Source organism: Danaus plexippus, chromosome 15 (assembly GCF_018135715.1).
Source record: "Danaus plexippus chromosome 15, MEX_DaPlex, whole genome shotgun sequence".
NCBI classification, from domain to species: domain Eukaryota; kingdom Metazoa; phylum Arthropoda; class Insecta; order Lepidoptera; family Nymphalidae; genus Danaus; species Danaus plexippus.
In genome coordinates this window covers 122,685-390,260 of record NC_083547.1, presented here as the reverse complement: position 1 = coordinate 390,260, position 267,576 = coordinate 122,685, and the positions used below count along the sequence as shown (strand labels likewise).

The window sequence follows — 267,576 nt, the reverse complement described above, 5'->3', positions numbered from 1 at the left end:
AGCGTGGGAAGAATTATTCAATTTATAACAATTAAATGGTACGAACACATCGCTTGTCTGTTGCCGGGTAATGGGGATTAAAATACTGTTTCTATTATATTTTGAACTTTTCAATGTATGTATACTTTGATCATGTTTATAATGATGAAAAATATATGTAGAATACGTTCATGTATTGTGTTTCTATAAACTTAATAAGACTTATATTACATTACGTGATATAATTTAATAAGAATACACTTAAATGATTTTTTCCTTAATGATATATAGATAGATAGATTAACACCGCGGGTTTTATATTTATTTAGCAACAAAGGTAATCCGCAGGTTCTCAGAATGGTTCTGGTAATTCGATACATCATTTATGAATGCAAATAATCTGGCAACACATCGTTTCCCACGTGTTGCTCTTCATGCGCAATCAATGGCACATCTGATAGCAAAAACGGAGGTCACTTATGCTCCTTGCGAGCGTCAGGGTCCCTGGCCGCAGCTCCTCGTATTGCACGGACCCTTTCACTCTCTACAACTACCTGCGCTTTTTACCATCTTCCCAGAATACAATCACCAAAGTCCTTCTCAAACTTACACTATTAAATTGTGACTAACAAAACCAAATACCTTTAATATCTAACCGAAATTCAATTTCTTTTAATGACGTTCTTATATTTTGCATATATGTTAAATTCCTATTAATAATATTTATCTAGTAAGTAGTGATGTTAAAAATATTGGATATAGTTTGGGAAGCTCAGTTCATTGCGCCAATGGACGGTTATAGTTTGCAAATTCTTTCATTTCGAAGGGTTTTAAAATAAATCAAAGTATACGGGAGAGTCACAAAAAAGCGGGTTAATTACTCCTCCTTGGGCTGTTTCTATGAAGGGATCCAATATTTTTTTACGTTAAATTCAGTAAGAAGTCCGAGTTTTGTAAAGCGAAAGTCGATACTTTCCCAATTATTGATAATAGGATATCAATACGTAAGCAATAATTATAATAACGAGCGTTTATATGTTATGTATATCTGTAATAAAAATCGGTTAAACAACAAACTTTATGAAAAGAGAATAAAAGTTTAATCTGTGTGTCATTAATTAATATTAATATTATAACAAGAGGGTCAATTGAGCTTACAATTAGATATGACGGAATAACATCCTCACGAAACACATTGATATAACTATGAAATGAGTTATCAGATAAAAAAATAATAATAAAATTTAAAAGAATAACATAATTTGTTTGTCAAATAAATATTAAATGGATACGCAATATATTTGCAAGAAAAAGTTAAACATCGTCTGCTCACAGAACTCTTTGTTTGATGCAGGTATTTTTGGTATAAAATCCTATCAATAATCGACTCTATCCGTCGTGAGCCGAAGACATGTTTTACTCGATCCTAAATCGATATTCGATATCATTTATTATCTGGAGATGTTTTTAAAGGCAGCGGAATGCGGGAAACGAAACGCAACACTTGCGCTTTCAATGACTGACAATGAACATTGAATGTGCTCACGTGCAAATACATGTAGGTGCTATTATTATTACGTGGCGACGACATTTAATGTAGTCACTTTGATATCTTTCATTTTAAATAATAATTATTTTTAATACATTTATTCAATTATTTGTTTCGTAAACATTAAATCAATGTTGAGCTAAAACTCAAATCATAATGTAAATAATTTTTATATACAACAATCCTGCTTAGACATAAGGATTCTGCATCAGGATGGTTGTATTATTATTGTTAACAATTTTTTTCATTAAATCGATATCTCCATTCGAGCGATGACTCCAACATGTAGATATATTGTTGAAAAAAATATGCTCAGTATATTGTAAATAACTTGTGTTGATATTCGACTCTAGAGCGATACAAATATGTTGCCCGTTTGTCGGTCTCTCATACAAAAGCTGTGGAACGAGTGATTACACACGTGAGTGTAGTCAAGTATTTAGTAAAGTGACGCTTGGACGGGCAGCGAGACCGCAGATAATTATAAGGAATTTACAATTATTTATAATAAATATCAATAATGTACCTCCGGTGACTGGCGCGTCTGCGGGGCTGTAAGACCGCAATTAACGTGTCCATTCAGAGATGAATCTTCCATTATTATCAGATTTAGAAGGGATGCTGTTCTTGCAGAATGACGGAGAGTGTGTAAGACATAGCAAATACATGATACATGTATGTAATGACCCTTCCTACCGGCTGTAGGTCATGTATTGTTGCAGTAATGAAACTAATATGCCGGGGCAGATCGCACGCGAAGTCTCTCACTTCACTGCATCGGAGATCTCGCACACGTGCACTTTGTGACTTTCAAAGGATTTTTTACAATAAAACATTTGCCGCTTTTTGCTTAACCCACTTTAGAGTCGATTATAACCTTCTTACCTACATTCGCTCCGGTCTTTGTGCAAGTGAAGCCGACTAGACTGTTACATGTCGGTACATGTGTGCCGTACAGGCAGTCCGTATATTTGTTTTCTCAATAAAATAGCACATTTAGAATTAAAATTATATAAAAAAATATTTGAACATCGCAAACGTATGTGCTGAGAGCTTGCCTTCGTCTTAACATTGAATTAATTAATGCAGTTACTTTCAAAAACACACCATTGTTTCACGTCTCTGTTAGTTTTGTTATGAAATTAATATATCTTTATAACAACATACTGTTATTACGTCTGTACAACGTAAGATAAATTTAGCGTAAATAAAATTTTTGTTAAAATTTTATCATGCAAAGAGTCGATTAAGTTGTCTTTTTATATGAATACTCGTATAGTAATGACCTACTCATAAATAGACAATGAGTTGAGAATGTTAAAATTCCTTTAAGACAATGTATTTTTGCATATACCGTACAGTGTACACGCGGAAGGAGTCAAGAAGCTCCGATTCAAATATCAATGAGGTCATGGTGTTGTTGAGGAGACCTATAACTACAACTTTAATTCTGTTTCACTACAGTCTGCTAGTCTATATATTCAAGTGATGTAGACCGGGTTATTACAAATATAAAATGGCTGAAGACTGTAACAAAATGTATAATACCAGTAATGGATCATCATTTACACAAAATACGCCACAATTACTGATTCAATATTTAAGTACGCATTCTTTAATAATAATAAATAATTTCAAATTATTCATTTACGTTACGTTACGTTACATTTGTGTGTCTTTTACCTTCAATAATAAAAAGGTTTACATGGATCAGTGCTCTGGTATAAAGAGACAAAAACCTGGAGCAGTGTGCTGGTGTTTTTTGTTTATGATGACATCAACTAAGACGAGACTCGGATGGAGTGTGAAAATATAGCTGAATTCATAGATGCCCGTTCCACTCAATAGTATAAGGGGTGACACTCTCATAACTAAATATACGATGATTTTAAAGTATAAAGCATATCTTGCTAAATTCATTCTTGACATTTTAATATATTTAGAATCGTATAAATGATGTTTACCAAAAAAATATAGAAATGTGAGCATATCAGTAGAAGGAGATCCTTAATTATTTTATCAATGTTTTCACTTGGCTTTACCTAAACGGTAAACCTTGCTTGATGTTTGTGAGACAGTGGCATCGTGTAGTTGTGTCGGCGGTATATTAATATATTAACCGTACGAGTCGTGAACCCTCTGTATGTTTGTTGTTAGTCCCACGGTCGCTGTAACCCGAGCCGGCGGTCCGCGACTTCCGTCCGGCTTTTAGCGCCGTCCCATCACCTACCACCTACCACCTACCACAACACTCCATCTCATATCATTTACACTCATAAACATAACATAATGAACAATCAACAAACTTAAGTAGGTCCTCGTAAATTTGCTTTTGACTCCGTCTTAGATATAGAGTAGATCTCAAAAAGTCTGTCAAAGTTAGTATTACAATAAGTAAGATGTGGTAAAAGTAATTTTAATTCACAAATAAAATTAATAAGGAATTAATTTTTTTATTGTTTTTGACTAGTTTAGTCAAAATTTCATCGTAATCATATATTTTCACACACTTGTTACTGTATCTAGTCGGTAACAGGTAACGCACGCACAGACGGATGGACTTAGTGTTTTACAGACGAGTAGCGTGACCGAGGAGCTTTATAAAGAAAGATGAGTCGGCGGCGCCTCCCGAGGTCATTAATATAAATTAGGCTCGCTCGGTCCACCGCTCAATGCACAACCTCCTTGCTTCTGACTCGCTGCCAAAATTAATTACTCGCAATCTTTATGTTCCAATTATTAAAGACTTCGCTACAAATTAAATCTGTCCCGGCCAGGCTCCTTTTCAGCTTTCACTCTTTGTGAATTGATAAATGTTCTCGCAGATTCTTTGAATTCGGAATAACTCAGATATTTCAATTAAAATATAAATTTATGAGCATTGAAAAAGTTTTAAGTTCCACAAAGTTATAACAATGAAGGCACAAGGAGCAATTAAAGCGCCTCTCGTCCTACTCGTAATATTTGTAATTGTATGTTATTTGAACTTAAAAGCGAAATCGATTCCGAGCCACAGCTTTTGCATAAGAACACGACTTCCGCGTCGGAGGAGCAAAAACTACCCAAAAACATCCAAGTTTCCCTTTCATCGGAGCCAAAATATTTAACGGTTGTAACCGGATATCAGGGTCCACGGAAACAATGAAGTGTACCACGAATGTGTTATTACGAGAAACCAACATTTAATAAGTATGTTTTTTATTTTGCTTCGCTTTTTGGTTATCCATTAATTCGCTCGATGTGCAAAAAAGCCTAACTTTACCCACGCTGCGTTATATTTGAATAGTCGGATGGCGCATGCATTGTTGTTGGAAGATGCGGAAATGGGATATTTTCTTTCGAGTAATATAATATTTGGTGCCATTATGTTGACCGAACCAAGGAATATTGCGGGTTATAAAATATTGCGAATCTCAAGTAGGGACCTGGTTACCTAGCTAACCATTCGCCATGACTTCAGCCGTCTTTTATCGTAATTATGTACACATTTGATTTTTTATGGCAATAAAATGCAAAAATGCATAGACGAAACAAGGTATTGAGGTAACAAAAAAGTTGTATTTTGTTTTATGGGTGTTTTCGTGAATTTTATTTCGTTTAATTTTGCAAACTTGTCCAAATTTTCAAATTTTAAAACGTCATTTAACGGAATGACATTTTGCAATAAAAGACACACTTGTCATAATTTGAGTGACGTAGGTGTGCCAACAAAAGTTAATCTGTATTAAATGTGCTTTTTGCGAGAATTTTGTTTTCTATTACTTTAGATTTAATGTCATCTCAGACAGGATATGGCATTCACGATAGGACACTATTTGTCAGTGTATAAAAAGGCTAATGTCTGTAGTGATCGGATTATTGATTTGATAATTTTCATTGTCATCATACAACAGAGCTATATGTATTAATATATATTTAATTGACAACACTTGACATAGATATCGTTCTAATTTAATTTCCCTTATAATTGTTTCCTTCGATCGTCGACAGACTCGGTTTACTCGAAATCTAACAAAATTATATCTCAGCGTATCGAATTTTGCATTATAGTTGATAATCACCGGGGATTGGTAGCAAATGATACTGAGATGATATTCGTATCCATGTCATTAGTATAATTCACATCATTAATAATGTTATTTTTTCGCGAGCCCCGCCTAATAAGCCTATAGTTAGTTTTCAACAGATTGACGTATCGGTTGTGGGAAATCAAAAAAACTATACAATCAATTTCCTGTGATCGAGTGACCATACACAGGCGAGTCCATCTCGATACTCACAATTCTAAAGATTAATGAATCTTGAATTAGATACGTCGGTGTATTGAAAATTTCAAATCGGAAGTTGGAGTATCGAGAGCAGGCTGGGATACATTCTGCATTTTTTTTGTTTAAAAAAATTGCGTAGTCCGCGTACTGGCCTGCAGCTGGCCGGCGGTAATCGGATCAACAATTTTTTATTTTCGAAGAATTTTTTTATTACATAATTGTATTTCAGGTCAATCGATGATTCTTGTAGTGATGAGGACGGATAATAATATTATAAAACAGTATTTGTTAAAATGAGACGTTGTTTCGGTATTCCAAAGGAATATTTAATAGTTGCGTAAGGGCTACTAGCGTCTGTCAGAGGCAGACGGCGGGTCGGGGCTCCTGCGACACTCATGTCACGACACGAGAAAGGATTCTATGATATAGGAGTTGGTCACAATGACGGAAAATATACGTCTTTGTAATAAAATGTTTGTATCACTGGAAGCATTGTTTTGTGCATATAAAATATATGCTAGAATTGAAAACAGAGCATAATGTTGAATCATAAAATATATAAAATGTCTTATAAAAAAATAAAACTGTGTCTCGGAAAGTGTTCCTTGTGAATATGACTTAAGCGCTACAGGGAGTATATTGCTTGGCTGAGAATTTGACGGTGTATTTTTTATTCAAAATATAAATATTTAAAATATTTTAATAGTGGACTTTTAGAAGGGCATCATTCCAATTGTTAAAAATCGCTCGTGCTATTTACAAGAGACGAAGCTGTAAAACGAAACTGTCCCACCTGGACAGTTTTTTGCTGAGCGTCCACGGGTCAGAAGATAGATTTTCAATGAACAGCATCAATAGGATCCTCGTTACATATTAAAGCAAAGGTCACTTTTTATCTCATTTTTGGATAAAAAACCCAACATATGCTGTACAAATTATGCATCTGAATGCATCACAATGGCACCGCGACTCGCCCGCGGCGGCACGAGTGCCTATTCAATGTGGTGTTTTTTAAAAAATTGCGAATTGATGTCAAGCTAAGAGGCCATTGTGACGTGTGGCGTCTTTTTGACTCACTCCAAATAACTTCACCCTCGGCGGAACAAATGAGATTTACAATATATTACATTTGTGGTTAGTACTTAAAAACGATACGTGATTACCGCACTGTAAATATATGATGCAGCTACTGTGATCCGTTACTGTGCGCTAGATGCCTAGATAGAAACAAAGTGTCGATAAAAATGGATGATACCGTGTGCTTATCTGATATTTTACATATTCGTCACAAGAATAAAAGTATGAATGGTGACTGGTGACTGGTGAGATAAGGTACAGGACGCTCTTGTTTGCATCAAACAAAGAGTCCGAGCGCTAAACTTATCTAACTTGTGTAGTGTGTGCAGAGGTTGATCAAAAAAACTGTATGCCGATGTTATTTTTGAATTTGTGCAAGACGTTTGACAGCGGACGAGACGAGACGGTTACACAAAAGGTGACAGTTTGGATCGGACACACAAAGCTGGGACATTTGAGATGCTATGAATGGAATGGATAGAAGGAGTGATCGAGCGTTGGCCCCTAATACTGGCGGACATTCCTCGCAAATATATAACTAATATCTTCTACACAATAGAGTATAATATAGGCATAAGGCATATGGATGGAACCTAATTAGCCTTTAACCGGGCACTAGTATTTCTTTCACTTCATACTGGAGGTATCTTCAGTTTAATTTACTGTTTTATGTATATAACATAATTAAATATATAATTAGTCTTGTTTGTACATGGGCGTGTTACTGTGACTAGAAAATGAAGTGAAATAAAATAAATGTATAATTATAATATTGTAACGAGTTGGACATAGCATACTCACTTGATATACCTGGGTGAGGGCATGGTAGAAATATTGAATATTTATATGATCAGTATGTAAAAATCTATGTACATAAGGAGCTTTTATATAGAGTCACAATGTGCAGTTTGAAGCAATCATAAATCCTACTTTATAGAAATAAGTAGAAAAGATCAGTGAGCTGTGTGAGGGACTCCGAGTCTGTGATACATAACTCTCATTTATGAGGACGGCCCGGGACTTACTTCCAAGGACAATTCTCCCGAACAGAAAAAGGGAATTATTCATCACACCCGGAAGGGGAGAACCGGGTTGCAAGCATAGAAATGGCCGCACGTCACCAATCTAATGTCCTAAAGCCAGGCGCATACGACATACGAATTGTGATCTTAACCAACAAGACAGAGAGTTCAGTTCCGTTCGTCATTACTATAAGTATAGGGTATGTTTGTCAACTCCGAGGGTCCGGTTGATTGTTGCCTTTGCAGAATCAAAAGTTTAAACGGCCGTCGAGAACAAAGGCCGCTCGGACAGCGCGCGGGATAAATATTCAATGCGAATCCTTTGGAGGCAATATTTTATATTTGATCGCGTCCGGCTCTCACCTGCGAGCTGTGCCGGAACAGATCTGCAATGAAATATCACAAGCCTCTATTAAATATTAATTCTTGTATTCCTTTAAATCAAATGTTATTGATTATTTTACATGAAATAATTTCCAATTCTCGGTAACACGGTTACAATAGCTGTCGTGCATTAGTTTAAAAATTAACAAAGCAATTAAAATCCATTGAAGAACCGTCGAAGTTTTAAAATAACGTTTCGATTTTACCAAAAACTCTGTAATTAAACAAGACTTTGTGACGGTTGCGCAACTATGAAAATGTCAATTTACAAATAAAAATGAAACTGGTTTGTAATCAATCATAAGATTGTTTAGAACTGGCTGACTCAACGAGCACCCTTAGTTTACCTAAAATTTACATTAAAATCACCATCAAATATAAAAAAACTGGCTAAAACTCGGCCTTTGTATGGGATTGATTCGTAACGGCCGAATGCTCAATAATGTGAATGAAATATTCACAATTTTTATAATTTCCGCGACGCCGGCGCACATCTGTCGCTCACACGGAAGGGAGCGATCACATTGTACAATTATATTGTTCAAAACAATTCTATACATTAAACTCGGTCTTTGACAGAAATACTTTAAATCGAATGACTGTATAATATTCGGCGACAAAGACAATGTGAATTTAAAGCCGAGGGACTACGGAGGCGGCTTCACGACTCCTAATAGTCACGGCCAGACTTAAGCGGCTTAGCGTCGGATCTATTAAGGCATTTTGCAAAGATATATAAAACAATGGCGATAGTGTCATAAAGCGGGTTGCTCCAATTGACAGAATCGCTCTACTATTTCTATTGTCCTAACAGCAGCGCAATACGACAAATTACTTGCGCATGTCGGAGTTCTTTGTAATAGAACTAATTGCCTTTAACTATTTCAAAAACACTGCAAACGTCCGACGCTGATGGTTCTCGGTATAATTAAATTTATATTACACAATGTTATTATGTGTCACTTTCACTTTATATAACATTTTTAGAAACATTACTTTTGGTTTGAGATTCGCTTAATTTACGTCGAATTTCTTACAAAAAAAGAAAGGAGAAGTGTTATTGTTTAAAATGATTAATTGCCAGCATCCTGTGGAATGTTGTGGACATTTGTATATAGGCCGTGAAAGGGTTTTAGGCTTGACGCAAAAAATATTTGGCAAAGCAAATAAAGAAAGCGAAAGTGTTCGTATTTGGAGGAGTCCCTTTGTTTCGTCCGGCGGGTGCTTGAGACCGACTCAGGGCTTCAAAGAGTCTTCGGAGCGAGTAGCCGAGCGGGGGTCGCCGGGTCGCTTTGAAACAATACAACTTTCACTTTAATCTCGATACATACAAAGAAATCTTTAAGCTTCCAACTCTTTGACTTAAAACGTCAATAGCTCGGATATAAATATCATTTCCCCAAACCGATAATATAAAGGAGGTTTGAATAACATCCTCCAGACTATAGAAAATCAGCCGGCGGGCATTGAAACAGTATTTATAGACATAGAAGTAAATCATTGCATCGATACAATCTGCACAACGATACAAGATGTCTGAGAAGATGCGACACAACCTAAACCGCTGCCCTAATTAACAATGTTTAAATCTAATGTTGATATTAGATAAGATCGCTTACACCTGTCATTTTATCTGCGAATGTCGCTAACAAAGATCTGGTGTTCAGTAATTTATAGGTGGTGCTGCGGCTCCCGGAGACCGAGGCAAGGCAAGGTGCGTGGCGTGTGCTAGATAACAGACTCAAAACATCCCGATAAACAGGGATGATGCATTTTAAAACGGGAGGGGAAACACTTTTTAAACGTAAAAAACTGCAAGACTAAAAATATACTGCACAAGCAATGTGAACTCTAAGGAGATACAGCGAAGGTTGCGTTTCGTACGGTGAATCCGGGCACGCGACATTAGCAGGTGGAAGCACTTTAAAAAACTAACAGTGTTTTTTTTCACCGTTCATTGTGTAAGAAGCTGTGTTGGTTTTATTTGTTATATTAATTGTTTTCTTAGGTTATACCAAATACATAACGATGAACTGTTATAACCGGCCTTGTTAGGTGATGGCCGGTATGATCAAAGTCTAATATCAAAGTGTGTCAAAATATTATTAAGTTATATTCTTCGAAACATGGGAAGAATCATGATATTAATTATTATCGGACACTTCAAACTCACACTCACACAGACATACCAGACTCAGTGTAGATCATTCCAATAATAGTTCTTTAGATAAACAGAGTTGAGATAGAGAGTGCGGCGAGTAGAGTTCGTGTAAGGCGCGAGTAGGGCACTCTCAGGGCGCTAGTGGGGCACTAATAGGGCTCGAGGAGGGCGCGTGCTGCCGAAGTATAAATATAACTGAAACAGTAGAAATAGAAGCGACGATAAAAATGCTTAGTTTACGCGACACGGCGCCCTGTTGGGACAATTATGTTTTTTATGTGTGTGGTGTTCGAGTCAACAGATAGACAGAGTTATGGAGGGAAGGACAGTCGCGTTCCGACACACATCACGTGTGTACAGACGTACATATCCTATGAAGTATATAGGGACTCGATTTAGTTGGTCGTGATGAACGAAAAACACAAACGTTATTCAAATAGTTCATGAATGAGAACCATTAAAATAACTCTGTGAGCGTCAGGTTGATCATTAAACGATTTATAATCATTCAATTAAATAACAATGTGGTAATATTTGTAAATTGCATTTTTAATGTCATGAAGAAATCGTAATTACAGCTGGTTATTAGTAATGCGCTAATTATGTTCGTTCCAAACTCCACTGTCACAATGAACAACATTAAAATTTAAACTTTTTCAGAATCTAATTTAACCTAAGAATTAACTGATTTACAATTAAGTTCGTTCAACTGACTGTACCATCAATATCTAAAAACATTAACATTATAAGTTACAGTTATAAAAAATATAGATTTAAATTATTATTTTTTCATCTTTAACTTAATTATACTGAGATGCAGCTAAGAATTATACGATCGAAGTTTTAGATATTTATAATCTATATTTAAATCGGCGTCTCTGATGTGCCTAGAAGTATTCTCTGTACTCAATTAAAGTTGTTTTATAACTTTATCGTAACTTAAAGATAAAATTACATTCATTCAATTCACTGATGACCTCAGACACGCGGATTTACATTAGTAGCATATTGATCATGTAATGTGTCAAATATTTCTTTATAAATACACTCGTGGTCTCAATTTTTTTCAGAAATCATAGTTCAACTGTGACGCTGCGGAACACAAACAGTAAAACAAAAGTAAGAAAAATATAAAATCAATGTATATGTGTAGTAATCCAAGAATGAAACTAAATAATTAGGAATGATTAATATAATCCTCGTCACTAACTGCGAACGGTATAGAGTTGTATGGAGCATGAGAGATACAAGAAAACGAGATCGTAAAACGTATTCAACAACCGCGGACGAACAGAAACTGTTTCAAGACTATTTTTAAACTCCAAACTTAAAGCTAATGATATCAAAGAAACGCGACGGTCATAGTAAATCTCAGCGCGTCCTCGAATTAGTTACAGAAAAAGAAAGTGCGCTCTCGTACGGGAGCCGGGATCCTAAAAAAGTGTAATGAGTGTGGTCGGAGTTGAGGGCGCGGGCCGGGGAGCGTTATGTGGTACACGGGAGGAAATAGTGCATCGCGTGCATACGGCTGCAGTGAAGACCGGCGGGGAGGCCGGGGCGGCGGCGGGGCGAGCGGGGACCCGGGCTCGGGGGGCGCGGGGTCCGAGGAGACCCTGGTGGGGCGTGGGGGTGTGTTTACAGCGAGGGGCGGCCGGACAGCGGCGCGCCACAGTCAGTGTTGTGGTAGGTCCCACAGAGGAAGCTCGCCTCGGCACGACGCACTCGCTCTCGAGACTTCGCGACGGAACATGCTCACAGTACGAGCGCTTTGAAACAGTTTTAGACGCTTAGAATCAAATCCTTCGATAACATAAAGACACGGAAAGACAATTCGGTTGTGGTGGAAATAAATGCATTACACGTGAAGGTGGTGTGAGATGGCCCTGTCGCTGCAGTCCAACCAGACCTCGCGAGGTTTGTGGAGACCATATATTCCTGTACTAGTAGTTCCTTCCTCGTGTATGTCACGTGTGTCACTGCCTCCCGTCCCGGGCCGCCGGCGCGACACACATGCTTTATTTGCATTACAAATGTTCGCGGAGTCAGTGAACCGCGGACCGTAGCGGGCTACGAGTGGGTCGCTACGGGTCGCTACGGACAGCTACGACATACAACACGTCGTAGCAGTCCGCTACGACTTCATACCTTGTCTTATTAGTTATAATGATCCTGTTCTCTTATTGTTATAATCTTCATTGTCTATTTATTACCTTAAGGCCGTTTGTCAATTCTGTTGAGAGACGAACTAAATGTAGAGCTCCTCATGACATTTTGTGAATAATTACAATAATAATATTTATAATCCTCATATTAATGAATGACTGCCATTAGGCTCTAACAATATTTTGCTTAATTAATTAAATACTGTTTCTTAATGATTAAATAATGCTCTCTCAGACCCCGAGTACCAGCAGTCATCAGATATTATATAAATTCTTATATTCGTTAATAATCGCATTTGTGCTATCAACATAGCATTACAAAAAAAAATACTTTAATAATAATATAAATATTTTATAAAATTAACGAAACTCATTAATTGTAAACTGTCGTATAATTATTTTTTTACATATTAATATAAAAATTAAGAAATAGCTATATTGTTCATATTCGGACACGTCGTCTATTCGGATATTCGATAACACAAGATTCATTAATTCCTTTTTCATTAATTCCGTATTTAATTAGTGAAGCCCTAAGTGTGAGGTTTATAAGTTAACCCTAAAACTGAAACCGTACTAGCTCGTTACGTCGCTCCGGTGTTGGTTTACGTTATGTCCAAAATCCTATTACAATCCGAAGAAATTGGGTTAGCGGTTTAACCAACGGCGCCTCATCAACACTCCGACTCAAAGTTCGTTCCTAGTGAAACAAATTTCTGTTCTCGTATTAAATTACCTGATATTTTATAAATGGAAGTCACCCTTTTCCCCTCCATTTATTAACTAGCGGAGTCCATTAAATATCAAGTATTATTGACAAATATTTATGGCGGACAAAGAGAGGATAATTACAACTGTTTAGCGCATAAAAAGCGCGGAAGGGGACTCGTTGCTCCTGCCCGTTGCTCGTTGTTCTTGCCCGTTACTCGTTAGTCGATTCATTTTCTAATTTACGACAGCTTTCAGCCGACGGCGATCACCCTCAGTCATGTAATTATTATATTTGATTAAAATAAAATCTACTTAAGACTTATCATTATCTATTTGTTAATGTTACCGTAATTGATGAATTAAGACTCATTACTTTACGAAATTGTTAATTTTAGAGTAATTTTTTAATAATTTTAACATCTGTATCACGTTAATCATTTCATACCTATTATATAAATGTTATCAGGGATTTTATTATTCCTATGGAGCGAGTCTCTCCTCCGCGTCTGAAATAACTAACGTTTATTATGAACTTTTGAAACGAGATGCTGTACGTGCTATGAACGTGCCGCCTCTTTCAATCATAACTTTTAAATTAATATAAATAATGAAAGCCTAAATCATTATCCAATCCAATATACGTATGCATGTATCATATCATATTATCATTTAAAATAAGTCCATGCTAGTTAAACATTCCTTCCTCATCTTTATATGTATAATATGAAGGTTCTATATCTTCGTAGGTCGTATATTTCGTCAGCTAAGTAGATAACGTCTAAGCGCTTCCTCCTTCACGCCTCGAGGAGAAGTTTCAATTATGATTTTGTCTAATTTTAATTAAGTGCTCTCAAAAGGGCTTTCTTCCTCGAAATTAATATTTGAATATAATTTGGGATCGCGGGCGGAGGCTACCGCTCCACGAATAATTAATTCCATTACCGCGCTAAGTGATCCGGACCGAGACGTCGGACGGTTCAACATCCTATCGTACACATTACGTATAATGTAATGTTGAACTCGGCCCTTACAATCAAGTTACGTAATATTATATTTATATCGTTTAAAAAAACTGAAGTCGTTAACGAATATATACAGAGAATGAAGAGTAATTTGCGCAACAGGTCGGGGCGGAAACGACTTGCACTGATCGTAACCAAATGTTTCCCCGTTGCGACTGACAACGTTTTTGCTCGTTTTTTGTCTTCGCCCGCTGATAAGTGCCGCTATCGATAAGTTCGGGATGCTTGTTTGCTTAGGCCGAGACTTAACCCGTGACGGAAGTGTTCGCGACAAATTTGGAAATACATACTCTTGACTACCAAATACGATGCGATAATATTACAGATTTACACACTAGTATCCACTATTTACAATTTTTTTCTTTTGTTGCAGGAGTTTCTGTAAGATCACTATCAAGTATGAGGGAGGAATCGTTGCCGATGTTGGCTGAGCGTATACTAGCAAGCCGTGCTGCTGCTTTAGTGGCCGGTCTACCTGCGGAACTATATTCTGGAGCATTACTAGCAGCTTGGCCACCGTCACCGCCCGCCCCCTTATTGCCTCCACCAGCTCCGGAAATAGAAAGAGCAAGGAAACGACGACGAACGCCGAAACTAGACGATACAACGTCCCCTGCCCCACCATCACCACCGTCCTCTGGTTCATCACCAGGAGCTACCGACCCACCGCGAGATAAATTGTTCACTTGCAAAGTTTGTTCGAGGTCCTTCGGATACAAACACGTCCTCCAAAACCACGAGCGAACACACACTGGTGAAAAACCATTCGAGTGCGGAGAATGCCACAAACGGTTTACTCGTGATCACCATTTGAAGACACACCTTCGCCTGCACACTGGCGAGAAGCCGTACAGTTGTCCGCATTGTCCACGGCACTTCGTACAAGTCGCTAATCTGAGAAGACATCTTCGGGTTCACACAGGAGAGAGACCCTACGCCTGCGCTCGCTGTCCAGCTCGATTCTCAGACTCGAATCAACTCAAAGCTCATGCTCTGGTACACGAAGGTGACGCCCCGTTCGCTTGCCGATGTGGAGCGAGATTCAGGAGACGACAGGCTGCAGCTTTACACCGCTGTCCGAGCGGTGGCTGCGAGCCCGGCACGCCAAGCCCTCCAGCCTCGATCGCCCCGGATTGGCGCTGGGACGACTGGCCGGAGCAAACCGAGCCAGAAGATTTATCTCTGCCCCGAAGACCGGCGACTCCGGATTCGCCGACTGACTTGCGGGTGCACGCGGCGTAGTGGGTGCGTACGTAAGGCCTAGCGCCTCGCGACGCTGAGCCGGTATACGAGTTCCTCTCAAGTAGTTCCGCGCTGGGGCAATGAAAGTCGTTGTCCTCTCACTTGGTGTATTTAAATTTCATTATATTATTATTCACACAAGCTCCAAAGATTCGATAGAAAAAAATGTACCTAACGGTCGCCTATTGCCATTTTTTCGTATTCTTAGTAAGCCTACTGAAATGCTCTTGTTAGTTAGGTAGTAATTTATTATAATAACTTTTTACGACTCCAAATTTGCAAACTTAAACAAAAAGTCACCTTTTATCTGTGATACAGTTTTGAAGTTTATTGTCATGCTATTTGCATAATCTGCGCAAAAACGAGACCATTTTTTTTGTCTTTTGTTTTGCAATGTTAAAAGAACATGTTATACAAAAGATATTCTATGATTTATTATGTTTTTGTTGGTGGGACGTAAAAACGTCTCTGCTTTGGTAATCATTTATTGATTTAAAGCCGTCCGTCCTCCTCGCGCTCGGAGACCAGTAACCGGAACACGGAGAGCTGAAGGTCGTGACGTGCACCTATTATATTAGTTACAATGACTGCTTAACAATACTAATTATTGTAAGTATTGATTTGGTCTCTAATTTCGCGCAACAAAGCCGTCCGTATTGTCCGCGCCCTGATCCATAGCCTTCAACAACCGGTTCTCGATTACCCTCATTTTATTGATATACTAAAATACACATTTTTTGATTTCTTAAAAGATTTTCCTTCTAAATTTCGATTTATCGGCTAACAATAGTTCTATTTGTATCCTATAACTAGTAAGTATAGGGGACCGCTATCAGCAATCGATGGAGCTTGTGCCGTAGTGTTTAGTGGAGACGATGCGAGAGAGACGAAGACGCGCCACCAGCGCGGCCAGCTTCTGTACATAATGCTATCTCAGCTATCAAATTATTTATTATTTATCATTTAGTTCATAGTTATATATTATAGATTCGAGAACGGTTATTGTTAATTCTATTTGTATATATTACGAATGTGGCGAGGAGCTGTGTCCACGTGTTATTGTATTAAATTGTAGCAGTGCCGAGCGGACCATGGGCGCCGCCAATTGTCGTCTGTTAGGGAATTGTTCTTAGTTAAGATTGAATCAAAGTATTTATGTGAATAAATGTAAATATACTGAACAACTAGCGGCGGCCATGGTCTCGTTGTACGGAGCTCTTCGTACGTCTGATGTGTGCACGTTATTGCAATTAATTGTACGGGTATTAGTTTCCTACTAGAGTAGTGTGATTATTTTTTGTTTCCTTCGATTTTTGTTCGTGATTGTTTGATATGTTTTAGCGCACAGAACGCGACCGCGTCTATTAGCATTATTGATTGTTGATTATTATTATTTTATTTTCATTAGAAATAAGAATTCAAGGAATTAAGGGTTTCTCTCTAGTATAGCGTTTCGAAGTATACTTAAGGTATTTTCCCAAAGAAATAATAGGTACAAAGTGAAATATTATGTACAAATTTAAACGACTAGTGTTGTAATTCAAATGTTGCAATGTTGTAAATGTATCTGTAGTTAGTGTAATGTTAGTGCTGTGCCATTATCTACCTCAGTCCGGTGGCGACACTGTCAGGGTATAGAGCCAAAGTTCTTCAAATATATTCTATTGTTCTCCTCTTTTGAGACTATCAATCTACAGGATACAACATCGAAGACGATTTAACTATTTGAGACTGATTTTCAAATGTATTTTATCGATTTTGTTATCTACTTATTCTTGACAGACGTCTTATTGTAAAAAAAATATATAACTTCTTGTGATTGTGTTTTGTGTTGCAATCGATTTAAGTTCCTATTTTTGAATAATTTTTTTAATTAAATTATTTTCTTAACACGTTTATATTGATAGTTACCAACCTGTCTTTAAGTCTCGTGCCATCCATTCTCTTTCTGTGCCCGAGAGCCGATAACAAACCTATTTTGTAATATAGGAACAGATAACTATAAGTTTAAATGTCATTTGTATAAACTACCTCACGTTCGGAATTCAGGTGTTCCTTAGAAAATAGAATGCTAACTGTTTTACAAGTTAATATAGAATATGGATGTGTCATAGTTATGGTACGACTATTATACATATATGTATTTCTTTATCGATGTCCAGTACATAACTATTAAATAAAGAGATGTTTGTTATTTAATTTATCTTTTATTTTCCGACCTTTACTTCGCGTTCTGAACGCGAGATGTCGCTACTTTAAGGGTATCCAGATAATACTATTGAGTTTAACTTTTAATATTTTAGAAGCACAAAAAGAAGGGCATTTAAAAAAAACCAATATTTTTGGATATACTACGCGTGCTTTATTTTTTGTTAAAACTACATACTCCCGACGTTTCGATTACTTTTCAGCAACCGGGATCACGGCCAGACGAGATGTCGACAGGAATGCCATTGCCAAATTAATTATTTTCATAGAATAAATCTAAAGCTGTATCAAATTTAATAATTTAACGACAATGAGGCGTTCGTGGTTAAACACACATACAAACTAGATTCAACATGGACGTCCTTTTCATCCAGGTATCGTTTGGAATTAACTAATTAATTTTGTTAGTCGCCGCAGGTTATTGTATATATTTTTTTTAATATAGCCTCGCCGGTATCTATTGATTTCTTGTAGGTGTATAAAGACACGGTCAGCTGCAATATTCTTGAATAATTCTTGTAATAGAAATACCTTTTATAGTTGTAGTTACTATAATTCCAACTAAATGTAAAATGGAAATGAACAACTTTTATAAGTTGGATGTGTCTATAATATTCGTAGCAGGAACCCTGTTAGAGTAGCCTTCGAAAACTTATTTTCATTAAGCAAGGAGCAAGTCAGTCATGACAGCCTTAAAGCTGTAGTACTTCCTGTCGCCCTAGAATAATAACATTCATTTGATACAATTTTTTACAGTGCTGTTGTGTAATTGTTTTTGTTCGTATTACTAAAAATATTTAATTTATAAATCTGTTGTGCTAATAAATTTATTTGTAAATTTGACGAATTTAAGTCTGACATGTAATACATATTATAATAAATAATTAATTGACTGATTACAGTGAATAAAAGAGGGTTCATTGCTCTGAACTGGATACACGACTGTTCATCTGTCGTGTCTCTGTGGATGTATGAATTAAATTACTCGCATCGTACACTAACAGAGGAAATTAGGCGACCGCTAATAGGGACCAATAGCACACACATACAATTACAGTGATCTTGAACATGGCTTTAAAATATTTATTATAGATTAATTATGTTGGCTATAAAACAACTTCTGATGTCTGAAGTAACAAGGAAAAGATAATCATGAAATTATATATTTTTTACCTCGTTATAATGTTATTCAGACCTGATTTTTACCTCCGACCTTAAACATATTTAGTGTTATTAATTCTAACGTGTTGTTTATACGAGTCTTATAGATTTAGTAACATCGAAAGTAATTTATAACCCGATGAGTTCGTTTTGTTGTAAACGACATCTTGTAACACGTAACTCATGCCTTAATTTGAAGTTTAATGAGCGATAAGTCAGTGAGTACCCTGACTACCGTCGGTTTGCTGGGGAAATTAATAGGATTTCATCATTATCAAAACTATCGCCATTAGTTATGCTATTCATCATCAGAAGGGATGGTGTTTGTCATCCATGAACGGAGACAACTTTATCTATCTAATTATTACGTCAATCAATTCCGTGTAATTTTAATGTGTGTTTACTGTTTTGTAACAGTAGTCACAAAGGCTTATCAACTAAAGGACGAGAGCGAGCGAATTATAATTTATTTGGAGAAGTGGCAACGAGCACCCCCCCCCTCACCTCGCCGCCCGCACCCCTCACACCCTCCGACACCCGCGTGCACCCCTCGCACCCCTCTCACCCCGCGACCCGAGCGGCTCTTCCCGGCCTACCCTTTGCTTTCGCCCTTCGTTATACGTTGACTAGACAAGAGTTGCAACTCATTCAATATTTGCAATTTTTTTCTTTATTTTGTTATAAATAAATAATTTAGGACTAACTATCGAAGATCATCTGAGCTGATGTATTAGTTTGTTTCATATTCTCGATGGTCTCGATGTTCTTTTTAGTCTACAGCATTAGATACATTGGAAGTTAAACACAGGGAAATAATTACACGGTCCTTGTAAGTGTTCTCTTGTGCTCTAAAACGTTAAAAGGTTTCTCGGTCCCGCTGAATGGCAGTAATACTCGAGATGGTAATTAAATTTGTAATTAAATTAAAATATTAATTAAGTTACAACGCTTTCGGCGGCAGCTTCATACTTTCTGTTTTTTTCTTTAGGTAGGTTGCGTTCAAAGGAGTCGGCGGGGCGCGGGTCCTACGGGACGCGGGGGGAACGCGCCGAGGAATTAAGAGGGAGTCGGAGGGGGAGGCCCGCCTTGGATACCGAGAGGAGTTTTAACCAATTAATTTTGTTCCTCAACGCAAACTCCGCTATATAATAAGGTATAAGTAGGCATTAACTGAGACCGCGCCGATAGCTGGCCCGAGCGGGGGCGAGCTCTCTCTCCTCGCCTCTCATAACGATGTTTTATTTCTTGTTAAGCTCTCCATTCCTCCACTTTTAATATTTAATAGCGTTTTCATGGCGATTGTTTATAGCGCACTTACGAATTTCAAACATTATTTATTCTTGTTGTCTCACCGATTTAATTGCCGCTCGGCGCTACCTTCAAATAAAGGCAGTCGCTGTCATCTCGATTATAATTGCAGATGCAGTAACGGAAGGCGATATTCACGTTGTATTATAATCACGGAACATCAAATTAATGTTCATCAAGGAACAGAGGTCGTCTTAAAAAACACCATACCGTCTCAGCCATGTGGTAGGATCGTTCGTGCCAAAATTACCTCAGCTTCTGTTGCATTCTATATCATTATGGTAAGCCACAGGTCGACCGGGTTCCCGGAAACTGAACCCTGACTGAATCTCCAAACGCTCAATTCTCCAGAGCACGCATTAAGATTTTTTCAATGCGCCCGCGGCGTACGACTCGCGTCAATATAACGCTCTTGAAATTTCCTGAGCAACGTCAATGTTAAAAAACATATTAAAAAAACAAAAAACCACGGTGTAGATTCAAAAACAAAACTGGCACGCGAGGCGAAACACCCTTTCCCTTTTGAGCGACGCGAGCTCCATTTTTTCCGTCTAGCTGGGGTTGTGTTTTTTATTCCTAAAGTATAAATTAATAAATGAACGTGCTTATAATCTGCGGCGTGGAACACTTTCGTCGTTATATCATTTTTTGTAACAATATTTTTTTATTCATAGTGGCGGAAACGGAGCAGTCGATTGATTAAGGAACGTCCGCTGTTTTCCAACGACAGGTGTACGTACGTTATTATATAAAGATAAGTTAATTTTTTACTCTAAAACTATTAATAATTCAATGCATATCCTAAAGTAAACATATATGAGTTTTGCAACATTAAATAAGTGAAACGCAACTACTGAATAAGATATACACTGATTTTGTACAGAGTATTCGTTTAAGTGAGAAGATGTGATTTAAATTATATTTTATTGGTAAGTATTGTTTGTTGCGCTTTCTCCGTCACAACTTCGAACTTGGAGGACTTGTAAAATATTGTTTTGAAGCCGGAAGACGATCCGGGGACTAGTTTTTGTTTCCCTGTAAGGATCCTAGACGATGTTTTTGTCCACATTCTGTTGTAACGAAGCAACACTTGCCAGACTGTTTGCATCCTCAAGGCGCGAACGACAGGATTACCAGTTACGCTTTCCGTTAAAAATTATTACGAGTTAACCGCAAACCAACATCTATCTGATTTGGAAGTTAAATATAACTGTAATTCATTATCAATGACCTTGTTTAAAATTAATTTACTGATAGAATTGAACCTACTGTAATCATACTTCGAATATTCTGACCAAATAAAATTACATAACTTAAATCTCTAACTGAAATAGAAAAAGACGTTAAATAAAGCAAATAGAGGTCAGTATTATAAACGTAATCAAAACAAGGTATTGTACCGTATTGTAGAGTAAGTCTCCTACATTGATTGTATTTTTGTAGCCGTGTACAAGTGAATGCGTCAGTTCTTTGTGCGATCATCGCGACGCACGTGTGCTGCTTGAATCGACACAATTTATTGCAAAAAAATATATGACACATGCAAGATTAATGTTGCGACACAATAATATAGATCTTTAGGTGTTTTCATTCAGACAATATAACCATTTCATTTAAATATAAATGTGCCAAAAGTTAAATTACGTTGCCTAATGTATGTGTCTGTTTAATTTCGTAGGGTTATTTAATGTCTTCTGGTTTTCTACCTCATTAATATCTGTGTTGAAATTGAAGGACAAAAAATAAGTTTGATTTGTGGTTAAAATGTTGTAATATCTTAGTTACCAGCTCAATACAGAGGTCACTGTGTATAATTACATTCACATATGATGGAATAATAGCAGATACTATCAAGAATACATTTTATTTGTCGCACTACAAAGTTGAATGATTGAATCAAACCAAATCTAATGCCTATTTCATTCACATGTGATAGAGCGAGTGTCACGAGTCCTGAGTGTCATCTGTGTCAGAGAGTGTCGCGGATCCGTCCCGACATGCATCTCTAAGAATCCACCCGCACATTATTTAGTTAGTCACCTCGGTTAACCGTCGCCATTGTCGTTTGATTATTGATTTTTACGCCAAATATTACCTTTTACGGAATGCCATTCATCGATATCACAAAGTATTTGATTGTGCGGACCATTCAAGTATGGAGTGTGTGTCCCAGAGCACAATGTCATTAATAATACGCAACGGACTTGATGCGATTCACTTCATATACTAGTAGGAATACATACAGGGAATTTATGTAGCAACTCGTAACACATACGATAAGCAAGTCATTCACCATTGTACACATTGATTATAAGAAAATTATTGTTGGGTTTATATTTAGGTGAGAATAAATACAAATACTTATTTAATACGTTTATGGAATTTCAAATTTGGGATATCAGTAAGATGATGAGACTGCTAAAGAATAGTTCTTAAAATGCGTCTGTCATATAAGATGTATACGATGTTTCTACAACCTACAATATGTACTAAAATATATTACAATATAATGTAACCTCATAACAAATTGTTCTTATATAAGTACATTTATATACAGACAGGCAACATATACTAAAGATTTAATAAGCTTATTTTTATGTTATGTTATTAACGTATCGAGTGTTTACCAGTCGTTATGTACCTAAAGATATTTTGTAAACGATCACCTCAGCGACCCGTGTTTCATGATTTAAACGATTCCACAGGACGCGGTCGCCTCTCCTCTAGGTTGTTATAATGCAACTTGTCTCACTGGTTCTCAGAAACTATAACAACAGGCGTATTAGACGCCTTGCAGAATATGTAACAGAAACCAAAGGATTGTAATCTCTTAATCCCGAGTGTGATAGGACTAAGAAGCTGGAGCGGCGGACAGTCTGACACCGAGAGTATACCTAAAGCGAACGCACCGAAAGACAGCTCACAAAAGCGTTTGTTTGTGTTCCTTTGTCTGAGTGTTTATGTAACAACATGGCCACCGGCTACTGTTGGGAGCGTTTAATCCGCAATATCCTTTATTCATAGTTTTTATAACACGATCAAAGCGTCCGACCGTCCGTTAAAATTACTAAACATACTTGTGAGACACCTCCATCAGATGCTAAACACACGGTACGGACCCTCGAACAACACAGAACATACAACTGATACTAAATATAACGAGCTGCACTCACAAACTCCAATATATTTTAATAAGTAAAGTTTATGTACAAACATCGATAAAATTATTGACGGCCGACCATATAGACCGTATCGATATTACAAAGAAATATCGATAATTTATGATAAATTGACACTATTTATCGAGGACAACGCAAATAAGTTGACAAAAGGTGTATTTGCTTCGTGTCTCCTAAAAAAATCGTACGGCCCTTAAAAAGGTATCCCTAAAAAGAGTCGACAAAGGCTTGAGAGATGAATGCCAACAACCGTCTGCAACCTGATAACCCTAACACCTTGATCAATGTGGGTTACTGGTGTTAACTGTACTTTTAACTCGAATTGCCAAAAAATTAACGGGTGTTGAAGTAAGCTGACACCATCCGCCGCATGCCGGCTGCGACACTAGAGTCGTATGAAAAATGAAAAACTGAAGAAAATATCACATTATATAACGTAATGGATTATAACTGACTTGAATGAGATGGAGAGACAGATTAATACATTATATGCACGCTACTTGGAGTCCGCACGCGCGCAGTTCGTAATTTTAAGTGTCCTTATTCATGGCGCCATTATAAGCCATAAATAAAACAGTAAAAAATTTATTTTCCAAATTAATTCTGAATGTTTGTTTATTTTTAGAATCTATTGAATTTGCTTGCTTTTCTCTTGTTATTTCTGTTAGGTATATAAATGTTTTGCAGTGACGTTTTCCGGAAAATATATTAAAACAACAAACTGGAGATAAAAAAGCCATTTATAACAGACGACACCTCAATGACTGTTCACAGTCAGAGTTCATTCATACTGCCCGCTGCCCGCTGCCCTGTAGACGGTAGACGGTAGACAGTAGACGGTAGCAGCTTTAAAAAACTTCACCATTAGAATACAATAGGGCGACCTTGAACGATACCGAAAATCAATAGAATAAAGAGACAAGTGCATTTTTATGACGTCAGCTGATGTGGAGTAAAGAGTTCAATGCACTTTCTATTGTTCTCAGATCATGGCACAGTGAAAAAACACCGTGGGTACGAATAACGAGCGTGACGGTCCATAGAGAAAAAATCAACCCTTCCGCAGGTACCCCACACAACCCTTTACGGAGAGACCCACAAAAAACGCTCGGGGAAGCGAAAGGGTAAAAAAAGGGTTGATGTTACGCATGCGCCACGTGGCAGCTCATACACAAGTTCACTTTAAAAAAATTTGAATAATTTGTTGCAATTCGGTACTTGGTTGACGGTTCTTCACAGAAAATAACTGTTAGGAGTTTCGATCAGCTCGAGTATAGGAATCGTCGAGTCGAATAGAAGTTCCGAATTAGAGTAGACAAGCGTGTTTATTGCGTGCTGATCGGTCAATGGCCGAGATATTCACACTCGGCGGGATTGGTATCTGATAAAGAATAGTCAATTGATGCCAGCGCTAACGTTAGGTATCATATCACATCTCCATTAGGCCTGGAGCACATCCCGAGTTTGCGAGTCTTTGTCCATGGTCTATTATTCACAGTTCATTGGCGAGCAACTCACTTCTATGTGAGATAACTCCGACAAGTCGCACTATGGATCAAGTTTTCTGTCTTCACGTCGCCGCTCATCTTATACGATGGCTTTGAAACACCAAATGTAATCAATAAGGGTGCTACAGCCTTGATGACGTGTTAATAATATTGATACTAAGTAATGATTCACGTTTTATTAAAGAACTTTGTTTTCAAGTCATTATTAGTGTAATGTAATGAGCTCAACTTTAATGATACAGTGTGTTATACCCACACTTCTAAAAACACGTATACGTTCAGTAATTCTTTATGTAATTAGTTACTTACATTTTACCAGATAAAACATCTCCTAATTATCTGAGATAACATGATATGAGAATATATATTTTTTAATATTTTCCATCGAAATTAAAATAAACAATATGACAGCGGCAAAGTTACATAATTCGATAATAATACAAGCAGTCGTAATAAAAACACGCACAGAGCTACCAAATAACGGAGTGAAACTATAATTAAGAAAGATAAATATCGTTTATTACAGTTAGGAAAGTCGATTAGAAAAAAAACTACCCCTTTCACCCCACAATTTGTAACCCGTACGGTAGGAGCAGCACGCCGCGCTCCACAGCGACACACGCACCGCGAGGAGGCGCCGTGTACGGAGACGGACAATTATATCACACGATGCAACACATCCGCCGCAATAACACGAACAGACTTACAACACGCACGTATACATGTTGTACTTGCATTAACTATTATAAAATAATATAATAATAACTCGGAAGATTCGTGCGAGAATTCAATTGAAAGCCGTCTCCATACTTGCCTCGACAATAAAAAAATGTTACAGTTACGGAACGCTTTTCCATAATAATAGAATCATTATAGAAAACAGAAGAGTGGCCAGCTGATTTATGAGACGATAATGGAGGTGTCATAAATAGTTTTTTTTCTATAAAATAGTTTTTCAGCGCGAGCGCTCGCAGCCGGCGGCCGGGGCGCTTTTTATGTTTATTAAAATTTTAATGAATGTCGCTGACTAACAATGTGCTGTTTTAAATATTCAGTATAAGAAATAAATTATAATAAATATAATGAGATTACAAACACAGCTCTATGTAATATCTGATGAGGCAGGTTAATGGGTAACGATAGATTAATATGCCGTTAGCTTGATCAGGATCCAAACGACGGCCTCGTGGCGTCGTCTTCTGTGTCGAACTTCTAATTAACAATTCTTGAATTACTCTGCCGTCTGTATATTATGAGTAGTGTGACGCGAATGTATGTCATTGTGTCGGAGGCGTGCGTCGGCGACCTTGAACAGCACGAGATAGGAATAGGAAACGAACTGTCATGATTTATTGATAGAGAAGACGACCATGGAGCGGCGGAGAGGGGCGCGGGCGCGGGCGCCTCCGGGGCGACTCGAACGTCTACTTAAAACGGTTTAAAATTCAGCGATTCTCCGTTCAAAAAAAAGAGTTAATATTGATCGTAGATTTCTCGTCGGGGGTGCAGCGGCCGGCTGAGTCACCCCACGGTTTTTTAACTCACCCTAAGTTATATTTTTTGTAAAGCGCCCCCCCTCGCACCGCCCCCGCTCGCCCCCCGGCCCGCTTTAAAGGATGAGTAGTCTCTATGGAAACGGCTCGATCTAATTTATAGCCGGGAGAAAGTACGAATTGCTTAATTAAGAATTTAAAATGTGTCTACTGAGCAATTAATTAAAAATTTTCTTCTCTGCAAATTTGGCCAGTATAATTCCGTGGCCCTCCGTTCTAATTCTTAATTCGTGCCGCTGTAACTGAAACTCGACTACCCGAGTCGTCCGTCTGTGTGTAACGCAACATATACTCCTCGTGGCGATGAGTGAACTTCAGATGTTATAATGATCACGTTCATTAGACGTGTGTTCATTGATTGTATCCGTGGGGGTGGTGTGCGAGGGCTCCTCGCGTGAGGGTCACAGGCTGTGGGTCACGGTCTGGGCCGGGGGCAGACGCCCCGCGAGTGCCGCCGACGGATGCCGTGTGTCTCTCACCGAGGCGCCAGCGCAGCTATAGATTATAGAGGTATGTTGTTTAATTTCACTAAGCCTTATCTATTATTATCCTAAACTATATTCAGTAATAATATGTAAATTATATAAAGTATTGAGAAACTCAATGCCCGATTACAAACTGAATGTATAAAGATTGTTGTTAAATAATTGATTGATAATGAATATTGATTAAGATTCTTAAACGTCCTTAATACAATCAACTTCACAGATAACCAACAAATGATCCTGTGTACTTGGGAGTAGATTTAAATGCGAACTGTTGTAATAAATTGTATTTCACTGTTGTAGTCTTGTAGTTAGCTGTCAGTTTTTGTACTGAGAAGTTTATTTTGCATGCCTATAGTCATTGTATTTAATTTAATCACATTATTACATATCATATCAGTCTTGTGTAAAAGCTACACTGACAATATGAAATTAATGTCATTGAATGTAATCAGGTTGACTGGTAATATGTAATGTTGATGGTGTCTTTGGTGGCTCGTTATAATTAGATAGTGCGAGCGATGGCGGAAAAAAAACAATAGAGCCGGTGATGCCTAATGAGCCATAAAGAAGAAAACGATACCTAGAGCGAGCCGTAGACAAAAAGATCGCGAGGCGGAGGAGGGGTCAGGGCAGGGTGAGGGGAGCGAGAGGGGCGAGGGGAGAGAATGGCGGCAGAGCTAAATTAATTTGCGCGCTCCCGCCAAACAAAGGCTCGCTAATGGAACGCGGCGAATGGAAAAAATGCCACCGTCCGCTCCTTGGACGACTTTTTTTTGCACACAACCTTTGACTCCCAAATGAATAACATTACAGCCGACCGAGTCTTGGTGTCGGAGGCTTTGTTTACGGTTAATGAAGGAGAACATCCAGATACGAATCCACACAGCACCTGGACCGAGCTGTTGCTTTCAGATTCATTATGTTCTAGACTTTTTATAACTAGCAATTGTCACTAACACAGTTTAATTTTAATTTAGGGTGTAGGTATAATTCATAATTGATTTTTATCAACGCCATTTTGATGAAATATGAAACGGATCGAGAAAAATAATGAATCGGGACATCCCACATTACAAGAGTGTGATGTGTCGATGAAGAAGTAGCTCTTAACAACATTAATGCGGACGGAGGGCGCGCGTTATCTCACTCCATCGAGATCATCTTCTTCAGCATCCGGAAGCAATGAGCGATGTTATCTAAACACACTCGCGACTCACAATTTTGTCTAAAACGTTATAAATGCCAGCCATTAGATATGCCTTCGCGATTTATGTGACTCCAATTAAAAGTTCCGAGCGCTGAACGCTTCAAATTAGTGAAATTCTTTAACATTTATCAAGACATCAGCGTTGCCTTGCGCAACGCGAAACTTCCCAAATTTAAATTAGAGACGATTTTTCCAGCTACCTCCCCGAGGGGGGCAGAGTACTACCCTTTCCTTATAACGAGGAAGGCCTCATGCATTTTTATGTGCTTCTTTTTTTCGCCGGCGTTTTAAACAAGGGGGTGAAAGGGGAGGCCGGGGGAAGTTTTTTTTATTCGCGTCTTGATAAGTTAGGGTTGAAATTAGACGTTCGAGTTTCGCTCGCGGAATTCATAATGACTAAAATTAATAAGTTTTCCACGGAGGGTTCCCGGGGCTGCGATGCGATCGAACATGATTTTATACTTGGCTATTGCTTTTCAAGAGAGAACTTATAAGAATAACGGTTTAAATTATTTGTTATTTATATTAATTTACTTTACTAATTAAGAGCTCAGAAATTGAAAAGGAAATTAGGAAAATGAAAAGGTGAATGTGGAAACATCCATTGATACATCTAGCACTTGAGATAAATCTGTCGATGGCTGTGGAATGTTAGATACATATTAATGAACAACGAACAGAAATATCACAAGTGACTTCAGTTTACTGAAAATCAAACAAACGTTAAAGTAATGCTCCTCCAGATGTCAAAATTACGATTTACTTTAACATTGAAACAGTCAATAAGCAATTACGAAGAAATTAATCCAATACTTCATCCGCAGGGTCCGACTTAGCGAAACGGTTTTAGCTGTTTATGGAATCACATATCTGTGACAAACATACAGATATGTGACGTCGAATGTGAGCTAATGAAAGTGGAAGTGAAGAGCACATGGGGACACTTGTTGATGCTGCGCGAGCGTGTGTGTGGACCTCCTCACATACACGTGCACACCCGCACACACGCCTGGCTACGTCACAGGACTCCTGCCCGACGTACTTTCCTTTTCATTCTACGGTCGACTACGGAGCGGATACTGACCGGAATTGTTTTAATAACGTAATACTAAGACGGGGGATCCTCTAGTGATGGTAATCATTAGTGATTTACTTTTAAAATTGGATCGAAGTGGACCTGAGCTCTCGAGCTGGATTTGAGCAATTACATCAGTGGCGGAGTCATTAAGGCAATCAATCCGTACGGAGGGAGGCGGCCGGCCGGGAGCGGGTCTGTATTATAATTCCTGACTAATAACGTCGTTAACAACCTACATTAAAACAAAACAAACAGCGGCGGGGTGAGGCGGGAGCGGGACGGGGGCAGCGGGGGGGGGGCGCCATCCTTCCTCGAATCCGTGTCATTAATTTACGTAATGCGTAGGTACGCGCTATCCCCAAATATTTAAGAAGCCTCCTCCGGGAGCGCCCGCTCCTCCACTATCCTCCCCCCGGCTTCCCCCCCCTCGCCTGACGAGAGTTATGGCGGCCGCCTTGTAATTATATTTTTTAATTTATCTTCCTTAGCGAATACAATGGAGGCGCCACCCCGCCACCGGAACGCTTCCTTCTCATGCTGAATATTGTATCGGGCCGCTGTAAAAAGGAAAGAAAGCTTTAATTACGACCGAGAGCGGCGCGCGGTCCACGTTCCGCGTTAAATATTTGATGTTGTCTCTCTCTGCCTCCGCCACCGGAGTCCTCAATAATTAAAACACCTATCGACTCGCTCCTACTCGGTGACCCCTCATTATGTACTTACCGACGGAAAAGAAAATATATTCTAATAACATGTAATGGGCAGCCGGGACACTAATTAAACTAATATCGGCATCGTCTGGTCGACTTCCTCCCACTTCATAATTTACTTATAATTTAAATGGGCCGGTTGCGATGTGAGCTACCATCAAACTATGCGACAGAGCACACTGCGCGAGTGCGGAGCGTCATCGGGCGATATGAATTATGTTTAAATTTACAGTTTAATAACCGGAGAGGCCGCGGGCTGGCTGAGGCTGATTTATAGAACAGCAACAGTCGCAAATGAGGGCGGATTCCCGCGGACACGAAGCCCGAGTACTTAGCGCCCTGAGACAAAGTAACACCCGCCACCCACTGAAAAAAACCTCTCTAATATTCTTTTAGAAACGGTGGCATTTACGGGCTATATTTTATCCTGAATTTGCATACGCTCCTTTTTTTTCTTCACCCGTCTATTTTATGGGTGAGCATTTTTTTCGGGGGTTAAGATACAAAAGGGTGAACCGACTCTCGCGTAATTAAATTGCACTGACGTCGCCAAACGCATAGCGTTGAAAAAATCTCCTGTGATGTGTGGACTGAATGTAGCTTCTGTATTATACTATGTACACAAAGTAATGCTTTCAGAGCTTTAGAAAATTTTAAAAGTTGATAAAAAAATCTACATAGATTTTAATAAGACGCTAAGGTTCTAACAACGTTAAGCATCTAACTTATGTGGTCAATATAACGAAACAAAAATACAAAACGTCTTATAAAACAAGTAGAAATCCCTTTGCAGGATCTCCGACACAAACGGTGTGAATGAATCCCAAAGACAGTGTAATGAAAGAATTATACGACCTTAAAGTATGGGCGTGGACATGTAATAATGAATTCGCAATTAGATTTAACTTCTGAAACAAATTTTGTATTCCGTCAGACGCGATAATAATTTAACTAACAAATTAGGAGAAATCTTACCCTGCTCTAAGTCAAATTACCATAATTGCTAATCAAATGTTGTAGGCGCGGCAGCGGCGGCCGTTGCCTCGCGCTAATTACGAATTCTAATATCTTCTCTTGTTTCACAGGCCTTTTGAATTTGTAAATTATTGCTGTTGATTTAATCGTGAATTTTAATCCACGCGATAAATTTCAATATACAGTCACTCAGAAAATAATTATTAATTGACGTTAACGAACCGATTGTTGTGATCGAACTAGTCAGGTCACAATACTTTATAACTACGACTAACTGTAACTATATCTGAATTAAAATGATTTGTGATGTCATTAGGTAGTCGTGCGATGGGAAGCCGTGGCATGTTAACAAGAGCAGACGGTAGAGACTTAATAAAATTGTGTGAATCACAAGGTTCTCTTTAAAATATACGCGTACATGGACGTGTACATAAATATAAGATTTCTTTTGAAGTTGCGCTGGAACGTTTCCATAAAAATGTTTGTAAAACTTAATAACATTAAAGGCATTGAGGAGCATCGTGGCGCGAGTTTTTAATACCTTCACAAGTCTACTTATGTAGCGCCGGCTCCAATTAAAACACAGACAGGTTTAAAAGAGAAGACAAAATACGATCGGCCGGGGGAGCTGGTGTTTACGGAACTCCTGCGGCAAATATTATCGCGACACGAGCGATCAAATATTCAGAGAGCGCGGGAGGGAGCGGCGCGGGACGCAACCCTCTCTTGCTTTCAAGCCCTTCCCTTAGCACGCCCTACACTAATTACGTTTAGAGTTCTTAAGCGAAATTACTTAGGCCCCTCGCCACCCTCCGCCTCGCGCCCCTCGGGCCCCCTCAGGAAATGAGGCGCGCTGGAAAAACAAGAGGAAAGCGTCCTCGTAAGACACTCGCTGTCTCTCCGACCGTCCCAAATCTGGGCAATCTCTAAAAGATGTTGATGTAATGATTTTTTTTTCATTTTCGCCAAAACTCTGTTCATGAGCGGTTGCTAAGTGAAAAGCAATTAAAGCACGGGCGAGTGATCGCCTCCCCTCCCCTCCCCCCCGGGGAGCTCCCCGGCCCCTGTCCCGGCCCCGGTAGGACCTGGACAATCAAAAAAAACAAATTTATAATAAACACGATTGTCAGCACGAAGCGGACGTTTGTATTGGTTATCCGACAAGGACGAGGTGATTCAAGGTGAACCCGGGATACGCACGATCATATGCACCCATAAGAATTACAATAATGAGAGAAACGTTAATAAAGTCACAGAGGATTAATTCTCGTAGAACTAGACATCGCTATAATGAATTAATATAATTTATTCAAAAAATTAAATATTTTAGTTTAATTGTTATAAATATACTCGTATTATAAACATTTTTAAAATTAATTTGATATACATATTTTTACACCTTTAATATCCTTACATCGTGAAGAGAAACTGGTTAAGCGTTTATTATACATCGTCAGGAGTTTATATTTTCTTATGAATGGTGTGTGGCCAGCTGGAAATATACTGTTATATATAAGAAGAGGCATAAAGTAATGAGTGTAACCTGCAATCACGTCTCAGGTGTATTAGGGACTGTAATATATATCGTACGTAATCAACTTAGCCTATCAAAAATAGCTATTTACAAAAAAATGTTGTCTCGACAAATTTAACAAGAATTGAACATTTCTTCAGCCGAGAGCACAAAGCGCAGCTTCCGCCCTTCACGTGCCGGGACCTGTTTTAATTTCCTAATTTTCAAATTTTCTCCAAAACAAGAAAGCTTGAAGATTTCATCAACCAATCGGAAGCGACCGCCAACATTCGAGTGTTGTCCTGGAATCGACGTCGCTGGATAATTTCCTGTTAACTAAACAGATCCGATGAGATCTGATGAGATTATTAAAAGACAGCATTAATTAAACACGATCAACTTATTTTAAGCGACTACTTTCATCTACATTGCAATATTTCACCAAAGTATGTCATTTAACTTCCATCGTTTTGGAGACAGACAACAAACTGTGTTTTACAATTATCAAGGTTAATTAACGTCGTAAAATAAGAAAATCATAGAAACATAGATGTATTTTAACAAAATATTAAAAGTAAATATTTATTGTAAAAAAATATTAATTATGAGCCATATCGATATAATTAATTAATATTATGTGTTTGTATGAATAACTGCAATGTGTTGAGACTGTGCCGTGCCTGCTCTCCGCCCTCTCCGCCCTCTACTCCTCGGCACTCAAAGGGCCACACTCCGCGCTCCGCTCTCCGCAGAGAAAACACATCGTAATTGCAGTCTCAACCCTCGAGGACTGCTGACTTTGCCTGATCCCGCTTTTAATGATAAAAGGACTCTCTTAGAACTTATAATGGTCTACGAGTTTAAATCTGATCTAAAGATATACATTTTTTATACATATTACTCCCAAAAACTGAGATGTCGCTCTTGATAATTCTTTTAATAATGTTATTTTTTTTATTCCGCGGTTTTGAGACGTGTCTTTGTGAGCAAAACCGTTAGATTATAATTCACATGATCGGATATGAATTAATTTGTTTAGAAATGTTAATAACAAACGTTTCCGGTAACTTGCTTTTTCCTACATTCAGGTCGACGATCCCAAAGAAACGTTATTATCGCAAAAATCTCTTCCCAAAGGAACAATTTCTGTATTCAAATGATTGACATCTCACCGGGCGGTCAATCGGTGGCTTCTGCAAATCTCGGCCTTCGCCCCTTGCCCCTCGCCCTGCGACGACGGAGCATTGTTAACAATTCGGACCGCGATCAAATCGTATTCAAGGGCCTATTTAAATTATTTTAACATTTCCATGTTGTTCCGTGAGGTGGTGTTTGGGAACTGCCGTTATTATAACGACTTCTCGGCGCTACAACATCGGCCGTTCTGCTTCAGCGATCTCTTTATTGAAATTAAACATTATCAACTTATAACGGAACAGATCTTTAATACACTTAATGTCCACGGAGCGGTAAAAACACTGACACGGAAAGTTACCTTACACTCGTATGAGCGCGTTTACTTTTAACTTTAATTCCGTTGTTAAGTTACATCGATTTCTAGAATAGTCTAAGCTGTTCCTTTGATTGATTCAGTATTTATTCCTTTTATAGATTTCAAAGAAGAAGCGAAAGATTCTTAAAATGTTTTTTTTAAAAGTAGAGCAAACACCCAAGTCGAAGTCTATGTAGATCTGATAATTTTTATCTTATCACGAGAGTATTGTATTATTTATATATAAACACAGTTATTTTACGTTTAATATCATTTTAAGTAACCGTTAAACACTTTATATGTCAGTTTTTGTTATAGTGGTTCTGAACCCTGGAAAGCTTTATGTAAACCTGTCAATGATATCTGGAATACTAACTCCATCTTTAATATTAATATAAAAACACAAAGCAGTGAAATTTATTTACTAAATATGTTTTTAATATTAAATTTGTTTGTTTATAAAAAATCTCTTAAAAGCACAGATTCGGTCATTAATCGGAAAAACGTTTATATTATCTATATTAATAAATAAAATCAAATTAAAGTGTGTGTGTAGTTTTCAATGAACAGCTTTAAACAAACGCATATGAAGTTATATACGAAGCCTACATCAAAAACTCATTTCTTAAATTTTTGTCTGTCTGTTTGTTCCGGCTCGCCTCTGGAATGGCGGGTCCAATTTAGATGGGGCTGTCACTTGCATAAAGGATATGCGATGAGGAATAACTAAGTCAACTTTTTAACCAACGTCAAAAAGCAGGAAATTCTCAATTAAACTAAATTTGGTAATCAGAACATCATTATCCTGAGGTATGTAGTTCCGGCGCCGCCGAGCCAGGATCTGATGAAGGAATCTTCGTGAAATTTCATGAAACCTCATAATTATGGTAACGCGAACATCAAAGGGGGTTCAATGTGCGGACAAAGAAGTAGGCATCAGCTAGTCCTTCGATAAGAAAAAATATCAAAAGACTTTAAGAGCACGGCATCGAGTGCGGTCATTAATGGTATTAAGTTCAAAATTAATAAACTGATACGTATGACGCTGCAACGTGAAGTGCTACCAGCGAAAATAAAAATGTCTGTCTCGTTTTAAAATCTGTTTAATTGCATCATTTGAGATCATAAACTGTGTGCCGTTGTTTGTTATTTCTGTTATAATAATAATGTTATTTTGCTAACCATCTTTTTAATAAATGAAACTAATATATTTCGGATAAACTACGATGATGATGATGAGCACGAGATGAGATCTCGTCTGCCCGTGATCACGGTTGCTGAAAAGTAACCGAAACGTCGGGAGTATGTAGTTTTTTACAAAAATAAATCACGCGTAGTTTATCCGAAAAATATTAGTTTCATTTAAATGAATAAAACTCGCGAAAATCTTAGACCTCATTATCTTTTTAATACTTTCTTTTCTATTTAGTGTCGGAAGTTTTCTAGTGTTATATTAAGTGTTTCATGTGAATATTATTTCAATTAAACATAATTTCGTAACGCTTTGGTTGGTTATTTTAAATGTGGCCTTCGTCCGGGCAAAGTCATGCACAGTATATTCTGCCAGTGTCGTGTTCAATGGAGGAGATCGACCATTACATAAAAGATATCTTAAATTTATATTTTGTCACATGTAATTGTTTAAAAATTCCCTTCGTGTGCTTTACACGGTCACATTTATTACAGATTGTGTCACTGTAACATGAGAGGCCGATATGACATACAATAATTTGATTAACAAAAAAAATATATTTTTTCTCTTATTAAGTCGTTCCAATACGGTTACTACAAGTTTGTAACTACACACGCAGCGTTTCCCGTTTCTCGTTCAATAAACTACGTTAATATTATAAAATAAGAATACTATAAAAGTATTGTGAACGCTCCGCATGCAGTGTGACGGTTTAAACCTAGGGGGGAATGCTGCATATATAAAAAGCAATAAATGAATAAGATTAACTTAAATATTCAAAGATAAATTATGTTTATTATATTATTATAATAATGAATACAACTAGCAAAGTGTTATAATTAATAAACTGTGGATCAAAATATATATTAACAGACATTAAAGAACGTGTCATGGTGAGCATACACTGGATGGTTGATAAGGTTCTACGAGATTTATATTGGTTCTGTTTCAAATATACACAAGTTAATTTGAATATATTTAAAATAATTAATACGTAACAGATCTTGATACATTTAATGGTCCTGTATTGTGTCAGAGCATACGGTTCCCGTCTATAACAATAGACAAGCTTCAAGCGATTGTTTTAATATGAGTTAAGTACCATAAAGATAATCGCCCTCGGATTGAGATTGATGTACCTTTTGAATAAATTACTTTTCAAAAACTTACTGGTTTTTTTTTATTTACGTGTCATGCAGACCCAAACAGACAATATTAATTCAAAGGGACAAGTATTGACTTTAGTATAACTATTGCAAATAACAATGGCGTATTTGTCGCATCTAGTAGTGAATTAAGACATATTATTATTTTATAAATGTTAATAATTCTATAGTGCCCGTACGTTCAGAAATAATCGTTTTAAAATTTTAATAAAAATATTCTTTGACAAGAACAGGTTCGAACCTTCGGAATACTGCTTTCAAGTAAATTTATTGTTTAAAATCACAATAAAACTGATGATAAAAAATGAATAAATAGGTTAGTACCTACTGTTAACTCTAAAAATGTTCAATAACGAGAAACATCAATCTTACTTTGGCAATTTTATATTGCAGCTTTAAAAAAGTTATTATAATAAACTTTCTATTAATAATCTTAATTATAATTAAATAATCATAAAACAAAATTAAACTGCAACATATTTTAGCAGAGTACTCCGCATGTGTAGCTACTATAATCTACAATAGCTAAGGAAGACAACGCCATCTATGAATAGCGTGCGGAGGTTTGACATAAATACTTTTTGGATTGGTTACAATTATTTATTAAAATATATAGCGTTAGGTCAAATAAAAAAAATATTTTGAAAAAGTGAGAACGATAAAGTGACATAGGGATTAGGGAAGATAGTATTTATATTTTGAGAAACAGAAGTTTAAAAATGTTGACCGCCCTTCACAAGTCTCATAAATATTCTTAATGGCTTCCTAATAAGTAGGGATATTGATGTGTTTTTACTTTTCGTATAACCTTGATAATTTGATTCAGCAACATACGATGTGTGATGTAAGCTTGAAACAAACAAAACAAGAGTAGGATTCGATTTTTCCAAACAAAAACAATGTGTTCAGAGTATAAGACATTATATTCTGTTTGAAAATATGGAAAAACTTATTGGACCTTCGACTTCAGTACATTTGTGAATGAGCGAGTCAGGAGCATGACGTCTTTCTTTAAACTTTTAAATACAAGTTACAACTAACAAGCTGTATCATTATATATTATTATTATTCTGATAATTACATAGAGGCAACCGGAGGTTCCCGGAAAACTACGAAACTTACGTATATGTATATTATAATAAAAATTACATATTAAAACTTACAACCTATACCTAACACTACATGATTGTCCCGATGTTAGGATAGCAATCTCATTCATAGCTTGTGTGGTATCAGGAATCTTCTGGTTCACACGGCTTGGTGCTCGTTCCGCGGAGTCAGCGGCGTCACTCGTTATATGATATCTTATCCATACAACAATGTTCATTTATTTTTTAATATGTTGCCTGTACGTAACGTTACTGTACGTAACTGAGAGCGAACTTAAATATTGCTGTAAACATTAACATTCAAAGAAACGTTTCCTGATACTATTTCTAATTTATCAAGACTTTAATACACGTTAGAAAATGTTAAATGATTATGTATATTGGGCACTTACCAGACGTGTCTCTGGAGAGTAGACTAGACGAGACACGACGTACTATCTTCACAGACTTAATTATTCATTGAACTTTAAGTATCTCAAAGTAGCTATGAACGGAAATTCAAGACTCTTTATTCAATATTATACTCGACGAGAACATCATTTTATCACTTATTTAATAAAAGCATATTGTGTGTAGATCCAGACTTACTATCTCCTGCTAAGTCCGACAATAGCGTTTTTTTTAATAAAATCCAACGTAATTAATTTAAAACTGTATTTTTTAAAGAATCTTAAATCTAAAAGCTGTTCTTCAAATGTAACAGAAAATCTTTACGATGTTTTAAAGTTTCTAAATTAACATGTAAATAGATTACTGCGATGTGATTACTCAAGGTGAGGTGAGGGATGATATTGATATTGTTCTATACAAGCCGCGTCAGTCGAGACTGGGGACATGTTCCTAAAACGTTCAGAGGTTTGTCATACCTATAACGTGATCTCATAATCAATTTAATTCCGTTTCATTTATTCTCAATACAGATGAATGTAAACAGTTCGGAAGGAACAAAGAGTGAAATGAGACGGAATAATAAATCCCAAAATAGTGAGCCGCGGCCCGCGCGGCCGCTGCAGATGTAGCTGTATCTCGAGTCACCCCACGACACTATTCACGCGCCCCGTTTAAAGAGCTCCCAGATTGTTTACCTCATTTTTACCTTTTTTTAAAGTTCTGTTGAACTTTTTCTATGTATTTCGGTCGTGGCACGAGGCCGGCGCCCTTGAAGCTCGTCGGGGCGTGCGTATTGTGATATATGTCGCTATGATTCGCTTTAATGTTCACTAAACACAGATCACAGATAACGGGCGGTGGTCGGGAGATCCCGCTTATTATGTTGGAAACGTATTAATGGCCGATTTCGATTATATTCTATTCAGTACTATTAGATCGATTGCTACAAAAATATTTAACGAGAGTCGGAACATTGATATTTATATAGAGACTCGATGTGTTTAAACGAACAGACGGACACACGACATGCTTCTGTTGTATCATATGCAAGGAGCATAGTCGTTACTACAGCGAGTCCATCCGCAGGGCTTAGTATAAAGGACAACCAGCTAAGTTTCGCGACAACGGCCATTGTCGCAGTGGTTCACGAGCAAAGATATGTCGGTTCCTGAACATCTCCAGGAACATTTAAGATCATTAGGAACATGTAACAGCGAGGCGTCATGCAATGAGCTACGTTAATACAGCAGTGTGGACATTTTAAATGGAAAACTCTTTGCGCTGTGTTAGAGGTGAGGATGCCAGACGATGCCAACCAGGACCGAGCGCACCGATTGCTGCTCCAAGGCCACAGACAGTGTCTTTGGCGCCGGATATTTTTGGAAAATACAAACGCCTTAAACAACTTTAATATTTATAAGAGAAAACGAATTAAACGCAGGGGTGATGTTAGAAACTTTATTTACAATTTAATAAAATTTGATACAAAAATATACCGCTGGCGATGTGAGATTTTAAATGAAGGGACAGAGATATGAGTCTTTTTATACAACACAGCGGCTGAATAAGCAGGCCAGCGCGTTCCTTAACATGTTTAACACTAGTGGACGCTCCGCGAGTCGTCTCCGCTATCATTCTCATCGTTAGCAAGTTTCAATATTGACAAGTACATCTCCCGCTCCCTGCGCGCGGATCAGTTCCCGAGGCTCGCCAGGTGTTCCTTGTACTTCTTCTCCTGGAGCTGCTGCAACTTCTGCAGCTTCTTGATGAGACCCTTGCTCAGCTCCTTGCCCTCGTGGTCGTGCGTGGGCAGGCCCTGCGGATTCGTGAGATCGTGCTTATTTATAATTCTCCGTGGTGTTTGAAGTTAGGAGATAATAAGCGCGAGAGCACCTTACGGACTGACATTTATTGTTAGAGCTCGAGACCTGTCTCTTAAGTATGTTTTTATTTCTGTAATGTATTAGTTTGTGTAATATCCGTACAACACACGAGGAGCCCGAGGCCCCGGCGGGTGACCGACCTGTTCGTCAAACTGCGAGTACTTCCCCGCTTCTCTGCGGAACATCTCCTCGGGCGGTATCTTCTTCTGCTCGTCCCTGGCCCTCTGGGCGTCCGCCAGCTCCCTCTTCTTCCTCTGCCTCTCTTCCTCCTGCCTCTTCTTCTCCTCTCTCTCCCGGATCAGCTCGTCCTTGTTGACCAGCTTCACGACCGTCCTATCTGTAACGGCGGACTCGTCCCGTGACCTCTCCCCTCACTACAAGCGTCGCTCGTCACACCCAGTACGGATCGTTTCCAGGTACTCGTCCACGTCGCCAGTGCCACGAGCAAGATTTAAGAATGCAAATATACAAATTCTCCGAGCTCAGTGTGACGACGCTGGCTGGTAGTGAGCTGGTAGAGAGAGGACAGTACAAGTAATATATATTGTAGAGAGTGTGGGAGCGACCTCTGAGTTCACGCTATTAATACTATACATTAAAGGTTGGTGAGGCTGTTCGGACGTTTGACTCGATTTTGGTGAAAATTTGCAAGAACGGAGCTACACGTGCAGGACGTGCTCGCGGACACCTCACCACACCTGTTCATTGTGTGAAGCAACATCACACACGGCGGAAGTCGCTGGCGGTTCTTGGACAAAACTATTATTCATTAGTCATCGTGTTCTAAAACCGGTGATGGGACTGTCTGACGGACCGGGCTTGTCCTCGAGCCGCACGCCCAGCTCGGGCAGCAGCTCGTCTCGCAGGCGGTCACACAGAGTCAGCACCTCCCCCGCCCCCGCCCGCCGCGCCGCCCCCCGCACGTCCGCCCGGAACGAACCCAGCACCTCCAGGTACGGCAGCACGGCCTCCTCCAGCTGGAAGAAGACGACGTGACATTCATCTCGTGCCTCTACAGAGACGGCCACGATATACGAGTAAGGGATGAGAGGTGCTACGAGGCTGTGTCCAGGGTGTGGACGTTGAATTTCATTGAAATAAATACAGCAGATTTTGAGGGACAGACTTACACACGAACTTGCGTACGCACAATACTACAAGTTGAGAAAAGAAGTACAATGTATGTGGAACCCGGGGACGTGGGATGCACGATCTGAGGGAAGTGTTCCGATGTGAGGGAAGGAGATCCAGAGAGATCTGGGGAGACCTTTCGTGAGGACACTTCACTTTATCCTAGATGAGCCGAACGAGCCGATGAGGGTTTATTTATTATTTTGAAGCGCGAGAACAAACAGGAGATCCACCTGACGGAGGAGCGAGGGCTGGGTTCAGGAGCACTAGAGATCATAGGAACCTAGGACGGGGAAGATCTTTAGTAAAAGTCACCGGTGTCCTCTCATCACACAAAACCCATAGAGATTGTACTCTGACGATCTGCCAGGAGATGTAGTCACACACATTTCAGCTCGTGGAGCTGAGACGTCTGGTTGTCCGGGCTCACTACATACAGCCCGGCGCTATACGCTACATACAAAAATCATATATTATGACACACGTTGACATGGATTCGTCTCTACTCACAGCCACTTCTCCGGCCCCGGCCGCCGGGAACCCTATGAGCCCTCGGGGGCCCTCGATGACTCCAAACACGTGGAGTATATCGGTGACGTAGAGGGCGGAGGCTCGAAGTAGCGGGGCGCTCCGGGGAACCTCGGCAACTCCGCCCAGGTACACGTGGCAAGCGCTCACCAGCTCACGGAGCGCGTCCAGCGCTGAACGAGTGTCCACATTATCTGGAAAATGTTTAGAATAGAAAGAACTGTTTTTACCTCACCGAGGAGACGAAGAAGACTTTTGCCAGCCGGCCGACTCATTCGTCCCAGTAATATTAATGTTGAACCTGAGAGAGTCCTTAAGAATTCCTGAAATCATCCTCCGGCATATTCTAGGAGTTCCACGAGTTTTGTCATTCTACTGTCTAATAAGTTTCTCCAGACTGTTCCATCGCTTGTATATAATCGTCCTCACCGCATAGCGCCTGGTGCACGTGCTCCCTGGCCGCGGTGAGCGCCCCGGCCAGGCGCCGCTCGGGCTCGCTCCACGGCCCCTCGCACTCCGGGAGACTGCGGAGGGCATCCTTCACCGTCAGGAAGAACTCCTGACAGACGTCGATAACAAACAATACATTATAGTTTTATTTCGGTGCTGGGGTTAGTTTTTGGTACTAAACCGGGGTAATACTGAACCGCGGACATTGTCATACACCGGTTGATGAAAATAGCTCTGGTTCTCGAAAACTATCTTTCAATCTGAACGAAGTGGTGGTAGCAGTAAGATGAGGTTACATTGAACAGCTTCTCAGCCTGGAGCGCCATGTCCATGGTGTTGTGCGAGTAGTCCAGGGTGTCCCTCCAGCCGTGCATCAGGAAGGCCAGCCGCAGCTGCCGCGCCGAGTGCTGCTCCAGGGCCTGCTTTATGGTGATGAAGTTCTTCAAGGACTTGGACATCTTACAGCCGGCTATCGTGAGATGGCCCGTGTGGAGGAAGTAGTTCACCCAGCCCGGCTTGTCGAAGTGAGCCTGAAAGTTGATAAAATGGTATAGAGTAATGGAGTCCGGTGAGTCTGTGTGACGGACACAGGTGACGTGAAACATATTTATGTTTTCAAAATTGACATCTGCTGACGACCGCTCACATGCGAGTGGTTCTAAATACATCAGAAACATTCGAGATCGAAACATGCGACGGATACCTCGCTCTGAGCCAGCTCGTTGTCGTGATGGGGGAACTTCAGGTCCACTCCGCCGGTGTGGATGTCGAGGTTGTCTCCGAACACGTCCGAGGCCATGGCGGAGCACTCTATGTGCCAGCCGGGTCGGCCGCGACCCCACGGGGACTCCCACGACGGCTCGCCGGTCTTGCTCTGCTTCCAGAGAGCGAAATCATTGAGTGAGCGCTTCTCGGCTGTGCTATCGGTTAGGTCACCTGGATATGTAAAGAAATACTTCTATAAGTCACCAGGAGGTACTTAGCGATGTAGTACTTTGAATTTTTGCTTTGAGATTGACTCGCCTTCCCCTTCTTGCAAAGATTTGTTGTCCCCGTAGGCCTCGGGGACCAGTCTGGCGTAGTAATGCTTATCTTTGCCATCAAACTCGCTCACATTGAAATACACAGAACCGTTGGACTCGTAAGCCAGGCCGTTGTCAATGATCCTTTGGATGAAGGTTATTATCTGTGGAATGTACTCACTGACTCTGGTCAACACATCGGGGGGCAGGACCTGGGCATGGAATGAGAGTAGAACAAATCATTGGGTTTATTTATTTTAATATGTGACAATTATTAATACAAAAATATATCCTAAAAAGCTCATTACTCAATGGAGCGAACTTTAACAACAGTGCGACCTTACATTGAGAGCTTTCATGTCTTTGTGGAACTCATTTTCCCAATATCGGGGCAGTGTTTGAAATATCCCATTATCCGTGACGGTCACACCGTACTTTTCATCCAACCAGACTGATATGGGATCTTTAGCTGATTTTAAGAGATCACTTTTTGCTTCTTCGATTTTATCAGATTTATTTTCTTGAAGTGCTGATTTTAAAGTTTTTACGGCTGAAGCAACACTGAAATTGTTAAACTTTTGAAACTGAATAAAAGATTATTTAAGCATTCAGTAAATTATAAATATATACCGACCTGTCCAGCATCTTCTGCAAGGTGTTCTTCTTATCGGGATCATTGGCGTCTCTGACGATACCTTCATAGAAGTCTATTACTGCGGTTGCATCGTCCACGATCTGGTCCAATGTTTTCGTGTCTTTCACATAATTCTCATACAGGTAGTTCTGTCTCGCTCTCTTTATAATCTTATCATCAATGTCGGTTATATTCATTGCATACAACACATCATACCCAAAGTAATTGGTCAAAACTCGCCTCAGAATATCAAATGATATATATGACCTGGAATTAGCGATGAAGGAAAGCCTCTATATAATGTGATGCAGTCATGGCATACACATGCTTTAATAAGCATGACAGTCAATATTGGTCATGCTTTTATCGGGAGTTATGTGTTAGTACTCTTTGAATTAACAATCATATTATACTTAGTGAGTAATGTTGTTATATATTTAGTACTTGGGTGAGTTACCTCGCGTGTCCCATGTGCGAGGCGTCGTACACAGTTGGTCCGCAGCTATACCAGTTCACTCGATTGCCATGACCACAAACAAATTCCTCTTTCTGTCGGGTCAGACTATTATAAAGATTTAAAACTGGTCTTTTTTCTTCACCGGAAGGCAAAGACCAAGGTGGTTGTGTTCTTTTAGCCATTGTAAAGTTTTTTACAACAACTTTATCCTGTATGAAACACGAATTGATTTATTACTGATTAATGAACTCAAATTAACACTTCACATACACAATAAACTCATTCAATACTGCCACGTACCGCTAAAATTATAAAATGCTCGTACACATCAAAAATTTCAATTCCAACCTACGCTAGCTAAAAGTGACAACTGACAACTGCAATTTGCAGCCTGCAGGTGACACCTATGTATGTATCACTTGTCAATAGACACCTGATTATGACATTGACAGTTACTATCTATAATAGTACAAGACGGAAATATCGGCTATCGATAAACAGATAATCCTCAAAAGGCTGTAAAACTTAATTCATATGAAATCTCTTTTGGAGAAAAAATATTGTTATTAAAACCACGTTTAGTAATTTTCATGCAAGTGTGTGTCACAAATAAATAGTCATATTTTAAGTAAATTCGACGGTGAAGTGGCAGGCGCTGTGATAATTTTTATTCTAGATTTCTAATCTGTGCATATCTTTTGCTTTAAATATTTTGCTTACTGTGGTTGTTGTTTAATAATCGTAACCAGTTTTATATCTCTTTCTACTAACAGTAAAGATTGTAATCTCAGAGAGGGAAAGAAAATGATTCGTACAATATTCGAAATGTTGAAGATTTTGGTGTATTGATACTCGAATTTATAGCTTATATTTTAACTAATTACGTTCATATTTGAAACGATGCTTTAAAATACCCAAATCCTTGCCGAACCCGAGTGTATGTCGTATGACAATAAATAGGTACTATATATATATGTACGAAAATATATCATAAATAACAAACGCGTTATCCAATGAACTACTTTGTACGAGTGTACTACGTTCTTGTATATTTTAATATTCTTTTTAAAACTTCTTTTATATTCTATACTTAAAATGGCTCTCTTTGTCTGTAAATGTTTAAATGTATCGTTGGAAAGTGATAAATTAGAAGATATTCTCGACATCGGGAAACTGGAGTTATCTTTAGCGGAACAAAGAGATATTTTTTTCAGTGAGGTACGATCGGTAAACATTATTTAACCTTGACTTCATGGGCTTTTGCTGTATTTTAATTGATAATTTAAGTTTTAATTCATAGAATAACCTACTTATTAACAGATTTTGTTTCTAAGTCACAAAGCATACTATAAATATTTACAGAATTCGAAAACAAAATGTCATTTTGGTAACTTGTTTACTTTGTTTCTATTTTTAAAATTAAGTACATAAATTATGTAACAGGTGTCTAGGGAAGTTTATAAAATACGGTTTTTAGAATAAATATAAGTGATATGTTTATTATCGTATGTACAAAAAATTAAACACCAATACAGTAAAAAAAAAACATTTAATTTGTTATAAAAATAATAAAACCGAAGTTATTTTTTAGAAACTATTAGCATGTCCAGCCAACTCATTAAAGACTCATGTGGTTCAACCTGCATTAATTGGCCACCGCATAGTTGGTCGCTTCAGCCTGGAGACCTGCCTAGCCTGCAGACAGACAACTCGTGCTCTTCTGCAGGAAAGGAACTTGGTTTTATTGGCCAAGCCCCTTCAAGTGAGTTAACCCTTCAATCATTAAATAAAGTTGACATGACTTGAATAAAAACTATTGGGAATATATTAAAATTAAGCTTTCACTTGAGTAATATTCATTACAGGATAACAATTGAATCATCATATTCTTATAATTTTTCAGACGACACAAGAACATATAAATAATCTGAAGAAGAGTGAAAACTTCTCACCTGTATTTCATTTACTGGTGCCAGAAGTGACGAATGAGGTGGAAATGAAAGAAAATATAGACACAAATAACCAATATTATAGTGAGAGGAACGGGTGCTCTCCATCGTTACAAGTCATCGGAGCATTGAAGAAGCAGCTGAATCAGACGTTAGAGTCTCAGCTTGAAGCCATCGAGGAAACCGTGAGGCAGTTCAAAGACCAGAAATATGCAGAGTATGAAGAGTACAGAGTCAGGGCGCAAAGGGATCACAAAATATTATCTAGGTAGGTTTATAAGTGAAGATGGAGGCTTAAACTAATTCAAGAACAGAACATTAATTGATTATTAATTGTCAATTATGTTTACAGTATTATAAACAAGACGAGAACTAACTTTGACAATGACGGTTGGAACAACTCCTTAGACAAGCTGCCCTCGCCCACATTACAAAGACGGAGGCTCTCCTCCATCAAAGATGCCAAAAAATTCACTAAATATGTTAAGGTAACATTATTATATTAAAATGGAAATGTTTGCTCTCCTGAGGAGTGTGGTCGAAGACGGAGCTGAAGAGGATGTGTTCTCTGACAGACACTGAGACAGCTCCTCACAGAACTACCATCTGGTCGTACATTGGACATGGTTTACTTGTTCAAAAATGTCGACCAATTATAAGAATATATTTATAGGAAGCATTTCTGGAAGACGGGAGAGTTGTGAATCTCACTGACGTTATACAGACACATCACCAGCATCTCCTAGCTTGGATTGTAACATCAGCAGATACAAGGAATTAATATCAATGTATTTAATGTTGTCACAAGTCATCACAATCGCCGCTGACCGCTGTCCAACTATTCTGTTCCATAATTCATTGTCAATAACTTCAAACTATTTCTCGTTGCAGTCAAACGCTCAAATCCCTCACGAAGAAGATTCTTTAGATGCTGAAGATATTTTTGATTTAGAAGGAATGGACTCCTGCAACTACATGGCCTCCGACAATGAGGATTATGATTCAGATCGTAAGTCTTGTGACGCTGACTCTGTGTCTGTCCATGATGATTGCTAGTAATACATACATACATACACATATATATATATCATTAGTGTGTAACAGTGGTTCAGTATAATCATACATTTCAGAGCTCAGTAACGATGAGTCCATGGCTCCTCGAGCTCGTCCCGGGGCTGCGGCCGCGTCCCTGGCCCGCTCGCTGCCGGTCAGGGTCCCCGTGGTGATGAGCAGACGAGAGGATATCACCCACGAGGAGGATTATGTGAGGACATACAAATATTATGTAGGAAATTAATGAGAGCCAGGGTAGGGTCAGGCTCCGGCCACCCGCGGTCAAAGAGAAGCGCACTAGAAAGGCTATACTAGTGTTATCTCACGATTCGTCTGATAGAGACATTATGAGGTCTGTATGTGACCGAGTTCAGTAGGAAATATATTACTATACTTATATTCGTGAGGAACTACTTCAGCTATCCGCTATGAAGAAATGACCTCCGCCGCCCTAACTATACTTAATGTGTGTGTGGTTGTGTGTCAGGAGGAGACTCAGGACATCGCTGCCTCCATCAAGGCGCTGGCTCGCTCGGTGCACGGCGACGTGTTCGAGCTGCCTCGCCCGCGCTTCTCCACGCAGATCTAGCGACCCTCGACCCCCGGCCCTCGCCCCCGGCCTCGGCCCCCGCCCAGGCCGGACGGGCGGTCCGCCGGAATCTTAGTTATATTTGTTCGCGTAATTGACTCCCGGGAGTCGTTTTAGGATTTAAGTGAGTCCCCTCCACGGACCGGGAGGGGAGAGCTCGTGAATGAGGAACTGATGAAAACATATACAATAAGAAGATATTATACCGGAGGAGCAGCCCCGGCCGGCCACCCGGGCGCGCCGCGAGAGGTCGGCCGCGGCTGGCTCCGGCCGGAGTGTAGTGTTCAGTGGCCGTCTAAGTCATCTCTGTTAGACATTGAGTGTTGTATTGAGTTTACGAGGTGTTATCTTACTGCTAAGGACCGATGTACAAACGACAGACATACACTTGCATTTGGAACTAGTCCCCCGGCGTCCCGGCGGCGGCGCCCGTCGCTCGCCCGAGACGCTACTTAAAATGACATTGTAATATTTATTTTTGTATTGAATATTTTGAATGGTTCCCGCGCGGACGGAAGGGATCGAGTCTTCCGAGAGAGCTGCAGACGTGAGGAGCGTCCGCTTGGGACGACAGTCGAGATGGTTTCAGATTGTATGGGACGGTAGCGTACGATTAATAAAACATTTACAAAAATACACGTTCGTCTTATTCACGACAGTCCGCATGTTGCCTGCTAACAACCACATCCAAAGGAATAGCCGACAATACTCCGGCCCGGGAAGTATTGTTTTATCCCAGTGACTTTAACACTCAAGCCGTCCGAGCCAAGGTCAAGTCGGTTGTAATAGTTTATTGCATGTTATTATCTGGACATTTCTCAATTGTTGAACTTAATGAAAAAAGCATTCTCCTCCTAGAATCGTTACAATGTGTTTTCTGAACAGCTTTGTCAAAAATAATGCCAGCAAACATCCGCGAGGATTACTACAAAAACTATTCCGATCCGGTCCCAATGTGTCGGCGATATTAAAAAAACATTTCTGTCAAAGACCATTATGTTCTTTTAGCAATACACTCACGATTTAGTTACGAGCTCTCATTTAAAGACTATTCGTAATATTGAGGTTATAATAAAAAATAGCGTCTCAAAAAATATACGAAGAAAAATTCTTTAAAGTATGAGAGTTTTGGTAAATGTTTTTCTAACTTAGTCAGCTGATTCAATATGATTAGAGTATATCCGAGCACTGCGAGGCGTGGCGGCGACCTCGCCTTAAATTATAATAATAATAATGAATGCACTTGATTTGTGAACCGCCGCTGCGCCTCGATGTCGTCACCATGGCGACAGCATCACAACACGCGCGCCATTCCGCGTTCAATGTCGAAACGCTAAATATTAAATAAAATCTGTATTTATTATTACACTAAAACGATGTTGGGGTCGAGACACGGCGTGTCCCGGCAGGGAGGTTTCAAGCCGCCCAGGACTGCCGTGGTTATCGACGATGAAGACGAATTATATAAAGGATTCAACGAGGTGTCCCCGGCTCTGGACACCAAGACCCTCCGAGAGGATCAGGTGTTCCAGCAGACCATGCGAACGGCCAACGTAGGAAGGCAGGCCGCGAGCAGGATGGGCACTGGCGTTAGTTCTGTTCATACCTCTCTCTTTCATAACGTGAACTATAGCAATGACCTGATTGATACGCGTATAACTGTTTGTTCTCCTGTAAATTGGCATTTCTGTTCTCAGTGTCTGTATTTGTTGTTTTCGTGAATTTTGTAAATAGTATGTGCTAATGTCAGATGTTCCGCGTGGGGACGGTGAGTGTGCGCGGCGCCCGGACGGGTTCAGCTCGACCCGTGACGGCGCTGCGGGCCGCAGGGTACTCCTCGGGCAAGGACGCGCCCAGAGACGAGCGGAAGGAGGACACGTTAGGATATGATACAGATTATAAACATCCAATTGAAACTCAAATACAAAATATGCATCGACACCAGCAGGCGTCTCCTATCCTGTTACAGCTGGAATATCGCGTTTCCGTCACTATTCCGATTGTTGCAGGTGTTAGTATTAGTGGTGCTACCGTCGGCGAGTTCATGGCACATTTGTATTTGAATTTCAATTCAGTATTCACTGAACGTTATTTTAGTATTAAAAACATATTATTTTATATTAATGAGAAAGTTTGATACCTGCGATTACTTAGTTGAATTCAAGAGAGAGAGAGAGAATATTAAATAATACTCAAGGTTTTCTAGACATAGCATTTTTTATTTCTTGAGGAGTTCTCATAAATAGTGTCCAATCGTAAAATGTAAGGAACATTAAATACTGTTACCAACTTAAAGAAATATTTCTCGTTTCAGGATTGAAGACAAAGTAAAGCAAATGGAAGCGAAGATCATGATCCTGGTCGAGGAATCGTGCGTGCTGGTCGCCAGGAGAGACACGGACGACGAGAACGACAGCACGAGAGAACAAAATTTAAGTCAGGTCTGTAATTGTGTTGTGCCACACTATCTTACACTGTCTCAGAGGACACCGAAGTCATTTTCATAACCATATTTGTGTATTGCTACTAAAGTACCTTATTCTAATCCCTTAAGGCGTTAGCGAAAGCACAAGAAGCATCAACCCTGGAGAGACAGTTGATTAGAATGCAGGAGCAAGCCAATTTGGGCGACACGCATAATTTGGATTTGACGTTTGCCGTAAGTGTTTTATATTCCGATGTGACCTTGCATCATCATTGTGGTCGGTGATCACGTCTGAAGCCTCGCTCCGCAGGTACTTTGTAATCTGGCCGACCAGTACGCCCTCAATGAAATGTACACTGAGGCCCTTAACACTTACCAACTTCTCACCAGGAACAAACTCTTTCCTCACGCAAATAGACTTAAGGTGAGGGTTTTCGTTGTTGTTATTTTTGAATAGAGAAAAAATAATAAAAAAAAAACCGTTGTTGAACAGGTCAACATGGGAAATATACATTTCAAGATGGGCGAACATCCGAAAGCATTGAAACTTTATCGAATGGCTCTGGACCAAACTCCTACAGCGGAGAAAGATCTGAGGTTAGCGAAATGACTCAAAACCTGCAATTTAAATATCAACCTTTGAATTGACCTTGAAACGTCTTTTTTAGAATGAAAGTGATGCATAATATTGGTCTCCTGCTCGTGCGGATGGGCAAGTTTCGTGATGCTGTCACTAATTTCCAGCACATCATGCAAGAGCAGGGCGACTTTCAGACGGGTAACCAAATTATAGTTCGGGACGCGGGAGTTGTATCCTGCTGTGTATCAGTCTTATAATTGTCCTCATCAGGTCTTCACTTGGTGCTGTGCTCGGTCGCTCTGGACGATGCCGAGGGTGGGAAGGCAGCTTTCCACGCCATGTTGGACGTGGAGCCTCCGACGTATCATCACGACATTGCTATAGATGATGTTCGTACCTTTCGTCCTTGTGGCCGAACACGTATATTCCTTAAGCTACAAATATAATATCTCCCGTGACTCCCGCGCTTTTAACCTTAATGTCGTGGTGTGTTCAGGAGAACGATCCTTACGAGTGTGTGGTCCGGGACGTGGTGCGAGGTGATCGTCTGTCGAGATGGTCCCGCGCAGCCTCCGCCCTCGCCGAGCGCTGTCTGGCGCTGGCCGCCGCCGCCCTCGCACGGGACGAAGACGCTGGGTATGTAGCCAGTTATGTCAGAGATCATAGCATACATCGAGTACTAATGGGAAACATTTTAAAATCACCGTCGACTGACATGACCGAAGCTGTGAGCTCGAAATGTCCCGTTCCATTCCAGTTAATTATATAAGAGATATTGTCAGGGGCACGTCATGGTGTGTAGAAGCACTTCGAGGCTATTCTGGCGGCAGTGCGGGCGCGCGGCTGGAGTTAGGCAGCGCCCTGGCTGCGCTGCGCAGCGCCGCCGGGACCGCTAGCACCGGGGCCGGCTCCGGGTCCACGGGCGCCATGGCCGCTGGAACCAGAGCGCTACAGCGGCTGAAGGCGGTGGCAAGAGCGCATCCCAACGATCGTGTGTTGCGAGCCGAAGCGAACGCCGATGCTGCCTTCGTAGCATACGCGGTATGTTGGAGAGCCTCAAGACCCTTCAACGAGCAGACACATACTCATTGGAACGTACGAATCAGACGCTCAGCTCCTGAGATATGTGGTGATGAGACGGGGAGATAAACACACGCCACACTGACTGTGTCCTACCGACGACCGACGGGAACCGTCAGCAGCGAGCTGGGCTCTGTTTGAGTTTTCGTACTGACGTCTACTATCAGTGTGTCCGTCTTCTTGAAATCTTCTTTTGATGTTTGTGGACAGTCTCTGTTTATAGTATGTAAATAGTCTATGTTTCCTTCCACTTATAATTAGCGTGTCGTCAAAGCGAGAGAGGAATGTGAATAAGCCATTACTAGGCCAATGGGCTCATCACCTCCAGCCGCAACTCTTCTATTGGGTAGGATGGAAGTCGAGCGCTATCCAGTGACATTAGAAACCATACTAAGACAATCGAGTATGTAGAGCGCTAAGACTCCGTGACCTTTAAATGACCTCTAACCCAATTAAACTTTAGCAAACAACATTTTCGTGTTTTTAACATTAGTGGAAGATTTAAATTCTCTTTTGGTTGTGATGCTTACAATCATTTTCAGCTGTATGTTATGTACGTGTGTTCAGTTGGGCAAGTATTCTGAGGCGAGAACTCTGAGCGAGGCGGCATCCCGGGATGATCCGTATGGTTGCGCCGCTCGGGTAACTCACGCTCTGTCCGCGATGGCGCCTGCCAGCCCGGCTCCGGGCGGCGTCCGACCTCCCTCCACGGCCTCTGACCCTGTGGTGCTGGCGGAGGCCACTGCGAGCCTCTCAGCCGCTACACATCTCGATCCTACCGATCTCATTGCTCTGCATGACTCAGGTTCCGTGATGATTTTAAATGTTTATTCATCTCATTTTTTTGCGCGACTTCAAAATATTTCTGCATTTGACTGAAATCTTCGAACCATCCGTCGATTTTAAATAAATATTCTGTAGCACTAGCTTTGGAAATGGCGGGAGAAGAGAAGAGCGCTGAGGCTCGCTGGCAGCGTATCCGCAGCGCGGCGACGGCGGGCGGCACGCTGAGGGGACTCGCCGCGGCCGGACTGGCGCGACTGGCGAGGAACAGGGGTGACGCCTCGGCCGCAGAGCATTGGTACGGCCGAGTGAGGCTCACCGAGAGGAGGCGCGCCTCCAAGATCGACGAACACTTATAAGTCTCATTTTCAGGTACGGCGTGATAGGCAGTTGGGACGCCAGCGTCACTCTCGCGCTGGCGGAGCTGCACGCGGAGGCGGGAGATCCGCAGACCGCCCAGCATCATTACCAGCATGTAAGATCATACAGTTGCAGCAACGAAACCGTTCTGATGTAATAATTACATGTGGTTTTCGCCGCCTGCAGGTGGAGGCGGCGTGGCCGGGGGAGGAGGCGGCGCTCCGCTGGCTGGCCCGCGGACCTCCCTCCTCGTCTCTTCCGTACTTGAGACGCGCCGCGCGGCTCCAGCCCGGACACGTGAGCGAAGGACTTTGTGTACCGCCGTACATTCAATAACATTTATGACTGAAAATTGTTTTCCTATGACAGCCCGAGTGGGGTCTTCTGATGGGCGAGTGCCTCCGCGCCAATGGACAGTACCAGGAGGCGCTCACTGTTTATAAAAAGCTCAACGCCAGATTCCCTGATAACGTCGAATGTGAGTTTAGATACTCGGATCAGGAATCGAAAACGCCTCGGGTGCTTTAGAAGTGAAAGTGTTCCAGGTCTAAAGCTGCTAGTGAAGCTGTGCGGTGCGCAAGGCCTGGAGGAGGCGGCCGTGTGGCGGAGACAGCTGCGAGGGGTTCTGGCGCGGGCTCAGGGAGAAACGAGGGGTGAGGGCTGTCGTTTGACGAAAACGGTTTTTAAACAAAATAAAAGCGACGGCATGAAACGGCGACCCGTGTCGTGAGCGCTGTGGCCCGCGCGTCGGTGTGCGTCGGTTGCCAGGTCGTTATCGGGGCGGCTCGCTCGCGCCCAACTTGTCGATGTTTTTCGTTAAACTGAGCAACCGAGCGCCGCCGACTTTGAGCCTCGATACGATTGTTTACGTTCTGATGACGTCAATATTAAATGTTCTTAAAAGTGTGTTTTCGTCGAACCGGCCGGGCGAGGGCGCGCGCACGGCTCAGATCAAAATATACGTAGTGACGCAATTATCATTAATGTTGGAAGTGAAGTTGAATGTTTGTCTGTACGTTGAATGTTTCCAGGCTTGTCGGCGGCGAGCGCGTCTTCGGCCGAGGACCGCGGCAGAGCAGCCACCGGTAAACCATTGAATGTTATAAATGAAATAAGTTACAAAACCCCTCCGATACTATTCCCGTAGCTTAGTCTGTCGCGGAACTGAGATGTCAGTAACACATATTATGTAACCGGAGAATGACCGGACGGATAAAAAAAGGGGTTCTTTTAGACGATGTAGTTCCGAGCTGACGGCGATGGAATTTTTGTCAATGTCCGCCGAGCGCCCTAGACCCCAACAACATAGATATTAAATAAGGACTTACGACGGTACCAACGAAGACGAGTGAACGGGAAAAAATATATGAAACTTAGCGACAAACGGAGAAAATTCAGAGCTTCTCTTTATTGCGGTGACCACAAGAGAAGCCGGCGTAGGTACAGGCATCGAAGATGTAGCGTCACACAGCTTCATATACACATATCATAATTATACAAGAGTCAGTGACGGCCGTGATCTCTACCAGTTAGAGCTGCGAGTAAACACGGATGATGAAATAACTGATGCGTCACAGTCATCCCGGCATAGAGACCGCGGTCGCCGGACACGTCATGCGCCAATATCTAGCGATGTTTTGCAAGTTCTGACTAGAAACAAAAGGTGGCATGGGATAGATACCGATAAGTGAACCGGCTGCGGCCGGCCACGAGTCCCGCGGCTGGACCTTCGCCAGTAACAGCTCGGGTCGACCCGACAGCGGCTTGATGTCTGATGAACTCCAATCATATGAAATAGCGCGTTATTATTGCTTCTAAATATAAACGGTCGTTTCATTGTGGCGCCCGGCTTCTGGATATAACAACTAGCCAATATCCGACGATCTTCGTCTGATGCTTCTGTTTTACAACAGTCAGACGTCCGCTTGTCGGCAACGAGACGATAACCGAACCCGTTGTAACCAGTTCCATGATGAATGCCCTCCTTGTGTCGCTCGTGTCGCGGCGGCGAGAGGTCGATTTTTACATTAATAATAATTCGAGATAACGCTGGATGCTTACAAGTTCGCTGCGGAATTCATGCGCTTAAAGGAAATGTATTGTGCTGTTGATTCTAGTTATATAGCATCTCAGTTCCGGTCGCTGGCTAGCCTCGGTAATGACAGAAGACGACGAGCAAGTTATAAATAATGCCTCGTCGATAGTCTCGTTTAAATCCTATATCCTAACCCCGGAGGCGCCTCAGTAGTCATATGATTTGTTTCCGGTTTACTTTCAGCCGACTCATGCGATGATGTTTTGTTTCCTAGATGCCGTCGGTGACGCCGGCTCCGAGACTCGCGGGTAAATATTATTTTTTGAATAACCGTGGACGGGACCCACATTCACGTATATTTTTGCCAAATAAATTCTTAAACAGACGTTTGACGTCTAAGTCGCAGCCCTCTCGGCGATAATGCCTCGCCTTATCGTATATTTTTTCCCATTATTTTGTTTACTGGACAGCCGAGCAATTCTCAAACATTTTAATCAGCCAGTGACGTCACTGTCGGTTTCTCGCCACTCAACCGAGGTTGCCCGGGTCCGCGTCGGTCCCGCCGGCCCGCGCGGGTCAGCTTCATCAATATTCATACACATTTCTTTGACATGTCCATTCCGATTCATGAATTTGTAATAATCTGTGGCTGACATAAATTAAGCGTCGCAGCGGCGAGCGGCGCTCGGGCTCCTTAGATATATAACGAACACGAGATGTCATGTCTGGACCCGCAGCGGCCGGGCCTCGGCGGAGCGGGCCCCGGGCCGGGCCGGCGGCGCGGGGAGGAGGACGGAGGAGGAGGAGCTGCCGCTGCCACCGGAGTGACCGGCAATGATAACCACCAGCGACGGTTTTTATTGACTTTATTTAGTTTCGATATTTCTATATTATATACAAGGTGTTGGAGAGAGTACAAACGCGTCTGCACACCGGCGACACGGAGCGCGGTGCGGATCGGAATAAATAAACTTAACGACGACCATATTTATTTATTTATTTATTTATTTATTTACATCATAAATTCGTATAGAAGGTTCGCATCACACGAGAAGAGACTCGCTCACAATATATTACAACATTATAACTAAAACTCGACATATCTTACAACAATCTTACACTAACGGCTGGAGCGACGCGACGCGCGCGCGCACACACGCGCACACACACACACGTGCACACACACAACGCGTACACACACACACACACCACACACGGAATGTTCGACAGTCACTGACACGCTCCGTACTGAGGACATAGTGGAGTGGTGGGAGGGGAGGGGGAGGGGAGGGGTGGTGCTACGCGATGACCTTGGCGTAGGGGTGGTCGACGTGGCCGTACTGGATGGCGAGCAGCGTGTCCCTGAGGCGGCGGTACACGGGCCGCGGCTGGCTGGTGGTGGGCACGCGGATGTTGCGGTGCAGGTAGCCCACGTTGGCGATGGGCGTCACCACCACGGCCGTGCCCGCGCCGAACAGCTCCAGCAGGCGGCCGCGATCGTTGAGGTCCTCGAGGCGATCCATGGTGATGACCTCCTCCTTGACCACCAGGTCCTCCCACTGCGACGCCAGCTCCAGGATGGAGCGGCGCGTCACTCCCGGCAGGATGAGGCCGTTGAGGGGTGGCGTGCTCAGCTGTCTCTCTGTAATGCGACGGGTCTGTAGAGAAGACGTCCGCGGTCGGAGCTCGCCCGATCTCTAAGCCGAATTGTATACGAACCTCCCTGGTCGTTGATGTACACCATGAAGATGTTCATGGCGCCGACCTCGGTCAGCTCTCTGTCGGGGCCGAACAGCCACAGCACCTGCTGGTGGCCCAGCTTGGCGGCGCGCGCGGTCGCCTCTGGAAGAGAAACGGCGATAAGACGGCGGGCGGCGGGGGGCGGGCGGCAGATGACATCACCTTACTCACCGATCGTGGGTCCGTAGTTGGAGCCGACCTTCCGGTTGCCGACTCCGCCGGGGAAGGCGCGCACCACGGCGGGGTCTGCGAAGATGGACACGGCGCCGTCCCCGCGGGTCTGATAGTAGGCGGACACGGGACTCAAGATCACGAACAGCAGCGCGCTCTCCGGCTCCATGATGCCGAACGTGGGCTGCACACAGGCGGGAGTCAGACACGAGGTTTGGCAAAGCAGAGGCAAAATATCACATCGCAAGAGGAGGAGAGAGAGACCAGGGACCCAGAGCGGCCTGGTCCCTTGTAACTATTACAACGATCAATGAAGTTTGACTGAAGTCAACACTCCGCACTGTACTAGAAGCGTCACGGACATCATGACATACGAGCGATTCGATTTACGGACGAAATGATGCCACAGAGAGTTAATAAATACGCAATGAAATTATGTAATGTGGGCGGCGTCGCTGACGAGGAACAAACAGAGGACTTACGAGGGTGATAAACTTGTCACAACAGTATGAAGGTCGCGCGAAGAATGTTAATCTCTGGGTTGATAGCCGAAGACGAAAACACTCGCCTCGGCAAACAAACAGTGAAAAGTAAATATCATAAGGAGGCGCGAGCTGAGATAACACACGACAAACAAGTAGGGCCTGACACGTCCCGCGGGGAGAGGTGCCGTCCGCCACGAGCTGTGATGTTCTACTGGGTACTGCGTCTAGGTTTGCGTAACACTAGGGGCCCTACCTCCGTGCCTATGAGCGTGGGGCGGACGTACAGCGTGGAGGTCTCCGAGTGAGGGACCCACTCCTGGTCTATCTGTATGAGCCTCGTGATGCAGCGGATCAGTTCCTGGCCGTCGAACATGGGCAAGCCGGACCTCTGAGCCGCCAGGTTCATCCTCTCCATGTTGAGTTCCGGTCGAAACAATCGTATCTTGTCGTCGACGCCCCTGTACGCCTTCATACCTTCGAATAACTGAAAAATTACATTTGAATATTAAATCACCAAACGAGACTGACTCAGGGCTGATCTCCAGGAACAAAACGCAAATTTGATAGATTTCAATAGACCGTGTCCAGTTTCAATAGGCGCGGTAGTCGACGTACTTGTATAGCGTAATGTAGAGCCTTGGCGGCGGGGTGGAGGCTGAGGTTCTCGAAGGGCGTGATCTCCGGCTTCTGCCAGCCTCCGAGGTGCTTGCTGTAGTGGATCTTGAGCATGTGATCCGTGAAGTACTTCCCGAAGCCTAACTCGACCGCCTCCGGCTTCGTCTGCAACTGGTACGGCGCCGCGAGCCTCACTTGAAGATCGTCGTGCTGGTTGAAGAGATACGTTCATCAGGACTGACATATTCGGAGCATAAATGTTCCTCTTCTTCTATTGACTATGTTGTAAGTGAATTACCTTGAAGGATATTTCTGGCGTGATCTCCGGACGGGTCTTGGGTCCGCTGACGTCATGTTCGGAGGCGGCGCTGTCCTCCATCTCCTTGTAGCGAGCCAACGAGCTGCAGCGGCGGACGGACTGCATCTTGTGCTGGTTCTCGAAGATCCATTTCACTAGACCCTTTCAAAGAATGAACAACAAACGATGGGTTACTATTCTAACCCAAGGTATAACACCGCCTCGCCCTCACCGGTTATTTCATTTAAATGTTAACATGTAACTCACTTTCAAACTTTACACTAGTGATTGTATATATTATAAACGGTATATTAATTGACAGGTTATTATACAAACATTTATTTTTAGCTACTTGCGATTAATTCAAAAAGTTGTTAACGCGACTTGATCCCATTTTATTCTTTACTTGAATTAAAATAAAGTGCTGTTCCAAGGTTTTAGGGGAGATAAATATTTATCGGTTATTTGATTATTTGTTTTTATAAAACAAAGCCTAAGCTTCTATATGAAGATGTAAGTTTGTAAACGGTTCGATGTATACCAGTGTTGGGTTAATATGAATAAGGGGAATTTAGTCTTCGACATCATTTACACTTTCGTACAGGCTATGTGAGATAGATCTGATGCCCCAAAAAGGTTTCATTGCATCCACAGCTTCCCCTATAAGTCGCTCGTATACATGCTTAAGAACCTGCAGTGATGAGAGTAGTATCATGAACGAAGAAATGGATTAATCACCAGCAACAGTTTATAAATGTCCCTAATCCGGCGACGAGAAACAATACGAGACCTCATGCGACTCGAAGCAATGTAAAGATAGGCTCTGAAAACGCGACTCGCTTGTGATTAGATTTAAAAAGAGGAAGAAAATAACCAAAAGTAGGATCTAGCGTCCAGTGTTGTCAAGTGTACATATATGGAGTTTTTTCCAGTCCCCAGAAAGTTGCTAACAGTTAAATGAGTATCAAACCGCTTTGTATTATTATATATGTAAATATAACGATTACTAAATATATATTGTGTTTGAATAAACTGAATAAAAGAAATATTCAAAGTATGTCTGTTTCCGAAAAATTGGTGGCGAGTGAGCAGAAGCGTATTCGTGGAAGGTGGAAAGCCAAAACTCGGTGGTCACTGATGTCGGAAGTAACCGGGGGATTGGTGACCTTCGAGAGGGAAAACTGTATTTTCTTATTACCAAGTCTATCCTCCTGAGATACTGCGGCCATCACATCGCTTCATAACATATCAGTACATTGATGGAAGGTTGTTGCAGATATTAAACGATTCCACAAAAAATCTGGAGTAGGTGTAGTGGAGAGTGGAGGCGTGGAAAATATGTACTCAAAGCTTTTTAATAATCAGGACATGTTACAGCTTCATATGTGTTTTCGCAAGTTCATCATTCATCTACGTAAGAACAAATCGACATATTGATTTGACAGTATTTATTGAGTTTTGCAAAGAAATAAAGGATTTAAAAAAAAGCGACGCAAATACGACGTCGCGACACACAGCGTCACTCAATAACTCTATTGTATTTGATAATAAAATTACATAATAAAATAAATTGCTTACAAATTAACTTTCAGCAACATATTAGTCTTCGAATATGCGATTTAAAATTCAACGAGTTCACAGCGGCGTGACGTCGTCTTTGGTGACTTAATTCGGCCACTTGATTATATTTAATATTGAAACTAAAATTACTTTGCCGAGGACACGTAAACTACGCGTTAGTACACTGAGTGTACAAGTCGGGTTTAAACATTATCAAATTCACAATGGCATGAACTAGCCGGATCTCTTGTGTGGCCAACAGACGGAGTTAATTACATTTCTAGAACTTTCTAACCTAATCTTAAATTTTGTAAAATTGTTCCTTCAACGATCAAGCCGACGCTATGTGACGATGTTTTAACTATAATTATCTGTTACAATATTTATAACTCCGTGTTCGATTTGACAAGTCATTGGAGAGAAATAGTTACGCTCGAAGATAACCAAGTATCAATATTTTTCGTTTAAAAACAGCTGATAATGGTATTGGGTAATACGAGGTCACTGTCAAAGTGTCTCATCATGTTATATAATGAAAAGTAACATCAACGACAGACCTGACGACTGACGACTAATATCGAGTTTTAACTTACATGCCCGTCAGTTGGCTGTCACCAACACATTTTAACTGTAGCTCCAGATGACATTACTTCATTCTGTTTAACTTTTAGTCTACCTTCCTTAAATTAGAAACTTTTGCCTCGAATATTTTTTTAACTACCCTCATTGGGGAGGAACTCATTACCCGATCCTTCGAGACCACATTAAAATATTTATTAATTATATTTATATATATATATATATGTATATATTAAATTTAATTATTTTATAAATCTTTAAATGACAAAATTTCTCTCACAATACAACATGTCGTTTGATGTCCATAGATTATTTAAATGATAAGTAATAAGTATAAACAGCAGTTTATTTCATCGCTTCCTCATTTAGCGTGTCGATAATCCAAATAATGATGCCTAAGCATGTTTATAGTGGTGCCTCGTGTGTAGTGTTCCTACTCCGGGTTCGTCAGACGACTGTTTGCCTCCCAGTATTATTGCAAGGTGCATCGCGAGCTCTCCCCGACCTGTCTCCAATAATTTAACTAAATATTCGAAACAAAACTTCTGTGTGACGACAGTTTATTGTTTATGCATTGGCTTCGAGCGGTTATCGTCTTGTTTCCATTAGAGTTCAGTCGGGACTCGAGAGTAAACAATGTTATGGATGGTCCGATGTTCGTGTCACAGTTCATATTATCAAAAATGAAAAGAAAAATAACTTTATTATTAGTTTCCTGTTACCAGTCGAGATATAAAATGTCTTATTGTAAGACCAGTATAGAGGGATAAGGTCTCCTTTATATTTAGTCCACGAAGGTTTTGTAGAGAACCGACTATTTATGGGAATGTTCCTCACATATTTATTTTTTCAATATATTTGTTTGTAATTTAACAATTGCGATTAGGTTTTCTGGATGATTCTTGATACACCGAGGTTATTAACGCAATGTTAAATATAAGTTTTTAATAAAGTTTTTGTCCGTAACATGTTATCTATCAGTCATATAAAAACTCTTTTGTATCTAATATTTGTAGTTCTAAGTATTCGCCAAACACTATTTTATAATCTATGTTATCTTACAATTAAAGAGATTTAACATTATTTTTTAAAAGTAGAGTAAATGAGAGATTTGTATAAAAAAATAATATTGTAGCAGAACGTACGGGTTGATAGTATGTGGTAGAAAATAAATTATTGTAATTTTAAAAGCTATTCAATAAAGAAAAGTTCATTAAACCTTATAATAATAATAATATATCTACAGCTCATTTGTTTGCACCAACTAACTCACAGACCCCTACTTTCTAACTAATCGACTTGTCAGATTACTTTAGCATCAAGACGCGACCCCCGATATTATTCAATATATAATGTATAAGTTTCTTTAAACAATTCAACATACCACGCAACGTCCAACAAGACGAGATAAAAAAAAATAAACGAACTGGATTTTTATATACCTATCAATTATACATACAGACTCATATTCCTCGATTGAAAAATGACAAAATTATTACATATTGAATATTTTAATCGTTTTTATATTATATTTAATGAGTAGGGCTGTCGGAACTCTGTAGTGAGCTGTAACTATTAAAATTTATTTCTGCCGATGTGCTGCACATTAAACATATCAATATAGACCACGATCCTGTCTGAACTTCTTCTATCTGATATCAAGCAAGAGCCGAGAGTGCCAACCCTGAGCCCGTTTTTTTTTTGTAACTTGTACAATAGTAGGTTTCTATTCAGACAACCTATTTGTACATATTTATGCAAAACAGTCCCATGAAATGTCATTTTATCATTCCACTTTGTATTTCATTTAATATTATCCTCGATGCATAATGACAGAATGTACAATCGATGAAATGAAAAACTAATTAGCTGACGGCCCATTGTTGTCATGGAACATGTGGCTTTATGAGAACCCTAACTGCGATTCACGTTTTACAATAAATACGCGTTTAGTAATTGCGTATTTAATTTTGTATTACAATACATCATTGCTTGATGTAAATGAACAGGAAATGCTCGCATATATAAAAAAGTGATTTTTATAATTGAAACTTCTAATACCACTTCCAACAAGGTTGCGTTGAACGCTCAACGTTCCTGGGTGTAGAGAGACGGGAGCGAGAGTTAATGGGGGGGGTCCATTGTGAATTGTAAGCCATGTTTATAAAGTTTGTCTTAAAGAAACTGAAAAGATACGATTTCGCTAAAAATTGATTTCTATTTCTTCTGATTTTCATTAGCACATCACGAATTTTACTTCTTCCGCGCGGAGGGGCACCACGCACTATTTTATTTTTTTAAGGATGTCATCGAACTGAAAATGGGGAGGGTTAAATTTGAAATTCTGTTAGTCTAGTAATGTGACTGCTTCAAATTATACTAGGAAATTCCGTAGGAGTCCTCCCGAGAGCCAGACCTCAAAGGCGAAAGCGTTTCTGACAGTGAAACAAATCAGTAGAACGTTTGTCGTTCGTTCTCACTCATTATTTGTAAGTGTTTGACAAACCGAGATAACGCTGATGAAATAAATCTCAGAATCGCAACTTCACAAAAAAAATAAAGATATATATTTTTTTATATCAAAGGTGGCAAACGAGCAGACGGCCTCCTGATGGGAGGTAGTCACCGTCACCCATGGACATCTGCAATATAAGGGATGTTGCGGATGCGTTGCCGACCTTGATGTTGCCAACTACACATCTGCAACGTATCAGCTTCTTTCATTCCCGGACTATGATGAAATTTTGTGATCCAATTGGCACGCTAGTCGCTACTATTCATAAATACTCTCTTTCTTATATTTTCAATATCGCTAAAACATATTACTTATATCCAAAAATCTTTTCGTTTAAATTATTTCCTACGTTTTATACAATATACTTTAAATAAATTTACATTCGATATTTTAAAACAATTGACATTTTATTTTATATGAAAATAATCTCCAAACTGCAGCCCGACTGTGCATTTGTTAAGGAATAAAAAAAAAATACTTTTATCAAAAATATTTTGTATTAATTTGGATAGTAGCATAAAAACTGCAAGACGTTATTTAAAGCTTCCAGTTATTAAAGGCAATAGATACGTTCGTAGTCCACCTAAAAAAATACAAAATATAACCCCAAGAAAGCCAATCGTAGAATAAACACCTTAATGTGTGTACAGTTCAACGGATTTATTGAAATAGGTCGCTGTGATAAATATTGTTTTTCACAAGGGTTCATAAATACAGATCACTTAAACAGTATTCAATAGTTATTTATATTTATTGCATATTCTATATAGACCTACCTTGCTTCGACGAAAAGGCATTTTTTTATAGCACAGATTTAAATATTCCACTAAATAATCACCACTTATAATTCGACACCAATTAAACCGTTATATTTAGATGCGTTCAAAGAAACCGAATAAAATTCAAATGACTGTACTGATTGGTAGCTCTCGTTAAACTGACTTCACTCGATCCGAGACATTAATATTTAAATAGCAAAAGATAAGATTGTGGCTTGACCTTTGACGTAGTCATTCACAATCAGCACAAACTATAAGACATCACACGATAACGCAGGAAAACTCATCAAAATAAAGATTACGGTTATTTGTGAAATTAAATAATGCGCACTAATTTGGCGAAATGCGCGACTTCGACTACGCATGTCCCGATTCCCGCGTCAGGAGCTGTCAAGTGTCATGGCGGCTCGGGCGGCGCGAACGACGCGGGCGACGGACTAGGGTCACTGTCCACACTCCGCACTCCACACTCCACACGCGAAACAATCACAATGGAATAGGTTAATTTACAACGACATTAACGATACAGTCTTGACTTTCAAATATATTATGAGAGGCCAAGTTTTTGGAAACCACAGTTATAGCTCAATCTGTAGTTTCGTGTCCTTCGTGCGTAATGTGTAAGAATATACTTGTAGCATATAACATATCATACTAGTTTTAGACAAATATAAAATTGCGGTCTGTAGAAGTACTTTATTGACTCTGACAAATAATTTAACATAAAATTAAAGAATACATTAAAAGGCTAATAATACTATTCTAGAAGAGTGAGAACAATCTAATTAATAAAGAGGTGGTTGTGTGAGGGCAGAACGCTCCTCATTCTTGGCATGCTTCTTTAACATGTCCATGACTTCATTGTCAAACTCCTTGGGAGTCGGCTTCTTCTCTACGATCCAGTGGAAGATATCCCAGTCGTTGCTCGGAGAGTTGATCAGCCGATCGTACATCATGGTTTGGTTTTCATTGAAACTATCCAAATATTTTTTGGCAAAAGTACTCAGCAGCAAATCATTTTCCAACATGCCTCTCTTACGTGATTGGTAGTGGAGCCTATAAAAGATAGGATACAGACATGAATTTGAGATATTCAAGCACTGACCTATTATTAAAATATTATTATAAAGTGTAAAACTAATAGTAGAATGTTGCCAGCTACGTAATAATATCCAATTGGCTGAATAGTGTGTAGCAATTAATAAAATTATTTTTATGACATTCAACAGAACGTTGCATGGGGAACAAACGAGCAACTTGAGGCAACATTACATAACATTAATAGCTGACATGTTACATTTACAAAAGTGAACCGATTCATATTGTTATTGACATTATTATATTTTTCCTTTCAAGACAAACTTAACACATTTTTTTTAATGAATTACTAGATATAAAGGTGTGTCAATACTGTTTATGTATATTTTGATTGAAAGTTGTTCCTATCGAGTTCTGGATTTGTCTTTTTAAAGCACAATTAAGTTTGCTGGGTCTGCTAGCTATAAATAATATTATGAAAACATCTTAAGTCTTATTGGACTAGCAGTATCTCTTCGTTTTGATTTCACACATTTTTCAAAAGAGATGTATATTACCTGGCCTTCCTTACATCTAATGGTTGTGGTTTCTCTACATCATAAACTGGAATCTCCATGTAAGTAGTATCGACATCATTAGTGTTGCTGGAAAACGAAGCAGCTTGTACTTTTCGGATTAAATTCGCAGCCTGAAAAATACATTGAGATTAATTTAAAATTATCTGTTTAGTCTGATTAATAACATATTGCACCATAAATAGCCATTTGAATTTGCAGATTTGTAATTGTAAAAATAAATACCAAACGACTGGGACTGCGTAACATTGTGAATGCTTTCGAACAGATGCGATACAATGTAATTACTCAACGAGACTTTGTTATTAATATTTACTTGTCTAAAATATATTTTTTAAATGTATTCTTTATTTCTTTTTTTATTATATTGAATATCTGTCAAACAAAATACGTAGGTAACTAGGTACTATTAACTGATTAAATAATTCTGTCAATTGTCAAACGTCAAACATGAAATAATATGCTTGCTGTTAAGTCACTTTTGACGGCAGCCGGAAGGCGAGTCTATGAAACCTACTAGGGATTGTTTGTGAATCAATAATAATAAAAATTAAAAAAAAATCTTATTATAAAAAATTTGTAGATTTTTGTGAAGTTACTTGAATATTTTAAATTAGCATATTTGCCAAGGATTAATACTACATATTATGAAATTGAGTTTTTTAATTTAAGATGAATGGAATTCATAAACCATAAATCGAGGGTTATAATTTTAGCAAAAGCTTAAATGTATATCACCGAATTACTTAATATTCTATGAATAAGGTTACGTTTTGAAGTTTGAAAGTGAAATAAAATAGATTACACATTTCCAATGTAACAAAACTGTGGATGATGTAATTTACAGCGAAAACAATATTTCAAGAGGTTGTCAACCTTTTCCTGTTACTGATTTTATTTTAGTTTTCTATTTTAATATTCTACGTCTATACTTATTTGCAATTTAATTAAAATAATTTCCTAATTTTAATATGGACATAAATAATTCGAACCGTTTCTTGATATGTTTTTACCAACAGAATGGGTTATTATTATTCATGGGTTATTTGAAATTAAGTAAACAGTACATAAATTTGAATATTTTATAAGCAGTACAACTCGTCCTTGGACTAGTCTGAATGACAAAGTAAAACCGTCATACGTTGTGATACACCTCTCATTTCCTTTGATAAGACATGACTTCCCCAAAATCCTCACTTCTTTCCATGTGCAACAATGGCCACTTAAACCAGAATGTTAATTCTGTTAGTTTCAGTCTATAATACATACATATATGTTTGTATGGATGTGAATACAACAAAAAAATATCCATAAAAATGCATACATTCTTTACCATAGCTCAGGAGCCTGTTTGTACGGTTGCCATGACAACAGTATCATAACAAAGAGCATCACTTACATTTACCAACAGTAAAGATGAGTGAAATCCGAGCATATATATCAAAAGCGACCGGTTAATATAAATAAAGTTGTGATCTAAATATAGAATATATGTACAATTTTCTAAAAACATTTGTTTGATATATTTTACAGAAAACTTCTTCAACGTGCCGACCCTAAAGCTAAGCGAGAGCAGCGAAGGAGTTCTGATTGATTTCATTCATAATCCATTAGTGTATCTGCTTCAAGCATGTGCATCAGAACAAAGACAAATCATGTTATATGCAGACGTAAGTTGCTACTTTGTTTTACTAATCTTTCTTGGACACCGACGTGTAACTATTTTCTCTGCGTTAGATTCGAGTGAGTGCGAACAAATCCATCATATTTTACAAGACCAGTGCCGTGGAACTAACGGGGTCAGACGCTTTGAACGACCTGAACATCATCACACTGACCACGGGTGCGGCGGAGTCTCTCTATCAGATCATAAGACATGTGTACACTCCGATGCTCGCCATCGTAAGTAACACTTATGACTAAAAAATGTTTATCAATGTACCAATGAAAAACCTCTTTATGTCCATCGTCTTGTTTGTAACTTGTATGTTTCTTTGCAGGGTGATGATTTATTTTCTATTAAACTTCAAAAAACTTTACTAGAATTGGAATCGAATCTGAAGCTCGTCACTCACGGCGAGGGAGACGAAAATATTAAAGGTATGCTTTTCGTTTACTTCATATCTTTATCGCAGGCACGTTTTAAACAGGAGTCCACTAACATTTTGTGTCTGGAAGTGTCTAAATTAATTGTAATTAAATCATTCGTTATTACATTTCCTTGTTCTACATAAATTGAATGATTAGCATTATAATGAGATCTAAGATTTTCGCGAGTATTCATTTAAATGAAACTAGTATTATTCGCATATACTACTTACTTCGATTTTATTATTTAAAAACTACATAATCCCGACGTTTCGGTTACTTTGCAGCAACCGTGATCACGGGCAGACGAGGTGTGAATGTCTGTCAGTTGGTCCTTGTTATTTATCATCTACCGCCATCGATTTCTTAATTTTCTGGCGTACCGCTCTGGATGCCGGCAGAATGCGCTTACGGTGTCTTGAGGTCCTGCGGTGTGGTTACGGACGTGGGATTTTATATTTTTAAGAACGGGGTCCCAGGTGTTTGATAGATTCCAGCCATCTTCTCTATTGAAATTGGGATGTTTTTTAATTTCAATAGCGTCGCGAATTAATCTCGGTATATACTTGTCTTCCCGAGCGAGGAGGTTTTGAGGTTTATCAAACCGAATGTAGTGGCCTGGTTTGTCCATTGTGTGTTCACACACTGCTGACTTCGACGCGCGCCTGTTTTTGATGTCTGAGATGTGTTCTTTAACCCTTGTACCGATGCTCCTCTTCGTCTGTCCAATGTATGACAAGCCACAGTCACAATCGAGTTTGTATACACCCGCTTGTTGCAAAGGAATGTTACTCTTGATTGGTCTCAAGAATTGGCTCACTTTCTTATGTGGTTTGTAAATAGTTTTAATGGAAACCTTCTTCAAGATGTTGCCTATTCTGTCAGTAACTCCCTTCACATATGGTAGTATCGCAGGTTGTCGTTCAACTGTGGGTGGCTTCAGGTCGTTCTTGCGATGCTGGCGAGGCACGGGCAGGTTGTTGATGGTGAGAGCATGTTTTACATGCTGCAGCTCGGCCTCTAGGTGGTCAGCATCACAAAGACGTTGGGCTCTCTGTAACAAAGATTTGCCAACGGTAGCTAACTGGATAGGGTGGTGGTGTGAGTAACCATTGAGGTACCTGTCCGTATGTGTGGGTTTCCTATAAACAGTATGTCCCAAAGTATTGTCAGGATTCCTAACGACAAGTATATCAAGGAAAGCTAAAGAATTATTTGCCTCCAATTCTATAGTAAACTGAATCTTGCTATTGATAGAATTAAGATGGTTCAGAAAAGCAGATGTTTTATTTTTATTTAATATTGTGAAGGTGTCATCTACATACCGTTTATATATTAAAGGTCTTATAGGAGGAGAGCAAAGGGCTCGCACCTCGAAGTCCTCCATGAATATGTCAGCGACAACGGGGGAAACCGGTGAACCCATTGCAACTCCATCTACTTGTATGTAGAATTCATCCTTCCACATGAGGTAGCCAGATGTTAGGCAATGCTTTATAGCTCTGCATATTCTATAGGCATATTGTTATCCTTTAACTTACCTCTTACAATCTCAATGCAGTCACGAACAGGTATACTAGTACATCGAAACTGACCATACTGTCATTGTCGTTCAATTTTAGGTGTTTTAAATCTTTGACAAACTGGTAGGAATCCTTAATAAATGACTTTGTGTGGCCCCGGAGAGGGGATAATATCTTTGAAAGAAATTTAGCCAGTTTATAAGTGGGTGAGTCAATCTGGCTTACTATTGGGCGTAATGGAACATTCTGTTTATGGATTTTAGGTAACCCATACAATTTTGCGAGGTTTTGCACACGATGGTATTTTATTATTATTTTATCTTCTAAACGACTTAAATTGCAAGCCGATATTAGTAATGGTTTGAAAAGAAATGAAAATATATAAAGTACTTTTTTTATTAACCTGCATAACGCTTGACTGTCATTCCGCTTGTTGGAAGGTTTAAATGAAGCGGTAGATTGTGAACGCACTGTTTCAGTAACAGGAAACAGTTTATTCTTTTTTTAAAACATATCTGTATTAATAAAGAGATGTACAGGAATAGGTTATGATGTATTATACATTGAATGTTGAAAATCAATATATGATTTTCGTATGAAATGACTACCCGGGGAGTAAGGTTGACGCTGGAAAAACAGTTCGGTATTTATTCCTCTAAAAGTTCAAAAAAATAATACCCCTGGGACAGTTCGAGAGGGGGGGCGGAAGATCTGTCCACCGTTCGATATAATCAGTGAAATACGGACTTGAAATGCCCTAAGAGACAAGGCTGGTGTATCAAAAAATAATAAAACACATAATGGTGTTGAAGCACGACAAACGTCGGTAAGTTCTTCAACTTTCACTTCGGATAGAATTGACCCTCATGTATCCCATGGTGAACCATTAACTGGAAACCACCAGGAGTCCATTGACACCCGGACACGTCTTAGCATTCCAAACATAAAACAATCAACTTCACAACGATAATTTAGCGGTCCTGTCAGAGCATCCGGGTTCGAAGCAGGCTGAACTCGCGAGTAGAAACTTTAAAAAATACTACATACGACTACTTTAACGAACAATATCTATCTTAAAATTGTCACGCTCTCAAAACGAAAGAAAATCCTTTCAAGATCAAAATACGGAGGAAAGAAAGGGGATTAATAAAAAATCTACGTATAGACAAAGCTTTAGGCAAAAATAATCTTAGTCATTAATTAGGTGAGGTGTTAAGATCAATTCTAAAACTAATTCAAGGAATAACGGCGCAAACCGCACAATATCACAATAATTTTGACCGGGACAAACATGAAGTTGATTTTGATAAAATCTCTTTTGAGTATTCGAAAATCATAATTAAGAACGCGGAAAGCTTCTCTCGACCAACGAACAAGTTTACGACCATTTAAAAAGTGCATCCATGGAACGCTGAGAAGTTTCGTCTCTTGCATTGTACCTATAGCCATCGGAGCGTGGCACGAAATAACAAAATAAACGCGTAGGACATATAAACATATCACATGTTATGATAAAATGTGCTTCTGTTCTGAAAGGACAAGCTTTAAATTATTTAATTCTTTTCTTTACATTTCATTACTTTATATCAGTCTCAAGGCGGTTTCAGTTTTGAAGTCCCCTCTTCAACATTTTCCGTCTCAACTTGGTTGACGTGCTATAGACACAGCGTTTTGTTTCTGCTTAACATATTTTATTCATAAATCTTCGGTGGAACGGGTGTTGAGTTGTCCTCAGTGTTGTTGTCCTCAGTGTGTTCAGTTATTTTACTCAAACCAACAAATTTAATAACAGACTAATTATTTTAAATAATTATCTTTTTTTGAGTAAGAAATAACGACACTGTTCACCTAGTAGAAAAAATTAGAGGTGCAAAGTTGTAGTCGAGGTTTTTAAACAGGTTGCCGCTTAAACTGAACTCGCTGTAACATTTACATTTTACACGGTTTAGAAACGAATGTATAACAAGGAATGCGATATTTTATCTAAAATATTTTGAGAGCTGTTGAAGAAACATATTACCTTGGGAGGAAAGATTTAAATACTGCTTACGAGAAAGGGAATATTAGATAAGAATCATATTTTGATTCACGGAGGTTGTTGTGCGCAATATATAAATATTATAAAACGTATATTATAAATAAGAAAAAATGCTTCACATGAATGGTCACTAGTACTCGTGTAAATCTTTCTGCGTTTAGTTATTTTATCCGTTGAGGACGAAGTTGGTTATTGGAAGACCTTTGGAGAGAAGAGGGACATCAAGAAGAGTGAGAAGGAAGCAGCCTCCGCTTTCTGTGTGCTGTTCGAGGATATCTGTGAAGAGATCAGGTTAGACCTTTTATACCAATTCAACCTATGGGAAGTAGGTGCATTGTTTAAACACGGTCATTTAAGCCTTTTACTGTCTAAGTTACAATAACAGCGTATCTTTAAACAGGTTCGACCCTAATGTGTTCCAGGTGCTTGCCCTCTATCGGTCTGCAGGAAGTGCGAGACTCCGCTGAGAACATCGGAGGTATACTGGACGACGTGTGGCGGTACTCTCCCACGCCGTACTCACAGGACAGGATGGTCCATATTTTTGATATCGTCGGTCGGTACCATTAAACTTTCTGGTCTTTAATTAAAAAAGGGAATTTTTCTAGTAATAATATTTTTTTTCATCTGTTCCTGACTTGTATATTTGTGTACTTTTTGCGTAAGCTTCATCAGTATGGGGCTGTACTTCACGTTGATCCTCTTGTCAATACTATTACTAATTTCAGTTTTTTTGTTTATTAATGCACCATTAACTTGAATATTTCTTCAGTATGTTTATAATTCTAAACATAAATATCCTTATAATATAATCACAGGGACCTCATAGCCTTTGTTACGGTAAAGTTACAGTAATAATTTGGGAAATAACACATATTTCACTATCCCAAGAATTCTCGTGTTCTCCGAGATGGATCTGAATTTTAATTCTATGTTTAATAATCTGAATATTATTTTAAAAAACGTAAAATGTATGTATATTTTACGTTTCTTACGAGAGGTTTTGTTGGTTAAGCTTTTTGTGGAATATACCAAACGATACTAAATGTTACATCTGAAAAACATATACATAGCTTTTTCTTTGTACAGAATAATATATTCTTGTAGGGCACGTGATCTGCTCGGTCACTCAGCAGGCCGTATCCAGAACAGATTTGTGGCGGGTCCACCACGGTCTGAAGGATAATGAGATACTCCATCAACTAACAGAAGCTCTGGCTGCTGTGAAGGTGTGGGTCAGTACGTGTAAGACCCTCACGGACACGTACTGGCCGAACTACTCACTGCATGAATGGAAAGGAAAACCTTATGTGCCCGTATTCTGCCAGAATTTTCAAAAGAGACTTGAAGAAGTGAGTTTACAAAGCATTCCTTGTATTGCTTTAGCGAACTCTTGTATAGAACTCTGTGATGGATCGTTACAATATTGTTCAGTCCGGGTGAATGTAACCATACAACATTTAGTAATTTCAGTAAACATCTGTAACTCACTGACAATCACTTCTTACATGTAGGATATATGGCATTTTATTATGTCTGTAGACCGCGTCCAGGAATTATCGCATATATATAATAATTTAAAATCGATTTTCAATTTGTTGAAAGAATTGAAGTCATCTAAATTTCAATATTTCTTCTTAAAATAAAATCCTTTGTTTGTAAATTTCCCATATTCAGTTTTTAATTATTTTTTTTTGTTCTTTTGTTGTAGATTCACAGTATTAGGTCCACTTTTAACCAACTCAGTAAACTCTTGGCGAAATCTGAGAGGACTGAATTAAATAGCGACCAGCTGTTGGAGCCATTCAAGAGTATGTGCTCAAGATACAACAAACACACACACGCATATATATCTATATATATATATATGCGTGAGTGTGTGTGTGTACCTTAGTTCTCTTGTTTGTTTGCTTCTCCAATGTCTCAATTACTCTTGACATGAAATAATTCTTTAAGATATAAATGTTTGGATATACAATGGCCACAACCAAATGTGGGAAAATGCAGTTTCAAGATTTTCGTCAAGTATCCGTCCAGCTGAAGCGAAGATAGCCGAGAAACTCAAACCGCGGCTACAGAATTTATCCACCAAGCAGGTTAGTCAATATGTGTCCAAAGAATGGGAAGCCTGGAGTTATCATGGATACTCCACTTTCTTGCAGAATACCTCTCATGAGTGTCTGCGCTTCTAGCGCTTTTTCTCATGTGGTTTCCTAAAGTTACATAAAGTGTGTTAAATAAAATGTTTTGTATTTCCTCTCGTCACAAACGAAGTGAGCTGCGTTTGAAACATATTAAAACAGGACAACAAAAAGCAAAATGAAAAGAACAAACATCTCAATTCTCAATATTATAAAGTGTACAAAGTTTAATTTGCTAGCAACGGCTTTCAGTCCCTGTACGAGTTCTCAAGATACCGCACCTTGCTCAGTCGACCGCTAGTGCAGCAAGCTCTGACCCGAGAGCTGGAACTATTCCTGTCGTCGCTACTGACGATGATGAAGGACGTTAAATCGCACTTGGAGGAAGACCTGCCGGGGCTGTACCACCCGCCCGAGATGACAGACTTGGTCGTCAAGGTGCAGTGGGCGAGGCAGATGGAGGACAAGGTGCGGCGAACATGTCTCAACGCTACTGACACTGCACAAACTGTATCATAAAAATATTTCCTCGAAGCTTGTAAATATATATATATATGTAGGAGTAGGAAGCATTTCGTCGTCTTTTAAAAGAGTGACGTCAGCTTAACTGACGTCACCGATGCCTATATTCTTGAATGTCGTCAGGATCTGAGGTATTTAAGGTAACCTCGTAGACGGTTTGATGAATCTCTTACTTCGTAGATGTCCGTTCCCTGCAACGGCTCGAGCGAGACACCCCGTAATCTGTAGTCTTTACTCTCGCCTCTATTTATAGCAACATTGTTGTGACTACCAAGCACAGGTGGCTCCGCAGGTGTTTATGCGGCTGAAACGTGATAATTTCAACCACCCTCAATTATTAGTTATTTAAATAATAAGAATTGCTCCGATATATATTATTTTGATGACACACATTAGAATACTCACAGTAATAATTTTTACATGAAGGTGAAAGAAATAGAATCATGCGTCGGAACCGATCTCAGGAATTTGGAGGGAAGTGATGAGGTGCTGCAGCTGGCTGCCAAAGTGCAAAACGATCTGAAGAATACATACACGCAGCTATATGAGGAGTGGTCCAGAGACGTTCAGGTAAATAGGCTAAGGACTAGACTAGGATAGGCTAATAATGTATAATTTTATGGTATCTCATGATATTGTCGGTGAGAGTAGGCGCAGCTCAGGGCGGGGTCTCTTCAGCTGTCGGAGCGGCCCGTGGTAGAATTCTCTAGTGCTGACCGCCTCATGGTCGTCAACTATCCCGAGGGACTGGAGCGCGTTGAGCGAGAGGCGAGAGCACTGCTTGCAGCCGGGCTGCCGCCACCACCTGGCGCGCTCACAGGGCTCACGGCATCGCTACGATATGCGAGAGCGCTACACCAGGTGGCTTCTTTTCACAACACGCTGGGTGAACGTGCCGTGAGCTCAACACGGCCCATGTTGTTGCATGCAGCACTCCAGCTGGCGGCTCTGGTGGCAGACCACCGTCCCCCGTCTTGGACCGACGAGCGAGCTCTACATGAATACACACAGCAACTTAAGGAAAAAGTGATGGAGCTCGAGAAACAGGTGATGAGATGAGGCAGAAGTTTTTGTGGAAAAAGAACAATCCTCTTCATTTTATCTATTTCTCTTCTAGAATAATTATCTCACCAGCCAACATTTAAAAATCCGAAGTATTGTCGAGAAGCTCATGGACACAGAGCTCCTTGCGAAACTCGCTGAATGGAAGAAAGGCATCAAGGATATCAGGGATATTATTGAGAAGGTGAGTCCAGATTAAGTGACTCGGTATCCAGAACTCAACGTAAGTAATTTGTGGTAAATATTTTGTGGCAATTATTTCAGGTGGAAGCCAATGGGTACGAGAATACAGAGATGTGGCGCTCCCACTGGGACCTGCAGCTGTACAAAGCCATGGAGTGTCAGTACATGAAGGCACTGCTGTCATTACATTCTCACTTTCCGGCGCTCAGGGTCGACCTGGTTCTACGGTCAGTAGTTTACACGTGAATGTTACTGAATACCATAAAGTATCTCACCGTATTACATGCATCATCTCCCTGCCTTTTGCCTATTTTCTTGTAGTAAATTACAGGTCAGTGTAGTATATATTTCTCTGTCATATACTTCTATCAGCCGTCATATCTGAACTCACGCCCTTCTTATTCATGCTCACGATGCATCCACACTTTTCTATGTATTCTTCTACTCTTGTCTCCATTAACATTCATTTAATTACTTCTTTCTTTACGTTGCCTTCATTCTTTATCAGACATGGATTTTTCACGAACATCACTTGCTTTTTAATTTCTCTGTCCCCGGTAGGTTTCAAACCTCTATCTCATATAGTATGCACTAGAGTAATATCTTAAAAAATAAGTTTTTTGTGACGCGTTCCTGGGGGAACTATTACAAGTAAAGCTATTTTACTGTTTATGATATGCTACTGTAAAATTTGACAAGCCATAGACAAATTTTTTATCGTTTATAAGTTTGACGCTTCTACTGAACCCTGGAATTATGCACAGCGCAGAGATTTGAATGAATTATATATTTATGATGTAGAAGTGGTCGCGTGCGCTCTCAACCCTCCGAGGAAGAGCTTCGCGCCCGTCTGTACTCGTTGCTGAGACGCCTAGTGACTTTACCGGCAGGTCTGCCCGGCCTCGCCAGCACCACGGACACAGATACGAACACGACTAGTGTTTTCTCGAGCATCGTTGAAAAGTATGAACTAGCTACTACATTACAATTTTTTTAAAGTGTTGGATCAGCTGTCATTCCGCCGTCTTTTCAGACACAGTTGGCTCGGGAACAAGGCAGTGTCCCAACTGGAGGGCACTCTGGCAAACCTGGAGCGAGCCTGCGAGCGATGGACGAGGCGGGCGGCGTTAGGCTGTGTGCGACTGAAGGACCTGTGTGATCAGCTCACTTCGCCTGAACAGTGGGAGATCAACTTCAGGGCGTGCAAGGCGTACGGGCAGTCGGTCGCCAAGATGACATTGTAATTACGTTTCTTAGAGTACTTTTAACTTTTTGATAATCATTATAATTCTTGACGTCCTAAAAATATATTTTGTTTTTATAGTGAAGATGAGAAAATAGAATGGATCACGGTAGGTACTGTAACGCTTCGCCGTGAGTTTGAGGCCCAAGCGAGGAACCTGTGGGCCTGTTTGATGACGTCACTGACAGCCAGCTGTCGGGGTGACTCTACTGCGCTGGATTCTTTCATGACCGCGGCCTCCGTTACGTTGGAGGATAAAACGCTGCCCAAAAACACTAAGGAACTGGCCGAAATCAGCGCCAAGCAACAAGCGCTGCAAAAGAAAATGCCCGAGGTAAATTTCAAAATTTCTTTCAAACAGCACATTCTATTGCAGAGCATGTCTCAGATCGGGTTTTTATTTCCCTGTAGACTTCTAACCGTTATCTTTGTGATTGAGTAATAGACCTCTGAAAACGTTTGTGTCGGTTACTGAAATACCATTTAACCAGATGGAGAAAATGGTTGAGGACCTGAAACGCAAGAGCCACTTGGCGAGGACTTGGGGCGGAGACACGACTCTGGATGGAGTCACGCGCGAGTGGAGCAAACTGAAAGAGACGATGACAGCTCATCAGACGATGTTCGAACACCAGGTGACGATGGCGACTGAACCGACGCGCGACGGAAACCACTCGACATCTATAGCATTATATTGAATTATAGGCCGAGATAGTGAAGACGACCCTGAGCGGTGACTGCGAGAACCTCCGCTCGGCGCTGGAGGCGTGGGCTGGTCGGTGGTCACGACACGACGTGCGCGAAACAACGTACGACGGACTGGTCGCCGCCAGCCACGACGTGAAACACGCGCTGGACGGATGGAACACGCTCGCCGACCAGTGGGCCGAGCTCCAGCAAGTCACTTTAGTATTTTAGTTTATACTCAACGATCTCTCTAGGATCCGAACCGGCCCTGCTGGCTGCTGAGGTTCAGCTACGACTACTGTCAGGCCTTCTGAGGTATGGAAGTGTATTAATAAATGTTCATCTTTGTAGATCGGAATGTGAGAAGTTTAACATTGACCCGGACATGTCGGAGGCTTGGAGCGAAGCCGAACTAATTAAGACGGGTCTCACGACTCTTTGGACTCCCTTCGAACAATATAACGAAGGTAGGAAGAACTAACGAACTTAGCGGTGCCCAATATTACAATAAGAAATAATATTGATTATGCTGTAGAGTACGAGTCTCTCGCCGGACAGAAGTGGATCGTGGTCCAGAGGAAGCTTCACCAGCTCGATGACTTCGTGTCCAAGTGGGAAGGAGTGTTGGAACCGTTCACCTCCGTCACTTTAGTCATCAAGAGAGAACTCGACAAGTACTCGGTGAGGAGGCTCGCCGGCGACTACAGACAAGTACATGTACCAATATAGATACTTCCACTTAACACTCGGTGTATCATTTGATGTAGGAACTAACGATTGCTTTGAAATATCTGCGTGGATCTGACTTCACGGAGAAACATTGGCGAGAGGTGTTCGGCCTGCTGGGGATGGAGTACGTTCCGGTCGAGGAGCTCACCCTGGGACGACTGCTGGCGGCGGGGCAGGACATCAAGAAACAGATGAAGACGCTCCAGGTAAACAAACAAGAGACAGAGAGTTAGTAGTTGTTTGTTAACGCGTCAGACAAAGTGTGGTCCTTCATTTTACTCTAAAACATCTTTAACCATTCATACTTTTGGACTAGTGCAGACTGATCGAGGGTCTGGAGGTGTTATATTTTTCTGTCATGTATGCATCTGTCTATGGGGTCGGGTTGCATGCGTCCCAAGAGCCGTCGTTCTTTTATGTGTGAAGTGGTCGTCGAGGAGATGTACAATCTTCGTGTAATCCAACTCTCCTCCCTTCTCCGGTGCCGCCAGCTCACCCGCAAGTTTAAACTTCGACTCGCACAATGACGTTAACACTATCGCCCTCGGTGTATATATTGACGGTAGCTTTTTCCGTCTCCGAGGTTATGTCGTTCTCATGAACCACCGTTCTGGTCGCGATTTGTAGGCATTCCTCTCCTGTTCCTATTGATCAAAAGTGATAAGGACCCCATATGTGGTTCCCTCGGACATTTTTTGGGCAAATTATGATTTCTCGTCGCCACGTCTTAAGGATTATGCGGAGTGTCAGGGACGTCGTTCAAATACGCAAGTCAATTACACACTGATTGCTTTATTAAAAGAATGACGGCACGCGGGACGCCGCCCGCTGCCAGGGACGAATGCATACGTAACAATTTCATTAAAACTTACTGCCGTAAAATGACTCATATTTTTATTATTTATCGTCCGAGTCTGATGAGTCTTCATTTTATTTATTTATTATTATTATTGTAGAAAATAAATTCATCGGCGTCGTCGGAGGCTGCCGTCCGAAATGCCCTCATCGAGTTAGAGTTGTGGTACGAGGGGGCGAGACTCACCATAGAGTATTACACCGACAGGGCCAAGAAAGACACGCCGCTCGTCAGAGACTACAAGGAACTGATAGAAAAGGTACGTAGAGGAGGATAAAGAGGAGAAGGAGCGGAGTAAAAATATAGCGATATAATATGACTTGGAGTAGAGCATGAGACGTTGGGTATCTTCAGGTAGAGGAGCAGCAGTGGGTGGTGGCGGGGCTGGGGGGCCGGGGGCAGGCAGCCGGCTGGGAGGGGACGCTGGCAGACGCGAGGGGGCTCCTCGAAGCGGCGCGGAGGGCCCAGCGCAGGTAAACGACAGTCCGGCCGTTTAGAGAGGATAGCTGGCGATAGATTTGAAAGTTTAACGGAGCTGATCTGGACATGTTGGACATTTAATACGGTTTTGACAAAAAACTCAAATCATTCATGCCGTCCGCATTGAATCTGAACAAAAAGTCTCAGTGTTATTAAATCACATTCGTCTCTAGAAAGACAAAACAGATAAAATGTTGAGTTCTCATGAGTCGTACCATAAGAACTATTCTTAGTGGCACGGAGACTAAATACCGATAAAGACAATACAGATGCGACAAATCTACTCGTTAAATGACGCAAACCTGACTTGTTTGAGGTCCTAATCATATTGCATTTTGCGAAAGTGTGTGAGGACGAATAGTCTGTTGACGCCAAACCTACTTTACCGATTTTGATGTACATTATAATATTACAGCTCAGACATCAGGATAAATGAAAGTCTCTAGCGTATCCCTCCCTGAGGATCGCGGCTTCCCAGTCATATTTTGCATGAAGGCACGTGACACAGACTAGAGATGTATCGTCCTAGTACATTATACATACATTCTATACTTATATTCGCCTTTTTACTACTCTGTTAATACTCTGTTTTTAATGCTCTGTTTTCTTAAAATATGTTGCAAACAATACGTCGATACGTAAAATGTCATCACCTTCGCCACATCAAGTATAAAAGTAGGAAAAGGACCCGCAGAAAAAGTGACGGACAGAGATCATTTCAACTTGTGGTAGGACTTTGAATGTCCGACCCATTCATTGCTGTATGCGAGGCCGCTGGATGGTTATAACAAGTTCTCGTGTTCGCACTACACACCTACTACGCGTCTCTCGGTTCTCATTCAATAAGAATTTATGATTGTAAACTATATATTCACCGTATTTAGTGTCACGTGTACAGTGTACTATCACATTAGATACTTGTGGTAAGGATTCAGCTGAGTGCTCTGACTGTTCATCGCGGGGCGCAATAACATGTTAGAGAATATTTGCTCTTTATATACATAAGGTAAATTACCTTACGGAGTATCGCGACCATGTTGTTCGCTGAACGCTCTGTTCACATATGACGTATAACCAAACGATAGCTCTTATATGTAAATAAATATATAAAATATCTCATAAAACTTATACTAAAAGAACCGTCTCTCTTTGTTACATTAACTCCCGATTTCTCTGTTATGGAATGCTGTGTCCAGTATCACGAATTAATAATAACAATAAACCTTTTCGTTGTATCCCGGAATCCATGGATACTATAGTTTTAAATAATCACAAACAAAGCTCCTTGTAATAGTCAACTAAACTATTTCTCGAACGTTATTGTTAGTGTTTATATTCCACACGTGTCTCCCAGATGTACATCTATCCGCCGCTTGTTCGCTTGGCGTCCTTTACATCTGCAATCCCAAATATTTTTGGTTTTCATGCTGTTTTTTATGCAGAATTATTTTAAACTCATAACAGAGATTCATTGTCTGTGTTGCTACATCTAAATATAATTTTCAAAACGATTATCATTTGTAAAATCATTGGTACTAATAGAATAAATAAAATATATATAACCAAATGAATTCTGAAATGAATCAAAGTGGTACGGACAGGTACCTAAATACGAAATAATATAAATATGAAGTAGATCTGAACTATGCAGTCGGAGCAAGTATCGGTAGCCTGGAGAGGTTTTGCTCGTGAATTTGTAAACATTATAATTAAGTAAGGGAGTTGTAATCGCGTACGAGATACTACAGGATGAACCGTCTCAGTTATCTCGTTGACCCGGGATCGTTGAACTCGCTTAGTTCCTAGGCGACATCCAAAATTAGGCGATCGCGGTTATTAACATGGCTAAGCAATAACGTTCTGCTTCTAAAATGTGGGTGAGCCGGAGATATCGTTACATACATACGGAAGTGTGAACCGAATTTTCAACAGTAGTTATTAAGTTAAAGAGCGATGTTTATTTCATCATTACTAATCTATTGCTGTTAGTTTTTATATTCATTATATTTTCTTTTTCTATGAAACAATAAGTTTTTCTCTTATTTGGTTTGCCTTCACTATTTCTTGACGATCCTGATGACACTAATTTATTGAGGTATACACCAAGAGATGGAGACAGTCAGCGAGTATCTTACGTCAAATCAGTGTTCCTCTGTGCGAGCTAAAAATGTGAATATTGAGTCATCAGCCCTCAGCCATTAATGATAACCAGTTTCCGCTCTGATTTTTATATAATTTTAATATAAGTTTTTACTACCAACTAATCTGTTTAATTTTTCTACATATTTTTAATATCTTTAAAAACCATAGGAGATTAAACTAGAACCTGTTTGCTATAACTTATATTCAAAATGAGCCTTTATTAATGACACGAATACGTCATTCCGAGCCAACAATTATCGTGTATTTTCAGTGAACTTTGACATCACATCTCTTATCACTCTCAAAACGTTCATTCACACATCTCAAGCAATGTAACACTTTTTGTTCACAAACAGTAAACACAATTTACTTATAATATAAATGACATTCTTTAGATTACTGACTCAATGGAATTCAACGCCTAAGCATGATGAATGACTTGTCGCGTGCATAATCAAAGTCATATAATAGGAATTTATTATCAAAACCCTCGAAATATTGTCTAACGAGCGTCGGAGTGCTCACATTCAGGGCTGGAGGATCGGTACTAGTCCGCTTGACATTGATAAGGGGGTTATCGGTACACTGTCCAAATTCTAACGTTATATTATCAAGCGTTTTAAAGGAGATGAACATTTTAATTACAATAGCGTTCGTCGAATATATTTTATATCCGACTTAGACGACAGCGAGGAGCTGGTTTGTTATTTACATCTCAAGTCCTTCTACTTCTGTAAACATATGACGAGCTTGTTCTTTGATTAATATAACGTTGACAGTTTACTCCTTAATGAATCAGCTGTTACATTTCTCAGGACACAGGAGCGTGTTGTATTTGTCACTTTCAGTATTTATTTGACTTAATATAATTGTAATTATAGAGTTTGGATTGTATGTGTGTCAGGTCGTACTTAAAGATCGACGAGCCGGTTCATGTTCAACAGGTTACGTTAAAGTTTGCAGTTCATTGAACAATTCACACGCTGTGAAGTACCTACATCATGTATTGTGACGTAGGCTGATGTGTGTGGTTCATTAAAGTACACGTTCACTTTGAACATTACTCAATCAATAAATGCAGGGCCTTATAACTTATATCTGTATGAAGTAATGAGAGCGCTCTCGCGTAATTTTTGGTTATTAATTATTTGTACCATGAATTCCATCGTGAAATACATTGTGTTATCAGCGGATGTGTGGACGGAAGACAGGCGGCTGCTGGACGAACGGGCGGAGGGAGCGAGGAGCGATGGTGTATGATGCAGGGACGAGGAGGAAGGAGGAGGCAGCCGACACGGTGGAACAGATGTGTGCTAATGATTTTATAGCGAACAGGCACAAATAAACAAAGAATTTAAGACATTATATAGAGACAAATATAGTATTTGAGACGCGATTACGGGAATTACGTGACATGCATTTACAACCGCATTACGACAATCAAAACAAAACAAAACCATGCACATCCATGGAGTCGTATTATTTTTGTTGCTTAGGCCCGATTCGGAGAAAGACGGGAGCGGTCGCGCGGGCGGAGAGGTCGGCAGCTTGCTCAGGGACACATTTAGATACCTGACTCGTTCAAAACTCAGAGATGACTGTGTCGACATACGAACAATAAAAAAAATATCTCAACATATAACACGTTTAGAAAAATTAAGATTTTTTGTTAAACGATCTGTGGCTCCGAGTTTCATTAATATATTATTTAGTTCAACGACCTGTTTTGCAAAAAGCTTCCCTCATAATAAAACAAGATAACCGAGTCCGTCTCTGTGTTCGTATGAGGCACGAGAGGTAGGGAAGGCAGGGGAGGCAGGGGAGGCAGGCGCGGGCGGCGGACTGCCAGTGCAGTGCAGTGACTGGCCGGCGGCATGGCTGTGCGCGCCGCTTTGTTCGTGATCTCCGCGCTGGTGGCTGGCGGGGCCGCCGTGTACAACAGGGACCGGGACCGGCAGCGCGCGGACCCCAGGCTCCTTGACCGGGCCTGCGAGCTCAGCTCGTGTTACCCGGCGACTGGTAATCTCCTCATCGGTCGCGAGGCTCGACTCTCGGCGTCCTCGACGTGCGGCAGTTCCGGTCGGGAGCGGTATTGTATCGTGTCGCATCTCGAAGAACGGAAGAAATGTTTCTGGTGCGACTCGACCAACAGCACCATGAACAATCCCTCTCTCAACCACAGGATACAGAATATCATATACAAGTACTATCCCGGGACGCGCGTCAAGTCTTGGTGGCAATCGGAAAACGGAAAAGAGAATGTAACGATACAGCTCGACATGGAAGCTGAATTTCATCTCACACATTTGATAATTCAATTTAAAACATTTAGACCCGCGGCGATGTTAGTGGAGAGATCGTTCGACTTCGGTAACACATGGCGCGTCTATCGATACTTCGCTCACAACTGTCACGAAGCTTTCCCTTCGATTCCGAGACACAGTCAGCGCAGCTTGACGGAGGTCGTCTGTGAATCTCGATATTCCGGCGTCGCTCCTTCCACCGAGGGTGAGGTAATATTCAGAGTTTTACCTCCGAATATCAATGTGACCAATCCATATTCAGAGGAAGTGCAGAATCTGCTCCGAATGACTAACTTGAGGATTAACTTTACGAAACTTCACACGCTGGGAGACGATTTACTCGATAACCGAGCGGAAATACAAGAAAAATATTATTACTCTATATATGAGATGACGGTCCGTGGTTCATGCTCCTGTTACGGGCACGCTTCGCGGTGTCTGCCGATGCCTGGAGTCGAGTCTAAAAACAATATGGTGCACGGACGATGCGAGTGTACACATAACACTCGCGGCTTGAACTGCGAGTACTGTGAGGAATTCTACAACGACCTACCGTGGCAGCCGGCCGTGGGTAAAACATCCAACGCCTGTAAACGATGTACGTGTAACAACCACGCGACTACGTGCCACTTCGACGCCGCCGTTTACAATAAGACGGGGAAAATAAGCGGAGGTGTCTGCGATAACTGTCAGCACAACACCATGGGTGTCAATTGTGAACGGTGTATGCCGACTTATTACAAAGATCCCAGACTAGACATACAGAGCCCAGATGTTTGCCAACCGTGCGACTGTGACCCAGAAGGTACGACCGACAAGGAAGTGCTATGTGATGATGAAACCGACGTAGCCAACAATAAAACAGCTGGTCGTTGTCTATGTAAGGCCAACGTGGACGGCCTCAGGTGCGACCGATGTAAAGACGGGTATTGGAATTTCGACGCTCAGAACCCAGACGGGTGCGAGGCGTGTACCTGCGATAGCTTGGGCACTATCAACGAGAGAGGATGCGATCCCGCAACAGGTGTCTGTTTCTGCAAACGACACGTTACAGGAAGGAACTGTGATCAGTGTCTACCAGAATTTTATGGACTGTCTGACAGCGACGATGGCTGTTCGCCGTGTGACTGTGATCTTGGTGGATCCATTGATAGGGACTGTGACGTAATAACCGGACAGTGTAAGTGTCGCCCTAACGTAACGGGACGTCGTTGTGACCAGCCTCTGCAGAACTATTTTGTCGGAGCCCTTGATTCTATTGTTTACGAAGCCGAGTCGAGTCAATGTAATTCACAAATCGACGACAACGCTATTCAAAGTCAACTGTGCCATGTGGTGATCAGAGAAAACTATCCAGACGGCAGGAAAGAAACTTGGACAGGCCCAGGATTTATGAAAGTTCCTGAAAGTAGCACATTAGTTTTTGTCATAAATAATTTAAAGACCAGTATGAATTACAATGTACTAATACGATATGAACCTCAAACTCATTCCAGTTGGGAAGAAGCTACTATACTAGTGAAAAGACCCTCGCCGATAGACGCGGACTCTCCTTGCGCCAACGTACGACCTGAAGATGACACTATAGTTACTAAACTTCCGGTGGGACAACACAGTGTCTTAGTGCGACCGGCAGTATGCCTTGAGAAAAATAAGGAAACTGAAATAAGAATTTATTTGGGAAAACAAGATGGACACTCTTCCAATAGTCGAGCGACAGTCTTGATCGATTCTATTGTTTTAATACCTTCATTTGATGATTTACCATTCTTGAAAAATGGAAGTTCAGGCAGAGAAGAATTCGATCGATATAATTGTGGAGATTCCTATTATTACGATCTAAATAGGGAAAACATACCAGAGGTTTGCAAGAAATATCATTCAAATATCGGATTTTATATAAGAAATGGGTCAGAACCCTGTCAGTGTGACCCTTCAGGCTCTAAGAGTCATCAGTGTAATCCATTCACTGGTAACTGTCAGTGTGTAGAAAATATAGTCGGTGTAAGATGCGACCGCTGCGCCCCGGGTACATATGGATTCAGCAAATTTGGTTGTAAACGTTGTGACTGCAACAGCATAGGTTCTCTTGATAATTTCTGTGATGCAGCTAGCGGCCAATGTAAATGTAGAGCCAACACATACGGCAGAGCTTGTGATCTGTGCCAGCCTGGATATTTCAATTTCCCTAACTGCCAACAATGCGACTGCAATGGCCATGCCGTTGAATGTGATGATAAAACCGGAGCTTGTAAGGAGTGTCAAGAAAATACAGAAGGCCACCGCTGCGAAAGATGTATTGAAGGCTATTACGGCGATCCTAGGCTAGGCATTGACATCCCTTGTAGGTTGTGCCCTTGCCCGGGTGTTAAAGGTGATCCGAACAAGAGTAGTCATGCTGATCGTTGTGAATTAGACCCTGAAACCAAGGATGTTGTCTGCGACTGTAAGGAGGGGTATGCTGGTCTTCTTTGTGATGTCTGTGCCGATAACTACTACGGTGACCCCATGAAGGGAACCTGTGAAAAGTGTGAATGTAACGACAACACCGATATAACTAAACCCGGCAACTGCGATCCTTATACAGGGAAATGTCTGAAGTGTTTACATAACACCGCCGGTGAACATTGCGAAGTTTGCGAAGAAGGCTACTATGGCAATGCTCTAGAAAAGGCCTGCTACAAATGTAATTGCTCTGTATTAGGAACCAACTTTACCCAGAGCAACTGTGATGGAATAACAGGACAATGTCCTTGCTTTAATAATGTCATGGGCATAAACTGCGATCAATGTACTGAAAATCATTGGAGGATAGCTTTGGGTACGGGCTGTGATCCTTGCGAATGTGACCCGGTCGGTTCTATATCACCTCAGTGCAACCCATATATAGGTAAATGCGACTGTAAGCCTGGACACGGTGGAAGACAATGCGACCAATGTCAAGAAAACCATTGGGGTGATCCTAACATTGAATGTTATGAATGTGACTGTGATATATACGGATCTGTTTCACAACAGTGTTCACGCGAAAATGGATCCTGTATTTGTAAGCCAGGAATAGGAGGCTACAAGTGTGATATGTGTGCCAGAGGTTATCTTGGTGAAGCACCAGAATGTAACGCCTGTGGAGATTGTTTTGATAATTGGGACAGAATAATAGGAGATTTAAAAATTCAAACTGAATACGCCATTGGTAATGCTAGTAAGATTAAGGTCGTCGGTGCTACGGGAGCATATACGAGAGACTTTGAAGAAATGACTAAGAAACTCTCTCAGGTTGAAGCCACACTAGATAGTGCGAAACAAGGCAAGAGTACAGTCAAAGAACTTTTATCTAACGTTACTCATTTGCAGAATAAATTAAGTGAAGCTGAGAAAAAAGTTAAGGACAGTAATGATAATCTAAACGCTATAACATCAAAAATAAATCTGGGTAATGTAACATTGGATGGTTTAAGAGCTCGAATTGATACATTAAAATCTAAGACGTTTGAATTAGGTAACAATGCAACCAAACTACAAGAGGCCAATTTAGAGGGTGCTTTAAATTTGACTCGAGAAGCGAAAGAGAGAGCAGTGAAAGCTGCAGAAGAAGCCGAAAGTGTGCAGTCTGTTATAGCTAATACGGACAGACAAATAAAGAACACGGATAGATTAATAGAAATGCAATACAGTAGCTTTAATAACACACAGAATGAAAATGATAAAGAATTAGGGAGATTACGACAGCAATTAACTGAACTAGAAATGCAGCTACCAAAAATAAATGAAAAGATGTGTGGGCAAGACAGTGACAGTTGTGATATTTGTGGAGGAGCTGGTTGTGGCAAATGTGGTGGGATATCGTGTGATCAAGGAGCCATTACCAAAGCAGAACAAGCATTAGATTTCGCGAATAAAACTGAACACAGAATAAAGGAGCACGAATTGACTGCTGAAGATTTATTAAGGTCCGTTTCACAAGTAAAACAAGATACCGTCGCTGTTCGATCGAGAGCTAAAGATTTATTCAATAGAGCGATCGATTTCAAAGCATCGGCTGAGAGGGCGACCAATGAAAGCCAAGAACTTACATCAGAGTTAAAAGAATTTTTATCCAAAACATACAATACACCAGAGGAAGTTAGACAGTTGGCTACCGAGATATTAAACCTATCTATTAGCATAGAACCTAAAGAAATAACTGAACTATCACAACGAATTAATTCTACTGTATCACAGTTAACTAATATTGAAAATATAATAACCGAAACGAAACCTGATCTTGATAGAGCCAAGGCCCTAAAGCAAAATGCTACCAACGTCAACCAAGCAGCAAACTTAACTCTCGAGATGGCAAATAAAGTTCTAGAGGCTTTGGATGAGGCTCAAGCAGCTCAGGACGCGGCAGAAAACGCTATAGACAAAGCAAATAGAGATATAGAAGCTGCTAAGGGAGATTTACTTCCGATAGCATTAGAGACTGAACAGGCACAGAAAAAGGCCAACGAAACGATGGATGAGGTGGAGGGTCTTCGTTCGCGGCTTTCTGACTTACAGAAAAATATTCTAAAAATAGAAAGTGACGCAGAGCAAGTGAAACAAGAAGCTAATGACGTCGTCAACAAAGCAGAAGGAGCGGAACAAAAAGCCAGACAGTTGAGACAGGACTTTAAGCAGACGAACACGTCCCTCACCGAAAGAGCCAATCAGACTTCCAGTTCTAGAGAACGAGCTCAGCTGCTGCTGAATCGGGCCACAAAACTCGCGAGTGACACACAGAGTCAGCTGAAGCTCCTCGCGAACATGGAAGAACTGTACAACGATCACAACGAACAGCTCAACGACCTGGAGAAGGAAATCGGCGAACTCAACACCAAGATGAACTACTACCTGTCAGAAATAACCAAACGATCTGACTACTACCGGTCCTGCACCACATAAAACACCTTCATACTCAAAGCAATGCTTTGTACTAAACAAATTGTATTTCTATACCTTAATGTTTAAAAATTTCCTAAAAAAAATGTTACTTAAAATGCATTTATTTTAATTATGTACAATTACGTATCAATTTATTATGCAGTCGTTGTGTCTGTGTATGTTTTATTCCTTGTATATAGTCGACCTATTGTATTCGCCGGTAGCTCGCGGAGGCTGTAGGGTGTGATGTCTTATGCTAACGCCGCGTTTATTGTGTGTCATCGCTAACATTACTTGTATGTGTTATAGTGGGTTTATAGTTTTATAGTGTAAGACATTCAGAGGAACTCATCCCAAAGAATTTTAATTGAAAATGTAGTTAAATAGTTAAGTTAGCTAAGGTTAGGTAGGATAAACGACATGGAACAAATATTGTTAATTCTATTTCAGATGTTTAATAATCGAGAAATTCTTCTTCTGTGCCTTTGTAATTAAAATGTAGCATTTCATTATAAATTTTATAACAAAAGCTTGTTTTAATTCACTTTTTAAACTGTTATAAATGGAATTGTCTGAGACGAACGCTCTTCCTGTGGGCAAAGTTACTTTTATTTACTATAATTTTAAACCGTAATCACACAAACTCAACTGCTCCGATATCATTCCGTTACAAGAAACACAATTGTGAACTAGAAAAAAAACAATCGTTATCTCTCAACGCCATTACAATACTTCATTGGTTCATACAAGTTACATTTAAAGAAAGCTGTTTATTCAGTTTACGTGTTCTCTATGCAGGGCTGGTGTCTCCATCGAGACAAATATACTTAATATCGATTGTGACGATGAAGCCACTCGTGACACTGAGTGTCCGCAGTGACAAATGCTTATTGTAAAAAAGCTAAGTAAGGAAGAAGTTGCCTGTAACGCAACATCTATAATAACAATATTTTTTCGTAATATTTGTTTGATAAATATTTTATTTTCTTATGACCATGTCTGTTTTACTAAAATCCTCTTGCCCCTATCACAAGTTTGCTCCATTAAACGAAACACTGACAGTTCCTGGTTTTTATTGCTATTTATGAACGGACAACAAATATTTTGTATATATGAGTGTAATATAATGTTTTCTATAATAATATTGCGAACCTTTGAAGAGAATGAGTTCTAAGAAGGTGACGACTTATTCTGTCAGGAAACCTCTATAAACTGAATATCTGCTTTAAATAAAAATTTTGTTCAAATCTGTTTGAACAGAGAAAGAAAAAAGACATTAGTCTGTAGATAAATGTTGAGACTCGAGACAATGAGCGCGAGACGAATGTGGAGGTAATGAAAAAATTACAAAGATTTTTCTTCAATAATTTTGATCACAAGTAATGTTTAAGTACGATGTAGTCGTAGTTTAGATCACAATATAAACTACGAGTTCTAATTGACGGCGGTGACGAGATCCATACGAGATCAACAGACGGAGGCCCGAGCCACAATCACTGAATGATAAGAGATTGTTACTTGAATGGATTACTATTGTTTTATTTTCCTGAGTCTGGATTATTAATGAATAACTTAATGAGACCTTAGACTTTCGCGAGTATTCATTTAAAAAAATGAAACTAATATTTTCGGATAACTACGGGTATTTTGTTATCTCCTCTGCCCGTGATCACACTAGCTGCAAAGTAACCGAAACGTCGGGAGTAATTAGTTTAAAAAATAACAAAATACACGTCGTAGTCTGAACATATAAGTTTTATTTAAATGAATAACTTCATAGATTAATAATAATGAAAGTATGAAAATCTTATTTCTTCCGGAAGCAACGCGGTTTAAATATTGAAAACATAAACCCCTGATATTAGTACTCTGCTGATATAGTCCGCTTAAAGCAAGAATATAAAAATATATTTAGATATTTAAATGAAACTAATGTTTTTCGGATAACTACGCGTATTTTATCATTTTTAAAACTACTCGTCTCGTTTGCTATTGATCACGCTTACTGCAAAGTAACCGAAACCGAAACGCCTAGTTTTATAAAATAATAAAATACGCAGAGTTATGCAAAAGCTATTAGTTGCATTTATTTAAATGATAACTCGCGAAAGTCTTACATCTCATTATGTTTTGATATATTTTTTAAAAACCATTTCAAAGTGTATGTAGTAGGTGTCTTAAGCTATATCTTATTGAATTTGCCAGATGGTTGTACCTGGAACCCATTTTGTACAACGAGGACGGAGACCTCGGCGTCAAGTTTAGAAAAGTAGACCATCTGTTTAAGCAAGTAGCTCGTATTATTGAAGCTGATCCTCGAGTGTCGGCGCTCGTGCACTCCACCAGGCTGAAGCCGATGCTCGACGCGATAACAGAGCAACTGAACGCTTGCCAGTCTGCTTTGAACCAGTACATGGAAGTGAGCGTCATCACACTTTAGCACACGTCTTTATAAACTTGGTTGAATCTTATTTGTCATAATTCCTCGCCAGGAGAAGCGGTCTGTATTTCCAAGACTATACTTCCTTAGCGATGACGACCTACTGGAACTGCTGGGTCAGGCCCGTGCGGGGGCTCAGGGCCGGGAGGTAGTGATGCAGACGCATCTCAAGAAGCTGTTCCCCGGGATCACTGGAGTGAATCTCGGCCCCGGCGGGGTGAGCCTGACAACACTGTGTAGTCAGTACGGAGAAATGTTCACGTTGGACCGGCCGGTCGACATCGATTGTTCAGTTGAGGTATTTATTGCATTATGTAAAACATCAAAGACACCACTTTATCAACGAGGCAGAGCCTGTTTACACTTTGCTGTGGTTTCGAAGGTGTGGCTGAACCGATTGGAACAAGAAATACGTTCGTCGCTCAAAAGTTTGACCTTGAAGTGTCTGGTCAAACACGGATCACCCCATCAGGATCCATTCTCACTGCCGACACAAATATTATGCTTGTTACAAAACATCCGGTTCACGCAACAGGCGGAGAGCGCCATCCTGACCAAGGACCTCAGGAAATTGAAGGACAATATAGAGAAGGAGCATATATATTATGCTGAAGCTGAAGTAGACAATGAAAATGAAAAATGCAAAAGGCAGGCTCTTATATTGCAGTGCTCCTATTACGCCTCCGTCGTTGATTCTTTGATCGAGAACAATATCGTCGCCACCAGCGACTGGCTGTGGCAAAAACAACTCAGGTCACTACAGTAATGAACATTAACAATCCTGATATGAAAACATAAATATCATTACGTTAATTTGATTTTCAGATTCTATTTAGTTAATAAAGAGGATGTGGTGGCTAAGATGGGGTTAGCTGAGATTTCTTATTCGTACGAGTATCTCGGCGTCATCACTGGGCAGTTCGTGCGGACGGAGTCCACAGACGACAGCTTTCTTATTCTAACACAGGTATTTACAAATGTATAACATTAGGTCTTATCGCAAGATTCAAAGAACACTTTCTTTAATAGTTGTAGAGGTCTGAATGATTTTCAAAGTAACAATCGCAAACGTCATTGAAAGAACTAGAACTCTGGACGAGCCGTGCTCGGTTCTTTAAGTAGACCGGTCAGATTCGTGTTGGAGCTTTATGATTGGATGTATTAACCAATCATTCGCAGGCGCTACACCTGGGCTTCGTCGGGAACCCGTTCGGCCCGGCCGGTACGGGGAAAACGGAATCAGTGAAGGCTCTGGGCAGCTTGGTGGGAAGACTGGTGCTCGTCTTTAATTGTGATGAAGTGAGTGATCGTTGATATAAGGAAAATGTTTATTTAACAGGAAGTGATTTCCGGTTGTTTGTGATTGTTTTAATTATTTTTATAATTATAATCTATACGGTTAAAGTTGAAACACTAATTATCATGACAAAACCTGTGAGCATTCAGCAAAAGTAGAAAACGTCTTTAATCGTCTTGCACGATGATACCTGGCTCCGAGCTTTAGCTTAGGAATTCATATTACCACTCCATATCTACATCGTGTCATACTCGCAGGCCATGGACGCGTCTTGTCTGGCGCGGCTGCTAAGCGGCGTGGCTCGTTGTGGCGCGTGGGGCTGCTTTGATGAATTTAACAGGTTGGAGCACCCCGCCCTGGCCGCAGCCGCCCACCAACTGACCGCGCTGCTCACCGCCCTCGCAGCACGGGACGAACACGTCGTACTACAAGGCAAGAAGGTATTTCCACTCCGACGCTACAGTATTTACACTGGCCAGCTACTTGTCGTATCACAAATGACTACTCGCCAGTGATACAATTGCAAAGTATATTTCATCCGAGCTTACATTGTAAGGTGCCGCTGTCCCAATGGTGTGGTGTGGCGGTGACCCTGAACCCGGTCGGACGTGGCTATGGAGGTCGCCGCGAGCTCCCTGCCGCATTGCAGGCCGCCCTGCGTCCTTTGGCTCTTCGCCCTCCGCCGTCCACGCTTCTTGCGTCTCGGCTTCTGGCCGCGCACGCGCCCTGCCGCGACCCCGACCAGTACCGGCGCCTGGGAGAGGACTTGGATTGCGTCTTTCAACTGGCGAGGTTTTTAGCGAGAATTGTATGTAGCTTTTCATTCAACATTTATGTCATGTATGATTTATGTCCCAGCACATTGCTGAGCAGTCAACGCCACTATGACTGGGGCCTACGCGCTCTGAAGGCGGCGGTCAGCAGCTGTGGGGCAGCCCTGGCGGCTGGAGGGATGGAGGGCCAACTGAGCTGGCGGAGGGCCGTGCTGAGGAGGGTCCTGCGACTGAATAACCTGTCAAAGCTGACCCCCTGCGACGCCGAGAGGTGAGCTGCACGAATCTTAAAGTTATTGGATAATGAAAATGTTAACTAAAAGAAATTCGTCCAGTCCATTGTTCATTGCAACACTCAGCGGCAGAGCCGGAGTGCTGCTTATATTTACAACATAAATAACATGACGTACAGAAATACATTTTGTTTGTAGATTTGAAAATATTTTATCCTTGGTATTCGCTGAGGTCCCGGAGCAGCAGGTCGCTACAGATCCCGTCCGTTCTGCCCTTGAGGAAGCGGTTCACCGCCTGGGTCTGGTCACCAACGACGTGCAGGTCCGCACACTGTCACTTTGTTTCGGTGTCTTTTCACATTGAGAATAGGCGCATGCCTCATGACCGTGTCCCTCACCGAATTACAGATTCAAAAATGCGTGGAGCTGTATGAGCAGCTGCAGCAGAGAATGGGAGTCGTCATAGTGGGTCCGCCGGGCTCCGGGAAGACCACCATACGGCGACTGCTGAAGACGGTACGTTGACATCAAACCATAATAAGTGTTACGTTCAACACACGTGTTACCTTCAACATACGAATCATATAAAGTGTCACGCGCTCCCTCGTAGGCGCTGGTCGCTCGAGGTCGCAGCATCGTAGAGTACGTGATCCGTCCGAAAGCCTTGCAGCGCGGCTGGCTGCTCGGGGGAGCGGCGGCGGGGAGCAGCGCCACCACGGGCGTACTGCACACTGTGGCGCTGCAGGCCACCGCACAAGACGATGGTAAACTTATACCATACAAAAAGACTTTTTGACGGGAAAAAGAAACCAGTTTGTAGTTGTCGCCTCTTAACTATTATTTCCCTCTGAAAAATTAATATTATAGTGAATGAAAGCGTACATCCAAGTCGATGATGCCATTTTCCAGAGACGTGGTCGTGGGTGGTGTGTGACGGAGACGTGGACCCGGACTGGGTGGAGGGCCTGAACTCGGTGCTGGATGACAACCGCCTGCTGACCCTGCCTTCCGGGGAGCGCGTCTGTCTCCAGAGAGGAGTCAGCTTCCTGTTCGAGACGGACGCGCTCTCGGCCGCCTCGCCCGCCACGCTCACGCGACTCGCACCCATACTCTTGAGGTTTACATGAACGAACTCATCTCCTTCTAATGGCACCATCAGGATACAAACATTCGTATTGTTGAAATTGTATTCGCTGATACATTATGGAGTTCTTTGAATAAATTGTTCTATTCTCGTCATCAGTGAAGACAGCGACTGCAGTCGAGAAATATTGGAAAGATGGAGTCGAAGAACAGAATTAGAAAATGAAACGATGAAACAGTCGCTGATGGTGATGAGAGACATGACGCAGAAAGTTCACGCGTGGATGAAGAGGAACAGCACCGAGCTCGTCATGAAGCACTGCGGACTCTCAACCGTGAGACATACATGTTCAGTATTACTACAGCGTGAGCTTGGAGTTGAAACAGAACTTACTGTTTGTGATTATTTAAGGTGACGCAGATAATATCGCAGTTCGAACACCTCGTGCGGGAGACCAGCTCGGACGTGAGAGTCATCGGCGTGGACGAACACGTGCACACCGCCGTCGTCAGAGGAGCTACCAGTGTCATAAAACAGAGAGCCATCGAAGACTTCTACAGGGAGGTGAGTGATCTCCTAAATCACTACATTGTAAATGGAATATAATTTAATATCACAATATTCTTCTCCAGATGCAGCTGTCCCCGGAGCCCCCGCCCACAGGTCACAGTCTCCACTCGCTGCAGGGTCCCCGCCTGCGGAGTGCCAGCCTCGTGCTCCAGGCCTCTCTGCTCCACTCGCACTCCTTATTATTGGGTCCTGTGGCCAGCGGGAAAAAGTACGTCACCATCGGATCATACAAGACACAGACCGTCAGCGACTTTGAAATTATAAATATCTATCTACATACTTTCCAGTGTTCTAGCGGAGTATGTCATGAGAGAGACTTTCGCGACGGTCGTGGTGATAGACTGCACGCCCATCCTCGAGCCATCCGATATCATAGAGGAATTGAAACGAGTGAGATTTAATAACACATGTAGTATGACATTCAGCCGTCAGCTGAACACTTGTATTAATATAACGGATCTCGTTTGTTGCAGAGGAACTTAGTGGGAGGGTCGAGCGGCGGGGGCGGCGGGGCCGGGGCGAGGGCTGCGGGGGGCGCGGGGTTGCTGGTGCGGTCGCTGCACCGAGCCGCTCGAGACTCCTGGGGCTCCGTCAGGGTGCACGATTTCCTGTTGCAGGTACATCAATGTCGATTACTACTACTTCATGGCCACATCTAGCGATATGTCATAGGATTTCCTCTCGTAGATTTAATGTTTGCAAATGACGAATATACACATCAGACAATCGATAGTTCTAAGACAGTTATAACGTGATCTCCTTCACTCCAGCTGATACAAGAGGGCGGTTTTTGGAGTATGGAGGGTGGCGGGCCCCAGTGGCTCTCCGTGTCCCGCTTCACCCTACTGGTGACGGCCACCGCCGTCCGTCGCCTGTCCCCTCGTCTGTCGGCCGCCCTGCAGCCGCTCGTCATAACGTGAGTTGTCTGTGTACTGAACATCGTTAACAATTTTGTTTAACTCCATACAATAACTCTCACTCTACAGCGAACCGGATGATGACGAACTTCTGGAGCTGTCTGAGATGTACCTGAGAGACAGCATCCCGACCGACATCCCGGGTGGTGACATCTCTGATCTTGTACGGCGCATGCTCACTCTGTATAGAGAGGTAAGTTGTATGTAGCTATATTAAAAGTTAAATCGTTCGGACAATATTTCAATGAAACCGATCGTTACAGGTCATCGAAGCCTTCTACTCCCAACCTCACTACTCCTGGAACTGCTCCCACATCAGGCGTTGGTGTGAGAACGTGAAGCTCTACTGTCCCACTAACAGTTCGGATGTCTGGACGGTGAAACACTAGAAAACTCCTAAAATAATTACATAACCTGAACCAAAAACAATAAGTTCAACATATTATTATATTCACATATAAACAACAACAGTATAATTACTTTAAACAATATAGTTTTTGCTCTATAATGTTTGTGTCCTTATTCGATGTATAAAAATGAGGGTATGTCTATTAAATTTTATAATTCCTCTCGTAGGCCATCACGGCAGAAGCGCATATGATATTCAGAGAGAGATTGATCAGCGCCCAGGAGAAGTCACAGTACGACACAATAGTTCAGAAACATTTGCCAGGAGCACATCCACGGATGTTCTACAGGCCCAAGATGAGGAGCGAGGGGATCTACCTGGAGAGACTCGACGAAGACGAGTGGTATCGGCACACGCAGAAAACCATCAACCAGTGCTGTAAGACGATATTGATATTATTAGTAAACATTATTGGGTCATCCGATATGCAGAGTGACTCACAGAATAACACCAGCTCTGTGATAGACTCGAGACGGGAAAAGACTGTGAAGGTTACACTAAAACGATCGAAGGAACCCCACGATCAGGTTTGATTGTCAGAACAGGTAGGTTTGTAGCCAAAAAAGTAGCTCTAGTAGTAGAATATGTACTTAATTGGTGCTGAGCAGAGAGAGTTCATTCAGAATCGTAGCATGTCATGTGATGATGTAGAGGTTTGAAATATATCATTTTTGGTAGTAACGGACGACGAGCGAGCCTTCGGGGATGTAGCTGTCGAGGCCTGTGAGGAGCTGACTCTCTGGATCGTCGCCGCCGCCACCGCTGTGAGTACGGAGGGGGAGGGGGACCAGAGTCGAAGCGCTGATGACTAACCCGCGGTGTCTCCTCCAGCTGTCCGGGTGTGTGTCGACATGTGTGTCGAGCGAGGGGGCCGGGCGCCGGGCTGGGGCGAGGCTCGCGGCCGCCGCACTCGGAGCCGCCACGCACACTCTCACACACGAGCGCCACCTGCACACACTCGTACATGATGTGAGTCGTGGGTACGAGCGTCTCGACGTATCGGCGATCCGTTGCTTTGTAATCCTAATGTCCTTTGTTTATCTTCAGGCGCTGTCGTCGGCGGTGTCAGGTCGTTCTCTGCTCTTGGTGTGTGGGTCGGCGTGCTCTCGCCCCGTCCTAGGGTCACTGGAGGCCCTGCTGTCGGCTGAAAACTTCCAGTCGCTACCCTCAGCCATGGTACCTTCCACAGGGAACAACACTCCGAGTTTAACTAGTGAGTGGAACTGTATGAGCCTATTATGACTTCTTCGATTTTAGTTATTAGTTTTTTGACGAGATAAATATATTTCTTTTAAAACCAATCTCTATCAACAATCATTGTTTATCTTCTTATTGTAAACGAGAATTGTAGAAATATGTTGTTTTTTTGTCTTTAATGAATGCATAAAAACTTTACAATAAAATATTACTTATGTCCGATGAAGAAGTCATTAATAATTTCAGACATTAAACAAAATCTGGGCATAATGATATGTTTGGACAAAGATCAAGAGAAGCTTAAAGATCTGATGGATGAGTTTCCACTTCTGCATGAGTCGAACCGCCTGTGCTGGCTGGAGGGCTGGTCGGCCGACACTCTGAGGAAGATGCCGTCACTCGTCATACAGAGGTACTCGCCCTCAACGACTGTAATTATACTCCACGATTGTCTTATAGGCAGAGAGCGTACAGAACTTAAATAGTTGTGACTTATGGACTGTCATCACACTCGTACATTTACACTGTTTTGGAGACGAGCATTCGAATTGTGATAACTATAGTTGTATTTAATGATTACAGATTAATGAAAGAGGACGCCCAGGACGAGAGCCAGGAGGAGCTGAACACTGTGCCGGCCGAGGGGTTCGCGGCGATATACCAGACGGTGGAGGAGGGGTGGCTACGAGCCCCCGTCCGGTACATACACTTCATCAAGGCCTACCACCACATCCTCACTCATAAAAGAAGAACTCTTTTGCAGCGGAAGAACATGCTCGCCGTGAGTTACCCTCTACCTACTTACCGACTGTTGTTTAAAGTCAAATTGAGTCATCGCAACCGATACAACGTCTTACTGCTGGGGTCCCGGGGTCGGGCAACAATCAGCATCTTAATAAACTGGACAGACCGAAACTCCAGACATCTTACAGAGGCTTTTCTGGTATCGAGCAAGGTTGACGGTCGGCTACAGCCTTGACTCATCTCAACACTGCAATGAATGTCATTTGTTGAGTTCAGGCCGGAGTGAAGGCGCTGAGCGTCGCTCGCGAAACAGTAGCGACCCTTCAAGCCCAGGCGGAGGAGCAGGAGCGAGCACTCGGCCTGGAGCGGGCGGCCGCCTCGGACGCCTTGCAGCAGATGGGGGCCACGGTGAGGGCCGCCACTCACCGGAAGGAAGACATGCAGCGGCTCAAGGACGACATACAGGCCGAGAACCAGAAACTAACGCTGCGGTCAGTGCCCTCATCACAGGTCTCCGACCCTCGTGCCATATATGTATGTAGGTGGTAGAGCCTAGCTTTTGCTAAGTTACTGCAACTCAAACATGGGCTGGCTCAACCGGGGAAGTACCACCCTCTCACAGAAGATCGGCGTGAGTAGTCTGTAATGGCTGCGTTTCGTCCGATGATTGAGTGAGCCGGTTGCCCTTTCCCCTTTTCCCTCTCTTTCCCACTTTTCCCTCCCCGTCTTCCCTAATCGAGGGTGGCAACATATCCGAAAAACTATGTTCCGGATGTCCATGGGCGAAGGTGCTACCTTCATCAAGTAGGCCGTCTGCTCGGTTGCTTTCTTTAGCATTAATATATATATATATGTGTATCAAACTACATTCCTGTACTTGCTTCCGTTCTCTAGATTAAAATGTAAATGGTTAAAAGTTGAGATTTTTACGTATGCTTTTTGTTGTTTTTGCACTGTGAGCTTAAGGAGTATTCTAAGAACTTTGAGCAGCATCAGGGAATCACGTTATCGAACTAATCAAATATCAATAAGGCTCATGGAACGAGTAAAGAGGAACCTTATGTATTAAACAACTGCACCGACGCCATCATATTTAATAATCTGAATTATAAAGATTACGAAAGGCAAAGGCAAGGGGTGAGGTGTCAAGTCCCAAAGCTCCTATTGATTTATATGTACAAAATACAAAGATAAGTTTAAATACAGCAAACTGTAAGTAAGTTCTCGTAATTCTTCTGAATGTTCTGATTGTTTTCATTTCTTTTACAGAACAATAAAATAATTTATAGATCAGCAAGCTTACGATTATTTTTTAAACTCTAGGAAGAAAGAAATAGAAGCAGAGCTAGCGTCTGTGGAGCCCGTCGTGGCCGCGGCGAGGGCGGCCGTCGGAGACATCAGGCCGGAGGCGCTCAGTGAGGTTGACCTGTTACATATACTTTGAGAATCAAGACTTTCGCGAGTATTAGTACATGGCAAATAACAGACAGTAGTTTTGAAATAATAAAAAATGTGTAGTCAATCCGAAAATATTACTTTTATTAATATTGAATTTATTAGGAGATCAGACGAAAATAAGCAATCTAATATCAATGTCGCTACATCTTTTCTTTGTCATCAGGTCCGGTCTCTGCGCGCTCCGCCTGAGGTAGTCCGCGACGTGCTGGAGGGCGTGCTGCGCCTCATGGGTATCGCCGACACCTCCTGGCACTCCATGAAGAACTTCCTCTCTAAGCGCGGTGTCAAGGAGGACATCAGGTGTGTCTCCACTCCAACGCTCTAAAGGGACTCGCTGAGACGTCGCATCACCCGGATCGATCGTTGTTGTAGACACCTGGACGCGGCGGACATCAGCCCGGAGGCTGCGGCTGCGGTGTCCCGGCTGGTGGAGCGCCGCGCCGCGTCTTTCACTGCGGAGAGCGCCCGCCGCGCGAGTGCCGCGGTGGCCCCGCTCGCCGCCTGGGTTCGCGCTAATCTCGAACACGTGCACGCACTAGGCCGGGTGCGGCCGCTCCAAGAACAGCAGAGGGAACTGCACGAGTACCGTCTAACGCTCTCCCCTCACGTTTATTACTGTGACGTCAACCCGAAACATTCTCGAACGCGGTTTTATCCACAGAAGGCTCCGACGTGCGGAGGAGGAGGTGGCAGCGCTGTCCTCGGGTCTGGTTTCGGTGGAGGGTCGAGTGTCGGAGCTGCAGGAACAGCTCGGCCAGCACGCGCACGAGGCGGCGGCGCTGGAACACCGGCTGCAGCTCGCCACAAGCACGCTGCGGGCCGCCACCACGCTGCTCGACCAGCTCGGACACGAGGCCCACACCTGGGACGATGATGTAACGGAACTTATTACATCACAGACATTATTATGATTACTGCTTTACCGTTCCGTAGTTTGTGTGTGTATCCATTATCAATAATTTTTTCTTAGAATACTATATATACTATATATTTTTATTGCAGTTGCAAAGTATTTCTAAAGAGATCTTAGAACTAAATCAGAGATCTCTTTTGGCTGCTGGATACCTGTCATATCTGCCTCACTGGACGGAGCAGCAGGCGAGGTCCGTTCACTGCATTTTTTAATTATTCTAAATGGTTCATGACTTTAATGTATTTCGTGTATATTTCTATATTTCAGGGAGGAACTGTTGCGATGGAGTTCCCTCATACAGTATGATGATGGCAACTTTTCAGTCTTAAATTTCCTATCGTCCTCGGAGGAACAGCTCCAGTGGCAAGCCGAGGGACTCCCGACGGATCTCTCTGCCGCCAAGAACGCTCTCGTTCTTCACAAGGTACGCCACACTACTTAAATTTGAACGAGCCACAGAGCAAGTCATGCGACAATATTGTCTGTACTGTACAGTTCCTATCCGGAGTGGGCCTTCGTCCTCTGTTGGTGGATCCGGAGGGCGAGGCGCGCACGTGGCTCAGATTGGCATCCACTGTATCACTGGAGACGGTTAGCGGTGGTGGGCGCGAGTTAGGGGTGGTGATGCAGCAGGCGCAGCGCACAGGCGCGACCCTGCTGGTGACGGAAGCCGATCAGTTAGACGGGTGGTGGTGGAGCGCCGCGGGAGCCGCGCGAGCCGTCCTACTCACCGGGGACATCGCGATGGCAGAGCGGCTGAAACCCCACATCAGAGCTACCCTCGCACCACTACTCTTCACCTCGCGACTCGACGCGTTACTAGGTGTCACACATACAAAAACATTAAAACTTTTGATCTGAGATGAAGCACATTTTATATACCTGAAATGTTTCAGATCAATTAGTGAATTATGCAATAGAGAAGCGACGTCCGGAGATGTTCGAGAAATGGAAGGAAATGAAACGTAAAGCAGCCACCTTACAGAAACAACAGCATGAGTTACAGGTACAGGGGGGGGGGTGTGGGGGAACTTTGATATCACAGAAAGTTATATACAATAATCCATGTATTAGGAACACCTGCTGAAGGAGCTGTCGATGTCGCGCGACATTCTCCAGGACGGGGGGCTGGTGTCGGCATTGGAGGGGGCGCGGACGGCGACGGGTCAGGTGGCGGCAGCACGGGCCGAGCAGGAGGCGCTGACGGAGGCGCTGGCGGCGAGCGCGGAATCCTGCCGCCCGCCCGCCCTCACCGCCGCTCGGCTGGCATTGGCGGTGCGCCGACTGGCCTCGAGACGACCGTTACTGGCCCTTCCTGCCAACGCCCTACGGGACGCCTTCCTCGAATCACTGGACAGAGACCAGGTGATCAGTGCTTTTCAGATTTTCTTACTTTGGTATGTTACCGTATGTTTTAAACAAACAAAAGGCTTCAGGACACGACCAGTCAGCCACCGGCAGGTCGAGTTAGCCCTGACAAAATAATGTGTAAAGTTTTATTTTATCGCATATATAATAATAGATATTATAATCACAAGCACACCTCTAGCGGAGTGATCGTGACTCGCTGTGTTTTTATGGCGTGCAGGGTGACCCGAGTAATATAAACAAGGAACAAGTGACTAAACACTTCGTGAAGAAGACGTTGGAGCGCGTGATGCTGAGCGTCCATCGTCGGGAGAGGTGGATCGTCATGTTACACCTCTTGAAACACGTTCACGAAGACCTCATTAAAGACAAGGTAAAAACTAGGACGAACATCAGTATGAACACGACAGGCGTTGGCAGGCCTCAAGCAAAGTTCATTGATTCTACTAGGTTACACTTAAAATTATTCCACTGGCATTAATGGTACAGGACTCGTTTCCATTATCGATAACGTTACGAAGTTTCTTTCCGTACAGCTCTGGCAGCTACTGGTCAATAACTTTAACATGGAAGTACGAGACGAGGACTCGATAGTGGACTTGCAGAACAAGTATCGCTGGATGAGTAAGAACGGCGCCAGAAGAGTGGCGCTGATAAAGGTATACAAATATATAAAATCAAAGGACGTTGATATTTTCTTTAAACGAAAGTATTGTTAAGAGGATATTTTGATATAGTGACATATTTACAGACGCTGGACGAGGAGCTCTTCGAGCGTCTGTCGCTGGGGGAGTGGACCAGTGAGGGTGACCTGCGGGTGTTGGAGGGAAGCTCGCTGTCTCCGGGGGAGCGGGTGCTGGTCGCCGCCGCTCTGAACCCCGGAGCCCTACACCGGGCCGTGATGCAGTGTGTCGACCAACTGATGGGTGATTACAAATATATAGGGACATAGATACTGACAACCACTACTACTACCTGAGCTACCCGTTCACTACGTGTCTATCTGTCTAGAGGGAACAAGCGTCCCGGACGGCGAGGAGGTGCCGCGCGCCATCCGGTGCTCCGCCCCGAGCCAGCCCGTGCTGCTGTTGGCGCCGCACGCCGGCCAACAACTGGCCAGCGTCGCTGCCGCCCGGGGGCGGACGCTCACCACCGTACGTTCTAAAACTGAAGAGACGTGATTTGCGTGCTGACGTGTGACCATTCTGACCGACTCATATCCCCAGGTGGGGATCGACGATGGTGTGGTGGCCTGGGAGGACGGCCTGCAGCGAGCGCGCGGCGGCTGGCTGGCCGTCGCCGTGGGAGCGACCCCCTTCACGAGAGATTTGATCGTGTTCGTTGCATCGATGGCGGAGAGGGTAATGTGGGCCATTCTCTCTTCGCTGTAGTTTAGATGCAAAGCTTTCAAAGTTGATGTTTACTGTTAATGTATCTTTTTCTTGGTATAGTAGCATTGACATTGAGTGAAGTCAAGAAACGAAGCGTTTTATTGAAACCACTCGACGTTCAACTTTTCTGTGTCCTCGTCCTCCTCAGCGACCGACACTCATTTCTTTCTTTCGTCGTTGGTGTCGTAGATATATAATTCAATTGCAGGCGAACGAGTTCAGCGATGAATTTCGTCTTTGGATCCTGGCCGAAGAACGAGCGATTCCATACGCACTAACGAGTGCGTGTGTCACCGTCATACTGGAAGTGGGTTCTTAAAAATATAAAATTATGTATCATGATATGAGATTGATCCCAGTAAGCGCCTCCTCTTCATCTGAATAATTTAATAATACATCGGTAACAGCCGGCAGAGGGCGTGAAGCGAGCCGCGTGCAGCGCACTGGAATCGTGGTCGGGACCCTCGGTAGCGGGAGACGCGGCGCGCCTGGCGGCGGGCCTGGCGCTGCTTCACGCACTCGCCACGGAGAGACGCGCCTACATACCCATAGGTACCCGCTGTGATGACGTCCAGTAACTCGTATACTCATACATGACCGGTCACATCGCTAACACGCCTCGTCCCGTGTCCTCGGCAGGCTGGAGTCGGTGGTACGGCTGGGGCTGGTGCGAGTGGCGCGCGTGTCAGACGGCGGTGCAGGCTGCGGGAGAGGCGGCGCGTCCTCTGTGCTCCTCCCTGTACTCGTCCCGGGTCAGCGAGCGCGCCGACCGACGCGTGCTGCTGGCACTGGAGGCGCGCTGCCTGTCCGGGGCTCCGGCCCTTCGACTACCGTCTTCGGCGACGCTTCAGGTACGCACCAGTCTGACATCATCGACCCCAACAATCGCCTCATTGCTCATCTCTAGTCTCCACACCACAATCCTTGACATCGGTGTTCGTCTGCAGGACTACGCGTGTTCGTTGGAGTCCCTGCCGTGTTCGGACTCGGCCACCTTGCTCCAGCTGCCTCTCAACTGTCGCTCCGCCCGCCTCCAGCGATACGCGACACTCGTCATGGATGGACTCAGAGGTAGGGAGGAACACACTCACTCGTGGTTCTGATAACGAAGCTCCGTCACACAAGCCTATCGATTGGTACAAGGTTAAGTTTTTATGACGGACCATTGTATAAATATTTTTAATACTGATTCTTCCTCTGTTCTCTACAGAATTCAATAGCACGGCTCGTGTCAAGGAAGAAGGCTCCTTCACCACGTCCAAGATGCTTCAGTCTCTGTGGAAGAAGCTGATGGCGGGAAGTCCTCTACTGAAACCGGACTACCGCGTCACGGATGTAACACGACATAAACGAATTTATTAGAAAAGCATCATTACAAGTTCATCAAAAAACTATGCATTTGTTGAAATAAACATAACTTATACAGGAATTGAAACATCTCTGTAACGATAATGATTTGAACAAACTGCCTTCTCTTCATATGTTTGTTTAGTGTTCTAATCCACCTCTAATGTTATCGGTGAACATCTTTTTGACTGACTCCTAAACCCTCGCTCCGACTCTGGCTACATGTCATCCCTGTTACTGATACACATTCATGACCATCTCAGTTATTTTATTTTGAAATATATCTAAGCGACGTTTTAAATGTTTGAGAAGCGTTCACAAACACACCAACAATATTAGAAATAATATGCTTATAAGTAAGTTTTTGTCGCTAGAATTGGTATTATGAGATGTGACGCCCTCTCCCCCTCTCAGTGTGTCGGGTGGTGGGGGGCCGTGGTGTCGGCGGAGGCTCGCGACGCGGCCCGCGGGGCCCGGGTCCTGCACGCCTCGCTGTCCGCCGGTCGGTTCCTGTCACCGATGACCCAGGTGCTGACGCTGCAACTCTATATCAGCCCCTACGATTCTTTTCCTCCAATTGTCTCGTTATCTCAGTTCATAGGAACTAAATCTTTACAACTAAAGCCTTATGTGTACGTATGTGTGTGAGTGCAGGTCCCGGAGAGCTGGCAGCTGGTGTGGCCCGGGCCGGACCTGCCTCAGGACTACTTGAGGGAGTTCACCTCCCGGGCGAGAGCGGCGCACCAGAGGACCGCGGAGGAAGCTCCGTCGCAACAGGACTACATGCCCACAGGTCAGACACGACACGGATGTCTGTCACACGGTGTTCATGAAACACGATGTTAATAACGGAACAGCAACCAACATTGTTTGAATGTCACGTTATTGGAGTTTATCTTATGGTATGTTCAAATGAACAGAGCGCAGTGTGTTAAGAGAGACTAAGGTGTGAGTGTCATCTCCGGTGTGGTCAGGGTTAGGGTCGTCGTGATGAGTCGAGATCATCCCGGATGACTATTAATCAAGCTTCTTCTCTAGAGCTGGACCTCCGCCTGTTCCTCCGCCCTGACCGCGTGCTGTCAGCGCTGCTCGCCCTCCGCGCGACTCGCCTCGCCTGCCCTCCGGCGACACTCGTCCTCACTGCGCAGTGGAATTGCACTGACGGTCTGTGTACACATAGAGCGACCTTCATCAACCTTCATCAACATTTATGACAGCTTTCAGTAAGGATTACAATAATCCTTAAATGTTTCGTCTCTACCTCCTTAGGAAATGCGGACTCTGGCGGCTTATCCGTCAAAGGCCTGTCCCTGTCGGGCGGCGTGTGGAGCTCCTCAGACGAGGGCGGTCGGGAGCGGAGAGGAGAAGGCTCCGTGGCGGCGGTGAGCGCGGAGTCCCCGACGCTGTCGGATGCTCCGCCTATTCTCCTACGATACGTCCGTCGTGCCGAGGACTCGCAGAGCTCCCGCGACTCGCAGCCGGCCCTGATCCCGCTCTACGAGAGTCCCCGACGAGAGACAGAGTTGTGCTGGCTCCGCGCCCCGCTGGGACCCTCGCTGAATGCACAGGACGCCGCACTGCATGCCCTGGCGCTGGTGGTCACTCCACATGACTAGTGCACACACAGACGTGACATTAAAAAATAATTGAATACAACTACAAGTATTAAAATACAATTTGAGAATTATTTGCTACCTTACTATATACAAGGCACATACAAAATGGTTTCAAAAAATGTATTCACCTATATATATGTGTAGTCGGTCTCATAACGAACTGGCCTGATGTAGGTCTCCGCGACATGTCGCTACATGCTGTGTTGCATTCGATAGTAGGGACGTGTATCGTGTACTTAGGTAATATAAGAAACACGCATCGACATGAAATGCTTAGTCTTAGTTGAGCTGGCGTCTGAATAACGAGAGTCGCGTATTTTTTAAAAAAGTCGAAAACTAAGTATCGGAGTGTCATAAAGTTTCTGTTTAAAGAAGGTTTGTCCGTGCCCAAATAAAATAACGATTGGATGGCGTGTATAAGGGGTCTGCCCCTCCTGTAGCATGGTGAAAACTTGGGTGGAAGGCTTTCACCTCGGGAGAGAAACCGTCGAAGACACTGACAAAATGGTCGACCTGGGCAAGTGGTCACTCCCGAAACGATTGGTCTTATCGAAGGGAAGCTTCTTAGTGACCGCTGTTTGAAGAAAAGAGCAATTGTATCTTGGGCTCTCTAAAAGTAAACCTCATCGTGCGATACATGAACACCTTCACATGAAAAACGTTAACCTACATTATTACGACTAAACCCTTAAATTCAGGCCTGAAGTGCCCGGTGGGGGGGATACGCCCGTCCCAAGGGTGCCTCTAAGAGACCGGACCTCAGTTTAGGACGTTGTTGAAGGGGAAGGTGGCTGCATAATGCCGTGATAGACAACATGACAATCTCCAACAGCAGAACGCCGGAGCCACGCATATAAAGCTAGACCTCGTTTTCGACGGCGAAGGCGGTGTGAGTTGGTGTTATTGTGTGCCATGGGGGTATTCATGTCTATTGTTGTTTTGTCGTCAGGGTTTAAGAGGTCGTCTTTAGAACGCCTCCTCCCTGACGAGGAGTTTGGAGACGGGGAATTGTCGCACACTTTGACTATTAAAGTATTAGGAAATGGTGTTTGGAAAGACGCAGTTCGTCAATCCGGGCTCACAGAAGTGACGCCATCCGTGCTGTACTACTAATAATAGTATACTGTAATCCTTAGAATTATTTCTATTACTGATTATACTTAATTATAATACTAATCCATTTTAATTTTTTTAGTGGCAACATTTAAGTGTCATCAACTTATATTTTAAAACTATAAATACTGGTTCCATTCAATTTGTAAGACATTGCTGGAAGTAACGCTGAACATTAAAAATCGAGACTGAAACTGTAACTCGAACAATTCACCTTACGGTAAAGACATGGTACTGTCCCTCTGTTATTTACTTCCAAACTTAAAGTAGGACTTAGGACGAAGAAAATTCTCAAGCGATAAATAGTAGCAGGCAGCCGTCTACGCTTATTTTGAAGATAAAAATTTGGATTATTTTTATAAAAATTTACAGATGTTGATTCACAGACGTCTGAAGTGTGCATTAGTACATGGTGCTTGTATTGAAAAATAAAATTCCTTTCATTTTCTTGATTAGTTCATAGTTAGGCCAATTCATTATGGGACCGTCTAGGTAAAATACATGAAAGTCAAAAAGGATTTTGTAATAGAATACTATATATAATATTTGTTATAAAAGTTCACGTTTTATGTCCCATAAAATAAAAACAGTATTTCACCTAGTGCAGGATTTATGAGCAGGTTTATAAATAATTTTGCATTTAAGAATAAAACTAGAAAAAAAACAATTCTAAAAATATAACAATTATTATTTAATCTACAAATATTCATTATATCTCTGCACACACAAAGACCCCCTTATATGTCCATAAAAATCACAGTTCAATTGTAAGCTTACTTTGACGTGGAGAATAAATAATAGACATAAATATTTCAAATATTGTATTATTTGTAAAAAAAACATCCCTCGTAGATCAAACGCGACATGTGACTAGAGACGTTAGACGCGCTCGTTTGACGTTTGACAGTTCAATATTTCTTTACAAATGTAATAAAAAACATTAATTAATAATAACCTCAATATAACAAACTAGAATAAGGATTCGTTTCTCAAAAAGTGCATCACAGCCAGTTCATAGGTAAGGCACATCAGGTTTCGTACTGTACACGTTTACTGTTCACTTACACTAATCGAAAACAGTTGCCGATTCTTACGCAAACTTCTCACGTTACAAAATTCAAAAGGAAACAATACAAAGTAGTAAACCTAATAATAATATTACAGATTGCTAATTTAGTAACGTGCTACTGTAACGTTGAGCGACTCCTATAACTACACTATTATTGGTTACAATAAAAGCAAACCAAAACTAATTCAACAATACAACAATATGTCTATTCCTAAAGTGTATCTTACACGGTGAGAGGCGGCTCGCTGACATGAAACAGTTAAAAAATATAAAATGTACTGAAAACATCTCCAGGACTGTTGTCGGTGTTCATCCAAAAATCATTATAAAATACAACTTGCGAGTAAAATCTGTTCTAGATTATTTTCCCACTTTCGAATTGCTTAAGTTTGCTTGTAATTCATAACATGACTGTTTACATTTGGCTGACAATGTCTCACATTAAACACTAGACACTTAGTTTCTGAAACTCTTTACTGAAAAATTAACTACTGGGACTGATCAATGTTTCCGAGATATATAAAATATAATAATATTATATAAATTATATAACACTACATATGACACCTCCGCTGTCTCGGCAGCCGAGCTCAGATCTTACATGCTAATAAAATATTGACTGTCTCACAGAAAATTGTTGTAATAAAAATATCAGTTTCACAGAATTGTCATGTTTCTAACATTCAACTAACCTGGATTTAAAATTTATAACAATTAAAATGGCTGCCACATTTGTTTCATTGATCAATCAACTTAAAAACCTCCCCAGATTGTGTGAAGTTCCTCTAATTTGGATCTGAAGTAAACTGTTTGTTAGCTTTGCAGTAATTATTTTAGAAACCAAGTCCGGTTTGTTCTCGAGATCAATAGATTCTTTATAAAACACAAATCATTAAATTAAAATAAACTATTCTAACGGCATGCAGTTTATTGAAGCCCCTTCTAATATTGTTACTGAGCACCAGCCTCAGCGACGGACTCGCCTTGCCTTTACAAGGTTATTATAAATACAAGTGTAGAGTCCCCCGCCTCTGACCGGAGCATGGCCGGCGGGACCCACCTCACTGAGAGATTCACCACACATACAATTACTCTTATCACATATTTTTATTTATGAATAAAAGATTAGAACGGCTCCTACATACAGTAAATATTATTTTTCCCCGAAATACTAATTGTTCCCTTCCTTGAGCTCAGACTTATTATTAGAAATTATTAAATCTATTCTATTAAGTTTATCTTTACCATAAAGTACATATAATGACAGGAAGACACATTTCGTTGTCTGATAGAGCATAGCGCCGCCAGCACTCTAGCATCGAAGCAATCACTCTACAGACACAGCCCTCACACAGTCGCACAGACACACACATGAAGCAGTAAACAATAGACACGTGAGCGGGCGTGAGCTGGGTGGGAACCGGGACCTTCACTGATGTCCACGATACACTGTTCCTTAATTGATCAACATTACCCACAGCCGCCCGAACACGCTTCATACATTTTATTCCAAAATTTATCGAAACATTGAAAATATTGAGCCTTAAGAGTGTCCGCAGACGCCGCGACACGCTTTATAACACATAACAACTCCCCGACACAGCGGGGGCTAGCTCCATGCTAGACTCCTGGCGCACGCACTCACAGGAACACTACGGCGCTTAAAGATATTCTAAATGCTTTTAATCTCAACGAACAGTCTGAGCACCGCGCCGCCGCCGCGGACCTGGCGACCATTATTATTGCACGGATATCTTCCAGCGATCTCATTCGTACAGGCGGTCTGATGCTGGGGTCGTCGACCTATAAGGACAGCTTGGTGCCGGGGTCGTTGACCTGGGAGCGGGGCGCCTCCGGGAACATGTTCTGCTGTATGTTGATGAAGAACGCCTGCATCCCGGCGCCACCCGCCCCGCTCAGGCCACCCAGACCGCCCTCGCCGCCCGCCCCCGAAGATGACGTGTTCCGTCCGTTGTTGGTCTCCTGGGAATTAACGACAGAAAATGTGAATATACAGTTTGTTTGAGAGGCGTCGAGGAACTCGTAGTGAAGACCGCGAAAGGAAATGCTGCTAGTGTTACCTGAGTACACGCCCGCGGGTCTCTCAGCAGAGTGGAGCGCCTGGCGGCGGACAGCAGCTCGCTCAGCTCCACGCCGCCCGGACCGCTGGCGAACAAACAATTCATATTATTATTAGAAAGAAAACTCTCTGGGCCAGTCCTCTCTGAGTATCTGTATCATATGTTCCTGGGATTTTTGATGTAAGAAAAATCTGCACACTTAAATTTAAATAGGGCCTATGGTGTGTCTATCCGGATAAATGTCAGGAGGGAGAATATTCCACATCCGTATGAGGGGTCGACATCCACCCCTCCGGCGAAGAGTACGGCGGTGAATCTTGGCGACCAGACGATATTAAATAATTTCGTTCTACTTTTCCTTGGGTACTGCCGACAGGACCACACAGACTATTCAACTAGAGGAGCCAGTCTACAGATGAGTACTATACCTAAGGCGGAGAGTGACCCGTGCTTGTAATGTGAGTTCAGAGGAACCATGATTTCTAAAGAAATAGAACTGTAATAGTTCAGAAATCTCCTAAAATATGCAAATACCCTTATCCAGTATTTTCAACCCCTAGACGTTCGGCATCTATTAGAAGGGTTGCTAGAGGTTGCGCGAACTAATTCAGGAATAAAAGGAGGGCGTGGCGCGTGATTCGCATTAAGAATTTTGTTTGGATTGAATAGTTAGTCATGCTAAAGCGGTCGGCCGTCCCGCCATGAGAGGTGGAACGAACACTGCTCTACTCTATATACACGGGATATCTGAAGCTCCTGAACTAAAGCCGTGTGCTCCGTGTACGTGTCAACTGTACCCGCTCCCTGTCAGTGTGTATGTCGGGGAGGCGGTACCTGTCGCTGGAGTGGTGCGTTTTGCTTTGTCCCGGGGTCCACGTGCTCTGTACGGTGTCTTCGTCGTGGTCGGGGTCGATGGGGGTGAGGGCGCGCGCGGACGGGGCAGGCTCCGCTGAACCGGTGGACTCCTCGCTGGAATCGGTAAACAGACGTTAGATACAATCGACGGAGCGGTTTCCGAATAGATGTCGAGATGAGAAAGACTCACGCGGGCGGGACCCTCACGTAGTCGGGGTTGTTGTATGGGGTCGCGGCCTGCCGTCCGTCCGTGCCGCGCGTGTGCGTGCTCTCGTCGCCGGCCTCGGGTCTCGTCTTCTTGTACTCCATGAGCGCGTCACCTTCTGTAACGTTGACCTATATTATTATCATCGCGCCTCGTGACCGCCGACCTCTGTAGTGTAACTCCAAGGTCTCGTCGTGGCGTCACTTGTGACGTCATCTCCGGAGCGGCTGATAATATTAATTAATTATGTTCGGAGAACTGAACGCGTCATTCGGAGTGACATTCAGAGCGACGAGGGTAAAAGGTTCACTTACAATAGTAAAGTGAGTTATTAACATTTTAGTGAGCATGAAGCTGACCTGAGTCGCTGGCGTGTCCGTGTTCGAGTCCATGGCCGTCAGTGCGGTGGTACCGTCCGGGGTAGTGGCTGTATTCCTGCGGTCGGTGGTCTATGTTGGTGTAGGGCACCGTGTAGTACGGGGGCGGCGGCTGGGGCTGCTCGGGTGCACTCGGAGACACGGACGTGGAGGTCACTGACAAAAATAAAGTGGTAAAGGAACAGATCATCATGATACTTTCGACAATTATAACGACAACTACGGATGTGAACTCACGGGTCTTGATGGACATAACGTTGAACAGGTTGTTCCTCAGCATGTAGTAGACGAGCGCCGCCCCCGCCACGAACAACGCCAGGCCGAGCGCCAGGGCTCCGGCCGCCCACACGGGGAACGAGCCCGCGCTCTCGGCGGGGACGCAGTCCGTCACGTCTCCGCGCACCTCGTCCACCAACCCCCTGATACAGGGTCCGCACTCGGCCACGGACTTGACGCAGTCTTTGGCGACCGGCGGGGGCTCCCTGTGCAGCAGGTCACAGTGCAGACAGCTGCGACACACGAACAGCACCGGCACACAGTAGGACCCCGTCTGACACTGGGAGTCCAGCTCGCACTCGGCGGACTGACCCCAGCTCCACCTCGCCATGGACGACACCAGCCACAGCAGCGACACACACCTGGACACACACGCACATGAATGACCTAACAACAAACTACCTGGAAACTGACGATGCTCGAGCTTATTCGATCCGAGCCAATGTTACTTATGACACACTTTAATGCCACCCGTAGTCAGGCGCCTACGTCCAATTTTTTTTATAACTAATTATTTTTGTTACCCGCTCAAGAACTATACGTGGGATGCGTTGAGTTGTGGCTCCCATTATAATTGTCTCACTACTTAGTTATTTACCGCCTATATCTGTATGTATTTTAAATTATATTTTTAGCCTCAGACCGGATCGTTCTCGTTTAAGGCAACGATTACGAATATTGTAACTCCGAAGTCCGATCGACGTTTATGAAAGTTTGTTAGTTCTTTATGTATTTTAAATAAAAAGTATTCCTATTTCTAGGAAAAAATACGTCTCACTATGAACTGTAGCTGTAATGATAATATCTGTCATACAAAAGGGCCCCAATCCTTTGTCCTTTGTCCGTCATTAACGGTTACACTAAAAGTACAATCAACATACAAAAAAATATACTGAGTCGATTTATTCTGTTTGGTCTCCGTGAAACGAGTGATGTATAAATAACGTGTTTCGCCGATAGGATTAACTGGCGAGAGAAAACAACACCCGAGTGGCGACAACGATTAATAAGACCGGATAAAGTTTACTCTATAGTCTATTAATTCCGAGCTTATAGTTTACAATACAATTGTAAGCTCTCGATTTAAGAATATTACGAGCAGACAAGGGCTGGTACTTTTAAAGAGGGTAGTTAGAAGTTGGCAGTTCCGATGTTTAGTCACATTCGAATATATGAGAGAATCGTAAAATAACGATTGATCACTAAGGTTTATTAGCTTTATAAAGGTAAATGGTTTAAGAAATCAGTTTTAGGAACCGCCTTTTATATTACAGATTGCAAGACGATAAAAATGTTTTGTTAGGAAACTCTTTGTTGTGCCGGAAAATAAACACGCATATATCAATGACGAAAGTACATTATACTAATCTGTATAACTCACACAGTATTGAGTATAAAATTATAATAACTTTCATTAGTACTTATTTATTCCTTTTTAAGTTATATACCCTTCAGTTACAATCTCCGCCATAATTCAGTTATTATGATCGACCAATTTTTACCTTTGACTGCATAATCTAAACAAAGACGGTTCAGAATAAATACCTCCCTATCGTATTAGTCACGAAGTAATAAAATGCCTTATAAAATTTTAAATTTTAAAAAAATACTGTTTATTTATTAACAAGAATATAACAATATTGTGACGGACTTTGATACGCACAAACAACACGATGAAAGCGCTCTGTTTGCAAAGTTTTTTATTACAATGTGTTCGACGGTTCAAGACACGAGAGTTCGAGAATCCGCCGGCGCCGAGAGCGAGGGAGACAGGTTGCGGGGTATATGACTCACATAGCGAGGCGGTGTGATCTATTGAAATACTATAACAACAATAACCAGCCCGGACACCGGCAGCAACAATCACAGAGAGAGCGTCCTCAACAACAAGTAAGTATACATACATCAGCATCACGACCGACGCCGACGTTCATGGTCCTAGAGATTTGTAATGAATTAAATGTTAAGTGATTTATCGAGAAAGCGAAGGAGCGAGAGCTGCGGCAGGTTTAGCATTAAATGCATTTAGATGATGACTCACACCGGCCGCGGCCGAGGGAGGTGAGCTGTGCAAAACGACCAAAAGGATAATAGACCGTGCTGGAGAGGGGCGAGGCCTCAGGAGAGCCGGGGCGGATTATTCACTGGACTATTTTAATTTAAATTGAACACACACGTGTCCTTACAGCGCTAAAACTGAATGTGACGCAATCACTGACCATCACTCTGCACATGGCGACATGCTTACACTAAATGTATAGTCATGAGTCTAGAACGATTTGATATTATATCAAGCTTTTAAGTAAACTTATATAAAAACAAGTATTCTTTGTAATTTTTGAGTTACATTCCTGTGTAAAGTTGGTCGTCTTCAGTCTATATTAACAGTAGGATAATTTTACTTTATGCACTGACCTTACAAACATCGTCGTTTTTGTTTTAACTTTATAGTAGGTACTTTAAGTATAATTGCCGGCACGTAACTTAACACTCCAAACTCTAAGTCGCAGACTTGCGGTAAACAATCTCCCATAATCACTGTACACCGTTTTGTCTACGAATGTTTTAATTCTTTATATATTAGTGTGTCGTTAACGGCTCCGTACAAACTTGTTGGAACATGTCTCGATCATCCAGAGACCTGTTCCCCGTTCAGATACCTGTCATCCGTTTAAAAAAAATCATAACATTGAGCAGGAGCCTGGATCAGATAACAATGGGGCATGCCGCATATAGTATTATTGTATTCTCAATAATAAGAAAATATTAGCTAACGAGGCTTCCATAGACGCCATTGAAATAATATTGAAAGCATTGTAGGTGCTATGAATTTTTACGTGAATCTAGTTTTACACTACAAATAATATATTAGCACATTACCTCGACTTGTTTAACATACAAACGAAAATAAAATCACGGGAGGCCAGAAATATAGCTATGATGAATTATGTGTACATGCCTATAACACATACATTAATTGACAACTACAAATGATATTTAGAAAACTACAGAAAAACTCTAAACATGTCCTATACAGAAATTATGAAACGCAAATTTAATTCCCCGTTAAAATAAAACTGATAACATACATATGTGTTTTAAAAATTATCTTTACTCGTTTAGGTAAATAATTATTAATATTATTTCGTTGAGTTTTAACGTCGTGACGTATGAGTGGTGTGACATGGCGTGTAACAGATAAGATGTAACGATACAGTGTTAGTGGGATGCATTGTACCTATCATAGTTAACATAACATACTTATGATCAATTATCATTGTAACTATAAAAGGTTTGATTGTTATTACACCCGGGTGTGAGAGCGATCAGCGAGCTAGCCCGGGGCGGCGGGGAGTCCGGGGGACGAGGGTTGACCTGTTTGTGACACATCGACAATCTGAGCAGGTTAAACGGACTACGGTTGGCGGCATTATATTATATCTGCACATATTATTTAATATGCTACAATAAGTAAATTTAATAAACGTCTCTTTTAATATTTATTGTTTTGAAATATATAAACCATATCTAAATGTTTTACTATTTATGGTTGGTAGTTTTCAGTTGTACTTAAAGTTAAAAAATTATATTTTTTTACACGATTATCCTTTATAATAATATATATTATATCGGAGTGAAAGATGTATTGCTTTATATATATTTTTTTCTTTCTTAGATGATGACGTCACTATTTATATATTAATTAAAAACGCAATTTTTAGGATATAGCAGTGTTGTGTGTATTGGTTGTTATAATCCAAGTAGCAACCCTAACAGTGCCAAGCACGGGCTAACACAGGTCCGTGTGAGCGGGACAGAGACACTAATACAAAAGTATGACGAAATATTACATCATATTAATAAGACATGTGCTTTGTTGTTTACTAAACTTTGGATAAAATTTGGAACTTTAATTGAAAGCAACGTACAACCAGTTCCATTTAAATATTAACTCCTTTTAATGTATCTTTATTTCGATGTGACTGTTTCATTCAATGCATAAAGTTCGTGAAGTTTCTGGAAATTTCTTTAGATAATATCATACGGAGCACTTCAAATATTAATGTGAAGCTATGATGTTAACAATCCACTCGAGATAGCGAATTTATTTAATCATTATTTAAAAACGGCGAAAACTAATTATTCAAAAGGATTTATACAATGGAATTTAAATGAAATCTTAGTTGATCATGTGCTACCATTAAGGTATATTATTAATATTGCGAAGTTTATGGTGTCTGTTTCCAATGTTATATTAATTGTCGTGAAACGTTTACGTTAACGTCGTCGGGAGTGAGGAATGACAGAAAAGAAAGTTTACAAAATCCTTTTTTTAGTCGTCTTAAAAACAGAGGGTTCTCAAATGTAAGTATGTTTACAAAAAATTTCAACAATGATGATCTAACTGCACATTACTCTTGAATTTGTCCATTGTAACTTTTATTGAGATGTTATAAGGAAAACAAGAAAGGGGACAACACCTACATTTTTATTTATTTTTTGTGTTTATGACTGTTGTTGGTTGGTAGGTTAAACTAGTAAGATATTCAAATTAGGTTTTAGTGTGAATATATTTGTTAATAAAGGATGATTATAATGATGATTATAACAGGTTAAGGAATCCAAATGTAAATTTATCAAATTCAGAGTAAAACTTTACTAGTAGTGAAACCAGATTCAGTTGATTAAGTGACTGTAACATGCATTACAAACTAGCAAAAACCTTAGTAAAATGCAAATACAAATGAAAAAACTAACAATATATTTGATGCAAGTGTTTCAAACCAGCATTTGTAACACCAGACAGCAACCAGAGACATTATAACAGTCACGGACTGGTCTCATAGCATTAAAACCAAAACTCTATTACACTGTGATGTCAGCATGAGTACATATTTTTAGTGCATCTGTATATACTAACTTCATTATCCCAGTATTGATAACACAAGGAAATGCAGCATGTGTGCAAGGTTAGTACATGATTTGTGCACCGAGTGTTCCCATTAAAATTATCCTTGTTGATACTTACTATTACATGAATGGTACCATTGCAATGTTCATTAACTATTTGACCTCTGTTCAATGATACAAGCGGTATGTGGTTTTTTGAATATATTTTTTTATTTGATCAAATTTTCAAATACTGTGATATAAGTTTCTCAAAATTTTACTTCTAAGTTTCTGTCCAATATATATTAAATGATTCCAACATCAAAACAAATTACTTCTGAGTATCAATATTTTTCCAGAAAATACTATTTATTATAAGAAAAAAAAAAATGGTAACATTTTTGTTTTTTAATATGCATATAAATAATATTCATTGTTATGGCAACCAAACATTATTTTCAATTTGGAATCAAGTTTTTATAACCAAATGAATAACTTCAAAAGGTCTCACCTCAGCAGCATATTCACGACGTGTCGAGCTAATTATCTTCTGAATCACTATCAGTACTCACAGGTGAACTTGTAAACAAAGTCACTTTAACCACACTAACAAACAGCTAGCAGACACACTTAAAGCGAACACAAGCGTCTATACGCGGACATGATGTCCACTTTAAAAGAAATTGATGGATTTCATTATGAATTGTGTAGAATTTATTAAATACCCTTCAAGTGTCCGTATGACAACACGTCACAACACGACCGAATGCACGAGCTTTCTGACGACTGGCATCGGAACGATCGTTCCGCGGCGAGATACGTTCCGACTTAACCGACTGCTGCTGATTCAGAGCAGTGCTGAATGCTGGCATGACTCATGAGGCATCACAACAACGAGCCGCTGGTAGATAGGGACATGTCAGGACATGTACGACACCATCACCAGTCCCTTTCAGACGGCGCCCGATGAAAAGAGACGGCACTCGCGAGAATACTCAAAAAAACTTACATTCGTAGTATGCCGCGCACACTTCGACTATTATATTTAAGTTTTAACACTTGATAGGTCTTGTCAAATAATGTTTTCACTTGTTGCGTTCGCTTATTATGTTTTATAATCATTCTCATTATATAAATTCGGGGTATATTAGACTTTAGCAAGACTGAAGGACCCCTCACTATATTAATAACACATATCAAACCAAAGATAGGACGAGCAGTTAGATTTTTAGATTTATGTAAATTAGGTTTTGTTTTAGAGTGAGACGGGTACACTTGTTAAGTTAATAAAGTTTTTTGTCAATGTAAACCTTTTAATCGACCTCGGGCAGAGATGTAACGTCCATCATAAAACAAAAACGTGAAAATAATCAAAATACCAGTAACATAAATCTTAAATTTAGTAAAATATTTAATTTTGAACTATAAACAGTTCTATTAGCTCGATCAGAAAGCCAGTATCGCCGTCTCTCTATAAATATTATTTAGGTTAAATAATTACAAAAATCGTTTTGTTAGCGTGACCGTGAAACAAGGAAACAAGTCTCACAGATACTCCTGTTTATATGTAGAATGACTTAATATTTTACAAGACGACATTAATAAAGTTTCTTTTTACAACTTAAACAAAAAACACAATTTATAAATTATTTTTTGTTTAAAAATCAATATATTTTGATGGAGCAGTGAAGTATCAATATTGTAATTTAAATTGGTTATCAGCGGCCTGCTTGTGCCTTATTTATTTAAAGTTTACGTGGGAAGATATGCTGTTTATTACTGAACAAAGTGCATGTTCGGTTTAGGTTTATTGTACCGTAAGTAAACCTAAAAAAAACAATGGTCACCACAATCACCGAAGATGGCAACCGTAGCAATGAAACACTCTTCTTATTATGAGAACATTAATGATATAAATTATATTAAAACAAAGATAAATCAAGGCGGTGACGCATTATAAACATTACCTACTATTGTGTCTAATATTTTCTTAATTCTCAGAAATATTAATGAAGTACTATTCATTTGTATAGATAATCGTATTGATTGAAATATGAAAAATGTAACGCTTACTATTCGTATGACCCGACCTACTGTCCTTATATATTACGTCTCCGGTAAGACTTAAAATGATTAATGAACAATTGTCTCCGTGATTATTGTATAGTTAACTTGGAGTTTAAATAAGAGGTAAAGATTTGATTAATTAACAATTGATTATTATTATCTAATTTTGTTTCCATTCACCATAATTAATCACAAAGGAGTAGGCCGCTATGGCTTAGATATAGAACCTCCACAGTTCAAAGTCCATGCAAAAACTTAATTTAACGATTTTTCATAATTATGTGTTGACTTGTAGTTAATTATCTCTAGTTGACAGTGTTACATGTGTTTGTCTTGGAATAACGAGAAAACCTAAATATATATCAATATCAATAAAGAATACCGTATTCTTATTTAAAAAAAAAACAACAATATTTTATACAGCATTGTTTCTTTGTCTTCAATGAACTTTGAAATATTTTTATTTTTTTGTTTTGTAATTATTCTTGCCACTCAGCCACTCGACGCCGAGGGCTAAAAAACGACGATGTTGACCGAAACAACTGTAACTATAACGACGTTAACCGACTGATACTAACATAATAAATATAACGTAATCATGGTCAGTCAATTGTGCTCCTGATCTGTCAATGGCGTACACACCATAGATGCAAATAAGCACTACCTCTACCCATACCTGCCACCCACGGGTTACCCTTCCCATACAACAACTGAACCTGCATTGTTTAATTCTTAGATGCTTTTAATAATACATTAAGGACTACGAATGTTTACAGACATTTAATGTCATTTCATTAACGATTTGATAAAATTGTTAAAAGTGCCATCTATCAACTTCAAAACAACATTTTCAGTTGCCGCTGCTAGCGCTAGTCCCAGCCAGAGCGGCCGCGGCCGTCTGGACAACTACTCGGTGCATATATTCCATACTAATGATCTCAAGGACGATCTACAAACCTCGTGTTGTATGCAGGAAATTAATATTATAGCATGTGTGTGTGCAGAAGGCACTAGCGTTCCAGAGGCATTGCTTCCTTAACCCTACTCGTTTAAAATTTCATAGAAATGAGCATACATTGTCAAATGAATTTTTATAAAGAACTTTTTAATTTGTATACCGTTCAAATATTGTTTTCTCCATTTTGTTATTATTGTCTTTCTAAGCGCAAGTGAATAACTTTTAATTAGCTTATTAGTGCATTTATTAACAAATTATGGGAAATTATAGCTGTGAGGTCTGTACTTGTGTATGTTTATCGAAATTAATTACGAGTAGATTTTTCATATTGTCGTTTGATAATAAAATTAAAATAATTACAAAGGGAAGGTGTGTGACCAGTTTAGATTTAAGTAAAAAAAGTTAAGTAACTCGTTTTAATAAAAAGTATTATGATAGTTATAATCAGCTAGCAGGTTGTGTACACATTAATAACTAATCTTGTTTTCCTTAATTGTTGTTTTAAATAATAATAATAAAAATGTTTGGATCTTCACTGGATATTGCCATTTAAATAACTTTCATAAAGCGGGGATTAACAGATCCGAGATCGTAATCCTTCTAAGCTACTTCGTGGCTCTGAGGTAGTTGATAGACTTATAAAATATATAGATGTTAGTTCTGATAGAACTGCTGTGACTTTAAACTGAAACCTTCGGAACCTGGCTCAGTAACAACCAAACCTCCTCCATTAATTATTGACAAAGTCAGCAACATAAATCCCCTCACGGAAATGTTAGAGGAAATGGCAAAAGGAGAATACGGAAAAAAAATTTGAAAATCGAGCGGGTTAAAATACAAGCCAAAAGCCCTGCACCATACTTTACAATTTACAAAGAGATAAAAAGCAGAAACACAGAATTCTTATACATATAATACTAATCAGGAGAGAAGCTTTAGAGTACTACTAAAACGTATTCACCCTTGTACTGACTAGACTTATTGAAAGAAGCTCTAGAAGACTTAGGTCACAAGCCCACAAACATCTGGAATATAAAAAATTACAAAACAAAATAACGATTACCAATATTCTTCATAGACTTACAGCCCGACATTAATAACAAGGATATATACACTATTAAGTTACTACCGGGCTGTCGCATAGAAATTGAACCACCAAGACCAAAGCGTACAATACCACAGAAGCCTTACTGTGTGAAAGGCGACGGACCGCATCACACCTCTAAATGCCCCAAAAAGGAACGCTCTGACGAAGTTAAGTGCGTACTCTGCGATGAAAACCATCCAGCCAATTATAAGATAAAAATCACAAATATAAAATATCCTACCCCTTATCTCAAAAAACAACAGCAAGCCAAATCAGTCTATGCAAAACAAAATACCAAACGAGAAACAGTAAACCAATCCAAAAATAATAAAGACACGGTAAAATCCTATGCCGCAATTTTAAATAATGAGCCAGTTCTAAATTCAAATAATGACTCCAACATCAACTCCGAACAGCACATTATAATAGATGTTATTTACACATTTAGCGCACCAATACAAGCTCTTAGGACACAAATGCTAAAGATCCCATGTCACAAATGCCCTTAAATTCCCTGCCTTAAAAATGGGCATATGAAATGCTAATAGGCTATCCAACCACTCAAACGAGTTAAAAATATTTTTAAAAAGTCACAAAATTGACATCATGCTTATATCAGAGACTCTTTTCACTTCTTAGAGCTTCCTCAAAATACCTAACTACAATTTATATCATGCTATGCACCCTGATGACAAAGCTCTTGGTGGGTCCGCTGTCCTTATCAGAAGTAATAATAAGCACTACCAATCTCAATGGTACTGTAAAGACTACTGTCAAGCGACCAACATAGTAGTGCAAGATTGGATAAGTGACATTACAGTCTCCGCTCTGTATTGCCCCCCAAGGCACACGATTAAAGAAAGTGAGTTCAATGATTACGTTAATACACCCGGTAAAAGATTCATAGCTGCTGGCGACTACAACGCTAAACACACTTACTGGGAGTCTGGACTCATTTCACCTAGGGGTCGAGAACTTTTGAAATGTATTCAAGCAAGGAGTATGGATGTTATATCTACAAGTCAACCGACATATTGGCCAACAGACAGAGGTAAAAAACCTGATGTTAATGATTTCTGTGTCTCCGAAGGTATAGCAAAAACTAAAATTACTTGCAAAAATGTACTTTGCATAATAAGAGAACAAACTGGTCACTTTTTCGACATTTAGTGGACGAATCATTCAAAGTACCCCTCAAAACTGTAAGTGATGTTACCCATGCCGTTGAATTCTTTAACACTAACATACAAAATGCCGCTTGGAACTCTACTCCTCTAGAAAAAATTTAAACCTGATAGCGCAAATGTTGCTACGAATATACTAGAGCTGATTAAGGATAAAAGAGCTACAAGAAAGTTATGGCAGCAAAATAGATGTCCTGATACTAAAAGAAAGCTAAACCATAAAATTAAAATATTAAAACGAGCTCTAGAACAGGATCACAATGTAGGCTTCCAAGAGTATCTTGAAAGTCATGACACAACTGCTGCAACAGATTATTCCCTCTGGAAAGCCACGAAAAAAATTAAAAGACCGTTGGCAGCATGTCCTCCTCTCTAAAACAAGGATAACGGCTGGGCTCGTAGTGACCAAGAAAAAGCAAACACGTAGCATCTTGTTACAGTTTTCCAACCTCACAACTTTTAAGGGTAGATCAGCAGATCATGAAAAAAAATAATTGACTTCATAAAAGATACGGATCAAGATAATTATGATCCTGAATTCTTTTCCAAAAAGGAAGTAATTCGGGTAATACAAAAAGCAAAGTCTAAGAAAGCCCCTGGATATGACCTCATAACCAACAAGATCTTGCTGGAATTGCCAAACAACGGAATAGCACTACTCACAGCAATTTATAATGCTATCACAAAACTTCTTTCATCCCCCCTCAATGGAAAGTTGCAAAAATAATTATTTTGCTTAAACCTGACAAGCACCCGAAAGACCCAAAATCGTATAGGCCTATCAGTTTGGATTCCAACATAAGCATGCCACTATTGACCAGGTCCACAGACTAATAAGAGAAATCGATAAGTGCTTCGAAACAAAAAAACACTGCGCAAGTGCTTTCTTGCACGACGGCTTGTTATTTCAAATGAAATCCTTGCTACCAACTTATTTATATAAAATTCTAAAATAGTTCATAGAAAACAGACATTTCATTGTCCAAAACGGTTAAGCACTCTCAAGCCTATCAAGGCAGGTGTCCCACAGGGCAGCGTATTGGGCCCGACGCTGTATCTCATATATTCCTCTGACTTTCCAACTTCAGGGTGTATAACAACTGGTACATTTGCTGATGATACGGCTATCCTAGCGTCCCATGGAAACACAAATGAAAAAGCGCAAATTTTACAAAGCGGCCTGGATGATATATTCGATTGGTTAAAAAAGTGGCGAATCAAGGCAAATGAAACTAAATCGGTGGATGTTATCTTTACTTTGAGAAGAAGCACTTGCCCACCAGTCAAGTTGAATAACTTAGAAGTCCCACAAGCAGACCATGTCAGATATTTAGATTTGCACCTAGACAAGCCACTCACTCGGTAAAAACATATCTTCACAAAAAGGACACAATTAAGTTTACAATTACGAAAGTTGTACTGGCTCATTGGTCGTCGATCTCAACTGTCCTTAAACAGCAAGTTGCTCCTCTATATGGCAACAGTCAAATAAGAAATTTTGCATCATACAAGAAATTATAAAGACAGAATCAAAAAACACCCTAACAGCTTAGCTAGTGTCTTGATAGATGAAGAGCGAATAATGCGTAGACTGAAACGGAAGATGCCCCAGAACATACTGAAATAAAATATAATACAAAGTAGGATTCGATAAAGGTCGCATGCCGAGCATGACATTTAGGAAACTCGCCATACCCACTGTTCAATGTCCCAGAGAGCGACAGATCACAGTGAAATCTGTGACAAAAAAAAACATATTCTGCTTACTGTACCCCAAATCTCTGTGCGAGCCCCTGGCTTTAGATACTAGATAGTTGCAACATTGTTGTCTGTCTAAATCAATAGATTAATTTATGATTATGAAACTGTTTTTTTTTTAAGTAAGGTCAAAGCCTAAAGTAATACGACTGTAAAACAACAGCAAAAGTATACACAGCGAAATATTTGAATACGACTCCAAAGGATTTTTTTATAGATTTTTTTAACCATAGGCGTCTCATTCATGGAATTATAAAAAAATGCGTGTTTGCGTAGTATTATTTGTTGACAAAAATGACGATTTGATTTATATTAATTAGATCTAATTTAAGCTAAAAGCAAATTTTCATTTGTTTGAATCTATCAGCATAAATAAAGTCGTTCATTTTAGGCCTGAGAGCTTCCTGTCCCTTTAAAATTTTCCAATAATTTTCATTTAATTCCCTGATTTGTTATGAGATTTAAATGTAAGATTTATTTATTTCTCGTAACAAGTCTCGGCCAATATTCTTTTTAAAATGGTCAATGATCTTGTGACTAGGTACCTGATGTTAAATTTAAAGCAACATACAGATATACCTTAAAGTCGAACATTAGCAGAAGCTTCGACGTCAATTTTCAAATAAAATACTCCTGTTTTCTCCTTAGTTATTATGTATTATTTTTATTATCTAAAACTTCACATATTTTAGATTGTTTTTAGGTCAAGTATTATTTTATTTCTCTCATCAAAAGAATGAATTAATGCGATTCTTAGCTATATAACACTCAAAATATTTTTTTGGTATCCGAAAATATTTCATAACCAAACAAGAGCCTCTAAATAATTTAAATACTAATTGTTTTTTTTCCTCGTACTTAATAAACAAAAGGTATTCGTTGCATTAGTTATTATCAATACAAATGTCACTGTCATATGTTTGCATGTATTGACTTCTCAGTTGACAGTTCGCGGTAGTCTGTAGTGTTAGCGTTAGGTTGTAGATAAGGCTTGTACCTTCATAGATGTCGAGTTTATCGCTGTAAAGATTAGTATTGATTTAATATTTTATTTTCCTCATGTCGGTACTACGACTGTCATACATTGCCACTTTCGTTGTTTTGAGGCGTGACAACTCTTAAAGGATATTGAAACATATCTATTTAAATATTAAAAATTAATGGATAGTGAAAATAGAGAAGATACCGCAAATTTAACAGATATGCCACCAGCTGAGAGAACGTCGGAGAGTTCCAGTCTGGTACCACCCAACAACTCCACGAGACCCAGCTATATAAATCTCGCCAGTAACATTTTTGCTGTGATATCTACAGCTATAATTACCTACTGTTGTTTTAAAAATGGTGTTTCCCTTTTTTCATTCCATCCTATCCTTATGACTGTGGGGGTGAGTACATTAATATTGATGATATACATATTTATAGCAGTGCAGCAGTACCTAGTACCCACAATTAATTCTCTTTATCTGTCAACAGTGGCTTATTATAATGACGTCCGCAGTGAATGCGATCACTCCCGGCGATTTAGCTACAGAATGGATGCCCATGCGACTTCGGAGCGCCCGTCACTGGGTTCTACAATTATTCGCCATAGTTATAATTTTCATAGGGTTTTAGTGATTTTAATTAACAAAATAATAAACAACAAAGATCATTTTCAAACACTCCATGCTAAGTTCGGTCTGGCTGCTCTCGTTTTTATGACTTTTACCAGCTTCGGAGGCCTGGGTGCTTTGTGCAGTTTGCAACTCAAACATTACCTGGCTCCGATCTACACTAAACTGATCCATGCTTCTTTCGGCTTACTCACATTTTGCTTGGGAACCATAACTATAATACTGGGTAATTTCTCTAAGTGGTGGACCTTCGGGGAGATTCTGAGGTACACTTGTATCGTTTTAGTGCTTCTGATTATGGTTTTAACAATTCTACGTCCGATCCTAAAAGTTTACTTCCGTTTAAAAGAACGCCTCGGCTACTTGAACCGTTAAGCATGATCATAGACCGAGGAAGCTTTCTGCATATGATAGTTACGTAAATGTATAGTGGTAGGGTCTGGTCTGTGTCCTTCACATGTACTTATGTATCGTGGATGAAGTTTCGTAGCATTTCATTGATGTGATATATTTTTAATGTTTATTGCTGTTAACACACAACTCCTAGTCCTTTTGATCTGAACTAAGACTCAAAGACATCATTTATGAATAGACGAGACTAGTTGGAATGTGCTTAAGGAAGAATGTGAAGAATGTTACTTTTAATAATAAAGGAGGAGATGTTGCTGTAGGAATCTATATTTATCAGCAAGGATATTTGTTGTTCATTGTTCAATATTGTAAAACAAAGAATATGATTGTGGAGTTTGCTTGTTCCTGCTATGTCTTTATACAGGGAATGAATATATTTATCGGCGGAGGTGGCATGGCTGCTTTGTTATGTATTTTCTTAATGTTATCATTTTAACTAAGCGGTAATCATAGAATTAAGCTGAAGATGCACATCACAAGTTTTTCCACAGACGTGTGAACGCTATCCTTTCTACATTTTATTATATTCATTATCTATACAAAATATGTTTTTTTAATGATATTATATTTTGGATGATTTATTTTCTTAATATTTGTATATTGATCAAACTCGCTACATTTGTGCCAAAAAATTATATTTTTATATAAATGTTTTTCTTATGCTATTTTAGGTTTTTTTTAATATATAAAATACAATGTAGAACATAAATTATATTTACAATTTACATGTTATGTATGCTATATGTATATTCCGAGTATATCAACTTGTGTCTACTAGCCTAAATATATTGTTACGTAGCATATTAAGTGTATTTTTCTTCAGTGTCCCAGAAATGAAGTGTTATTTAAGATACTTTTTGTATATTGACTCCTTAAGCTGAATATCTGTACACCAAACATGTTTATTGTGTAGGAACATGATCAATTAACGTTAATTATATTTCCAAAAGGCATATTTTTTTTGGATTTAATAAGTCGCATATGCAACAAAGCAAAAAGAAAAGAATTTATATCCTAAAATAAAAGAAATTAAAACAAATGTTAACTTGAAAATATAATTATATAAAAATGTTCAATCTTTGTAGAAAATACTGTCGAGGTCAGGAGTGCAAGGTAAGTAGTAATTATAATTTTTTCAACTTTTATTTTTCGTTACGTCGTCTATTTTGATAAAGTTTTAAAGAAGAAATGGGGATGAGTTAGAAAGGTTAAGATTAAATACAACCTTATCAATGCTTTGTAGTATCTGAAAGCTGGCAGTCTATTTAATTTTGGAAATGTAGGTGTAGGTTGAGAAATTAGGCATTTTTACTTTGACTAAATAGATACAGCTAATCCAGCCTCTCCCAAAGTGGGCATAAACGCCCCCCTTTGGGTCACGGTCGGAGGTGCTAAAACGGGCGTATTAGTAATATGGCCAGAAGTATTATCTCTACCTACGATAACACACTTGAAATAAAATTTCATATAAAAATGACGTATACGAAATATTACTTTTCTAGCTCTCTAACAGACGGTCGTAAAAACACCGCTCTCAAAATTTTACGCACGTCTTTATAGCTCGATATGAAATTACTTCAATATAAGAAATGTCTCCTTTTAGCCGCTCATACAGGCGATGAAGTGCGGGTCCCGCAGCCTTTGCTACTCTTACTATATGGCTAATCTTTCAGTACATTTGTATCAATACTAACAATTATTATACATTTACCGCTACAATTTACAATTCAGTAAATCATTATAACATCCAACGTTAGAAACAATAATATACATACGTATAATATAATGAGGAGGAAAGTCATGCAACTAAATATATGATTCATTTAATAAAAACGATGACTGTGGAGGAAAACAGAATTTTGTATTTAATTGTGTAGGCATATGTTGTTAGACCTTTCACTGCATCGTCCTAATGGAGGGCTATTACTACGACCACTCAGAATATTTATAGTATTTAATTAATTTTATTATAAATTTCACTTCTTTCATTCTTTTATTTAATCTCGTTAGTAGGTATTTCAAAATGCAATTTTTTATTGTATAGTATGTGTGCCCGGGACTTATTATATTAACTACACTACAGTGAAGTTTCCATCAAAATTCAGATATTAGTCGGAACGAACACAAATAAATAATATATTTTTGAAATCAATTAATATTTAGTAATAAATATAATCTTAAAAACATAAATTTTATTGTTATTTACTTTTATCGATGGATGGTAGCTGAATTAAACTTCAGCACACTAAATTATGTAAATTGAAATGCCTGTTCGGTCGCAGCAAAAACCAATTTGTTTAATTACCGACTGTATAAATATTTTATTAATATAGAGAAAAGTTAGGTTTACTTTGCTTATAAATAAAGGTTGACAGTAAAACGCTCGAACCATAAACAACTCCAATATTCTAGAATTTAGATTCTCGTTGATGTTGACATTTTCGTTTGATATTAGAATAAGTACTCTTGTCTGCAGTAAGGAATTGCGTGTATTCGTGTATACCATCGATTAAAATCTCACACTTACTCACTCTTTCGATTCTTCAGTTAAAAATTGTCACAGTGGACCAGAAAAGTTTATTTTTAAATCTATATAGAAAAATCTATTTGTAAGGTAAGCTTTGTGACTATTTTTGTATTTAAGATGGCGTCTTTGATAATGATTTTTTAAAACTATATGTTATGTTCGTTATTTGTTTATAATTGCGATAATTCAATTTAGACTCATATTTCCAGATGCCAAATATCAAACTACAATCTTCCGATAACGAAATTTTTGATGTTGACGTCGAAATAGCAAAATGTTCTGTCACGATAAAAACCATGTTGGAAGATCTTGGCATGGACGATGATGAAGAAGAAGTGGTTCCTCTACCCAACGTGAACTCCGCTATCCTCAAGAAGGTCATCCAATGGGCTACTTACCACAAAGACGACCCTCCACTACCCGAAGACGATGAAAACAAAGAAAAACGCACCGATGACATTTCGTCCTGGGACGCAGACTTTCTCAAAGTAGATCAGGGGACTCTGTTCGAATTAATACTGGCAGCGAATTATTTAGATATTAAGGGGCTTCTGGATGTCACATGTAAAACTGTAGCAAATATGATTAAGGGCAAGACTCCGGAAGAGATTCGTAAAACATTCAATATCAAAAACGATTTCACAGCTGCCGAAGAGGAACAAGTCCGTAAAGAAAACGAATGGTGCGAGGAGAAATAAACTATCTCAACAAATTTATTCTAATCTCTAATTTTTGTTCCAAATTTAGTTAACATGAAAAATTACTTGTGAATTTCCAAAACTTGTATGTCCTTAGGACGGCTGTATTTATTTTCATTTGAATAGAACTAGCTATAAATATGTTTCATCAATATCTGGAATGACTTGGGTGATATGGAACCGAATGGTCACTTTCTCTAGCGTAAGGCAACTTCCTTAAGAACGTAGCAGAAATTCAATGAATGCACTGTACTGTTCTTAGTAATGTAAAATAATGACATGTATACATACTACCACTGCTAATGATTAAGGCCGTGTTTGCAAATAAAGTTTTAAAATGTATGTTGTGTTGTTTACATCACTCGGGACACTCGCTCATCATACTTCATCAGTTAAGCCTATTCTATGAGTAAATTGAATTGTTAGGAAACTAGCGGTAGAGGTTCCTTGTAGACCAATACTTCAGTAAATATGGGAGTGAGACTTTATTGTATAGAATATATTAATTACAAGAATATAAAAAGGGCTGCTCTATACATATATGATACATTAAATATGACATGCTTAGTATTCACTTAACACAGTTTAAAATTATCACACGATGCCTTTAAAGGAGTGTTGGATTGGCGACGGACCCGAGATAAACAGATTGTCAATACAGGTGAGGATAGGGCTGTTGAAGTGTCTCAGAGTAGCACCACAGGTGGCCGAGCCAATGATGACACCAACCAGGAAGGCCACTATAACTAAACTTAGAAATATACAGCCACATTTATTGTGCTTGAGGATCGCTGCCTTACAGAGGTTCAAGAAACCATAGATCGACCTGAAAAATACAAAGAGAAAATTTATAAGAAATATATACTATAGTAGTTAGTATTTGTACAGTTAGGTTTCGTGAGTTGATGATAAGGCCTCACAACCCGGCCTTGCCAGGAGTGTCTGACAAACAGTTATGCAGCTTTACTATTGATAACAACGTGCGGCCAAGCGGGCTGGAATGTAATGAGCTGGAAATTAACTAAACTAATAGTACTTTGGAACCCATCCATGCTCCACCTCAAGTGTCAGAACAAAGCCTGACGTCAGTACATAGTATATAGTATATAGATAAATTGTCGAAAGCGATAATATTTTAAACTGTGCCTAATAACCGTAACGTATAAATAACATCTCTATTTACATTGTCTACCTCCTCACATCATTATGCTGGAAGCGGTAGTAAAATATTGCTAGTTAATGCCCCAAGGATTCCTTTTTAATAATTGTCTTTTATTTTTAAATGAAATCAAAGAGATAAAAATGAGGCACTTCATTTTATAATGTGTAGGTACTTATTACACCACTTGGCGAAAGAACGTGATGACTCCATCCGACACCCGATAGCCAATGATATTAGCCAAGCGTTGGGGAACCATGGCTTTATTAAGAGGTCTTGATTCAAGCTGCATCCGTACTTCCGATGGATAAATGATGATGTGGCTTTTGGTGCAGCACGCGTACTCTCTTGAGAAATAGGGTATAGGATCGTCGAGGCGTTATATCGTTAGGGTTCGGTATGTATGTGTGTATGTATGTATGGTAACGCTATGAGCTCAGCACGTCGGCGCTTCATTGTCCGCAGCTCTCCTGAAGCAGAAGTCTTTGAGGGCGGTTGATTTTACGGGCGGCGGCAGATCGTTTCACCTCTCTTCTTTAGCGAGAGGAGCATCCGGAAGAATCCCATCTGCGTACAAACTAATTGTGTTGTTGATGAAATGGGCGAGATCCTCTCTGCTGGGCTCACCGGACCTCTCGACTAAACGGATCTAGCTCTCTCTAAAGTCTGGATCGGTTTCAGGGCGGGTCGACTAACCATCTACGCCCTCAGGGCTCTGGGGCACGTGACCCAAGAGTCTGAATTCGAGCTGGAAGTCGTTTTGGCGGTATGAATTAACGTCACCAAGGCCTCCAATACCGTTTGGTGTCTTATTTTTAAACAGTGTTAAACTTTATTGTAGTACTCATTTTTATACTATGAGTAGTAATGTTAAGATAATATGTTTCTAGACGTGCTTGGGATTTTTTTATTACCAAACATTTTTGTGAACATCAAAACAGACAACATTGTTCATCTTTTTATATATTATTGAAATGTTTTGAGAATTTTAAAATCTTCATGTTAGGTGCTAGGGATTGAGAATATAATTGTTTTGACTGCGGTCTTTTGATGTTGCAATTTTTTGAGTGAAGCACGCGTTGCTTGTTGAAGGCTATACTGGCGACTCAAGTCATTCACCCAAGGTGATGATCTCGGCAAGCGAATGTCTGATCAAGACGAGGTTTTTTTTTTGTTCATTAGACCAGTTTTCTAGGGTGGTCTTTATAAATATAAAAAAAAAATATCGGACCACCACTTTCAATTTTAGAGCCGGAAAACAGAACCGATGTCCAAAAATCAGCAGAAACGCTGACATCGCTTCACTGAACTTGCACCGAAAGTTTTTTTGGAAAAAACACGCGATGATGTATTTTCTAGTTTAATTCTTGAGGGAGCAAAGCAATCGCTAAATATGTTATAACATCGTAGCACGTCAAGCCAGCTCATATCAGAATTCAGTTTGATTGAGTCGTATTTTCGTTTCTTTTGAGTAGATACCTGTCTCACTATTTCTGACGGATACACAAAGAAACAAACATATCGGGTCAGCTCATATAGATTATAACAGGAAGAGACTTGCGAATTCATTTTTCTCGTGAGCAGGGATTGCTTTTTGCCATACAGAATTATTGATGTTGATTAGAGTGGCATAAATTCTACTCAGATCTCATACTGGGTTACTCGGCTTTTATATTAGCACTGAGGTCGATAAAAATATTCGGTCACCCGCAAGGTATCAGTTGTTACACAGTAATGCTATATTGGGAATGGGGTCGCGATCCTCGGAGTCGCACTTTGGTAGTTTCATTCTTAAAATATTTGTTATCAAACTGACATTGATTTTCAAACTTTAATTTGTAAAGGTAAACTAAAATCTGAAGTAACTTTGACACACAGCTAACATATAAATAGATTTAAAGATTATGAGCATTCATTAGCCGTTGTTGATGAGGTTTGTAACAGTCCGATAAACAAGGTACATAACACGGACTAGGAATTTCGAAAACTCTTTCATTTTATATTCTATATACTTCGCAATCAAGTACATACAAACTAGGGTTCCCCTCGGCCTAGTAGTCTAGGCGCGTTAGACCTATACCAAAACGTGTCTGATATAAAATTATTAAAGGACACATTAGCGCAATGCTTTTTCTTTAAATATTGTTCCCTTACATTTCAGTGTGTTTTTGTGCCCGCTGCTGTGAACCCTATATGCTTTTTGTATCTAAGTAACCCCAGATATAAGAAACTCGTTCGTGTCAGTGTCGGTGAACACGCCGAGAGCTCCTACCTGCAGCAATCGATGTTGTCACAAAATAAGTTGTCTGTTTCGTCCAGGACCCTCTGCAGCTGCAGCTGCGCCAACTCGATGACCGGCCTCTTCTTGCTAAGGATGTTCGCGATCTCTCCGTCTGAGTCGAGGTCGCAGCTGCAGCCGGCTTCGTCTATGGTCACTCGGTCACTCCGCGGGGAATCGGTCAAGTCGTTCTGATCGACTCTACTGTTCATGTAATTTTCATTTTGGTTATTCTTGTAGGTCTTCCTTTTGTACTGATAGATGTTATGAATTTGATAATTTTCCGTAGGCATAAGATATATTTAAATATACTTTTAAAAATACGTGTACTTATGTTGACAAATCTATGTTTTGTTCGGTAGTTCTTGACAGGTGCTTTCTTTACATCACAGAAAGAGAAGTATTAAAAGAGATTTTAAGGCGGTTGTATCCAAACAGTAAAAATGCTCTAACTAACAATTGATACAATCAACAAATAAATCCAATATTACTATGATAATAAAGTAACGTACAGTGACTTCAGTATCGGTTCGGTTAGACCGTTAAGGAGACTAGATCGCTCAGGCTTGGACTACCTACAACAGTGTAAGTAATCCAAGTAGGTTGGATTCCGAGGCTTCGTTGCCTGCGGAGGTGATATATGTGGGTAACAGATAACTTGGAAAATGTCTAAGATTTGTCATCGGGTACGTAATGTCTTAGTAATAGCGTTTCGGCCACACACCCGCTATATGTCAACAGATGACGTCGTTATCAGGTCCTTGAGTCAACGACCTCCGACCTTGACACCGATACCACATAAATGCTTTCTTCTTGTAAACACTTCAGAAAACCCAAACTACATTTTACGGACAAACAAAGAGATTTCTTTTAATTGTTTCAAATGTCAATTTTAGGTTTTATTTAAGAATAAATACTCTTTCTAAAAAAATGAGAAGACTCTCGCTGCCAACATACTGACACAGGTGAGGCTTTAGGGGTACAGAAATACACTCGTTGGATTAAAGATATATTTGTTCTTAGTCAACATCTTGCTAGTGTCTGTTAATCTCCAAATGACTGATGCATGAGTTTCTTCGAGTATTCATAGACCACGAACAGCGCCGCCGTCGCCGGGATCGTACGGACCAGCGTCGGCTTCAGACCGTTGTAGAGGGCCAGCGCTCCTGGACACGCACATTAAGTATAAAGAACAGTGACACATCTCTCCAGTTACACGACATTACTGGACGAACCTTCTTTTCTAACAATCTCCATGCCCACGGTGAGGAACTTCTGGCTCTTGTTGGATATCTGAACCCGGGACTTGATGACGTCAGACGGGAATATCACGGTCCACAACACCAGCCCGCCCACGGCGCCCGCCACCATCGTGCGCCACGGACCGATGTCGTCCTTGGACTGGCCCGGCTTAGCGAGGAGCTCTCTCGTACCTGGCGGTCACACAGAACAGGCTGGATGACCTGCGCAGCGAAAACCTCTCACAAGGGACTGGCTGAGGTATTACAAGGACTAAGGATGAACAGTTTGGCTCATGGGAAGCTGGGGACGGAGGCATTCATAATTTACCATTAAGACGTCACGAGGAACCCCCGGCTAATATAAGAAGAGCGAGTTGGCAACCTCATCGAGGAAAGACGCGGAGGCGGCGAACAAGAAACGAATGGGGCGACGTCGAATTCCCATAAAGGAATATGAAGAAATAATTTAAGGAAATAACACAAGACATGCTCATCGCGAGGAACAGAAACATTCCGAGGTAAGAACGAACGAGCACAAATATGAATTACAGTAATAAGTAAAACTGACAACAGAGAAGCGAAGACGCGGGCGTGGACACACGGAGCAGAGGACATGACCGGGCTACCCTCATGTGTAACATGTGGGAAGGAAGGACGCGCTCTGGAGATACCACTGGTGGGCGAGTGACAATGTGGCCTCTGATAGATACTGATACATCTAATCTATGAGCATTGTGAAAAAAATATCGCTGTACCTTCATATCCTCCGAAAAAGAAAAAGTATCCCGGCATTTCCCTCATGATGGTGGGCACGAGACCCCTGAACAGTCCCTGGATTCCGTACTGTTTGAAGATCTGCTGTGTCAGCTGCAGCGGAGTCAGCCTCACCTACATATCAAACCGATATCTTTATTACAATACACATTTGTTCACACAGCATTAATGACAGGAAGGTCTACGAACATATCAGACACCACTTTAACATCTGATAAGGAAATTAGAGAGAGATAAGAGCTTTGGACAAACAAAATGAAGGAGACGATGGAAAGTGTTATAAGAATTAACTTTTGAAATATAATTATAACAGAATACCCAAAGGAGTCATCGTACTGCTGATTGTGAACCGCTGACATTGACTTCTCTCATGGCCTGGAGCTGGCACTTGATGAGCTCCGTCGGACACAGGGTGAAGGATGAGAAAAACGAGGCCAGGAACCCCGCTGACGCATTGCCTAGAGTCGACAACTGGTCCACACTCTGAAACATTACAAGCGGTGCCCTGTGATAAACACTGGGTGATAAAACGCTAGATAATAATAAAGTACTTAACATAGGACAGTCACTTGCCTCTGCACCCGTGATGTGACACATAAATTTCTGACAATATCCATAAGCGGCGAAGAGAACTGAGTTCTCGGCCACATTGGCCATGATAGCCGGAGTGGTTCCCGCGTACAAGCCCCTGACGACACCGTCGTTCCGTAGAGTCTGTTTCAGGCAGTGGTACATGCCTTTATACAAGTGTGGAAACGTTTGCATTTTCACTTTCACAGTATCTAAAGGTTGCCCCACATACACCACCGCTACTCCCCCTACGAACAAATTAACGTTACGTTGTTTGTTTTATTAAAGGAATCAAATCTCTTTGGTTCTCATGCCTTTTTTGGTATTTGTTTTTATAAAGTCGACCAGTACCTAGAGATCCGGCTGTAAAATCTATAATTCCGCTTTTGATATTCCCCGATGATCCGGAATGTGCCATGTCTGTACCGTTCTTCTGAAAGTAAAAAATTTTAATTTAATCTAAAGCGTAACGAAGTTTGAAATGCTAACCTAAAGTTAGTAGTAAAAGGCGTGATTCTCAATATTTATATAATCAATACTGGAGATAACGTACAATATGTATATAAAGATAATTATAAAACTTATTAGGTGAAATGTTATCTAACTTACGCACAACTAATGATTGCGACACACTTTTTAAGAATTACGTCTATTCACCAATTATTATTTGATTACCCAAAAAAGTTTGTGTTTTTATTCATTGACGATCATATATGAATTTTTTGAAAACTCACCCAGATTTTATTTAAATTGTAGTTCTGCTAGATCGAACAGAAGATATAAGTTATTTGTTAAATTTATTTTACTCAAGTATATTATGAAGTCTTTTCTTAATTTTCTGTAAAGTTTTACAATAAATGTGTTTATTTTTTTATTACGTATTTATTGATATTAAACTTTATAACACATCGTTCAACTGACGTACGCACTACTTGGTAGCTGCCGCGGGATTAATATTTTCATAATTCATTTTTCAGTTTTCACTCATCAACTTAAACTTTAATGTCTGGTGTCTTTAGGTATCAGTAAGACGTTTTGTCTCCTGTCAATCTTTATTTACCAGATGTTAACTGTCACGTGTCACCACTATTCAGAATAAGTAGCTACCAGCATAAATAAGAAACAATATAACTAAGAACATTAAAACGACAAACAAAATATTGATAATAGCATTATTTCTGATTAAGATAGAAGTCATACTACAGTGCCTATTTAATTTTATGTGTGGTATTTGACAAAAAAAAAATGTAATATTGTTGGAATAAATTAGTTAGTAAATAGCAAATTAAGATCCTTATACAATTTAAAAAAAATATTATTAAAATATGTATAAGACATACATTCTCATATGAAAATTTAAAAAAAATAAACGTCAGTCTTTGTCTTATATTTAAGTAGTAGTTAGATACTTTTACATACATTATAGACTCAAGGATCTCCTCTGTGGATCTTTTACGATGACAATAGATATTGATAAAATTAAATGACCTAAACTACGTATTTTAATATTTAAGGACTATATATATTTTAGAAGACAAAAAAGCATTTCGTCCAGCATGTCAAAAATTCAAAGATAAATACCTATACTTCTTTATTATATGAAAAGCATTTACTGAGTTCGTTTTGTTTTTAATAACGTAGCAAAATATTTTTGTAATATACTCGTATTACCTAGCCAAAATGTATTCTTGTTATAATTCTTTCTGCGCCATATAATTATTTATTCGAATCCATAGATATCTTACAGAAATATTTCTTTTTTGTTATAAGGATATACTTTTTTTATATGTGCTTCGTAAACGCTATCTTTATGAATGAAGTGCACGAAAACATGGTTGTTTTTCAGCGTTGCTTTGAGTTTTTGAACTTAAAGTGTATATATTTTGTTTATATTCATAAATTATGAATTAAATATATTATAATATAGTAATTTTTTGTTATGTTTAAATTATATGAATAACCTAGAGTTAATGTCAAGAAGTGTTATGATAATAGACTTGTTATAAGATATAAACATGATTTTAAAATATATTCAATGATTTAAGTAAGTAATTGTTATTACTGCACTCTTAACCTACATACTGAAATATCTTTGTTTGGTGTTTAAGTGTTTATTAATGAGATAAATAGAGAAAATTTTGACGTGTCTCTTTTTTGAGTTTCGTGCTCGGCCGCCATGTTTGTCCTTTTATAATTTACTGTTTTAATTCGGGATTTTATTCTAAATGTGTCTGTAATATATTACGTGCTAATAGGATGACAGTGTAGTAAAGAAAATCTATTTAACCTGAAAGTCCTGTTAAACGGTCAGCACATATATTTGACGAGAGAGTGATGTTAGGATTTCTGTAATAGTAGCGTCTTTGTTTTGTAGGTGATCAGGATGGTTGTTGGATCCGCGAGTTATCCAGGGAGGCAAGTGCTCCACAAAATGCAGCCCATGGGAATGACCCCGCGCGAGTTGTCGGAGTACGACGACCTGGCGACGGCTCTCATAATCGACCCTTATCTCGGAATAACCACTCACAAAATGAACATCAGGTACAGACCGTTGAAAACGAACAAAGAGGAACTGAAGAATATCATTAAAGAATTCCTCCAGACTCAGGACTACAACAAGGCATACTCCAAACTGGCTAATGGTGAATGGATGCCGAGACATTTCAGCAAGAATAAACACCAGCAAAACAAACTAAGAGAACACGTCAGTAGAAATGTTGATGTCAGTCTTTACTAAACATATCATCAGTTGTATTTAACTATTTACTGTTTGTGTTTTCAGATTTACCGTTATCTTAGAATTTTTGACAAGAAGGCTGGTTTTGTTATAGAACCTTGTTATAGATATTCATTAGAAGGAAGAATTGGAGCTAAAATTTCAACTACAAAAAAATTTTTTAAGCATGAGAGAATCGACTTCCTAGTGGGTTGTATCGCTGAGATGACCGAGGAAGAGGAGAAGCAACTTCTTCATCCAGGGAAAAATGACTTTTCAGTTATGTATAGTTGTAGAAAAAATTGTGCCCAGCTGTGGTTGGGACCCGCTGCTTATATAAATCATGACTGCAGGCCCACCTGTACCTTCGAAGCAACCGACCGGGGAAAGGCATTTGTACGAGTGTTGAGGGATATAGAAGTTGGGGAAGAGATAACCTGCTTCTACGGAGAAGACTTCTTTGGCAATGGGAATTGTTACTGTGAATGTGAGACATGTGAGAGACGAGGGAAGGGGGCATTTTCGGTACAGAATGCTCACAATGACGAGCAGGCCACGAGGTACAGGTTTAGAGAAACTGATAATAGAATAAATAGGACTAAAGCAAAGCAAATTCAAAAACCTGTGAACAGTAAAAACTCTGAAAAGTCAATAGCGCCCGCAGGACAAGTCTCTACTATAGTGTCTCCATTGAGTATGAAGGAAATGAAGCAGAAGGGTTTGACGAAGTACGATGCGGAGTTGTTAATAGCACAAGGTTGCATAGCGGACATCATGGACGGGAACGGTAAGAAGAACGCGCAAGGGAGCCGGGAGTCATCGGCGTCCAGCCGCGGGGAGCGTCTCCGGCGGAGAGCGGACAGCAGTCGTCCTGTCAACGGCACCTCCACACACACACCCAGCGCCAGTCAGGCCGCTCAGTCGCGATGTTGTAGCGTCACGAGCTCGTGTAGCAGTCGCGACTCGCATTCTGGAATAGTTTTAAGAAGTCACAGGCGTCTCACCGAGTCCAGTGTCCCCGCTGTCTGTTCGAAAGTAAGGAATTCTTCGAAAGCCACATCCGAAACCAAAATTTGCCGAAATCACAGCACGCCAAAAACAGAACCAGATTTACCAGAGCCGGAAGTGGATACACAGCCGGTGAAAATGGAACCTCCGCAGGAACACGAGGAGGTCACGCACGACCCGGAAACACACATAGAAACTAGGAGTGGCGATGAAGCTGCAATCACGGGCGAGGAATGCCACAAGAATGAATCTCCGCTGCAAGCAACAGAGACACCTCCCCGAGGAAATGTAAAGACGGACACCGAGGACACAGAGCCCGCGGAGAAGCGGCTCGGAGAGAGCAAGTGTGTGGGCGAAGACGCGTGCATCAGCGAGAGTTGTGACTTTAGAGAAAACGTGAACCCGAGCGAGGCGAAGGAGAGTAAGGCAGTGAAACAGAAAGCGGATGTGGCAAGGAGCGACGAGAACAAGAAGGAGTGCGAGGGCCAATGGCTGGCGGACAAGTCCAACTGCGGCGGAGAGTGTCCCTGCACCCCGCCCAGGAGGGGCCTGAAGTTGACGCTCAGGGTGAAGAGGAGCCCCGTGGTGGAGGAGGAGGTGCCCGAGTACGAGGTGCTGCGGCTGGAGGGCGTCGACCCCGACACGGCCCGCCGCCTCAAGAAGAGACGCCGCTCCAAGGAACGACGGAAACACAGCCCCGTCCGCCCGCTGCCTCCCATGAAGCGACTCAGGTTGATCTTCGGCAACGAGAGCCGCACCATCGACCTCCCGCCCGCCCTCACGGCAGACTGACCTCGTTTCCACCGTTCGTATTCTCTTATTAGTTTAATTCTCACTGACTAGGATTATTTTTATCTACTATTTATTTCGTGACGTGATGTTCGAATTCGAGTATTGTGATAGTTTGAAACTTACAAACCGACGACGAGACGCGAGGAGCCCGGGGGCTTCGGATCGGAATCATTCAAACGTTGTTCAGCTTTAATCAGTGTGTCGTGAGTTTCCGTTTTGATATACGCATGTGAAGAGGTGGAGGAGTCGCGAGTCGGACGAAGACAGCGCAGAACAAAACGGACTGCCGGAATTACTCACTAGTGTATACTGTTAGACACAGCATGAGCCGTTCGAAGAAACGACTGGTATCGAGCTTTAAGACACAGGAAGACAGGAAGCGGCGTCACGTGCGACGCTACCATCCACTGTGGAAGGATAGTGCGACCTCTTATAAAGTAATTCCGGCCTAAAGGAATACAAGTTACTGAGATCGACCTTCACTTTACTGTAAATGATGCGCATGCCCCACTGACGCACTCACCCTGTACCATACAGGGCAACAAGAAACGTCGGAGGGACGACGGTGGCGCCCTCTAACATTCCAATAAACACATCCCTGACTTGAACCTAGAAGCCGATATATACGTAAGAGTAGGACAGCATGCAATTAATTTATTCTCTGCTAATTATGACCGATGGAAGCGGCCGTTAACAAAAAAATTAAATATAGATGGAAAGATAACGCATAGTGCACCGAGTCCGTGGACACGACACGCCTCTCCGAGCAGACGGGGCGGGCGGTCGCTGGGCTCAAATAAAAAAGACAAAGGAAATTAGAGGCACCGTAGGAGTATCAGAGTGATGGTGAACGACAACGCGCGGAGTCGGCTCGCGGACGGAACGATGCGCATCATTTACTACTGTCTGTAATATACTTGTTGGAGATGTATGGGCCGGTCGGGAGACTGGCTTTTGTGATATTCCCATACGGAATAGTGTATGTAAAAATTCAATTTAGTGAAATAATTGCATCTTGTTATCAAGTTAGTCTATGAATATTTTCATTTAATTATGATAATAAAATGCCTCAACACACGACCAGCTTATATTCATTTGGGTTCCCGTAACAGGTGAGGTTCATCGAGAATGACTGACACACAGCGGCTCAAATATTTTTATTATGTTCAAATTTATTGCTCAGATCAAAGACAGCGATGGTAATACAACCGTGTACACAGATGTTGGAACTCAAAGAATTAATTCATATTAAAGAAGTAATTGGTTAAACCTCTCCAGTTCATGTTCGATATTTTTGTGTTTTATTACATTTCCAGTCAAATAATTAACAATTATTATATGAAGCGAGTTTATTAGAAAACTTAAACTGACATGACATTCAATTTCTTGTTACTTTCATAAGGAAGCTCCGCGTGCTGACACCTGCTAGTGTCCGTACCTGGGAAACACATCAGACTTGTTAATCATTTATAATGATATGATATGATATGGACATATCATTAAATAATTTAATACAATGTTTAATATCTTAACCAACTGCACTCCCTGTAAGCTTTTTGACTTATAAGCAAATGCATACTCATTAATATCATCAATTTTCTTTTGTACCTGATAAATATTGATTGACTTACTTTTGGAATTCCCATTCTCTATTGTCGAGAGGACACACTTGTCTTGTTTTTAGCCAACGAGAGATGCAGTGGAAATGAAAAGCATGCTGAAAGTGAGAAGTGTTGTACATAAAGACAAGAATTGATCTTTAAAATAGGAATGTATACTTCATAGACGATGATGTCATTATAATAACTTGAACCATTCATACATTGCAAACTCCCCAAGCCACTGTGCATTCTTCACTAGTAGCAGACGCTTGATTAGCTTGACACTCTATACACAGGTCCATGATGTGGTTGCGGCAAATAGCACAGTTGTCCACCACGATATCTAAAATAAATATATAATGACACTTCAACACGCTAGCAACGATGCCTCCGACTTAAACAATGAGACGTTGCGTAGATCAAATATTAAAGGTTATACATTTCATAGCACATACCCCAAGCCCACAACGCTACTGCATTCCACTGTAAATAAAAATATTACATTAAGAAGTCGCTTAAACAAAATAGTAATATAACATCATTACAATGAGTAAGCTAATTCTGGATGTTTGCCTTTTTAACTTCGAATCTTTTTTTGTCGCCTTTGCCACTGCTCGACGAAGCCATTTCGACTTCTTCTTCATCTACGTCCATTGCTGTAGCCATATTTTAAAAGTACCGTACTGTGTAAAAGAAATATTAATGGAACCAGGACTTCTATTGGTTTAGACAATTTTGTAGTTTGGTTGTTGTAGGGTGATACAATTTTTAAATGACAGCTTTGACAGTTTCAAAAAAACAGATTTGACATTTGAAATTAATTTAATCTGTTACAACAAAAACTTAGTAGGATTTTCTTTTGGCAGCTATTTTGCTAATAATATTAAAGAAAGACATTTTACGTTTGAAAATAAAAGATTTTAATATAAAAGGAAAACTAACAAAAATTCGTACATGATTTTGGTTATTTCGCCTATTGGGATCTATGAAGTGTCTCAATAAAATGTGTTAGATAAAGATGGATTATTTTATTTTGTATATATATTAAAAAATTTTTTGAAACTATAAATTATAAAATAAATGTGAACGAACGCACTTGAATCAAAATATAAAAAAAAATTTTGAAAATAAAATTTTTCTTGTAATAATTGTTGAGAAATGTTTATAAATGTAGACATTCTTCAAACCTCAGTTATATTTTGTCTCATATGTAAAATACCCAATTCTATACTACTTAAAATTAACACTTTACAATATAACAACTAGTGCTTTCAATACACTAGGTATAAATAACATTGCAAATAGTTGTTAATTAAATAAACAAAACAAAAAGATTGCCGGAGGCAGCTTCTAGCTCTTCAAAGGGCGGCCACAGTCAAAAATTATGTTTTTGAAATTTGAAAGTGCAACAGAGAATCACGAAACACATTAACCCAGTTTTTTTTGACTTGCTCAAGTCGGTTATTTGGGATTTGATAGAGTGGATTTTACCTTTCTCAAGTGCATTATTCTTTATTAACTTGAAATAACAATGAGTACTTTGAATCGATTTGAGAGAAGTTTTGTTAAGTACTGGGTACAAAACTTTTTAGATAATTAATTTTTGGTTTGTATTTGACACCTATAACAAAAAAATATGTTTTAAATAAAGATTGTTATCGATTCTTCAAGGATGAATAAATACTTGAATTCACTTAGATGTATTAATAAAAGTTTCTCACACTTTAAAAGTCAATTAAATATATTTAATTGAAAACTAATAGGTATATGTACTTGTATTTACGTATACAGCAAACAAATCAAGTTTAGTGTTTAAAAATTTAGCTTATAATCCAAAATGTACGGACAGAATTTTAAACTATTTGCAATGGACCCGGCACCCGCACGGTGAATCCATTGAATGCTAAGAGGTTTCGTCTCATATCAGTCGCCAGAGGGAGGGACTGTAGTGTGACGTATTCATAAGAAATATTTCTTGGTGTTTGGGAGTATTATTGTAACAGGGGTGTTGCGTGTGTAGTCCGAGGAACTGGAGGTTGCTGTTCATGATCATTATTTTATTAAGACTTTGGAAATTGTAAATTAAACAACGTCTTGGCCATTAAGCTTAAAACTATTAAAATACAAATCAAATTCTGTGAGTTTGTTACGCCGAATCCAATTTGTTTAATTCAATCTCATCAAGTTCACTGTCGTATTCTTTCTTTCTCTTGTATGAGTTCTTCCATATTTCGTAAAAACAGACGGTTGCTTGGAACCTGTAGCAGACTAACAGCGGCACCGAGACGTGAGTGATGATCGTCCACGCCCACACGCCGTAAAACTCCATCTGGATATATAAAAATAGATAGATTCAGTTCCCATGGCCTGTGCATCCTTCATTATGTCATCACAAAATATCACTAGATGCCGTCACCTGCAATGGATGAAATTCTGCCCGAGCATTCTTGACTCTGTTAAGCATCCAGAGTGAGAAGTTGCTAACCAGGAGGAAGGTGACGAGCTGCCGGCCGGGGCGATCCTCGCGGCCAGCGCTGCGCCGAGACCAGGCGTCCAACACGAGGAGAGTCTGACAGGAGCTTTGGATCACGGCACATAGGGGGGATATTATTCTGAAATAGTAAAGGTAGGAAAATGAACAGATTTTCAACGTTCAATATGTAAACCGAAGATTGTCATGGACAGATTTTAGGTTTCCACAGATAGTTCTTGTATATGGATGACAATAAAGAGGATAAATAAGTGTCATCTTTTCGCAGCCGTAAATTACCATCGAAAACTTAAACGCAATAAATGCAACGTGACAATAGATTTGATAATGATAATAAACAAAAATTATCACATTTTTATTAATATTGGACGAATCATTCAAAAGTATATGAATTAAATTATACAAAATAAACCATACAATCAGAAATCATTTAAGGAAAGCAACGGTAGAAATGTTATAAATGTAATGGGGGGGGCTAACCTCGTGGCGCGCCGGGCGCTGGGGAACTTTTGTATGGAGAATCCGGCTCCGATGATTTGGAACAGGTAGTAGAGGTACACCCCGCACTGCGTCACCAACAGGAGAGCGTGCTCCAGGGGCAGGCCGGGGTACCTCTTAAGGGAAGACAGGGTGCTCATGCACTGGAGACATGCTGCAGACCCCACTGACATCAATACGAACAGAATTGTCTCCCAAACGTTGATCTGAATAAACACGGCGTTTAATAAAATAACAGATCAATGTTTGTAACATTATAACATATTCTAGAATGTGCCGCATGCAGCAGTTCCGATAACTCAATAAACCCCAACGACAGCTGAAATTACGTGTTTTGTTTGCTGCAGAGGGGAATAAGAAAATGTAATTCTTTAAAAAGTGACTGCTTATAGAGAACTAATTTTTTAGTATTTAAATTTAAATGATAAAAGTTGAACTGCTGTTCATATCTTTTGCTCGGTGGCTGTCTACGTGTTATCCGACCACAATATGTCATACCGTCAGCAAAGCTAGTTCCACATGCTTCTCCTTTTGGAACAGTCCCTTGAATATCATCAAGCTGACGATGGTCGCCGCGAGGACGGCTACCCCCAGGAACAGCCCCTTGTGGGCCTGGCCGCAGTCTACTGAGAAATGGTTCATTGGTTTCACCCTCGCAGAGCGCGGCTTCTTCTCCAACTTTGAATTGGATGCTATAGGTTTCTAGAAGGAAATATGCTTTTTATTAAAGAGCAGTATTTTCAATATTAATTCCAATTCTATTCGAGATAATCATTATATTGTTGTCGCTTTGATTGTTATAAAAAAAATATTTTCATTTTTGGTGCCCTAAATCGTCCCAAGATTTGAAATAAATAGGAAACAAAGTTTAAAGTTTCGGATAGTGTTTTTAATATATCATAAAATACATAGGACGGGGTTATTAATGGAATAACAGATGGAGCAAATGGCTGCCACGGCTTCGCTGGCACACACGTACTATTTAATAAAAAAATCTATGGCCGTTTTGCATAAATGAGAGTGAATTGCGTTCGTTCAGATTTTAATTATTTCCTGTAATGTACGGACGATTGTAGGCAAGTTGACATGCAGTATACACCTTTCACTTTAAATACCAACATTAACAATCTGATCGTATTAAATCGCCAGAATTGATGACTGAAACCAGAGACCGCACGAATAGGAAATGTCAGGTACACTGAACCGTTTTACATGTTGTAGAAGCGACGTGTGTTATATTTTTGTAACCAGTGCCGTCTTAAAATATTCAAATAGTCTCTTAACAGTTGAAGTAGTTAAACGAAACTTAAGAAGTCCATCTGCTAATAAATAAATACTTTTAAAACTTTCTTTCAAAATAAAGTTAGGGAGTCATCATCATAGACCGATACATTTTTACAAAAACTAATGAAGTAATTGTAAAATTACTATTAATAGGATTGTCAATATTACTGAATTAATGTCGGAAAATATAAAACTTGTGACTAATTTGGGTAACGATACCATAACGACTTCAGTGTATTAGATGAAGGATATTGGTGGAGCTTCTGCCTGTAGTGGCGTCTGAAGGCAGAATAAATCAATAATGATCTGTTGAATAGAGCCACTCAAAGCTAGGTTTGAAGGCTATCCTTACATACATTCATGAAATAATGACGTTTTATACAATAGTTTTAAGTATCTAATATTTTAAGCTCTTCTTAGAGTACCTCAACCGTTACCTTACCAGTACCTTAACCGTTTCTACCGTAAACATACTACATCCTCGCTAGCGGTAATATCATTAAAACATACCCCATTTATAAACACCGGTAAAATGCTAAAGTTTTATAATGCCTAGATGTAATAAATATCAATATAAAGGCTAATACATACCGAGCCAGGGACCGTGCAGACATCGTTCCATATTACAACAATAATAATGGAACACAGCAGGCTGTACTCGACTCCGCACGGCCGCAAATAAGGATTCATATTCCTAATTAGAGGCGATATAACGTCTGACACGTTACAGCTCCAGGCCTCGAACCCGTGGCCAGTTGCGATGACCTCTGTTCTATTCAAATAATTTGCGGGCGAAGTTCCGTTTATTGTTTCAGTAAATGTCGTCTTGGAAGGTCCTTCAATGTCGGTGTATCTCACGAGGGCCGGCTCGTGGAAGGCCACGGCTCGTATGTCGTCTCTGGTCTCCTGTATGACGACGTTCAGCCATTCGCAGACGTTGGTCGCTATCAGATGCATCAGTCCGAATCTATCCAGGACTACTCCCCTCATCGGGTCCAGAACCTGTCGCGGGAGTTTAAGTGAAGTCGTGATATTGTAATCTGGTTTATAGTCGAATGGATTCGAGTCACTTTAATTATGTTAAATATTATTGAATACACAGTCGTGATACATCGTGATACACATCTCACATGTCAATATTTAATGTTAATAATGTCCTTAATATTATGATAATATGTCTTACGTCCGTGTATGAGAATATAAAAATAGTCTGTGCGACCATGAAGAGTATCCGGAAGGTTGGTTTGAGGGCGATGATGAGGAGCTGACAGTCTCCCGAGAGGTCGAAGTACTCTCCGAATTGGAGACACGAGTAGATGATGGAGCCTACACCGAAGCCCGCCACACCCATGTGGAGGTAGAAACTGCCATAACGAGTACGTTTCCTGTCTAAGAATTCGGTTGTGTTTCGTTTATAGGGTCACGATACGCACATGCCAGTACGAGGAAAGGCATTGTATGTGTTAGGTGCAGCTTAGAAGTCTTCTTATTACAATGACTCTTCTCACGCACGATGCAATTATATTAAATCTCAACATCAATTCAATATATGTACATATATTGCGGTCTCTGTTTATGGTAAATTTAATGCATACTTTTTGAATCAATTCAAATACGTCTAACGTACATTGACCATTGAGTAATCAGCAATTATAAAATAAATAGTAATGACATGACATTTAAGTTCATTTCCATTTTATAGAAAATAGAACAAATCACTTGCCATCTTTGATATTTTTGGCGATCCGAAGATGGAAGAACGTGTACGCCAAGAAGATCATCCCGACGACATACAGATACAGTGTAAAGATCTGGGAACAGTCATAAAAGACTCAACATTACACAGTAGTACTCATGCTTGAACAGGCAACTGCGATATCATGATCTATGGAACTTGTTACTTAAGCAAGGTTACAGTTCAATGGTTTCGCAATAAACTTGTTGATAGAGATGAATCGAAACAGCAGATTAATAAGAAAGTATAAAATGCGAAACGCACACTCACGTCGGATATAATGTTCGTGTAAAGTTCATTCTGTATGGTGCTGGTGACCGGCAGCGCCAGGCCTAAAACTATTAATAATTTGGCGTAAAATGCTGAGAGGACCACCGTCATAGACTCGCTGGAACAATATGATATACTGCGGCAATTAGTGTAATTAATGATATTAGCGCGCAGCCTATTGGTTATTATATATTATGCTGACGTGTGTTGAATTGTATTTTAAAGTCCGTGACTCACAGTTTGTGAGGAAAAGAGTTTGAAATTAGCTTTCGTGTAGAAACTGGCTATATATACAAAGATAACTTCAATTTAAATAAATTAATAGATGTTTCGGAATATTTCATTACCAGAATTGCGTACGAGCGAGAAAATAGCAACAGCTAAGTTTATGCAGAGTTGAAATGGCATAAGAGACATTCTGTATATGAGTTTCCATAAGATGTACTTTCAACTAATAATATAAACATCAGTAGTATTAGACAAAATTAATACTATTAATTTATTCATCGTACAATGTAACTTTAAACGTCAAAAGGCTTACAAAATATACCTCTATTTAGTCAAATTGTGAAACACTGAGTATGGCAATTTATTATGGTAAATGTGTAGACAAGTTTCCGGTGTGAGGCGGAGGTCCAATTATACTTTATATTTTTATATCGATACTAACTCTCCATGTGAGAGTGTCTCCCTCAGAGCTGGTGAAGGGATGCGGTCGACGCTGGAGTTACAACTGGACGGAAGGACGACACTCAGCCTCGGCAGGTAGTGAGGAGATCGCTCCCTGGTGAAGGCATCCAACATTAAACAGATAAACGTGCTCGTAGATAGAAATAACTTTACAATCCATACGAAAACCAAAGTTATTAAAATAAGTTAAATTTCGTACCGGAACATCTTAACATCTACAACTATACTAACAATAAAACTGAACTGGCCGCAGCCGAGCCACATGTTTGTTTTTCTTACTACAGTTAAGTTCTTGAACCCTTGATAAATGCATTTGTTCAGCTCCTGATATAATTTATAAACGGTATGTGGGAAGGCGTCGAGGTCCTCGCTGTTTTCTATGCCAATTAATCTTAATGAGCCTCGTTTTATCCCACGGCGTTCAATACTAATGATGTTTGTTTCTTTCTCAGTGATCGAGGGAACAGTCGCTCCACTAAATGTAATTTTATCGGACGTCAGTTACCTGTAATTGTATAAGGACACATCTCGACGCTCGACTCGCTCTGAACTAAGCTTAAACGCTATTTATTTACAAAAACATTTGCCTTTATTTATAATAGTAAGTCAGGTGTCGGTGTCGTGTTTGTTTCCCCGATCATTTCCTGACTAATAGTGTCCTCAGTGAACCCCCGACTCACCTTCTGTCTTCCACCAACGACACCAGAGGCTCGGCTGTCTCCCGGCAGTCCCTCGCTGTGCCGTCATTATGTCTCTCTTTATTCTTAGTCATTATTTATTTTGTAATTTTTTAACACATTTATTATCGATGAGTGTGAATTCCCAAAGTGTTAATATTGTACTGTGACGGTCCAAGTGTGAGACGAGAATTAGACAAACACACAAATGCATACTCTATATATATACATATATATATATGTGAGTGTGTAAGGAATTAGTTCATGATAATTTATAATAAGGTTACCGAGGCGGCGTTATGAACAGAACTTGAAGGCACCGAACACTATATTTAGTATTATTATTGTTGGTTAATATTTTTTTTTGACTATCCAAGATAAATTAATGTTGTACATATATATTAAATATAGACAACTTCCTTTGTATCTCAATAAATATAATAGTTAATAACTCGCCTCGAGTCGGGATTCAAAAAATTAATTAATATATCTGAATGAGTATAATTCGCGCTGCTGTTTCCGTTGATGAGTCGTTCCATAACTTTTTCTAAGCATTTTAAATGAATAGAATCGGTGCATGCATTTCACATTAGTCTGTGGGCTGATGTTCTGCGGGCAAATAATTAGCACAGCCCGTGTCAGTTTCAGACGGCACTTCTAACGAGCCTCGCCCTCCGCCCTCGGACGTTACCAGCGATTAATTATACGTCTACCTCTAAGCGGTCTTCGGACGCGTCGCTTACCTCCGCTTTAATAGGTCTTGATGGAAAAATTGATTGCTTGCTGCGTACTAACTGCGTACTACACTTCTTTTAAAGATTTTGTATTCATTAACTTTATATGTTATGTGATCTAACTAAGATAAGGTCGGAAAAGTGACTTCAAAGAGAACTGTTTTTTTTTTAAATATTTTTATAACAAACGAGCGAGGTGAGATATGAAGACATCCTTAAGTAATTTATGATATTACAGTTTTAAACATTATTGTAAGTAGATATTTCTGTGGATAGACTTCATAGTTTCCGCGAGAGTGATTAATTTGGTCACAAAAAAATAAAAGACAGTATAATAAAACGTATCACGAATATAATCAGACATTAGTTTGCACATTAATGGTTGATAAGTAAATTGGTTGCTGTAGAATTATTTTATAATTATTTATCTCTTTGTCTTGTTACTATTAGTGCAGGGCATTGAAATTTGAAAGGTCTATTAAAATTATTTAATGACAATAAAAGGAGACATTAGAATTACATTCTTAAAGTATATTTACAATTAATGACCCAGTGGTGTTTTTATTTACTCTCCAGGTGTTTGTGGCTATCTCACCAGAAGCTGCTCGTGCTCCACGGCGCAGGCTCTGGGTGAGTTCTTACGTTACGTCTCATCTGCATCAACTCACACGACACAGTGTCGTCTGAACAGAGTACTTGTTTTGTTTATATTTTTAATTTTTATGGACAGCGACTGGAAGACTGTTGGTAGTAATTAGCAAACATTGAGAAGGGTATCTCGAGAATCAACAGTACTAGAAACTGTACGGAAGACGGTAGACGGTAGACGGCGAGGAAGGCTGTAGTTATGTTGTTCTGTTAATAGGATCTATATTTTAATATGTACTGGGAGTCATTGCATTCTATAGTTGTTAGCTTTCCGACTAGTACGAGTGACGGCTGTACGTGTTAGAAGTTATTGAATGTGAACGAGGAGTTTGAGGTCAACGATAGTCATTTTCAAACTATTCAATTATAAATTCTAATGGCTCGGTGATCACTTGTTTTGTTATGTGTGTGTGTCTGTGTACCGACAGTAACATACGTGACAAATTCAAGCAATTAGCGTGTATTGTTGTTTGTTAGTGCTCGTGACAAAAGGCGGCGTTAGATACGTTAAACGCGTCGTCACGTTTAGCGGAAATTTGAGCAAATAATTTAAAAATACAATTTCTGAATGATAAGTTTAACAGGAATTCGTTAATACTTTTGTAATGAGAATAATCCCTATCTCATACGGTTATAGATAATCACATCTCCTAGTCGTAATTTTGCATCACTGTTACGTTATTGTAAATTGCTCATATTTAAAGAATATGGATGGTGATTCATACAAATAACATACGATTTGGAAATAGCAATTTATTTCAAACATCCAAGTAGATCGGTTTGTTTTTGTAGCTGTTCCTCCATATTTCGAAGAGACAGATTGTGGAATGGAAACGGTAGAAGATCGCGAGAGGCATCGAGGTGTGTGTGATGATGGTCCACGCCCAGGGTCCGTAGAACACCAGGTGTGCAGGACGGAATTCTGCTCGATTCTTGGAAAATAAAGACGATGGTGACCAGAAAGCTTTGACAAAAATGGTAACAATGAATGTAGTAGTCAGTACCTTCTCCAATGTGTTAATGGCCCACATCGCCATATTGGCCACTAGTAAGAAAGTCACCAGCTGTCTGCCAGGTTTCTTTCTCCGTTGCTCGGAGGTGGCACTGCGCCGCCACCAGGCATCGATGATAAACAACGACTGAAGTATGGTCTAGGAACGGGAGACAATATTAATCTGAGTGATTGTATGCAAGGGTTGGTTGAAGTTATACGAATTAAAATAGACTAATTAATAATCCAAGTATCTGTCACGAATACTACCTGGTTAAGAGATAAAAATTCTGAAAAGAATCCAGTGAGACCCGCTCCGTTACTGTGGTTCATGGTGTGATGACAACCGATGAGGCTGAACATACAGTATATGAACATACCGGACTGTGCCAGGATGAGTAATGACGTGTCCAGACACAGCACAGCTGGAATGAAACACAATATTACGTAATATAGCACTTAGACGAAATCTAACGACAGTGTGACACATAGATCTCATGTAATATTACAAACCTCTGGATTTTCTTTTGTAGGCCAGAACTCTCATTTGTTTAAAAGCAGCAGCGGATGCCAGAATAGTCAAAGTGTACAGTACCAGTTCACAAATGTTGACTTCGAATATGGCGTCCTGAAATCCTTGCACCGTAATTATATAATAATTTTATAAGTGATTTAATATATAAGTAAAGTGAGCGACATCTTACATTAACTGTGTCAGGGGCGCGAGCCAATACGAAAAACATGATCAGGGAGATGATGGTGAGGACAATAAGAAGGATCCCGGAGAAGAGACCGCGGTGGGCGTGAGAGCAATCCACTGAGAAATGATGAAGCGCAGTATGGCTTCCGTGCGGAGAACTGACTCCCAGCATGTTGGCTGAAAGCAACCTCAGTAGGTAAACAGCGTTACGATCAAAGAACCTCATTAATATAAAATTTCTGTAGATTACCAAACTGCTGCAAAATCTTTTCCGGTGTCACTGAATTGTTGCGCGACTTATTTTTAGGGTAATTGAGCTTCTTTTCTATATCCTCTGGAGTACACTTAACCTGAAATTACATTTGAATTATTCATAGAATTCAATAACATTTTTTTATTACAGAACCGAATTTCCTAAGAATTACCTCTTTCCACATTTCGTATAATATGACAGCACAGATAAGGGAGTACTCGATCGTACAAGGGAAGAGAAACGGGGAGGCATTGTGAACCAGCGCACCCATCACGTTTGATCTCCGACAAGGTAAGTCATTTGATTCAGTCAAGGTTACATTCTGTTTGGTGACGAGAGAGTGCTCCAAGTGATGTATTTCATGTTTCGTCTCTTCTACTAGAACGTATAACCATTCGCAAAGATTCGTCGCTATCATGTGCATAAAACCGAACCTCTGTATCATTTTGTGACTTCCAGCTGCGATGTCTTTGTTCGTTAGAAATATGAACTGCATTTGAGCGAGAGTCAGAGCCATTCGGAGGGCTGGGGTCAGCGCTGAGAGGAATGAGCGACAGCGGTCGGTCATCTCAAAATATTCGCCGAACTCTAAACCGCTGTACACCATCGACCCGATACCGAACGCTGGAATTATTCAAATAATATTTCTATCATGAAATAAATAATAGACAGCAATCATTAGCGAGGAATTACCAATAGCTCCGAGTCTTAAGTAAAAACTGCCGTAACGAGATATCGTTTCCTTTTGTTTTATCTTCTCTTTAGGTGTCGCTTTACCGGGAGTGTTTTTGTCTTCATTGTAGGTTCCATCTCAAAAAAATTAATATTATTCGTATTTATGTGACATTGCGGACTAACTGACTCATTAAAACGTATGTGAGGAGACGGCTTCAAATGACAATTGAAATGGAAGCAGACGATCGTTGAATACAAAGTAAAGAAGCCGGTTGTTATTGTTGGAAGTAGTGATTATGCAAAAGACATGACATTTTAATGTCTCATTTGTGGGCAAATTAGAATACTAATGTCTTGAACTAGTGGTCAGTCCGACTTTGGAATAAATGTTATAAATGCAATGTTTACAGATCATATACATAGTTACCTCGGCTGTTTATAATCATATTAAAAGCTTTCTCCCTCATCAGATCAGCGTACAGAAATATTATGAATATGAGGGAAACTAAATATAAATATAAATAAAAGCCCTGAAAAACCAATAAAAGTGCAACATTAGTATCAGATCAGTGGTGAGTGTAGCTTGTGGGGTTTTATTATATACGTTACTTGATAGTAAGCGTCCGGAACACCTTTGGCGATGACTTCAGTGACGGGGAAGGCCAGGCCGAGGACCACCAGCAACTTAGCATACAGCGCGGACAGAGCCTTGCTCAGGGCCTCACTGAGAATTGAGGCACATCAGTCTCCCTCGACTTAATCGATCTCATAAAGAGACTCAAGAGATACAACGTTACAACAAAACACAAATAAATAATGAAGAGCATCGTGGGCCGATCGAGATATGAGCCGTATGGAAATATATTCCGATTTAATTACAGTTTGCGAGAATCATTTGTACGTTGAATGCTCAGAGAAGCATTGTCGAGCTGTCTATCCATTAACAAATAAAGGGTGTGCTTCTGAATGGTGTTGACGCTTATGGGTGGCTTGTATTGTGACGGAATAATGCAGCGTCGCGCTAGTTTACTGAAATACTATTAGCTTGGAAATAGGTCGCGCTCGCACTTGTTCGTTAAATGCTTCATAAATATTTTAGCTCTGTTATTATTTTGTGTTATTTAATTTCAATATCGTATTATCATATTCATAAGCGCTCGCTCGGAGCCGTCGGTGAATATGTAAGGGTTCAAAGAAAATGTAACGTAGTCGTTCGTAACTTATATGTCTGCACTAATGTCCTTAATATTTATTATTTACGTATTATAACATGAAAGCATTCTCCGCGTGTATTTCAATAGGACATGTGTAACCGTTTCGCGAGTGGCCCGGAGGGGTCGTCTACATTCAGCGCCTCTCTGCTCGACACCTTCCGTCAACGCCTGCTTTATCTGATTTATGATCTATTCTGAATTCAAATTGAATCCTCTAAATATACATTTCAATTTCTTCCAATTCATCGTTTAATGGCAACTTCGCTGTAATAAAAGATACACTTTAACAATTGTAATGGATGTCGGAGGATACTTCTCGCATTACGGTTGTTACGATCCAATTAGCGGTCCAAACGAAAATAAGCGACTAATGTATTAGATCGAATTATATCAATGAATTTAAATAATAAATCAAAAATAATAATTTAAAACACAGTTGTGATAAAGTACCATACTTAAGTGGTATGTAAATATTTTTTTTATTAAATGAAATTCGAGATGGACTGACAGTTAAAAGAAATTAAATGAATGTAAAAAAGCGTTTATATGTTATCATTCCATTGATTAAGCTATGTGAGGCAAGTGTGCGCTCTGGGTAAACGTGCGCAATTCACTTTAGGCTGAGACACATGTTTATACATTCTGTTTCCCACAGTGCACACTCGCCTCACATGGCTAGGTCCTTATAAGTGTAAGGTTATTTTCAAAATATTTTTGAAAAGTTTTATTTTTTTGTAAACCGCCATTAATTACATGACTCTTATTAATAATTGCAATTATTTCCCAAATTGTTATTATTTCTTCTAGGCCTCAGGGGAGCCAACTACCCGGCACAGGAAGTTTCAAACATGAAACCAGCAAACTGACATACAAGTGAAGTTAATAAAGAGCGTGTAACAAGAGAGAATAAGTTGAAAAATAGTTATAGCATATTTCTCAAGATTTAAAGTTCTTTATTGATTCATGAATTACTAGAACCATTCAATCTCAATTCCTGTACGTTCTTATAACAGACTCCGCTTTCAGTCCAAAAATGTTTTTCAATACTTTTCCTTCAAATTAATTTATCTTTTACCTGCCCAAGATATCGACTGCTGTGGGGGGATGTTCTTGTGATGCTACGGAGGTCCTTGAGTGAGGAGTCAGCTCGGAAAGGAACCTTCTCTGAGTCGCAGCACAGAGCGCCAGGGCCTGAGATGGTCTCCGGAAAGCCGCTATGATCGCAGAGGGACGCCTTAAGCACACATTTTTGTTGATAAGTTGTTATATACTTATATGTATTTTATTTAATGCTAAAGTTGGCAACCGAGCAGACGGCCTAGCTGATGGAGGTAGTAACGTCGTCCATGGATATCCGCAACATAGATTAGCGGATGTGTTGCCACCCTTGATTAGGAAAAAGGGGGAGGGAAGAGGGAGAGGAAAAAATTGGGCAAGGGAGGGAAAAGGGAAAGGGCAACCAGCTCTCACTCATCGGACTTAACGCAGCCATTAATGACTACTTTACGCCGATCTTCTGCGAGAGGGTGGTACTTCCCCGGTCGAGTCAGCCCATGTTCCAGCTACAGTAACTTGACCACAGCTAGGTTCTACCACCTACTATATATTGTATAATATGTATATTACAAGTACAAAATAATAATATTATTTTTTAGAGATTACAAGACTACATATTAAGCAATCTAATTAAAAATATATATACAGTTTTTGTTTTAAATATCCTCAAAATTTAATTACTTAGGCTTTACTTTGATATAAAATTCTCTTTATTCAAAAAAAAATATTTTTTTTTATAAAAACAGAACATGTAAAAATATTTTAGGACGTAGATTTTTATATTTCAAAATATTTTATTGAACTTATTATATCATAACATTACAAATGTTTTCTTTTCAGAATATAAAATTGACATTAAAATGTTAAAACTTGTAGGAGATTGTCAAACAGTTCCTTTACGTTATTTTTTAAGCAGTTTAACAAAACTGTCAAGTGAAAAGTTTAAGTGACAGTACTTCCCGGTCGAGGAAGAGAATAAATATGTATTAGAAACCAGCGGTTGACAGGTTACCTGGTGTTAAGATTCGCAACCAACTTCTGATCGGTGTCATTGGACATGCGGCGGCTGTTCGGCAGCGAGGATGAGTTCTGCAGGAGAGGCTCCAGCCCTGGAGACAGCATGGCCTGGGTCCGCTCACGGAGTCGCCCTATGTCCGAGTACGAGGACTCGTCGCTAGACAATGAATCATCTAATTAAGAAACCATCACATCCATCATGGCTTCCAGACCGCGCTTCATGTTTGCTGAACTAGTTTCAGACAATACCTTGAGTCAAGTGAGCGAGGACTTTAACTTTAAATGTAAACAGTCCTCAAGTATTATAGACATATCAATATTTTATACGTTTATAAATCTGCGGCAAACACGTCGTATATCACACAAAGCGTTCTATCAAACGTCATAAATATTGTCTCTGCTTCTGTGATGCTGAACGTCCGACAGCCTCCGACTACATCCGAGTACGTATCACACGTTTAAGATCATGTAGAGGACGCTCACTAAACAGTACGATGCAGTGACGATGAATTCTAGTGGGGTTTATATTACGACAGAAAAAAAAAGTAAATATTGTAAAAACATATTAATGTAGGTATATGTTCTAAGTATCTCTGACTGAGGTCTGTTACTGTAAACAAACATTATGATAGTAAGTTGATAAAAAAAAGACCTTATAATATAAGTTTGGGTGCGACTCCCCCTATACAGTTGCATCTTATATTTCGTGAATCGACTTCTACTGAGAACGAAATCTCCAAAATGGGCAAGTGTGAATGTCTCCGTGAGACCCGGATATAAACGTGAGGTATTCAGAATACCTAAAATATATATTCACAAACCAAAAACTCACATTTAAATAAATATTGAAGAAAAGTTTATTTTGGTCATTTAAAGCAAAAGGCGTTACGTATCATGTCGAGGTTTGAGGGTTTAAAAACCAAACTCACGGTTTAATCCTGTAAGCGAATTGACTATACGACAAAGTTTGTGTCAAAAGTTAAAGCGATTCATATTGTAGGTTCCGTTATCATAAAGTTAATAATATAGAGCACAGATTACACACAGAGATATGATATCTTGGAAATGAACGAGAAATCGAGAAAGAAAACAAAGAATGGGAAGCAAAGGAAACTTTAATTAAATCGTTAGCGGATGTTTACTCCGCGGAGTGTTTTACATCGGGAAGTTTGAAAATGACCACTCGGCTATCGTTAGTATACATCTGGTTAACCATTAATTAATAATTATGTTTAGATTAAAACTCTTGAGTCACATATAAAAGCTAATTTCTATAAAGAACATATCACTCCGAGTAACGAGACATTCATTATGTGGTAACTGAACTGTGTTATAGACTCGCTCAGTATATATTTTCGTAAAGAATGATCATTTATAAGAAGCTGAGATTCAGCGGATTGTAATGCGTCACCTGATTTCCTTTACTTTATATAAGTTGGATGTTTTAATGAATGTTAGTAAGATTTCTGTTATCGTTTATTGACCTGTCGTTGTCGTTCTCCTCTATGACGGGATCCATGTCTGTGACGGAGACGGCCGGTCTCTCCGTGTCGCCGAGCGGCGCGCGCTTGCTGACACTCATCTAAACAAGACACCAAACAAACGTCATGTATAACTAATGTCTACAGTAAACCACCACGCACCCGCTTGCAAACACTCAGTAAGGATTCCTAATTATAACATGATTGTTATTGCTGAACATATCCGTATGTTTTAATATTCGCTACATTTATCCAGGCGTATTTTTTCGTTCGCATTATGCCCTGGCGTCGCCCGTTTTCTGTAATTGGATCGTCACGGCACATGCGAACGACTTCCACTGAACGTTTTAATTCTTTCATTTTCCACCTGAATCTAAACACGCGATCCCCTCACAGCTCTCGACGGGAGCTTCTAACTCGGATATCTTTTAATATTTTTACGATTAACTTTAGTTCAAACTTTCTGTATGAGTGTGTCGATCTCGAACTGATGTTAAGTTTATATACATTGAATAATGTATAAATATAACTTGATAAACAAAACAAAAATCACCGTATATTTTATAGTAAAAGTGAATGACAGTATTTTATTTTGTACAATACTTACATCGTCTCTACCGTGAACGTGTCTCCAAGGCAGGAGATTTACCACAAATGATTTACACTTTGGAAAACAAATTATCAGATGACGTATGACAGTTTGGACACTACATTGTCACTTGTAATATAATGGTTACTACAAGTGATTACTGATCGACAAAGTTAACCGACGTAAAACAGTTTTAAGACAAAAAAATACAAGAGAACTTTAATTGGCAACCATTAAAAGCGAAGTCGGTTAAATAATATTTCATTTGAACATATTAGTTAGTTAAAGTTGAGGCGTCGGAGAGGAGAGCAGTCGATTTCATATAAGTTTTTGTCGTCGAAGGGTTTTATCATAATTTGTCTCTCACGGAATCGCTGCCCTCTGATACTGGTGTCTAGTGACACAGTAACCAGAGAGCCACTAAAGTAACACCAGGACATGTACACATATATTATATATATAATCTTAACAAAGTGAATTGAAAAGTCTACTTTATTTATATTTATCATTAAGTACAAACGAAACTAATTATAATATCTGTACGCCTTGATGTAACTCTGTGGCATTATGAAAAGTTGAAACATCTACACACAAGTCGGAGAGTGACATGAACGTGTCTAGTGTTCTACAACTTAGTTAAACAGAAAAATATAATTTAAATGCATAAAAACGATCGATTTTACAGATAACTTTATATTTAATATTAATAACATACCTATTTTAATAACACTTAAAATTAATTTTCTTTTAAACACGCCTCGTCGGTCATGGAACTAGTGTCTGTGGTTGTATCGTAAGATATCAAAGTAAAGCTCGCAACTGATCTTACTAAGAGCACCAGTTGAAACAGTTATTATGACAACAAAGGATTTTGTTTTGTTTAAAACTTTAGTACCTAATGTCAATAACAGATCTTTGGGACAATTAATAAATTAACAAAAACCTATCCGATGAGATCAACACGCTCTCCGCCCGCTTCTTAAAATGTTTCGTAAAATTCTTATAACAAAATATTTTATTTGTTATTTAAACGCTTATTTTAATAAAGACAAACATTAAAGTGTAAGTTTGTTTGCGTGCCGTCCGTCGCGTTGGCTTCGGCCCCTCTAAGGTTGTTAGGATGTTGAATAAGTTTCTGAATTAAGAGAACTCAAAGTTTTCTCATCTCGAGATTACAGCAAAGTGTTTACCGTTTGGCTGTAGATGCGGCCGCGAGTCACACCCAGCACCCACCCAGCACCCGGCACCCAGCACCCGGCACTCGGTACCTAGCACCCAGCACCCAGCACCCACTCAGTCTCGTCCGCAGTTCGTACCGAGTCGATATTTTAAAAAGTTTCACAGCACTTTGTTCAAACCGTTAAATGTATTGCTAATCTAAATTGTAATGAGTTTTTAAATTGCATTTGCTCGTGTTATCACAGTCAATATACAGCATCGCACGAAACAGACGATGTACATGACGAACCAAACGACAAACATCACTCTCGTTTTATTGAAATAACTTTTTATACAATTTGATATTATCTTTTTATGCCTTGTGATGTTAGCATCGATAGCACATACACTTCAACCAACAGGAGAAAAATCCCTCAGATGGAAATAAGGTCGCGAATTTAATAGAGATAAATAAGAAACTTATTAATATGCACTTTGCAATTTAAGAAAAATACGAAAAATAATTTGAGAATGAATATGTCTTATGTGTTATATGTTTATAAGTCTCACACGCGGCACATCTCTAGCCACGGTGTTGTTATTTTCATAATATATTTGCGTGAGTGTATCGCACCTGAGACTGTACTCGCTGCACTTCAGATTACAGCATCTCATCCTGATTTACGGAAACGGAAAGAGAACGTAACGTCTGAACAAAAGTTGACTTGGACTGCTCCACAATAATAGCACACATCGAGGGACAATGGACATGCGATAGTTTTATAGAAAGTAATTTATTAATTTTTTAAAACACTTCTTGTAAAGAAAAGGAATGTCTCGAGTTTCTTTGAAGATTTGTTTTTATTTGCGTCGTTAAATTTTTCCCCCTTTTATAATATATTCAGAGCTTACGTGCACACATATTTGTCAGCGGTGTTTGTGGAACTTTGCCTTAAGAGTTGTTTCTTGTTATATTTTTTTAAAGAAAACAATCGTTTGTCAAAGTTGAACGCGCTTGCGGTCGCCGGAGGTTTACTGACTCATTAACATCGAACATACCAGAACTCACCATCTTTAATTCTCTCTAGACCACTTTCTATAAATTGTTTTTTATTCATTTAAACTAGATCTGAATATTTGGTATCATTTCATTTTATTTCCTTGTAACCAATGTTACTGAACGTGTGGACACTCGTCCATCGAATCATCTCATAAGCAAATTGTTCAGCACCAGTTAGCGCTCCGCGTCGTGATCGAGCCAATCACGACATTTACATTTCGAAGTCAACAAACATCGACATAGCTATCAAATATTCCTATCTTATATAAAACTAAAACTCATAACACTATTATAAGTGTATAACCTGACTGGTCACTTATATTTCTTAAATATTTTAATAGCAAATTTTTAGAGAATTTATTTGAAGTAAGTAGTTAAGTAGTGACCGAAAAATTAAGGTTTCAATGAAGAGATATAGAAATCTACCCCATTTGACGGATCCTCGTAACTTAAGCAATTTTTTTATTGTGAGGAATGTGAAGTATTTAATATAACGTGTTTTTGCTAAGTTTATATTATTTTTATTAATATACTAATAATTTTTTATCTAAGCCAGAACTGGAGAGAGTGCTCCTTCTCCACCCTGCCCCTTCCCTTCCCCGTCCTACCTCCACCCTCACCCCCTCGAGCTCACGCCACATTCTATTTATGATAAACGTGGAATTGACTTGAAAATGTCCTCCGGTCTACATGTTTACAACAAGCGCTAATTATTATATGATTAACACACATCACTCTGACGGAGTTACAAGTCAACTGACTCACCGTTATTATATACTTCACAAAACTACAAAACAAATTTCGTGCTCAGCATATTGTGTATAGCGTATCGTGTCAGGTCACAAAAAGCACGAGATACAATTTAGTTGGTGACGGTCACCGGAGTCGATGGATGTACGCTAATTAAATGACATGTGTGTGCACGATTTGAAATCGACTATTTACGATTCAAATTATTCCACAAAATCGGATTACATATCAAATAAGGATTTTGCAATACGATTGACGAGTTTGTGTGATGACAGCTTTAAAGCGGGAGTACAGGTACAAAGCTTACAAAGCTGGGAGTTTTTGATGAAACGTGTTCAAAGAGCTTTGGCGTCCGCAGCACTGTGATGTGTGTTGCACGACTACAGCCTGCCCGATACCCACGACTGGCCATAGGCTGCTAGCTGAGAGCCTGCGACCGTTACAAACACCTTCAAACATTTTTGAGGATAATTATTTTGCAACTTGCAGTTTGAATTTAGGTTTCACAGAGAGAAATATTCTACACGACTCTAGGAAATACGAGTTCGGTCTGTGCAAAAGAATAGTGTGAGAGCATTGCGATCACGTCCATAAAAGCAGTTACCAGAAATGAGGTTTTATGGAAAATTATGAATGTTTACATATTTTATCCGGTTAAATCATAATCAAGTTACGCAAATCTCAAAAATGAGGGACCACAAATGATTCAATTAAAACCACCCTTCAAGGGTTTGCAAGACAACGTTTTTTCCATTAATGTTTTGTAACGAAAAGCCGTTTTGATGACGCTCTAAATTTATTCTGGAAAATAAAGATTAAATTTCGTAGTCGTCTTTGACTCTTAAAGTTGTCGGAGTTAATTGAATTTATTTCCTCTTAGAATGAAACTCTCCGGTAATGTTATTGTGTTCACCTACGCGTATGCAAGGCGGCACGGGGCCACGCGAGCACAGCGGCACAGCGGCACAGCGGCAGCGCGGCACGGCTAAGTGATTCGATACACGTTCAATATGTTTCATTAGGGAGGCTCGATTCACTTATTCAATCATATCGGCTGGAGGCTGGAGGCCGGGAGCCGGAGTCGCTCGTCGCCGACGGTGCAGCCAATCCGCTGACTCCACTCTATTCCTACATAATCAGTTTTTCCGATTCAGAATGTTGTACACACAAGTCGAGCCTCTCAAGAACCTCTCAACAAAGCCTACCGCGGAGTTTATTATTAGATATTCGTTTTAGGAATACGGTCTCCGTAAATTCGATAACGTCGGATGCATTAGGTATCACAAATCGATTCTACATTGTAATGAGACGAGATGTAACAAGCGTTTCGTTTATTTCCGTGTTCTCAACGAACGCATCGCACTTCCGCCGCCCTTCTGGGAAGGAACCTCCTCGAACGCCGTCAGCGTGTCTGCGTCCTGTGCCGCAGGAAATAGTAATTACCGCCTAATCTCGCCGGGAGCGCAGGGCGGCGCGTCCTCCGGATATGACCTTCCGTTATGAACAATTAGCTCGCGAAATTGAACGTCGGCTCTGCATTCACCTGATTCAGATGACGCGATACACACGTGACTCGGACTCCCCACCAGCCACCACCCGCCATCCACCACTTGCCATTCACCACCCACCGTCTACCATCCACAGTAAATGTGTCGTCTGCTCCTCTTTCTGAATACAGCACGCGTGAAACCTTATAGAGGCGATGTCTGGAAAATTGTATTCATTTTCACTGAATTTTAAAAGAGATGAGCGAATCGTAGTTATTACGTGCCATGCAAATGGACTCTTTCAATGAAATTAAAGAACTGGTTTTAGGCTCTTGTTAGAACCAAAGCGCCGCATTAGCCTCTGAGTGGCGCGAGCTCTTTTATGTACGAGTACGGGAGGCTTACACAGTTTGATTACAATTTATAAAAGACAGAAACTGTTTCGCGGCTGGAGCTGCGTGGACAATATAATAATTTCAAATATAAAATGTGCGAACAATATAATACGTTAAATGCATTTATTTATTATATGAAGAACGTTTCTCAATATAATTTTTTAAGTCATGTCACTAAAAAAGTATGTACAATATGTTTTATAATTACGTACAACGCTGTACAGTAATGTATTGAGTGATTCCTAAGAAATTCTTCAACAATGGGACTGGAGACAAAAAGCTTATTCGAATATTAAAGCATTAATGAAAAATTAGTTTTAAAACGTGTGCTGATTTTTTGTATCTGATTCTGAAATCAAATAAATTATGACGAAGCTTTGAAAGTCGACGTCTTGTCTATATGTTTATAATATTCAGGTTAGGATTCCTTCAGTAGTGGACATGCGATGTGATCTAAAGACAGCATCAGATCGATATCGTAATGGAGTCACTTTGGATATGAAGACGGCTATGATACGAGTGTGTCTATTATGTCTCTCTAATGACGTCATTGATCGTCATCACTTCCGCCCAGCTCCATTACCAGGCGGTGCCACCTACAGCATCACACGCATCACTCACGCAGACACTCGACATCTTCATGCAATGATATAATTTTCATACTATTGACTATTCTTTAATCAAAGACATCTTTGTGATTTATAAAATATATTTATATTACATGATGTATTTAAATGAATATTCACGAAATTTCATGATTCATCTGTCTGGACTACAGCATGTTAAAAAATAAGTTCCGCCAACACGCTTCAGGTACTTTGAATACTTCTTTGTGTAAATAATACCTCCTTATCCCACCCATTACCAGGTTAAAAACGAATCGACTCCCAAAAATCAATGCAACAGAATGCCACAAGTTGAAATGCATTTAAGGAAAATGATTTTCATATTCATGGAGCGAGAACGCGCAGAGTGCCGTCTATTGTCGCCGGCCGACGGCGGGCGATGGCGGGCGAGGCAGTCGGGGTTTCAAATGGACAGAGGTCGTTCAATTTCGATACTTCAACAACACAATAGGAGAGAGCAAGGCGTGTGCGATCACCTGTCAAATTAAAAAACCACTTGGACGTTCAAAACAAAACATTCCGACTACATAAGAGACATGCAGAGTGGCTTTTAATTTTTGCTCGACTAATTGAATTTTCCCTCGTGCGTCGGCTACTATCAGTTTAAAACAATTTCGCTTTAAAATACGTTCCACAAAAACATATTAAGGACTTTTATGAACACCTAATTGTACCGACTGTTTTTTTTGGCCGCTCATCTGATGTTCCGTAGTGAAAGAGACAATTATGTGACACAATCCCGTTTTGTTTTCCAAATTGAATGTTTTTATATTTATAAGTTATTAGGACACTATAACTGTGATTGCGAAAACAGATTCACCCCCTGACTAGACAGTTTGACAGAATTTGTGAGATTTAAAAATACTACGAGTTTGCGTGTCGCGGGCGCTAGGCGAGATTGTTAACAATTTTTTACTACTGAAATCAATCTAAAAATTGTTTTATCCACAATGATTGTAGGTGTATGTAACGTCGTCTCAGTAGCTGCTTCTTTTCTGACATCAAGATATTTGGTGTATACTCATAAAATAAGTCTTTCGCTAAATATATATTTATATATGAATGTACATATACATTTACTTAAGATAAAAGCTATTAAATAATACTAAAGACTTGATCGCTAATATGAAATAGTGTTAGTTTTTTGATACACGTTTGTATTAAAATCACATTAAGATGTTGTACATGCAATTAATATGTGAAATTCATAATTAGCTTTCCTTAAACTCGTTAAAGTATATTCATATGATATTATTTCTACACATAAATAGTATGAGTGTTTATTTTAAATGCTCGCCGATTAAACTGCAAAGCTGCTTGTCGCCGTCGACTGCTGGCTAGTTTGAAACTTTTCTGTGAATGATATTGTAGGAAACACATCACGGAAAATATAATATTTAGAACACAGAATAATATTGACTTTTAGACCCAGTTTCACCTAACAATGTCAACTGAATGACGTCTTGTTGAGGCGTTTGATGGACTGTTAGATGTATCGAACGTCACCACTCGCACTCACGCACTAATACCTGTTTAAATGTCTTAAAAAGACATCAATATTAATCACTGCTCTGGAGGTCCGTCAAATGGTTAACGGACTGTTAATGAATTGTATTGTCATACCTCAAATGTTCAATGCCACCCCTAGCCGTAGTAACAGCGTGAGTCTTGTAATTGTCAACTATTTAATTGTATTTATTAGAAGGTGAATTAAAATTTATTTTTCATATGATGAAAATTTCTATGACAATTCAAATTATGTACTCTTTTCATCACTTATAACTCGAACGAAATTTATGCAAGTAAATTGACAGCACGACTTTGACAGGTTACATCTAGTAAAGTCAAAAGAAAGTTTTTTGTGTGCCAAATCTATGCAGTCAATGATATATAAAATTCGGTCGTATTAGCTAACAAGTGACGTATCGAGGAATATTTACGATCAAGCGATGAAGTGCTGCATCGTAGCAAACGTGTATTAAGCGTTTTAACTTCAGTTTGGTCGTCTTATAACAAGCACGACTAACTTGGTAGCCGATCGTCTAACGTGACATTTAATAACGCGTTGCTAATTTCTCATCGTGGAACGTATTTTGACAGACGATTATATTTCTGACAGTCTGTTAGTAAATGCCTCGTTTAGATTTAACAAACAGAGTTTGGTGAAACTGGCTCTTAACCTTAAGATTTAACCGTTGGTTAGTTTTTGATGAGTTTTGACGGATTAGAATTTATAGTTTTTTGGAGAACATTGATAGTGACACCTGATAGTGGTCTTCTTATATGATATATTTTTATTATGATTACTAGCATCGAGATAAAACACAACTTCAACTTATATTAAAGCTATTTAACGGCCGCACGGAGACTGCGGAACATCAAACATAGTAAATATATAGGAACCTGTTGGCAATTCAAACTTTATGTAGTGGGAACATAGAAATAAAACATCATGCCTGCGTAGGAACGAGCGATGTGAAGATACGCGTGAGTACGGAACTAAATTATAATTCAAATCAAACAAAAAGAAATGAATGTGGGATACGTCACGCGAGGAAGCTTCTGGAATAGTTTGTTATTACTAATAAACATTGGTAACCTTGACAATGTTAAAAACATTACAGATTTTAATGTTTACCGCGCTTTGGTAGATTTTTTTGTAAATATTCATATTTTGCAAATATCACATTCGTGTCAGACGAAATTTCGATATAATTAATTATTTTTTTAATATTAATAACAAGTAAAGTTAATGTTAATGTATGTTATATATACTTATGTTTTCTTGTAATGTAAAAATCATTGCATTTCTATGTACATAGAAAGAACGATACAATGAGGACAAGCGTTTGGCGATCTACAAACATTTAGTAAAACCTTTATTGGTTGCATGAAGAGACTAACCGGTAACGAACACTTTAACGATTTTTAATACGACTTACAAATAGGCGGGTTGTATGATAATATTGTTAATGTGATCGAGGACTCCGAGTTAAGCGAGAAGCTGAAAACAGAAGCAACGGCTTTGTTGGTGTCGATGTAGTCATGGCCCTAAAGAGGTTTTCTACTCCTAAGACCGTGGATTTTTTGGAGTTATCTGATGTCGTTCAAGAACCGTTCCCTTCAACCGCGACTGCTCCCCGGCTCCTTAGTATGTGTACGTGTATATATATTAGAATGCAGGATCGATTGTATTAATGACGAGTTTAAGTATCGGAATAGTAGAGTTACTTTGCTATAAACTCTTTTTTTGTAATCAATTTATTGACATGTTTGATTAGAGTAGAAGTGTAAATTGCTTGCACCAGGAATGCTGTACATCATCAGGGGCAGTTGTCTTTTTTATTTTGTCCTAAAGGGCAAACGAGCAGACGTCCTTCCTGTGGGAAGTAGTTACCGCTGCCAATGGACATTTGCAACGTAAGAGATGTTGTAGATGCGTCGCCGACCTTGTTTGTGGAGGAGACTCTTAAAAACTTGATATTATAAAGAGCCCATGTTGTAGCTCTCTGGGAAAACCTCGGACGGAAGATCATTCCATATCATGCACGTGCGTGGAAAAAGTGACCGCGACGCAGCTACAGATCTGGGTGACTTGATGTTGGCTTTTCTTTATTTGAGATTTGTTATAATCAAAACGTTATAATCTTTGATGTAAAAAATTTCGATAAATTATTTAATTTGTGACGCTTTTTGTTACTCTGTTATATATTTTTCAGTTTAGTTTAACGTCCATCTACTTTACTAACTGACTGAGACTTTTATACTAATACTTTAGGGCTGCATGGTGTGTTGTGGCTGTGTTCGTATATTATAATAATTAATTAATAATAAAGTTTTGTAAACTTTAGTCTGATCAAATTCATTTAATGATCGGTCGGCTTCCCTACATGTAGTGTGTTTATAACTGACAGTAACAATGACTCTATCCCGGTCGTTCACTCTCTGCCTGCTGACCTGCGTATGGGGAAAATGTTCTGAAAATTTATTATGAAAGCTTTTGTAAATAAGATTTTGTGTCCTTTTGTAAGAAAATGAAAGTGTAATGTGTCCGGGTGTGATTTTATTTATTTCTTTGAACCATTTTTTTATGTGTTGCATTAATATTATTAATGTTAGTATATCAAGGCTAAGGTTGAGAAATATTAAGAATTACAATTTAAATGTATGATACACTAGAAACTAAAAAAATAAATAAAAACTTTTAAATAAATCCTGCGTAGTTAGCACGACTCGCAAGCGATGTATTCAGAAAAAAAATATAGAGCGTGGAGTCCAGGAGGATTGAACGTTTCACGCAGCCTCGACTAAAGTCGCTTTAGAAGATTCACTTCATAATTGTAAATTGGGAAACATGTTGTGACTAAACTGAGTTATAGAAGAGTTATGTTTAACATCAAGAACAGAAATCTCATCTGGCCGTGATCGCGGTTGGTGTAAAGGAAGCGAAACATCGAGACAACGGTAGATATAAAATAATAGAAAAATCATAGTTACCGAAAAACTGTGCTTCACCTGGAGATAAAAACTGATACTAAATTACAGTGACCAAATGTATTTGGTGATGAAAAGTGAAATCAGGGTCTCAGCTTTCAATCCTGTCAATTTTATGTTAAATACTTGAATGTGGTTGTCAACAGTCGCGGGCGAAATGTTATATTAATTTAATTATATTTCAGTTGTCTAAAGATGTCTAATAAGGTGAGTTCTTAGGAATGCTGAATTCAAACCTATTCATTTTGTATATCAGTTTATGCCGATCTATTTCTAGCAAAACTATTCAAATGCTGTCTACACACGTCGTATAGATGAGTTTTAGCATTAATATTATAAAATATACTGTTTTCAATTTTTATTCATAGATGTTTTTAAATTTCAGTTTGATTTAGGGACCCAATGAATACATTGGAAAAAAAGTAAATTCGTTTAAATATTTTGATAGTGTTATATCGTTTTCTTTGAAATACGGAACCAAAAATTTCTTAATATGGTTAGGAATGGGTTGGTGTTACTACTCCTAAAAACAAGTCACAAAGGTACTGACATACGCTCCAAAATTATACAGGCTAATTAAAGAACAAGTTAAATTGTTTTATTTCCTTTCATCTTGAGATAATAATAAACAATGCATATATTTTTTGTCCTTTAAAATACAAGTACAATAGATATTTTCCCGATAAAGTCAAGTTGTTTAGACAAATTGACAATGACACAGGCACTTGTCCTAACTTTTTTTGCGACATTTTAAAAAAAGATATAAAATTGTTGGGAAATGAGAATTTAATACAAGTTTTGACATTCAGAACGAATAACAACTATGAATAGTTTGGGGTGCCTGTGATATGTTTTAAGTCTTATCGAAGGAGGACAATGAAAGTATCGGCGAACGGTCGTCATACAGAGAGCGTAGTTCATCATGTGGCGTCGCGTGGATTTGGGACCGACGAAATATTTAACGTGTGATGTGAGTCACTCCCTCACTCCCTCTGAATCTGATATGAAATTACCAAAACTTTATTATTACTGTCATAATAATGTTTATTTAGGAAAAACAAACTTATTATATTAATGTTGGTAGTAAAGAATTTTAACAAAATACACACTTACTTTATTAATCTAATTTTAAATGAATAAAACTCGCGAAGGTCTTAGATCTCATTGTATTTATCTAAGTTATTTATCTGACTATACTTAAGACAGGACTTCGGTAGAAAAGAATCCAGACACGATTTCTCTATTGACCAAAAACCAAAAAAAAATACCTTCCAGATATATTTAAAAAAAATAAACATAATCTGTTAGGTCGCGTAGAGACACACTCATGTAGAGAAGCTATACTTTTAATAAGATTCACTCAGATGTTAAAATGCCATATAGATGTCCCGGGAAACCTCAAGCCAACCCAACCCAACTCAATACATATTCATCCTGAGAATGGTTTAAAATAAATGTAAGTATTATTATTTTTGTTAACTTGTAACTAATAATGTGTAAATAAACTAATGACTTAGACAACATCTATAAAACAGTTGTTTCTTGGTTATTTCGCATCACCTGTTCTTTAGTTATTAATGAAATTAAATTTAAGTGCACCTAATACATCTGTTCGTTAGTAACATTCAGTCGGTACTTGTTTATGTGTCTCTATATAATTTCTCTGTTTTCCACACTACTCTTCAACTGTATCTGGTGTCATGTGTATACTTAGTGTTAAGTTGTACGTCATCTTGTTATGACGTTTTTTAATGTTTTCATTGAAGGGACAGTACATGTAGCGTGTCTTGCTATAGTACATGATTCATGTTCACACTAGTATGTCAGTTTCACAAATGAAATTGATTCGAATTCGTTTCTGCATCGTTCATTTATTTGTTGTGATTTCCAATTCTAAGAGGCTGCTTTATGTAATATAATACATTTAATGAGATCTAAGACAAAATAATATACATATATTTTTTTATTGATCCATCCACTCTTTCAGCGACTGTGAGTTAAGGTTTTTGTGTAAATGTTACGTCAAATATAGAAATACCCTCGTCAGAATGCAGCTTATCCAATAACATAAACAAAGTGCTTTGATGATGACAATAACGTACTTCTGATTTAGTAAATGTTTGTTGATAGACTTAGCTAAAGTCTACATAGTCCTGTATAGATTAACGCCACTACTAGAGGCGTGGCTTTCACCGCGTCTGCCGTTCCAAATGAATACGGCTCTCCGGCCACAAGGACGCTTGTTACAATAAAACCGTTAAACGTCACCCAAAATATCAAAGGAACTCGAAAGTAACAGTCAGGCGAAGCGAAGACGTAATATTTATACTCGGTTGTTTATCTTTACTATTGGTTACTACAATATAGTCATAAGAGATTTGACCTAAAGGAGAAGCAATTACAGGATATTTGATAGAAACAATTGAAGATCATCTTATGTCAGCTTACTCCTGTAAAAGCCTGTCCATATGAACGTAATTTATTATAAAGTGAAGTTTTTGTCTACACTCTCCTGTAGTATTTTGTTTAAGTTACTACTGGGTGAGTTGTATTTAATTTATCATTGCGTTTCGACAGTTAATTTATTATAATTAAAATTTGAGAGAAAATATTGAATATAAATTCATTAATCGTATCAATGAATTTGTTATTTGGATGCGGGATGCTGGATTCTTAGCGACTGTTACATATCTCCAGATCAATAACTCTTAATGTCCAGAAAAAGTATTCTATCTTTTAGATCATATTTGCTGTGTTTTTAAAGCTGTGTTGGTGTCTGTATATCATTATTGTGTTGGACCAATCGTATTAAATTATTATTATGTGACATTTGAATATAAAATTCTTGCTTAATATTAAAAAACATCTGTAGAAGACGAAGCCATAGAGCTTGTGGAACATTTAATCAAATCTATTAACAAAATTCAAACATCAAACGTTATAATTTTTCCCTTGAATAATTTAATTAGTTCTTTTTATTTTTTTCAAATTGTTTCGTACTGTGTACTTCCAAACATTTCTCTGAGTTTTATGTATAGTTTTAATAAAGAATCCCTTCACTAGATGTTCTCGTACCTCACAGGCACGATGCATCTTATTTATAAATATCAATTAACAAGACGTCAGTCTCTGTTTCACTATCTGTGACAGCCCATTCATATTTCTCAGTTCGTTGGACGAATAAAACTCATTTAATGTTTCATCTTAACATGTGAAGCTGTTTGTCTTACTTATTTGTAATTTTTGAATGTTCAGTTTTTTTATAATATTATAATCTCGCAGGGTGAATCCCTTGAACGCTAAGAGGTTTCGTCTCAGAACCTTTTTATTTTCTTTTTAAAGTATTGTTCTACGTCTCCATATCAATCAATGTATTTGGTGTTGTGTACGTTAATACTGAAAGTTATAATATTCGTTCACATTTCCTCATTCTCCTGTCAGTAAGTACTCCTTGTGATTATCATATTATGTTTTAATTGAAAACCTGGTTAATGACTCTTTCTATACCGTGAGGTTCATGTTTAGTGTGTGTGTGTATGTGAATATATTGAAAACAGTAACCGAAAAAAAATGTTACATTCTTTTTCCTTATCTTTAAAAATATTATTGTAATAGAAAATTACGGAAATAACCTACTTTGAATTCTAAAAGTTTTCAACACAATATATTGTCTTTAAATAGGGACCGAAAATATCTATTTATTATAGAACATTTTGCGAGTTTGGAAGCTGGCAGTCGAAGGTTAAATATATGTTACTTTAAAAAATACGAAGTAAAGTCACAACTTATCAGCTACGAGCATACAGTTCAAAATGTTTAACCGTCAAAATGTCTAGTGGACACTCGCGTACCTCACGTTTGTAACTTCGATACCAAGAGTGAAAAAGCGATGTCATCGGTTTCTGATATGACACAGACAAAGTTAACTCCCTGAACGAGACGAGCACGTCGACGGTAAAGTGAATTAAAACTCACTCCGTGAATGAATGTATGAATGAACTGGTGCTAAACGTTCAAAGACGAGAGGAAAGATGCTTTGAAGTATCAGGGATGTCATGCAATGTTTGAATCTGTTGCTACTATAATAAATAAAATTGACAATCGATAGTGACATAGTGATAGGAAATATATATATGCCAACTTTATATTGTAGGAACAATATATCGTTGATCTAGAAAGTTTTTAACAGAATTAGGTTCAACGCTTGAATATTTGCAGAGCCTCTCGTCGGTTCACAAAACGCAGATCAAAACTTAAGTTTCTTTTAATTGTCTAATGGATAGTGTTTGACTGCCATTCAATTCCATGTTGTAAGTGGAAATGCAATCGTAGCTGGTAAATGCACTTTCTTAGTAACAGCCTGTTCACCTTTTTTTTTGAAAACGCCCAAATTATAACTTAGAAAGACGCAGACAAAATACTACAATCCTTTTGCTAGGTGCACTAGAAATTAGGAAATGGGGATGCAAGAATAAACCGTGTAATTTTTCGCAAATCTTCCAAAGTGTATTCTATAGACTATCGAGATACTGACTACTTTCGACTGTGCTAGAGCACAGTCTAGCACAGCACAGCCTAGAAGCTGATAGCCAAGATATGATAACCAATAAGTCTTTTTGCAGGTGTCTCTAGGGTGTCCAAGCCAGTGACTTGTGATTGATCAAAGCCTGTCTAGATGTGATAAATACGATCAGACCTGTGCTTTGTATAAACAAAGGGGCCGGCCCGTTTCGAGGTGCTGTCGAATTTTTGCATGTTAAGTAAACCCCAACATCTAATGAGTGAGGATGTTTATTTAGTAACAATAAAAAAGAAAACGGCGACTCCCTTAATTGGGGCTTCGGCAAATTTAAGATTTGTAATTGTGTTACCCTCGTATGGTCCTGAAAAGTTCTTAGGATCGTATGTAGGCGGTGACGATACTATAAAACACATATGATTTTTACTTTAGTACTGCGTTTTAGTGCAGCAATTTTTGCCATTTTAAAAAAGTATAAAATAATTTCGTGTGATAATAAAGCATTGCTTTTTGGTAAAAAAAAACTGGAAAAATAAAACTAAACATTTAGCTTGGCTTAATATACATCACCCCTATTTTACACTAGTAAAGACAACAGTTGAGATGTTTGTTGCGCACATAACATCGAAACAATTTACAAAATAATTTGGGGTAACCTTTAACTGAAGTTAGATAATATAATCGACACCCTGAACATATCAAAGGAAATGTTGGACATATCATAATATTTGTAATTGGAAAAAACTCTGTTTAGAGTGTGTGTCGCGAAAGCTCACAATCGACGAAAGACAACAACTAAAGGCAAAGAAGTCGGCTGACAAGGTTATAGTTATTATAGCATCGATATGTAAGGAGTTGTACGAATAATCACCTACTAATAATACTTATAACGTCGCTTTATTGGAGTGTTGGAAGATGAAGCCCCAAAAAAGAGCACCGTTTGAGGAAGAAAAAGTGTTTTTATTAAGACAGTGAACCCTGTTACAAATTAATAAAAAAAAGTTAAAAGTGCATGTAATAGGCTTCGGATTGTTTTTCAAATACACCGTTTTCCTCAAATTTGATCTCGACTGACTCTTTTCTGTTCTCAGACCTCGAGTGGCTGTTCGCTGGACAAAAATGTTGCTCCGATGGAGAAGTAATTGGCGACACAGAAAACTATTTCTTAGCTCAATACAAGAAGTAATATAAAAGGAGTAACGAATATTTTCATTATCACTATATTCGTAGTATCGCATTGTAAGGCAATCACAGTGAATAAAATATCAAATTTTAATTGAAAACAGGTTTTTCAGATCGGACCAGAAGTGCCTGTGGTTAAGAGTTAACACACAAGCAATCGCTGAACCTGCACAATATGTATTATTTTAGATTGTCCATGTATTGAATATAAAATGAAGTGTTGATAAACGAGTCATGTTACGAAATTTTAAAAATCATCTTGAAATTACAAGTAAAATTTATGTATCCTTTCATCCTAAACAGCATCTTTCATTATTTAGGTAAAGATTAAGTTGCACCAAATAACCAACGGCCGAATGATGGTGATGGTCTAAGACTGAGATGTTAAATTTTTAGGAAATAAATAGATCGTAATGAACAGCTACATTACTTAAAATAGATCCACATTTACGTGTTTAACCATGAATTAAATTGCAGTATATAGTTGTTTATATTTTAAGTCGTGGAAAGATGTCATCAAACGGCAAGACGTTCGGGTTGATCAGAGTTTTAAAATGTTCGGATTGCTAGTCTCTTGTATATCAACTCGCAGACGATACTTCACAATGTTTGTTTTAAGTCTAATTATTTTTCATAGAGTTAAATATATATGCAACTTTTAATTAACAACAAATATCAGTCCTCCCACCTGTACATACATATCGTCCTTACATACGCAATAATCCATTGTATTTGTCTTAACATGTTTGATAAACGTTATTTGACACCAATTCCGACAGCGACGCAAAGTTTAACTAAATAAGATCTTGAGCGATTGTTAACTGTAATGAAAGGAATAAAATTTAAGCAGTGGAATGTTATTTTACTGACACAGAAAATAAAAATAAAAATGGACACGCCGTGGGTAGAGTAAATATACTAATTACTATTAACTTAGTAGAAAAAAAAAAAAATTACTCAAATAGAATATTAGTTTATGATAATTTGTAATTCGGACCGGTTGTATCCTAAGGACAATAAACAACTATTAAAGTCGTTGAGCCATCTACATTTACACCGTGAATAATTCATCTCGCTGTGAATTTCCTTTTAAATGAAAAAGCTTTTCAGATCAATATATGTTTTTTGTAGTATCAGGTTGTCTCAGTCTGCGGAATAAATTAAAAAAAAATTGTACAATATTAGAGACGAGCTGCAGCAAGTGGAGAAAACTTCATGGTGAAATACAGCTTCAATTAATGCCTTTAAAAAATACACGATGATTGATGATGGAAGATCACGAGCTACCAAAATTATTTGGGCCTAAATTTACATGTTACAAAGCAACTTGAATTGTGTCTGGTGCTTGAAGTCAGCCTTAATGAGAACTGTGCCCAGGACAGTTATGTATCTCCTGTCAATAACACCAGCAGTAGTTATCTATTATTCGATAGTTTGACAGTCTTCTGTGCTTCTGTTATCCTGTTTCATCGATATCCTCGTTTATAAACCTAATAAGAAAGATATCTATCTGTTTTTCAACTTTAACTTACTCTAACAGTAGGGGACAAAAGGCATCCATAATAAGTTACAAAAAATTATTAGAAAATAAAATTAATATCAAAACCTATAATTTGCGTTTGTACCAACAATAATAAATTTCAATGAAAAATATGGAATAAGAATATGGAAGGTAAATGAAGAAAACCTGGAGTTAACGTATCGAAACGAAATGATACCTTATTAAATAACATTCCGATCCTGGTGGAGTCGACTGACGTCACTAATGTTGACAGATCGCGAAGCTTATATCTGAGTCTACACGGTTCGTCAAACATCTAGGAAAAACGATTTTCATTGTTTCGTTATTGAGAAGCTAATATCAAGAGACTCTTTCCTCTGCTTAGAAGCGCGGACCCGTCAAACACGAACCGGTTTACCTATTTATTGTTTGCAGCGTGAGAGTAGATTTATTTACAGGCGAATACTGTTACCTCAGAGCAAATGTTTGTTTCATTCACAACTTTTGTTGTAATATTTATTTTGACCAGTCCGTTTAAACAACAACCTTTAGTTAAACATTAGATTTTGAATAGCGTTATAAAACACTCGTAACCGCCACTTAAATGAGCACGTTTTTATTCCTTCTGCTAGGCGAGAGTCGCCAGGAGCCAGCATTCGTGCCGAGAAGCCGACACGGCAATATTTATTATTGTATTAATTATAAAGACCTCTAGTATATGAACAATTTATACAAACTTCCAGTCTAATTTTCTCACATTGAAGTGAAAAAGTTATACTCTCACGGAAAGACTATGTCTACACTGGAACATAACGTAGAATTAATATTAAATTCACGGCTTGTATTGTAATGTGTCCGGTTACTAATAACTTTTATTTAAAGAATTCTAACGATATATTGACTTAAAGAAATCATTAATTTTGATGATGTATAAAACTGCGACATATGTGCATTCTTGAAGTAATTTGAAAAAAAAAATCACTTAAAATATTGTTTTGAAGAGATCTCATATTAAGATAATTATTATGTTAAATTATACTCGTATATCGGATTTAGTACATATTCACTGTTTTTTTAAAGAGAGACGTCACCATCGCTGACGTCACTAATGTCACTTCTTACAGTACGTTCCAGGACATTTTAAAATGAAACTTCAATTCTTCTAAATATCGCGTTTGTTATTAATATTCACACTCTTCAACGGTCCGCACTCGTGACTTCAGTGCGCTGAACCGAACTGTCGTGCGTCCAAACGTCGTTTTTATATCAAAATTCAAAGATAGTTCTATTCTCGTTTTGAACAGTCGCTGATTTCCATTTACTTATATTAATAATTATGAATACCAGTAGTTTTTATAAAAATTGGTTTTGCTGATGATTCTTACATTCATTAAACGTCAAACAACTGAGTACAACTTCAAATTATCAGGAAACTTTACTAACTTTATAATGATGGATACGTATGAGAAGCAATATGAAATCCCAGATATTTGTGCGACGGCATCGAGACAAGTTATATTTTTATATTCATTTTAAAGCGCGTTGTGATAATAGAGCTCACGGTTCCTTGGGAAACCAAAATCCCCAAAGATCATGCCATCAAGGTCAACAAGTATTACGAGCTCACAAACGATCTCACTAAGAATAGGTTCGTTGTAAATCTGTACGCGGTAGAAATAGGAGCGAGAGATATAACAGCCAAATCTCTCTACAGCCTGCTAAAAGACTTGGGCCTGTCAAGAACTAACATCAGTTCATTCTTGGAACGTGCGTCGATGGCAGTCGTAGCAGGTACTTTTCAAATTTGGTTAGGTTGGGAAAGGAGCTTGGACAGCGTTAGATAGGGGCCCCTTAAACCTACACCTGTGTCGCAGGTCCCAGGCACTGTTGAAGCTCCTCTATCTGCAAAGCGAGGGACCCGGCACCCACACGTGAATCCCTGGAATGCTGAGAGGTTTCGTCTCAAACTTTTTACGGTAACTCAGCCTCAGCAATACATATTCACTGTTAATTTGTTTAAAATAACTGTCACTTGTTTGACAGCTGTCGGTCAATTTTCTACTTGACAGTTAATACGTACTACTATTAATAACTACTTGACTATTAATAAGTAATTATCATCTGTACATGTTAGTGGTGACTATGTTACTATCATTATGAAGATTTCATTGGCATTAATTTAAAAAAGTTAGTTTAAAGACAAGTTCACTGTTCAAGTAGTTGTATTAGTATGGAATACAATGTTAATGATCTTTAAAAGTCTTTTTCTCTATTTATTTACAAACCAGGTTTTCGGAAAAAACATACATCAATTTATTAAATTATGTTCAAATAAAAGAAAACAATAGTAAAATATTTTCTCTTTGGTACTGAGGGCTGAAGGTTTCATTTTATTTTTAGTATAAACTTAAGCGCAATGTCACTCGCAGCCTTTAAAGACGGACGGTCATTCGAAATGTGTTTTATTTTTAAAGCTACATGTGTTATAAATAACATCAAGGCGTGAGTTTTTCCTCCACATCAATGAAGGAACCTTTACATTAAACGTAGATTTTTTATCATCGTACGACCAAAAGACGTTGTTGACTTCGCATCTAGATTAAAGAATATGCCGCCTCCTACACCAGGGGCAGAGCAAAGGATTGGAACAATTAGCCTACGCCTGGGATTACTTTCAATTATAATTTGGGTATTTTCAAGGCTGAAGTTAATGAGTTATTACTGAGTGGAATGAAAGGCAAGTACTTGTCGAGTCAAAATTAATATATAGGTATATATATCAGTAAGGATGAAAATAAGTTATAAGTTTAGTCAAATCAAAGAACGTTAACCCCTAAAAAAGTCTGTGTAAGTTGTAAGCTAGTACAGCTGAGAGTTAATCGGGTACAGGAAATATTATTTGACACGGAAGTGCGGTAAAACCACTCGTACTAGAGGATACTTCATTGTGCTGTCCGCGGTATACCGAACGAATTATATTATAGCAAGGACAAACTCTTTGGCTTGGTTACATCAACCAGAATAGTTGTGATGTTGCTGAGGAATGTTAAACAACTAAAGTCATGTAATGGCACTGAACTTCAAGTTAACGCTCTGCATCGGAATTTATTGCAAACCACTATTGCAACATTTCCTTGAACATATTCTTTTCATTTAGATATTTTAATGCAAATGTGTTACGAGTATGTCGAGTTCCAAAAAATGTTACATGTGTCCAGTAACTTAGTACTGTAAAAATCAACGATTTTTTGGGACATTGTTTTGCAAAGACTAAAACCTTGATTACCTTAAAAAATTTGAAAAGATGAGATTAAATAGTTAGAGTGTGGGCATGTTAAATGCAGTAGGGAACAATTAAGTTTAATCTTGTATAACAAATATTTTCAATGAATACAAACTGTTGACTCAGTACATGTTTTAAACAGAGACACTTACATATAAATAATATATATACATTATACATATGTTATATTAAATAAAAAAAAACAGGTTTGATAAAACTCGATTTTGGTAATACCATTAGGGGATGTTATCTTTCGGATGTGTTTGTGGCTGTGAGTGTTGTATGCTGGCTCGTAATAAACATGGTCGCTGAACATTGAGAAACTGGTTCTCATGAAACTTGTTATAGTGAGGGAATCATATGAAAAATATAAAAAATAAAAGAAGCTAACACAGTCTAAAACTCATTCAATTTTTTGTCTTTACTTATTGTTTTACGTTTTTAACAATATGTAGAGTATGATATGAAAAAATATAAATGATACAATATACATAGAAAATAGCAGAATTGTTCGAAACCCGAGCTGAGCGAATGTCATAATATTGTATTATGTACTGAAGGAATTTTCTTGAACATAACATTGAACAATTTGCACATTTAAGCTAGACACGTTTTACAGAGATTTAGTTCGAAAACCAAATGATATTTTAGGGGAAATAACTTGAAAAATGCGGACAGCTTAGACTTTCTTTGGATTAGAGTGTGTTCAGTTTCGCAGCTAATAAAGATATATCTATACTTTTTAATATTTTTTGAAAATAGAAAATTGTACATTTTAAACTTATTTAGGAGATTTCAATCACCCAAAACGGATCACTTCGTTTATCGGGAACCATTTCTCATAGAAATACAGTCAATAAGGGAATGACACAAGTAAAAATCCCCACATTGTGATGTGTGCCCGAGTGTGGAGATCTCAGAATCTCAGACGGATGACGGCAAAGTGAAGTTTGTCCCTCGATATATAGTACCTCTTTCATGGTAACTTTTATAGTTTCGTTAGTTATCTGAACTTATAATTTATTGATAAAACTGTTTTGTTTTCGTGTTTAAAAATTTATCATCAAAAATCTTACTTCTTACTTCCTTATTACGGAATTATGTCGTTCGTCTTAAACCTTCCACATTAAATTTGACCCATTTCAAACGCCCGATACACACGTACAAACTCACAATACATTGGTTATATTATTAATATTGTTACTGTAGTAACTTCAATGTAGGTATGTACTGCATTGTATAATGTCGAGGGAGATTTAAGATAATATTAAAAATATTATTTCTAATTCATTCAGCTCTTATTAACTTTTAACATTTTATCTCCTTGGGTCTTTTTACTTCATTCCTTTTCTTCATTCAGGCAACCAATTTTAATAACATTGTTTCTAAACAAAGAAATATTTTTTATGTTTAATAACATAGATTCCTGTGTATCTCCTGCTACAATTTAGCAAACATTACTAAGTAATTGATTCATAAAGTGTAATTGACTGAGCACTTGATCGTGACTGCATCAAGATATCATGAAGAAGTATTTGTCACATTAGGATTTGAAATGTTTCCGTGAGTGATGCGTGTGATGCTGTAGGTGGCACCGCCTGGTAATGGAGCTGGGCGGAAGTGATGACGATCAATGACGTCATTAGAGAGACATAATAGACACACTCGTATCATAGCCGTCTTCATATCCAAAGTGACTCCATTACGATATCGATCTGCTGCTGTAGTCGTGGCTTTTCAGCCTACCTCCCGCTGTTATATATCTGTACAGCGTGTTACACGAGGGCGAGTCTATTAATAATGTGATGTATATAGCCGTAACCCTCACTAGTCACTCGTAGGTTCGTGCGTCAGATGATTTTGTTTGAACGCTAATGATTTAATAAGTTTATTAGTTGCTAACTTTGATTTCAACTGCTTTTAATCCAATACAATAAAAGATTTAAGTACACTTGAGGTAGCAACACATAAAATATTGAATTTATTGTTTTTGCATCATGTTTCAAATTATACAACATACGACTGAATAAAGTGTAGCTTGTTGAAGCTATATTTCATAAAATAATCCAGCTTTACTTCGGCTCGGATCATTGTGAAGCACAAATAACTTAATAAATCTATTTTGGACGTCGTTATGTTTTTAACGTTAAGGTTTCTTTTATTAAAGTGTAATTCACACAAACAAAACTGAAAATAAATAGAACGTCAATGGTTCTTGAAGTAAACTGCCATTAAAACCTCCAAGACATCCGTCACAGTATTTGAAATTCTTATAATTCCGTCCTGATCGTTAAAGAAGCTGGTTACGTTGACTTAAAAGTTGTTCATGTTCCAGCATCACGAGTTTTATATACACACGCCACGCCACGTATATTATGTATTATTGTTTATTAATACAATAAAATGTTAGGCACAGTTCACTGAATAGTCCTGTAATAATGGTTCGAGGATCTCTGTGATCTGTTGATTTGTGTTCGAAGCAACCAAACTGATAAGTGAAAGTCACTGTAACAAAACTCGTCTACTAGACAAATGTAAAACTTTTTAGCAGCCCGTACTAAAACTATTCGCCTTTATAACAAAGATAATGATTTGTGATATCTGTTCGGGACTGAAACGATATAGTTATAAATTGAAATATGTAATTAAATAAGTAATACCCTCACTAACATTATTTATTAATATGTTTCTATAACACTGATTTCGTTAATGTGCTTCCCCGCGGTCACGAAGTAAATATAAAATATCTGCCGCAGTCCGGTCCGGACTAATTATTTCTTATTAACATTGAAAAGTTCTGGAGAAAATCTAGATATCTAGATATTTGGAAAATTGACAACTCTATGTGATTCGATTTTTCTCATTCTTGTTAATTATCTCTCCATTACTTTTTATATATTGTTGAGTAACAAAATGAAAAAAGATTTTCTCGCTTAAACTTTGTTTATTTTATAATACCTTAAATTAGAAGGCCACTTTGTAAATGTCACGTTTATTTTATAAAGCGTGCGTTTGTATCTAAATCATCAATCCTATGGTATCATTTTCATTTCCATACGGTTATTGCATTCGTTACCTGATTCCCCGACCCTCTGAGTTCTTGTCATTGTGTAGTTTCATAATTTCAGGGATTTTTATTTAGTTACTTTCTTGTTAATTTCCTCGAACCTTGTTATAGTTTCGCCTATACAGATTTAGACTTCGGATGGCCTCTTCTTATCTAAAACAGCTCACCAAACTAGTCTTATAAATGCGATTACAAATCCATGATGAATTCCTTTTTAGTTTCTGAATTAAATAAAATCTTTGTTAAAATAGAAACCAAACGTAGTTTAAATACTAAAATGTTCCCAAGCCCCAACTAGAGACAAACTCCTCTCTCCTTAATCTCTCACTTTTCTATTTTTATGTGCTCTACCTACTATATCTTTTTTTGAGCCTGGTTATATCAAAAAGACCCTCGAGTCTTTCGGATCAGGTTGCTAATAGCAATTGCAAATTTTTCTTGTTCCTAATATTATTTTAGCTTCGTCTGTTTAGCTAGACTTAAATTATTTGGTTGTTTGTGACGTGCTTCTTGAACAACAGAAATTGTTTATGACTATCAAGTGTCGAGGTATCGGATTTACTTCCTTCGTAATGTATGCGACCTTTGATAAATTGGCACGGCCTTGTTTTGAACATAGGAGCAATGTTTGAATTGAAATAAAATAGGAAATACAGATTAAAATATCACTGATATGAGCAGGATTTGAATGCACAACCCCCAGATGACAAGCTTCCAGTTGTCCGAGCTCTGAGTCCACTTTGTGAATTTATTTTCTATCTGAAACTTTACTAAGGTTTGATAACTTTTTGTTTTTATACTTAATTTATTATGAGAGATATTTAATTCTTAGCCATATAGCTGTAGGACTTCATATGTTACTTGTGTTCTATGTAGGAGTTACGTTAGGTAAGGCAGTATCGGCATTTTTGAAAGAGCTTATTTTTATTACAAAATGATACTATCTTTAATATCCGTAAATTTGTTTTTATTTTATCACATTTCATAACTTTATCATATGTTGTTACCTTTTTATATTTATGTAATGCAAATAATCTTTTTCTTTTAATTTAGGATCCCGAAATCATTTAGAAGGCATAGGCCAACGTCCCAAAAAATATATTTTATCGAAAAGCAAAAACCATATAATGAGATCTAAGACTTTCGCGAGTTTTCATTTAAATGAAACTAATATTTTTCGGATTGCGACGCCTATTTTATGCTTATGTTATCGGCAGGTGAGATGCCTCATCTCGTCTCCCCGTGATCACGGTTGCTGCATAGTAACCTAAACGTCGGCAGAATGTAGTTGTTAAAATAATAAAATAGACGTAGTAATCGGAAATATATTAAAATAAATAATCATTTCAAAACATATAATTGATGAATTTATTTCACACTTTATACTATTGTCCTTTTATTTGTAATACCAGTTATAATTATCATATTTCTTCGCTAGTTATTATTATCTTAGTCGAGATCCATTCTAAAATGCTTATAATACATTCGCAGCTTGCGGTGTGTCATCCCGCACCTCTTCAATGCTCCTCGAAGGTCAGACGGATGTGTTATCAGGAACTTCTTCCTCACTCTCACGAGTTTCGTCAAATAGACTAAACGTGACGTTAATCCGTTGGAGAAATATTTATAAAACATTCATACAAACAGTTTAATAAATAAATTTTCTCCCTCGGGGCCGCTTCTGTTATGAGGGTAAGACATTGTTTTTGTCGGGGTTCGAAAAAATATTCAAAGTACTGTGAAACACTTCAATTGAGGGCGAGATTCTGTATGCAAACCTTTTTCCTCGCTCCGTCGTCACAGGGGTTCCGCTGTAGTGTTTCTGTTATCTGAAAACAATCAGTTTTCACACATTCAGTGCTTCATTTGTTAAGCTGCTGTTTGATGTCCTATAAAAACGTACAGTCTGTAAACGTCCAGGTGGAGGAAAAAACTAAGTTTGTGGTAAAACCTGACTTTGCCAAATACTGATACTGATATTTATCGCTCATTATTTCTTGTATCTAAAAAGTCTTTGAATTTTTGTTTCTAACCGGTTCTTTGTTTATAAAATCATTTCAGTGCAGCAGAGATGTACAACATGAACCTCTTTTGTTTGAATTTCTTGTGAAGGTAGTCGTTTACTCGGCTCGTTGGAGGCCAGGCCAAGTGCGTCTTTGACCAGGGTAATAATATTATTAAAATCCATTATTGATTTTATATGCAGTAATAATTCTGACGTCGTGTATAAATCTATATAAAATATATACTACAATATAATAAAAAAAGGTTTTTTTTTTAATTATTTTATACGAAGATGTCGACGGACAAATAATGTTCTAGTTTTAATAAGTGGAAACTCATCAGTGATATAACATTTACTCTGATAAATGAATTAGGTCAGGAGATTGCTCACTAGTACAGATTTGGCGGCGAGGTCATGTGTCGCTCATATCAAAACAAAACAGAGCGAAAATAATCAGAGAATGCTTTTATATACAAATGATAAAATTTTATGAAATGAAACTAGTAAAAGATCATCTAGTGATAGTTCGTTTGTATGGAAATAAAATTAATTCCATAATTTCTTCGTAATGCGTACTTTAAAAACCAAAAAAGGGAATGTATCAATATATGTCAATTAGACATAACAAAAATCTTATTTAAAAACATAATGCAAAATTATCAATACACTAATTAATTATTAGAATAATTTAAAATTAAACGCATATATAATAATGAATTTAGATCTCAAAATACACAAAAATATATTATAACGGGGACAAGTGTTTTGGCTGTTCATAGATGCGCTTCATTTTCATACAATTGAAAGAATAGAAGAGAATTGAAGACGACGTTTGTAGATTATTATTTCATTTTAACCTCGAGGACCTGGTTACCGCGGAAAGTTAACAAATAATCATTACGCTATATTACATTAAATTAAACCCAAAATCTAGGTTAAAATAATCACCAAAAACAACACCACACCTCAAAAAACTGAAAATAAATTAAAAGAAACACAGAGCTTATGTTAAATGTCATCAGTATAAATATAAATTTAACTCTACACGGTGAAAACTTGAGTAACATCGGCTTATAAAACGTCTGTGACAGTAAATTTATTTCTTTATAAAATTATAACTGTCAAAAGCACAATGCTAGTAACATTAGCAATCATTTAAATAATATCTTCTGTGCCGTCTCCGTGCTCCGCCGCAGACACAAAGCGGTCTCCCACAGCCGAAGTTCGCCGCACATTTTGCAGGTTTCGTCGACAACGAACCAGGTCTATACACGGTTCCATCGTCCCGAAACCCGAATTATGTGCGGTTTCTTCTTTATTTTCAATTTCTTCTTGTTCCTTCCACGCCGTCTCTCTGTGGCCTGCTGTCTTCTCATTTTTAAAAATTTTCTTATTTAGGAAGTACATTAAAAATAACGTTAGCGCATACATTTTCTATCCAAGGTGAACTTATTTGACCCGGTCATCTTAATTTTAATTACTTCAATAAAATAATAGCAATTAATTACTTAAGAAATGGTTTCACTCAATAAAATAAAAGTGTGAAGAGCTTTTAAGTTCAAACAACCCATTATCTTACATGTTATATGTAAATCAATTTGCCTCTAAAACATACCAAACTTCGTTAAAGTCAAATTCATTATTTAAACATGTCTCTCGTATTATGGTACACACGCGTAATAATATGAAGACGATCAATAATATCTTGCTCGTCAATCGCCGTTTCATTGCGCGCGTTAACAAAGTCCACAAGACGGCTCCGACACGCTCCCGATGACCAATTGTTTGTGTTCGCGTTCAGTCTGAAAGTTTTCCCATTTATTCAGTACTCATACGTCAGCTGAGCGAGCGGTGCGGGCGGGCGGCGGCGGCGTCGTTCCGGCCTGATAAGGCAGCGGCGCGTCCTTTGTGTCGGCGTTGGCGCACGTTTCCTCTCCCCGTCGAGCCAGCCGAGTCAGCCGAGCCCGCCGCATTGTTCCCCTCCTAATGAACAAACTTATTCTCGAGGCTAATGCAGCCTCCGCCGAATTTAATGTTATCTCACAGAATTGTCACGTGTGCTTGACGAAACTATTGTACCCACAGGCCTAGTTCTAGTCGAGCCACGTTTCCGTGTGAGGCGCGGACTCTATGATTATATTGGCTCATTGTTTGAAGAGGGACCCCGACATCTACGAACGGATCCGACGACACCCCCGCTTCTTCGACTCGCCTGATATAATATTTACATTTACATATAAATCACGCAGTGTTATGTTGCGAGAGGCTTCATTCAATTATCTCGTATCTAATAACTTATATGGCGTATTCGATCGACATTATGTTCGCTGCTCTCAATTTGAATAGCGGAAAAAATGTAGACAACCGTCGAATAGCTGTGAAGGGAACAAATCGCATTTCGATCGTGGAGAGGGCAAATCTTTTATGTAATATAAGATTGTCATCGCGATTATTATACGTAAATAGAATACGAGGGATCAGTAAGTAGGTTAGCTCGTCGCTTCCTTTGGTTAAAATGACTTTATTGGATGTTGCCAGCTACCGTATACTTTATTTAGTTATATTTATAGTCCCGGCCATATCCAAAATATTGGCGGAAATTGCGCACAACATTTTAAAAGATTCGAACCAAAAGATTCGATCACAGTTCGCTACATTAATCGTAACAATGAAATTAAACTCACATCAAAGTGCTGTTTTAAAATTGTTTTCTATGTAACAAAAAAATAATACTTCATTATATTTTATTTTGCATCAAAAATGAAGTAAAGAAAGAAAGAACTTCCAAATCATATTTCGTATAGGAAATGAAGTGAAGCAAAACTTTGCCTCTGCGAGGGGTGACGGCAATTTGTTACAGTTTCTTCCCTTCGACTCAAATTACTCCCAAATACAAATTGTCTACGAGGAGATTGTCACAGGAGACTCTGTAAGTAAAGTGCGCGTCGACCTTACTCGAAACACAGTTGACGGATACGTTGTAGTTATCTTTAGTTTTATTTGTTAACGACATCTTAAGGTATCGAGGCAATTATCAAAGGAATCGAGCCGTGACTGATTAGGATCCAATAGATGCGAACAGTTAATGCATGGCAGGAGCAGGTGTGTGAAACTCTTATTAAAATATCACCTCGTGAATGTAGCGCGCGGCAACTCGAGTGAGGCATTCAGCGACTTACACCGAGCGTACTTAAACTGGTACAAACGGCTCACGGCTGTATTATGCTATGATTAATTTCAAATGCAATATGAATTATTTCCTTACAATTTGGTGATAGCAGTAGATACTGAGAAGGCAGTACAAATGTTATAAGGGTACAGGTGTTAAAGTAACCTATTTAATGACGTTTCATTATAGATTTATTAGAAGAGCAGGTTTATAAATATCTTATATATTAGGGATATGATTATCATCTTAAAACTTGTTTTGGGAAGACGAGTCTGTGTCGAACATTTAGTTAACAGGTATTATAGCGTGATTAGTTGGCTCGAAGTCAATATGCCCGATAAACCTGGACTGGTTCCCGGTACGCGACGAAGCCTTGTCGTGAAAAGGGATTAGATTTTTCATCATCTTTGAGACATGAGCTTTTTGAAAGGGAACAAAATTTATCACAAGTAATAATGTGACTTAGCGTAGCTTCATCCGGGTCCACTCGATAATTTGTACGGGAATAGTGATATTAAAATTATTATTATTTGGGATTCATAGTGGAATGGATATGGAATCAACATTGAATCGATGACACGGATGTTTGAGATCCATCGAACAATATAAAACGGTCACATTCAACTAACAGAATAAAGGTCGTCTGTGAGAGGTGTGTACACTCATGTATCGAGACAAGGCAGCCTTTGAACTGCACCGCTTCATCGGCGGCAATCATAGCCACTAACAATATGGCAGAGACTAAGGAGATACGTTTAAACGTCACGACAACAAAGGGATAAAAATGTTGACTGCAATTTAGCGCAGAGTCCACGAGCCGGAGCCGCGCCCCAGGTAACTAAACTGAATTTATGCTTTGAAAATAACTTAAATTGGACAGGCGGGTTATTTTTGAAATCAAGTTACTGCCGTAAATTACGGTGCGGTTAAAATTATATTTTATTGGGGGGATGGGTAATTATTTTATTAATATAAATATATATTAATGATGAATATTTTCACGAAATGTTTCTGATGTTTATTCATATTTCCAAGCGAAGTTGAGTGCCCGCTGTTATAGTGACAGAATAAATCTTACAGAGATTTTAAGTTCAAATGTTTTATGATCCCGCATGGTGTTCGGGTTAAAATATAAGATGCGAGGAGCTGGTAAATTTTCATTACGAGCTAAGTAAGGTTTGGGATAATGGAAGGGGATTGTCTTGAGTTGTAAGCGTTTTAACAACTTGTTACAGTAAACGGCTTACGGTGTTCCTGCTTTTGAGAACTACGAATTAGTTGTTAATATTGGGTTACATGTAACGAGACGTTTTATGCGACGTATTGTTATGACATCGTCAATGTTTAGGAAATGTTTCAGGCGTCGCACGTCCAAGGAAACAATAGAAACGTCTTTACCTTACTTATCGATAATGTAACGTGATACATTATGTAATTGTTCCTATTTTTCCTTTTAATATATTTCAGACTAATATTTTTTATCGCCAAATTCAACTGGAATATTAACAGGGCGTCAGTTTGACAAAAAGAGGAAGGAAAACTGTGAGCATTAGTTTATAGACGGCGTCGACACTCCGAGCTTTTATCTTCCTTTCAGTGAGGGTGAAATCTCTTACATATATTTGGAAAAGGTAAACAGTACAATAGCCGATGAAATAAAATCTGTGGGTCTTGTTGACAATTACTTAAATAATTCCAGTTTTCCTTATTTTAAAAATATAAAACTATTTTCAATGTGCTACTAAGATATGTTCCTACATATTTGAGTGTAATGTAAGTCAGTTGAGAACAATGGTTGAGGTGATCTGTTTCCCAAACTAGTAACGCGATCAGTGGAGATGACAGTCCATATTTTAAGTTTCCGAGGAGATGAGCCGACACCTGGAGGAGGTTCCACCCTCTTTATTGATATTAGGGTCGTCGCATTAAACACTCCAGGCGATGTGTATTGGCTTTTACGGAGCCTACAATAAAACTAGCGTCGAAGATAAGGAAAATAGCGTCTCGATTATCTTTAAAGTCTCCTCTTAAATAAAATTATAATATATATTGCTATTAGAGTCCCACTCTAAATGGTGTAATAATCCAGAGACAGAAATTCTAGTTATCTCGACCGGTCTCTAAGAATTATTATTTATCTAAGTTTATTGTGAGACTTATCAAAGAATTCTCAGGCAAAGAGGCTCCGAAGATATGAGAAAGCGACCGGGGCACAATAATAGAGGAGCTGCTTCGTTCAGTTAAAAGCTCGCTCTAATGCTTTAGCAGCGGAGGCGGTCAGTTCCGAGGATCGCCACCTGTAATTGCGTCCGCTTCAAACTCCGCTTTACTTGCAAATCCACACTTCTTGTCTCGTCTGACCTCTGCTAGGATAGTTATTTGTTATCGCAAGTCCCTAATTTCGTATGAACGAGCGTTTGTGTTTAGGCTAATGTGTCTGGTAGTTAGTGAGATCGCTTCTTAGTGTCTAACTTGTACTCGCTCGGGATAAAAGTTAGAAGCGACCATCGTCCGACCGAGCCTACGTAACGACTGACAAACTTCGGAACACTTTAATTAGTATTTGGTTCAGTTCTTAAGTCGCAGGCCGTTTGAAACGTGAAACCGGAGGGAGGTTTATATCGAATAAGTTAATAGCAGTTTAAGTTATTTCAGCTTCATTGTTTATGAAAAAAAGTTTGAAGGAAGAATTTGCCGTCTTCATTAAATAAGCCTGTGTTGTAAAAGATTCGGGGAAAATTAACTTTTATAAAAACTTTTGTTAATATATTCGTCTTAAACTTAAAATGAACTGAAATGAGCTTTTTGGTGACGTGACACCGAACAGGAATATACAAAAATGGAAATATAAATATGAATAGGGAAACGTAGATGCTCCTAAGTATATTAGCTCCAGAGCTGACTACAAAATACAACCTATTCGGGATTTCCTTGCAAAGCTGTTCTCAATACATGGCGTGGGGTAATAAGCCCGTCGATGGGCTATTATGAACGGAGGGAGATATTCGTGTCCGGGCTTCAGAAACAAACTTTTATGCATTCGGTTGAGATTGTAGAAAATGATCGCAGTAATAAGAGCATGCCGGTATCTGCCATTCGAAACACCACTGTTTAGAGGAAATCAGATTGTAACACAACTTAATATTCTCAACAACCGCTGGTGTACTTACAGCCATTAAACTCTATCTTACATTAAAATAAACTTGTCTGTTACAGTACAGGAAGCTGCGGACCGCGTGTTCCAAATCAATAAGGCTTTTTTCTTCGGACAATGTGTAATAGTGCCATGTTATTTTAGGAAGCTTTTTGAGGAACTGTTTTCTTATCTATCTTTAAGTGTTCTTTCTTTATTTTGTTCCTTCAATGAACTTCGAGTAATACTCACGCAACGTAGAATGAAAAGATATTATAAATTATTTTACGGGCAACCTCGTACTATAAGACGACAGTAATCGTTTAGGGTCGTTTGGTTTTCTAAGCAACAATTTATATTTTGGATTTTAATAGGTTGTTACTCAATCCGTTAATAATGTTTGTTTGTTTGTGAGGGGAGAAAAGCTCTGCTTGTTGTGTTGTTGTATCTCCGAACAAGGCTGAAATGTTAATATTAGAGACAGCGAAATAATTTCCTTTTATTTGTATTAATCAATCCTTGATGGTCTTTTTGTTCAAATAGATGTAATGTTTAATGTAAACTCAAAAACTATAGTGTTATTCCTCTGAAATAAAATCAAGGCAATAAACGACGTTGACAGCGCGTTAACTGAAAATGAGCTCGCCGAGATTGTTATAATGTCGCCAAATTTAATCGAATAAGGTTCGCTCACATTTAACGAGGCGAGGAGGACGCGGACGGAGCGGCCATGACGTTAATCTCCAGCTAAAATCAGTCGCCTAAAATTATATTTAACTAAACTGTGGCCCGAATCAAAACGTAATAGGAAATTAATGGATTCAGACGTTTCTACCACGGAAATGGGTTTAATTTGAGGTTTAAATTAAATATATATTGCTGTGATAGTTTTCTGAGATCTAACTCTGAAGAGATGCATAGTGTTTAAGAGCGGCCGAGAGCGGTCGGAACGGAGGCCGGCGTCTCCCAGAGACGACTCGCTGTCTCTTTGTTGCTCGCTTCAAATTATTATTGTCACGACCTCCCGGCGAAGGATTTTCTACTTTGTGGCGACGTTTATCGGATTTTATTACGTAAATATTTTATGAGCAAATGAAACGAGAGTGCAATATAACGTCTTCACGTCGCCGACCGTTCAAGCGACCAGAGTATGGATATAACAGGTATTGTGTAATGTTTTATAATATATTATATGAAGTGTAGTGTGACTTTAATGTGCCGAGCCGCTAGCTGGTACCCACTCTGTTAACATTGCCTGCAGTTGACCGTCCATGAGAGAGGGCGCGTGTAATTTTCAGATTAGTTTGTCCAGCGGAGTCGAGCGCCGCCTCACCACAAATATGCGGTCAATATAATACCCGTACGGGCAGGAGTCTTCTCTTGTAACTAACGTTATTCTAAATACCTTCCGGACATTATAATAATCTGTTTTAGAACTTTCTAGAAAGATGACTCGACTGGTTTCTGTTGACACTCTTTGTAACCAAAAGTATTCAACATTATACATATATATATATTAATATGATGTGTTGCAATTATGAATGAGGTAGGTCTGACTGTTGGTTATAAGTATTCACGACATTCTCCTGACGTCGGTTCAAGGTTCTGGTCCCGAACAATACAGGCTACTCTCAATAAATGTATAAAATATTTAATTAGAGCGAGGCTGCGTTGTTGGAATCAATCTTTATTTAAATCATGCAAATGACACTCGACTGTAAAACGCCTCTGTTTATTTTACAGGATAGGATAACGGTCGAACGCTTTTAAAAAACACTTTGTACATGAATGGATGGACGGACAGCCGGGCGGCCGGCCGGCGATATCATACATACAAAAGCATTTTTAAATATATACTACTTTGAGAAATAGTTTAGTAAAAATGTCCTTTTTCATCTAACTAACAAGATAGAACTTTAATCAACATAACATGAGAAACATCGACAGCGAAAAATTAATTTAAGTTAATGAATTTAATGTGTTATTTATAACGTATTTAGTATAAGGCTGAAATGTCGTGTAGTTTCTGTTCATAGCGGTGGAACAAACTGACATTCACTCAAGTCAGTGGAGGGAAGGAAGTCGATCCGAAGCGGGCCAAGACCTGGGCAGAACTAGCTCATCTGAGGGTCTCTTGAAATAAACAAAATACTGAACTACTCTCATGGCTATTGAACGATGTCGGACATCACGCCTCATCTTAAATGCACCAACATTTTGTTCCGCCAAATAACACTTTAATTTATTTTTAAATGTTACATTTATAAAATTTGGCGACTAAAGGCGTGTAGGCGCGTAGTGAACATTACGCATTTCTTTAGAAATCGTATCATTGATAGAAAATAAACCTTCCGATAGTAGATATTTTTATTTTATACACGGAATATGAAAATGTGTGCAATCGTAATAATATTATGGGTTCCCCTTTACCAGCTTCGATAAGCGTCTCATATAAAACTGAGATATAAAAGAGGTTATTTGGTTTCGCAGGCAATAAAGCGGTATTATTCGAGGACAATGAGAAATGCACTCGATTGTGCCGCTCCTATAATATTTTGTTATGTCCGAGAATTAAAGTGATAGAGTGAGACGGCAGCCAAGCCGAAAACACGGAGGACCTCAAATAACCGGGGACATATTAATAAACTTTTGAAGGACCTTCTTGTTAGTATAGTTACACCGGCCATAGTACATAATTTAAGAAAAGTTCTCGACTTCGGAACGAGCGACTAGTAATAAATAGATAATAACTAAAGAGATAAGCTCTTATTTGACAAGTCCGTGATGGTTAACAATGTGGAAGTGGGTTCGAAGGCGTCGTATTTAGGTAATCTTTGAAGTGCAACGAGCTCAGGAGGGGATTGCGGTGGACATTACAAAGAGGGCCGACTGGCGCGTCTCGTTAGGAGACGGCTCCTCGCTCACAATAACTATATCCAATAGCATTGTAGGTTTACATTTAAAAGCTCCTAATTCTCTATTGCGATAACACTGCTGTGTCATGACGGCTTTGTTCGCAAACAAATACTGAAATATTATTCATTAGTAGCACGTCATAAAGAGATGTTACTCCATGGATGAGCAGTCGAACAGACGACAAATAGATCTTATGTTCTAGCTCGCTATAAAAGCAATCAATTATCATGATCAAAGGTCAAAACTTTAAAACAAATAGGATAGCTTCGTGCGATTTGCGATAGAATGGAAACAGAGCGAGCCGTAATTCGGTTTATCAATTAAAAGTTAACTTGCGAATAAAATGCCCAGCAATATCAATATCAATAACTGCACAAGCTATTAACTCCATCGGAGGGATTAAGCCGTGCGTGTATGGAGCGCGGTCAATTTGTGCAAATGCACGTAAGGGACCTTCGCTTCTTAAATTCTTAAAAACGTTCCAATGTTTCCTCTCGCCGGTTCCTATTAAGACAGTGATTGTGGCAGACTTTCAAAGTTAAACGATAATCTAAGCCATCGCGCCGTGAACGCTCGTAAACGTTATTTCGTCTGCGGACTTTATAAGTAGCAAGTGAGGCCGCCGCAGTTTCCGCCGTTACTATAACAGACTCATCTGCTTACATTCTAATTACATGTTCGCGTCACACGCTCCTTTAAGCAGAGCCAGAGATTAATTCCCGTTCACGACGATATTTTTTTACATATTACATGGCCCTGATCATCTTTTCGGAGACACATCGAGATAAAGGTGTTAGATCTATCGTACAATGAGATGAGAAATCGTACACTTGCGTTATTTATTAGCCAAATGAAGGCTTCCGTGCACATCGAGTGACTAGAAAGTTGGATATGACATTGTATGAAATGATAAAAGTAATACTCGGCGGAGAACAAAACCAATTAAATTTTACGATAACTGAAGCGGCGAGGGACAATTACATCAAAACATCAAGCACTATGATATGTGCTTAGTTACAAGCACAAGACCGGACGTAAATCACTGCAACAAAGGAAAATGACAGCTTTTCAGCAGTCATCCAGTAATGAAACAGACACGAGCCGGCTAGTCGGCCGGTCGGCTGGGAGGCTAGTCGGCTAGTCGACTGGCGTGCCCGTCGGCTAGCCACTCCACACTCCACTCTACGCCTACCACGCACACTCGCCCTCGTTTTATTTTCACCCAGTGAACACTGTGTGCTTTACTTTAATGAGTATTTTAAATTGGTCCTCATGCGTGCGCAAAATATATATTCTAACAAAGTGCAGAATCAATCAGTGTTGTTTAAACAATAACATGAATGAAAAAATAAATTAAACAGAATCTTTGTTTTTATGTTACACGATGTGTCGTCTTTTAAGATCACGTAGAGGACGAAATATAAAGAGGGATTGCAATGAAAGAACTTATGTTGAAACTAGATCGCATCCATTAAGAATCAACGAGAGTTTAACATAAAGAATATGAACGATGGCCAAAGAACTTCTTATATATTTGATATTTATTTCAACATTTTCTGTTTACTTTTTAATGAGTTTTGATGGTTTCAGCGACTCCGTCTGATTCGAGACCAATCAAACTTTTCCTGTTTTTCGACTTCTTTACAAAATTGCGACCAATCCTTATGCTATATTAAACTCCCCAAACTAACTCACGATAGTCTGTTTAATCTGATCCCAGCGTCGTAATTGGTAGAAGTAGACCATGTAGAGGCGATACAATTGGTAGTTACGTCACAATATGGTACGATGATTGATCGAATTCGCCGTACATTCAACTATTGTGGCCACGTACAGCAGACTCGGGCCCGTCTACGGTAATGGACAGCGATGGACGTCTATGACCGGCACACAAGGATTTGGGGAATTTGTCATTTTGGCGATTAGCTATGTTGAGGTCTTTGAATATGATAATGTAGTTAAAGCTCTCCGTGGCAATTAACGAGCGGAACGATGTCGATTGATAATGTATTTAATACTTTTAAAAGGTATTTGGTGTGTAGCTGATAATTTCAAAGTATAGAAAGTGTGGAGTTTGTCTGGTTGGAGAATTTTGATGTTTAATGTGTTTAACAACGTATTTATTGTTTATATTTTGGACCACAGAGCTCGGCCGCTTATTGTGTTATAGTAAAGTTTTCTTAGTTTTAAATTACATTTGTTTTATTGACACGGTTTCTAAATATTAAGAAATTAATATAAATAATGTTTTTGGGATTATAATTGACGCTCTTTTAATTTTACCAAATTATTATTTTTTATTTACTCTATGGCATGTTTAAGTATGCCAAATTATATATAAGTTATATATTAAAGTTAATAATATTATTATTTTTTACCTAACATAAGTGGAAGAATCTATCGCGTTTATTGCATGTGTTGAAAACATTGAAATTATTATATATTTAGAAAAGCATCTTCATTTACGTTAAAAAGTGGATTAACAATGATAAGAACGGTCTAAAAAGGTATCTGGGCAGGCGTGGTGGTAGATCAGAGGTGGGTAACATCAAGCGACCAGGATTAATCGAATAAAGCAATGCGGTATGTGATATGGGCCAGGAGGAGCATTGTTCCAAATGAGCTGTCTTTGCCGGGAACGAAAACTCAAACAAAACTATCAGAGCTGATGAACAGAACAGGAGCGGTCCTTCAGCATGACGTGCCGAGGTCGCACACACTTATGTACGTATATATTTGTCCTATTAGTAAGATAGGAAGTGTTTGCATTTCATTCAGACAAAATTATTTGAAGTTTTTTTATGAATAAATGTGGAGAGGTTAAAGATACTGAGATCGTATCAGCGATCTATAATAATAAATGTAATTAAACATTTAGACAACTCGGAAATGTGTTTCAAAATGTTTATTTGTCTTCTCGACCGTATAAAGTAATGCTAAAACTTCAAACATAAAACTCTCTTTTTTGTCCGACACAAAAAATATTATTTAGTAGATAAATGTTATTGGAATATTTAATTATTATTATATTTGAATATTATTATTATCCTTCAAACTTATCATGGATCATATATTATAGTTTAATTGATTCATTAAATTAGTCAAATTTGGATTGAATGTCTATTTAAAACCATCCGTTAAAGTCCTAATGCGTGTTTGTTTTATAATGATTAATATCCGAAACACAGATTATCTCTCGCCGCTATCCCGTGTATTATAAACCATCTCTTGACCAAATAAAACACCGGCGCCGCAGTAACGAATCCCGCTCCTTATACTCAGTTTAATCGATATTAAATCTTTGCCGCGACTTTATCTGATATTTTGTTTTCAAACTAAATAGTTCTGTTGTATTTTCTCTTTCGCAGTAATCAGCGGAAGAAACTATTGTTATAATAATAATTAAAGAAAAAGTCAGGGTTTGGAATCTGTCATTTTGTGTTTCGTTTAAATTATATGTTCGCGGTGGCCTGGAGTTTACGGCATGCCTCTGATCTGTGAGTTGTCTGTACTTTCTAGGAGTATTAAGACATCATCACAGACGGTGGAGGCAAACATCGTGGGGAAACCTGAACTTATAATTTCAATTGTAAGATTGAAATCGCCAATACATCTTGAGCGCGTGCTGATAAATGCTCTTTCCTTCTCCATGTGAGAAGAGGCCTTTGCTCAGCAGCGGTCACCGATAGGCTGATGATAGTTTCTTGATGATTTTTTTTTTTCATTATTTGATATAGGATTATCTGTTAATATTATATAAAATGTGCAAAATATATGTGGGTACAATTATATAAATATCATTTATAGCATTTTGTTTTTTAAAACTCCGTAAGAAGAGACCTAGGTTTTTGAAAATATTTTAATTATTATATTTTGAAGGAAATATTATACACCAGATAACAACGGATTACATTTTCCGGTCAAGAAGTTGGTGAAAAATAAATTGCAATATGTATTTTCCTATATGTGAGTCATAATACTAATAAGATGTTTGTTTCCCATATTGTGAGAAAAGTAATCGATACGGGGTCAATATATTTAATCAATTTAAATCCCACGTTAAGACTGTTCGAGAACAACTTCCTCGGCGTATTATTATCAATCCTTTGAAGATAAGTATTCAATAAGAATTTAATATGACGGATCACAAACAAACGGGAACCCTTCACGACATAAAAAACTTTGCACATTTTCCTTTCAAACATTCATTTTATTGACGCATTATTAAAAAATCTAGGACAGTTCTAACAACATCCATTGCCCGCTACCCTCATCCGTTTCTGATCTACCCGGCGTCCGTCGCCAGTAGTGACCACCACTTTTATCCTGGCCCCGAGATCTCGTCTCTTTCGGACGCCGAGAGACATCTTAGATACATTTTTCCGTCTTTTCATAATACAACAATTAGTAATGTTAGCGACTCGCGAGCCGCTCCGCATACCGACGGCACCCGCCTTATGTTTATTACTTTTACAATCTTACAATATAATTTGTTGTGTCGGATCTCAGAACTATTATTATTATTTTTTAAATATACTTTTAATTTTCTGAAACAATATAGGTTTACTGTTTCAGAAAAAAATGTGACCTCATTTTAATATTCTTCCTATTAAATAAAATTGTTTGGCAATAATCTTCATATAAATTCGCATTTAATAATTTCCGTTTAAAAATTACTTATTTATTATAAATTGTTCATTAACGTAACTATTTAAAATTTTGGCTTAGCGTTCTTAAATTAATCAAATAAAAGTTAACGCTGGTTACGAAGTTTTCTTTTTGAAATAATTCAAACACGCGGAAGAAAATGTTTTTCTTCTTCGCGTTGCTCGATCTCCTATTCAGTTCGACTAGTTGACAAAAATGAGATGTACTCGGTAATATTAAGAATAGATTGCTTTTTAATTAAATAAAATATTCACTTACCGCCGGCAGGAACAGCGGCGGCGGCGAGCGAGCGTCAGGGTGAGGGCTGGGGCGGCTGTTCTGTACGACCGCTCTCTGCAACCCCGCGGTCACAACTGATGTGAGATGTTCCATCGTGCAAACTTCCCTCGTCCGCGTCATCACTCACCCCCCAGCACGTCGACCAATCGCGGTCTCCGCTACCTTCGCAGCCTCCCGACCGTCCACGAACTCTCCCGAGCTCCAGGGGTGGTGATTGGATCTTTTAATCTGAAACGTAAATGCATACAAAAAGAAAACGAGTGAGCGGCAAACTTCCGTACACGGGATGCTGGCGCTCGAGATCGAGCAACAGGTAAAGCTTTCACACTCGATGTTCCTGTAGCGACTACAGACGTACTAAGAAAACGGTACGAGAACACGCCGAAACTCATACATGGAAAGCATTTTGAGGTAGACCAATAATGAAACAGCCTAAACAAAAATCAAATAAGTTGTTGAAAATAACGCGGAGACATTTAGGAGAAAAATATTATTATAATACACTTCCGGGATGGGATTCTTTATTGATGCTTAATGAACGGTCACAGTTTTTATGTTTCCGATTAAAAAGTTCAGTTAAAAGCTGATTGTCTCCCCGCCGTCGCGTCCATTGGGGACTCGTTCGGGAACAGGAATATCACAATGAACATATTGCAGCCGTTAAATTTTATTTTAACATTAAAATAAATTGGAAGGTCCCCGTTACCCGGTCTGATCACGTGCACCGCAAGCTCCGAGCACGTCCTCCGACTGAAATCCCTTCGATCGTTCGGTTAGCCCGACTTTACCGTGCTGTGTACGCCGTGCACTACCTACCAACCTATGTACGGTCAGATGAGTTGTTTAATTGTTGACCACACACAAGCAGGCGTCGTAATCTAAGCCGTAAACTAAGTCTTGGTCCCTCGCCGTCTCACATGCCCTCTGACCCGGGTAAGCCGGGCTCACTCCTCACTCCTCGCTCTCTGCTCTGTTCCTCGCCGACCACGAATTAGTATGCGTGCCCCTACAATACGCCGCTACGTCCCCATGGATCCTAGCGTACTATTCTCTCTCATCCGCTATATTTGATACTTTCTACACGACAATATTTATTAATTATATATCAATACTTTTTAACAAAGTGTTATTTTTTTATTATAAATTTAAATGATTAATTTAAATAAACGCTGTCATTGATTTCAAAAATAATTTATAAAAAATGTTCTCTTCTACATATTTAAAGCTAAGCCTCAAAAGATCACGAGTCACAATAAATAGATTTTTTCGGTGCATTGTTCATAAGTATGATGTTTTAGTATGGAGATATATCTTAAGTAGACGTCCAGGCGGTAATGAAGGCTCCCGGAATAGTCCCCCGGCACGGTTCAATTTGTAAGTGGGATCTTGGGATAGGTTCATTTTGTGTATTACAGAACTGGAGCGCAATGATTCCACCGCAGATTTATGTAAATATGGATTCAAACATATATATTTGTGTGAATAAATATTGTGCTGCTTTCACGGACAATGGAGCGCCGCTCTCCAACAATAACCAAGGGTATTTACGTGTTATTGGAACTTACTTTCAAATATTATATTTATATTGTGAAAATTGTCAGATTCATACCAACTAATTTAAAAACGCGTTACCTCACACTACGCACATACAATATATTGATTAATTAATATATATGTATATATAAAGTTACATCGTGTTTTGTTTTTATCGTCGATTAGTTCGTTTATTCGAGTCAATGTTGCTTCAATATTTTTTATTTTTATTCCAATTTATGTACAAGACAAATGTAAGACTTTGGCAATAAAAAATGTTGTCCTGAAGAGGTCGCTGTTGTCTATATTATGAGGAAAGGTAGGTACTTCTCCTAGTAGAGTTCGCCCCCTCTGAAGAACTATTACTCGTTAGATAAGGCAAGACTATTATTACGGAAATGGTCGAGTCGTTTGTTCGTCACCTTCTCATACTATATATTTCTTATAATTTAAGATGTTGGTCTTGTGGAAACATGATCGATTTATTTGATTTCGGACTGCTACAAAAGTTATATCAACACGGTTCAAAAGAAATCAATGTTATTGGATGTTCTTTTGACAAGTCTACTATATTGTGACTTAATAATTGTTGTAACGTAAAATTTTTGTCTTATTCTTATGATTGCAGAGTGAGTCCTCTGGCCGTGCGTTAGTGTCGGCAGGTCGGCTCCTGGTGGGGCGGAAGCTCCGGGGGGCGCGACGTAGTGTCGATAGGAAACCGTAAACCGTATTAATTATGAACCAATTCTGTGATGTTTGTTGACTCTCTCGAAGAATATAATTCGATTATTAACAACTTTGCAACGAATGTGGCTGAATACACTTTGGCCACTTCCACTGAATGTATCTGTGTACGTTTATTTGAAATGGCTCTAATAAATATAAAGTCAGTTCAGTTATTATTTTCAAACATACGGAAAACGCTCTCATATACATTACAGTAAGCTGAACGACACAGCAGAGCGGTTGAGTGGTTGAGATTGTAGCGAACATAACAATATAAAATTAAAAACTTAGTGATTGTGTTTAGAGATGGTGTTTATAGACGTAGGGGATGTTGAGTGCAGGGTTACAGAAACACTTAATAGAAGGTTGGAAGTCGATCGAGCAAGGCTGAAGGAAGCGTGGTCTCCCAGCCTCGTTTACAGTAATTGAACCGTTAGAATGAGACTAAAACAACAAGGCACTCGTCTATACCGTTATTGTATTAAAATAAACAAGAACACATTGAATTAAAAGTTTTTTTTGACATTATTTAACATTTACAACTTCGTTTGTTTTCTTCAAAGTTCGTTAAAAAACACGACACAACATCAGAGGAGTTCGTTGTAGGAGTCATTCAATAACGTAACAGTTGATGTATGATTTTTACGTTGACATAGGTCTTTCTCAATGAAATGAAAATAAGAAACAGATGTATTACAACAAAATTAATACAAAAGTGAGAGATAAATATGTCGTTACATTAAGGAATCGCTTGTAGGCTAGGTAGGCTGTAGGGAAGACAGTTACAACATTCTACGAGTATTTTTAGCTTATATATTGTGAAATGTAAGTAGAGGCGAGTGTAGTGGCGCGTCAGGACGGTCCCGGGAGCGCCCGGAAGCTCCGTTAAAGGCATTATTATCCGGCCGGTCGCGCTGCAAATAAATCGTCTGCGAGCCGCTCTTTCGATTATCCTCAAATCTTCATTACGCCGACATATTCTCTCATCTTATACAACGTCCATACTTCTATTTTGTTTCCTCACATGATAGTACTCATACGTCGCTGTAACGGAGAGTACACATTACTCTATTACTGTGCCACGTAACCGTCTCACTTCACTAAGCTATTGTTTTAAAATCAAAATCAATACTGGCCGGTCTGTAACATCTATCGATTTTTGTTAAAATATTTCAGAATTATTCTCGTACATTTTGTAAAAACCGCATTCGTATTTCAATTAATTTAATTAAAGCCAGTAATTAGAGGATCATCGTCGGCTCGAAATAATAAACACAGAAGATTAACGAACGACAACAGAACGGGAATTAATACAGGGTTCATTTTATTGTAAAATATGTTAAAGCCGATGAAGCGGCGGTGTGAGCCGTGGCAACGCGTTTCCTATGAAAGCTTTCGTTAGCGGCCTCGCCTCCGACGAGGGCGTGTAACTCTCCTAAGTGAATCTCCTAAGTTAGTTCACATGTTCGCGACATGGGAACACTGTTCAGGGCTGCGTACCACTTGACCGAGTCCTTTAATGTGTTTGAATTTTATTCAAATTGCTAGTTCGTGTCGACCGGCGACCGCCCACACAGGATATTGATTTACTGATGCCAATAGATATCGCTGCTGCAGAGAAATGCAGCAAGCTCCGTACTCTGTTGTGGCTAATTAAATTTGACGTGCCCCGCTGATGTAGTGGATAGATTTTGAAATACAATTACATTACAGTTAGATATTCAAAAGCCACGTAAATATTAGCTAAATTATTTTAAAACTATACAATCGTTACTATAATATAAAGCATAAATATGCTCAATCCTACCGATTACTGTCAAGCGGTTGCGGATATAATTGAATGAGTGTGATGTGAAGCAGCATCGATGTTGGAGCCGCTGTGATGTGTTCTGAATGTTTGGTATTAATAGCATCACAGGGAGATGCATCCCATGGTGAGTGATTCCTATCAGTTGAACATTATGAGTACGATTAGCGAGCGGTGGAGCCGACCAACGACTTGAAAAATATTTTATTAAACTCGGCTCCAACATTCACACGAATTATAAAATAACGAGAGCCATTAAAATGATCTTAGTATTATATTATTATTATTAGTATTATGCAAAATGTAATATGTTTTTCGTTTGATTTAGTAATAAATATGTTCCGGTCAAAGCGAGAGCTTCAGAGTGTCAGTGAACCCACAGTGAACCCATATTATATACATACGAAGGGTTATTGTAATTGTCGGGTTGTTTGTTCTCTGCTCGTGTCGTCGGTGGGAACCGCGGCGTGCGGAGAGCGGGCGCGATCCTCACACTCGAGAGATCATCTGAAAGTGTACCACTTAATAACTCGCAGCCTCCCTCGGTTCAGTGAGCGTTCGCTGAATCGTCACATATCTCTAAATATGACCGTCGGAGCGTGGACCGCTCCACCGCCCAGATTAGCGCAAGCCGTTACAACCTCGCTTTCATCATGAGCACACTCGCTCTTCTAATAACATTGATCGACTCTCATCATCAACAACTGAGTCGCGAGCTTAGACTTTGACGACATCATAGGGGTATGTGATTTCGTTCCAGTGAATTGGCAAGAAACCTTCTCCACGATACCTGTCCATATACTGCCCGAGTACATAAGTCTGGAGCACGTTTTATATAATCAGATTATATTCAAATGAGTAGTGGTATGTTAGGTAACGTCTCAGCTCGGCGTTTTTAGCGACAGTGAACTACAGGGAACTATTGAACAGTTTAATAATATTCATTGAGTTGGGGCAATTTTCCGGGCGAGCGGCGACGCGTCTTTGATCAGCTCCGGCCAGCCCGAGAAGTCAAATTGACGAAGCAACTATACCTTAACGAGACCTAGTGGTCGTCTTGTTAGATGAGATTTGTTTTGATTTTATTTATAAAAATACTAACACAGGTAAGAACCTGAACCTTAAACATCCATTATATTACATTTTATTTTATTTATCATTTGTTAACGGTGTTTTAACGACAGAAATGTTATACGAGTTTAGGTACAAATGATGTTTGTTTGCTTGTGCGGAGACGTTGTCAAATGTATCGGGAAACAGGTTAAGTTACTTTGAATTAAATTATGATAAAGGGACTAGTTGTCTCAGTTTTTGTTTCTAGGAAAGTCTTGCATAACTTTTTATAATTAAATAACAGCAAAAATAATGTATGATCATTATCACACCTGACTGACTCGGTTGGTGCTGGTCGTTTTATAGTGACGAACATAACGAGCATTCTTGTATAAAATTAGACTTTTTATTTATAACAATCCGAAATTAACTTCAAAAATGCACGTCAGAAACGAATACAAAATAAATGTACAACAATAATCACTGGCCGTTATAAATTATCGAAAACATTTAGAAACTTCTCATCGGAGAGTGTGTTTCCAACTTGAAACTCTTTAAATGACCAGTCGCTTACATCAAAGCAAACGATTGACGTCTGCCGAGAGTTCTCTCAAAATAATTTTGTATCTATCGATTTGACGCCGCCTTCAGACAGAATCTTAATTTACACATGTGACAAGTAACAAGACTCTATATTGGATATTATTTAAATAATATCCAGCGTGTAAGTAATTAAACAGAAGAGTGATCATAAACCGAGCGAGGTTCAGCGACACGTCTCAGTGGATCTCAAAGAGAATTTAAAACGGTCTCAGCGTGACGCTTCTAAGAAATGTGCCACACTCAAGAAACTTGCCGTTTATCATTTCGGTGTTTCGGTGTTCACATATTTAATATAAACAAACACACGGCCAAGTTTGAACATGTCCATATATGTATATTGAATCTGTCGCGGAAAATGGCGAATCTTATCTAAGCCAAAGTGTTAGGAGGGTGAGTAAATGTAATTTTTCCATGTTTTCCAGAGTGTTGTTATCTTTACGGCGAAAAGGAGGCTCTATCAGGCTACAACAAGTCGTAAGATTTCATTAAGTAAGTTTTTGTGAGTTTGTGTAATACTTACTATTGAAGCGTGAAGAACAGGGAATGGATTGGCTCTTCACGTCAATCGGCAAGGACCGAGGAGTGTGCTGTAGAGAGTTAGTTCTCCGTCGTAATACATGGCTTATTGTCCGTGGAGTTGACTCGAAGCCTCCTCCTGCTTCCAGACCTCCTCTTCCAGTTAATTCGTGTCATTTTCTAGAGGTCCATGTCGACGAGTGAATTCAAATAACATCGGACGACACTCTAATGTTGTATTTTTTCAATACGTACATGTTATAATCGCGTGTGCTCGTACATGAATGTGACACAAAGCCCGCGAGCAGGGTCGCGGGGCGCCGCGTGTCGCGCCCTTCCGGTGAGCTACCACCGTGACCGTTGATGTACCATGCTCTGATAAATGACTATAAACGCAGATATCAAACCATTAGGTACACTCGCACAAATATTTTAGTTATATTCTGTGGGTTAGTTAGTACACGTTGGTGTGATACGCATTTGTACGAAGAAACTATGACTACTCCAGGAATAGGATTGTTTTGCTTATCGCCTAACAAAATCAATAGCTTCTCATAATACTTTTCTAATAAAATATAGAATCGTTTCATAGTTTGTTTTAGAAATGAGATTATTATTTATTGTAAAGTTCTTTACTAACGCTAAACACGATTAATAGTATCTTAGGAACAGTAATGATATGCGACCAGTCATATAAAGAGATATTAAATAAAGAATAGTTCATTACTTTAAAAATTTTGTTCCAGTTTGTTACAAAAAAACAAAAAAATATGTTAAATGTTTGATTAAATTGACATTGTTATAATATTATTTGAAATTAACGATAAAAGGTAAATTAATGCTGCAATTTCCAACTTTAAATGATTGTTACATCCAACGGATCCGACTTTATTTGTAACAATTTATTTGTCAAAAGATAACGGAATTTTTCATTGATTATTGTTCATTGATAAGAAAAATAAGATTGTCGCATTAGTGTCTTGCAACACTTTTTTTTAAATAAAATTAATGAAATTTGAGAAATAAAATAAATGAATTATTATTTCTTTAAAGTAAACTATAGGATGAATAGCTTGGGGTTACCGAGGACCGAAAATATTGTTCGCAACAAAATTTTAAAATTAACTTTTAGTGTTAAGGAAGCAGGTTCTGTCTTGTATCTTGAGTGTTGTCGATGTGTCTCCCGTCTACTGGTATATTATCTGAAGAGGGAGCTCTGACCCCCCACTGCTGCGTGTTTAACATGGGGGTAATGTAACTCCGTCAATTATTCGCATTATTCGCCAATGAATGTATTAAGCTAATTATAAAACTGACATACAATTAACGGACACGGCTATTATTTTAATAAAGGCCAGCTAATGGACAGTGGCCACCTTTTATTTTAAAATGTTTTCCATTTTCCCCGTACCGCCGTACTCTCCCGTACACTCCCGTACTCACGTTCTCTTTGAAACATTATTTTAAAACAATTTTCGTCGTCCGATACAACTAAATGGAGAGCGGAATATTCATATCGGAACCTTTGGATCGGTTACTATGATGTATTTACAATCAGTTAAAACTCCTATATACAATGATGTACTGTCTGCTAATATAATATTATTTGTTCCTCGACTCGTCAGAGTTGTTCGTTTTTGACTCCTGTCCTCGTTTCGGCGATCGTTGTATAATTTGCGTACCTTTTATCGAACGTCATTCGGGTGCTCAAATTTTGTCAATTCAACGCAGCGGTTGTATGGAGAAGATCGGAAACAATTAGACAACTGTGGCATTGGGCAGCCGAGCGCATATCCGTACTCGCTTTCTGCCCTAGTGGTATACTGAGGCTCGCCTGGGCCTGTCGATGGACCTTAACAACATCGTAATAAAGACCAAATTCCACACACATCTAGTAAATAAAAACATTCTGTGCACTTTACATTTTAAGTCCAATAGTTACATTACACAGATATGTACCATTCAAAACATTTAGATTTATGTATTGTTCCTGTTCTACGCTGCTCAAACTTCTGTCACATGTCATAATGAAGTAAAGTGACCGCATTTATAAAATATAAGATTCTGTTTTTCATATATTCGAGTATCTTCGATTTAAAGGACGATTTATTAAACGGTAAGTTTCTTTAGTTTTTCAAATAATTATATGTAATTAATATTTTACATCTAAAATTACTCGTAGAAACTTTATAAAATTAATAAAAATATAGGAATCTGTTTACGAGAACTTGTCTTTAAAGTAAAAGAAGTATATTTTGTTGTATGTGCGTCAACCATATTGTTAAAATCCCCAGTTTCGTTGATTCAAAGGTCACACGAGGAGGCGAATAGTTTCAACATTGATATAACATATTTCAGTTCATTGATATATGTATGGACATCGAGTGCATAAGGTTTTGTAAATATCATTTACGTAGGAAGCGTGTAGTTGGTCGTACGGCGGTGTGGTGACATAGACAGGGGTTCTAACTAGTTTGTATCTAGGTTGCTGAGTGCTGCTCCGGCGAGTACTTAACCTAATATTCGGTAATTGCATTAAAGGGCAGCAGAATTAATTAACTGCCTCTCCGAGTTGGTTAGCTAAGACGTATCGATACGTGCTCTGTGTGCATCCGCTGTAGTTATTGGGGTGACGAGGTATCACAGAACGTCTGTATATACGACCCACTTTATATATAGGACGGGAAACTTAATTAAACACGTCCTTTGTTTGTATACCTTTGTCTTATTTTATTACTATATATATTGTCCTTAAAAATAACTTATTAGCTATGTATCATAATTCTATTGACTGTTTTAATACTAAAAATCTATAAACGAATGATCTAGACACGTTATACGTCGCGTCAGTGTTCGGAACCGGGTTTGTAAGCGGCATCCCAAATGTCGGCGAAGCACACACTGGAGTGGAATCGATAGAACATGATGAGAGGGAGACTGATGTGGCCCAGGATGCTCCACAGCACTTTGCCATAGAACTCGTATCTCTCGTCTAAACTCTCAGGCGATTTATAAGAGAAAGTGTTGAAGAGCCACACGGCGACGTTGGCTATGACGAGGAACATCAGCATCTCACGAGCTGGCTTACTGCGGCGCAGCTTCCGACTGTTGCTGCAGCGTCGAAGGCCGTCCACCAACAGCGCAGTCTGGATTACAACTTGAATCATCTGTCAATAAAAGATCATATTATATATATGTATAATGTATATTAGATCTTGTCGAATATATTTGTAAAATCATTTCTTTTCATATGCCCCGAGGTATTGTTACTTGTTCTTAGGTTTATTGATCATCGCTTATCTATAAATCGTTACTCTTTCGTATTCTTTAAGCACAAAGTGCCTATAATATTAATATTTACTAACCATGACCATGACGTCTATTGATCTGATGATATTCACGATGCTCACAGTAGCCACCATCGAGAACACTGTCTCCATAAAGAAAGCCGGCAGACAGATGAATAAAAGGATGTCGTCCAACAGAGAGATCGGATGTTCGTTAATGTCGAGTTTTCTCGTCTGAATGAAGGCTACCACAGTAGCCACCAGCAGCACCGAATGGAGTGCCAGTTTCGTGCAGGAGCTCAAGAGATAGCCTTTTTCTAAGAATTTGCTGAAATCGATATTAAAATCTATTTAAGGGAAATAAAACATCTAATAAAGAATTTTTTAAAGTCATGTAAACATTAGAAGGCATATGTGATGTAAAAGTGAAAACAATTTAGACAGAACTTTGAGTACATTTTCTATGTAAACATTATTGAAACGAGAAAAATCTTAATAATTGAAATAAAACTAATATGTACGGATTACTACTACTACTATTATTCTATTATTTTAAAACTACTCCCAACGTTTCGGTTACTTTGCAGCAACCGTGACCACGGGCAGACGAGACGAGGGATCTCATCTATAAATAATAAAATAAGGAGTAGTAATCCGAAATCATTAGTTTTATTTGAATGAACACTCTCCAAAGTCCAAGATGTCATTAACCCAAATAACGTTTTGAGTAATGAGAATTCTATAAATGTCATCAGAATGGGAACAAACTATATTTAACAAGTTACTTGTCAATGGTGCTAAAGATAAATCCGAGGATAAGCATTCCGGTCATGACGACTGTTAGTATGAGACCGAGGAACATGCCCTTGTTGGAAGCGTGACAGTCCGCGTAGATCACCATGTTACTGGTGAAGTCATTTTCCTCATCAGCCGTTGGGATTCTATAAGGCAAGGATATATAGATCAGCCGTTTATTCATTAACACAGTGTGAAACTTGGTAACATCGGATAAAGAAGATGGTGCATACATTAAGGAGGGTGCGCTTTCAGAGCTTCTACGTCGATCTCGCTATATGACAGGGTAAATCATTTAAATCTCAACTAACTTTGATATTTCAATATGTACTCTGTAGAGTTTTACAAGTAACGAGGTTTACAACCTATAATATTATCTTAATAACCATCATACAATATTGCCATACTTGCAGATCGTTGTATTGTCATCGATGCTGGAGTCGTTGTCTGAATCTTCGTTGGGACATTTTCCAATCTGGCTCCAGATGATGTAGTATACAGCGACTTGAAATTGGTACAAAAATATATTATATATTTTAAAGTTTCCCACTCGAGTTAAAACCACGAGTAGGAAACATTTAATATGATTATTTTTTATTGTTAGAAGTTTTGAAACAAATTATGATTGACAAGTCTTGAATGTTACGCTTAGGTATTTCACAGATGAACCGCTTATATAAGAGGATAGAAAACGTACTCGTTGATAATAAATTATGATTCAGATAGTAGGATATTCACCGATGAGAATATTGAATTCAACTCCAAACGGATATAGATATGGAGAAAAGTTGTCTATGATCCGACTGATGGTCGCCGAGCCTTGACACTCCGGCCTGTAGAGGTCGCTGATGTCTATGTGTGGTGTGACGTGGTGGTCTGTAGTCACGTGAACTCGTTCATATAATATTATTTATGTACAACATACACTGTAGGTACATACATTATCCACAAAAATTTAATAGATTTCCAGCTAAAGACAAATTTACTCTCGCATAAAATAAATTATAATCTGTTTTTTCATTTAATTTTAGAGAAAAAGTTTGGAGAGTGATCAAAACTTTACAATTATAATGAAGGTATTTGATAAATAATAAATGTTACATACATTCGCTCACTGTGTCAGGCCCGTATTCCGTTTTGTTTCCGTATTTGAGATTTGCATATATAGTTAGCGCCAATAAAATTTCACGCACAATGGTCGAAATCCAAAAGCAGAGACTGCTTCCGATCATATGCATAAAGCCGAAGTAAGCCAAGTTCTGTAAATATATACAGGATCGGAACAGCGCGTCGGCTCAACGGTGCATTATACAGCGAGAGGAATTCACTACGGCCCGATACGATTAATATTAAAGTCTGTACGTACCTGACCTTTTATAATGAGCACGTTCGAATACTTAAATATGAAGAACAATTGAAGGAAGCAGTAGATCGGCTGACAGAAGTCCAGTATGACTTGCATTATGTCAATACATGTCTCATTGGATATGTTATCGTCGAAGAGGTAACTGATCTGTGTTGTTATGAGTAACACCGAGTGGATTAAGTGGCCCACGGCGAACGCTACAAGTACGTGTACGTGTATTAGTTATTATGAAACAGGTTCACTTCAACCGTAAGGGTGGCTTTGATAGTTTAAGGAGTTGGTTTATGTGGCGTATTATGAATGTAAAAGTTACTACAAGATCTGAATATGAAATATATGGTGTGCTCGATGCTATGATACGATTGAATTATTATTTGATTGCAAGAGATTGTGATAATAGTAATTAGTAGTGTTCATTGAATACACTCAGAATTAATTTAAAACTATTTTGTGACCTAGTTTATAATAAATACTACCATTGGTCTTAAAAAAGAAATTCAATATTTTTTAGTGCAATGCGAAAAACAATAATATATTTTTTTATCTAAATGATAAAGTAATCATCATTAATTTAAAGCGTCAAATATGTGCTATTTTTTGATAAGCATAAAACGCGGCATTCAGAATATGCTACCGTATACGATCTGCAGATATGAATACAGAGGTCGTGTTCTGGATGAGCTGGGGACGAGATCGACTAAAGGACTTACTATAAGGTTCCAACAAAAATGTGACCAGCGTTAAGTGTTAGAGAATGTGACAAACGAATGCTGATGAAACATGTACGAGGCAGTTTTGAATATAATCAATTATATCTACATATCTGTTTAATTATTTTATAGTACTCGATGAAAACTCATTCATCAATGAACTGAATTCAGCAGAAGACTGAAGATGTTAGGCGCTTCATCAAGTATTCTTTTTATTTTTGTGATGAGGCTCATGTTTTAATGGATCAGATTGTCTCACCTGCAGCACCCATCTTAAGGTAAAAGCTACCGGAGTGTCTTCCGGTACTGAAGCAGTAGCTGTGGTTGACTGGGATCAGTACAGCTGGTGGTATAGCCTTCGCCCTAACACTGTCCAAAGGTCGCTCTAATATACTACCAGGTCTGGCCTCCTCCTGACATGGTAAATGATACTTAGAGACGTCAAGTTGTAATCTTCACGAAATTCACTTAACTCATATAAGTTTATGATATTGAACATTGATATTAGTATTGTTGGTGGTCTTCCGAAACCAGCTGTTGTCACGTCGCCCGTACCTCCACACTTTATTATAAACTGAGAGTATTTTTTTAGATTCATAATACTGGACTGCTTGTTATATCTTATGTAGGTAAATCATATACAATACATTCTTGAGCTCTCTCTCATGCTTTACGGACCCTGTCCTTATTGATGTACCATATTATTTTATAAGCTAGTGTCATGTTACAATATATCTTTAATCGAACCCACCTCTTGTTTCCTGAAGAACTCCTGCAGTTTCTCGTTGTGCATCCATTTAATCTTTTGGTTTTTTAACACGTTCGTTTTGTATTTCGTTATGTCTATTAATAAATAGATTTGATACAAAAAACCGATCACGAGTAAAACCATCGAGTATATCTGTGAAATTGTATCTTTAAGTTTTAATTTGAATTTGAAGTCACAAGAAGTACAATTCCTTAATGTATCCGATATACTAAAAAACTATACCGATAGCAGTGATTTTAAACTTACGGGAGACGCGTTGATAGCGACAAAGGGTTCCGTCACGTAGATAATAAGTCCGACCGTCACCAACAGAACAGCGTACATACAACTTAATATAAGACAGAGATATTTACTGAAAGAAAAGGTTTAATATTAACATTAGGGTACGAGGATTTATATACAAGAACATAATATAAATATTTGAATGTAATATTCAATCAAAAGACTGTGAGAAGGAGGTGTTATCTTTGAGCGAACGCCTCGGTCCTTACGTTGAGAGGCGCGCGTTATCCTCGGGGCTGGTGGGGGGCGGTGCCTGAGTCTCCACTGAACGGATGGACTGAGCGTCCATGGTCGTCACCGAGCGCTTGCGAGGAGTCCCACTTCCTACTTGAGAGTTCAGACGGTAACTACCTGCATCACACATAGTAGGACAGCGGTCGATACAGTTCGAAAAATTATTACATATTATATTGTTAAGAACGAATTAATAAAAATAACTTACTGAGAGATTTGATGTCCCCGTTTTTGTAATTGTTATGAGGGAAAAAAAAGTTTGTAGGGCTCCCGTCTGTAATGAGGGAAAGTGAAGTGTTATACTTATTTATCTAGTTTCTTAATGAGATACTTTTAATTATTCCTCTTTGAATTAATTTAAGTCAACTCACTCGAAGGCGACGGACTGAAGTAGTAATCTTCTCTGTTTGGCATGAACATTTTCGGCAGTCGCTCCGAGGAATCCTGAATCAAAGTCATGTACCAAAAAGTGAGTATCGGAATACGATCTTCGATATTGTGAATTAAACGACGGCTAAAAATGCTGCATGAAAATCGAAAGCCGTATAAAATCGGATTAATAACTTCATTAGTCGCTTGTTTCTCTCGATCGACACCGCCCTGTATTTCACTATAATCCCATTAGGGCCGCTCCACGTTCTCGATAGCATTTTTTTGGGACGTTCGTGTTCAGCTGCGCCGGGCAGTCATGCAAACGTTAAACTTAAATAACTCGCTTCCGAAACAAACACATTGCCGACCCTTTAATCGCGGCGTATCTATTGTATCAGTGAAAACTTTGTTACGGGATCACTGCGTTCATAAAAATTGAGGAATATTTTTGAACTGGCGACGGGACTTCGATTTCGTACCTATGAATTATTAAATTTCCTTCAATAGACTGTTCTTAATATTTACATGTCTTTTCGAAGACTCCATGTTAATCTCAAGCTATTTATTATTATCTCGCTGCTAAATCCCCGTATTTATTAAAATTATCAAACGTATTCACGTGTCTAAGGTGTGATTAGCGAAAGTCGCCGGAGGGAGACGTGGCCATTAATGAATGTCTTTGTATTGACCGTTTATGTTGGCCGGTTAGCAGCGCAGGGAAAAAGGTATACATTGAATTTTCATTAGGTGAGGCGTTCGGGCGGCACGATGTACGCCCTGTATTTACTGGGGAGGGGGTCGGTGGCGCTCGCGGCCGGCTGGACTCCAAAGGTTTACAGTCCGCTGCGCGAGAGTGACCCGCCGCCTCACACGCGCTCATACTATGCAGCTTTACTCGCTCTTTACAAACGTATACAGTAGCTTCTTTTATATTTATTCTTGAACGTTTATTCATAGCAGCAGTTTCTGTATTATATTTTGTTCTGAACTCATCTTTTATTACGATATTAAAGTTCATTTAAATTTCTTTGCAAACTAATTAGTATACATATTTATGGAATAGATAAAGTGTTATCTCATGTTTTTGAAGGAGACGTGTCCATATTATTCTTTCGATACTATCATCACGGTTCATTGCGTCCATTTCAATGAATTTGTTGTACAAACAGCGACCGCCGCTTTAAATAAAATATACTCTAAATGAATATATTTTTATACAACGAAACGAGTCGATGTCCAGTAACGAGCTCAGGTGACGTGTGTAGGCTTACAGAATATTGTAGGTAGCTTAAGATTACATCGCAGCAAATTATGCTTACTTTGATATAATAAATAGGTAGAAGCAGGGGTTGGTTTTTTGTACAAACATTATTATTAGTCTTTAATTTTGTTTTAGTTATTCAGGAACCAAAAAGTATTTTAAGTATGAGGGAGATGGGTTCTTCTGTTGGTACACCCACCACGAGCTCACATTGACAAACGAGGCCCCTGACAGTATCCAGCTTTGTATTCATAATGCTCGGACCGTGATAGTATGAAGCGTCCACGGTGGCTTTGATGGGAGAAATAGAAACTGTCCGTGTTGAGTTTAGTGATGCAAAACTCTTTTGAAAAGTAACCAAACAATTCACTTTTTTAATAATTCGCTTCTAATATCGACTGAGATCGATTTTTTAAACGTTAATTTTTTACACAGACTTGTCAGATTATTTTGAACCAAACTATTGACGTACTTAATGTTTGATTGAAGAGGCACACATCAATCATCACTGATAACGACCTGACAATAATTAATCGGAGATTATTTTCTGGGAATTCAGCAATTTAATGATTCAATATTAAGCCGGGAATTTTTATTTGTTTTTGGTTCCGTATTATTATTCTCAACTATAAATAAGACACTAAGAATGTGGACTAACGTTATTGCAAGAAATATAATATTCAAGGTAATGTTGAGAAATCATTTTTTGGTAGTTTAATAAATGTTATAAAGCAAGAATATTCGACAGCTCCGAGTCTTAAGAGTTAAGTATGACATTTTAAATATCTATAATGAATCTTGACTTTGACATTTTTACCTCCTTTCAAGTGCATTTAAACTTGAAACTAATAAGTGTATTGGGACAGCTGAGGAGCAAGGTTGAACATGACGTTTGTTTTAAAGTCTTATGAATTGTATATAAGGGGGTTTTGTGTAATTTCAGCGATAATGTAATATAATAGTGGCCATACATTGGTCTGAATGTCCGAGGCGTACATGACGGAGCGCGGCGGCCGCCGGCGCCTGTTGGTGGCGGCGGTGAGGAGGGCCCCGGCGCCCGGCATCGGCTGAGACATGGTCCGACGACGCTCAGGGATCTCCTCCAGAGATGGACTTGCGACGGTCTCGTTCATTATCTGGGAATAAAAGATATATGAATATCGTACGGAACACTAGCGACACTTACCTATCAGATGCTATCAGTTAATTCAGTTTTATTATATACTATTGATAAATCAACAGTTACGACTATTTCTATGATTCCAAATCACCATCCTAATCAGACTTCCTCAAGCCTCCACTGATTCGTTCTTCTTCTTTTTTTCATCTTGCCTGCTGTTCTTTCTTGTCTAATATTCCTACCTCGCTCTTCCTAACAGATCGTCTTTGCTTTCTATTATAATTAATTTAATGATATATTTATTCATTACTTTAAGATACTTTAGTGAAATCAATAACTAGAGTCGAATAATTTCCCGGAGACGAGTGTAATAATCATTTTTTTTTGTAATTATTTAACTAAACGTTCAAGGACGACTTCTGAGGAAAACAAGCGATAGCTTATTAGTATGTGACTTCCTTATTAAATGCTTTGCAGAAAATGTTGTTAGAATATAAATAAACGTGTGTGTTAATGTCGTTTGTATTTGCTATAGATGAATGTTTTATTGGATATAATTTTAATTTACTTGTGATAAGACAACGACTGTGGGTCTATCCACGGTACTATATCTATTTTGTTAATTTTGTTTTTGTAATGAGTTTGGTTTTCTATGTATTATATATAATAAGAACCAGAAACGGTTGACAGCACCATCCACAGTCTATATTAAGTGACTTCAGACAAAATATAACTTTTATGACATAACCGGAGAGTGTAATCAAAACGCGTTTTGCCAACTCAAACCTGCCGGTAAACTTTATGAACTTTTAGAATTTAACGTTTATAATATCAGTAGAATTAGAATTCCATTCAAATTTTTCATTTTTTACAATTAACGAATCTCAATTGCAGGAATATGTGAGAGTGGCAGCAGCGAGAGTCGTAAATTCATTAGCACGTCCACAGGCTCATGTTCCGGCTCGGACTGCTAACTCAATGTAACTTTGTTTCCATCTTTTAGTTTCTTCGTGAGCGAGCCGCGGGTTTTATTCTATTAATTATTCGTTTACATCTCATTTTAATAATAAATCATAAGATCAAATACAGAAATATTGTATATAACGAGGCCAGACGAGTTGCGAGTTGTCAATTGTGAGGAAGCTCGTACCAAGATGTACTGACGTGGATTTGAAATTATAAAAGTACGTTTATTATATATAAGTCTTTAGTTATCTCAATTTATATTTTTAAAGTAGACTTTTATTTGTACTATTTGCTAATAATCTAGTATCTCTTGCTCCACTAGTGCATTCTTTAAGTCTTGATATTTTTAATTGCTATAATGTTAATATTATGTATTGTATTTATTTATTTTTTAAATTAATAAACAAAACTAAAGTACATGTTTATTATTGGTACTGATGTGATGCCGAAAGAAATTGAAAACCCGCCGGTGACAAAAAAGTTATCGAACGTAAACAAATGATCGGTGGCGGTTTTAATTTAAGTAAGATTTGAGGCAGGTTTGGCTGGCGAGAAGCGACGTCCGCCTCGGAGCTGGTCATGACATTTATTATGTTTAAGAACTACTCCGACAGACGGATACGGTAGTGGCAGCATAGTAATCAAAATTATGACTACCCTTACAATCAGAAGGGATATCATTTGAAACTGATTTCATGTTTTTGATAAAAAAATTGAACCTAAATAACTGCGAAGTCATAAGGATTTCGTTCTTTTCTTTACTACACAATATAATTTTCAAAAGAAACCGTTTGTATTTCCTAAGTCGGTTGCGAGAGCAGATGAAACCATGGCATTTTAACTGTAGGTTTCATTGAACTATCAGACGCCTTCACCCTTCCTTCAACCTTCACCCACGGATGTCAACAAAACTAATCCAAAAATGATGTCCGATTCCGATCCGAAAAAATGATTAATAGCAAGTCGTCGCCAGGGAGTGGTCCGTTTTAAAGGATAACGTAACTTGTTACTGTATTGAGTAGTAGGTTATTTGAATTTTAAGCAATTAAAACACACATATCAAATGTAGCTTGCAAAACAAACGCGAAGTAGGTGTCATCATTTATTTACATGACCAGAAAGCAACTTTTAAGAGATTATTAGAAAAATCTTTAAATTTATATTAATCAACGTAACCCAACATAATCTGTGAACATTGAGCACAAAGTGTGTTGGTGTGTCAGAGTTGTCTCTCTGATAAACAACTCCGACACTTTCATCTCATACCTACATTGTTACTTCGGTTTCTACAAGAAATGGATTTACTTTTTCTACCGACAACTACAACCTAGTCTCGACTCGTTTCGACTATCATGTTTATTTTAAGTGATCGACCCTACTTTAAAGTTGGTGATATCAGAAGCGCCACAGATTTAATCTGTGTTAAATAAAATTTAATTTTCTGAAACAGTTTTTTGAAGTTTAATACAAAGTGTGTGCTCACCCCAGGATCTTTCGTAGTTATGAATGCAGGCCTATCAGCTTCACCAGATAAATTTTGCAATGAGGTCTCCGAATGAAACTTCTTGTCTCCTAGGTTTTTCCTGTTCTCGATTTCCACCACCAGCTCTTTTCCTAGCTGAACTGTTTCCGCCATTGTAACTTTATTCGATCACTTTATTTTGGAACTCATTAATATTACGTGTCCGCTATCGAAACTCGACTTTTGATCAATAGTTTATGCGGTTTGAATGCCAAATGAAGTGTAAAAAAATACGTTTCTGATAATCTTGTGTTATCAAATGAGATATATCAATATTACAGTCGTAATTATCAATTTAATGATCGCTTCCTTTGTGTACGAGTTTATACACGAAGCGAATATGGCATTGGGATCGACTGCAGAATTATTTTTGAAAAATATTATATATTTTGTTACAAAAATACAATCAAATCGATATCAGTCAGTGGTGAAGATATCTTTACACAAGTGTCATTAATTCAACAAAAAATAATTAAATAAAAGATAACGAATAGTGCCGGTTAGTTATAAAGATAACGGGAAAGAACCCACGAAATTCCAAGACAAAGATCTCTTCGTGTTGTTCACGGAAGAACATGGCGCTATCACTTATAGCGTTGGTGGTGCTCCAAGGATCCTGTTTTAACTTTACGAGAAACACTTGTAAGTCGCAAGTCCCGTGTTCATATATGAATTGTTGTTTTACTTGTTACAACTTAACGATTTCCATAGAAGCAGTAACAAGTACCCACTACTTTACACTGATAGCAGAAATTCTATGTCAGTGTTACATTTCCTTACTGACCATCATGAGGTCATCATCATCAAGATGTTTTTTAGGATCATAATATCAATATATTGTAGGACCCACGGCCGACAAAGATTCCTTAAGAAGAACGCCGCGTAAAATGTGATTCATTGGATCTGATGACTCATGAATATAAAATTTAGAGTTCCGCCTTATAAATATTATTTTAATTGTCACTAGATTATCATTTATTGATGTTTCCTAGAGGTGACTGTCCGTAATATTTTTGTATATTTTCTATTTTAATTAATTCCATTTCCCAGCATTATAAATATGATAGTCGAAAAGTAGAGGTAATAAATAAATATATGATAAAAGTTATTAATTTGTACATAAAATTTATTGTAGTTTCTTGTAAAAATACCCACGTTGAACAATTAAAATGTTAATCATTGAGAAGCTTGCTGAGAACTTCTTTTAATTCCAACGAGAATTCTGAAACCGGCAGAGCCAAGTCTTGGACGGAGGCGGCCGAAGATTTTTCTTTGAGGATGTAGTCGGAGGGTACAACAAACAGTTGTTTCTTGTCGCCGGGGCTCTCCAAAGACTTCAGGTAAGGCGGCATCGCCAGGTGCGGTCGCTTTTGCAACCATTGGTGGAACGCCTTCGTTGAACTGGAAGAAAAATATTTTCATTTAAAGTTTATGCAATCTCTGTGGCACTATGGTGCAGGACGGGACTCACGTGAGATGCTGTACTTCATCCCATACACAAGCCATACTCTTCAGGTCCTCTGGTATCTTGATCGGCTGCCACGTGGTCTCCGCCGCTCCCAGCTGCTCCTTGGCTCTCACCACTCCCTTGGTCCTCAACCTCTTCTCAGCGGCGGCGCTTCTCTCGGCCGCGATGTCGAATGTGATCTGTCGCTTCAATACACTCGGACAAGATGCCTGATATACAACAAACGTTATGCACTTTTTTGTAGTTCATTACGTAGCACTCATTATGTAGCACTCATTACTCCTAGACAGCTAATTGTGTCCTTAATAAAGTGAGCTATCGGTTGGTATGATATTTCGAGGCTGTAATGAAATATCTTAAATTGAATCTCAGAATACCTTCTTGACTCCAACGCTGGCAGCTATACTCGGAAGTACACAAGGCAGTATCTTGGGATCGAGGATGAGGCCCCGGGATGCGTGCTCGTCAAACCAGACCTTTAAATATGCTTTTATGATGCACTTAAAACTACTAACGGTAAAACCAAACGCAGTAAAACTGCACTAGACACTTTATTTAGCTCTAAAAGCCAGTTCAGATATTAATACTTTAATATATATGTATATATATTGAAAAACTTTCTCCTCCGTTGACTTCAAAGACAAGCTTATAACATTTAAAGAATCATTAGAATAAATTACAGACAAATTCGATATAAAAACATTCCACTACAATATGTTTTCAAATGTAGTGTTTAAAAGAAGTAATTTTTACTTGAAACAGGTCTTCGATGTCTTCAGGTCGTTTGATTTCACTCTTGAATTCCAAGTTGCCGAGGTCGACCCACCAGTCGTAGAAATCTTTAGCGATCTTCAGTAAAAATTATCGCAATTCAAAAGAAAAAAAAAGAAGAATCAAATAAGATAAGACAAGAAGTTAAAAAGTATTAAATATATTAAAGTCGTTTCTTATATATCAGTGAAATGTTACTTTTTTAGTCATTATCTCCGCCTTCTTACTGAACTCGTCCGAGGCGGAAACTTCGAAGGTTTTTTGTTTATATTTCGACTTCCACTTTATCATATCCGTTTCCGATTTATTGCAGTAAAGCATGTCAAAGTGGGGATTTTTCCCTCTCCGGCGTAGTGAGCCTTGTCTGTAACAGGAATATAGTCATAACCGGCTTTAATTGTCATCGCATACATTTAGTGAGGCGAACTGTCCTTCTAGCGCGTACCTCACTGTTACCTCACTGACGTGGACTTTCAAGTCGTCCGCCGAGGATGCAGGCTCGTCGGCCATCGAATAAGTTGACTTAAAAAGCCTGGAATGTCTCGAAATGGACTTACTTCTTGTGCGAGAAACTCTACTTAGAGACTTACTTATCGACTTGGCGCTAAAAGATTTAGATCTCAGTACAGATTTTGAACGGGACAGTTTCCTGGGTTCGTTCGTGGAAATCGAGGAGACGGTCCACAGCTCCGACTGGTCTCGCAGACCGGTCTCGTCTTCCTCTTCATCCATATCGTCATACATATCGCCATCGAAGTCGCTCGCCGAATACGAAGGACCCATCGGCCCCTGACGGAAAATAAAACTGTTTCGTTTTCACTTTAACATCAAGAAAGAAGTTTCACTATCTTACATCATAGCATAACATATTGCACCCAATTTTAATTCTTTATTTATTATTATTTTACTGAACGCGAGCGACTCGAGATCGGTCGTGGCTGCATTACTCTGTCCGGTCTGTAAGTCAGTCATCATTACTGTAATATGCTCATAAGTCTACATTCAAAGCATCTCTTCTAATCACAAATCATTGAAATCAATTGAATGATATATAACCCAACCTTTATTATAAAATTTTTATTGATTTTATTTATTTATTTTTTAAATTTTATAACATAAAATGTAAGAAACTGCGTAGAATCACTGGACACGAGTAACTCGTGTTTAAATTTTCATTTAAGAAAAATATTTCTATGTATCTTCGTTTTCTTAACAACTTTTACAAAGTTATTATAAAAATTTAAAAAAGCGCCATAAATTTATTAATATAACATGAATTATTTACAGATTTAATTGCAATCTGATACAATAGGTAGATGATGATAGCTGAAATTGGTTTGTTTGTCTAAGTTTATAATGTGACATAAGCTACGCTATAAAATATTTATCATTGTAAAACAAAATAATCGATCTACTTTAGTTACAAAGATAAGGAACTAAAAATAAAAAACGCGTAATATTAGCGATTTGAAAGCAGTGCAATGAAACCAAAGATTATTATTGTTGAATGGAATTATTTAAAAACGAAGCTCCCACCTCGCCGCCTTCCATGGCTGCGTAGAACATTTCAGAAGGTTCCAGAGACATAGACTCCGAAAGAGGCTCGTAAGGCTTCTCATCGAGTCGCAAGTTGAATATCTTGACGATGCGTCGGAACATTTTGGGACCGACCAGTTCCTTCACCATTTCACTTTGAGAATCCCAAAACTTGCAAAAAAAAAACACTGTTGAATTAACATCCCTATGTATGAGTATGTGTATGTAGTTAGGTACATTATGTATATCTTATTTTTGACATCATAATAACGGGTAAGGACAAGTTATCGTTCCCAGTTATTGCTTTACTCCCTGTCATTACTAATATCGTGATGATGGTATTCAAGTTTCCTCATTACTTAACACAGAGCACACACCACACAGACACACCGATAATTCTATTGATATAAAGGTAAAGCCTTCCGACTTTATATTGTAATTCATGGATTTTTTAAAGAAAAAATGCCTTTATTTTCGTCATATAAAATACTAATTATAAAGACATCATCACCTTTGGAGGAGAAAATATCTTTTTTCCATCATAAATAATGATATCCATGCCAGCTTATTAAATTATTCAACTGTGTAAAGTATTAAACTAATATTTTTTTAGTTCGTAATCTCTGGGTAGTGTCCAGAGAATCGAGATCTCACAAACCAAACGTTAGTTCTTACACCCTTCAGTGTGTAGCAATGTTATAACATTATTTGAAATATATCCATACGGCTTCGTCTTTATACGACAGCTCCAGCTGTCGGAGGACGTTCTTCCAGTGTAGCTTGACGGAGGCTTCATTCTGTTCAAAGCGAGATGGTTTGATGACCCGGATCTCTCGAGGTTTGTCCCACATCTTCACCAGAGGACGCTTTCCGCAAGACATCTTTCAACGCTCAAGTATTATATTAAAATAAACGCCTTGTAAAAATACGTATAAATGAACAAAATATCTAATCTATACAAAATGTTATATAGTGTCCGCTATCAATACTTTGTGTGACAAATAAGTTCAATTGTCTTATATTTATTTGTTTATTCAGTCCGGAAACGAAATGGTAATTTGGAAGTTCCATTTGTAGTATGATGTGTATTCCATTCAGAAAATAAATATGTAGCATAGAATGTAAATTTAATATAAAATATGTAATATAAATATGAATAAATATAGGTTTTGTTTTTTAATTCAGACAATGATAATATCTATTGCTGTTGTATATACTGTTTCATGCCATCTTACGGCATATAACATAAATACTTGTAAGGCTGATTTATGTCGTAGGACGGCGTCGTGTCTAACTCATCAGTTGACTTTACACTACAAGCTTAAACCAACTAGTAATAGATGGCGCTGTTTTTAACACGCCCCTTCAGACACGGCTGCTATCGCTAATATATTAGAATATTTTAAATTTAAAACTACATAAAAGTAGTACCCATATCAAAATAAATAATAGAGTTGTTGACAAACTAATAAAACTCCATTAAAAATATTTTACAATATAAGTACATACTTTATTAAGTAAAATTCATTTCATATTAAGCACAAAACAGACTCTTCATTCAATGACAATTAAGTAACTTAAAATACTGTCGAGTTTAACTACATAATCTTTAATGTATAGGAACTTTAAACATTATAATCTAGCTTTTCCTAGAAGTTCAGCGTCTTCGAATGTATCCGGCACTTTGAGACCACGTGTCTCAGGTTGGGTCAATATCAGCAGTCCAGCTATAGCTGCCATACCAGCGAATAACAAAGAGGGTATCCCAGTCCAGTAGACCATTAGCGGTGGCGTGAGAGGAGCCACCACAGATCCTATGCGACCTAACATCGAAGAGAATCCTAGGAACGAATGTCGATGTCGGGTTGGATACAATTCCGAAGTAAACAAATATAATGATGTAAAAATTACACCAGTACTAAATTTTCCCGTCAGGTACAAGGCCAGAGATAAACCGTACATGCTTTTAGGTGTAAAACAAAAAGCAACACAGCACGCAGAACATAGCATGTAGCCGCAGAATAGAGTGACTTTCCTTCCGACTCTGTCCAGTAAAAGATAAGCTGTCCAATAACCGGGAATCTCTATGAAGGTCGTCAGTATGTAGTTGAAGTACATGTTCCCTGACAGGCTGACAGAGTTTATAGATAAGCCGTAATAAATGAAGGTAGTCGCTATCCAGTAGACGGGCGTCGTACAACATCGACGCAGCATCGCTCTAGATTTCAACACTCGAATCAATAAAGGTCTGTTACTTTCATCCGATTTAAAATCACTCTGTTTCGGTATCGCCGTTAGAAGAAAATCCATACAATCTTCGGATATAACTTTTCCGTTCAAACGAGCTCCCTTTTCCAATGTTGCTTTGGCTCTTTTGTTTTTATTTTTACTCAGCAGCCAACGATGACTTTCGGTCACGATCCAGTAATACGATAATAAAGAAAATACAGGTACGAACAGTGTGAGTGTTAATTTACGCCACTCGTACACGAAAGCTGCGATCAATCCTAACAAGGACTGTCCCAAAGCGAACGAGGACGACATAGTCGCGCTCGTCGGTACTCGGTATTCGGGACCAACCAGTTCAGTGGCCAGAATATACGCCGCGCTGTAGAGCCCGCCACCTATCGCCGTGTGCATAAACTGTAGTATCACATACATCGTATAATTGACAGAGAACGCTTTGACGACTCCTACGAGAGCTACGTTGAACGCAAAAAATACAACTGAGGATCGTCGTCCAAAGTAATCAGACACGAAACCAGCCAGTGGCAGCGCAACCATGGCACCCAAACTGTTCAACGTGCCGGCTAACGCTCGCAACCATTCTTGACATTCGAGACCGAAATCATAGACAACAGAGTTGGTTCTGCCATAAACGTATCCGTCGCACGGCACGGTCGCATTCCTGTCAAACAAGTCCGGCGAGCACACGTCGGTCGGTGAAATTGTAATATTTGGAGAATAAACATAGCGGGAGCAGTCCTCGAAACCGCCAGCAGTCCCGGGAATCGCGTTTAGTATCCAGTCAGGTTGGTACTCCGGCGGCTCTGTGTCACATATCGCCACCGAACATCGATATGGTAATTTTCCCGCCGTAAACACGTAGTCGCCGGCCATGAAACCGGACGCGATGGCGGGAATAGTCAGCAACAATATATTGATCAGTTGGTACTTGCCGAATTGTCCCAGTTCATTATTTAATACACTGTCGATGTCCATAGTTTTGTCTCCGCCGCTGGCGCGTTGCACAGTGAATTAATTTTTGTTTATGTATATGAAGGTCGACTATGAACGAGCGTCGTAACTCGCGAGGCGCGGAGTCTAACTGACGCTCTCAGACGAGGCACAACACGCTCGACGTTCCAACAGCCGCGAGCTAATGGACTATGTTTGAGAATATGTTCCGTTACGAAGAACAGTCGTTTTATCTTTACAATATAGTTGAGGTGTTGCGAAATTTTGCAAACGCAAAGTGAACGACTACTTATATTTGAAATAATCGTGCAACGTTTCAGATCGTAAATACTAAATATATATTTTAATGACCGTATTTAATTCACTACAACGTTTGTTGACCAGTTGAGGAAAATACTTACTGAATGGACAAAATAATACAATACAATTATCATAGAAATTTATCGTTTGAAATATTATTATAACAAAATATAACATCATGTAAGTTTTATAAAAAGTATTGTGTTGTATTTTATTATTGTTTTATAAATGTAGTTTCCGCCAGTAAGGAGAGGCGTTTACGTAAATGTCGTATCGGTGCGGGCACCTCCGTCGGAGACAAGGGTGGTGACCTGTCCTGCTGCATCTCGAAGGTCAGCCTGGCGTCCAGGACGCCGGAGTCGAACATCCCCAGACTGTTCAGATACTCCGGCCGCCGATACTGGGGATGGTCTATCATCCAACGGCAGTACTCCTTCACGCTTCTGCGAAATGTGTCATTGAACTTTGAACCTCTATAAATAAATATAAGCGTGACGTCATCGCCTCGTACGATTTTAACATAATTGGCTTCGAGCACTCATCGCGCCGTCGCGACGTATTTAATAACATTCGAATAAGGCACAAAGTAAACTGCCGCCAATTAAACCTCTATGACACAAATGAACACGTGGCCGTTACACAAGAGAGAGAGATACTGTTAGTAGATCAAAAGACCTGTACCGTTTTGATAATATGGACGTGTCTGTGTTTTAAACAAGATAGTGAAAAATAAAACAGTTCGTAAAACATTACAGCTCTCCGATAACTACACACGACGCCTTGCCCGCCCGCGACTGTACCTGTCACTATGATAGTATAATAAAATAAATACAGAATGCGCAAGGTGAAAACAGAGAAGCACAAACGACGAAAATATACCTAATTATAATATGATTTGGTACTAATATTGAGTTTTTTGTATGTTCCTTTAATGGTTTAATGTCAAGAATATTATTATACTTATTATTAAAATCAACCTTCTAGAATAATAATCACAAGAGACGGATATTAATATCAAATGATGCGAGTGTCTGTTGCGTATGTAGCCTGCAGGGGGACGAGCTCGTCCCGGAGTAGGTCTTCGGTCGTCCGGGACGCTAAACCTGTTTACATGACTTTTAAAATTATTAACGTATTGTGTTTGGTTCTAATTCATTACAAGTGACGTCACACGCTCAGTGACGTCACACGCTGTTATAAATTTTTGAACCGACTTAAAACGAGAAGGTTTTGTATTTTACCCGTGAGTTTACATTTAATTGTATCCATTTTCGTTTCATTCGTATACAAATTTAGCTGATACTCCTATTACAAGTTACAATTCAAATATAATACTATAGTATATGTCTGTATATATTATATATATATATATATATATATATATATATATATAAGCCTTTATTACGGAGCTACTGCAGTGTGTCAAACCGTCCTTTACATAATAAGATTCCTTAAAAGTGATTATTTTAGTATATACTATAAAATTAACTACATACAAAATGCGATATTCTTTACAATCTAGAAGCTATGACTGATGTTACTCTTAAAACTAAAATTTAAGTAATCTTTGACTATGATAATTCTCTGACGTTCTACAAGAGACAATCATGGCTAAGTTACCGTAGGTTAGTGATTCCCTCCCACACCGTCTTGAGAGTGACGAGGTCCCTGGGCACGTGTTTCGCTGACCGCCACATCTCCCTGGTGTGGTTGGAGAGAGCCCGCCACTGCTCCCTGCGAGGCACGCTGCGGCTGAACGCCTTAAAGTGACCAGGACGCTTCTCCGCTTTTATGTCCTTTGCTATTTCACGGCCGAGGGCTGCGAAGCGCGATTTCTAAAATGACCGAGAATATTATATATGTTTTGTTAAATCTCCCATAAGCCTTTCAAATGTACGCATACATCATCTTTATCTTGTCCAAGTCTTTTTCCCCCATCAAGCTCTCAATGACAGTGAAGACAATGTACTGTGCACGCGCAGCCAACAACACATACGAGTGTCACTAGTCTCAGAGACAACGTAGCTGTACCCAATAAACATTCCAGAGGTGAGTGTTGCGTGTCGTGTTGTGAAGCAAAAAGAAGATAATAGTATGAAGGTGAACAATATATTTTGTTTTCAATAACCTGCTGGTTGCCGGTGACGTCCGCTATTCTCTCCTCCACTGTCGGCATCTCCTTCGGCACGACTTTCAGGCTTCGAGCTACGTGAGTGTCAAACTCGATCTAAGTCAATTATAAAGTGTAAGTTGTGTGAACTTATAATTATATATTGCAAAGTATCACGTGAAAATAGAAAACCCGAAACACGGAAGCGAAAAACACAGCGAAAGAAATCTCTATTTGTAGCTCCTAAAAATATATATGTTTCGTTACCACAAAGTTATAAATAAAGGATTCTTCCTGTATTCTGGTCCGGCGTCATCATAAGCTTGAAATACAAATATAAAACAAACAATCGAAAGTAAAAGTATCTCAATCCGGTGTCAATATACCTGAAAGAGTTCCTTCACAGCTTTCGGTGTAAACAGCTGTGATTGGTGATCACCGCCCAGTTGCTTCATGTAATCACAGAAGTCGTGGACAATCTTAAAGATATATGCATGACATAAAACCTCGGTTTAGGGTAAATTAAGTAACAATTTAATCGTAAATATTATTTTAGATTCTGAAAGAGCACTTTGTAAATGATTTTAGAAACGAATTCCTCTGAATGTATCAGAATGGTTTACACACGTTATAACGTGATACCCACTCTATCCGTGAGATCATCGGCTTTCTTGATGAGTGTCTTCTGTTCATCTCTCTCTGGCTGGAGGTATCTCGTCGCCCACGTCACCTGTTCACGTTCCGGCTTCTTCAGGAACTCCTTGTGGATATTTGTCTCGGGGACTTCTTCCTCACTTTCAATGAAATAATAATAACTATTCGTCATTACTTAATACTTATTGTTTTTATTGAATCGATTATAAACTTTTTATTTTCGGATTCTCATTAACCTAGTTATGTATATTATATGCCTGTTATTGGTTATTAGTTATTACTTTGAATTAAAAGATTATCCTCTTTCTATATAAATGTATCATCTGAATTTTGCAAAATTTATTACAGATCAGCTTAAAAACAGCTCTCGAACCTAAAAATACTAACTCAAAAATGTTAATAAATTAAGGTAATTACAAAGAGTGTGCGAACAATTGAAATTAAACTGTAGGAAGTGTATTGTAATGTTAAATTCGTTTTATAAACATTAAGAGCTGTAGAATTCACTTGGATGATCGTACGATTCCTATCAGCATCAATAAACGAGTTTAAATAAGATAAGATAAAAGATAAGATTAACATTGGTGAATGTGTAAGTTTCGTTGCTTCCTTTATTAAGACAATGATAAAAAGAAAAACAGAAACTTGTCTCATCCAAAGAATGAACGCTGTTACAAAAGAAAGAGTTAATGACGAGAGGATGGACAGACGACACTCGCATTGAGTACTGGACACTGTATGCTTATGCTTACTTTATATACGGGATGTCTGGAGCTAGCCATTTGTTTTGTAATTATTTTTATGTATATTAAGTCATCTCCGCCTACATACAGTTATATCTAACATGTGTTAGTCAACATTGTGTCGTCTCTGAATAGATGCCACTGATAAGCTCACCTTGAGACACACTCCACGTCGGTGTCAGAGTCCAACTCTCTGAGTACGCTGATTGTTTGTCTCCGCGACAGCAGCGGCTCTTTTACAACTCTGCGTGTTTTATCGACTGTACATACAAAGGAATCATATTATGTATTTGTAAACATACAGATTACAGTTTTATGAGATCATAATCAAACCCTTCCTGTTTTACCACACCTCATGTTACACTTTGTAAATTATAAGACGTTATTCTGTCTCCCTATTAACGACTTGTCGATGTACAGTTATCAAAGTATTTTGACATGTTTCATGCAAGGAATAACTAGTTTTTGGGTGATCTCACTCTAGTCAGTTATTATTATCTATTGTTTACTACCAGTTACCTCAATCGTATTAAATATTTCACTGTCTTTATTTTCTAATTCTTAATAATATTGCAAAATCAGATGACGTCTTGATTGTTTTATTGTTTAACAAAAATACGAAGACCTCAATATTTGTAGTGTGTAGTTATAAGGTTAGAATGAGTTCACCTCGTTGTTTGTGCTCTGGTGTCGACGATTCGTCCTGTGGCGTTATGTTCAATATCGAACAAACTTTCTGGCAGATATCCTTCGGCAGAACTTCAGATAAAACTTTTACATCTTTCTCTTCCAACTGCAACAAAGAACTCATAAAAAAAAACACTTTAAGCGCAGTATTTAGTGAAGCAGATAATTTAAACTCACCGGCTTGTTGTCGTTTGAAGTCAATCCGTTAAAAACCTGGCTCCAGTAATTTCTGTTGCTATGTATCGGCCCTGAGCCTTCGTACTTGGAAGACTCCACTCTTATAATATTCTGCGGTCGCCTCGGCTTGTATTCCTTACCACACCTGTCCATGTTCTCGTCAACAGTCGTTTTTTCTGGAAATCCTTTATTGCGTCGTGTATATTTAACATCAGTGAAAATACATGTTTGTCGATATGTAGTGCGGACGGCTCGTAAATCTATTGTGCCTCGCAACGGCCGATCGTATTGTAAATAACTCGGGCTACCTGAACGGGCTCGTCCGTAACCATGCAACCTGCACTACGGACGTATAACGTTTTTTATTAAACGGATACACTCGATATTTTCCGTTTTATTGCTCACAATCGAATTTAAAACGAAGAATTTCGTACAACTTAAAATTCGGCTCATGAATGTTAAATACGTTTTAAACATTCGCTTCTCGTATAAACGGTGTGTTTTTATTATTTTAATGTGAACTCTGCAAGTGTATTCAGCACTCGGTCAACCTCGCGTCGGCAATTAATAAGTATTGACATCAAATATAGAGGAGGAAAGTAAAACGGAGAGGGTGAACATAGGAAAGTCGTCGGGAACGTGTGACGATGAACGGGGACTGTGGTGTTTGATCGATGGAGGCGGTCAGACGGAATCATTTGAAGAAGTTTAAAGTGTTGAATCCAGCGAAGACTTACAGCAGTAGCACATATTGATTTACTATAAAAATAATTAGTTATTCTAAAGATATACATATTATATACGTACTTATATTTTGAACATACTATTTTTATTTTGAGTAAAACAAACACTTGAATGGAATAAATGTCATATAAAGCTGCTGTCTCCGAGCTCCAACCTCCTTGCTGCGGGGAACAGGGTCTTCCTGGCTCTATATAACTTATATATTGACAATGTTAGTAACATCGGTTCTATCAAGTAGGCTCCGACTGTGGTTTATAAGTCGCGCTAATCATTGTTATAATATATTACTCGCCTTTCTTACCTTCCCCCAGTCCCTGACACGTCAAGGACGCTAGTATTATACATATATATGAATCAACCAGTTTAAGACTTGTATTTAATAAAACCCTTAAGTATTTTCTTCAATTTCACTTTATCTAATATAATTACCGAGTACTTTATATCACATTGTTTGTCCTCCTTCCTCTCGTCCGGGATGTCTGGATCCCTTATTATTAACGGTTTACATATTTCGTCTCCTTATCGTTTTAGCTTATAACGAAATATTCAGTTATACATTAAACATAACACAAAGCGTCTCAAAATGTTACGGATGTGTGTTTTTATCTTGTATTATTTTACATTTTCTTCAATACCATTTAAAAGTCTCCGTGCAACTCTCTTTATGAAATCCATGTTATTGAAGCAGTTAAAATAAACGAACGCAGTATTGTGTTGAAATTATCGATTCCCTGAACGTATTGTAATGTGTCAGCGGGACCAACTCCGACTGGGAAAACTTTATGCATTAGTTGATGTTACACTTAATGTCGCGTTGTAATTTAGGATTATAAAAAAAAGCTATTGTTGCCGTGTACTTTATAAAAGCCGATAGATTTTTACAACCATAACAATATTTTTATTTTATCAGAAAAACAAAAAAAAACTCTTTAAATATTATTGAACGAACGGCTGTAAGTCATGAAGCGTTTTTATTTTTATTTTTTTTCAGTTGCATTGTATTTTCATGGAACGTTCCAGCGTGTTCGGGGATTGTCTGTGTACATAGACTATCTAGTCTGTAATATTTTGATCAGCTGAACGCGAACCGAGTGTCTAGTGAAGTCATGAAGTTTATTCGGTTGAACAGTCATGTGAGATTTGACACGACAGTCCCGCGCTGCGCTTAACACAATATTATTAAAGTGAGAGACGTCAACTTATGAAGCTATGTTTAAGTTTCTCTTCCTCGCACGCTCTTGTAATGTATTGTATCTAATAGTGATGTCGTTTGTGACTTTGACGTCTCTAACTTCGTCTATTTCAACTTTTGTTACAGTGTTATACATTCTCAATACGCTTTTTTTTTTGCGGTTTTTTCTACAGTGACTAGTGGCTTACACACGTATACAATACATACTTACACAATAGTTTATATATTTTTCAGCTCGCGATGAAAATTAATTGTTATTCTCTTTAAAACCACGACTAACATAAAAACGGCGTTTCTCCGATTCCTTTTGTTTTAGTCCTACTCCAGCGACTGTTATTAAACTTTTTTATGATCTTAATCAATCGCCCAGCTCGTGGCGGTTTTCTCCTCAATAAATTCGATCGAGCCGGTTTATGTTAAAAGACATCGTCGACTTCTTTAATATAATCGGATCGAGTGACAAATGACGTCAGTGATGGCGAGGCAGGTCCCACGACCGGAGCGCCTCTCCTCCGACTCCTCACAGATGTGAGACGTCTTAATAAGTTACGTAGTTAGTGACTTGTGTAAATTTACCTTAACGCTCAATATACATACACCCTTCACGTCATTATTCTTAGCTAACGGTGTAATTTATATGATCGTATAGTACACGCAAAATTTGTGAATTCTCCTCCAACATTAATTGTACTATAAATTTCATTAATAACATTTTCTGTTCATGACAATGTTAGCGCTTCATTCGGTTTATCGCTTTAGTCCTATAACTCTCTTATCGTATTATCATGCAACGGTCCGCCTCTCTGAAATTATCTAAAAATTATCTTCTTAATAATATTTTCTCAAAATTATGTCCAATATTTGTACGATATGCAGTTATAGTTCAGTAGTCGTACAAACCATGGGATTATATTAAACTATAACATTATGACAGCTGTCTGACAGAGAGGTATTCCACAGATGGATATACATACATACAGAAAATTGGTAATTAACAGTCGGTCCCTGTTAGAGGCACGTAACAATAATCATTTAATGAAACATTTTATAGACTAGACATTTAAAGTTTAATAACAAAAGGATTTTATCTCAAACCATAACATATGCTGTCCGGAAAGTTACCTTTACAAATACCAGCGAGGCAAACAAGAACAAATGAATAGCGTTTAGGGAGACCGCGAACGGTACACCCGAAAATTGTGATCTCTCGCCGGATAACATTCTCACCAGTTTAGTGAGGTCAATGTATTAGAATTACAATTAACACACTAATTACATACTTAATCACATGTTTTTCTTAAATTTCGACACGTTTCATTTACGTCAACAGCGCATTAGTAAATGTAACAAAGTATACAATTATATCTTTAAAAAAAAACGTTCATTTAAATAATATTGTTTCTCGACATTAAAATATTGGAGCAGCTGAAAATTTTACTGATTATTTGACGTTCGCTAAGGAATCACACATTAAATCTGTTTGGATTTAAACACAAGATATATTTAAAGTTATTTTAATTTTCGTCAAAATCATAATTCGACAGGTTCGTAATCACTTGGACTATAATTTATAATCAAAGCACTCGTCTGTGAATATTTTAAGCAAATTAGGATTATCATGTATCAATCGATCCAACGACCTTTTACGTTTCATTAGTATGTCGCTCATTGTGGTGGTCAAGGGAACATCTTTGTCTATTGGAAATTTCATATTAAAATCATCGGCGCACGAGCAGGGGACTTCATTGATGGCTATTTCTTCCTGACTTGAGTATTGAGTTCCTACCGTGTGACATTGCTCCTTCGTTTTTGAAAATGGTAACTCCTGTCTAGCGATTCTTTTGGCACTCGCGTTTTGGGGAAGTGAGTCCAACGTGGAAGGTTCTCCTAGAATAGCCACGACTCTTCTGAAGTTATCCTCTGTATAATCCAAATAAGAGGCTAAATATGGGAAGGTATTTCTCTTGCTCCAGTCACCACATTTTCGGACTGGACATTCTTCCATACGCGAAATATCATTAACAATAAATGTTTCGTTCGAAGACGTGCTCTTGACTGTCGACGCAGAGGCCTGCGGGGCTTGTCTTTTGAACACACTTACCGTTGGCACTTCCGACTGCCGTTCCTTTTTATTTGTCACATTTTTATTGTCACATAAACATATCTGTGTTCTCAAAAACTCTTTTATACTTTCGTAACCATGACATTTAGCATAAATATATTGTCTTTCTAATGTAAAATAAGGCAGATCTACATCGGGGGGTATCGTTTCTCTGCTTCCGTATTCGTAAGGGATGGGATCGGATAAATCGCCAATTAAAACAAACGGTTTCTTTGTGCATACTTCTTCTCCTTGTGTTTTTGTTTCAAATTTAAAAACGTTTTTTAAATCTTTTTCTTCGTCGATCAAGATAGAAGATTTTAGATGAGGACTTTTTGCTATTTCATTTAATTGTAAAATAACCATCTTTTCGAAATCCAATAAGAAGGTTGTTTGTTCCGGCAAAAGTTTCAAGGAAAAACTTAAAAATTTTAAGAAGAGCCGCAGAATGTTTTGAACGTTTTGCTCCCACTCCCAGTTGATGTCGGCAATCCGCTTATCTTTTTGTCGGAATGCTTCTATTAGATCTTCTTTTTGTTTTATTTTTTCTATTAATTCATTCATTTCTCTAGTTTGTATATTTTCTACCAGCAGTTGTTTCATGCGACATTTCTTTCTTTCTGAACTCATTACATACATGGCAGTTGTAATGCGTTTTGAGTCTATGTAGTGACAAAAAGCTGTCATAGCATCGTTTCTTTCCTGTGTAGCCTTTTTTATAAGTTTGTTGTTCCTGTATGTTTCGTTGTGCAACAGTAACTTATAATATTTCTTAATCTTCAATATTTCCGACTCCAACTTATTTTGCAAGGTTTTTTCCAATATTTGTCTTTCTTTTTTAAGCCTTAACTTTATTTCCCCGTTTAGTTTACATATAATGTCAGCCTGAGCGCTCTCAATAATATCCCTAATTTCAGATCTCAGATAGTTTTCCAGCTCTTGAAGAGTATTTTTATAGAAGTTAGATATTTCTGTCTGCATTATCGCACTTTTGAGCTTGAATATATTTTGGTAAATAGTCTTTACTTTCTTCTCAATAAAGCGTCTTTGAAATTTATATATATATTTCCAAGAAGTGTTATTTTCTTCCAACATGGCAGATAACGATGTTAAAAATTTTGCATGTTCAATTTCCAACAACTCATTCCCAATAGCCAGAATACCCTCCTGTGTTTTTCCTCTCGTTATTCTCGATGTAAAAGGAGGTGTAAGTTCAAGTACACCTATAAGTAAATCACTGGGGGATATCCATTCCTCTTTATCATCTTTTTCATGAGATACCACCACATTGATCTCGTCTTCTCGCGACGTCTCAGAGTGTTTACACTGATCTTCGAAATAAATATCAGCATAGTCACACGTCACTCGGTCCCCTTCTTTTATAGTATCATGAGTAACAAAATTGTTTTTTTTCATTCTAAAAAATTATTATAAAACGTTGTAGTGACGTCACTAACGTCACTTTGACGTTTATTATAAACACAACATAACAGGTCATCGAAAGGAGATCCAATCTAAAATAATGTTTCATATGTAGGTTGTTGGAACGTGTTATATAAAATATAACTATATTTTAATATAAACTCTCGAGTTAAATTATTAAATATCATTTATTTCCCTATGATTACAGGTTAGTTAAGACAGCGACCACAGCCTGCACACCAATAGTTGAATACTGATGACACATTACTTACGTTTAATGTTGTATTACGTGAACGAGTCAGTGACTCGACGAGTGACACCGGAGTCTCCACCTACGTCATCGATGGTTCGATTGTGTTGTTGTTTATTAATTATTTACTTTTCCTTGACACCGTAACAATAATGCTCTACCTTTAATTAGCCATAACTGGTAGAAGATAACACATCGTCAAGGTTCGTATATTAAAGTATATAAAATAGGATTTAAAGAGTTTCAGTTTACGCAAACTTTAAATTGAGTTTAAAATAAAACTTAACAAAATAAAGTATAAATCATTTGACGAAAACCACTTGCACCTTAGAAATGTTTTGTGTCCCTAGGCGTTTGACTCCATTAATTTGAATAATTCGTTCTCGATAGTAATGAAAAATACATAAACATTTGTTTTTTATGGAGTATTATGTAAACACTAGGTCCGTGTAACGTACACTCACACAACACCGACCATGTGCATGTACACACTATGTATAATATTTTGTCTGTCAGTTTGAAACATGAATATAGAGATGGTCCGGTGTACCTTCTAAAGTCTAGATGAATATCTGCGTCTGAAAAACTGGTTGCCATAATACGTGTAGCACAGCAATATTTTTGTTCTTATATATCGCTATATTACTACCCAGCCGTTGGCTACGGCTTTTTCCGCACACGAAACCTCCATTGAGAAACGTTTTATGATCATTGTGAAGTTTAACTTTCGAGGAATCCTTAATCAAGTCCTGAATTTGTCACTATGATATTAAAAGAAGGAATAATAGAATTTAGTCTCATGGGGACTTCCTTTTTAAGGTCGGTTAGAAAGTAGTCTAAGTTACTCCTTAATCTACCTAAGAGTGGAATAAACGTTATAATTGGTCCAGCCTTTCCTGATATTACACGGAACAAGATTTTTTTTTAAATTACAATTTTTAGGGTTCTGTAGCCAAATGGCAAAAAACGGAACCCTTATAGATTCGTCTTGTCTGTCTGTCCGTCTGTATGTCACAGCCATTTATTTCCGAAACTGTTGGACCTACATAGCCGAAACTTTGTATGTTGATGTATTCTGGTAGCCGCTATTCGAATTTTGAATAAAAATTAATAAATTGAAAAATTAAAGAAGGGACTCGATACATGGAACTGATTAAAAAAAATATATTTTTCAGCTAACCTATAGCTACGTCACTGGTGTCTGTGGATAGGGCTTTAAAAAAGACATTACGGTTTCTAAAACTATTTTCGTCAAAATCAATTGTTTGAAAGATAGACGCTTCCAAAGTGGAAAAATGAGTGTCCCCCCCTCTAACTTTTAAAATAAGAGAATGAGAAAACTAAAAAAATATATGCTGTAGATTTCAATGGAAACTTTCAACGAAAATTGGTTTGAACGAGATATGATTATTAGTTTTTAAGAAATAATACATTTTAATTTTATTTCAATTTCAATTCATTAATTCAAAACGCATATACAACTTTGTCGTTCATACAAACACTATGTAAAACCAAGTAATTTTTTTTGTATAAAACATCAATCAAAGTTACAACGCACTATAATAACTTTTATATTATGTCATCTACTTGCTGCCACGGAACCCTTCATGGGCGAATCCGACTCGCACTTGTTTATATAGCTAATGTAGCTAGGTATGGTATATACTTTAATATGAATTTAGTCAAAAGCCAGTCAGTCAGTTTTAAATTGCAAACAGACACTTAAATTGACCTTTTTTCTATAAAAATGTTGTTAAATATAAAATAAATAAACATCAGTACATTTACTTTTATTCGCTTCAATAGCAATCAAAGAAACATGACACGTCTTACAAGAAACACTGAAAATAAAAATGAAAGTCTCCTAATAAATAATCCATACAAGTCATATTAATGACAGGAGATATGTTTGTAGAACATAGTACAAACAAATGAATACCAACTTGTAACACATTCGGAAAAATTACATTGTAAATATTAGCACATATCATACAAAAGTGGCTTTATAACAGCTGACTTTAAACAGACGACAAGTCGCGGCGAGTCAGGTCATGTAATAGCAGTAGTTAGTGAGTCATTGCAGTGTTTTATTGAGATTACTTTAATATCGCTGAATTTATTACGCCGGGAAGATACTTACAAGGGAGCAGCTCGGTATTCAGATAGATGTACGTGTCGACAGGCTCTACCTGTGATTAGCAACAGTAATATAAAGCGAATGCCTTCGCCTCTAAATTTAATTAAATACTTGCTTACACCACCCACCCACCGATGCCCGCTTCCTGAGACCTCGTCTACCCTTCCCGAGGTGCTTTATAAATATGGTCGCTTGGTTGGGAGTAAATTTATTCGGTAGCAGTGAGGTGTGTAAAAAGCTTATCTGAAACATTCGATTCCTCGTCCCGGAACAGTCCCGGAGCCGTAGTGAAGTGGAGCACGTTATAATAAATAACCGACGTATCTCGACGCTATTCTCATTACGGATGCGGCAATGTCCGTTGGAGTTTTGTCATAACTCAGTCTCGGTTAAAATTATTTCCGTTGGCTCTGATGAGAAAACTAGAGGTAGAGAGCTGGAAATGTAAGTATCCGAGCAACAAGCCGTGGAGTAACGACAGAGCGTATTTCATTCTTAACGAAGTTACATTTCCGGCAACTTCTCCCACGGCGCGCGATAAATATAACATAAAAATAACGAACATTTACTTACCTCGGACTGACTGCTTCAAACAAGTTATCAAACGACATCACTAGTTAATTGTATAAATACTGTTTGTTATCTATTAAATATATGATACAATAACCTCATAAAATATTCCTCAAAAAGAAAAAGTACGAATCTGTAGAGTCTGAAAATTTTGCCGATAAAACTCGTTTCTTTAGAACACTTCGTCGTGCCCATTATTGTTTTTATTGTGACAATTTTAGTTTGAAACGTTATATCGATGCGGAGGTCGTAGTAAATCCAAGTTTCAAGTTTGTTGTCGGCATTACAAGAAGAGCGAGAGTGATCTAACTTTTGATAAGACTTCGTATTGTACAAAAATTGAACGAAAGGTGTTAAGCTGTCGAAACTTCGATGAAAACTTCTGACGGATCCGAAAGAAAACAACAGCCATATTTCAGAAACTAGGAATTACGAAAACCTGGGATTGTTTTCTCCACATCATATTGGCAAATAAATCTCGCTTCTGTTTCAGCTTAACAAACTTAATTCCCATACATAATTCATTGCGTCGATTCGTCGCCGAGAGGAAAACTTTCTCAACTAGGGCCGGGAGATCTTCCCCGGATGACATCCGTCTATTAGTTACAGATAACTTACACATACTATCAACATCCCAGTTCATTCTCCACCACTTCACTCACTCACCTGTCCTTTTAATAAAATCTCTATCTCTTTGACACTTCTGATAGTGTCAAAAGTAAATATTTAAAGATGAGTCAGCTAATTCCGATAATAGTCAAATTTATAATGACACCGTAGACACTTTAAATTGCAGAGATGAACCGCGGTCTGGAGACGGGATCTCGGCGGCGTCTCTAGGCGGCGTGTCGTCGGAGGCGGACGGGCGAGGAGACGCTCCCTACATATTTCATACTTACAGAAAACAAGTTGGTAGACATTTCCCCGGCTAGGAGCGAGCGTGGAGCGCCGAGATAAACATTCCCTTACACCGCCCCCGCCCGCGCCGCGACGTGACTCCGCTGTCACAGTGTACCGTAGAGTTACATTAAAGTGATGACGAGGCAGCGAGAAAGATGAGTGTTTTAACACTTATAACGTAATCAACATTCATTTATATGTTATGATGTCTTCGGGCTCGCGGCACCACGAGGACTGCAGGCACGAGCACGTGTTGAGCTGATCACTGAATATATTGACAATACTTGGTCTCACTCACAGAACTCATGTGTAGTCCTTATAAATATATGACGAAGGTTTTTACTCTTTACGTTCAGGACCAGCGGAGACATCTTAATTGTGAAGCTTACACTATTACATACACATCGATCACTTTGCTGATTTCCCGAAAATCTATTTCATTTCGTTTGTTACGAAACATTTGTTAGCAGTTTGAAGAAAAAATAAGATAAATAAGTTTATTAAACATTTATTCTATATTTCAGAATTTATATATGAAATAACTTGGAGACCTGTCTTGTAGGCCAGATCACCTCCCAAACGACTTGTCAGTCAAGTTAGTCAAGTTTATTGGACTGGTTCGTCCATTAAGCATTGCGTATATTCTAATAGGATGAGGTGGGATGAGGGAAGATCAGAGATCAGACCCGTGTTGAGTTTTCTTTCAAACTTAACCAGATTCATATTTTATAAACGGTATCAGCTCCAGGATGTGAGAGGAGACGTGTCGCGGTCACGGAAACACCAACGAGTACTCGCTTTTTATTAAACTCTTGGAACTGGTTAGAACCTTCGAGCTAACGATGAAGCATTTAGAGTTTTGAACTAAATTTGTTTATCTCATACCTGGGAAGCAACAGAGGACTGTTCGTGTATAAGGATTAATAATAATTTATTTAACTTTCTGTATGTTTATTCTGAATTGTTCGGGACAACATATTACGCGCACTTTGGTTTATTTTTGTCACAGTAAACAATCATATTCAGTATCATACACATACAAAGAATTCGTTGAAGTAATAAATATATTTATAAAAATAGTCTACATGATATCTTAATCATTGTGGTATTTTTTTAGTATTTTAAGTAAAGATCATTTTTCATGAAACTTTTTGTCTTATTAATCTGAAAGCAATGACACTTATCATGCTAGATGACGGCGCATGACTCAACTCGAAGGTTTAACGAATGTTACGAATGTAACGAAACAATTGTTTAAAAAGTCTCGCCGTGAACATTATCTAAGTGTACGGTCTCGGTCGTCGGTGTACGTCTACTGTACTTGTACGGCTGGTTGTTTGCTAGCTACATAACGACATTTAAATTCTGTCGTGTGCGACCCAGGAAAAAGAGTTGTAACATTTGTCCGGTGCAGCTGAACTCACACACTGAAATGTAAAATTTATTCGTCGGAGGGGTCGCCGCCCTCGGTCGTTGTGGTTCCTTAGCCGACCCACATCTATATCCTCCCAGACCAACGCCAGAACTAGAAAGTCTACTTTAAAAAAATTAGATTGTAGCGAATACTTTGAACGACTGCAGAGAACTTTTAATATTAAAATATCACGTTCCCCTTAGGAATTCGATTTCAACTATGATGTATACTCGCGATGGCATCGCTACAAACATATAAGAATTAATTTCCTTGCCTTTTTTGATATTCATTTTCACAAAAACTTATATTGCTATAATGTTAGTATGGGCGCCGCTAAATTTATAAAATTGTGAACATTTGTAAGGACATAAAATTTGAATTATTCATAAATATAAAGTGATAATCACGGAGGTCGATTTCAGTAAATACGTGTTACTGCTTACAGGCACGGCATAAGAAGGTGTTGCTTATAATTTGGTCGGTGTAAGATTGCGTCGTAATGTAGGGTGAGGGTAGCAGTAGCAAGAATTGCTGTATTTCCTTAATAGTTTACATTTACCCGAAGCCGACGATTTGTGACAAGAACGTGAGCTAAAATGTCGTCGAAAGGAAATAAACTAATTTACTTATATATGACATTCGTGAAAGCGTTCCACTAATAAAGTGACTTCCGAGCGATATGGGTACGAAAATACGAACCAGGACCGGCGGAGAGGACGTTACAGATGAGAACAGCTCCTGGGGATGCTGTGGACGAGAATTAGGTCACAACCTTCACCTTAATACATTAAACTACATGTAATAAGAACACAAACAGGTAGCTTCGTCTGTTTTGAGTTTATCAACTATAACGTATATTAAAAATTCGCTAATTAATTAGATGGAGTTAATGAGCTACAGTCAGAAGGTACGTATTAAATCACCCTGGACATTATTAACTGGATGCGAAGGGCACGTACGCCGCCTTGAATCTTACTGAGAATATTAAAAGTATTCAAATATATTACTACGAAACCAAAAAGGGAAGGCTTCGAAGGAAATGGCAACAGTGTAATTTTATCGCTAAGTTGTTTGTTGTAATTGAAGAAAACTATATATACATATTTAAATATCTATTCTTTATATATTTTTTTAAATAAACATTAAATTTATTAATAAATTACTTGTGAATTTTTGAAAATAGTTATGAACGTTAATTTCAACTGAATACTATTAAAGTATTTATATTTTGCAAGCTCCTACAGCGAAATGCTGCAACGTTGTCTAGAACGTTGAAGACTCGAGGCGTGACATGATAGTGTTTACGTACACTCGACACTTCCCTAAATACATTAAATATAAAAAAATCAGCGAGAACCATACAGAGATTGAACGGGAGCACTTCGACATGTTGACATTGAAAAGTTTTATTATATTTTTATATAATGATAAATAATGTTAATGAACAAATCGCTTTCTTAATACTAATGAGTTTGGTACGACCGCGATACCGCAGCGTGTGTAATGACGTATAACACTGTACACTTTATTCTATATACCCGTTTAGTCGCTTGAATCTGTCGGATTGCTTTCCCTTTGCGTCGCTCTGAAGGGGTCATATTTAGGTTTAGTCGATATGACGGAGGCCGCACGCTTGCTCGGAATCCCGGTTCCACCCCATTGGCCAATGTTCACAGTTGAATTACATTACATTAGACTCCGCTTGCATTCCGACTGTTCTAAGTGCAGTTGACTGACTGTATACACTTAGCAGATATGTTTGCATCTGTTTAAACTGTCTCCGGGGCGCCCTCCGGTGATCTTTACTATGCCACATGCACTGTTACTTGCTCTTGGCTCTTATAAAATATTACAGCTATTAATTGTCACTAATTTGGAGTGAGGGTCTCATTTAAACTGTGTAAACATTTCATAACTATAATAAAGTCAGTGAAATTTGTTTGAGTGAATACAAACGCGTTCCTCGCTCAGAAGCTTAGTGGACATTACGTCAGACGTTATCACTTTAAAGACCGGTTGTTTGTTGACAAGCGGGTACGTGTTCAGACGCGGGCACGTGACACGACCACCATCCACCGTCCGCCTACCACCTACCACCTACCAGCGTCAGAGTGACGCGGGTCGGTTTGAAGAAGGTCTTCATCGTACAATTGAATCATCCGCCCTTCAGACACATTACATCATAATGTTATAATAAACATTTTATTTTAATTCAAAAATATACAGTAATAATAATAAGTGAAGCAAATATCTAACGTTTGATGATAACAACTCCTAAAATTGATAACTTTTTTTATGTAAAACTACTCTTCGAACATGTAACAATTAATTTATAAATTTCTTTATTCTTAAATCATACTAATTATTTAACAAACCATTTTTAATGCAGAATGTGTATTTTATGTCCATTTAATATAGAAAAGTTTTTTCTAATCTGTAATATGGGATCCCTAATCGTGGCTGGCCACGTTCGACCCCCGTCAAATCGTCTCTCGAGCTGTCTGAGACTTGATCAGAGGAAGGTAATCGTCGCCTCTTCTGAATTACATTTATTAAGGGGAATATTATTTATTTAACTTCTAGTAATACTATTAGAAGTCTCGTTAAGAGGCGAGTACTTTAAAGTTGGGAAGCTAATGATCATTCAAAGACAACAAATAACCTCATCATCGGAGCAAATTGTTCCAATTTACTTTCAGCCTCTTTATATTATTATTGTAAGCTCAGCGCGTGAAAGTTTCCGAGCGGGCCGCGTGAGAGAACTCGACAATGAACTCGCCAGTTCGCAGTAAGTGCCGACACAACCTTCACGTTCCTTTAACGGAGGAGACACTCTTCTTCCAAGTTTTATAACTAATTTGTGATCAAAGCCATCGGCGGGACGGAAAGTGTTCTTTGTACTCTTACACAACATATCATAAAACCTTCTTATTTACTCTCACAGACACACACGGTTCAGTCCGTAGATCATAAGTTTATTTCCACTCGTTCGGCGGTGGGAGGTGTCTCTGGCAGGCACTGTTCGACTCCCGCTCCTTTTCCACAACAAAGGCGAACGATATTAAATTAGGCGTAGATGGAACTAAAGGAACTTCATAATCCAGCTTTATTATTAGAAATTCTTGTGGGAAGTCTGAAAAACGAAAACTTTGAGACGGAGCTTTTATTAGGTGCTATACGACTTTATTCAGCAAAATTAAGTGAAACATATTAAAAGTGCGAGCCGGACAGACCTCCTCGCTTCACAATACGTATAATTAGTAGCGCTCCATTAACGTCCCGCCGTCGGAACAATGAAGGGGTCGGCGGAGTACATTCCGTACTTTTGACAATAACAACAGTGGCAGGTCAGCCGGTTCATTTGAACCCGTTAAGCTCCTTTGAATACTTCCTGCACATTAGCGCTTCGGCCAAACAAAAGCCGCAGAGGCACACACTGAGAGGTGCCTGGCTCGCGTCATGCAAGTGTTCGCCGAGCGGTCGTCAGCTACTCCGTGCCGCGTAAGATGCAGCTTCCTGTCACAATGTATCATGAATCTTTAATTAAACTTTGGTACTTAGACTCCTCGTGTGCTCCGTCACGCCTTTGCCAACGTGCTACGGAGGTGCTCGCTGCGACCCCGCCGTAATAAATATTTTGATCAATTTAAACAATATCAGTGTTGGCTGTAGACATGCGGTTGGCCCTCGGCCCCGCTCGTTCCACTCCCTATTGTCTATTTTGAACCCAATTGAAGTTTTAAATTGGAATAGATACAAGCAAGCTCTCCATATTTTCAGCAAATAGTTTTTGAAAGCAATTAAAGGAAAAATATCGAATGAATAGATTTACGTGGATGCGAGGTTGTGTTCTGTTCGCTCTCCGATACATTGAAGCGTCCCGAAAATACGGACGGTGAAGTTCTGTATTACATGAACATTCACCTGTTTACAAGTGAATATAACAACCTCACGCAATTTACTATATAAATATTAGTGTTCGTGTGAGATTAATGTAAAAGTGAATACTATAATATAAAGGAGTCATTCGCGGTTCGCGTCTTAAGTTTACAATTAAGTTGCCGGACATTTATCAATTGAATAAAAACTCGGAGACTATCTTACAGCGAATAACTTCTATATAAAATTTGTTCTCTCCAGGTAAAAGTTTCATCTACGGGTGAGTCGCTCAAAGAACATTCTCATATAATTTTCTATTGTTTTTATTAGTGACATATTATTTACATGGGTACCAACAGTTACAACACTCGTACAGATCTAGATGTAACAGGAGTAAAGGATATGTTCTCGATACACTCTAACACACTTCTACTCTGACATCCATTGCTCGTCTTATAAATATATTTTATTTTAACTAACAAATATAATAAAGTTACAGACGAAGCCGATCAAACGGAAACTGGTGCTCACTAAACACATTCAAAGACGAACAACATCATTAATACTCTATCCATAATGTAAAGTTACATAAATACAATAATAATAACCAATATAAACAATACTTATTTAAGAAATACAATAAAGGCCGAAATTTAATTGACACAATTAAAAAGATCCAGCCGTTTCTCTAGAATCCAACGGACGCGTCCTTTCAATAGACTCTGAGTGTGATAACACTCGACGCTAATTTACAAAGAAACCCTTTTAAATTGAAATGAAGCCGTAAAGCTAGCTCTAAACTCTATAACAACACCGCGTACAATTCAACTTTAAAGGATCCCGAGCCGTTTGCAGGAAATTTGGTCGGGCGATCGTTACCCTCGCCGCATCTCCAAAAGGCACTCGTCTTTATACATACGGTATCTATGATACGAACACGAAGTCGTTGTAGTCACTTTTATATGTTATTATAAACGTTTTGTATATGAGATGAAGGCTCGCCCCTGTAAGACGATGGCACGGTGATGAATATGTTTGCGGAAGAAAACTGATCAATATTATAACACTATGAGACAACCTTCCACTGAGCTCCAGTCGCTGTATAGAGACTCTAACGCTATTAAACGAAATAAACAATTCGTTTAAGAATATTGTTTCGACTGTCAGATACAACAGAGCTTTGTATTATATAATATAGTGTAGTGACGTGAGGGTAGATGTATGATGCGCGGAAAGTTGATAACAATAAGTACATATAAAGTACCGGCGTCGCTGGTCCCACGTTCCTCCAGTGTTTAGTTTAGTCTTACTGTCAGTATGCTTTGGACAATACGACCCGACACACCTACCCTGTTAGCATCTATTGATATCAAAGTAGACAAGACAGTTTTGATCCGTTACAATGTGTTCGTAAAGAAGTCTATATCGAGAAGGCATGCGCATCATTGTTTTACAAATGCATAAAATTTTACACTTACCTATAAAAATAGTTCAACAATGATAAAATAATATTTCATTCTACACGTAACGCGCAAACCATTAAGAGCGATTTAGATTGAAGTGAAGCTGTACTGGTACATCTAAGACACGATAAATGAATGTTACATTTCACTATTCATAGAAAGCAAACCGTTCAGAACAGTTCACTATCAACTATTACACGATCCGGACTACTTGTGACATCATCGGCAGATCAAGCTTTCATCTCTGGCCGCGCAGACTCCGTGAGGTGGCGCCAGGAACAGCTTGCCGTTGGCGCACGCACACAGCTGGTAGATATTCTGATGATGCGGGTCGTGGGTGTGCGCCGACGGGGGCAGGGGTAGTGCCGACTTCAACTTGGGCATGTATATGCTCGGAGCGTCCAGTCTTATCTGGAACAGACGATCTAGTCAGCCAATAATCATAAGAAAACATGTTAATAGTCGCCTATACAGCATAAAGCGTTTCTCAAGAACGAAGGAAAAACTAATTCTATATATCCATTATTCAGCGGCCCGAGGCAATGAAATATAGTTTGATAGGCGGCTGGCGAGCGCCGGGCGAGCGGCCCTGTGTCAGCGATTGTTCACAGACAGATCAGATGGTGGTATCATTATATATTTATGACTTTGTTTTTTGAGCATGTGTGGACCTCGATATGGATTTTTTTTTCATAAAGACTACTTTAATCATATATTTATTTAATGTCATTTTATTTTTTTCTGTTAACTGTTCCACATAATAAAGGTTTCCTGGGTATTAAAATGAATTAGGCACATTATCATAAGCCACAAAAGAAAGACGGCGTCATTATCCTGCGAAAGTTCAGTGTTCACAATGAATGTAACATGATAGAACCTAATGAGTATCGTTGGTACTGACCGCACCAGCGATGGATCTCAGTCTGAAGGTGGTGAGGCAGCTGGCGCTGATGTCTCCGGCACGAGACTCCATGGAGATGCTCTGCGCCGCGTGCATCTCCAGAGAACGAGTTGGTGACTCCAGTCTACATCAGTTCACAGACCATGGGTAAAAAGTTTCTCTTTTTAATTTAAATATCAGTAACGTAACGAGTTAATGAATAACTGCATTTTCATTATTTCAAGTAGACCTAGTTGCCTAAATTAGTTCTCTGTCTTATTTTAAACCTCTAAAGAGAGAAAGAAACACATTTATCCAAAAGAAACATAATACTTTATACAAAGTGAGAGAAGAGATATTAAAACGCTAAGCAAAAAGTCTTTTTGAGTCGTCGGGACTAGAGTGTTATGAATATGTGTAAAGTATTAAAGAAAAGTCGTTATTATGAAAAATATTGAGTTGAAAAGTTTTGTTAGACGTTTTTGAATAAAGAGCAAAAGGCGGAAGTAGGAAGGTATTGAAGTACGTCAAGGGCTTGGAGGGTGGCGATTTGACGAGCGGAGTCTGCACGGCCGTGGTGAAGGAGGCGCCCGCCGGACTCGCCACCACCAGGTTGTCAGCGCCCACGGTGACGGCGCCCCGCTCCGCCCCCAACACCAAGCTTCCTCTACTATCCCGCACCTCCAGCTTACCCACGTTCACTTCTAAACGATCATGACCTGGACAGGGAAACGTTTCAGATTCCGACTCCTCTCCATAACATCTTATCATAAATAATCTTTTGTTATTAAAATATGAACTTTCAAATCTTTGATGTATAATATTTGTTGCTAGATAGTTAAAAGCAAATTCAAAAATTCTCTTCATCTTCAAGTCTTCATCTTGACAAAAAACTCATCGATTCAAAACAAAATGATAAATAAATTCATGTATAGGATGCGTGTACAACATTACTAGCGCTATTTATCTTAATATAAAAAATATTTAGCGAAGTTTCCCAAGAGTCAACTAATCAAAAATGAATAATACAGACCTAAGAATAGTCTGGTCTGTGTCATGCCGTGCGAGTCTCTGGTTGAGATCGTAAAGTTTCTGGAGGACTCGATGGCGATGGGCTGGCCGCGGCGGGACTTGATGCTGGACGCGAACAGGGAGTCCAGCACGAGAGCCTGGCCCAGCAGCTGCAGCCCACCCGGCACTATACGGAGCTGACCCATCCCTTCCTGTACACACAGGTCATGTACACGTTTGAACCGTCATTCATCTCTGCTATAAATTTTCAAATGAATCCTGAACATATAATTTAACGTCAACAGTCGAACGATTCAAAAAGTAATCCGCGTAAGGTTACACGTTTCTTCCATTATTTCTTTGATAACATAACTCGAGCGAAACTGCCACAAAGGCTCGCATAACACACAAAGGGAACAAGAAACAATAATTTACCGAATTGAAATCCAATACTTTGAGAATCCACAGCGTCAAGGCGAGATTGACAATCATCATAAGCATGAGCGTCATGACTAGAATGTAGAGACATTTCTTTCTCCAGCCGTAAATGCCAACTTTGAATTGGCTATTATAACTGTTCCTGATGGAGTCCGCCTTTGTATCGCGCCCTCCGTTTTTGTTCAGGATCGGCTCCGGGGTGATTTTGTCCGCGTACGGGATCCTAAAAGAATATTGCTTTAAACATCATTCCATTTTATAAATTCCATTATAACTTTCATTCGATATATTTCCTAAGACTTTAGTATTTTCCAGGAAATATTGTAGTTATTATGAAGCCAGTTTAATAATTCATTACAACCAGCGACGCTACTCCTATTAAATGTGAATTTTCTATTTTCAGTGTTTACGTCGCCAAACGAGAGCCATGTGATATAATGTCTGTGTATCACATTTCCATATAACACCTTCAAGATTGTATATATGATATTATGAGAGCGAAATCATTACATATTTTATATACTCTGTATCGAGTACTTATGATGATCATAAAATATAAAGGTTGTTATAATTTGTAAATATAGTTTGGCAGTGGGATAGCACCTACAAACAGTCCAATTTGTACGTACGTACGTGGAATGTACTAAACCGAGATGTCACATGTTGAAGGTTCTTCAATGAAATATTTAATAAGAATCTACATTTTAAATGTACTTTAATAACACCTTAAACGAAATACAAAGGGAGCATTAACATTAAGCTCCACAATGTCATCGAGGCTGTCTGTAGTATGTATTCGTTGAATACAATAAATAAAACATTTAAATAACTCTCAGGCGTTTTATAAGATTCAATTCAACATATTGACTCGACACGAGCCCGTACTATATATTTTCCGAGTGTAGGGAACACATTTCACTTGCATAAATCATAACTTTATTTCCTCCAGCCCACCGACGGCACAGAACACGGTTTATGTCGAACAGACTCCGCTACATCTGTCTTGCACGTTCCAATAACGATCAAAACATTACGCGACCTCACCTCAACTTACGACTACGATACTACGATCTATGCTTGTGCCGTATCTGTATTTGTGTCTGTGTCTATGTTTGTTCTGTGTCTGTGTCTGTGTCTGTATATGTGTCTGTGTCTGTGCTGTGTCTGTGCCTGTGTCTGTGTCTGTGTCTGTGCTGTTAGTACTATCAAGTCGTTTAACGATCGTTGTTCCCGGTGCCCACAAACATGTAGTTTGTTGTGAAACTTCTTTTAATATATTCGAGACTCGAAAGAGGAACTTTTCCATCAAGCTGTGACATTAGCGTCTAATTTACAAGTTCCCTGTAAGTAAACTTGATAATGCGGTTCCGTTCAATAAAATACGACTAAAAATTGTAGTCTGCCGTCCGACATTGAGCCTAATAGACGGCGGTCACGCGAACCGCTTTATATTGAAACAGTTTAATGAGCACCAAACACTAACCACCAACCAGCTAACCGGCGACGACAATGGAACAATACTAGAACCTTTCATGTGACAGAACGTCGCTGGTCATGAGTGACCTGACTTAATACACACACGAAACTTCAGGCGAACCGTTTCACTGTCACATTAATATGACGAAGAGCCGCAGAGCAGTTCCGGGGACATAGTTTAATGAAAACCGTCATCACTACGATCTATAACCACATCGATCTCATCACACCATGGATTTCAATAATGTAATTTTATATTATTAAATAATTTTTGCCCGAATTTGCCTTTCGACAAATATTTCTTACATATTATTAAATTATAATAATTCAAGCGACACTACAATGAAGGTATGACATATGTGTGTATATACACGTACATGTAACAAACAAACATGCAGAGCTAAGCCTTCAAAATACACGACGGGATGTGAATGCAGATTCGTGTTTTAGATTTACTTATGTATGGTCGTATACCGGCGGACGATGGTGGACAGTGGCCGGCAGTGGCTCTCAGTGGATCGTAGTGGCCGATCATGGTGGACAGTGGCGAGGAGTGGCGGACGGTGGTGGACGGTGGCGGACAGTGCGCTGCCGTGCCATTAGCACTGTGTATTTTTACAACGGGAGCGAATAAAATGCACTTTCATATTTATGGAGTGACTTTATAGTCTTGTTAAATCAGAATTTTAACGCCACAATTCATCAATAATTCATGCATGTATTCCAGTGGACGAGTACAACGAGTTATTCGTATGTTATAATGTATTCTATTAAAACGTGCGCGAAAATTTTATTTATTTAATTCCGATCGAGTTATATTCCGCTGGCGGCGACTTCGGCGACACACATTCTATTAGAACCAGAACTCTTCTCAAGCAACTGGCGACCTGATTGCTATCCGCCAAGTCGGAGACTCGGTCTACTAACTAATATTAAAAGAAACATCAAACGGAACATTACACTTATTTAAACTTAATGTAAGCGCAGCGCCAGCGGTGAGGTCCGTATGTATCTTGTATTCTACTTTGTATCAGTCTGTATGAGACATTCGATCGCAGCGGTCCCCGAGTCAGAGAACGCAGACAGGTCTGGTGGCGCTCCGGTCCTACATTCAAAAGTTCTGACGTTAACACAAAGAGATATCGCATCCTCCTAAAATTGCTCATAAATTTACATGGATTTGAACACGACAGGAGCATTTCAAGAGCGTTCAAAAATTTGTACTGGGAGTCTCTCTTTGTGTATGTGTGTGCTCTCCGTACTACGAGTTGGTTTCGTCTGACCAGACAAGTCCATTCTGACGTCGGAGTTATAAGACATACTCACTTTTTAATTTTATTGTTAGATAACCATTACTTAAAAAAAATTATGCCATATGAATAAACACTTACAATAAACTTATAAAGATGTTTCCTAACTTTAAATGATTTTTAATTTCATTATTTTATGTATTTATGTCGCATGTTTATTGCAATTTTATCTTAAAACCGGTCTCGACTATTATCTTACAGAGTAAGATAAGGACAGAGCTTTTATATAAAGTAATTTATGTCTCGGTGTTTTACAAAAAACTAAGCGTTTGAGATGATATTGTCACTTAAAGATCACGAGCAGTTAGATTTAGTCTTGTTTGTGTATATTATAATAATCGCACCGCTTTTTGTGAATCGTTTAAGAGTAAAAAAAAACAGTGAAAGTTTGACGTAACGTATTGTATTGTTATAAATACTTAAGCATAAAATATGTTGAAGACGCAGACCTTTGGTTTAATTGAAAGAAACGAAGTTTTGTGATACAATTAATAAAGACAATAAATGAAACTAGTATTGTTCGGATTTACTACGCGGATTTTATTATTTAAAAACTACATAATCCCGACGTTTCGGTTACTTTGCAGCAACCGTGATCACGGGCAGACGAGGTGTGAATGTCTGTCAGTTGGTCCTTGTTATTTATCATCTACCGCCATCGATTTCTTAATTTTCTGGCGTACCGCTCTGGATGCCGGCAGAATGCGCTCACGGTGTCTTGAGGTCCTGCGGTGTGGTTACGGACATGGGATTTTATATTTTTAAGAACGGGGTCCCAGGTGTTTGAAAGATTCCAGCCATCTTCTCTATTGAAATTGGGATGTTTTTTAATTTCAATAGCCTCGCGAATTAATCTCGGTATATACTTGTCTTCCCGAGCGAGGATTTGAGGTTTATCAAACCGAATGTAGTGGCCTGGTTTGTCCATTGTGTGTTCACACACTGCTGACTTCGACGCGCGCCTGTCTGAAGTAAATCCGAACAATACTAGTTTCATTTAAATGAATACTCGCGAAAATCTTAGATCTCATTAAATAAAGACAATATTTTAATAAATATTTATTAAATGAAAGATAATTAAACCATAGTGATAAAAATATTCGATGAACTGAGCTGAGGTTACATCAGGAGACACATGAAACGCTGAACCGAACGACTCTGATGATAGTTGGTTATGAGCACAACTTGTACCGTAAACTATAAAAAATATTCTCTATCAAGATATTACACAAAAACGAAAGCCTGCTCTTGACTTGACTTAATAAGCCGACGCAGAACGGACCTTTAGAGATTTATTTTAGGAATAATGTCAATATTTTATGAGAAGTGAATAATTTTAAGTTTCCAGATGTGTAAGTGTGAGCACTCACAAAGGCTGCACTTTATCTCCCGGAGCAGGCTCCCAACACGTTTGGGAGGTTTATGTGGCATTAGAAATCAATTACAAGAATATCGCTTCCAAACGGCGGACTTCTTTCAAACACTCCCATTAATACCGCTTCCTTTTATATTTTTCTCTAAAATATAGAGGATCGATAAACTTAAAAGACATCTTAAAAAGACGTACATAACTACACAGAAGGGCACCAGAGAAATCATTCGGCAAAAGGAAGCTTCGTTCAAAGCGGGCCTAGACTAGACCAGAGTGTATCGTACACAAAGACCGAGATTAAAAACTAGCTATTACAGAGCTAAGTCGCACTCGAACGAGGGCAACGCCGACCCGCTCTCTACAAGGGTGCGGCGATGTTAACTCGATGAGTTGTTCTATAAAAGGGAGAGTCTCACATTAAGTAAGTAATGGAGATAAAACGCACAAATGACGTTGGAAATCATAAATATTCCGCGCGGAAACGTAAACGACGTACGTATCAGCACGTAGAGGCTCGTAGCGGCACGTAGTGCCTCGTAGCAACATAGACCTCGCAGGCCAAAGCGACTTCCCTCCGTACCACCGAGGGTTGCCGTGGGGTGGAGGGAGGGAGAGGAGAGGTCCGCCTCAAATGAGTCGTATGAATCATCTTCAGGACAGCGACTTGACGCCGGAGCGTCTTCTCCTCCCGCTGGAGACACGGCGTGGCGGGTGACGGTTGTTCATGACATTATACTATTTTACACTGTACGCCCGTTTGTGTGTTAGTTTGTTTGCTTGTTTGTTCGGGCAATGTTCGTCAACAATATAGTTTGTTTCATACTGTAATGATATGATAATAACAGTTACGTTGTGCCTTGTTACGTTTTAGTGTTGGTAGTTCATCGCGTTAAATTATTGAGGTTTTATATGAATACCGGCGGGATTGTGTCCGTGTGTGTTTCTGTGCATCTATGTGTGCTATGCAAGGTCTCCGGCGCCCGCCGACGGCGCGGCCGCACCACACTCGTTAGCAATATTCCACTAACGAACCAAACTAATAGCCATTAAGTTGAATAACGCAGTAGTTCGCTCTCCGACTCGCATATGATGACTGTAACACTCACAGACTTACACACATGGATACACGCGTCATCCTGTTCGTCCTGTGTGTTATGACACAGCCACAGAACTCTACATTTATATAACTCACAAATGATGTCAACGTTCGACCTTCGCGTCCCGTCTCACCGCACTGTACGCAGCTGGTTGTTGGAGCGATGTAAATATTAAAAAAAATGAAAATGTTATAATAACCTGCTCTATTTGAACTAGTTCACCTCTTTATCACTGACGGCTGATGAGCGAGGCTCGTAGTATTTGGTCTGGACTGTTGTGTCTGCGTGGCCTGACCATCGTATTATAACAGTCAATTTTCAAGATATTCCTTTGCTTTAGTGTATATTCAAAAGTCACCCTCAAAGGCCACTCGGGTACCATTTTTTATTTCAATAACCGTAGTGCTCAATCGAGGCTCAATGTACATCACATTTGGTTGCACAGGTCTCTGAATGAGAAGAGCTCAAATAATAAAATTCAAAGCGGAATGAAAGCCGACAATAAATTTTATTTGTTAAAATAGAAGTTTTAAAATCTCCCAAATACAACTAAAAACAACTGAAATTGAAAAACTATAAAACACTCTCCTGTAACTCCGATCTAAAATAATTAAAATAGTTTGTACAAGCTTTGTGAAAACACAAAAAAAGTAATGTATACTAATACATTTAATTTTTATTTGACGTCTTCATTCCTGTTATGCTAACGAGAGTTTCACATTAAAGAGACAAATTGTTAGGTTTTTGTAACAGTCTTTTACAATTGTTACTTTTAATTTGTTATTTGAACACGCTTTATATTCATAGATATTAGTATTCCTATCATATTTTGTTTGTTTCGTATACTCGTATAGTACAATGATTATATTTATTTCACAAAGTTAATATAGTTATATGACCGCGACTGCGATCTCTTTAAGTTTAAATTAAATTTAAAAGCAAAACAATTGTGTAATTTAAAATAACAACAAACGCGATAGTTCTCTTAGTGATCAGTTTTACATACAGTTTCATTTAAATGAATACTCGCGAAAGTCTTAAATTTCATTATTTAGAAGCAATTTTATTAAATTAATAAAACAGTTTTCCATAACCTCTGCATTTAAAAAATGAAAGGAAAACAATATTTTTATCGAGAAAACATTATGAAGTAGTATTTTGTACAAACACTACTTATATAAGCTTAACAGTTATCTCTATCAGGGTCTTAGATCAAAAACAGATGCAGGTATAGGTCAGAGGAGGTACGTCTAGTATTCCAATTATGTATCTCATAACACGACCCGGCAGAGAACACGGTCCCAGTAATACCGACCGGGGATTCGTGTGCCAGTCCGGGAGCTCGCCGGCCTGGCGGCCCGGGAGCACGCCGGCCAGCCTCGGCGAGACGTCAAAGGCAAATTGGAAATTAATTTATGCCTTTAAAATTTCATAACGCTCTCGAACACTCTGAATGAGTGAGTGAGTAGACGAGTGGAGCGACGTCGCGACGCTTCGTATTGAAAATATCTGACCGTTGTGTACTGACATATCGTGTAGTTATCCTGCAGTGAGTTAACTACAATATAGTTGTGGGTAAACCTGATCGAAACAAAAGATAATTGAGATGTTGTTACATATAATTTATACAACATTTGCAACATAACATTCTGTTAGTTCCCCCTATGGTCGTTTATAACAACTCAAATAACATTATTTTGGACGGAAACAACACTCATTAGTCTCCATTTAAGTGCAAACAGTCAGTTGCTCTTGTTCAAAATCTTATTTAAAGTTTTTTCAATCCGTCTGATGGATTTTTCAACATTTAGCGACTCCAACACGAAACTAATTCACAACACAATCTCGTGGTTTTAGCAGGATTCCTAAAAAAATGACTCCGGTTAATTTTCTGTAACATTTTGTTTTTATTTGAACAAAAATATAAATTATTTTCATATTTTTTATTTAATGTCATGTCGTTCTCTCGTTTATTCCCGTTAAATGATAATTTTTTGCACCTTATTACACCGGACATTCCGTGCATGATGGGTTTTTGGGTCGATTTTTAATTTTCAGTCCAATATATTAATTATCATGTAAAATTTTAGATTTAAAAAAATAATCAAATATTTAGATTGGTTGCACACATTGATAACGCTGGCCGTATTGAGAAAGCTCAGCAGACTGAGGATACGGAGCGCTGAGCATATTTAGTAGACTGAGCACAATGAGTACACAAAGAACACTGAGCCTCTGCTGTAAATACTGGGGGAAAGCCTCTCACTTATAAATTAGGCTCATAAAGCAGTTGCCGAAGTTTGTCGTCGTCACGGCGACCATAAAACAACACTTATGTCTCGAGGGAATTCGCTAGTCGTCCTCGCGCTCCCCGATCATCCCCACACCCTCCTCGTCCCCCACACATCCCCTTACATACACCCTCACTCCATCAAGATCTTTCAATTTACTTCAATTGCCATAACGATCATCCATATGTGATCAGATGTATTCCGATGCCGGGGTTTTGAATCTTCACGTTCTTTAAGATGTATTCATACTGTTCTGTCAGGAAAGAGGATTTTATCCGAGCCGAGGGGACGCACCCAGGCAACACTATATGATCTGTTCAGCGTGGTCGGAGGACAGATGTGGGTGTATTCATACAAATTAAATCGGCGTCAAAAAACGTTTGTTATTAAAATAACATTACATAGAAAACAAATCAATGGAAAGGGGAAAGCACATGGTCTGGAAAAAATTCAATAAAAATCAAAATTTCAAAGCAAGTTTTATGTGAAATGTATGTTATATCTCCCAAATTTATTATTCATCATCCACAATGTTCCTGAATGTGATGTTATTAAGGCGAGTAATGCCGTTTCATTAATTTAGTTTAGTGGCGAAATATGTCACCGGCGCGTGAACACCGAGCGGCTGGACGGGCACGGGACGCGCGCAGGCGTCAGCGGGCTCGGGAGCCCGGGAGCACGGGCGCACGGGCGTCTCACTATGTTGGAGCTTCGAAAATATTACGAAATGCCAAATGAAATTACAAGTGACGTTCACAAAAGACCAGAACATTATGGCGTTCGAATTAATGAGTCGTGTTTTAACCGGCTCTCGGTATTTAATTAATGATGCTTCATAAAGTCGAGCTGGATTGTTCGACTCACTTCAACATTCCGGTTGTGATTCTTAACATTAGTTTGACAAAGATTTGACGTTTTATGTTTTACAATAACGGTATTTGATTCCTTGCATTCCTCGTAACGTTAACAATTACAATGTCTTTCATTCAACAATAATTGAAATTCTCTCAATTTATACACATTCCGCAGTTTATCCGGAAGTCGTCATCGGACAAACACTCACCGTAACAGCTGCTGTGATAATTCTTTTCGTCTCTCCATGACTTCAGCCTGACTTCGTCACTGTCAGACGGAACTTCAACTTTATATTTATTATGAGTTACATTGTCATTGCAATTATTTTATTTTTCTCGACGATCGCAGAGCTTAATGAATCCCGTCATTTGTAACTCGTTACCGCGCCGTGAAACACTAATAGAACGCAATTCCCTTGCACTTGACATTTTATTAAAGCAAATAAACTGTATAAAAATGTATTCAAAAACTTAACATACCCCCGACGCCTTCGATAAAAGCACGTTAGGAAGTAAATATAATTATTGAATGAAAGCCTTAATCGCATACATTCTTAATTGCATGACGTGCTTATAATTTCTTTCAGACCACGTAAATACATATTTCGAGCAGTTTTTTATGTATTCGGTTGATTTTAAAAAGCGGTACAAAAAAAGTTGAGTTAAAATTATTTTGATCCATGTCACATTGACCAGCTCACAGCACTGCGTTTCGATCTGTGCCTCTGTTTGTTGGCGGGCTTAGTTTTACTTTGACCGCCCGTTAATCGTGACCCGCGACTGATATTAATACAATGAATGTATTCCAAGCATTTTTATTATTTTATACGTTTCAACATATACACGTAGGATAATATTAATAAAATACCGACCATTATCAGTCATAAAATACTGAAATTATTAATATTTTAATGATACGCACATGAATAACATTTTTGATGTAAATAACCAACTATGTATGTAAATATTTTACCAGAATTCAAATACATTCAATATAATATAATTACCTAAATATTAAAAACACAACAGACGTATTAACAGTCTCGCAGGTTGGGGAGTCTCAGCTTTATATTATGTTTTTGGTATACAAACGGGCCGCGGAGGTCGAGTCCTAACTTAGACAGGCCATGAAATCATAACACTATGTTACCGAGTCGAATGTGTTTGAGGACTCGATCAAATATTGTAATTAGTGCACAGTTGGTGACCGTTCCGAATTATAATGCGATTGTATTCAGTTCGTCGAGCGGGGGCGGACGCTGCAACACATTAGTGAGAATTAAACTGTTCAATACGAACTTTAAGAAAAAAAATTAAATAGAGCTTGAGGAGGCAGTACATTTAACCGTCATCTCGCTCGCCGTTTCGGCCAGGGTACTCTCGCTGTGGTCACAAGCCGGCCGGTGAAACAATGTAACTTCGAATCTGAGACCGAAGAACCTCTATCTAGTCTAAGTAAACAGATCACTCACAGAATCCCTAATATTACAATAACAAACAGTTAAAAGAAACTAACAGATAATATTTACATATATAGTAAGTCACAAAGTCAGTTTAGAGCAGGAGTTTTGGTTCACAGAACACACACAAAGTAGATGTCGTTATAAGATAGTCGTATGGAGAGTGGAGAGTGGAGAGTGGACCTTACTCTAGTTATAACTCATATTATTGTATAGTATTGTAACTAACAACATCACTTAAATATTTCGCATTGAAGCTGTGATATTACCGTGTTTTAATAAATATTTTAATTGGAATTGTTTGCCAATAAGAGTATTAGTCTTCCATGTTTAAATAGTTTTATAGTAATTGCGATAAATGTTATTTAAGAATCATTACAAAATGTCACTTTCCAATAAATTACAATTTGTTATTAAAGACGAGCTTTGCGTATTTCGCGGATCATTCCAGAGATTGCTCTGTACGCGGTCTACAGCGATCAACACAACAATTTTACTTTTATATGTCCATTTTTTCAATAAATATCACACAAGTATAGTTTATGTCAAAAGAGTATTTTTTAATCCACCGAAAGGGCATAACATCCATGAACAGAACGAAATTATTTTTGGTGATTCTTGTTATTGATAAAAATTTCCAGACATCTCCGAGTCGATTTCGGTTCTTCAACAAACATATTTACATACATGGTAGCTCAACAACTCCCATCACATCGCTGAGGTCTCCGGCTTCACATTGAAACATAAAGCGGGTTCAATCATAAAGGTATGTTAATAAAACATACGTTTCTGACAAAAAGGGAGTTGTCAAAGTATTCCTGGAGTGTCTGACCGGCGCGGCCACAACCAACATAGCCAACGGTGAAGTTGTGACAGCGAGGCTCCCCTTACTATGGAAAAAACCTTTCAACACGAATCGCCGCTGAATAAAGACGGGACCGACATAGGACTGCTGTCTTACGTCGATCCTGGATAATAAACATGTAAGTCTGTATGTCTGTATGTACACGATCACCTAGACTTTATATTCTTTTTACAGACCATATATACTTTATCTGTGTGCGCGAATAACTGCCTGCTTCATGAACAAGTTCTTACGATATTTTTTTGTTGAAAATTAAATATCAGAAGGTTGATACCGTGAAAAGGAAACCAGGAACTGATGATGGAGTTTTGGTAATGGAGGTGAACCTTAAAAATCGTTGATAGTTCTGAAACCTTTCCGCGGCCTTACCCGCATACTTCCCGCTCCCGTAAGATTATCGGAATAAAAACAATTCTATGTTTTCTTTAAATTACAAAAGATGTCTCATCTAAATCCATCCCGTTATATGGGAGTTTATTCAGAGTCGGGTAACCGTTGTCTCTTATTCCGGGAGCTTCACTGTGAGGTCACTCATCAGTCATCACTTAAAATAGCAAAATAAAACAAGTTTAACAACAAAATGATAAACTTTAAATTAAAAAGTAACAATAATTTTATTTTCGCCAAAGCATTTTGATTGAATTTATGAGAAAATATTAAAATATTATCTTATAAACTCGAAGTTGACCAGTTCCTTGTAAGTTGGTAAATTTTTGTGTAAGTTTCCTTTTTGATGTAAATGCTTTTTTTAGTTACAATTTATTTCATTATGAGAAAGAATTTGTTGCTCATAAATTTTTTTCTAATAAGAAAAGTTTAGCGAATGTTACATTATATTCATTTCATTCACCATTTCTAAGTGTAGTGAAGTTTGAACCGCGCCAATAAGTGTTAATTGTAAAGCGGCGCCACGTTAAAACACTTCCTTGGCAGGGCATGCTCTCGCTAAAATATAAACTTACAAAGATATTAATTTAAGTGAATCTCATTTCTAGTAACAGTATGTCTCGTGTTTTTCCTTAACATGTCCATCATAACATTCACCATACTGCTCATAGCGATCGATGCTAGCTCGCTGACTGGAAATTTAATTCTGAATTTAAATTAAAATAATTTAAGAAGCAACGTTGGACCTCTCAGTAAATGATTCTCGATCAGGGTGTGAAGATGCGACGTGTGTGAGATACTGGTACAAAACATTTCAGCAGCGTTTACTGCACAGGGAGATGTTGCAAGTTTACTCAAACGCCTGACTGACAGCAACCTACACCAACAATGTAAATATTATTATTTTTTTACAAGGAGGCGGTCTTTATAAAATAAATTAATATGTCGTAATGAATATTAATTATGGTGGTTCGGTTCCGTCTCGCGACTAGTAAAAAAATATATATTAATATTTAAAAAACATAAAAGCTATAAAGATAAAGTTGATATTATATTGATAATGAATATTGTTCTGTTGTTTGTTCGCGTGACTCGCCACAATTATCACTGAAAGCTTGTGTTGTTTCAAACTATCCGATTCATTCATTCCGTGAAGAAAATTGTAAACTTTGTTCAAACTTTCCCTCGAATAGATTTGTCGAAAATTGATCGCCGATGCAGTCGGCTTATTGTTGTTATTGATACGACTCCTTCCCGACTGTGGTTCAGATTAAACTGGTATCCGGCTGCACCTGTCCTCCATTAACCCGTTAACTGTCCAGCAACCGGTTTCCGACCAGGAGTACACATCGCATGTATACAATTTACATAAGTCGCCTGCGCCAGAAGTGCGTCAACTCGTAAATCTCGCGACGAGGGGATTTCTGTTTGCGAAATTTATTTTTTATTTTGTACTTTATGTGTGCAAAGCGAGCTCTCGACTACTCCGGCGCAAGCCGTCTGTTACATCCGCTTAACTTCAATAAATCAATTTATACATTCGGCCTAACTCAAATACACATACAAACATACACGCACCCATTACCAGACTACGAACCTTATAGAACAACTGTTTATGAGGCTGGCGCTCAGTATGTTCGTATGTTATGTTTGAAATATTCTAGTATTTTATAGCGAGTCAGTGAGTCAGCCGAACTGAACCGTCACAATCAAACTCTATTTAAAATAAAACCGTCCAGTCTGGGAATGTTCTGATTGTCAAATATAAAGGTAAAAATATTTTGCGCTGAATATTCTTCAGAGGACGTTGAAGTCCAGAAGCTAAGCATCAGATATCCGTGCATGTGACGTGTCCATTTTACAACACTGAGTTTTGTGTCTTGTGAGCGTCGTTCTATTTCAAACGCGATAACGCCAACTTTCTCATCCTCCAAATGTGAATACCTTGTTGCACAAATGTGACTAACGGAAAACTGTACAACTAACTCGGCTGTCCTTTCGCGAAACACCTCACCTCCTCCCCCCCCCACTTACAACACCTCGCCACCCCCACACCCACTTCCCTGGACCGCGAAACCATTTCTATTCAAATTTCCTTATAATCTACTTTTTACATTATAAGAAAGAGGAAATATTTTCTACTTACGAAGACACACTTTCCGCAGAATACATTTGCAGCTTTCCAGAATTACAAACTTCTAAACTCGGTACTTATTCTTGTACTATTTTTATATTATAATCAGTTCTCACGGATGCGGACGAGGTTTTCATTAACCGGATACCTACCGGCCATTAAACATAACAATATCATTATCACAGAGAGACACGCGAAGACAGCAACAAGATAGCTTTTTAGAACTGGAAGTATCTCTTAACCGACGGTCTATCCACTTCACATATTAACGCAATTCATTTAGATGTCAATATTTTGCTTTGATTAGGCAAATATGTAACTTTCTATTACAGTTCATGATAATTAGCTATTAGCAAGGATAGCTGTTTAATTTTTCAGACTAAAATGATCTAAAATAAAACAACTTTAAAATAAAATACACTAAAGAAACAAAATGCTCGATTTTTAATTGAAAGGGATATAATTCACATCGTATCTTTTTCAAAAACACTCAGTATTATCTTAATTATAATTTTACAGGATACATAAGTACCACGTCCAAATTCACGGATTTACTATTAAAAAAATGTCTCGAAAAGAAAAGAAAGCAGAAATGTTGTGGCATGTACATCTTGATAAGGTTGTTTAAAAAAACAAAACACCACGTCCCGTACTGAAACGTTAGGGCTCCTGTTCTCACTCCACTGCAATATACTTTAAAAGCTCATCATTATTAGATATAATTCGTGAACATCCCGCACACTCTGCATCAATACAGACAATGGAATACAAGCCTCACGGACAAAACTGATTTCCCTTCTATTTGACTTATTAATATAAGATCATTATAAACCGTGCTAACGCAAACTGTCACATGTCGTATTCAAATACTCACTTCCCTAATCAGCCGCGACCTTCACTATTATAAATGAATGTGCTGTTAGCTGTCGCTGAAAATATGCGAGACATGTTGTATACATTGATTCGAGAAATAAAATGAGTACAGAACCAAAGAGATTTTAGAATTTAAAGAGTAGTTATTACTTATTAGATAGGTAACTATAAACATATTTTAATACAATTCGAAGCAAGAGACTGTTTAATATTAAGAAGAAACTTTTTTAAATTCAGTTTTCAATTTTTTTATAATACCTAGTTACTTTATAGAATGTGTGACTGATTATAGACAAATATATATATCGAGTCCCGTCCTGCTCTGGCCCTCTGCCTGTATTATTTATTTATTTTTATAATTGAAAGTAAAATTTTATTAATACATTTACTTTGAAACCAGTAAAGTTGAAGTATCATGAGACTTCAGCCTCGCACTATCAAACAAACCAACCCGGCGGAAAATATACTTAACGTAGGTTTTTTTAAATAATGTGATTTAAAAGTTTTTCGTTTTTTATTTAAACTTATATTAACGGATAAAATTAATCTCTTTGACTTTGTACACGCTTCAACTGAAACGAGTAACGGCTCACTTTTTAACCATCTTAAATTCTTCTCCACTATTTAAACATCTTGTTTTAAAACATTTCTATATTGGGTATTTTATGTTGTTGTTTCCTGCGTCGGCCGGCTTAAAGCAAAAGTTTTAAATTCCTTTACAAGTATATTTTTCCCTGACATAGTACACCAGTCACATATACCATTAAAAGTGTAATAGTTTATCATATGAGTTGTGAGAGCTAGTGAGGAATATTGTTAAACAAATCGAAGGTTACGACGCCTGCAGCGCATGTATCGGAGCGTGTGAGGTGGTACGGAGGCTTTCACTCGACTGTAACTAGTTTTCTTTGTTTCTTAAGCACTGCAAGGAGTTGTAATGGCAAATTTATTCTGTTGAATAAACAATGCAGCTCCGCTAAGACGGGAAGCTTAATAACAGCTGCAAATATATCTTTACGAAGACACTTGCTTTATTGTACGCTGTTGATTTTATATTACTCGCTACCATTATTTATTTTTTAAAATGAGAACGGAATTTTTGGATGGCAAAAGATGGTTGGTGAAATTGATTTAAAGTATTGTAACACAAACCAATATTAGTGACGTCTTGAAAACTTGACATCCCGAGTACTGAGCTCGAAGACTGAACAGTGACGGTTAAAGAAGATAAACTTTAAAATGTAGCTCCATAACAGGATTCTGAGATAACTCACAGTGAAAGTGATCGAGATCGCAATCCTCACGGTCGTCGCGCGGATCGTCTCCACGAACCTTCGTCTTTAACTTGTTCCTTTCCCGAAATTAAGAGAAGTAATTACGTTCATTTGTATAGCTTTAATTTTCCCTTTCCTACTAATTGATGCACTTAGTTATACTCACTTTCTGCCTTTGTGGTCGGTATAGACGATGTGGTTCCTGGTCGCCGGCGCGTGTCGTTTCTGGCTCAAGGTTTTATCTTCCATGGTCAGCCTTTGCTGGGTCACACCAGGCCGTGTTTCGTTTCGTTGGCTTCTGTTCCGTCGGCTCCGCGGCGGTCCTCAGTCGTAGTTCGTTAACTTCGACCTAGCGTGGTGTCTATCCTGGGCGACCGCAGCTCCGCTCACATCCTCCTCGCCCACAGAGTCTCAGGCTGTGAAAGTTTCACGTGGTTCATTTCGTGACCCGCCGGAGTTCGAATTTAGTTTGAATATAAATATAAAACTTTTGTTGTTTTTATATTATTAATATTGTTCTGTGTTTTTGATAACTTTTTTTAGAGATTAATGTTTATTTAGTTAAAGAGATTTCTTTATGTCATAAAGTTTAGTTTAGTATGTATACATATACATTTATATACAGGCACCAATCGAATGGCAGTTGTGAGTGAGACCCGCGAGTTAGAAGGGAAGTCCGTTTGTATTTGACTTAGAGAAAATAATCATCAAGGATTTATATAAAGTATATAAGGACATATTTAGGTGACGGGAGGCGGAGCTCAGGAGCGAGCTGCGAGGCGGGATTGTTTGTCTTCGACGAGGAGGAGGAGATCTCTTTGTTTATCGATACATTGACATCTCAAAAGAATTACAGGCCGCGTTATAAGGCAACGGCACTAACCAAATGAATTTTAAAACACTACGTAATCTTTAACATTGAATGGAGGCGCTGAAATGTTGTGGTTGGAAATAATTATAACATTTACGTAGTTCTGAATATTTCTCACTATTATAAATAATACTCGCGAGGACCATCTGCCTACAAAGGGTGTTTAATTAACTGTTGAAGGCGGAACTCCTCGCCGCGCGCTCGCGGGGTTCCACATTCATTCGTAACTTGTTAAAGACACACTCGCACCGTCTAATTACAGACTTTTTAATTACAACTACAAAGAATAATCAATCTCTATTAATGTGCGTTATGTTTTCCTTCAAAATACTTTACTTTTTATGTTAAATCCGGACAAATTAAATCCTAATTAATAGTAACTCACTTTTAAAGCCACGATAGTATTCATTAACGCGAATGATATTATTCAACACTTTGATGATTGTTCACAAAATAATTTAAAAGATTTAACAAAAGATGTCAATTCATCATTTTAATTTCAAATGAAATATTAATAAAAAAAATCGACATTGAAACAATTATGATTATTTATACGTGACAGTCTCAAGTTAAGTTTAAACTGTTCACCGCGAAGTAAGTTCTGACGGCGAACCGAGCACGCGGCGGACGTCCACTCCTCAGTGAAGCCTGCGGGCGACTGAACAGTGGCCGCTTTTCGCTAGTTATCCAGACTGCTAGTGTCCGCAAGCGAAAAGGAATCTTAATATGAGGACGATTGAGTTAAATTTGCAATGAAATTTAAGAATTGGAAATAAAGTTGTCCATGAACCTGGATCTCTGGTTCCAAGTTTAAAATGTGATTCTCGATCCGGGAACATCGTGACGGTTTCGGAACCGAAGGATCCTGGAGATTGTGAAATTTGGTTTGATGTCGAGCGTGTGTGATGTGATGAGCCCTCTGCCGAGGGTAATAGGGTTCCTTTTGCAGAAATCCGCGGCCGAGGGAGGCGGTCGTAAGCTCGAGGGGTGGTGCGAGTGTTCGCGCATGCGTCAAGTGTAAGATTTCTTAAACTTAAAGAAGATCAAAGTGAAATGTAAATTCATAAAATAAAAACATCACGAAATTCGGGGCTCGTGAAGAGCCCAGCTCATACTAGGTCTGGAGTCTCGTCTAGTTTATATTTCGACGACAGACCATACGAGGACCATCTTAACCCAATGAGACTCTGACCGGATACTGAGCAGAAATGTTAAACTGACCATGTAGTATACAAACCATCGGTCGGCGGAGAGGAGGCTTTGCCTTTGGCTTTGAGACCATTGGTAAGAGGCTGAGACGAAACCCAAGATGGCGAAAGATCCTCACTCGAAGGCAGCTCACACCACTCGTGGTGTTCCCTACTACTGGCATACTTTGACTTTAAAATCGCACCGCGAATCACTTGACGCCAAATTCTGATTGCTTTTATTGCATATTATATGGCACACAATAGTGTAAATTTAATGTATGAGAATTTTATTTCATTTTATATGTCGCAAATATTGTACTATAATCATTTAAAATTCATTTAATTTAACGTAATAATTATCATAAAATTCAAATACAAAATATAGATTGATAACTCCATTGACACATACAGTTGTATTTATGAAGCCACGATGGTTTGTTTGAAAAGCTGCTGGGATGCGATATTCCACGTCGCAGGTTTGAATCCCGCTCCTGTCGATAAATTTTTCATTTGATAATTTTCTTTAGACCTCAACATGCTTATCATTATTAAAAAAAGATTTATATTCTTAAGTTTTCTGTGTTTATTACAAGGCACTTAGAAGTAAGACTACTTTTTCAAAATGTTCGTCAGTCGGTCGCCTCACTCGTATCACCTCCAGCACGAATGCACGTACGGTCTTTCACAGAACGTTGTAAGGATGAAACAGAAGTTTTGTCTCAAAACTACTCAGGTATTACTTTATATGTATTCAGATTCCGACACGAAAAATAAGAATTCTTCTCAAATTTACTCAGAAATTAATTGTTCATACTTCAACTAGTCGTCGAGGCGTCGTATGAGTATAACACAACTCTCCGCAACTACTAAACCAAACTCATTATATATTATTTGTGTTACAAGTCGTGACCAATAACAGGTGTAATTCATGTTTTTTTGATGTCGACGTAGCTCCGTAGTTCCGTAGCTCCGTAGCATGTAACACCTGGCCGTATTTTTTTAACGTGAGTCTCGTAGCGCACGTCTCCTCATGTCAGTACTGGGACTCCTTCGTCGTTTGTGAGAATATTGCTCTTTGTCGAACGAACGAACCCGCGGCTTGTTTCCTACAAGAAGTTCAGTTGCAAAGTAATGTAACGAAAAACTTTGTTTTATTAAATTTTATTGTTGGATAAAGTATATTATAAATTAAAAATATATCGCAGCAAATAGATTTTTCTTTAACCTTTTCCACGTCGTATTCAATGTGAACGAAAAACCCGGCTTATAAAACTCGCTAGAGTCTAAGGTTAATACAAATTTAATATTTAACGTAGAATACAAAGCGAGAGGTCAACTTTGGTGCCGATAATTGACCTCGACCGGTTCAAGTCTAATAGTCTTCTGGCCGGCAATTAGGACGGGATTAGAGGCGAGAGACGAGACGGAACACTGCGAGTTAGTTTACCTTCAGACTTCAATTAACTTCTCTACACCGGCTCATACGGCTGGAATATGTTGTGTGACGTCATCACTAACACATTCACTTTTCATATTCCCAGGACTCCCATTGAGGCGTCTCTCGCTAGCTCGAATACTTTTAGAGATCATAATTTCTTCATCTTTGTGAACCTCAAATAGATTAAATTCTTATAAAGCGATTCAAGACGACGGAATTTGTAACAAACTAACTTTTGTCTCATTGAAAATAAGGAAGACATAATAACATATAATATTTCTTTGCACACATCTGTTACTAACGACAAGGTTTTTACGAGTTCGTCGTAATAGATGTGAGAGATGAAATAATTGTATAACAATGATAGTAGTTTTAGATGTGAAACTGAATTCAGTGAACGGTTTCCTAACACGGCGAGAGCTCAGCTACATACAAATATATAAACAAAACAACAATGTATACATACTAACAATAAACAGAATATATTTAATGTAAAGAGTGACACCAAGTCGCACGTGTAAGTAATTTCAGTCATTGATAAATAGTATCACACACACACACACACACACACACACACATGATGTCTGCCACATATCTGATTTGTTCAACTCGTTATGTTCCCGCTGAACTGTTTAATATTTTTCTCACTATAATAACTCGACAGTAACTGGAGCAGACCCCTCCGGCCGGGCCGTCCGTGTGTCCGCGTCGCTCGGCTCGCCGCTGCTAATTAAAGCCGGATTACCACGGCCACTGTGTCGACTATTTACTCTTTACAACTAAATCCGAAAGCAGAACAAACAACCCCGCAGACATACCGTCATTATGAATACTAAACACAGCACAAATACGATCCTCTAAATTTAAATTATTGCATTTTTTAACGAACGCGATATTTATTACCAATTTTAACAATTTTGTTATGTTCCAGAGATTGCATCACGAACGATCATCTCCGGATCAGAACTCAACTAAAGTGAATATGTGAACTCCAATCGTTACAGATTATCGTATATACTAATGTACCAGTGTTGAGGGATACGAAAACGAAAAGACAAAAAGTCCTTGTCTCAGACAGAGTTAAACGACAAGTAAACTTTTATGCTTAAATTTCATAAATTTTATAAAGAGAGTGACAATGTTGATTATTTAATTTCTCACTATTTAGAATTCCAGACATTACATTATAATCAGTGACTGTGGGACCGAGATAACGTCCGTGTGAAGATTACCACACTAACACTACTCAAGGTTAAGACGACTTTTATATTTTTATTAGTTTAATATATCCATTAACATGATCAGTTTGTACAGAACATAAAACTTCTAACAAGCTGTAATCTGTAACTTTAAATTGTGAATGACCTTCTCATTTACTCGAAAGCAGTAGTTAAAATAAAAATAATGTGATTGCAGTGATCGTGAGAACCCTTAGCATTCTATTCTTGATGCCATTTTATTATTAAATCATTGATCATTACATAAATGGCTATTGGGGTAAAGACCGCAGATTTATCAAACTAGGTATCAAAGACGTGATAGGATCAACAGTCACAAATTCTCCAACACATACATAAATCACTGAAAAACGGTTTACTCAAATCGGGGAACGTCTAAAATAAATTTGTTTTTCGCACTCGTCCCCTCGCTCACAGGACCGAGCACCGTGCGCTCGCTGAAAAAGAAATGCGGTGCGGAATATCCACGAAGCTGTGTTGTAGGAGGAGAGGAGAAGCAAGTGTTATAAGTTCAATTATCGACACACAAGTATCTGTTTGAGTATTCTGAACGGCGGCTGAGCTTCGCCGCAAATAACAGAAAGAGGGAGTCCTTAGGGCCCCGCTTGAGCTTTTCAATTTCCCTTTCGGAATTATTCGTACTAATCGAATACGACCGCCGCCTGAAGCGGGTCCCGGGACGCTCCACG

The 267,576-nt window shown here is 38.9% G+C and overlaps 25 protein-coding genes and 1 long non-coding RNA gene across 31 annotated transcripts; 11 read left to right on the top strand and 15 right to left on the bottom strand.

Annotated features, from left to right (window-relative positions):
- The first annotated feature begins 12,150 nt into the window (after window positions 1-12,150).
- LOC116766623 (protein krueppel-like) lies at window positions 12,151-15,813 on the top strand. The gene is made up of 2 exons (XM_061522850.1): window positions 12,151-12,354; window positions 14,709-15,813. Exons 1-2 carry the CDS (start codon window positions 12,318-12,320, stop codon window positions 15,575-15,577), a joined length of 906 nt encoding a protein of 301 aa, XP_061378834.1. The 5' UTR covers window positions 12,151-12,317; the 3' UTR covers window positions 15,578-15,813.
- A 23,445-nt stretch (window positions 15,814-39,258) lies between these two features.
- Window positions 39,259-44,338, bottom strand: LOC116766263 (cysteine--tRNA ligase, cytoplasmic). The gene is made up of 12 exons (XM_032656066.2): window positions 44,220-44,338; window positions 43,920-44,128; window positions 43,463-43,729; window positions 43,173-43,389; window positions 42,830-43,040; window positions 42,510-42,742; window positions 42,103-42,336; window positions 41,786-41,915; window positions 41,339-41,550; window positions 40,512-40,674; window positions 39,838-40,034; window positions 39,259-39,630 (listed from the first exon to the last, which is right to left on the bottom strand). The coding sequence occupies exons 2-12, from the start codon at window positions 44,099-44,101 to the stop codon at window positions 39,508-39,510; spliced, it is 2,169 nt and encodes a 722-aa protein (XP_032511957.2). The 5' UTR covers window positions 44,102-44,128; window positions 44,220-44,338; the 3' UTR covers window positions 39,259-39,507.
- A 153-nt stretch (window positions 44,339-44,491) lies between these two features.
- LOC116766421 (uncharacterized) lies at window positions 44,492-48,146 on the top strand. The gene is made up of 7 exons (XM_032656260.2): window positions 44,492-45,137; window positions 45,511-45,681; window positions 45,823-46,136; window positions 46,221-46,356; window positions 46,760-46,877; window positions 46,999-47,132; window positions 47,409-48,146. Exons 1-7 carry the CDS (start codon window positions 45,015-45,017, stop codon window positions 47,508-47,510), a joined length of 1,098 nt encoding a protein of 365 aa, XP_032512151.2. The 5' UTR covers window positions 44,492-45,014; the 3' UTR covers window positions 47,511-48,146.
- A 638-nt stretch (window positions 48,147-48,784) lies between these two features.
- LOC116766230 (intraflagellar transport protein 88 homolog) lies at window positions 48,785-59,095 on the top strand. 2 transcript variants are annotated; one of them, XM_061522758.1, is made up of 20 exons: window positions 48,785-49,099; window positions 49,261-49,388; window positions 49,825-49,951; window positions 50,065-50,169; window positions 50,246-50,359; window positions 50,429-50,532; window positions 50,604-50,713; window positions 50,786-50,904; window positions 51,012-51,151; window positions 51,298-51,556; window positions 52,163-52,400; window positions 52,517-52,676; window positions 52,751-52,853; window positions 52,925-53,035; window positions 53,108-53,216; window positions 53,284-53,391; window positions 53,770-53,823; window positions 55,048-55,081; window positions 55,511-55,626; window positions 58,737-59,095. In XM_061522758.1, exons 1-19 carry the CDS (start codon window positions 48,887-48,889, stop codon window positions 55,599-55,601), a joined length of 2,427 nt encoding a protein of 808 aa, XP_061378742.1. In that variant the 5' UTR covers window positions 48,785-48,886; the 3' UTR covers window positions 55,602-55,626; window positions 58,737-59,095. The 2 variants fall into 2 exon arrangements, with proteins under 2 accessions (XP_061378742.1, XP_032511903.2); XM_032656012.2 differs by lacking the exon at window positions 58,737-59,095 and having other exon boundaries at window positions 55,511-55,947.
- On the bottom strand, window positions 55,623-64,064 carry LOC116766231 (branched-chain-amino-acid aminotransferase, cytosolic). Of its 2 annotated transcripts, none has more exons than XM_032656015.2 (7): window positions 63,513-64,064; window positions 58,083-58,244; window positions 57,785-57,994; window positions 57,423-57,653; window positions 56,685-56,868; window positions 56,493-56,615; window positions 55,623-56,415 (listed from the first exon to the last, which is right to left on the bottom strand). In XM_032656015.2, exons 1-7 carry the CDS (start codon window positions 63,531-63,533, stop codon window positions 56,072-56,074), a joined length of 1,275 nt encoding a protein of 424 aa, XP_032511906.2. In that variant the 5' UTR covers window positions 63,534-64,064; the 3' UTR covers window positions 55,623-56,071. The 2 variants fall into 2 exon arrangements, with proteins under 2 accessions (XP_032511906.2, XP_032511907.2); XM_032656016.2 differs by lacking the exon at window positions 63,513-64,064 and adding an exon at window positions 60,236-60,250.
- Window positions 64,065-64,191: 127 nt separating this feature from the next.
- On the bottom strand, window positions 64,192-65,551 carry LOC116766232 (succinate dehydrogenase assembly factor 2-B, mitochondrial-like). The gene is made up of 3 exons (XM_032656018.2): window positions 65,354-65,551; window positions 65,111-65,241; window positions 64,192-64,571 (listed from the first exon to the last, which is right to left on the bottom strand). The coding sequence occupies exons 1-3, from the start codon at window positions 65,375-65,377 to the stop codon at window positions 64,301-64,303; spliced, it is 426 nt and encodes a 141-aa protein (XP_032511909.1). The 5' UTR covers window positions 65,378-65,551; the 3' UTR covers window positions 64,192-64,300.
- A 1,320-nt stretch (window positions 65,552-66,871) lies between these two features.
- On the top strand, window positions 66,872-76,929 carry LOC116766417 (cytoplasmic dynein 2 heavy chain 1-like). Its single transcript, XM_061522887.1, has 18 exons — window positions 66,872-67,030; window positions 67,129-67,228; window positions 70,939-71,068; window positions 71,200-71,333; window positions 71,885-72,129; window positions 72,489-72,588; window positions 72,734-72,873; window positions 73,171-73,386; window positions 73,867-74,010; window positions 74,092-74,487; window positions 74,558-74,686; window positions 74,767-74,912; window positions 75,487-75,648; window positions 75,719-75,925; window positions 76,010-76,262; window positions 76,420-76,563; window positions 76,634-76,828; window positions 76,870-76,929. Exons 1-18 carry the CDS (start codon window positions 67,019-67,021, stop codon window positions 76,927-76,929), a joined length of 2,913 nt encoding a protein of 970 aa, XP_061378871.1. The 5' UTR covers window positions 66,872-67,018.
- A 17-nt stretch (window positions 76,930-76,946) lies between these two features.
- On the top strand, window positions 76,947-82,167 carry LOC133319231 (cytoplasmic dynein 2 heavy chain 1-like). The gene is made up of 7 exons (XM_061522886.1): window positions 76,947-77,082; window positions 77,151-77,296; window positions 77,383-77,550; window positions 78,301-78,459; window positions 78,555-78,673; window positions 81,727-81,766; window positions 82,012-82,167. The coding sequence occupies exons 1-7, from the start codon at window positions 77,001-77,003 to the stop codon at window positions 82,165-82,167; spliced, it is 870 nt and encodes a 289-aa protein (XP_061378870.1). The 5' UTR covers window positions 76,947-77,000.
- Window positions 82,168-82,660: 493 nt separating this feature from the next.
- On the top strand, window positions 82,661-89,021 carry LOC116766585 (laminin subunit beta-1). Its single transcript, XM_032656489.2, has one exon. It carries the CDS (start codon window positions 82,697-82,699, stop codon window positions 88,046-88,048), a length of 5,352 nt encoding a protein of 1,783 aa, XP_032512380.1. The 5' UTR covers window positions 82,661-82,696; the 3' UTR covers window positions 88,049-89,021.
- Window positions 89,022-89,336: 315 nt separating this feature from the next.
- LOC116766418 (cytoplasmic dynein 2 heavy chain 1) lies at window positions 89,337-107,714 on the top strand. The gene is made up of 51 exons (XM_061522885.1): window positions 89,337-89,359; window positions 90,233-90,446; window positions 90,520-90,765; window positions 90,850-91,220; window positions 91,293-91,434; window positions 91,647-91,766; window positions 92,022-92,204; window positions 92,321-92,556; window positions 92,623-92,808; window positions 92,969-93,092; window positions 93,179-93,286; window positions 93,381-93,534; window positions 93,680-93,887; window positions 94,014-94,188; window positions 94,266-94,418; window positions 94,487-94,632; window positions 94,712-94,814; window positions 94,898-95,041; window positions 95,195-95,340; window positions 95,411-95,534; window positions 95,605-95,718; window positions 95,918-96,128; window positions 96,429-96,514; window positions 96,582-96,719; window positions 96,798-96,963; window positions 97,194-97,359; window positions 97,530-97,728; window positions 97,968-98,182; window positions 99,015-99,111; window positions 99,313-99,449; window positions 99,522-99,731; window positions 99,811-100,024; window positions 100,152-100,252; window positions 100,330-100,486; window positions 100,558-100,885; window positions 100,959-101,068; window positions 101,137-101,427; window positions 101,651-101,803; window positions 101,967-102,089; window positions 102,182-102,356; window positions 102,442-102,584; window positions 102,657-102,791; window positions 103,030-103,128; window positions 103,229-103,373; window positions 103,461-103,672; window positions 103,769-103,892; window positions 104,032-104,156; window positions 104,583-104,696; window positions 104,823-104,961; window positions 105,207-105,332; window positions 105,438-107,714. Exons 1-51 carry the CDS (start codon window positions 89,337-89,339, stop codon window positions 105,782-105,784), a joined length of 8,406 nt encoding a protein of 2,801 aa, XP_061378869.1. The 3' UTR covers window positions 105,785-107,714.
- On the bottom strand, window positions 107,706-117,638 carry LOC116766165 (uncharacterized). The gene is made up of 7 exons (XM_032655891.2): window positions 117,162-117,638; window positions 111,722-112,122; window positions 111,467-111,640; window positions 111,093-111,225; window positions 110,882-111,016; window positions 110,048-110,132; window positions 107,706-109,949 (listed from the first exon to the last, which is right to left on the bottom strand). Exons 1-7 carry the CDS (start codon window positions 117,170-117,172, stop codon window positions 109,770-109,772), a joined length of 1,119 nt encoding a protein of 372 aa, XP_032511782.2. The 5' UTR covers window positions 117,173-117,638; the 3' UTR covers window positions 107,706-109,769.
- Window positions 117,639-124,639: 7,001 nt separating this feature from the next.
- Window positions 124,640-126,534, top strand: LOC116766444 (transmembrane reductase CYB561D2-like). Its single transcript, XM_032656284.2, is given in 3 exon segments — window positions 124,640-125,092; window positions 125,181-125,316; window positions 125,319-126,534. Coding segments are annotated over 3 exon segments (741 nt in total). The 5' UTR covers window positions 124,640-124,864; the 3' UTR covers window positions 125,696-126,534.
- A 1,628-nt stretch (window positions 126,535-128,162) lies between these two features.
- Window positions 128,163-129,298, top strand: LOC116766254 (S-phase kinase-associated protein 1). Its single transcript, XM_032656056.2, has 2 exons — window positions 128,163-128,345; window positions 128,468-129,298. The coding sequence occupies exon 2, from the start codon at window positions 128,468-128,470 to the stop codon at window positions 128,954-128,956; it is 489 nt and encodes a 162-aa protein (XP_032511947.1). The 5' UTR covers window positions 128,163-128,345; the 3' UTR covers window positions 128,957-129,298.
- A 128-nt stretch (window positions 129,299-129,426) lies between these two features.
- Window positions 129,427-133,306, bottom strand: LOC116766253 (uncharacterized). The gene is made up of 2 exons (XM_032656055.2): window positions 132,388-133,306; window positions 129,427-129,782 (listed from the first exon to the last, which is right to left on the bottom strand). The coding sequence occupies exons 1-2, from the start codon at window positions 132,684-132,686 to the stop codon at window positions 129,551-129,553; spliced, it is 531 nt and encodes a 176-aa protein (XP_032511946.1). The 5' UTR covers window positions 132,687-133,306; the 3' UTR covers window positions 129,427-129,550.
- An 83-nt stretch (window positions 133,307-133,389) lies between these two features.
- LOC116766252 (mitochondrial ornithine transporter 1) lies at window positions 133,390-136,047 on the bottom strand. The gene is made up of 8 exons (XM_032656053.2): window positions 135,900-136,047; window positions 135,713-135,816; window positions 135,330-135,411; window positions 134,982-135,226; window positions 134,745-134,891; window positions 134,390-134,522; window positions 133,629-133,826; window positions 133,390-133,559 (listed from the first exon to the last, which is right to left on the bottom strand). Exons 3-8 carry the CDS (start codon window positions 135,394-135,396, stop codon window positions 133,438-133,440), a joined length of 912 nt encoding a protein of 303 aa, XP_032511944.1. The 5' UTR covers window positions 135,397-135,411; window positions 135,713-135,816; window positions 135,900-136,047; the 3' UTR covers window positions 133,390-133,437.
- A 772-nt stretch (window positions 136,048-136,819) lies between these two features.
- LOC116766167 (histone-lysine N-methyltransferase Suv4-20) lies at window positions 136,820-140,574 on the top strand. Of its 2 annotated transcripts, none has more exons than XM_032655894.2 (3): window positions 136,820-137,022; window positions 137,353-137,682; window positions 137,761-140,574. In XM_032655894.2, the coding sequence occupies exons 2-3, from the start codon at window positions 137,362-137,364 to the stop codon at window positions 139,492-139,494; spliced, it is 2,055 nt and encodes a 684-aa protein (XP_032511785.2). In that variant the 5' UTR covers window positions 136,820-137,022; window positions 137,353-137,361; the 3' UTR covers window positions 139,495-140,574. The 2 variants fall into 2 exon arrangements, with proteins under 2 accessions (XP_032511785.2, XP_032511786.2); XM_032655895.2 differs by lacking the exon at window positions 136,820-137,022 and adding an exon at window positions 137,130-137,284.
- A 62-nt stretch (window positions 140,575-140,636) lies between these two features.
- On the bottom strand, window positions 140,637-141,873 carry LOC116766168 (RING-box protein 1A). The gene is made up of 5 exons (XM_032655896.2): window positions 141,669-141,873; window positions 141,551-141,578; window positions 141,317-141,438; window positions 141,126-141,211; window positions 140,637-140,932 (listed from the first exon to the last, which is right to left on the bottom strand). The coding sequence occupies exons 1-5, from the start codon at window positions 141,759-141,761 to the stop codon at window positions 140,920-140,922; spliced, it is 342 nt and encodes a 113-aa protein (XP_032511787.1). The 5' UTR covers window positions 141,762-141,873; the 3' UTR covers window positions 140,637-140,919.
- A 1,264-nt stretch (window positions 141,874-143,137) lies between these two features.
- LOC116766550 (proton channel OtopLc-like) lies at window positions 143,138-148,922 on the bottom strand. Its single transcript, XM_061522842.1, has 10 exons — window positions 148,744-148,922; window positions 148,044-148,157; window positions 147,374-147,491; window positions 147,092-147,179; window positions 146,552-146,757; window positions 145,960-146,370; window positions 144,583-144,786; window positions 144,067-144,290; window positions 143,512-143,707; window positions 143,138-143,424 (listed from the first exon to the last, which is right to left on the bottom strand). The coding sequence occupies exons 1-10, from the start codon at window positions 148,833-148,835 to the stop codon at window positions 143,242-143,244; spliced, it is 1,836 nt and encodes a 611-aa protein (XP_061378826.1). The 5' UTR covers window positions 148,836-148,922; the 3' UTR covers window positions 143,138-143,241.
- Window positions 148,923-149,261: 339 nt separating this feature from the next.
- Window positions 149,262-155,658, top strand: LOC133319224 (uncharacterized). Its single transcript, XR_009752910.1, has 3 exons — window positions 149,262-149,670; window positions 150,051-150,104; window positions 154,763-155,658. It is a non-coding gene; the product is annotated as an uncharacterized LOC133319224 (long non-coding RNA).
- LOC116766559 (proton channel OtopLc-like) lies at window positions 150,861-159,635 on the bottom strand. Of its 2 annotated transcripts, none has more exons than XM_032656451.2 (14): window positions 159,289-159,635; window positions 157,513-157,610; window positions 156,024-156,185; window positions 155,031-155,189; window positions 153,351-153,465; window positions 153,169-153,271; window positions 152,760-152,876; window positions 152,239-152,690; window positions 152,064-152,163; window positions 151,818-151,990; window positions 151,627-151,741; window positions 151,384-151,538; window positions 151,127-151,273; window positions 150,861-151,054 (listed from the first exon to the last, which is right to left on the bottom strand). In XM_032656451.2, the coding sequence occupies exons 2-14, from the start codon at window positions 157,608-157,610 to the stop codon at window positions 150,881-150,883; spliced, it is 2,070 nt and encodes a 689-aa protein (XP_032512342.2). In that variant the 5' UTR covers window positions 159,289-159,635; the 3' UTR covers window positions 150,861-150,880. The 2 variants fall into 2 exon arrangements, with proteins under 2 accessions (XP_032512342.2, XP_032512341.2); XM_032656450.2 differs by lacking the exon at window positions 159,289-159,635 and adding an exon at window positions 158,117-158,182.
- A 47,098-nt stretch (window positions 159,636-206,733) lies between these two features.
- LOC116766606 (proton channel OtopLc-like) lies at window positions 206,734-217,051 on the bottom strand. Its single transcript, XM_032656521.2, has 15 exons — window positions 216,674-217,051; window positions 214,076-214,240; window positions 211,843-211,915; window positions 211,680-211,745; window positions 211,447-211,588; window positions 211,202-211,307; window positions 210,938-211,087; window positions 210,446-210,599; window positions 209,477-209,673; window positions 209,216-209,369; window positions 208,849-208,986; window positions 208,518-208,614; window positions 208,101-208,256; window positions 207,394-207,643; window positions 206,734-207,195 (listed from the first exon to the last, which is right to left on the bottom strand). Exons 1-15 carry the CDS (start codon window positions 216,824-216,826, stop codon window positions 206,875-206,877), a joined length of 2,322 nt encoding a protein of 773 aa, XP_032512412.2. The 5' UTR covers window positions 216,827-217,051; the 3' UTR covers window positions 206,734-206,874.
- Window positions 217,052-217,823: 772 nt separating this feature from the next.
- Window positions 217,824-221,838, bottom strand: LOC116766612 (uncharacterized). The gene is made up of 8 exons (XM_032656527.2): window positions 221,213-221,838; window positions 220,488-220,658; window positions 219,397-219,740; window positions 219,150-219,315; window positions 218,934-219,029; window positions 218,558-218,656; window positions 218,184-218,389; window positions 217,824-218,113 (listed from the first exon to the last, which is right to left on the bottom strand). Exons 1-8 carry the CDS (start codon window positions 221,366-221,368, stop codon window positions 217,885-217,887), a joined length of 1,467 nt encoding a protein of 488 aa, XP_032512418.2. The 5' UTR covers window positions 221,369-221,838; the 3' UTR covers window positions 217,824-217,884.
- Window positions 221,839-221,973: 135 nt separating this feature from the next.
- Window positions 221,974-223,851, bottom strand: LOC116766484 (organic cation transporter protein-like). Its single transcript, XM_032656339.2, has one exon. It carries the CDS (start codon window positions 223,707-223,709, stop codon window positions 222,120-222,122), a length of 1,590 nt encoding a protein of 529 aa, XP_032512230.2. The 5' UTR covers window positions 223,710-223,851; the 3' UTR covers window positions 221,974-222,119.
- A 258-nt stretch (window positions 223,852-224,109) lies between these two features.
- On the bottom strand, window positions 224,110-229,290 carry LOC116766485 (uncharacterized). 2 transcript variants are annotated; one of them, XM_061522846.1, is made up of 9 exons: window positions 229,164-229,290; window positions 228,357-228,541; window positions 228,162-228,285; window positions 227,647-227,752; window positions 226,742-226,889; window positions 226,482-226,574; window positions 226,114-226,212; window positions 225,606-225,820; window positions 224,110-224,428 (listed from the first exon to the last, which is right to left on the bottom strand). In XM_061522846.1, exons 2-9 carry the CDS (start codon window positions 228,507-228,509, stop codon window positions 224,200-224,202), a joined length of 1,167 nt encoding a protein of 388 aa, XP_061378830.1. In that variant the 5' UTR covers window positions 228,510-228,541; window positions 229,164-229,290; the 3' UTR covers window positions 224,110-224,199. The 2 variants fall into 2 exon arrangements, with proteins under 2 accessions (XP_061378830.1, XP_061378829.1); XM_061522845.1 differs by having other exon boundaries at window positions 228,357-229,115; window positions 229,181-229,290.
- Window positions 229,291-231,792: 2,502 nt separating this feature from the next.
- Window positions 231,793-233,871, bottom strand: LOC116766630 (uncharacterized). The gene has a single exon (XM_032656548.2). The coding sequence runs from the start codon at window positions 233,807-233,809 to the stop codon at window positions 231,854-231,856; it is 1,956 nt and encodes a 651-aa protein (XP_032512439.2). The 5' UTR covers window positions 233,810-233,871; the 3' UTR covers window positions 231,793-231,853.
- A 9,401-nt stretch (window positions 233,872-243,272) lies between these two features.
- On the bottom strand, window positions 243,273-263,667 carry LOC116766420 (delta-sarcoglycan-like). Its single transcript, XM_032656258.2, has 7 exons — window positions 263,407-263,667; window positions 262,317-262,566; window positions 246,755-246,980; window positions 246,342-246,531; window positions 245,835-246,027; window positions 245,330-245,453; window positions 243,273-244,839 (listed from the first exon to the last, which is right to left on the bottom strand). Exons 2-7 carry the CDS (start codon window positions 262,397-262,399, stop codon window positions 244,648-244,650), a joined length of 1,008 nt encoding a protein of 335 aa, XP_032512149.1. The 5' UTR covers window positions 262,400-262,566; window positions 263,407-263,667; the 3' UTR covers window positions 243,273-244,647.
- Window positions 263,668-267,576: the final 3,909 nt, after the last annotated feature.

Excerpts from the sequence above, each read along its gene's own strand:
- LOC116766253 (XM_032656055.2), bottom strand. The coding sequence starts at position 132,686 with ATGCCTACGGAAAATTATCAAATTCATAACATCTATCAGTACAAAAGG. Across the intron at positions 129,783-132,387 it reads GACAACATCGATTGCTGCAG|GTCGATCTATGGTTTCTTGA; the intron begins GTAGGAGCTCTC and ends TGTATTTTTCAG.
- LOC116766559 (XM_032656451.2), bottom strand. The coding sequence starts at position 157,610 with ATGAGTGTCAGCAAGCGCGCGCCGCTCGGCGACACGGAGAGACCGGCC. Across the intron at positions 152,877-153,168 it reads TATGATTATAAACAGCCGAG|ATGGAACCTACAATGAAGAC; the intron begins GTAACTATGTAT and ends AATTTTTTTGAG. Across the intron at positions 152,691-152,759 it reads CTTAAGACTCGGAGCTATTG|CGTTCGGTATCGGGTCGATG; the intron begins GTAATTCCTCGC and ends GAATAATTCCAG.
- LOC116766630 (XM_032656548.2), bottom strand. The coding sequence starts at position 233,809 with ATGAAAAAAAACAATTTTGTTACTCATGATACTATAAAAGAAGGGGAC.
- LOC116766231 (XM_032656015.2), bottom strand. The coding sequence starts at position 63,533 with ATGCCTTTTCGTCGAAGCAAG. Across the intron at positions 57,995-58,082 it reads CGCCAGAAATATCCTTCAAG|CACGACGATCTTCAAGTGAG; the intron begins GTAATTCACTTA and ends CTCTTCAACCAG. Across the intron at positions 56,416-56,492 it reads GTACATCAACGACCAGGGAG|AGAGACAGCTGAGCACGCCA; the intron begins GTTCGTATACAA and ends GTCGCATTACAG.
- LOC116766418 (XM_061522885.1), top strand. The coding sequence starts at position 89,337 with ATGAGCGCGAGACGAATGTGGAG. Across the intron at positions 94,815-94,897 it reads TCATAGAGGAATTGAAACGA|AGGAACTTAGTGGGAGGGTC; the intron begins GTGAGATTTAAT and ends CGTTTGTTGCAG. Across the intron at positions 100,886-100,958 it reads GCGACTCGACGCGTTACTAG|ATCAATTAGTGAATTATGCA; the intron begins GTGTCACACATA and ends GAAATGTTTCAG.
- LOC116766485 (XM_061522846.1), bottom strand. The coding sequence starts at position 228,509 with ATGGACAGGTGTGGTAAGGAATACAAGCCGAGGCGACCGCAGAATATT. Across the intron at positions 226,575-226,741 it reads CCGATGATCTCACGGATAGA|ATTGTCCACGACTTCTGTGA; the intron begins GTGGGTATCACG and ends TATATCTTTAAG. Across the intron at positions 226,213-226,481 it reads CTGTGAAGGAACTCTTTCAG|ATCGAGTTTGACACTCACGT; the intron begins GTATATTGACAC and ends TAATTGACTTAG.
- LOC116766263 (XM_032656066.2), bottom strand. The coding sequence starts at position 44,101 with ATGGCTAAAAGAACACAACCACCTTGGTCTTTGCCTTCCGGTGAAGAA. Across the intron at positions 42,337-42,509 it reads ACGAGCTGGCTCAGAGCGAG|GCTCACTTCGACAAGCCGGG; the intron begins GTATCCGTCGCA and ends ATCAACTTTCAG. Across the intron at positions 41,551-41,785 it reads CGTGCACCAGGCGCTATGCG|ATAATGTGGACACTCGTTCA; the intron begins GTGAGGACGATT and ends AACATTTTCCAG.
- LOC116766167 (XM_032655894.2), top strand. The coding sequence starts at position 137,362 with ATGGTTGTTGGATCCGCGAGTTATCCAGGGAGGCAAGTGCTCCACAAA. Across the intron at positions 137,683-137,760 it reads AAAACAAACTAAGAGAACAC|ATTTACCGTTATCTTAGAAT; the intron begins GTCAGTAGAAAT and ends TTGTGTTTTCAG.
- LOC116766585 (XM_032656489.2), top strand. The coding sequence starts at position 82,697 with ATGGCTGTGCGCGCCGCTTTGTTCGTGATCTCCGCGCTGGTGGCTGGC.
- LOC116766165 (XM_032655891.2), bottom strand. Across the intron at positions 111,641-111,721 it reads CGTTATGTCCATCAAGACCC|TGACCTCCACGTCCGTGTCT; the intron begins GTGAGTTCACAT and ends TATTTTTGTCAG. Across the intron at positions 110,133-110,881 it reads ACGCACCACTCCAGCGACAG|CGGTCCGGGCGGCGTGGAGC; the intron begins GTACCGCCTCCC and ends TTTGTTCGCCAG.
- LOC116766421 (XM_032656260.2), top strand. The coding sequence starts at position 45,015 with ATGGCTCTCTTTGTCTGTAAATGTTTAAATGTATCGTTGGAAAGTGAT. Across the intron at positions 46,137-46,220 it reads GATCACAAAATATTATCTAG|TATTATAAACAAGACGAGAA; the intron begins GTAGGTTTATAA and ends TTATGTTTACAG. Across the intron at positions 46,878-46,998 it reads TGAGGATTATGATTCAGATC|AGCTCAGTAACGATGAGTCC; the intron begins GTAAGTCTTGTG and ends CATACATTTCAG.
- LOC116766550 (XM_061522842.1), bottom strand. The coding sequence starts at position 148,835 with ATGACTAAGAATAAAGAGAGACATAATGACGGCACAGCGAGGGACTGC. Across the intron at positions 144,787-145,959 it reads TCTGCACGGTCCCTGGCTCG|AAACCTATAGCATCCAATTC; the intron begins GTATGTATTAGC and ends ATTTCCTTCTAG. Across the intron at positions 143,425-143,511 it reads CAGAATTTCATCCATTGCAG|ATGGAGTTTTACGGCGTGTG; the intron begins GTGACGGCATCT and ends TTATATATCCAG.
- LOC116766230 (XM_061522758.1), top strand. The coding sequence starts at position 48,887 with ATGTTGGGGTCGAGACACGGCGTGTCCCGGCAGGGAGGTTTCAAGCCG. Across the intron at positions 50,714-50,785 it reads GCAGGGCGACTTTCAGACGG|GTCTTCACTTGGTGCTGTGC; the intron begins GTAACCAAATTA and ends TGTCCTCATCAG. Across the intron at positions 51,152-51,297 it reads GCACGGGACGAAGACGCTGG|GGGCACGTCATGGTGTGTAG; the intron begins GTATGTAGCCAG and ends AGATATTGTCAG.
- LOC116766417 (XM_061522887.1), top strand. Across the intron at positions 74,488-74,557 it reads TGATGGAGCTCGAGAAACAG|AATAATTATCTCACCAGCCA; the intron begins GTGATGAGATGA and ends TTTCTCTTCTAG. Across the intron at positions 75,649-75,718 it reads TTCTCGAGCATCGTTGAAAA|ACACAGTTGGCTCGGGAACA; the intron begins GTATGAACTAGC and ends CCGTCTTTTCAG.
- LOC116766252 (XM_032656053.2), bottom strand. The coding sequence starts at position 135,396 with ATGGCACATTCCGGATCATCGGGGAATATCAAAAGCGGAATTATAGAT. Across the intron at positions 135,227-135,329 it reads TTTTACAGCCGGATCTCTAG|GGGGAGTAGCGGTGGTGTAT; the intron begins GTACTGGTCGAC and ends ATTTGTTCGTAG. Across the intron at positions 133,560-133,628 it reads GGAGATTGTTAGAAAAGAAG|GAGCGCTGGCCCTCTACAAC; the intron begins GTTCGTCCAGTA and ends GTGCGTGTCCAG.
- LOC116766420 (XM_032656258.2), bottom strand. The coding sequence starts at position 262,399 with ATGGAAGATAAAACCTTGAGCCAGAAACGACACGCGCCGGCGACCAGG. Across the intron at positions 246,981-262,316 it reads ACCGACCACAAAGGCAGAAA|GATCCCGTACGCGGACAAAA; the intron begins GTGAGTATAACT and ends ATATTCTTTTAG. Across the intron at positions 246,532-246,754 it reads AAGTATTGGATTTCAATTCG|GAAGGGATGGGTCAGCTCCG; the intron begins GTAAATTATTGT and ends CTGTGTGTACAG.
- LOC116766232 (XM_032656018.2), bottom strand. The coding sequence starts at position 65,377 with ATGTTACGCAGTCCCAGTCGTTTG. Across the intron at positions 65,242-65,353 it reads TACGCAGTCCCAGTCGTTTG|GCTGCGAATTTAATCCGAAA; the intron begins GTATTTATTTTT and ends TGTATTTTTCAG. Across the intron at positions 64,572-65,110 it reads TTAGATGTAAGGAAGGCCAG|GCTCCACTACCAATCACGTA; the intron begins GTAATATACATC and ends TATCTTTTATAG.
- LOC116766606 (XM_032656521.2), bottom strand. The coding sequence starts at position 216,826 with ATGGCGGAAACAGTTCAGCTAGGAAAAGAGCTGGTGGTGGAAATCGAG. Across the intron at positions 207,644-208,100 it reads ATCTTTAGCACCATTGACAA|CAAATTCTTAGAAAAAGGCT; the intron begins GTAACTTGTTAA and ends TATCGATTTCAG. Across the intron at positions 207,196-207,393 it reads CAATAGACGTCATGGTCATG|ATGATTCAAGTTGTAATCCA; the intron begins GTTAGTAAATAT and ends TTTTATTGACAG.
- LOC116766612 (XM_032656527.2), bottom strand. The coding sequence starts at position 221,368 with ATGTCTTGCGGAAAGCGTCCTCTGGTGAAGATGTGGGACAAACCTCGA. Across the intron at positions 220,659-221,212 it reads TGTCGTATAAAGACGAAGCC|TTTTGGGATTCTCAAAGTGA; the intron begins GTATGGATATAT and ends TTTTTTTGCAAG. Across the intron at positions 218,390-218,557 it reads CCAGCGTTGGAGTCAAGAAG|GCATCTTGTCCGAGTGTATT; the intron begins GTATTCTGAGAT and ends GTTGTATATCAG.
- LOC116766623 (XM_061522850.1), top strand. The coding sequence starts at position 12,318 with ATGGCCCTGTCGCTGCAGTCCAACCAGACCTCGCGAG. Across the intron at positions 12,355-14,708 it reads GTCCAACCAGACCTCGCGAG|GAGTTTCTGTAAGATCACTA; the intron begins GTTTGTGGAGAC and ends CTTTTGTTGCAG.
- LOC133319231 (XM_061522886.1), top strand. The coding sequence starts at position 77,001 with ATGTCGGAGGCTTGGAGCGAAGCCGAACTAATTAAGACGGGTCTCACG. Across the intron at positions 77,083-77,150 it reads CTTCGAACAATATAACGAAG|AGTACGAGTCTCTCGCCGGA; the intron begins GTAGGAAGAACT and ends ATTATGCTGTAG. Across the intron at positions 77,551-78,300 it reads AACAGATGAAGACGCTCCAG|AAAATAAATTCATCGGCGTC; the intron begins GTAAACAAACAA and ends TTATTATTGTAG.
- LOC116766168 (XM_032655896.2), bottom strand. The coding sequence starts at position 141,761 with ATGGCTACAGCAATGGACGTAGATGAAGAAGAAGTCGAAATGGCTTCG. Across the intron at positions 141,439-141,550 it reads AGTAGCGTTGTGGGCTTGGG|ATATCGTGGTGGACAACTGT; the intron begins GTATGTGCTATG and ends TATTTATTTTAG. Across the intron at positions 141,212-141,316 it reads TGGCTTGGGGAGTTTGCAAT|CATGCTTTTCATTTCCACTG; the intron begins GTATGAATGGTT and ends TCTCACTTTCAG.
- LOC116766254 (XM_032656056.2), top strand. The coding sequence starts at position 128,468 with ATGCCAAATATCAAACTACAATCTTCCGATAACGAAATTTTTGATGTT.
- LOC116766484 (XM_032656339.2), bottom strand. The coding sequence starts at position 223,709 with ATGGACATCGACAGTGTATTAAATAATGAACTGGGACAATTCGGCAAG.